Source organism: Patiria miniata, unplaced genomic scaffold, assembly GCF_015706575.1.
Source record: "Patiria miniata isolate m_02_andy unplaced genomic scaffold, ASM1570657v1 HiC_scaffold_26, whole genome shotgun sequence".
Classification (NCBI taxonomy): domain Eukaryota; kingdom Metazoa; phylum Echinodermata; class Asteroidea; order Valvatida; family Asterinidae; genus Patiria; species Patiria miniata.
In genome coordinates this window covers 7,233,210-7,496,071 of record NW_024037065.1, presented here as the reverse complement: position 1 = coordinate 7,496,071, position 262,862 = coordinate 7,233,210, and the positions used below count along the sequence as shown (strand labels likewise).

The 262,862-nt window shown below is 41.4% G+C and overlaps 6 protein-coding genes, 1 non-coding gene and 2 pseudogenes across 8 annotated transcripts; 4 read left to right on the top strand and 5 right to left on the bottom strand.

The window, feature by feature from the left end:
• Positions 1 to 36,586: 36,586 nt before the first annotated feature.
• On the bottom strand, positions 36,587 to 67,215 carry LOC119734122 (extracellular matrix protein 3-like). The gene is made up of 2 exons (XM_038207478.1): positions 61,982 to 67,215; positions 36,587 to 36,906 (listed from the first exon to the last, which is right to left on the bottom strand). The coding sequence occupies exons 1-2, from the start codon at positions 66,999 to 67,001 to the stop codon at positions 36,602 to 36,604; spliced, it is 5,325 nt and encodes a 1,774-aa protein (XP_038063406.1). The 5' UTR covers positions 67,002 to 67,215; the 3' UTR covers positions 36,587 to 36,601.
• An 18,294-nt stretch (positions 67,216 to 85,509) lies between these two features.
• Positions 85,510 to 98,232, top strand: LOC119733983 (testis-expressed protein 26-like). The gene is made up of 8 exons (XM_038207368.1): positions 85,510 to 85,689; positions 86,933 to 87,140; positions 90,459 to 90,549; positions 90,708 to 90,873; positions 93,631 to 93,775; positions 94,646 to 94,822; positions 96,000 to 96,152; positions 97,223 to 98,232. The coding sequence occupies exons 1-8, from the start codon at positions 85,591 to 85,593 to the stop codon at positions 97,372 to 97,374; spliced, it is 1,191 nt and encodes a 396-aa protein (XP_038063296.1). The 5' UTR covers positions 85,510 to 85,590; the 3' UTR covers positions 97,375 to 98,232.
• Trnas-uga lies at positions 92,209 to 92,290 on the top strand. The gene has a single exon. It is a non-coding gene; the product is annotated as a tRNA-Ser (tRNA).
• A 7,131-nt stretch (positions 98,233 to 105,363) lies between the features above and the next one.
• On the bottom strand, positions 105,364 to 141,733 carry LOC119733953 (chromosome-associated kinesin KIF4A-like). 2 transcript variants are annotated; one of them, XM_038207317.1, is made up of 27 exons: positions 141,568 to 141,733; positions 139,455 to 139,702; positions 137,871 to 138,055; positions 137,295 to 137,384; positions 135,541 to 135,707; positions 134,369 to 134,463; positions 133,507 to 133,626; positions 133,233 to 133,408; positions 132,062 to 132,126; positions 131,298 to 131,355; positions 129,948 to 130,025; positions 126,776 to 127,015; positions 123,944 to 124,132; positions 121,671 to 121,774; positions 120,394 to 120,538; positions 118,523 to 118,717; positions 117,858 to 117,977; positions 116,514 to 116,657; positions 114,424 to 114,562; positions 113,654 to 113,733; positions 112,058 to 112,228; positions 110,924 to 111,031; positions 109,732 to 109,809; positions 109,016 to 109,135; positions 107,659 to 107,817; positions 106,463 to 106,582; positions 105,364 to 105,956 (listed from the first exon to the last, which is right to left on the bottom strand). In XM_038207317.1, exons 2-27 carry the CDS (start codon positions 139,681 to 139,683, stop codon positions 105,576 to 105,578), a joined length of 3,756 nt encoding a protein of 1,251 aa, XP_038063245.1. In that variant the 5' UTR covers positions 139,684 to 139,702; positions 141,568 to 141,733; the 3' UTR covers positions 105,364 to 105,575. The 2 variants fall into 2 exon arrangements, with proteins under 2 accessions (XP_038063245.1, XP_038063247.1); XM_038207319.1 differs by lacking the exon at positions 141,568 to 141,733 and adding an exon at positions 141,353 to 141,559.
• A 2,837-nt stretch (positions 141,734 to 144,570) lies between these two features.
• LOC119733967 (serine/threonine-protein kinase PLK4-like) lies at positions 144,571 to 170,701 on the bottom strand. Its single transcript, XM_038207340.1, has 18 exons — positions 170,320 to 170,701; positions 168,809 to 168,904; positions 167,057 to 167,152; positions 165,279 to 165,393; positions 163,964 to 164,076; positions 163,049 to 163,137; positions 158,737 to 158,833; positions 157,404 to 157,462; positions 156,273 to 156,349; positions 155,594 to 155,673; positions 154,459 to 154,742; positions 153,442 to 153,527; positions 152,118 to 153,016; positions 151,649 to 151,753; positions 150,205 to 150,460; positions 147,353 to 147,578; positions 146,968 to 147,179; positions 144,571 to 145,854 (listed from the first exon to the last, which is right to left on the bottom strand). Exons 1-18 carry the CDS (start codon positions 170,422 to 170,424, stop codon positions 145,559 to 145,561), a joined length of 3,291 nt encoding a protein of 1,096 aa, XP_038063268.1. The 5' UTR covers positions 170,425 to 170,701; the 3' UTR covers positions 144,571 to 145,558.
• A 2,706-nt stretch (positions 170,702 to 173,407) lies between these two features.
• On the top strand, positions 173,408 to 193,768 carry LOC119733995 (alpha-N-acetylgalactosaminide alpha-2,6-sialyltransferase 3-like). Its single transcript, XM_038207378.1, has 6 exons — positions 173,408 to 173,550; positions 181,644 to 181,761; positions 184,974 to 185,243; positions 185,757 to 186,184; positions 189,508 to 189,615; positions 192,550 to 193,768. Exons 2-6 carry the CDS (start codon positions 181,726 to 181,728, stop codon positions 192,875 to 192,877), a joined length of 1,170 nt encoding a protein of 389 aa, XP_038063306.1. The 5' UTR covers positions 173,408 to 173,550; positions 181,644 to 181,725; the 3' UTR covers positions 192,878 to 193,768.
• Positions 193,769 to 213,307: 19,539 nt separating this feature from the next.
• LOC119733997 (neurexin-4-like) lies at positions 213,308 to 224,841 on the bottom strand. The gene is made up of 6 exons (XM_038207379.1): positions 224,225 to 224,841; positions 222,244 to 222,545; positions 217,711 to 217,923; positions 216,349 to 216,509; positions 215,542 to 215,695; positions 213,308 to 214,686 (listed from the first exon to the last, which is right to left on the bottom strand). The coding sequence occupies exons 2-6, from the start codon at positions 222,536 to 222,538 to the stop codon at positions 214,493 to 214,495; spliced, it is 1,017 nt and encodes a 338-aa protein (XP_038063307.1). The 5' UTR covers positions 222,539 to 222,545; positions 224,225 to 224,841; the 3' UTR covers positions 213,308 to 214,492.
• On the top strand, positions 223,840 to 244,067 carry LOC119733998 (annotated as a pseudogene).
• Positions 244,068 to 249,833: 5,766 nt separating this feature from the next.
• On the bottom strand, positions 249,834 to 253,610 carry LOC119733924 (annotated as a pseudogene).
• Between the last annotated feature and the right edge of the window lie 9,252 nt (positions 253,611 to 262,862).

Sequence of the window (262,862 nt, the reverse complement as noted above, 5' to 3'; positions counted from 1 at the left end):
AAAATGTAAAAAAAAAAAGCTAGTCCGGTCAAAACACTTGTTGGCACCGAGGTATTAAGAAATGGAACTTTTGTCCTGGAACGTTGGGAGGAGTCTTAATGCGCATCACAGCAATTGGACGCCCATTCAGAGAAGGCATTCAAATCTTTATTGCTATAAACAACAATTAGAGTACATGCTGGAAGGGGAAAGAGAGTTGAACGTTTTTACTACCAAAACAACTCCTCTTACTTTCTTAAGGTTGTTGACAAGCATCGAGTGCTCCTGGATCCTAAAATAGGGCAATTCAGTGTGAATTGTTTGCTCTTTTAAACAAAAAGGGAAAGCATTCTGCTGCAGTTGTTTGGAGTGGAAGGGTGGTGGTTGGGGGGGGGGGGGGTGTCTGGTAAAACCGCAACCGAGCAACAGAGCCTGTTTACCTTATTCAGATCCTAATGTTGTAGCAACTCAGAGTTTTGCGGTCTGGGAGCAAATCTGCAATCTAGCCCCAGAATAAAAAGATGCCCGACTTAAGCCTGATGGAAGCGCAGCGTTGTGTGTACCTATGGCCTTTTGGGGTTTAGGGATAAGGGGCTGGGTTGGCTCAATGCATATTTAAACTATTAGGAGTAGAGCTCAGGGCGTACTTACACATAAGGAATACATAACTTGGGATGGAATAAAGGGGTAGTCTTAAAAGGTTCTGGGCAAATCACGGCCCACCGCCATCCCCGTCTTAGATTGACAAGGCAGACAGGGAAAGTCTTTCAGGACATTGTGCGAAATATCTTGCATAGCTGCAGGCCACAATCCCTATAAAGGGTGCGCAAACAATCCCATTCAGAGTCTCCACTCGCCGACCGGCATCAACTTCTGTTTAAGATTCTCTCTGCCTAGCTACCTATACAATCACATTTGGGGGATTCTTTTGTAGGGTTTGGGTAACTCGTACATCAACAAACAGGCCAGATTCCTTTCTTTAATCTCACTCTAAGCAGGCAATCAAGCTGCTGTATTTTGTGACTGGGAATACTGCTGTCCACCGACAAATGGTTGAGCACCACAGAATTCCCAGTCAGTGTTGTTCAGTTTGTTTTTCAGACAAAAACTTACAAGACATGCACCAACTGTAGTTTGTAGCATCTACCACGAGTTGCTTTTATAAATCAGGAATTAACCTAAATGTGAGAGTTTCTGAACCATTTGTAGCCCTGCTGTAAGTCAGATTCTATCTTTAATAGACACAGACAAATGTGAAATCAAATTTCAAAGATAAACAGCCGGATTTTTAAAGTCTCCATTTCCAATGTTTCTCTTCAAAACAGTCAGAAGATAAAGCACCCAGATTGGGCATTGGAATGAGTTAAAATTTCAAGTAAGAATCTGATAGTTCCACTCATAAACTCCATGACTTTCCATCCAACCCCTCAATAAAAGCGAAGTCACTATAAAACAGTAAAGACATTATGTGCTCCAACTCCTTGCTGATGTCATCAGCTCTTAACTACACGTAATTTCAGCAGGGCTTAAGATGGGCTCGTAAAGCCAACAGAATAAGCGATGTAATGTATGTACATACACAAATGTGAAATACGATAATACTAAACGACAACATGTTGAATAACCCACTTTTCAATACCCAGGGAATGTGCAGTCATTTACTGTGGTGCCACGCCTTCTTTGCTTTTTGACTTGCCTCTGCGTTCACACCGTGATGACAGCAACAAGTAAACATTTGCAGTTGGAAAACCTGCTCCAAGTTTTTTGTTCCCGCACTACTGGAAACGTTGAGTCCCACTGGTACTCCGTCATCATTATCAACCAGGAAATATTGCTCAGAATTGTAAGCACATTAAAGATGCCTTTAAAGAGGCATTCGAGAACCAGCTTTCCAAGACTTTGGTTGGTTTTTGGTTACTTGGCAAGCAAAAGAATTCTGTGATCTGCAGAGTTTTTGCCTATACCTAGCTGTTCTGTGAATTAACTTGGCTCCAATTCATTACATGAGCCATTTACTTCGACACCTAAGGTCAAGTTAAACCATGTGAGATTTTAAGTTAGGATTTGTGACAGAATCAACTTGACAAGTGACAGTAAGGTGGCAAACATTAGGGGAAAGGGGGTTGCAAAATGAGTCGGCTCTTTCACGGAAATGATATCATTTACATCATCTGTGCCATCGCGTGCAGCATCCAACAAAAACCACAAGACACACAACGTTCATTTTTCAAAAGAAGGCTAATATGGCTGAAGATGAAATATCACGTTACTCGTGGTGTCTCATCGCTTCTCAGTCCATCAGCTGTGTCCAAGCCTATTGGCCAGGGTGACACGACTCTAGCGCACCTGCCAAAATGTGCCAGGGGATGCCAAGACACTAACCCTGAAGACCAAGCACCACGTCTGTTCCTTCATCACCCTCCCAGAGTCTGAAGCGTTATGATTCACTCCATCAGCTGCTTTCCTGAACCTTGCCCTTGAACACCGGCCTTCAGAAAAAAATTATCTGCCAGGATGATGTACAGCTGTGATTGAGTTAGGTGGTCCTGTTAGCTACTGTGGGACTCTTTGTGGGGCAACTGAAAGGAGAAGGAGCTATGGGCTCCGTGCGTGAACAAGAGAGGGCACTATTTAACCACTTTTCGAGAGCCAAGTGGACGAGACACACTGCATGCGCGTACTGGTTTACGCGTATAGTGCAAAGTGCCAACGACTAAGTACACAAAGATAGTATCTTCGCGTGAAAGTCAGGTGTTGTCGACAAATGTCTCTCCCAGTAGTCTCCCCCAACTTGTTCTTTATAACTGTTGAGGGGGTACTTGTGCATGGAGCCAATGTCTGAGGATCTCCAAGATGCAACATCTGGAGAACTCTTGGAAACCTTCACATCATTTTAAGACATTTATAGGCGACCCTTGCCTGACCCAATTTTGCTCTGGCGAGTTGACCACATAATCACACCCTGGACAAATTCCTGCACAAGGGGGCTCTCTTATTGGTCAACCACCAATCCAAGATATTGATTTCTTGTGAAGTGCCTAGTTTACAGATAACATCTTTGCGGTTTCCGGCCTCCTCTCAAGACCACAGTCCTTGGGTTCCTACCACAACCACTTCGGGAGGAAACTAGTACTCCGGCAAGAAAAGAGAAAAAAAAAGACCCAATCATTCCCCTGCTCCAGGCGTAAACCTGCCACCGTCCACTGTTTATACTTTAAACACAATTTGTTCAAGCTGAAGAAATTTTACACCATTTCCAATCTACGGAACCACTCTGTAGTCTGTGGTACAGCAGAAGCAAATTTCAAGCAGGATGAACTCATCTGACTGGGGCTAATAGGCGAGTTGAACCAATCAAGCTAGCATATACAGATCTTTCGCCTCAATCAAGGGGTAAGGGGGAGCTCGAGAGAGATGGGTGGGCAGCTTGGGGGAGGGGGATGTTTTCAGGGATACTTGTTAGGTTGTAGCTCCTCGGTTGATACTCCAGGCAGACTCTTTGGTATGCGCAGAGTCCCGACAAGGTAATTAAGAATAGATCTTACGCCTGAAGACAAATTCCAGCCAATAAGTGTGTGGTCGGACAATGGATATCTTCCAGAATCAAAATGTTGGAAGTGGAATCTTGTGTTCAACAATTTTACCACAAAGAGCTTCTTGATATTTTCCCCAAGTTTACTATCTGAAGTAAAAGAAAAAGAGTCTGTTCAAACCGTTAAGTTTGGTTAAAAAAATTTGGATTTTGGTTTCAAATATTAAGTATTAAGCAAACTTAACTGTTCCGAGTTTGTTTTTAATAATCTGAACACCCACTTTTCATGAGTCTTCTTCCAACCATGTATCTTTGAGAAAAACACTTTTCAGGGAAGAAGGAAAGGAATCCCTAATCTTGCATCAACCTTCAAACTGACCAAGGATCAAAGAATCCAAGACGCCTGACAGGACAGACTGCATCTGGCCACAGATACTCCAAGGGCCCACCACCGGAGTTTATTTGTAAAAATATTTCTCTCTCGGCTGGACACCAATGGCCATTGTGCCATGTGGCACGCATGATGGGACCATCAGCCTGGCACAGCGCGCCCAGCATAGGGCCTGATTGGCACTGTGACTATTTTCTCTCTCTCTTAACTGTGGGAATTGGCCGTAATTGCTCCCAAAAAAATCTTTGAGGAGTGACCTTGGTGTGTCCCGACTTGGACTGGACAAATTCCCGTTGCTGACTTGACACAAATTTTCTTTTGTTTTCCAAGATTTTGATTTTGTGACAAGTAATCTTTGCTTATTTGGATAAACACATACAGGAGGTGGTGCATGGCGGCCATCTTGGTTACGTAACCAATGCCCTTACTTAGTGCAGTACAAATGAAAAGAACCTGACTATTTCAGGTATGATGAAGACCCAATAAAATGAAGTGTATAGCCTGCAGGTTGTCGTTTGTTTGATACCAGGAAAGAGAGGTTATTTATTTAGGTAGAGGGGTGATTACCAATTTCAGACTCTCATTAGATAATGGGGGGGGGGGGATGAGTAATTGAACTAAACAATCAAACACTTCCTGAAGCTGGGGGAGGTATAATGACAGCTGTGGAGATGAATGCTGGAATGCAGTCTAGGTGAATTGATCCCTGGGTTTTGATTGGTCACCTTAAAATGTTCAAAATAGGATTAAAGGGGCTTCTTTGCTCAACTGGTGAATTATAACCAAAAATTCTATGGCTCTTTTCACCACAGGTTTAATAGGGATACATGTAGTTCTGCCAAATGGTTGTTTTGAAAGTTTACAGTGAAAACAAATAACCTTAACACGAATATTGACCGAGGCGAGATTTGAACCCGTTACCAGTGGTATATCATGCCAGTGTTCTACCAATAGAGTTATCCTAGCTGCATGTCAGTGGTCTACCAATCTTTTGAACCATAGTTCCCCTATACTTTGGAGTGTGTGCATGTATCAAATTTCTTTGATTTTCCAAGTAATCAAGTGTTTATCGAATACAATTATTGCAATTTTTTTAAGAGGAGACAACGACTGTTCACAACCTTCCCCAGAACATGAGTCATTTTAATGCAGGATACTTTTATCTTCAACTCCTTAATTTAAAGTAACACCTGAACCTTGGGGCTACAAATTACTGGAGAAAAAAATGTGGTCTGCTTGGAAGGCTCTCAGTAACCCAAGGTCCCCTCCCATTACGTTTCCTCATCAGGAGGCATCCAGAGGGTAAACTTTCCTTGCGAAAGGGAGAAGGGGGGGGGGGGCAAGACACTTTCCCCTTCCAATTACTGCAAGTTGAAAATTTTGAACCACCAGTCCAACACTAGAAGACCTTTCTGCAAGGTTCCACAGCACAGGTGCTTTTGTACACTTGTGCAACCCCAGAATAGGAATTGTGTGAAATTGGACAATTGCAATCCGTAAATGTTTAAATAGCCACAATACGGAGCCGACAGCAAGAGTGTCTTGATGGATAGGGGTACAATGACAGAATTCTTCTGCAACCCTAGGCACTGGGTTCTTCTTAAAAATAATAAATTATCAGGTCGGCACAACTTCAAAACAAGAAATTTCAATAAGTTGCGCGCGTCTTTCTCTGGACAATCGAACAAGTCCAGTTGTCAGGGATGATTTATGGGTCTTGCCCCGCATCGGAAAATGCTGCTGAAATCTAAAAGGGAAGTTTTCTTTTTAATCACATCCACGGAACCTCTAGAACTACCAACAAAAAAATTCAATGGGCTGCCACAGGTCACCGAGAGGACAAAACAGCTTTTCAGACAACTCTTGACATTTCGGACTTCTGTAGCATTTAAGAAGTAAGCGAATTTCTGTGACCTAACCTGATGGGATAGAAAGGCTAAAATTAAATTCCTATACCGGTATTCAGAAACACAACTTCTCTAATTTACCCATTTTTTGGGGTTTATACACAATGTCCAGCCACAGAGCAAATGAAGTGTGGCGGTTTTGCATCTTCAGTGTCACTGCACTTTTGACTATCACGTGACTTGTTTTTTTCGCGGGTGGTCAGTCTCATCCGAGTGTATCATCCGATACTTTCAACTCAGCCGATACTTTCCCATTGATTTTTTTGTTTCATCCTCTTGGACTTTTGATGTTGCCTGTTTTCAGATCAGCAATTTACAAAAGCTTAATGAGTGTTTCCGAGTTGGCAAAGAAGAGACAAATCAATATTTCGTGCTATAAGGGACAATCGTCCCAAACCTGATTATTTGGACAAGAAGACAATGGGGCTGTCGCTCCATAAGAAGATTTACAGGGAAAACTTGTGTAACTTTACATGTTGATGGATCCAACAAGAGTGCAGTATAATCCACTGCTTAAGATCTTGTAGATGTTCTGCCCTTCTGGTAGATGTCATTCACCCTCAAGAATTTATCGATAAAAAAACCTGGGACTCTGTATCGATTTTTCCCCCTTGTTTCCCCAACAAGTTTAGTATCAATGTGAAAACACGGACACCTTTGTTGGTGGACGATGTCTCACACGGCATTTAACATCACCAGATGAATACATACCACCAGTAGGGATAAAGCCTTAAGCCCTGCGCCGATCGATGACATCGATGTGGGCGACTCAACACGCGCGCATTACGGGATCAATTCCTACTCGTTACAAAACAAGTCATCAACCATCTCATTCTTTAAAAAAAATTCCTAGTACTAGAAGACATGATATTGTATTATATCCATATCCACAGATGCTTGTTATGTAAGGTCTGAACTTAGACACGCTTGCTACAAGATTCCTAGTAACAATCACCAAACTTTGCGGGTAACTTTCCCAAGAACTGCTCCTACAAGTAAACCTTCTGAAATCCCCTGATAAATTCAGATCAATATTGGTCAATCGACAAAGGGCCAACAGATCCATCTTACTGTTTCCCCCCCCCCCCTTGAAAAGCAAACAAACGATCCAAAGTCTTTCATATCAACCATACAATAGAAACTGCGGAGACTCCTAAAATATCTGTCTTGTTTTCTCCGTCTCTCTTTCTCTCTGGGGATTCTGACCCCAATGTTTCATTACCGGACCAATTATCAAACTAATTGAACCCATTCAAAATTTGCAAAACCTGAGGAATATCAAAAGTGCCTTTTCTTTCTTTATTTCTGTTTGATGGACTACTCTAATTGCCTTTCGGTGCTCCGATAAATGCAGCCACCAGAGACTTCATTCAAGGGCGGTCAGTTGGGGGGAATTCGAAACATACTGAGCCGGATTAAACTACACCAAATCAATACAGTTTATCCCTTGTTCGATGCTCTTATACCTGTGTTTGCAGTCATCGCTCAATAAAATTACAAGCTGAGCTCTTGGAGGGAATCAAGCAGCATACCAATCAACACTTAGGGAAAGCTCTGGAAAGCACTAAGGCGATTACAGTAGGTCCGATTGTTCTACAGCTCGACTCTGTGGATGTTCTGTTCCCTTTGTCAAGTTCTTGAGACTTTTCCCTACTGTTTTGCATGCAATACTGGGGCTTTTAAAAATCAATATTTCCACGCAATAGAACTCTGCCTGGCACATTCTGGCAGAAACTTTGTGATCAACTCGGAAACTTTTCAAATCTTTAGCGAGTCTCAAACTTCTGAACCTCAAACCTGCGAGATACCAAGTATAAGTTATCCTGCTGTGCTACATCCAAAACCAACACCCTATACTTTTGCTTAAAGGTACATAGGATCGTTTGCTTTTTGCGCATATATTTTTTTGTTTCCCAGGGTAATCGGTACCAGTTCTGTCTTAACTTTGAACAAGGATTTTCTTGTTCAAGTGCTAGGTTTGTCTTCAGGTAAAATGTTACTGCATTCCTTTAATATCATCATGACGATATTGGTATTATAACATCTTAATTCTGTTCTAGTTAAGGCTTCAAGTTCTGAAAGGACTGACAACTAACGGGGTCAACTGCGAAATCATGGGACCTTTTAATTGTAAGGTGAACTCGAGTGACTTCTCCTCGGGCTGAATTGTTTCTCATGGTACGCCATCTCTTTCTGTTGCAACAGACAACTTCTAATAAGTGGACAACCCAGCATTTCCCCTTCAGGCAAGGTATCCGCAACACTTTCATTGCACTCCCAAGTGCCATGTTGGTTGCTCTGACCTCCAGCTGACACTTATTACAAATAGGATACTTTTTGGGGAAAAAATAAAGGAGAAAAAAACCACAAAGGACCACTTTCATTGAGAAGTTTCGGAGACTTCCTTTGAACCGGTTTTAATTTGCGGCTGTAATATTTATGTCGGCATGATTTCACAAATGGAGTATATAAAAGTGTATCAAAGCATTACTACTTCTCTAAGCATTACTACTCCTCTAAAAAATAAAAGGTAATTATTTGGTAAATTGAATTCGATCAAATATCGTAGTGGAAAGGAGCAAGGGAGTAGGGTGGTGTCAAACAAAATCAGCGTTTCAAAATGATGGCTTTTCTCAGGAGAGTGCATTTTAATGTCGGACAATGAAACAAGCTGTACTGTGGGGACTTATTAGAGTGAATTTCGGCGGAAATGCCGGTGGCGGTACAGGGAAAGGAGCATAAGAACTTTGCGCTTAGGGTGTGCGGCGAACAAAAAAATTGGTTAATTGGCAAAATGGGACGGCTGGGCCTGCTGAAAGGGAGACGCAATTTGTTCTAAATGCAGAGGGAATTGATGTTAATAGGACAAAAACAGGCATTTGGGAAAGGAATAAAAAACCCAGGACAAGTGCAGTCACACTCCCAAAGCAAAGCAGCCACAAAATAGCGTTTGGTGGCCTGTTGTTAACTGTCTTTTGGCCGTGATCAACTTCAAGTAGACACAAATGGAAAGCATTCCTATAATAATGGCCAAATGTTTAAAGGTTGTGGAATCCTGGCTATAGTGGATTAGTGGCTAAATTTGGCTCATCAACTTGCCAACAGTATTAAGCAATTTCGGTCAAGCAGTAAGTTGTACCAGTATATGTTCTCATTTGATGTTAAAGCTGAACTAAGAAATTGACTGGAGGTTTGGAACCTGCGTCCTCTGGATTGCCATTCCAGTGCTCTTATAATGAGCCAGTTAATTGGCCCACAGGAATGATTTTGGCCAAACAGTTGGCGACATACATGCTCTCATTTTACTTAGCCTGTAAATTGGCCAACAGTAACAATTTAAGTCATACAGTTGGTGACCTGTAAATGGTCTCATTCAAAGCACGTATTCAGTTCTGAGACACTTGATGCAAACTGTAAGAGGGAAAAAAATGTTGACTCATCTCAACTTACACAACCTGTGTTCCAACAATGGGATCACAAGCAACAATGTAAACAGGTGGATGGACCAGTCATTACTGGAGATGAAATCACTCTAATCCTGCAATGGTACTGCAGCTTATGTTTCATGACTATATAAAAGGGATTAAGAATGGGTAAATACCCATGAACCAGATGTAAAGCCTTAAACCACAAGTCTTTAAATGAAGCTGAAAAAAGTTACAGGGCATGGTTCTGGATGTTGAAGACCCAAAGATCAATAAGTCATCAATATGGCTGGATGAAGATGCATAATGAGACTGCAGGACAATGGAAGTGTACACTGCTAAATGAAGGGATGCCACAGCAGAAAGCTTTATCATGACTAGCAACATTCCATCACTGTTGCAAAAAGGGCCGTCTTTGCAAAGAGAACTTGCAGTATTATATGGACTTTCAGATAATTAGGTAACACTAGACTAGTAGCATATTGTTTTGCACATCCATGTCTCAAGCCTATTTGTACTCTGTTCAGGCTTTCTTAATGGCGAAATTGATTACCAATCAACAATCACGTTTACAGACCAAGAAGGGAAAAACAAATAGATGTTCAAAAAAAGAACAGCCTCTCTGCACTGTGAATTGACTCTGCTATCTAGCAAAGCTGTTACAGATTCAATACTGCCAGGAGTCACTCATAACTGTATGCAATGGTCATCTCAGCCCAAGTTGGAATCAAAGACCCATATAGAAATCAAGAGTTGATCCCCTTTTGCTTGGTAATAATTTTCAGAGTCAGTTCAGTTCCAACTTCCAATGAAGCTTCTGTGCTTTTTGTATCAATGCAACAGAAATGACCTCCCTTCACATGCACTGCGAAGCAGAAACTTTATTTCATCACCATTAATTTTTTACAAGCGCCCAGATTTCCATCCCAAAGGAATCGCAAAAGGAATGCAGCTAGGTGAGCCAGCTCTCAACAAATTTTGTTTGAACTTCCGAACTCTCAGAATTGCTAACCTGTGTTGAAACCACAATGCACCTTTATCTGGCAATGGCTAGACAATAAAACTTCTACTTTGATCAGAGACCCAGAACCAAAACTGTAAGGCTAACCGCAACAGTCCAAGATAAGTCCACAAAAACGGGACAAAAATTATTCACAATGCCGGATACGGGGAACTGTTAGCGCGGCCGTACCTTTGTAAGTTTGAACAGCCACTTTTTAAAAAATGCCAAAGATCCTTGCTTCTACTTTTTCAATACTCCACAGCTTTGTTTTCTTTTTTGGGGGAGCATAAAGCGACTGTTCCAAGTGGGTGACAGAGCATCCAACCATGATCCAAAACATCAAGTACAGGGGTTATTATTACTTTATTAATTCAAACTTTTTAATTTCATATTTTAAGAGTGGTACTGACAACCTTCCCTCCCCAACTCCCAAACAAAGGCGCACAGAATATCGCAGGCCACAAGTAGTGGAAGGTGGTAATTTCGGATATTATGCACTTGTTCTCTCTCTGGGAAGAAAACCTGGGAAGGACGACTGGCCACTAACCCTCCCCCAATGCAGAAAGAATGGGCTGGGAGGGTCCAATTTCGGTAATTATCGCCCCGGGGACCCGTCATTGAATTTCAGATATGGCCAATGACCTTCCAGCAACAGCCCACTGGTGGTGTGAGGACAAGAAACCCCAGCAATCCCTCTGGCTTAATTTGTCAAAACCTCCCCCCCCCCCCCAATCTCCCTCCTTCAAGGTTCTTAATAAGTGTGGATTACATGAGGTTTTATCAGCAGGCTTCAGGCTGCTTGTCATTTTTTTGAAACAAGTTTCGGCCCACAATTTTTTGTTTTCTTTGGTATTTTTTCACACCATCTTGCCCTTGTTTCCGTACTTAGTAGTGACACCCATCCGTCCATCCATGAACTCATAGGCACGGAGGCTATTTTTGCTGTTAATTTTCAGATGGATAATATTTCATGCTGTTAATTTTCTAGGAGACACAAGTTCAGAGACTCAAGCAGACCCCTTACAGGTTGTTGCGAAGGGCAGACTAACCACCCCACCTACTCATTGAAAAAGGAAACCTTCAAATACGTCCCTTGATTTCGTTATTGAATTATCTCAACTTATCTGATAGTATTTGAGTGAAAGTACGTATACATGTTGTATCACTTGAGACAATCGATCAAAATCCTCAGCCTAAACAAACACACACCCTCTGTTTAGGAATGACGTATTAGTCCCGATTGAAGTCCCCACCCAAGCCCAGGACACCAGCCCAATCAAGTCTGGCAAAACCCAGTCTAGCTTTGTGGCCGAGGCTGCTACAATTTATTTTATTTATTGTAGTGTACCGGTGCGTGGAATGCACGTAAAACAAAGGAAGGAACGTTCAATAATGCGAGCGCCAGTGACTGTTTTCCACATGGCACAATGGCCCGGCCAAGAAAGACAAGTTTCCGGCACTCGACACAGGTGGTTGTGAGTCACTAGGCCAAGACCTATTAGAAAAGGGATCGCAACAGACAAAAATCCACGACTGCCCAAACATGTATCTTTACACTTTACAAACCTCAGAACTATTACTTTTAAACTAGGTTTTCTTTTTTTTTCTTTGTGAATCTTAAAATCCACTTTTCCTCTGTAAATTGGGTTTTCTTCTTGATATTTCTCAATGAGTATTATCTTGATGCATTTTGGAAGGAAAATACGAATGAGGCAAAGTCTTAGCCACCATTTGGGAAAAAGGTGTCCATATTTGCTCAAAACTGAAAAGTAAGAAAAATTGCAGGATAAAAGAAGTTGCCTAAATTCAGAACCTGAGTACCCCAAAGATAGTCAGAAACCCCTCTGGGGAAAAAGCCATGGAATGAAAAGGCTGCAAAAATGTGGGCATAAGGTTGGACTCATACAACAGAATATTATGGTTTGGCCAAACAGATTGTACACTTAAAAGCTACTGGAAACCAAAGTTACCTCAGCTCCATCTACTGGCACTACATTTCACCTTAAACCCTGCCTATCCATCCAACATAATGAAGAAGTCACCCCTCCCTTGGAGGTTTCAGGTATTTACATTTGAGAGCATGACCAATGCTATCCAAGCGCTGTTGACAGATGCAGTCACATCCGCAGATATGCAGTAATGCGCCCTGGAGGCGAAGAGGCAAACTTCTCAATCCACACCAGAGAACAAGAACAGACCGATGATGTTCATCCTTCTTAAGATTATCTCCTCCTTAGCAGGGAAGTGCCAATTAGATTCCTAACTAGGTAAATGTAAGCGTTAATAGGACACGGCCAATTCCAAAATCCCCACCTCATTTGGACTTCAAGCAGGTACTACATGTCACCTACTTCAAAGTCTAGACCGATTTAATCTCCAGCCGCACCCCGAGCTCCTTCTTTGCCTGCAACTTTTAATTACTGTTGCGAATGACAGACTGATGAGTTCTTTCGCTTCCGGACTGTTTAAAAGGGGAGGACCGACTTGGAATTTTCCCATTTGCGCCGTTCCTGAGGACAGGCAAGGGTGAGGGATTAACAACGGAGGGCTCAACCGAGATTAAAGCTAATCTGGAAGTCAGCAGGTCTTACTACTGAAAGAAGAGTTAATTGCTGGCGAAATATGCAATTAACCTTTGGACAAGTGACTTGCCCTGGAAGACTGTTCATGAATATGTACATGTGCGCAGATTGATGTTTCAATGAAGATGACTCAATAAATGAAGATGAACAAACAGACGTCTTTTAAGGCTGCTTCTTTTAGAGGGAAAAGGCCCAAGGAGAAAAGATTTTATATCATTGGCTTCTTTGAGTGAAGAGCTTCTTAACTAACTGGCCGCTTTTGGGTCCATCAGAAACCCAAGAAACAGAACCGAACCCATTCTCTCGCATTTAGCTACATTTTCTTCAGAGGGTTAAAACCACAAAGTTCCCAAAAGAAGGCCATTTGTTATCCTTGGACAAGAGAAGAAGACATAAATGTGCTTGGGGAAAAAAAACGCCTCATCATTTTGTAAGAGTGCAGTTACACCTTGGGTACATGCCTAAGAACTCGCCAGGGGGATTTGAGGGGGTGGAGAGGTCACACCAGACCTTCCGAAACTGAGCTCATTAGTTTGCATTACTGAACTCATTCTCTCTTGGTTCGTCTACCAGCAGGGTGCCTTTGATTGGTCAAAATCCCCCCTTTTAAACATTTAGGAGATCGGGATCAAACATTCCAGTACCCCCCTACCTTCACTATGGGTCATTGCCCTCTAGAAGATGTAAAAAAAAAAAATGACAACTTTTGAAAGGCCATTCCATTCAAGATTGTCTAGTCTACAGTAAGTTTCTTTAAAAATAGTTTCCAATAAAACTCTCAAAATTCACCATACTTCATTTAACGGACCCAAAACCCCCCTCAAGAAATCTTCCCCCCAAAACCTAATCCCCTTTCGGTATCCCGGAGAGAGAGTGTCAGATTTTCTCACGTCATTTCTCTCTCTGAAAAGCGAGCTTTTTAAAGATCTGCCATCTCAATTTGTCCAGTCTGTTACACCTTTTCTTTGTCCCCTAGACGAAGCCAAAAAGCCAACCGAATTGTATAAACTCTTACCCTTTGTTATCTTGGTTACATCTGCCCACATTGGTGGGTTTTGGTTTTTTTTTCAAAATGAATGCTGTTGTGCGACTTCAGAGTTCAGAGGAGAAGACGGGACCCTTTTTCTGTTCTCAACTGCCTCTCAGTTAAACAAACCTTACAACACCTCTTTCAGTGCCTACAAAGAGAAGTCTACGAATGGATGTTCTGACCAACAAAACAACATCACTTACTGCATCTCGCTGTTTGCTGCCAACAGCATGCATCCATTTCAGAGTGAGAGAGAAACAATGTCTGCTGGTATGCATTATGCTCAACAAACAAAGGTTTTGAATTAATGGCAACTTTTTTTGCAGGAGACAGATTGAAATACATGAAAGGCTTTTTCTTTCTTTTGTTAAAATACCCAAAAGTCTGGGTATTTTTTCCTTTTTTTTTTACCCAATGTGGGACAATGTCTAAGATTGTTCCACCAAAAAGTAAAGTGGCAGTATTTCCCCCAATGCCAGTTGATGGGAAGGGGTGGATAAAAAGCGGGACGAAGCTGTCACAGCAAAGTGATAAACTAGAGCAGGGTGCTTCAACTTTTAAATTGAATTTCGCGATCCGTCCACTCTCTGACAAAATAATAGACTGTGAGGGATTAGTTCTACAATATAGGGCACAAGACTGACAACATTAACAAAAGTTTTAATTTTCACAAAGGTGCTATTTCCCAATTCCGTTTATTGACTTTCGAGGACCAATGACCTTAATTAATACCAAATAAAAAGTCAAACAGATACATTCAATAGTCCAGGTTTTTTGTAAAGGTTTTGACCCAAGGTTTTACTGACTATTGTCGAAATCTGGTTTACTATTAAAGAATCTAAAAAAAAATATGAATTGCGTGATGCATGCTGGGATAGGTAAAGTATCCCACAATGCACAGCAACACAGTCTTAAACCCTATCTCGACATGACCGTGGTTTAACTCGGTAGCCATGGGTTTTAATGCACAAGGTACTATTTCTCCCCGAAGTTAATCCCCAACTTGCTGACAAGGAGCCTGGCTGACGATCCCCTTAAAGGTCTCTCCGGAAAGACTGGTTCCTGTCCTCTAATTCCTTTAATCTGCCCTAAATGGGGACGGGTTTCCTGCTAGAGGAAAAAATTAGCCACTCCCCCCCCCCCCCCTTAAAAAAAATTTGGTCTCCGAGACTTCCCAGCGCCAAGGCTGCTGTGGTGATATGCAAACTTTTAACTCCGGTTTTTTTTTCCTTGGTGAAAAATACACACCGAGTGCCTCAACAAACTTTGATTCCTACAGTCAGTGGAGGTTAACGATTTACAATTTTCGCCAGACCCTGCAAGAACCAGGCTATTGTCTTTGACTGAGTGAGCCTTTAGGCTCTTTCACACAATCCAAAATCTCAGTTTTGGTCCCAGGTCCACATTAGCAAGAATCCAACAGTGCTTGTACATGGGTCTGGCGCTCTACACGGGTAAATTTCAACCTTGATTGGGACCAGGGTGAAGAGGTTCTACCCGGGTAGAAAATCAAAATAGACCCGTGTACACATCGCTGTAAGTGTGAACAGTGTGCCTTGACTACCCGTGTTTGTTGGGACCTGGGTAAGCCGACAGTGAACTAGTGTGGAATTCTACACGGGTAGGTGAGACAATCGCGGTAGAATCGCTATAGAATCCCGTCAACGCAGCTTGTGAAATATTTTCCAATTACATGATGTACAAATGGACATGGAACGCGCAACATCTGAGACGAAAACTTAGCATGTATACACAAATTTCATAGTGTTGTCTAATGGGACGTGGCCAACTTGCAAAACGGCGATAAATCAATAGTGTGAAAAGGCCTGCTGACTGATTTACTGACCGATTGCATCACCAAGTTTAAAGTATGTTCTGAACTGCAACTTTCAGCTGCAACTCGAGTTGGCAAGCCTAGCTTTATTCATTAAAAAAGGCATGCAACTGCGAAGCTACCAAAAAAACGGGCAGGATTCCAAGGTTTTTCTCAGTCTTTCTCAAATCTTTAATGGCACGAGTGTGACGTGAAAAACAAGGAAATCAGCTAATCCGAGGAAAAGTTGCATGCCTGTAATATTATAGAGTCAAAGAGATGCTAAGGTGAAAAACACTGGCCTACTACTACTAGTCTAGGAGGTCGACTTGGGTCAAATCTGAAATAATTAGAAACTGAATTGTCACTTGCACCTTGGGGGCATCCCAGAATCCCTTTCACCTTGGATCGCTTAGCCCTGGCTGCAGCGGATTCAAGCCAATAACCTATTTGGCTCTGAACGGCCATCTAGCAGATAATGCAGGACTTCCATGTTATTAAGCTGAAGGGGGAAGGGGTAAAAATAGATAACCTCCCAGATGTTTTGCTGTAGACTGGTTGCGGGGGAGGGCTATCTACCTTACTGTTATGAAACCCCTGAAACTGCCCATAAAACTTCAGGAGTTTCAATTCAATCAAGGGAGGGATTCCAACCTTTTTTATGGTACCAATAAAAGTCTACCAGTTGCTCATCTTTAAAAAAGGGGATGGGTCTAGCAGACTCCTGCAAATTTCTTAATTAGGAGGAAGTAACACCACCTGGAATCGGGCTTTTTTTAGTAGGAACCTGAAGTACTTTGTGTGTTATTTAAGATTACAGAGTAGTAAATAGTGATTAGAGAAAGCCTACATTCATGAACCTTTCTCCACGTTTGGCACCAATTTACGGAGAGGTATTTACCACCTCAGTGTTAAATCATTCTGAAAGCATTTATAGGCTGGAATGCAACAGGCTTGGAAAATCTAATCTCCACAGCACTTGTTCCAAATCACAAAGCACATCTTGCATGTTATTTTGCATGTTTGCGTTATTGCAAGACACACATACTGCTTGGGTCGCTGGGACAAAATTAAGCATCAACTGATCGCTCTTTTTGTAAGCATGGGGGCCAGGGCAAGGAAACATTCACCTTGCTTGCTTGCTTCATTTTGTAAGTTCTGGCAGTGACAATTGCTCACATTTTGAATTTGCTTTTTTCTGACTGAATTTACCAATACAAAGCATATAAGCATAAAAGACCGGTAAAAACCTAACAAATGTGCCAAGTTTTTGCTATCAAGGTATAAAGAACTGTTAATGAAAAAGTAAAGGGGTGACATTTGAAAAAAGTCCCCTCTTTTTTTTGTATGACGATTTCTTACCCATGTCCTGACTTATCAATTGTGTTTTAACTAAAAATAAGCAGGCTATCAAACCGACTTGATAAATTCATTCAAGCGCAAGGCAAAATAAGTGAGTTTGCACCACAAAAATTCATCCCAAGTACTCTTCCACACTAGCAAGGTCACGAAATAATAAACAGAATCTTGTTGCCGAGTCTCTTGCTGAGATTTTACAATCCTGGTATCCACAACACAAAAAAGCAGGGATTAATCCAAAAGCCCAATCTTCCCCAGTCTTTTCATCCATCGCAGGTTTGTCAAAGCGCGCGCACTAAAACCCTGGTATGTGTTGATGGCCCAACGCAGGGATTTGCTCTTTTGTTACACCAGATGTGTCAAAACTGGTTTTCTATTTTTTTTTTTTTTTAAGCCTGATGCGGATTAAAATATCAAACTGGTTTCAGAATGGAGGGAACGTAATGTTGTAATGCACATGATGTTCAGTAGACTTGTAATATGGCTGTTTTGTTATGGTAGAGAAAAAAAAATACAGATGGGTAAGGCAGTGGACCTGTTAAGGGGCTTAACCAAATCTCAACTGATCCTCTTCAGAGCTTTTTTTTTTTTTTTTTGAAAGGAGGCAAGGAGCATCAATCTCCACACTCAATTTGTTTGTTTTCGGTTTGCACTGTGCTGCTAAATCTGCGCTATAAGCTTCCTTAAGATTTTACTGGACTGGGGGGAAGAATGCTTCGCGCTGAATTGCATTTTTGTTTCCACAACAAGAGGTACACATAAAGCTGCTTTTCAGTCTTTGGAATGTTGCAAATCTGGTGGCATGAGGGAAGAGAGATTTGTGTACAGGCAGGAATGTTGCTAGTACAATGAAGCTTGGTATTTTGGTGTGCATAAATTCCCAATTGCATTAGTTTATATGCTTACTAAAATTCAGCAAGTGAGAAGTGATCACAATGGTAAAGTTTGATGCTCAAAGAAGAAACTGCTAGGTAAAACTGCTTACCAAGAAAATTTGGTAAACAGATTGGACTGTTGTGAGATTTGAGCCGTGTTTGAATTTTATTAATTTTTATTTTGTTTACATTTTACCAAGACGATGGTAAAAAATCAAGTGGGCAAAATCTTAACACGACATGGAACATTTTACTGTGAGCGTGGCTTAAGCAACAGAGCTGGGCATAAACATGTGTCAACATGATTGGCCATCCTATATCCTTGATTGTCACAAAAGTGGGCTGGTTTTTCAGTAACCGAGAGAAAGATTTTGCAGGCCGCTTGGACAGGACCTAAAATTGCAAAAGTATCGTCTCGCCGACTTTAACCCCCAAGAAAGTCCAATGCAGACACAGGTTTGGACTCACTTGAACTTTGCCTAGGAAGTTAAATCTACTAAACTACATTCTCTGTGAAGCGTCTCCAAATTGAGACAGGTCCAATCTAACAAATTTAGCGAACTTTTGAACCCATCGACTCATTTTTCCCATGTCGCAGATCCAAAATTCTCACACCTTCCAAAAAAACCCTTCCGGACAATAGCCTTTTATTTGTTCACCAGCGATTGGTCGTTTATCCTTATGGCTGCACCGCTATCAGAAGTTTACTCACAAAACATTCGGGCATGTTTGCAGTTGAGTGCTTTCACAGTCTATGTTCACAACTATGTGTCAACTTTGGAAACAGTAAAAAAGACAGAAATAAAAAACTCCCTCAACCATGCCATAAATTTACAAATGCAATAAAAACGTAGGGTGTAATCCTTAAAGGTGAAAAAGAAGGTTGCTATGTTCATGGCTCATAAAACTCTAGTTCCTTTCTTCCCTTTTAACAGAGTTAAAATCCAAATACAATGAATTCAAAACGTGACTGATTCAAGTTTCAGATTTTTGTTTTTCCCCTATAAAACATCAACAATGCAGAGTTTGGCAGTTAAAAATTCCAGAGGCACAGAAGGATCAACCAGTTTATGGCACATCAAATTTGAAACTCAATAAAAGTTAGGGGCCATTAGTTTGTTCCACGATGTAGATCCTACATCACCGGCAACCTCATTCATTAACTTTCAGTCAGTATTCAAAATGAACCCCAAAAAACCCAGCATGGAGTCTAGGTACCACACACGCCCACACAAAATTTGAAACATATTTCCCCCACCTTTTTCATCACTGCCAACAACAAAGAATTTTTTTTTCAACTAGTCCAGCAAAAGACCACTACAACATGCTCTTTGTCGTTAAATATTTCCAGACAGGTTACAACATTCAAAGGGGGGAATGTCCTCCTCGACTTTGGCAAGGTCATGACCCCGTGACCTCCAGTTGACCTCAAATTAGAAGCACAGTGCTGACAGAATTCAGCTATGAATGCTGTCTTCACTGCCCCAAACCTGGAAAATAGACGTCTTAAATCACTCCCAATCCCCTTTTCCAAATCCCACCCCACTAGATTTTCATTTCACATCAAGTCAAAAGCCCCTAACACCAACAAAGACTTCTTTCTTCAACTGCCGAGGAGAAGTAGGGAAACTTGTTAATGACAATGAGCAGTTCATGAACTCTCGGGTCTCAACATTCCTGGGCTGTGACTTCATGGCTACATGTAGGTACAGAGGGTCAGTCTAGGACTGCAAAGGCAAACCCAAGCCTAGAGGGGATGTTTTTTTCCAGCAGTAGTACACAGGGGCCTGTTAAATGTTCTTCACGACTTACTCTACAGAGGTTTTTATGATCAAAATTATGTCAAAACATTCCTTCAGGTACTGATAACCAACATGAGAAAAAAAAGAGAACTACAATTTGAAGTCTGAGAGCTCAAATTCGAAAAGCTCAAATTTGATGAAGTATAATTTGATGAACTACAACTACACGTACAAATTTATGAACTAGAATTTCAACAACTAGAATTCAAGGAACTAGAATTTAAGGAAATACAATTCTGGCAAAGAATTAGAATTCAAAAAGCTAGAATTTAAAGAACTAGAATTTAAGGACCTAGAATTTGAGGAACAAGAATTTCAGGATCTAAAATTCTGGCCAAGAACTAGAATTCAAAGAGCTATAACTCAAAGAACTGGAATTTAAATAACTTGAATTTAAGAAAGTAGAATTGAAAGAACTAAAATTCTGGCGAAAAACTAGAATTCAAAGAGCTAAAATTTAAAGAACTAGAATTTGAAGAACTTGAGGAACAAGAATTGGATTGACTAAAATTAACATCATTCCAACTTTTTGTAAGTACCAAAAAACTACTCTTATTACTTCAATTTACACAGCAGTTTGCAGAAACTAATGTCCACGATCACATGCTGGTGTTTTATGATGCTGTGACAGATGTGGCTAATTGAGTTAACCAAAAAAAGGGTTGTTTTACACACTTCAGGGACATAAAAGTTGTTAGATTTTAAGGTCAGAAAACCACAGGGCACTCCACAAATGGCAAATATAGGAAGCTCAGATTTCAAACAGGGCCACACAACCCTAGAGTGTGAGTTCTGTTTTTTTAATTTTTTTTTATAGGTGTTTGGTCCCACTGTGAATACAGTGTACAAATCAATTAGTGCCTTCCAAAGTTATCTCAAAACCGAATATCAAAAACGTGTAGCTGCTTTGTAAGTTGGGGATCGTGATCGACAAATTTCAATTGTAGGAGATTATTTTGGTGACAGGTACAATTTGTATTAGGGTTTCTGCGACTGTGAGGTTTCGTCAAGGAGAGAAAGTGGTCTTGCAATGTAATAAAAGTCACTCTCATCATTATTTCATTGGTAAGTAATGGACATGCACAGTAGGATACAGAAGTTCTTCCCTTAACAAGTGCGACATGGTGTTTGACTTTCATTTCAGTACATGAAAGGGCTGCGCTGGTTCATCTGAAAGGGTGCAGGTAGCTTAACATGTACTAGTGATGAGCTCGTTCCACACGCTACAGGGCTTCTGTTAAGTTTGGTACCCTTCGTAATCCCACATCAAAAAAAAGCACCATTCATAAAAAATGACTTTCAGCATTTCATCATTGCATGATGCCATGATGTTCCAGGTTGTCTGTCAATAAAATGACAGCTGAGTATATGCTTTCCCTAGTCTGATGTCTGGCAGGGATGGGGAACAAGTTAAAAATTTGATCTGGTTGATTTCTAGTTTCTTCTTCTTCTTTTTCTTCTTTCCCATTCTTCTACAGACCTTGAGGTGTCTGATTCAGATTTGTGGCCGGAATGCATCAATTCTCAGTTACCAGTCAACACTGTCAGTGCAGTTTTGCAGGTGGATGGCCATTTTATAATTGGTCGCTCCTTGCTAGTATTATGGGAGCAACTTCCGGGCCAATTAGTGAAAAAGCGGGCTACCAGCCAAAAGACCGTAAGTGCATGTTACTTTTTGACTGGTTCCCATCTAACTTCGGATCAGTACGTAAATCTGCAAAACTACAACATGGACAGAATTCGGCAAGGGGGTGCGAATCCAAGTGTAACTAACCCATCCTTGCCATATTTCCTTCGCCATATCAGAAAAAAGTCACTAAACGCATGCACTAAGGTATACCTAGTTCACTGCAGCCTCCATAACTCTCTTATTTAAAACCAAACAACGAAAGGTCTTTTGCAGCATTATAATACTGCACTTTGCAAAAAAAATTACAATGTACTAACCAATGGGATTTTTTTTCTTTTCTGCCAAACGAATATAGAACCAAAAATCAACCATCCTGAAAGTACGAGGACAACTACTCAACCTTAGCTTTAAGGAGAGGCCAATTCCCCCCCCCCCCCCCTCCAAAAAAGAAAGAAAAAAAGAAAAGGAAAAAAGGAACAAGTATTTTACTGTGATGTTCAAAATCATCCGTGCCTACACTGCGGGACAAGGACATGATAGGGGGGAAATTGTCAAAAATTCTTTTGTCCACTTTGTGCAGTTGTGACTGATGATCACATTGCCTCGAGCGACGTTGCTGATTTAAAAAAAAAGAAGAAAAAACTTTCTTTTTCTCAACAAGTGAACTCGCTTTCTTTGTGTTTTTCACAATCGTGGAAAAGTGCACTGCACTGTACAATAGTCTGACGTGTACACACTCTCTATTTTACTTTTTTTAGGGGGGGATAAAGGTATTTCAAAGAACTTCCTTTTCCAAAATAGATTTGTGCACCCAATCAGACTTTCGAACTCCTAAAATAATGTTAGGTCACAACTTCAGAAGAGTTCAGTCAAAGCAAAGGTAACACAAATATTTACATAAGTGGCAACAAATATTGATTTATTTTCCCCTGGAACATACATGCATATCGATAGTGTAATGACCAGATATCCTGCGCTTAAAAACACCAAATTCTTCTGGAAATTGTAAGAAAAGATCATGAACAGTAGGCGCATTCATTTCTGCCAGGGGAAAAAAAGGCTGAATAATGTTCTCAAATGAACAAAACCTGACAAAATATTTTTCTACCTTTAGGGCTTACTACACGAACATAATGAGAACACTGTCTGGCGACAGTCTAGACGTGTTCTTCTTTTTTTTCTTCGGGACAAGAAAAGAAAACCCAGTGGGGTGAAAATCCTTAACCGGGCGAAGAAAAAAAATGGCCCCAAGACAGTGACACATTGGTCAAACCCTAGCCGAAGGTTAGTTATTGTGTGGTCTTGGAATCATATGCAATTGATAAGGACTGGGTGGGCGGGGCAATGGGGGGGGGAGGGAGTTACTCCATTTTTGGAGCCTAGAACTACAAGTTTATTGCAAGAAAATTCAGTCAAAAGTGTCAAAAGATTGTGCAGTGTTACTCTTACATGATAAAAAAACAACTGATGAAACAAAACATGATTTTGTTCAAACAAGTTTACTTAAAGTTTTTCGCAACACCCCTTTTAGCTATGATATGCATGTTCTTTTCCTTAGTAAGTGTAGTTATAAACAATTTCTTATTCATAGATTGTCGCACATGTCCCATGTACTGCGTGATGTGGCGCAGAATGCAGCTGTGCCTTTGTAGTGTGAATTTAAGACTGTGAATTTTAACTCACCAGTAGTATTGTGCATGCCTACAATGGCTACATGATGATTGTGGACGTTCAACCAATAAAACGGTAGGGGCCTACTAAAATGCATTGGATTTCATGTCAAGTCCAAATTTCATGTGACACTGGAAAAGTGTTTAAGTCCACCGGTGTTTTATCAACCCCTTAAGACTGGGCCACATGATGGGCTCTTGAACAATAGGAATGAGTAAACATGTCTTAGGTATTTATGAATAATGATAAATAAATCACTAATCAAAAATGTTCTCATGCACGCCTTTTCACTTAATTTTCAGTCCATCAATTTTATCTCTTAACTGTCAGTCCCAGAAATTATGGGCTTCCGTCTGCAAGTACCAACCCATAAAGCACCGATCAACAGTATATCTTGCCCAGAAAAAAAAAATAATATTATGATCGAGTATGGAATTCCTGATTCTGTCACTGTCAGGCATGTGTGTGTATGTGAGCAGACTATGTGGGGAGGAAGTGTTTATGTCTTCTACTGGTCTGTGTTTATCAAATAAGAAAGACTGAAGCCAAATTTGTTTTTGAAGATTCTGCGGTGAGTGATCTTTTCCTCGGTTGTTTTAAAGAGCCAGCCAGACACTTGAGTCAGTTCAAGAGATGACTTATGATGCGTAAATCTCTCCGCAAACCATACATGTACATGAACATACATTTTTAACTGTTTATCCTCAAAAAAAATTAACATGATACCAAATGAAAAATCAGTATATCTTGCCCCCTTGTGCCCCCTTCACTCTGCCTACTCTTTATCACCATGTAGTTTCATCCCCATGGTGTCACTTCAAGTGGCACCTGTCATAATACCTAATCCCCAGTGTAACATTTCTTACCCAGGGTGGTGATAATCGGCTGGGCTGCCTGGTGCCTAATGAGTTTGCTCAAGATGGGGTGTGAGGGAGCAGTGATTACAGTTTTATCAATACTTTATGCTACCTGCTCTGAAATTATGATAAGATAACTAGTCTATGGCCTAAACTGCACATACCCTGACCTTTGTGTATACTTGGGAAGTTCGGGCCCTTTGAAGTTAGGATCGACTTCAGGTAATTAAAAACAGTAAAGTTTTTACTGCAAAATGCAGAGACTGTGCTCTGTAGGCATGTAGGTACAGGGAGCGGCTATGTACCGCTATTGGTCATCAATGTACCCTGGATGTTAAAGAAATGTTGTGGATTCAGACTTTATCACATTTGCGGGCCTATCTAGGAATCTTTATGAACCTACACTGAGTCATTAGCAGCGGTAAAATGGCAATTGTTAATCGTGTGCGATAGCACTGATCCCACCAAATTTGAAGTACTACAATGTAATCTTGTTTCTACATTCAACAGAAACTGGATTGCTTCCAAGTGATACTCTGTAGCAAAAGCATCTGAAATCTTTCATGATTGTTCATTAAGAAAGTGTTGCCAAACGTTGGGAACGACAAAGTAGAGAATGTTACTGTTAGGAAATGCTTGTATCTTTAAATCTACTTTTAAACACGGAAAATATGGGAAGTCACTATCAAAAAAAAAAGGTTGAAATTTTCTGGAGACTCTGGACTTATTTACATGTATGTTAGTGTTTCACTCAAGGTAATGGAATCGTTCCAGCCATTTACTGAACATCAAGGTTCCTGAAATTGATGGTACATTGAAGTCTGCAAGATCAATTTTAAAACGGGAATAAAAAAAAAAATGTGCACGCTATACCAAGACTGACTCATGTGGGTTTGTATGATACATAAAGGTGGAGGGATGATGATTCTTTTCCTGCCCAAGTCTAGACAGGAACCGTGCACGGTCAAATGCAAGTTGTTAACGACATCACCGCCAGATTCTGTCTAAATTTAGCTTCCCGCGAGAGGCCCCCTTTCAAACAGGAATTCGGTCTGGGAGAACCGAAGAAGACGGATTTTCTTTCTCACTTTGCACAACCAAGGAATTAGTAATATCTGCGTAACCTTTAAATAAAGAAGCTGTAATCATTTTTTTTCTTTCAATGCTGGTTAATCTTAGCTTTAAAACGGTTCACTTCTGATGGCCTCAATTGATACGGTCCGTCCAGTTCTAGGTGTTGGTTATCTGTTCAGAACATGTCAGACTTATCGCTTTTTCAATGGTCGTTTGGGATTTATCAATTTGTACATGGGCAGGTAACATGTTGGGGATTTGGGCCGTTTTAATCTTTTCGTTAAATATGAGAAGACAATTGTGCTGCCCTAATATCATTTTAATCAAAGATAAAGGGCCGGGGGCGTTCAGAACTCAAATGGTCATTCTGACAGGCATCGTAAGCAAAAAGATCGGATCGGGAAACAGTGTTATCCTAATATTTTCACAGTTTTAAGGGTACATTTCTTTCTTCATTCTTACTCCCCATCTCAAATGCAAAGCAGGAGTTTCTAAAGTAAAAAAATGTGTGGATGTTTGAGCAATAGTACCGAGAACCTTAAAAAGTAGTTTTTTATTAAGTGGGAAACATTTTAAACTTTAATTGTTTTTCTAAGAGTAACCTTTTTAAACCTTCCAAGAAACCCATTCAACAATTGAGGTTTTGGGTGTAAAAGTAACCACAGAACGGCCATTTCAAATGTTGTTTGTTTACTTATTCCTGGGGATAATTTTTTCCAGCGCTACACTGGTAACAAGCTTAACAGGCACGTACGAACTCTACAGGGACGTTTTTTATGTGACTGGCACCGGTGCCCTTGCAACCTAGGCAAAGGTGAAAGGGCTAAAATAACAAGCTAATAGGGAGACACAACAGGATGTATTTGACCGGGGTATTGTCGTCAATTAACAATCCCGCAAATGAGCCATGTGTGGGGGCAGGGTTGAGTGCGCGCTCTCCCTCCGTGGGGGACTGGCCCAGGTAGACGCAAAATCCGAGGACAAAAGTTTGAATAATAAGCCGAGCCCGTTTGTTATGGTATTTGATATACTGCTTTTGGAATTTAGCATAAAATTCAAGGAAAGGTTTATGTCACTACAGAAAACTGGCTGGAAAATATTGTCATAATTTTTTTTTTTAAATTGTAAAATATTCTTTCATCTCATTTTCTTTGAGAGGAAGATGGATTTCAATGTACTTAATTCCTTTTATTTTCCTTTCCTTAACTGTTTATCTTTTGTGAACTCAACACCCCCATTCAATGTTGGGAAATGCGAAAAAAAGAAGATACATACATTCTTCCTTTTAGTTTTACAGTACAGAATGTAACACTAACAGTACAACTTCCATACCACATTTCTCATAAACACTGCCAAACATCCATCAAACTATTTTTAGTAACACCACACAAAAAAACCTCATCCGCCCACAAATTTAAACACGCAACATCATGAAATGTTGTCCACCTTCCTGTTCCGGTACACAGATACATAAAAAAAAACCTAAAAAGCTTTTGCAGATGTTTCCTCCAAAACCCAGACATCCTCATTAATTTTCTCTCTTTTTGTGGGGATGGAGACTTAAAGTCCTAGACCATTCTTAACCTTACTGCCCTTGCCCTAATGATCCCCCCATTACCACAGCCTGGACCTGTTTCCAATTAAGCCCCTGAACTGCAAGTTATAAACAAAAACTACCAACATTAAATAACTTTGTCTGGAAAGGTCTCCAAAAGTCTCAACAATCCCCACCCATTTTACAATAGAGATGTATAACTCTGCTTGTTGAAACCCAATGCAGAGCCTTTGCCACACATGACGACAAGGCCACAAAGTTTAAACCCATCTGCCCCGCTGGCCCCAGTGAAGAAATGCTTCCTTCCAGCAGTTAAGAAGAAAGGGTGACATTAAAAAAAACCCTAAGATTTCATGTGTATGATTTATAGCTTGCCAAATCAAGACTTAGGATCTGGAAAAAGTTTCAGATGCACTTCTATAGATTAACCTTAGTGTGGAGCCAAAAAGAAACTATGGGAGATTACCAACTAAATGCATTCCGGTGTATACATGACAAGTTTAAACTTCCAAAACATTATATAGTTTTTAAAGTTGCGTAAACTGTGCTAAATTGTCACTTTTTTTTCAAATGGATATATCGTGCTTTGGAAATTTTACAATTTACATTGTACACATACATGTGTGTGTCATAGTCTAGGGTGCCTCTTTAAACAGTTCAGACCCTGCCAGTTGTCCCTTTAAAGCCCGACAGGCGAGATGTCATTAATACCTCACAAGTTGCACAAAGGTCCTCATTGTTTGTAGTCATGAATGTGCAGTGCCCGTGATTTAATTTGCAGGTTTTTTTTCAGCAGGGCCCATGGCAATATTGAATGGTGGCCCTGCTTCCGAACAGGTGAATTAATAAAAGCCTAGTACTGACAGGTTGAGACCTTGTGACCTCCTCCCCCAGAAAACTCAGGAACCCTACCTCCAAGGAAATCCCCAGCTACAACACTTTTGATGTGATCCCTACCCTCCGGCATTTTTTATTCCAATTTCAAATTCAAGGAAGTCGTGAAAGATAGTAACCTCAATCAAAAACATTTATCCTCTAAACCATTTCAATAGACCAATGACAAAAATGCCATGGACAGCTTGAATGTCTCCAAGTTATTACTTCTCGAAAAGATTTCAAGGGACATCTGTTTTGACTCAAACAATTTAGTCTTCAGTTTTAGGTATTCCGTTTCAATTTCCAGAAACTAACCTGTACGTTTGGGACACAAACAAGGGCGGAAATCGCTCCTTGAACGTGGGGGGGACAGGTTTTTTTTTTCTCCCCGAAATTATATTACTCACAAAAGTCACAGGTTGAACGGCAGTGGCGTAGCCAGGATTTTTTCAGTGAGGGGGGGGGGGGGAACATTTCATGGGGGGGGGGGGGGGGGGTCAAGCAGAGGCGTCAATCGCTTCTCAAAAGTGGGGGGGGGGACATACCTTGATCATAATGATGCAAGCGCGAAGCGCGAAGCCCTTACGGCGTAGGGTTCGGGGCCCGCTTAAGGGCCCCGAAAAAAATATTGGATTCTAGATGTTCTGTTGTGTGACTTGAAGCAATTTCTTACGACTTTCTTCCATGCTTTAACTAATTTTTTCTTGGCAAAAGATAATTATTTGAACATCGTTTTCGAGTTTGGAGACATTGAATCAGCTATCGGTATGGATTTTCGATGCTCTGTGGTGTGATCTGAGGCAATTTCTTACTACTTTAACCAATAATTATCTGAGCACAAAAGATAGTAATTTAAACATAATTTTCGAGGTTTTTGTCAGCTAAACGCATAAGAAAATTTTGTGAACATTGTTTTCGAGGTTGGAGTCATTGAATCAGCTACCAGAATTCTGAGTTATAGGCGTGGGGTTCTAAATGCTCTGTGGTGCTATCTGAGGCAATTTCTGACCACTTTAACCAATATTTTCTAAGCAAAAGATGCATCGTAGTACATAATAGGGCCCTGTAAATGAGACACGAGTTCAAAAATGGGGGGGGGGGGGGACATTTGATATTGTGTCCCCCACTCTTCAAAAGGAGTGGGGGGGGGGGACATGTGCCCTGTCCCCCCTCCCCCCACGATTGACGCCCATGGCGTCATGTAGATCAATGATATTTTTTTTAGAAACTCAAAATCTCAGTTGGGGGGGGGGGGGGCGACAAGGTTTCATGGGGGCGATTTTTTTTTTTTTTTTTTTTTGGATTCTAGATGCTCTGTGGTGCGATCTGAGGCAATTTCTGACCACTTTTACCATTTTTTTTTGAGGAAAAGATGGGGGTGTACTCATTGCCTGCCTTTATTGCGATGTCACAAAAAAAAATTGGTTTCGTTTTTTTGGGGGGGGGGGGGGGGGTCATGGCCCCCTTGATAATGCAACAATATATTTCTAAACCTCATTGTGTGCATCGGGCATTTTGTCATTGCGGTTCTGTAACCTTAAAAATGGGCACAAACCGCGGACGAGTTCGTTTTCAGGGTGATTAGTTAAACTACAACAAACCACATGGGCCAAAAGGAGATTACGTTTACAGTCGGCGCGCACTTCATTTTTTGAAGGGGATTTACAATTATTCGTAACAGTTTCAACTTCCATAATTACTTAAATATTACTCCTTTTATTCAAAGACAGTTGCAAAAGTACTAATATTATCTACAATGTTATACGCTTTTTTACTGTAATTTTAAAAACCGGACTGCCAAATAAAATGGAAACTTGAAAATGATCGTGTAATAATTACCCCCATATTTATAATGGTGTTTCTTCGTAAGCCAGATGGGCTACTATTGGCCCTCGCTATGGAAACATCATGCATATGCATTGCAGTGGCTGCATATATGAATATTCGCTTGAAAGCGTCTTTTCAAGTCGTTAGACACAGACTGACCATGCCGCGCGAATCCCGGGACATACCGTTATTTCGTTTTACCGTTTTGCATTTCCTCAAAACAAAGACAGTAAACAAACCATTGACCGTTTTGTCGTTTTACAGTTTTGTAAAACGGTCAAACGGTATTAAGATAAATACGGTTTCTCTGTTTTATAAGTTTAATAAAATTCATTACAGCATAACGATCAATGATTTTTGTTTTACAGTTTTACACAAATAACTTTGAAAAACAGCAAAACGGTCAGTATTGAATACAGATTGGTTTTTTTTTGTTTCAGTGTCAATAGTGAGCAGTCCGTGGTGCATTTTGTGGTGCTGGGCAAGGGGGGTGGAGGGGGACCATGCTTTACATGAAAAAAGTGTTACCTCGGCATAATGCGTGGTGTGATTCCTGGCGTGACCCTGACCCCCTTCTCACGCGCGATTCAGTTGGTGGGGCTTTTAGTACGAGTTGCAAGCAAAAATGGCGCTGGAAAACTTCAAGGGGGGACGTTACTTTTTACAATGGATACAGGATGGTAATACGTTTGAAGAAGTTGCAGATATTTGAAGGAAATTGGAGTTCGGCGCGGCTCTTCAATAGCCAGTTCGAAAACTATGTCGTGAGAACGAAATGTGAGGAGGGTAATTTGGGTCCCAGGCAATGACTCGATCCCATGAGGACGCATTAACATTCCTAGGTGAATTGCTTAATTGCCGAACCTAAATCAAAAAATGGTCGACAGGACTATTGACCGTTTTTCATTGTCATGTTCTTGTAAAACATCACTCTGAAATGAAGCAACTAACCGTTTATCGCTTTCAACAATCAAGAAAAACAACAAAAAGGTCACAGTTTTTTGTGACTTAATGACCGTTTGACCGTTTTACAAAACTGTAAAACGACAAAACGGTCAATGGTTTGTTTACTGTTTTTGTTTTTGAGGAAATGCAAAACGGTAAAACGAAATAACGGTATGTCCCGGGATTCGCGCGTTAGTACATGACTTTTGCATGAATGGTTGTAGCGCTGACGTTGCATGAACGGCGGTGGTACGCTGATCGATGACGGACATAAACCACTATAGTCTAACGACTTGTCATCAAGTCTACCATAGCGATTGCGGGCCGGAGTCGAGTGGGGCCGAAATAGGAGTAGCAAATTATATGACGTACGCAGGCAACATTGTGTATAACGTATACCGCATGAACCAACACGCACGTACAGTACATGTACGTGGGTAGGCTAGGCGTACAAGAGCCGTGGTCGAACCGACAAGCCTAAAAACCAAATTGGTTCTCATGCCACAACTTAGCGACATATCAAAGAGGCTTTTCCCTGAGACTCTGCCATGGTTGGTCACCCACCCATACCTACACATGAAAACATGGAGGGGACATTCGACATTGTGTCCCCCCTTACCAAATTCATGGGGGGGACGTGTCCCCCCTGTCCCCCCCGGGATTTCCGCCCATGGACACAAATGATTGGATTCATGACATATTTATGAATGTTTAAGTTCAATGTTGAATTTCTCGGGGATCAACTGTGGATTCAAGGAAACAGACTTCAAGATCCTTAAGGGCAAAAGGGTATTACAATCGACAGAAGCAATAATTTCCTCTGACAACTTTTTAAAACCTGCGAACATTACAAACTTTATGACTGTACCCAGCTAGCGGGTGCTGCACTTCCCACTACTAAGTTAAAAAAAGATGGTTGGAACACTAGTCTATCATGAATATTTCAGCCGTTAGACAACTTGGCATGGGTTCCACGCGGCCACGATTTACGAAGACCCCAAATACGTGTTTCTGACCTCCCCACCATAAAACACCTCAAATGTGAAACTAGCCCTGGTCGACCGCATAAATCTGAAAATTATGTCTTCTCACCACACTTGTCATTTATATGAAAGACAATTTTCAAGAAATTGAGATCAGGTCAAAACATTCAGTAACCTCTGAGGAGATGTCTGTTTACATGCACCTGCGAGACAGTCTGGTATTTCCAGTGTTTGCTCTTTCCAATCAAACAGGTCCTCCATATAAGCAGCTTTTTTTGGTATTCAGCGGCATTTGCAATTGGATAGGTCATTTGAATAGCTACAGGTTTTCTATTTTGAAGATATTCGCGGACGCCAGATAGGGTTTAAATTTTTGATATTCTATTCCTTACCGAGTTGGGTTGGCTGCTAGAGTTTCTACTTAAAACAAAAAGCAGACGATTAGGTTCTGAACAATGAAAACAGTTGGGAAACCACCCGAGCGAGTACGGATGAAATTGGAGAAAATGTGTCAGTCTCTGAGATTTTTTTAATCTGTTTCATTTCATTAGTATCCACATTCAGTTGGATTATTGCCTCAGGATTTAGACTAAGTGAGAACCACGCAAGAACTCCCTGGCCCTGCAAAAGGACGTCCGGTGTCTGGAATCGGGGAATGTCTCGGGTGTTTAAATCATGTCATGTTGCCTCGGCAAGTTACGCCAGTGACTCAGAGTCACAGTAAGGAGGGGGGAGGGATGGTGGCGGGAAGGGGCAAGGGGGAATAGACACACCTACAGCAACACTCCCATAAAAACAGACTTGCTATAGCCAATGTTGTGGTACTCATCAATCACTCGTCTGAAATTTGTTGAATATCCTTCAGTTTTTGTTACTCATCTTTGCACTAGAATCAACCTACTTTTTCCAACTCCTCCCCATGTACATTCTCAAAACCTAACCCTATGCATTATGCTTATGCCCGTGTAGATTGTTCTCATCTTCACATCCGAACAATAGCCAAGCATAACACTACTTGGATGGGGCTGCCATGGTTTACAGTGGACTAGCTCAACAACTCCCTGGATTCAGTTCAACAGTCTTTACAGTTCTCAAGACCGTAAGAAAAAAACCACCCCAAAACAAATTTCCCAGCCCTGGCCAAAAGCGTGAGAGATTTCAAGTGGGTGGCAGAAGAGGTTCTTAGTCACACTTGAGGCCCCCATTCCCAGGGATGCTTAAGCAAACTCTCAACAACAAACAACCTCCTAAAGGAATCTTCAATCTGGAAAACCTGGATCCTGTAAGATTTTGAGAGTCACAAGGTCCTATCGGCTGAAGAGTTTTAAGTCAGTTGAAAGAAAACTGAGAAATCGGGATTTGGGGTATATGTACTTTGCACATTTGGGAAGTGGTTGTCTTGTGATATTTTCACAGAAACAGAATAACAATGTTCGGAAAAGTAACTTTTTTTGTCAGAAATGTGGGTTTATCAGTGCACTTTTATAAGTAACTCACAAACTCATTCCAAAGTTCTTATGTAACCCTTCATGGCTAAAGAATGCTTGGCTAAACGGAATCTATTTGACGGCATTCCTACGTGGAAAACAAATCTTAGGTTATCAAACTCGCCCCCAACAATCCACAACTCAAACTTCCCTTCTGTTTACGTTTTCTTTTGGAGTTACAGAAGGTCCAAGGCAATTTTCAGCTTTGCAACATTCCTGGCTATAAAAGATCCTCAGTCCAATAGCCGGCGTCGGCTCCAGAACCGTTTTAGTACCTCATGGCACAAGTCATGCGTGTAAGTCTTCTCTTGTTTGCCTCAACGAAACAAAGGGGGGAAAAAAAAAACTTCGCCATGCCAGATTGACAAACGGCATTCTTTCGGCTCTTTTGGCGCAAACAGATAACTGCAGATTGAAGAATTGGCAGACGGCGCAGTCGCGCAAGAGGAGACAATCTTTTTCTTTTTTTTGGTTACAAAAGGCACGCCAAATCACAGGGGGCCAGATTTTCCTTAAAAAAAATTTAGAGGGAATGTCCTGTGGAGAAAGGTAGAAGTAAGAATGAAAGCACATCTTTGCAACAGAAAGAGAATCGCCTAGAAAAGATCGCATGACAAAGAGGCCAGTTTGGAGTCAACGTCCTGGGGTGAGATAGAAGAATGAATGAAAGAAGAAAGCAGAAGATCTGCTCTGGCAAGTGCGAGGGGTAAACAGCTCTTTACAATCGGTGAAACTATTCACCGACCCCCCCCAGATAAGATTTGAAAGGGCCTCTCCCCCTCCCTTCTCCCCGAGTCCCATGGGTGTTTGCGCTGTTTGTGTTGGGGGAGGGGTTTTTCAATTAGGCGATGCCAGACCCTGTTTATCGGATGTTGTGCAAGCACTTTTGTGATCTGCCAAATTTGCACCCAGTTGAGGAGAAAGTACTAAGCGTTGAAAGAGCAATTACCGACCGCAACCATCCCAACGGTTGCAAATTGTTTTTCTTCAATTCCACAAAAGTGTTTTCCTGTTTTGCTAGTTCCCCATTTTTCTCCAGTTAAGGTAGGCAATTGTGGATCAACATTGCTTCAACTTGAAAATGTGTGACTGAAAAACAGCAGTGCATTGTGGGGAAAAATATGTTTCCTAATTCATTGCGTCACATGAAGTTTTGAAGTAGTTGGAATAAAGGGATTATGAACAATTTGGATCCATCTACATGTTCAAACACATGGCACGAACTTATATTCGTTCATCCCACCCTCCCTCCTTTATAAATACAGAGGTCAGTTTTTAACCATGATTTACAGAACTTCAATCTCGGGCGTATGACTCACATCCAGTTGGGCCTAGCTTATCCCCCAATTAAATTTCCCTCTTCCTGTATCGCCAGCCAAAACTTCAACTGCTCGGTTTTTTATCATCGTCGAGAAAAAAAGTTCCTTTCAGGGATATCACCCACTAAAAAAAAATTCAGGCTGACAAAACTGAGACAGGGACAAGGTCTGGAAATTTTGTCAGACTGCTGGCCTCATTTTGTGTCTCAGTTTAGAAAAAAAAATTTCCACATGAAAATGTGAGAGTTGAAGACTCGCGCATGGACTGCTCGGACAAGATTAATGGTGCATTCCAAAATGCTCGACAAGGTTCAGAGAGGTGATTTTACTTCTCTGTTAATTTTTCTTTTGCAGCTTGAAAAGCAGACTACCAATTGATTACTGCTATTTTAAGACTGATGGAGGACTTTCTGTTCCCCCAATGACAAACAGACGGGAGAGATCTATCTGCTTCTCAATTGCCCTAAATATAAAGCTCTTGAACTGCACGATTTCAACAAGATACTAAAACTTTAAGGGCAAGTAAGGTTTTCATTATTGATTTCCACCGAAAGCACTGTATCGGGGTCTGCAGTCAACTCTAGGCCTAGAAGTCTATTGAGACCATACTACGGTGGATGTAAGATGTAGTTTCGGTCTTGACAAGTCTGTCAAAATTGGGGGCTACCTTGGATATGGCAACTCCTACGATTGTTTGACAGAGACCAGTCTCTAAGATAAGGCCAAGTATTTCCTGCCTCTTGACCGATAATCCAAATGCATCCGATCACGAGCGCAACCCCTCGATTAGATGATGTAACAGCTGGATCCAACCTGGATCCCCCTACCCCCCAGCCCGCGACAGCTTGCCTAGATGTGCCCGGCTGAGGTTCTTCACCTTAAACTGCTCTGCACATGGATGAGCGTCCACACATGTGCTCCATGTCTTGCATGTGTAAAACCCAGAGTAATTTTCTTTTCTTCATCCAAGGCCTTCATGACTACTGAACACATGTGATGCCATCAATCTAAATGAGTCGTTTGTCGACCCAATTTTTTTTTAACAGGTTTGAAAAGAGCACAATCTCAGCATTACTGTGAAACCGCATGCTGGTACCATCTTTAGTTCCAAAAGTATGGAAATCGGAACACCAAGAGATGTGATGAAGTGATGTGATGAAGTGATGTGATGAAGTGGCCCTATTTTGGCCTGTATCTCCAAATGAAAATTCCCAACAAAGACTCATTTTGCCTGATCGCATCACATATGCGCATTTTTTTAGCACATCTTTTCGATGTTAGCTATGAATACTTGAGCAAAGGCAAGAACCAACTGACAAAATTTATGAAATGAAACTTGCGAACGAAATGTTAAGTGCCTGACACACTGCCTGCACATTAACTGCATAGTACACGTACAGCAGCAATATGTAACTTACACATTGGCCCAGTAAATCACAAATTGGGAATTAACGTAAACACATCATTTTGTCATTCATAATTTATGGGGGGTAAGATTTACTGCCACAGGTAACACCAGGCTTTACATTGCCCTTCAATGGAGATCACTCCATTTCCTGCAGGGATTTTGGCACACAATTTACAGCTAATTATGACACCCTCTTTTTCAGGAGTTTCTCACATCACTCCAGTCTAGCCCTTCATCAGCCAGAACCCCACCAAGCCGAAAGAAATTAAAGTTATTGATTTCGCAGCTTCTTTTCATTTCCTTGAACCGAGGTGCGGACTGTTGGTTTGGTATCAACACGCCTTCCTACTTCGTCTTCCAAAATCCCACACACATCAACACTTGAAAAAAAAAGAGAAGCTCACACACTCAAGATCATCTCAAGGATTTATTCACTGCATCACCTCGACACCACGGTCTTTTGTCCCATTGTTCTCTTTGCTGCCACTTTCACACCTTTCTCAATACCCGCATAACACAGTTATTTCCCCTCAAGGAATATTCAACATTATTCCCTGCCATTCTTTTCCAGGCAGAGAAAATTCCTGGCATTGTTTTTCAGGGACAAAAGAAAGCTCTTTTTGTGAACGGAAGAGCTCAACCCATCAGCATTGGGGGGGGGGGGGTTCTGAAAATTGAGCCCTTGGCTCTGGGGTACGGTGTGAACCAACAACAGAACAGGTTCTCTTTGGTTTCCTTGGCAATGACAAGTTGTTGCCCAGCAACCATTTGCACCAATTTTTTTTTTTTAAAGAGTTTCAAGTACTAGACAAGGTTTGCAGAAAGCTCTTGAGTTGCATGTGAAATTTCTGGTAATTCACCATTTTCAAGCTTTTTGTCAAAAAGAAATACTGTGCATTTTCTGCCAAGAAAAAAGGCACAACTTTTTTTAAGCTTCAATATTTCAAGCCATCGGCTTTTTACAAATTGTTCAATAAGGAATCAGGTCAGCGAATTCACCCCGTTTCAAACCGTCAAAAAATTGAGACCCAATTTTTTGTTCAACCCATACCCATTCAAAACGCTTCTCTATTACTTTCTGGAAAACTTGTCCGGACCTCCCACCACATCTGGCCGTATCCATTTCAACCACCAACACAGTTGACACAATCACACCAATCTTATAAAACATCAGGCACTGTTCTCACTTCTATATTTCCAAAACTCTGCTGTAGGGACGCAACCACAAAACCCACTGCCGCCACAAAGCAATGCACCACCAATGGTGAAAATCAACACCAGGAACCATATAATCTGATCCGCCTCCCAATTTGTTTCACTAACTCGCTGAAGTATACTCCCTGGGCTCTCTCTGCCAAAAACCAGCACACTCGCACAAAATGATAATAATATTCGGGAACAGGACTTGGAAACCCCAAGGAGCACTTAAACTTTTTTTGTAAAAGAGGTGGGGTGGGGTGGGGGGAGAAATTTGTTTTGGGACTTACCGGGTCACGGACGTTGAGGAAGAAGATGTCGCTGGTGGCGTTGGTGTTGGGGTAGACGACGTACTGGATGCGCATGTTGTCAATGTCAGCTGCAGAAAAAATGGGGCGAAAAAGGGGAAACGATAAATAACAGTTCACAAATCGTTTAAATATGCGATGCATTTCGAGTTTTAAGAAGTTACGCATTAGAAAAGTTGTAAAGTTGTAAAGATGCTTCGTATTGCACCCATCTTTGAGATGAGTGCCTTCGTTCCACGGGATACCCTGTTTTATTCACTGTTACTGAATTAAAATAATGAAAACCCCTCAAGAATTTTTTTTGAATGCAAACCGTGTGCAAAAACATGGGAAAAGCCGGTGCTGTAAATATTTTTGAATTTAAAAAAAAAAAATAGTGCAAAATTTAGTCAACATTTCTGAAGGAATGCAATTTTCAGATAGATGTAATGCAAGCTTAATGTAGCCTTACAAGTCAGGCAAAAAGAATCCCCAGAAATTAAAATTTTTTTTTTTTATGTGAATTCATTAGAATAGTATGAATAATGCAATATTGAACACCAGGTACATGTACAAGTCCTACATGGAAGTTCCTGAATGACTTGGGAATACTACGGGCCCTACCAATCGCTATGCCAACAAAACGACATCATCAGAAAAGTCAACAATGATGTCACTACATTGCTGTGTTCATTCACAGAGACATCCATTCAGTAAAGCCTGTTTGAAGTTCGGCTCTCGTGAACAAAAAAAATCCCATGCAAAACACCAGGAGGACTTAAACGGCGAACCCCTTCAGATGGAATCGATCTAATCTTTGGTATCCACAGATCAATGCCATGTCAAAGACCATTAGTGCAGAAGTCCGCACACAAGAAACTAGAATAGAAAGTTCAGTCGACATTTTGTGCACCAACTTGTACCAGGGAAAAAAATCAGCCAAAACGTAAAAGAAAAAATGTTGACTCTCTTTAGAACTATCATGATGGATTGCTTGTTTGACTGCAATGGATATAAGATTGTGGAGCAAATCGTCAAAAGGAGTTGAGAATTTGGCAGTAATGCCTTTATCTGATGTACAGTCATATAGTATCAAATATCTAGTTTTTTCAAAGTTTTGATGCCAGTTTCTTCCCATTCTTGACTTTTAAACATATTGAAAAGTTGCCCTGTACAAACACTGAAAAAAAAATATCTAAATGCATGAAGACCACACAATAAGTTGATAAGACATCTCCGTCTACACTTAAAAATAGCTATAGCCTACTTCTTTATTTGATTTCCTCACACTGAATCGTCGAACACTTTGAAAAGCTGCCCCCTCTAAAAAAAATTTGAAAAAAATTTGAAAATCGCATCAGGTGTATGTTCTAAAATAGATTTTTTTCTACACTATATTAAGATCTTTCAGATATTCTCCTAGCAGACACTAATGTGGTTTCCTTTCCCAGCCATTTTCATTCCTTGCCTTTAATTTGAACTCTTATTTAGAGGGCCCCCAACCTTCCCACTGGGCTTATGTTGTTAACACTGGTTTTCAACACAAATAACAATAAATATCCTTGGTGTCAAAAAAAAGGGGGAAAAAATAGCTACAGTTTGTTAACTTTGAACAAGACACCGGACCGCAGACTCTAGGGTTGGGCTTTTGTGGTTTTGAAAGAGTTGCAAAAGAAAAGAAAAAATTCCTAACCATTAATAAAACTGGGAACACTGGCGCTCGGCATGCCTGGCGACCAATGGAGTGCTATGTGGTTTTTCAATACATTTATGTGCAAATGCCCGCTTCTTCCCTCCGATTGGCCCAGACTTTTTTTATGAAAGCAAATAAAGCATGAGGTGGCAACCTTGGGGCAAGCAATAAATCAGACAATTTTGAGACAGGCCAGGGAACAAAATTACAAGACAAAACTACAGCAGGTCAATGCCAATAAAAACACCCTGCTTCAGACATTCTCCAGATCCAGACTTAAAACCCTCCCCTCTCTGGCTGGCAAATTCAACAAGAGCCAACTCAGCGGACAAAATCAATCAAGTGACTGTTTTCATTCAACAGTTGCATGCTTACATAAAGCAGGATCGACTGATTTTTATGAAACTTGATACAGCTCTATATGCTTTGGCTGTAGAAAATTGATAAGCCGGCTGGGACTACAAGTTAGACCCCGTTCCCACTTGATCCACCAATTGGGGGATCTGATCCACCTTTTGCCAAATTGCCGGATCAGATCCCCCAATTGGTGGATCAGATCCGGCAATTGTGTGTAGTGGGAACGCTAACCGTTATAAGGTGGATCAGGATCAGATCCACCTTTTCTGATCCACCTCTGGACCAGGATACAGATCCCCCAATTGGTGGATCAGATCCGGCAATTGCCGGATCACGATCAGATGGGAACGTAAAAGGTGGATCTGATCCGGCAATTTGACCTGTTAACATCCGCCCGGTGCACGAGTGGCGCGAAAATGTTGCGGTCTCATGAACGAAGAAACACGTTTTCAGGCGTGTAGCTCATGTGAATATTTCCAGCGTATACAACATGCACAATAAACAACCGCTGAACTACGGGCTAGCACCGCGCATGCAAAAGCGCACGTGGTAACTAAAACTACACTAGGCCTTATTTTTGTTGCGTGTTCGTCCATTACTAAACCTTTTTCATTCGTGAAATTTTACTTATTTTTCCATCCATAAATGACTCTGAGTCCGCACTCACCAAAAGACTTCACTTTGGCACAGAATCATGGAAAAGCTTACGAGTATGCGATGAGAATAGTGCCGATAACGCGGTACGTACTGAGGTGACAAATCTGAAGTATTGATTATAGAAAATTGGAAATGATGTCGTAGAACATCATGTGACCGTTTCTAACCAATGAGAAGCTTCAGAACCAGGGAATCCCTTATCGATGCATTGGTTTCTGCCGTGATGTCACACAATGAGCGGCTCTGATCTGTTGGATTTCACCTGTTAATTTATGCACGCACGGATCCTCTACGGATCCGTGATTTATGTTGGTGAATTCGCGTAATTTTTGTCGGTGAATTCTGATAGTGCTGTTTGAAAACTGACCCATCCTGGTCTAGCATGCAACCATGCAACAATGGCACTCCCACAGAGCGCGCGTAATTCCGAGCTCAGTGACCTTTCGGACCCGGCATTTCCGTACGAAAAGGTGGATCAAGCATAAGTGGGAACGCGTCTTGCGGTTTCGTTGCGGTAAGATAACGATCACACCAAAATGCAGTATCTTGATCCACCTTTTTCCAATTCAAGTGGGAACGCGGTGTTAGTTCTGCTTTGTGTCTGTTGATAGACTATGACTAGCCACTGTGCCTACATTACATGATCCAACTGTTGTGACTAGCGTGCCTAAAAGACATGGAGGGGCAAGTGAAATGAATTTTGGACTGTCTGTGACTGATCAAACTAAAAAAAAAACCTCCAATGTTACATTATTTCGGCACGGTCATTCCACACTGAAGTTGACCTATACTGATAGTTCCTATACTCTGAGCAATCTTCTCCACCCTCCCAAACCAACCGCGCAAACACCGTTTTGGAATTTCAGACCAGTGTACCCATACACAACCCCAGGCCCAGAGTTAAAAGCTATATTGGAATGACACACCATTCCCCCTTTATCCGACATCCTCCCGCAAACCAGTTTCACACCGTCTCACTAACATTTGCTCCCGGTAAGTGATTCCCTTTTGAACTGGCAATCCATTGCCTGCACGTGTTGTCTTAAAAAGCAACTCTCGCTTGCCCTAGTTTAGATTATAAACAACTCCCTGTAAAGAATCTATTATGTCCGCCATATTCACCGGACCCAGAGACCCGAGGGTGATGAACAAACAAGATGGACTGGTTTCTTCAACAATAACTCAATAATAGAAAGGGGAAAAAAACTCTCAACAGGGCGGTATTGATGTTTACTATTACATGCCAAAACCTCAAATTGCCCTTCTGAATTTCCACAACACCTGAGCAACTTATCAGACTTTAAAAAAAATAATTCAATTTGGGTCTTCTGCCACCAAAACTATAGTCAAAACATTCCCAACTTTGTGTTCATGATAGAAGACTTGATGTGGAGGCTAGGTGATAATTAATTTCGAGCATCTTCCCAGAGTTAAAAACAAAATTCAATTTGGGTTTTCTGCCACCAAAACCAGTCAAAACATTCTCAACTTTGTGTGTGCAAATTAGCTTCCCCCAGCTCCCGCAAAAAGTAATTTTGAAGCTGGGTGCTAATTAATTTCCACAACACCGGAGAGTCTTGAGCATCAGACTTACAAAAAAAAAAGATTTATTGGGGTCTTCTGCCACCAAAACTGGTCAAAACATTCTCAACTATGGTGTGCAAACGAGCTTCCTAAAAAAAAAAAAAAAAAAGCAGAAAGATAGGAGTTCATTTGGAGGTTGGGTGATAATTAATTTCCACGACACTCAAGCCTCTCAACAGATTTGAAAAAGATTTAATTCGGGTCTTCTATCACCAAAACTAGTCAAAACATTCTCAACTCTGTGTGGGTGCAAATGAGCTTCCAGAGAAGAAAAGAAGAAAGATAGGAGTTGATTTGGAGGTTGGGTGATAATTAATTTTCGGGTAATTACCATCTACCAATTACTCGCTTCCTGTGAATGACTGTGCGCTGGTCATGATAACTCCCCCCCCCCCCCCCAACCACCACCCTTCATTTTCTTGGTTTCACCTCCCTACTAGACTGGCCTTGTCCACACAAAAAGCAACTAATCACAAATTGCTCAGGCATGGTTGACCAGAACAAAGAAAATGGTCCAGTTCATTTCTGGTAACAGTAGAGGAGTTAATTAACCAGATCTAATTTGCCAAATGACCCAAGCTAGAACTACAAAAGGCTTTTATTGTCACTTGACACTTATCCAGTGGAAGGTTTGTTGTTGCTAATTTTTTTATCAGCCTGTATAAGATTACAACCATTTTCTTCCCCTGTGAATTCTGCAGAAACTTTACACTTTTGGTTTACTCATGGAGGAATAAAAACACATCAACTTTGTTCATTTGCTGACTAACAATCTGCGTACAAATCTTAGAAGCTCTTGTTCTTGCCACTGCCCCAATACCATCAAACGCCTAAATTGACAATGAGACATCTCTGTACAAAAAGGCACACTGTAACTGCTATGACAATGAAGCTTCAACTACACAAAAAGGACATGTTTTGTGGAACTAAAATTTGGGTGTTGATTTCTTCAGTATCATTCTATGCTCATTTGATTACCAAAGTAACAAGAAACATTGCCCTAAGATGGATTTTGCATCGGGGAATTTACATTTTTGGGGGGATTTTACCCTTCGTTGACATATTTTTTTATGAACCAGACTCAGTGTTGTCCAAGGGCTTGCGAGAAAAAATGTGGACATGGATGACCACTCTGCTTGACAAAAATACAAAATACGTCGGCAAAGGGCAAAGCCCAACATACAAAAGAAATCAGACAGTTTAATCAGCCATTCCCCCCCCCCCCCCAAAAAAAAAGGCAAGAAAAAAAAAGACTAAAATGGAAGGGGAAAACCTCCTGCCAAAGAAAGGGTGGAATAGAGATGAAGTGTTGCCGTGCCAACCAAGCGAGGAAACGAACAAAAATGTCAGCCAGCGTGGCCAGGGAAGAATGGCTGCTTTGTCCGCCACTGGACACGGATGACCACTCCGAGTGACAAAAGCGCACAAAAACCCCATTGAAAGTCACGAGAAAACCAACCCATTGCTAACCGGTGCAACCAAAATTCATCAAGGTTTTGGGAAAAGTGCAATATTAGGTTTACAGTCAGACAAAACCTTGAATTTTATCTCGCTTTAACGAGCGTATACAACTTGAAAATCTACACTTCAACCAACCCCTCCACATAAAAAAATACAAGTACCCTTGAAGATATAAAGAGGGTGCTGGATTCAGTTACCATGGCGACAAGTCATTCGAATTTAGTCCGAGTACCAAAAAAAAAAAACACCTAGGGTCGGTGGATATAAAACCTAAAGAAGTGGACATAATTTTGTTTGGGTACAGGATGCGAGAATACGCACCACTTCACTTATACAAAGATAACATCAACAGTACGAATTATGTGACACAGTTTATGGGTCAGAATATCATGTAGGCCTATGCGTCTGGATATACTGCCGAGTTTTCATGTGACCCAGGAACCTCTTCTTTTCAAAAGCAGGAACTTCCGAAACTTTTTTTCCACTTCGAGTGTTTCTTGGGTGTGAATCTGTTAAAAAGACCTGAAGTGGACTTTTACCGTGCTCAGACAGTTTGTCTCAAGGTCTGCCAGAAAAAGCTTTTCATCCACACCCCCCCCCCCCCCCTTTGTCCTTCGGAGATTGTTAATGCTGTACTGTGGGAATCGCCGGTGTGAACAATACCCAAATTATGACCAAGGTTGCTATGAAAATGCTGTATCATTTTTCTTTTTAATGTTCCCCTTGGGGGTTAGTTTCAATTACAAAAAGCTTTGTGAAAATCAGGGTTATGAAAAGTACTGCAGAGAAGCCTTTTGACACTGAGCATACAGCTTCTTCTGAATTTTAAACAAGTGGGAAAACTTGCACCTTCAATTTTTTTTTAAATTGTTGTCCCTGAAACATGAATAACACCACTACACATGAACTGGATCATATACAAGAACACAAGGTTGGTTGGTTTCAGGAATAAATTTACATTTTTAATTTAAAGTTACTTTGGCATTTAGAAAAATGAGGAGACTCCTAACCACACAAGACTTTGTACAGCATTTTTCAATTTGTAATGGCATTCATGAGAAGTAAAAAAAGAGAGGAAATAAACGGATCTGAGGAAAAGTTGCATGCCTGTTAGTGGGATAACTTCCGCAAAACTGGAAATGGCACGATGTGTTTGAACGTCAAGTCAGACAGGTTTAGCCAGAAACCCCCCCCCCCCAAAAAAAAACCCCAGTGATGTGGAGCGCTGTGGTCCAATGGTTTACGGTGTTTGACTCATATGCCGTGGTGCATGGGTTTGAACCCTGAAAGGGGAACATGGTGCTTGTGTTCTTGGGCATGACACTTTACTACAATTGCCTTTCTCCACCCAGGAGTATTAATGGGTACCTGTGAAGGTACAGACCAGAATGCGCTGATCTCGAGCTGCTGCAAAAAAAACTGGTCTCATTGCCTGATGAACAGGGGTAATAATTGTGAAGCGCTTTGAGACCTTTGGTATAAAGCGCTATATAAGCACCACATTTTAAAAACTTTTTTAATGCCTTTTTTTTTTTTACGGTTTTCCCGAAATTATGTTTGGCTCGCTCTAAAGCTGGAATAATCGGTCTGCCAAACTTTCTGACAGTGACTAATGCATTTTCATCGCACCTGAACCTGTTCTGTCAAGTCCCCTACAAATCATATCCTGCAAAAGCACATTGTACGAAAAAAAAGATCTGATTCAATGGTCTGAACTCACTCTTGCAATTGGCAGGTGTTGGGAAACAGTGGACTCTGAACAATGCAACGTGGCACCACAAATCAGACATAAATGAGTCAGGACAGATGTCAAAAGCAGCAAGTGAGAAAAAAATGACAGGGAACGGAATTTGAGTCTTGCGACTGCCAAAGACGCAGAGATCCATCACGCTTCCTCTTAAGTCAAGGAGAAGTACACCAAAGAATCTGGCCGCAGATGGAGGACCTACGTTTCTTTCACAGCCGCGCGCGCAATTTACCGAGATTCAACTGAACATGGGATGTAATTACGGGTTGGAATTTGTGACTAATTCGCCCATGAGGTTATCCCTGCGCGGAATTTCCTTGCGAGTTGCAGAGATGCGTTTTGTCAGAACTCAGCCTTGTCTGAGTATTTTATATTTGGCTAATTGACCAAATTTATTGGTCCTTCGGGGATACTGGCACAATAATGGGCCGAGTTATCTCATGGGTTTGCTACAGTTGCTTAGGCATGCAGTGACTTCATTTCATCTCCAGATAGACGCACGTGTGGAAATATTAGCCGATGATGGGTATAATCCCGGTGTGTCCTAATCTATAACCGTGTTCCCCGGTTGGATAGGCCAGAGACTGATTCAAAATGACACGAACGCTCACGAGAACGCTCACGAGGGACACTCCGTATGGAATGCATCATCAGGCCCAATCCTACACAGGAATGCTGGGAAGGGTGAAAGGTCTATAGACTAGCAAAATTGTATAGGGGCCGTATCGTAAGTCTGACCCCTCACAAGTCCGATGCCTCACAAGTCCAATGCCTCACAAGTCCAATGCCTCATAAGTCCGGAATTTCGGAATTATAAGGCGTCAGAATTATGAGACATCAAACTCGTGGACAAATCTAGTATTCGGCCTCATAGGTCTGACGCCTCGTAAGTACGTCGCCTAATACGTTCGACGTCCAACAAATGAGGCATTGGACTTATGAGGCGTCGGACCTACAAGGCGTCGGACCTACGAGGCATCGGACCTACGAGGCGTCGGACCTATGAGGCGTCGGAACTACGAGGCGTCGGACCTATTGGCCTTTATTTGGATGGGGATAATATTGTCAAGACTTTTGAGGCGTCGGACCTACATGTATGAGGTGTTGGACTTATGCATGGACCCCAATGTCTAGACGTGAATTTTGAAATGCAAATATTTTAGTCACAATTTCCTCGAATTTTCAAAAAAAAATTAAGTCATTACAGTATACCACCCAAATGAATGAGGTTAATTGTTTATAGTCAAGAAGCACTGTTATTTTGTAAAAAGTTGGGGGGGGGGGAAAATTTGCACTCTTCCCTTAAAATTTACTTCTTTTCAAATTGCTGCCATGTTGTAAAAATATTTTTTATACAGTATATGTTCAGTAGTGTGGTCCAACCCACATGGTATGCAACACCCGCCAAAACCCCAGTAGCCACAAAGTTTTTATAAGTGCTGTATCGCCTGGGGGTGACAATAGGGGGTTACAACAAAAAAATATCAAGTGGTGATTAATTAATTGGAAGTGACCCCGGCGACCTTAAAGGTCACAGGCAGGAAGTGGTTGGCAGGTACCATGGATTTGTTTGCACCCTGAATTGCTGTGTAATTTGCGCCAAGGTCTTGGGAACAAAAATCACTGTCTGATGGGACTGCTGTTACTGTTACTCATGCATGTAAATTGATTTTTTTTCAGCGAATCTTTCAATCTTTCAGACAAGTGATGACAAATGCAGATCTTTTTGTCCCGTCTTGTAAAAGTCTTTCTACAATTTTTGAGTTGGGCATTCTTTTATTAGTTTTTGTGTGCGTGTTTTATGCTGCAGTACTAAATACCTTCAGTGCAAACTGGCTTTAATAGCTGGGGTGCAACTTTGGCAAAAGTTTAGGCAACTTAGTAAAGATTGGGAATTTATTAGAATTCTTTTGTGGAGGTCAACGTTTCTTGGCTAATTTGGGCAGCAAGCATGTACATGTAGCCATGCAGGCATAATGCAGACTACAGGCGCCATTAGTTTCTGCACGGATGTAACTGCACAGACTAATTAATTGTTGAGGTTTTTATTGGTATCTCATGTAAACAAGATAGACTCATTCGCTAAATCCAATTTTGGTTAGCCGGTATATTTTGTATATCTGATCCTGAATCAGTTATTTCACCAAAGGAGGAAAATACTCGCACTTTGGATTGCGCCGTGCAAATACACGGCCAATCAACATGAGTAAACAGCAGTGATATGGGGCAGCTGTTGCTTTGATGATAAAAGAAAAAAAATTGGGCCAGATTGTCTTATCTCAATGTCTGTTGGATAAATGACTTCAACCAGTGCATGTCTGTACAGGGTTCCCTAGATCAGATACTCATGTGCTTGACATGGACGGAAAGCTTCCATTTGGTGAACTACAATCTGGATTTTCGATTCTTAAATCACTGTAATTAAGACAAAATGCCCCAAACCAGCATAAAAATTACCATCTGAATCCATGAACACCTGAACAACTTCACTGAATTACAATAAAACCGAAGACAGCTCGGGCAGTTTTGGGCGGTACAGCGAGTAATAGACAGAGACCACCGGTTAACATGTGTGAAAACATTCAACAGACAAGCCTGTCAATCACCTAAAAAGAAGATCCACTTTCAAGACGTTTTTCCAAATTCACCGAGACCTTCAACGAAATACTTGGCTAATGAATACAAGCCTGTCCACCTTTTTTTTCTTGGAGCACCAACTCCCAGACATCCTAACTTCCACATGCCATCTTTCGACTTGATTCAATCGAGTTCCAATCTCAAGCGAAGATAATCTTCTCCCCCTGAACATTTCGTCTGAGACGGCACGGTTATCTCATCGCGGCCATGAGAGAGACCCGGATACCTTACATTAGTCTGAATGATGTCAGTAATAATGATGATGAGAAGGAGGAGGAAGAGAGAACGCAAGGTAGGGCAAGCTACTGAACTCTTAGCCGAGATACCAGGACCAAATTTGGTGGCTAGCCTGCTTTCCTCCTGTTCGAAGCCGATGAGAGGCATCCGTTCCTCCAGAGGATGAGGTGATGCCTCGAGGATGCTGCAAGATTACACTCGTCTTAAAGGAACCATCAGGTGATCCGACTTTCTCCAAATGATCAAGGATGCAGCACACTTTTTAACTCTTGACCAATAAAAGTCCCTCCTCTCCTTTGCCAACCCTTATCTTAGATTTCAACACCAATCTAAACAAACCTCATCATAATACCCTAAAAATCGACAAATCCAGGCACAGCTCCTTTAAAGCATCCCAACCCTGATGATAGAGTATCTTATCATTAACTGAGCCGAAGGTCCGACATGTGGGACATCATCCCTGGAGGAAAGAGTGTCATTAAAACATTCCTGGCCGTAATACAAACTACAAATGCTGCCTCTCCTTGTCGGACTTCATGGTGGAGTACTTCCCTGCCACGAAATTATGTCACCGCAATTCCGAAAGCAGCATCTCCCTGCAATATTTTCAAACTCCCAATTTGAGCTGCGCCCCATGCATTTTTACACTTCTTCCTGCGTTTTTTTTCTTCTTCTGCAACACTGAAAACTCACCTAGAGGTAGTTTTGTTTGCATTCCTACGACTGAAGCAATTGCAACTCACTGCGGGAGTTCAGTGCTTTAGGCATATTTGTTGCCCTTAACTATCTTGACCTTGGGTAGGTACTAGCTCTAAATTGCAGTTCTGCAAATACGGTAGAACCCCCCCCCCCCCCCCCCCCACCCACCTACTCCAAAGTTGTTTCACAACAAAGACTGCCGAGTATAAGGATTGAGGAGAAATGGTCAGACAACTTCGGGGGGAGGGAGCTGAAACGACAGAACTTCCTCTAACTATTAAACTGAAATGGGAACTGTTGAAATGGGAACTGCCAACATAGGGCTGGATAGCTCACTCAGTAGAGCACGGGAACGGCAATCCGGAGGTCCGAGGTTCAAACCCTGATCCAGTCAATTTCTATATTCAACTTTTAAATGATTAAAATGTACCCAGTCAGTTTCCCTTTGAGCTTTATTTGAATAATATTTTACCGATACAGTAGAAATAGTAAACAACCTGGAACAACTTGGCATCATAGGTTAAAGCATCCATTGCAAGGCATTGCGGGGCCATTCCCGCTGCAGAAACCACACAAGATCCCACAGGCCCATCTGAAAACATCCATGTATATGTGATGAAAGATAGTCATATTGATACAAGCATGTATGTATTTACTGCAGAAGCCCCCATAGGCTCTTCACTCCATACAAATACACCGCGGGCAATAAATCTGCAATTCTTAATGGCCACTGCCTGAAAGATATTCGGGAAGATATGATGTATATTTGTACAGCTTCAGATGAGAGACAGATTAATCTTCCAGAGAGCATCCTTGTTAGTTGTGGGTAAGGAGGGAAGAGAGAGCAGAGGGAAAAAAAGTAGTGCAGCCGGTTTTGGAATAACCATTTGATAATTGAGAGATGTTGGCGCATCAAGTAATACTTGTTGGGGAGGGATTTTTTTTTTTTTAAGGTCTGGGAAAATTGAGTGGTTGGGATAACATTGCAAGGTATGGTCGGAATGCTGTCATGTTAATGGATTTGGCATTATTTTAATGGAGAAACCAGAATTCTTTGCTTTTGATTTATTGAGAGGTTTGACTTTTGAGATTTCATTTGACTTTTTGGAGATGGAAAGATATGGCTGTAGTTGAAATATAAGAGCGATCCCCCCTCCCCCTCCACCTCGAACAGAAACCTAATTTCTTCAATTCCATAACATGACGTGACATTCCTTTTTGCCTTTCAGAAAGAAACTATTAGTGTCGAAATACCAGAACCCCTAACCTTTTTGAATTGTATATTTTAAGTCAATTCAGTCAGTAAGTAGTATGTAGGAGTTTTATTCATTTTTTAAAAACCTTATTTGTGAGAAAACAAGCCCGAGTGCACAATAAACTCTGGCCCGGTTCCGGAATGTCCCACTTCAAATGCAAAATAGACGCGCATGCGCATCGAACAAGACAAAGGAGCGTGTTCCGAAAACTTTTGCGAAGAGTGCATTTACTGACGGCATTGCATTTGGTCAATTTTTGGTCAATTGGTAGTAATATTTTATGGGAAACTTAAGGTGGCCCGTTTTTGGTCAATTTTTCTGCGACAGACCTAGAAGGTCTAGAAAGTGACATGTAGAGGGTCCTGCCAGGGCTAAAAAAAAAATCAGTCCAAATAATCTCAGAAAATGGAATTTCTCTATCACTGAATGGCCTTCGACAGCTCACTAAACTTCCAAAAAGGCAAGTTTTAAAGAAACCCTTTTGCTGTACAAATCATTCTAAAATTAGAAAACTGAACAATGACACACCAACAACTAAAAAAGTGTTCGGAATTTCGACTGCTACCTGTACATGCGGTGTGCATGATGGATCAGACACAAATTGGTTTTTCAAAGCTCAAATTTCTGAGAGCACATATCCCAAGGCCCTGAATTCTCTTTTATGCCCTGGTTTGAAAGAATGAAGGAACAGTGAAAGACAAATCGGCTTAGGGTTGCCATGTATCTGGGTCAGTCTGCGATTGTCGGGAAAAAACTTGGTCAAATTTTTGCAAAGTGGAAAGAAGTCTGACAAGCTTGCTTTTTTTTTTAAAAGCATACCAACCTCGACGTGAACTTCTTGGATAATGGAATACGTCTGATATTTTGACAATGAGGGAGATTTTTGAGTGGCAACAGTTATTCACGGGAACGAAGTGGCAATTCTAAAGCTCCACTTCCATTGCAAGCATTTCAAGTATTAGGTCACGATTTAATGTCACGTTTATTCTTTTTCAGTGCAAAAAGCTAGTCATGAGGGCCAGTACCTGTACTTTTTATAACTCCATTATTTTGAGACGCCTACTATGTTCCCCACAACTGATTTGCTTTCCAACAAGTAACAAAAATAATCCGGTATTTTGATATTTTTCTGTAAGTCTACCTCGCTTGAACCATAATATTATTGGAAATCCGGTCTGGAGGCTGAACTTATTGTGAAAATACAAAGGCCCACCTGCGAAAATCCGGAGGAAATCTCCATTCAATCAACACAAAGATATCAAAAAACTACAGCTAGACGAGCCACAAAAGATTAACCTGTTTTCGACCAACATGTGAAACCCTTATCAAAAATTGAAAGTTTCATATTTATCCTCCCCCAAGATATGACTGAAAAAAGGACATAATATTTTGGGGTCGGGTTATTAGAGGAGGGAAAGTAGTATACAAGTTCCAAAGATCAATCACTTTTACTTTATAGCTTAATATTTCAAGACTCAAGTTATGGTCATTTGTATGCTTCGGATGGTGATAAAAGTTAAGTTTGGACTTGATTTAATAAACTCAATAAAACTTTTGCAATTTCATAACCTGGCAAAACAGAGCAAAGAAGTCATCATTCTATACAATCCTACATTTTGTCACTAGCTGTAACATATTTTACGATTCACATCCTGACTACATCCAAAATATTTCCCTCCACCTATCAATCAAGTCTAGTTCCGAGAATGCCTTTGTCCTGGAGACATTTGTATTTTTAACACAGGCCAATTACAGCTACTTCAAGAGTGTCACAGGTCATGACCTTTGCCCCCTGGGACATCCTGGCACTCGGAGCATTGGCCCACCCTGGTACTACATGTACATACATGTACCATTACCAAAACACACAAAAAAGGAGTTCAGCAGGTCACATTTTTTTCAACAGGCTCAAAAATCGGGACACCAATCTGTCATCAAAATTGTCTAACTTTCCTGAAAGCCTTAACTTGACCTTAAAAAGGGACTTCCTTCATGTTCCAATGAAATCTTAAGGCAAATAAAGACTGACATGGTACAAAAAAGTGTATGCTTTTGAAGTTGTGAGCAACATATGCCCATATAATTCACATTAATTTATGCTGATTTGGTGTACTTATAGACAATGGTTACTTCCTAACAAGCAGTATGGTATTGGGAGGATAAAAGCAGTTTAGGACCTTACTTAGAGTACAATTAACTTAACAGTAACATCTGGGGGAAAAAAATCAGTGTCTACATGCACACTTCCTATGCAGCTGAACGACACGACATTGACAAGAGCGAAGTTCACCGCCGATAATCTGCGCAAGTTTATCAGTAAATTTGTATGCGTCTTGATTACGAAGTCCTTATCCGCGCAGACTACACAGGGGACAACCAACAGCAACCTATCAGCATGTTTGTCTTCCGCGACCCCGTGAACTCCGCGTACACACATCGGGCCAATACACACACACACACACATGGAGCTGAACTTCCGTGGAGAATTTATATATATACAAAAGTCTGGTGCACACTTGTCAACATGGGATAAAGGAAAATGGGAAATAATAAAGACTTCACAGACATTATTGTGCAGGAGTTGAGAATTTATCAAGGTGTTGTGGTGGTTATGTACACATGAGCCAGGATGTGGTTTTTGAAGGGGGTGGGCGGGTTATACTGGAGTTGGCAATAGAGTTGGATCATAACGTGAGAAAAAAAATCAACACTCCAGTTCAGACAGACACAAATTTGGGGACAATTTTGCGCCCTACTTAGAGGATTTGGCCTCGATTTTAAAGTTTTCATAATCCAGGCACGCAACTGGGAAGTCACAAAAAAAAGAGTAAATTCCAAACTGTACAAGACTCCCTGTAGTTTTTTTTTTGGTTTTCCTTCTATTTTTAATGACATACAAGAAAAGTCAGCCGAGTCGAGGAAAAGTTGCATGCCTGATAATTTGTGTATGTAAGAGCTGTACACAAAAAATAATTACTTGTGCTGCCAAAATTGTAACAGATGTGCTCAGAGTTTAAATATGCTCAAGACTAAAATTAAAAGAACTGAATTGGATACAGGTGCTTTTGGGTCAAAAAGTGATTTTGTATTTGTTGGAGAAAAGCAAGCCTGTTACAAAACCAGCAGGAACAGTTGTGGGCCCCTGGGTGTGATCTGGGACCAATAAAAAAAAAAGAGTTAATTTCTCCAAACCAACTGTCCCAAATAATAAACGCTGCGGACTACGGGGAGCACACGGGCGGGATGCCAATTTGGGGTTCGGCCAACCCTCCTGGCCAAACCGGCTCCCGCTGCATGCTGGGAAGACCATGTGTGTGCATGGCTACTACCCTGCAGTGTCACTGCAGTTATTTCACTGGTTATGAAGAGGCCAGGAACAGACTCTTACAAGAAGTGTGTATTTTATGTTTAAATTTTTTTTTTGCCAATTGGTGCATTGGGTTGGTGTTAATGCAAATGAACATAGGGTTAATACCAGAAACCCTAATTCCAGAAATACCTACTGCCGTTTTTGTTGTAGTTTACCTTTTAATGTTAACTCAATCACACTGGTGTTCCTCATTCTTTTAAGAGGGTTTTTTTTTTTTCTTAGGAAGTCCTGATTTTTCTAACTTACATGTATGCCCATGTCTTTCTTGCTCTGTTGACGAACAAAGACTTGAACAAATCAAACTAGTGCAAATCTTTTCCGTACATTTTTCAATTACCAACATGTTCCGTGGATCACAAATCCACAACTTGGCAAACTGTTTGCTATGTTCCCTACCATTGAGCAGGACACAAAAAGCCATCCCCAAAACCAACAGTGACGACCACCATTAAAGTATTAAATAACAACACAAAGGACTAGTGGGGTGGGAAAAACTCCAGAGAAGAAGGAGAAAAAAAAGGACCTTATGTATGTAAGAAAGAGCCATTCAACTTTAGAAACAACACTCAGTCTTTACAACAGGTTCTGACTCAAATGTTTGTTAAGCTGGAACTCAAGCTAAGAAAACTCAAAATGTTCAGTACGAAAGAGGGGGAAAAAAGCTACAAAGAGACAACATAATAACCCTCGTTGTGTCTGTTACTGTGCTTTTCAGCTCAAGACAAGCCAAGAATACCAATGGGGGATATAGTGTGTAAGAGCTTCGTCAGCTAATCTCTGGGAGTTACTTAAGACATTCTGTGGGCATCATGGGAGAGCGTGGTAATGAAGGGAAAGCTTGGTTGGAGGGCCTTCTTGAATGGATATTGATGTAGGTTTATGCAGTGTGGGTTGGGTTGGGAGAGGGGGGTGTGGAGAGGGGCTTTGGTTCTCTGTATTTCACACTTCAGCCCTGTGAAGATTCAACACAAAAGAAGGGGGGGTTCTCGTGGTTTGCACACAAAAATGGGGAGGGGATTATTGGATGCAGCACATGGGTGGGCAAGAAGCACAGGAAGTCCCTGTGTGTTTATCCATTGACCAAAAGGAGGTTTATCTCTCTTTACACAACTTAAGAACAGAAATTCCAGGACATGAATGAACCGGCTAAACAATGACTGATTGGCAACTTCAGTTCCACTCTTTGAAAAAAAAAAGGATCTTTAGTTGCTGAATTTTGCGCAAGACAAAACTCTCTCTTATCATACTCCAATAGAAGACCAAAATTCAAATGTGGAGAACTTAAAAACATCCCATGCTCACACAAATTCCCAAAAACTTATGCAAATGTGTGACAAAATGTTTGTGTTTATATACAAAATGTACATGTACCAGCAATACCGCATCGAACCGAAAATAGATTACTTTTGGAACATTATTTGTATGTTTTTTGTCTTCTTTCTTTCAAAAAGACACAAGTTTATGACTGCCACTCTATGAAAATGTCAACAAATTTAGAGAATAGACGGTCCAATGATGGGGTCTAATATTAAACTGATTGGCAAAATGCCAAGAAAGTAGGCTCATGTAGTAATTGGGCAGGGAATTCAACCATATTCTGACAAATGTTCCATTCCTTTTTTTTGTAAAAACAGAGGAGATTCACTTATTCTCAAAATCTCAACACTTGGCACGTTGTTATCTGTACATGTATGCCCCAAGCTTTTCCTCTTATTCCATGTTTGCACAACCATACACTGAAATAAGGCAGTGAAAAAAGGCAGTGCGCAATGAAAAGACACACCACTTTCTCCTGTTAAGTACTTCCTCTATTTTTCCTCTTTTTCTCTTCAAGCTTAACACGCCTCTTTGCCCCAGCTAAAGCGTCCCCTTGTTTAAGAAGAACTACTCAGACAGAAAGAAAAAGTGGCCCCCAAATTGCCTTGTCTTGTGTTTACGAACCGCAAAAAGGTGAAGACAATCGCGCAACAGGGAAAAGGTACGTGCGGGTTTTAGTGACAAGGGATGAGCTTGATACTTTCGGTCAACACTAAAAAAAAACCTTTCAGGCCTTTGCCCTGGAGTGATCTTCAACAGTTCAAAAAGTTAACTAGCGCCAAACACCTGAACCCCCTCAAACGCTGGGGCCTGGAGTACATAAGCAGCTCGGCCTAAAGTACATAAGCAGCTACACCCAGAACCCCCCACAAATAATCCATGAACTTGTGGTAAGCCCTCCCCCTACAGATCCCCAAGGAGAACAAATAAAGTTGCCCAAACAGGCACCAAGGATGTCCATTCAGAACATAGCATTCTTTGAGCAGTTCCCTTTGCTACATCCCCCCCCCCAACCTCATGAAAAAAAGAAAGCTTCTCTGCTGCTATTTAATGGAGATTTAAAAGGTACCAACAAGAAAAGAAGGGATGGGGTTTTGGGAACAATATGGCACCCTTCTGATTACAGGCCCAAAAGATGGGAGAACAAGAGGCCCTTGATTACTTGTTGCCACAGTGTGTTGGAAATCAATTACGCGTGGGCATTGTGGAGTTTAACGAAGGCAAACTTTGAAAAGAGAGGCATCGTTTTGTCTACTTCGGCATTTGCCATGGGGGACATTCTGGAGGGGAGGGGATTTACTGTAAAGCCATCCAGCTAATTACAGTAATTTGGTGGGGGGAAGGACCAGATTAAAATCTACTCACAGCTTCTCTGCGTTTCTGAATTCTAAAAATTTTACAACTGAATGAAGATTGACTTTCTTTTTCAAAAAGTGAGAAAATATGCAAGTTGCTAAAGAATTATATGCCCATTCTGACTATATTTTCATCCACAAAGCATCTGAAAAATCCTTGGTTAAGACTTTGACCCTTTTTTTCCCAGCACAGTATATACATGTAGGAAAAGAATTTAAGTTTTGCCTGAATCAGCAGTCAACACACCATGCATCCTATGATGTACATGTACATGTAGCTGCATATTACGTGCATCTAACAGGCACGCAACGGGGAATTTAGAAAAAAAAACGAGGAAATTCCAAACCACACAAGACTTTGCACAGTGTTTTTCAATTTGTAATGACATTCATGACAAGTAAAAAACGAGGAAATCAGCGGATCCGAGGAAAAGTTGCATGCCTGATCTAAAATGCTATTCTCAACAGAATTTACATTAACAGCCATCTCACTTTTTGTTGCAAACTAGCTTACAAATACTTTCGGGTTTCTGCCCAGATAAAAAGTTGCCTACATGAATGCACGAAATCGGTCAAAAACTGTATCTAATCCTGATTTTGAATCGTACAACTCGAATCGGACAACCACAATACTGAAAAGGCAGAGCTTTGTTTATGAAAAGCAGCCTTGGCCTATGACCTTACCACCTCACCCAAGAGAGCCCTTTCATTATTAATGGGTTTCTGACAGGGTTGCGTCCTCTCGCACCCTTGGTTTCGTGTTTGGGGTAAAAGGGGCCCACACATGGGATTTGCTTATGCCCATCAGGACCAGATATTGGAACTTTTGGGAGAGGAAAAAATTCTTTGGGGACGAAAATAAGTAATTTTTGTTCAAGTCAATAAATTTTCTGACTATAAACCCTGAAGTTGACAGCAAGTACAATTTACCATTGTACCCTATTTACGGTATTTATCTACAATACATGCAGTTTACGCTTCAACGTTCTGTGGATAAAACTTCCCTTGTTACCAATACAAGAGCATTATATGAATGCATCGTCGCATAAATTTCTTATTACAAGTCCCTGGGTAAAAATGTTGCACAAAGGACATAAAGGCTTTACGGCACAGCAAATACCAAAGCTGCAAGTTCACAAACTACTAGGTTAAAAAAAAATACCTTGACTATTAACAAAGCAGGATTTGTGTTCCTTTCCACACAGGAATTTCATCATTCAAAAAACTAAGATACGCTGCAGTAATCTTATGTACTTCATGTCAGTAGTGAGCAAGTATTGAGTAAGTTGTAAAACTGCAGGTGTGTGAAAAAAATTTCAATTTGCTCACAAAGCACGTACTGTGTTCTTTTCCACACAGGTATTTTACCATTAAAAAAAACTAAGATATATGCTGCAGTAATCTATGTACTATGCTAGTGTACCTAGTTTTGGGTAAGCTGTCAAAATGACGGTGTTGTGTGAATTTATGCTCACTGAGTAACATTGCAACACCCACACGAATCATATCCTGTACCAGACTTTACAGAATGGCCATAAAAAAAGGTGTGTCCGTTTACCCCAACAAACCTATAAAATCACCCAGAACCTGATCTTTTTATTCAAAAACATTAAAAAAAAAAAAAAATTAAGTTATGATATGTAAGCACTGCCACTTTACTCTCTTATGGACATCCTCCAGCATTTTTTCGAAAATTTAATTAAATTTTTAAAGTTGGTCGGCAGTGCGGTCTCGCCTATAAACAGCACAGCAAGCGCAGAACAAACATCTGACTCACATGTTAACTGTTACTATTGCATGCAAAAAATAACCCTATGTATAAATTAATCGACCATTTTCCCACCCTAGTTTTTCTGGCTGTAACAATTAAGAATTTAGAAGGAAAAAAACCCCAAAAGAATGCATCTACCCACCCACCCAATGATCCTAAATGTACCTGTACATGTAATAGGAGACACAGAATTTGTTTTCTTGGCCTAAGTGCCCTCCCATAAAACTCGGCAGGAAGTTAGTCACTACACCATGCCTATTCCTCACTACCTCTGTCTCAAAAGCATCGGAAGGCGGACATTATCTTTATTTTCCTGTTTGTTCGTCCCCGCCCATCAATTCTAGTTTATTTCAATGTCTCCAGGAGCAGACGGCAAGAGTTTAGGTTACATTCAATTCTGAGGACAGGATTTCAGTAAATTATGGTCTGCAAAAAACTTAACTACCAAATTTCCACTCCTTCGATTTTGACCAAGCACATGACTTTGCTTTCCCTACCAATATTCGCATGTCCTATACACCCTAATTATACACTGCCAATGCAAATAAAAATCTTTGAACTGCTTTTTCTGCTAGTAATTTCTTCGATTGGCAGCACAACATTTGAACTAACCCTCTTGCTATTTAAATAGTCACAGAAAGTCAAAAGTTCCATCCACTTCCCCTGTTACACTTTTAACAGACTAGTCACCAGCAGTCAGATCATATGTCAAGCAAGCAAGCAAGCAAGCACTGTGACTAGTCAAACTCAGTCAACAAACCATGGACAGACAAAGCAAGTTGAGAACACAGCTGGCTTATCAATCACCAACAGCCAAAGCAAAGTTACATAAGCAGTCACAGCCAGTCAATCTTGCTTTACCTAGGCTGGGAATTCTTAACTGTCGAAGACAGTCATTTGATTGATTTTGACTGAAAGGACTACCTGGCACAGAATGTATGTTGACATAGGAGGGTTAATCTTAATACTTTTCACTGCACAAAATTTCGCAGATTAATTTACAAAAATGTGTCTGCTCTACCAGATGAAAAATACACAGCAGTTATTAGTTGCTCACAGACTAGCTAACTTAATCACAGTGTCGCACGAGGTCCAGATTTTTTTAGACATTATATTTCAACTGGAAATAGAACCACACCAAATCACAACAGTAAGAAGAATCCTAAACTAGAATCCTGAACAGAGAGATTAGATAGGAAATTGTGATAGCAACCCCTGCCAACCAACAAAAGATCTCAACATTTTAATGGTTCCTGTCTGTACAAACAACAGGAAGACCGGGAAGCTAATGAAGCACTTGAAAACCAATCTATACACCCTTCCATCCTGTCTGTAGTTGCTTTCATTGGTTTCTATTATTGTTACTATCACTTCGAGTTAAGTTTAGCACATGTTCTCTTTTTTTGTTATTTTAAAAACCCTCCTATGGAACCATGCATTCTGAGCCATGCTGTTACTAGGGTCAATATTGGTCAAGTGACCCATTGGTTTGTTAAAAGTATGCCAGGGGAAGTGGAAGGAAACTTTGACCGTTTGTGACCTTTTAAACAGCAGGAGGGTTTCATTTAATTTACCACAGATTTCCTAAAACCCACTCTTCAGTTTCAATGACTTCCTAGAAGAGGGTCATGATTTTTGATTGATATTTTTCATCAGCTTCATGAAAGGGGGTTTCACCACTATATCTCTTTTTTTTGGGGGGGGGGGCAAAGGCTGCGATTTCTCTTCTCAAACTTATAAGACTTTTGTTTTAATGAGAAAAAAATGCGAAAACTAAACATTTCATGAGAAGCTTACAGGTTGAAAAGTTAGTGAAACCAAAATCTTTAATTATTAGAATTCAAAGAAACTGTCACACATTGTGAGAAATGTGGCTTTTTTTAAGACAAGTTCTACTTGTGAATTAGGGCCTCTAAGAAGAGTCCTGCTAATTGAAGCTGAGAGTACACCAAAATGGACACACGCCAAGTTGTTAAGTCAGTGAAACCAAAATCTAAAAATACTAGAATTCGTAGTAAATTTCAGTCTTTGTAGAAAAGCTCTACTTGTGAATGTGAGCCTTTTAGTAAAGTTCTGGTTATGAAGCTGAGAGGACAACTCAACATTCACAAAATGGGAATCGCCATGTTGTAAAGTTAGCGAAGACCAAAATCTTAAACTATCAGAATCCATAGCGAATTTAAACTTTGAAAGAAAAAAATGCCTTTATTTTAAATTTTACTTTTAGTTTTACAAATGTACAAATGTAGTTAGACAATTTCTGCATGTGAAGCCGAGCGCACAAAAAAAACGGGAAGACACCACGGTCTGCGTTTTTTTTCTAATCTATTTAAGTCTCTCTTCACCAAGGTTATGATTTCCCAATCATGTACATGTATGCCACCCTCTAGTTCAGACACTATCAGCACGACCAATCGGAAGGCAAACATTCCGTTCAAACACTCTGGAGTCCACAATCAACAGAAAACATTGGCATGCACCACACAGCAGACAGTGCAGCAGACTAGCAGTCAACCAAAGTCCTGTCTGCAAGATTTTCCTTTTTTTTTTTTAAACAAAGAGTTTTGAGTTTTTGGTTTTTTTAATTCAACAATTCCGGAACGGATTTTTTAGATCAACAACCGAGCAATATCAATCGGGACGGATCAGACACTTGATGGTTGCCTAGTAACTTTCCCGTTTTTGTTTTCTCTTTGCGTGGCCGAGGAGTCGAATCAGCATGTGGACAGCAACATGGATTGAGTTTGGGCCGAGTAAAAAATTTCAGAAAAAAGTCAGAAAACTTTTCTTAATGTTAAATTTCAAAAGGAACATAGACTCTTATACCGCCAATGCACTGACCCAGCCTCCGTGTATGCGCATTAGTTTGTTTTATTTAACTGTTCATTGCGTGACTGCATTCCACAGCTCAAAAATGCAATAAGTGATCAAGACATTTCCCACTAGTTGTGTCAATAACCAAATATTGGCCCCTAGTCCTGAGCAAAGATCCAACCCATAGTGAAGGAGAAAGCAGTGCCAAAAAAAATATAAAAAAACCCCAGGAACAATGCAATCGACAAGAGAGCACACATATGCCATTCCAGCTGACCCCCCTTGGGTAAACAGGCAACATGAGTTCATACAATAGCGATCAGTGGAGCTTGCCAACAATTCAAGATTATGTGGTGGCCCTTTGGGATTATTTCACGTGAGAATCAAATTGCTTAAATGATGGTTGTAAAGTGAAAAAAAAAAAACATGGGCGATAACTTGCAGTTGGATAACATTGATGTTTAATTTGTTTTTCAAAATTGTGGGAAGTCCAAACAATAATTGTGCGTGCGTTGGTGGTCAAAGTTTCTAAAACCAACTTGTGGAACCGAAATTGTTTTTGTGCATTCTCTCGCCATCAAATTTTACAGACTGAATAGGCCTACAATGTAGGTAGGATTTCATAAAAATTTGGGGTTTTTGGCTGAGTCATTTGCAAAGGAATACCAAAACTGTAACAAATGGAGAAATTGTTGTATGGAACTTCTGGAGATAGCAATGTTGTAAGCAGGCATGCAACTGGGAACTAAGAATAAAAACCAGGAAATTCCAAACCACACAAGACTTTGTACAGTGTTTTTCAATTTGTAACGACATTCATGAGAAGTAAAAAACAAGGAAATCAGCGGATCTGAGGAAAAGTTGCATGCCTGTGTAAAAAATACCAAGTACCAGAGCCAATAAAACCAAAAAAATCAACTAAGACTTTTTACAAGATTGTGCCAAACTATGGGAGGAATTTCTCCATGGCCAGACAAAAACCATTCGACACCTACCACTTCCATGCCAAACAAACCACTGAATGCAACTGCATCAAGAAATTTTTACAAGGTATTTAAATATCTTCATCTCAAGGCCTCCCAGACAAAAAAAAAACGCTAGTCACAATAAAATGTTAACAAAAATTTCCCCTACTCTGAGAGTGTTGGATAAAATGCAAAAGCTCACTGACCTAGCCCTAACTACTTCCTGTACTCCCAATGACGGCCAAAGCAAACAAAAATGAAATCACTGAAGTGAAAAGTGCAGACTACACTTTAGTTATACATCCCTCTTTCAAGAGAAAAAAAATATTATAGAATTGCTGAAGGTGATCTATTGCTTTGGATTTTCTCACAAAAGATGGGACCCAACACAAACCATCGGACCGTGGCTGTGTTGTAAATTGAATAACTGCAAATTTTTGTTGACAGTACTAGTAACTGGGGCTGCTTACAATCGTGGAGTAACCTTCAAACAATTTTTACATGGCCAAAATTAATCAAGAAAAGATTAATCTATTTGTTAGAATGCAGAGTGTACTTTTCCCACATTATTTTATATTTTTTTTAATTATTAAAAAGCAAGGAATGACTAGTAAAAGTGACAGATTTAATGGCTGGTATGTTTGACAATTGAAGTTTTGGGAAACAAAGCAACTGCTCACAGCAAAAAGAAAATTCCATACCAATTTCATTTTCAGTTTAAGATATACAATGTAGGCCTATGTGCTCGTTGTTGGTTCTGAAAGTAGAGTTTTTGCAAAATTTAATAAGCCAATTTAAAAAAAAATCACGACAGCATGCGCAAACAAATGGACCATAAATACGATGTAAACTGAGGTTTTGTTTTAGCTCAGATTGCCAACAAATTAATAAACAACTTTCACTTTGAACGGTAAATTTTTGTATCAATAAAATTTGTTGGGATAGACTATTTTTTTTAGCTGTAAAAAAATATTATCAAGCCAATTTCACAGTTACAGCTGGGCATTTCGAGTTCTGAAATTGTTTAGTTTTATATAGGCCAATAAAAAAATCTGGATGGAATTTCCTTACGGGTAAAGATGTAGTTCAATTATGCACAGTTGCATTCAAGTGATTTTTTTTAATATTTTGATCATCAGAAGTTTTCAATTTGAGAAATATAACAGCCAATAATTTTCTATCACTCTCAATTTCAGAATCTTATTAACCAGGTTATCCAATGTTAGGAAAAAATTGAAGAAACTTACCTTGGGTGAAGTTGGTGATGCTGATGTTGCCAAGAGCCAGGTTCATCAGGTAGCCGTGCTTGGGCGGCGTTGAGATGATGTAGATCAACTGGGTGTTGTCACTGTCTCGGTCTTCAGCACGGATGAACTTGCTGGTCAGGAGGAAGCCCAGATGTCCAGAGCCCAGGTTGTTCAGCGTCGGTGCCCCACGGTTGACCACGATCTGCGGCATGCCGTTGTCGACTGGAACGATGCGAAGGTTCATTTTCTGTGGGGTGCGGGTGAAGTCGTCTACGTTGGGTGCGACGGAGAAGTCTGTGTGGGTGCCGTCGGTCACGATGAAGGAGAAGCTGTCATCAGAGGACTCGCTGCCGTCGTGCTGGTAGCTGATGCGGTTCTCGTTCAGGTCAGCCATGGTGAACATCGTAACAATCTCGTTGTTGTCTCTCAGGAGGTTGCCATGGAGAGGCAGCTGGGTAATGGTGAACTTCAGCTTGTTCTGGTCCAGGGTGTCGGTGTCATCGATTCGCAACTCAAAGGGAGTGATCAGCTTGTTCTCTCCCTCCTTCAGGGTAACTGGGGAGAAGGTGACGACTGGTTTCTTGTTGTCAACCTCGCTGAGGGAAATGCGGAAAGTACGGACCACAGTGTTGAAACCATCAGTCACCTGGAACTGGAAGCTGTCCATTCTCATTTCGTCATCTTGGGTGTGGACGTAGTAGATCTTGTTGCCAGCTAGGTCCAGCTGAGTGAATGAGGTGATGGGCACACCGGGATTATCGGTGTTCTCGAGGTGACCCTTGATTGGCCCCTCAGTGATAGTGAAGAGTAGGTCTTCATCTGGGCTGTTGATGTCATTGGTGCTGAGGATGTCAGTAGTCAGGGTGACACGCCCTCCTTCTTGCAGCGTCACACCAGCATTGACGACATCAGGATGGACGTTGTCGATGTGGTCCACACTGATGTAGAAGTAGCGATCGATCAGGGGGTTGGTACCATCAGTGACGTCAAACTTGATGAGGTCACGGCCACCTTCTTTGCCTGTGTGGACGTAACGTATGCGCTGGTTGTCAACCTCCCACTGAGTGAAGTTCATGCCCAGGGTGATGTTCTCTACGACAGAGCCATCAAACTTGCTCAGCCTTTGCAGCAGACCATTTTGGGGTTCAAAGCGGACTACAAAGGTGAGGTTAGAGTCTGGCGAGTCGAGATCAGTTGCCTGCAGGATACGATTTGTGATGATTTGGGTTTCGCCGATTTCCATGTCCAGTCCATCATTGATGGCCAAGCGCGGAGTTTCATCATCTACTGGCACGACGATGATGTTCACCTCAGTAGTCACCTCGTGGACGCCATCGGTCAGGGTAACGGTGAAAGTGTCTGATTGTGTCTCGCTTCCGTCGTGCTTGTAGAAGATGTCCACACCGCTCTGGATCTGCTCCAAGGTGAAGTTCTTCACTGGGACGACGATGGTGGCTCGTGACTGGATGATGTCTCCTCGTGTCGGCTTGACGATAATGTGGAATTCAAGAATATCACCTGGAATGTCCTCATCTACGCCGTTAAGCAAAACTGGATCGATCTTTATCATACCACCTTCTTCAACAATAAACTCTCTAACAAAAATCTTTGGCTCTTCATCGTTGACTGGGTTGATTTCAATGGGGAAGAAGAAAGTCTGGGATGGGTTGATACCATCAGAGCAAGCAAAGGTGAACTGATCTTCACTAGGCTCTGTGCCTTGGTGGATACTCTGGACATAGCTGATGTGGTCAAGACGAAGATCTCTGATGGAGAAAGCACTGATGGGGATGCCAGCACGTGACTTCTCCGAACCAGGGGAAGGAGAGATGTTCTCTAGGTAGCCCTGGTTGGGCTGGACGATCACCGTACAGATGATATCATCATCGACAGAATCAATATCGGTAGCCGCAAGATACTGCAGATTTATTGTATTTTTGCTGCCCTCATCAACATCAAATGGAGCACCGACTGTTACATTAGGAGCCAAGTTGTCCACCGGCAGAATTGTGACAAAAACTTCAATCTGCGTGATGACTGTGCTGTCTTTCACCCATCGATCGGACATGTCAGACAAAGTCAAATTAAAGGAGTCGTCACGTTTAGTAAGGCCTATTTCACCACCAGTGTGTCTGTACCGGATGTAACCATTGACAATATCTTGCTGCGTGAAGGAGACGAGGGGCAATCCATTGTTTTCCAAAATGCCGTCCCGGGGGAAACGATCGACAATGAAAGTGAGCTGGAGGTCCTCAGTGTCTGGATCAGATGCACTGAGGATGTTGTTAGTGATGAGACTGCTTGACTGCTCAGGAACTTCGAGGAAAGAGCCCAGAGTGCCTGGAGGTAGATCCAAAGTAGGGGCTTCATCATCCACAGGACGTACATTGACTTGAATAGTTACAGGTACAATGTGAACACCGTCGGTCAACTCCAAATCAATGACATCACCAGACTCCTCAGCTCCACTGTTTTCATACGTGACAGCACCTCGGGAGATGTCATCAAGTGTGAAGGAGTCTCCAGGCTGCATGGGAACTCCATCAATCATAATGTTGCCAAAGGCTGGTATTTGCTTGATGTTAAAAGTGAGTAGACTATTGTCAGTATCTGTGTCATAAGCGTCAAGCATGGTCAGGTCCACCAAAATCGACTCTCCCTCTGACACGGTAAAGCCAGTGTTGGTCACAGATGGAGGCTTGTTGTCAACTGGATGAAGCAGAATTGAGAAGTGCTGACCGGAGACAAGGTTGCCTGCCTCGTCTTGAACAGCAAAGACAAATTGGATGTTGCGAGGAGTGATGCCAAGCTCGACAGTGGGAGGCTTGTAGCCAATCTTCAGGTGGTTGATCTGGCTCTGGTAGAAGTTAGAGATGGGAACATCAGGGTTTTCAATCAAGACAATTTGACCTGCAGGAAGTGGGTTGTTGGGATCAGTGTCTCTTGGGGGATCAGTGATAGTGTAGTACAAGTTGCGGTCTTCACTGTCTTGATCAGTGTACCGCAGATTGAGTTTCCTGATAGTAGACAGGGCAAACTCGTCAACAGACAAGTCCAGTGTGGTGCCTGGGTACAAGTACGGCGGCTGGTCATCTACGGGGAGGATTTTCACGACAAACTCAGATACAGGTGAGAGGTTTGGGTTGCTGTCGGCTACACGGAAGAGCATTCTGTCCATAACAACATCAGCGTTGTGAACTCCATTATGACGATAGAAAAGACGATTGTTGAGGATGTCGTCCAGGGTCCACTCAGTGACGGCTCTCTCATAGTAGTTACCAAGGAAAGACCAGTTTTGGGGATCAGGTGGCAATTCAAGTTGGCGGATGACAATGTTGCCCTGGGTGGAGTACGGGGGCTCAAGGATGAATCTGATAGTGCTGTCATCAGAATCAACATCGGTGGCACTGAGCACAAACTCAGAAATTGGTTTCAGTTCATTCTTGCTAATCTGAAGGCCAGTGTTAACATTGATGATAGGGGGCTGGTCATCGAGAGGGGCAATAGTGATTGGGAACAGGAACTCGGTTTCATTTTTACCATCATTCATTCTAAAGATTATGTTGTCGCTGTAGGTTTCGGACCCATCGTGGTGGTAAGTGACTACGCCCGCTCTCAGTTCATCAGTGGTGAAGAATTTTCGGGGTTGGCCATCTACTCTAAGGAAACCATGGGAAGGTCCATTGACCGGGGCAATAACAACATCCCAGAGATTGTTCTCATCAGAAATTTCAAGGTTTTGGTCTGTGAGGATCTGGCGGGACTGACCTTCAAACAATGTAAGGCCTGCATTTCTGGTTGCAACAGGAGCCATAGTATTTTTAGGGTTGACAACGACCATGAGGGAGAATGGCTCAGAAGAAGCAAGTTCAGAGTCAACAACTTCAAGCTCAAATTGGAAAATTCTCATCTCGTCAGAGTCACTGGCTGGGGGGACATAAGCAATTTTCAAGTCACGAACATCTTTTTGTGTGAATGAGGAAATGGGGAGGTTGCGGTCATCAGTGCTAGTAATGTAACCTTCACTAGGGCCTAGAGGGACAGTAATATTGAAAACCAACTTATCTGGGTCTGTCTCGATGTCTTCGGCAGCGATGATCTCTGGGGTGACGGCTGTCATGACAAACTGGTTCAGCTCCAAAATCATCATGACACTGTTGCTGAAACTAGGCGGGTTGTTCTCTGCTCCTTCCTCAATGATGACATCTACCTGAAAGTACTCCTGCTGTACAACATTACCACTCTCATCCTGAAGTTCAACAACCATGGGGATGTGGTCCATGCGAGGGGAATCGTTGGCGGAGGTGTGTCTGTACTGAAGTCCCAAGTCCAAGAAATCGGCGCAGTCCTGCATGGTACCCCGGATTGCCTCTCCACCGACAACCTCACCGTAGCGCGGCCAGCCACTTGAAGAGCCCAGGATGGTCACCTTGCAAACCTGGGAGGGGTCGTAGGCGAACTCCAGCTTGGAACCGTCCAAGACATCGCTGAGTCCCATCAAATCAGCTACCATCAGTGGGACGCGCTTCTGCATGATCTCCAGCTGCTTGGATTCCACGGTCACGTCGATCATGAAGGGGATGATGATGGTGCTGGTCTCCGAGTCGTAGCGGAGCTGCAGCTTGACGCGGTCCCGCATAGGCTTGCGGGAGCCGAAGTGGACGTACTTGACATCGCCGGGGCCGAAGTCGCAGGGGAATTGGTTGGGGGTCAGCCGGCCGGGGATCTGCGATAGTGGGTCGGTCAGAACGGTAACCACGCACATGTCACCGGGCTGCACGTTGATTTTCAACTCGGTCTCGGGATCCAGGACTTTGGAGCGGCCGAAGGCCACGCTGATGCCGCTGTTGCGCTCGATAATGTCATTGGAGGTCTGAACGGGGTCTTCGGGCTGGTTGATCACCGGGGGCACGTCGCCGCGAACGTCGGTCGTGCCTAGCGTGAAATCGGCTCCCTGGCCCGCCACAAGTGTCGTGAGCACGGCTAGCAAGCCCACGGAAAGTGCTAGAGTCCTGGCCATGTTGGCGTGGAATTCAACTGGCCCTATCCTGCAGCAGAATGTATCCACACACACAGTGCACGAGAAGCAGAGATATGCAGGACTTTGCAATGCAACTACCGAGAAAACTGAAAACACACGGGGAGAGACAGAGCCACCTGTGCAGCGAACCGCACACTGTGCATGAATGACAACTGAACGAGTGAAGAAGGAATTTAATACACGTACAGTACACAATACATACAGCACGGGCTAAATCAGGGGCACCGCACACGAAATCACCCGCCCGTCATCCAATCAATCACAGGCTGTTAATATTCATCCGCGCTGTGCAGCAACATCCATGCCCGAGGCTCACCTATTTATTTTAGGGATGAGGAGTTATTTGATTCCGCGTAGTAACACGTCAGTAAAGGCACTGTGCACTGTGAAATAATTGCAAAGTTCTCATGTAGGCGGAGTCACAAGTGGCGGTGACTTTTTGACCTGTGTGATGTGTGAGCTGGGTACGGATTGTACGCAGGGGGATTGTACGTGTACATGTACATGTACATGTACATGTACGTACAGTGTACAATGTACATGTACATGTACATGTACGTACAGTGTACAATGTACATGTACATGTACTAGCTCATAATTTTATGTATGCAACAAAACAATTAGTGGCAGGGAATGGAAGCTTCGAATTTCAAAGCCCAGTAGCTATAATTATATTTACCTGTAAAAAAGTCCTAAATTTTGCTACACATTTCATAACATTCAGTGAAATAAGGACTGCAGACACTTCAAAGCAAGCATTAATATAATCGGGGGGAAATGGCTGTTTGCCAACAAATACCAACACCTGAACTATTCACTGAGATTGACAGTTGCAATTACATTTGTAGTGGGGACAGAATTTCAGCCCTGATCAATTTTGAAAATAATTCAATTTTTGAAATTAACTCAATCCCCATAAAGTATATTTTCTGATATTTCCTTTTTTCTAAAAAAGTCTTTAAACATAGCGGGTATTAGTAATCTCCCTCAGTGAAGAAAATATGGGGGGGGGGGTAAAAAGTATGTTAAAAAGTTTGACACTCGTGCGCCGACTAATCTATTTACAAGTAAACTTTCACCAGAAATAAATTTTATTTATTTATTTATTTATTTCGGCAAATATGAGCAAACAGAATAGTGGCACATAAAAAAATGAACTTATTACATGTAGGCCTAAATACAAAGCCAAGGATATCCTAAAATCACTCAGTCCCTACTCTTACTTTTCTCCACGTGTTTTATTCCCCCATATTTTAGGGGTGATCTATTTGAGTTTGATTTTTGTTCCTTTTTTATACACTTTCATCATATGAACTTGTATTGTTTGAAACTATTAAGAGCGGGCCCTTAAGTGTCCCCTCCAGAAAATGAGATCCCACTAGTGTTTCCCCCCCCCCCCTGCAAATTGGGCCGTAGTTACGCCACTAGCAGGATATTGGCATTAAATAAAAATGGCGGGAATAATTGGTTGAATTGATGAGAGAGAGAAAAAAAACACGATGAGTGACTAGAAGTAGAACACATCGTCTGAGTGGAGAGGAAGTGCAGCAGCCTACTTGACGTCATCGGGAGGTTCTTGTCCACACAGCTCATGAGCAGATGACGCGGTTTCCGCCTCACCATCGCCCGGGTGCCAGACTAGAGTCTGATCAGTTACAGGTGCATGCTTGCCGTGACTGTCTGTAAAGTCCCCCCCCCCCCCAGGTAATTAATCAAACTGGCGACGTCCAAAAAAACGTCCTCGTCTGACCAGAGAGTCTGACTATCACGATTTCTTATCAAGAAAAGAGATGTTATAATTTTTGTCAATTTACATAAGTGTTGGCAGATCAGATGCATTAGGCTTGCGTGGTCAATGCCAACGAACAAATGTTAAGCTCCATCCAAACACGATACTCCGTCGCCTTTCGAATTTTGCGCTAAAATTTTCCTCAAAACGTCGTGCCAATCTCAGACCGAATTCCTCAGTATTTACAAAGTGGAGCCTTTCAAACCATCAACTTCTGTTAGTAAACCACGGCTTTTCTGCATGACCCGATGTCGTAACGGGGATAATTATGAGCCCCCCCCCCCCCCACACACACACACACAGATTTTGCTGGAGGCCTACGCCCCCTTCCTTTTGTCATGAATAATCAAAAATGTCCAGTCAAAACTTAAAGAGCCCATCCCGCGCCTGTAATGTAGACTATAATGGCCTTATTCACAAGTCGGCCATTATTGAATTGAAAGCGAGGTAAAATCTTATTTTTGGAACTTGCGAAGAGAAATGAAAGCAAGTTATAATAAATGTATAATAAATTCCAGTCTGATTCAATGAATAATTTAACATTTGTAATTAAACATTCCCTAATGTTTAAGGCCATATTTAAAAAAAAAAAATGACAGTAAAATTAGGTTGCATTGTGCCTGCATAAAAAAAAATCTGGTACCACCCCATTCAACAGTTAACAATTAATGAAATACATTCGAGGAACTCGACAAAAATGGCCAACACGTAAATAAGGCCCACAAATAAGCCACTGTCAGTGTCCAGATCTAGCTGTTTTGGTGTCTCCCCCCCAGCTATACCAGGGCATTTTTTTGCCAATAAAGTATGCCAGTTTTCAAACCCCCCCCCTTCCCATTTTCGAAATCGATTTCATGTTGAGCTCCAACAAGGGATGAAATATTCATGTTTCCATCGCTTTCAAATCTCCTGTATTGATCAGATCCCGGCTGGAGACGGTGTCATCTATAATATGGACTCCTACGAAATCTGGTCTCTTTTCACACGTTACCTGTCACTGTCTGAATTATCTTCAATTACACATGCGCAATATGACTAATCAGTCCGTACTTCATAGAGTCCAAATTATATACCGTACTTCAAGGTACAACGGAGCAAAGAGAATCAATCGATGTTCAATGGTCACAGAGGGTCAATGGCCGACATTTGACCTCTCACCCCGACAGAAAGCAATTACGTGAAGTCACTTCCACCACTTTTATTCCGAAGACTTGGAAGATCTTCCAAGATCAGCACAGCTGATGATGCCTACCTTCTACAGATCGTTTCCGGGGGAAAAATCGTTTCCGGTGTTATGTGATAATTGACCAGCTTAAAATAAATGATGCTGAAGTGTTGTGTTTATTTGTTGGTGATGAAGACGCTGATAAACTGTGTCTGTATTTACACAAATTATTAAACTGTCGCAATGATGATGCCGAGTTTAGCACTATAGCACTATGGGGTATAATCCCCATCAAATCAGTCTTCACTTGAGATGTTGAGACAAAGCAAACTGCATAAATATAAGCAAAAAGGAGTTTTGCCATGCCCCAACACCATATACAAGGGTGGATCCGGGTGGGGGGGGGGGGGGGACGGGGGCCATCCCCCTCCCCACAAAACAAACAAACAAACCAACGAACCCATTTTGTTTTAAAGTGACGTCGCAATGAAGGCAGGCACTGCGTACAACACCATCTTTTCCTCAAAAAACAATTGGTCCAAGTCGTCAGAAATTGCCTCAGATCGCACCACAGAGAATCCGCTAACCCCATGCCGTAATTTTTTGGGCCCACTTTTTGGGGGACCGACAGTTTTTTTGGCCCCCCCCCAAAAAAAAACCCAAAATGTGTGTTCTGGATCCACCCTTGACCATATATAATAACCACAATCACTGTCATTGCAATCACCAACTGCAGGCAATTTCATGGAGCCACTGGTACACAAAAATGCTTAACACAGAAACATTCCGCTTAGCAAAAGCAGATTACCAACGAAAAATCCATGTGATGAACATTGCTGGTGACTGCCTCCATGACTGGTTCAAGCAGGCAGATTTTTTGCCTGACACAGAAAATCGGCTCGCTGCTCAACAGCTTATGGCGTGCAAAATGTAACATGTAATCACGAATATTATAGAGACATCTCTATTTCAAATAAAATTCTCTTTAATACAGGTATCTTTATTACAATATAGATATCTCTGTTACAAATATTCGAAGTTCAAAGGGTCAGGAAAGCTATGAGATTTAAAGGGAATGTACAACATTTGCTTTTGCTGCAATTTTCAGAAATAATCGAATTTGGAGGATTAGTGTGTGATAGCGAATGTCGACTTGTTTCACGTGTTGGGCTTGTAGATGCTGGAAAAAAACAACCAGAAAACCTACCATGTTCTTGTAGTCTGGTTCCCTGACCCCCTTAGGTATGAAACGGAGCAGATTTTTGGGGAATTGTAAGGTCAGAGAATCAGTCTAGCAGGCTTGTATACCCCTTCACAGGTGTGTAATCAATTGCAAAGAACATGCGGAATAACTGAATACGAAAAATTAGGAACAATTTTTTGAAAACAAAACAAAACAGTTTTCTCAAACGCTGGTCGCCGTCGACCAGCGTTGGACAAAATGCATTTTTTCTTGAAAATGTCTTGAAAAACGCCAGGAGCCACGATTTTACAGGATGCTTTAGACTGTCATTCCCTAACAATCCAGTAAGGTATTTCGTGATAATTTGATAAAAAGAAGTTATGTTTGCAAATGTTGTATCTTCCCTTTAAAGGTTTGCATGTTGGATATGAACAAAAGGTAAGCTCATGCCTAACATGGAAGCAAGTATTTAAAAAAGACCTTTAACTTGATGTTTTTAAGAAAAAATTCCATCACCACCCCAATTTTTTGTGTCAATTCTGAAATGAAGGTTGCTCAGAACATGGAGGGATCATGATGCACAGTCCAAACGTTTGGAGCAAACCCCCCCCCCCAAAACACCTGGCCAACAACTTTGCGAAGTTTGTGTTATTAAGAAAAACAGTTTACTGTTTCCTCTTTATGCTTATTGAACTGCATTGTTTAAACAGTTTTGCCGTGATCGACCGAATTTTTGAAAAAAAAGCCAGTTTTCTCCAACGCTGGTCGGCCGACCAGCGTTGGAAAAATACAGTGTTTCTTGAAAATGTCAGCACACCAGGAGCCATAACTTCACAGGATGATTTTAGACTGTCAATCCCTAACAATCCAGTAAGATATTTCGTGATAAATTGTTTTTTGATGTTTGCAAATGTTGTATCTTCCCTTTAAACCAAATATCGGTCCCATGTTGTCCACAGACTAGACATGTTTCCTTAGCCTTGGGCCGACGGGGTTTACCGCAATTCACGCGTATAAACCTCATCCGAACCTGTCAGCGCTGTAGTCAATGATTACCGACTTCCGATGTTGCTACTAGGCCCTGAGTCAAACGAAAAGGTAGACTGCATGGCTCATACTGTTTTGTTTTTGCTATCTTGTCTGTTTTTATTTATTCCACCAAGGTTGTCTATGTCTGAATTTTGAAGGTTTGGGCAAGTTTTATTTTTGTAATTGTACATTTACAGAAATGCCTGAGTGTGATATACTTACAATCCTTTATATCCCAATGTAACCTATACCAAATTATTTATCGAAACCGAAGCTTACTTGGATCATAGAGAAAGGATTAAAGATTGCACTGGTGCTGTGAAATTATTCCATCTGGCTTGCTGAACAGCGCAAAATGTAGGTGATTTCCAAAGATCAGTCAACTGACGATCGTTGGAAATTATGAGTGCTATAGACGAAATCGTGTTTCGTGATGAAAACATTGTGCGTGGTTTTTCAATACTTTCTCAAAAAGTGTAATATCCACTGAACGGCACGACACTTCAACAGGTTAGGTTTAGAGCATTCGTCTTTGGACTTAGAGTGGTGTTACTATTGGAAACGAATCGTAATTCTATATGCCTTTAAGCGATGACGTTATTAGTAAAGTTTCCTTTAAAATTGCAAAAGGTTTCAGTGTACTAAATAATTCCGACTGACTGTTAAACAATCATTTTCGGCAATTGCAATAACCTTTCGGAAAGTCTTCACCATGTCCATTTTTCATTAACTATTTTTTTTTTCTGTGCTAATTGTCACAATTTAAGCCCGATTTCTCACTCGTACTTGATTGATAGAGTTACATCTCAGCTATCCAGATAAATTAGCCTAAATTCTACAAATACGAATACTATACCGATACGTATTTCAATCCTTCTGCAAAAATTCTAACTATTTTTGACAAAAGGGCGCGATTCGTTTCTATGATTACGCCACGGAGCGCGTAAATCCGGTCCTGATTGACGGCACGTATTGTTCAGACGAGACGGGGAACGCGACACTGCCGGGACTACTTTCATTACTTTTCTTAACTTGTGGGTTGGGCCATACTAGGGTCCAAGATGTGTACAGCACCTGTGTGCATGCATAAACACAGTGCATGTCTATGTACATTGAATACATGTACATGTACATTGCGCGCACCGTGCATACCTATAGTGCATGTGATACACAACCAAGCTCTACAGCTAATGAAGTGTATTGTAATACAAGGCGTGGCCTATTGAAAAGCTCGGTAGGACAATCAGCTCCCTTGTGCAAGCCGTATTTATTCAAGTTATTGAGGGGAAAATGCTGCCAATTTCTTACTCCACGGTGTGGCAAATTTCCCATGGCTCGCTTCATTCATCGTGTAAATTTCAATCAAGCATTCTTTTTATTTTCTCCCGTATGGCGCCGGCTATTAAAGATCAGTACCCAATCTCCCATCTTTATCTTTATGCACAATGAAAGTCAATGATGTTCGATCGCTTTTATCCCGCTTGTACATTTTCAAAGAGTATTTATTTAGATGGAGCAGGTCTGTTAACTTAAGATTGTAAAGGACAAGCTGATCTTCCGTCGTAATTAAGTTGTAGAGACCTTCCTTTATACATCACCAACGAGTGTTTTGTATTTTGCATGTTTAATTTTGTCCTATATTGACCATGGGATGAAAGGTTTTGAAGTTTGAGCATCTTGAAGTAAGTGGGTAGCCCATGACTATATGTCATCTCATGGAGGAATAAAAACGATATTCCTCTGTGGTCCTCTATAAGTATAAGAGTAACAAAGTTGGGGTTTTTTTCTGGGGATACATTAATTAAATTGGTTATCATTGTTTTACGACTCTGTTGTTTAAATATTCTGCAATTATCCTTTTTTCCATGTAAGGGGTAAGGGTTTTGGAAGATGTTGTCTTGAAGTTGTGATCATCGAAGAAAAAACTCCGCTGTCAACAATTCTCCAATTCATTATTATTGTCCATGCATTTAAAAGATAAGAACACTCAACCAGAGCATAAATTTGTCCATTGATACCCTGCACAGTTTCAATTTTATTCATTTTCTATATGGTACAAATACCCGGTTTACCCCCTATAGGCCATCAGCCTGGGGGTTCGGCCGGTATCAAATGAGAGGAATAATGGTCATTGTGATTTTTGGCGAGGTATGCACCACTGCAGTTGGAAAATATGTGATAGCATTGTTTTTGAGTGCTATCACTTAAAAAAAAAAAAGGCAGCCAAAACATGCTTGTTACCACATATAATTAATCCGGTTCAAGCATATTGGCGGCCATTTTGAAAAAAAAGAAGTAATAACACCCAAAAAACTGCCACCTCTCACACTACAAAACTATCACACATTTTCCAATTCTAGATGTGTATACCTTGCCAAAAATCGCTATGAACATTGCTCGTTTCGATCATTTGATACCGGTGGCCCAATTTGTGGACCGAAGCTGATAGCCTACTATAGGGCATATACTTATGTAGAATTCACGCTAAAATAATATATAAGTATCCTCCTTAAAACCAAGATGTGTTTAGATTTTGATTTTTAAAATATAAAACTCTTCAGACCCGGCATGCGGCATCATTACCGCACCCCTTCTTTGTTTGGGGGGGGGGGGGGGGGTCACGCGTACAACAGCTAACTGGGGTTGTATGGGGGCAGCGATATTTTATTATTACCATTTAAAGAAAATTCAGAACAGTGTATAGGCAACATTGGGCATGCCAGCAAATTAACATGTAGGCCTATGCATTACACCACAATGCTTGTTTTGTTTTTAATTCATGTGAACTATGTTTCGAAATTTACTATTTTTATCATCCCACAAGTTGCCAAGGTCTCATTATCCTGCGTTCAACTTTTATTGTCTACCCACAAAGAAACCTTCGGGTTTTTTTCCAAGCTCTTTCAAGTCACGTTTTCTGGGAGCAGACCGGAACCCGCTAAAAACAAAAACCGAAACCAGACGACCAGAATTATGTCCACAACAACCTTAACATAAACCAAGAAATTAATGATGAGCGTGATGTAACTCTAAGGATGTTGCCTCGGCGTTGCCGAGTCACCAGACTATTTAGGAAGATGTTGTGCTTCCGCTCTAGTATCGATAGCGTAAAACCAACAGAACGGGATGGCACGTGTGGTTAACACTACTAAATGGGGATGTGTGTTCGCAACGCCCTTCTTAATTAATGGTTTACTGTTGTTTATGACTTGGAACGGCGACGCCGGTTTGATGTTTACGTCCCGAAAACTGATAAACAAATAAGACAAATAAAATGAGAGGCATTATGATGAAACATCACTCAGTGGAAACTTTCTTACAAACATATACAAGACATGACACTGGTTTAAGAGATTGAAATGACGACTGTTTCGGCTCACGTGACGAAAGCTTCTGATAACAAAGCGGAACCCATTGATCTGTATAGCACCGAAAATAATAATGACTGGAAAGCCAATTTCATTTGCTATTTTTAGATGCAAAAATAACTGAAATTGCTCAATCCGTTCAGGGAAAATCACCATTGAAACACAATGACCCTAAAACCTGTCTCGTCCATGTGTTTTCTGACTGTTTGGAACAACAAAGAAAACGACACGGAATACTTGTTTCAACAACTGTCACCAACTGTAGTACACAATATCTTTATTAACAACCCTGGTTAGGCAAACAATATGATTTATAAAATCTACTCTTTTTTTTAAAGACGGGCCTTCAAAAGGACCTTGTTGAATTTTTAAACGTTAAAACTGAGATTTTATCGCTGGTGATGTTTGAAGACAATTGTGACGACGATTCTTCAAAATCGCAGTTTTTGGACGAGACAGGCTTTATGGTCACTGTGTTTAAATGGTGACATTCTTTGAACGGATTGACCAATTTCAGTATATTTCTTTCATCTACAAGTAGCTCATGAAATCGTCTTTCCAGTCATTATTATTTTTTAATGCTATTTGGGGGTTTGGGTTCCGCTTTTTTGGACTCACCCTGTACAACTAAGTGCAAAGTGGTAAGAGGGGTATGTATAGGCCTACACTCATGGGCGTCGCGAGGGGGGGGGGCAAGGGGGCACTTGCCCCCCCCCCTGGAAAAGCAAAAAAAAAAAAGGAAGAAAAAAGAAAAAAAGAAAAAAAAAAAGAGGCGCGAAGACAAAGTGGTGTAAATTTAATGAGTTGGGGGGGGGGGGGCAAAATGTCCCTGCCCCCCTCTAAAACTGATAAATCGAGAATGTGTTGAGAAATACAAGCATTTTTGGGCAAAAATTTTTTTGCCCCCCTCTAGAAAAAAATCCTGGCGACGCCATGCCTACACTGCGTGTTAAAATCATTGCGAATAAGCAAGAGTCTGTTAAGGGGAATATACAACATTTGCAAACATCGAAATACAAAACGATCACATTTTTACAAAATACCTTACTAGGATGTTGGTAAATGACAGTCTAAAGCATCCTGTAAAATTATGGCACCGGGTGTGAAGTCATTTCCAAGAAAAGTGTTATTTTTGTATAAATGTCCAACGGTGGTCGGCCGACCACCGTTGGAAAAACGTAACTATTTTTCAACTACTGCTCCAAATTTACCATTTTTTTTCAGTCCAAATTTTGATTGCTATTGGTAACATGTTCATGAACAGGTGCAGGCCAGCTAGACTGGTTCCCTTACCTTACAATTTTCCGGCATCTATAAATTGATCCATTTCATCTTTAATGGAGTCAGGGAACCAGACTAATTGAACATGTTTGTTTTCTTGGTTTTTCCAGCATTTTCGAACACAAAACTTCAAACCTGTCAGTGTAACAAAATTTGATTTATTATACTAACCCCTCAAATAGTTCATTTCTGAAAGTTACCGTCAAAAGCCAATGATGTACAATTTACAACATTTGCAAACATCAAAAAACGAAGTGATCAAGTTATCACGAAATACCTTACTGGACTGTTAGGGAATGACTAGGTTAGGGAATGACTAGTCTAGAGCATCCTGTAAAATTGTGGCTCCTGGTGTGCTGACATTTTCAAGAAAAATTGTATTATTTTCCAACCGACCAGCGTTGGAAAAAATTTGGGTTTTTTCCTTCAAAAATTGCTCCTAATTGTTCATATTATGCTGTTCCGCATTTTCTTTGCAATTAATTACACACCTGTGAAGGGGTACAAGTCAGCTAGACTGATTCGCTGACCTTACAATTCCCCAAAATCTATAAATTGCTCCGTTTTATCTTAAGTGGGTCAGGGAACCAGACTACAAGAACATGATTGGTTTTCTTGGTTTTCCAGCATCTGCAAGCCCAAAACGTGAAACAAGTCAGTTTCATATTTTTTTCTATAACATACTTATCCTCCAAATCCATTTATTTCTGAAAATTGCAGCAAAAGCAAATGTTGTACATTCCAAGTTATTCGAGAAAATTGTGTGGTTCCTTTTTATACAGGGCGAGTCAAAAAATAGTGAGCGGGTTAGAAAAAATATTTAAAAATATGTGGTTCGCTCCATTTTATAAAAATTTAACACAGGAATTGACTAGTAACTGTGAAAATCTGACGTAATTTACATACTTTATTCCCAAGTTATTTCTATGTTCATAGAAATAACACAGAAATTCAGCTGTCCACCGCCGATCTTTTACCGATATACACATTGATGAATAACTTTGAAATACAATGAACCATGTTTTTCCCCTACCTCCATCGAAAACCTGCAAAGGAAAACAGACAAGAATCATCATCATCATTTCAGGGGAAAAACTGATTTGTTCCTCATATACAAAACACAAAATCTGACAGTAAACTGTATGTTTCAGACTTGACTTAAATTTTTAAAATCTCATTTGTATTTGAATGCCGGTGTGTAATCTCTTGTTGTCACTCAGCTAGATGGCTTCAAAGCATTTAGCATTTCATTTTCAAGGGTAGCTGTGAAAATGGGTACTTTAAGTAAAACATGCGTAATTCTGATAGCATGAATCAATTTCAGTACTCCTTTTTTTCCACATGAGTGAGAGAACATGCCCGTTTAATACATACATCATAGATGTATCAAATGTAATTTCTTTTAAGGGGGATCATTAATTTAGGTCACTTTCTTTTTTACTCACCCTGTATAAACTTGTTTTAAGGCAGCAAATACCCTTCTCCCCCCCCCCATTATAAATCTGCAGTACTTTTTCTGTCTTTGAAAGATTTCTTGAAGAAAAAATATCGTATTTAAGGCCAAACAAAAAAATACTCGGTCCCTGGTCAGCGCGCGCGTCGATTTTAATCATGCGCGTCAACCTTTTTTTTTCTTCTTAAAATTAACACGGAAGCTACAACAGCGCCCTCTATTGCCGCACCTCCTCAAATTTTGTACCAAGGAGCACCAAGGAATGGGGAAATTGCACCAAGGCAAATGATATAGGGCACCAAGGCAAATTATGGAGGACACCAATGTATAATGAGGACACAAAAAAGCCAAATAGTACCCACCTTGTCTGTATATAGTACAATTCAAGCTTGAAAAAAAAAAAAAAAAGCAACCCCCCCCCCAAAAAAAACCCCGCGACGCCGCATCAATTACGGAACTTCGGTCTGACCAGAGACCGATTATTTTTTTTTGGCCTAACATGATACAGTAAACATTTTGCTGCGTCCGAGACAAACTCAGGGTGTGGTTTGAGGTCCTCAATTATATTCGACGAAAGAGGGCGCTATGCCACTTCCTCTGCAAAATCCGGGTCTGCGGGCCCTGCCAAACAGTAGGGTATGACGCAGTTGCGATTTGGTCCGATCCGCCCACGAAAACCTCCCAAATTGGAAAGTACACGGGTTAAAACAACCGTCACCCTGTTAAGCAAGATGTGGAATAGGGGCTTAATAACTAAATGCTGGATCATGCTTACGCAACTGGCGTATTTTTAGCCACTTATCCTGGGAACAGACAAGGAGGTTTCTAAGCTCACACTATCGAGAGGAAACTCGTGTTGACACGGCAGGCGTGTCATCACACCATGCCCCAACACTTGATTGTGAACCCTGTGTGACCTTCGAAGATAGTCCAAACCATCATCCCCTTTTCTGGTTGATAATTCGACGTTTGCCTTGATATTGGTTTTTAATTAATTTAATTAATTTCTCAGCCGTAACAAAATGTTAAGGTTTTCCCAGCTAACATTTTTCATTCAAATTCACCAGCTCTATCATTCAATTTCGTCCGAGAAAAATTTCACACGCTTTTACCAAACCAATTTAGTCATTTACCACTCAATTCCAAAGTTTGGTCACCCTCTTTAGTCGCCGGGTCGAGAATACTCGTCATTACAAAAGGCAGCATTCAGAGATCGAATTCGTTTTATATAAATCACTTACTTTTTAGACGAATTTGATTTCTGAATAACCAGGTTTGGCGTATAGACGAGAGGAAATCTAATACTCTCGGGACGAAAACGTGTGCTCGTAGATTTAATTTGCCTGAGGCTGAATTTGACATCGTCTGACAAAAGACGAAATTAAACATTGGAAGTGCACTAAATCGATGTTGATGCAAGGGCGGATCCAGAACACAATGTTTTTTGTGGGGGGGGGGGGGGGTGATGTACGCAGTGCCTGCTTTTATTGCGACGTCACTTTATAACAAAATTGGGTTCGTTTTTTTTTGGTGGGGGGGGGGGGCCTGATCCGCCCTTGTGTTGATGGATCAATTTGAATATAAGTATTGGTGAATTCGAATGATAAACGTTTTAAAATAGCCGGAAAAACAAAAAAACACACAACTGGAAATGTTATCTTGTTCAAGACTACAAAAATGCTGACAAGTATATTACAAGTTAGCTGCAAGAGTAAGTAAATTCGATTTTACTTTCAGTCCAGGGATTCAGGGAAAGGGGGCGGGGGGGGGGGGGGTCGCGAACGGGGGGGGGGGGGGCAGCCTCGATCCTGGAGGGGGTGGCGTGCCACAACCGCCACTTTTTACCGCAACTCCCAATGCCATTAATGTTACGCCATATACCTTATGTCCCGTCAATTCAGTGCAGTGCAGGCTAATCGTGCGTTATGTCATGAAAATAAATTATTGTGCACCCAATCTCCCACCACCAATTTTAAGGCAGGTGGGGGGAACACTGGGAAAAATACCTACCGACTTAAAGAAAACACATCTTTCTCATAGGGTTGGTCCCCAATACCTTGTGAGCTTATTCCGCCTGAAATGATTTCGATCAAAACAAAACAGGGTTAAGTACGAGACCCCCCCCCCCCCCCCGAAGAAGAAAAAAACCACCCCACCCATATATTTTTCATCCTTTCAATAAAATTATCTGGTTTCTAAAACTGAATAGTAGCTATTGTCCTGAAACTGTCATGAGCCCCTTCTTAAGATTTTGAACAGTTTTGTCGCTTCAACCGAAAATAATTTACAAAGAGCCAATGAATGATCCTATACCTTTAATTAATCAATTTAGTGCACTAGTCCTTGCGGTACAATTTGCGGTAATGTTTTTATTTGGAGTCGTACTGAACTATTTTCCCCCCGAGGACACCTTATCCCACTTTGGTCTGAACTCGGGCGGGCCGAAAACGTCGGTTTCCTCCGCCAAAATGTGCTGAACTGATCAAAATCTGTCGTGGCCCACATACAATTTGCACGCAATGTGGAGAGAGACTGGATCTCGGGAAGCTAGCGTTAATGACATTAACAGGGGGACAGGCCGACTGACATGCAACTTGAAGTCTTGTTGTTTGTGTGATTATGTCCGTGGCGGACGTGTGTGGGCTCTCAGCCGTCTGGCGATTATAAAAAGCACTATAACCTACAAAAGCGGTCTCGTAAAGTACAACTCACTGAGAGAGAAAAAGGGACAATAACAGAAATGAAATTAACACACTAATACTCTGTCTGTTCTTTGTGTTCTTTACAAATAAATAAATAAATACAATTCTGAATGATTTTCTGGGTTTGTTTTTACAGCTAAAAATGATGCGATAATAATATTAAAGCGGTTCAAAATAATTTCTCGATAATATCCTTTACGTCAATTATATTTTAAATGCACCTTTATGTCCCGTTTAACCGTATTTTCGATATCCATTTTGCCATTTTCAAGGGTATTTCGGTGTCTTCTTTGTTTTTAGTCTAAGGTGAATTTTGATATTCATTAGCAAAGCTGTGATGTCATTCCAGGCAGAAACCAAGAAATGTTACAGCTATTTCCGCACAAAAACAGTTGCTAGAATTCTGGATAGTTTGCTGTCATAAGGCCAAAAAAAGTCTCCGGTTTCTGGTATGCGCGCGCGTCGCCGTAGCCATGCGCGTCGGCAAAATGAAAAAGTTTTTTTTCAATGAAAGATGATGTCTCAAAACCGCCAAACTCACTGGTTTGACTGGAATCCTGCTGCTGCACAATTTTAACGTGTTTTGAGATTGGGTTATGGTCGAGAATAAGCTTTATGTGGCCTCTCTGGACTCCCATATATTTGCACTGAGTTTAGTCGGGCACCATTTGCAGTCATCAGCCGACATTTAAAGCAAAAAAATCAGGTAAAAAAAAGAGAAAAAAGCCGCGTCGCCGCACCACTTTTTAGGCAAGCTCCATACCAGAAACCGGAGACTTTTTTTTAAGTTGGCCTAAAGTGCCATAAATGATTCGTTGTTGTGTCAGTACAGCTAGGCAGTAAGCCAATGAGCAAACTTCTCTAATAAATGTTTTCAATGAGCAAAATGTTTGGGTTCACAATTTGAACGGAAAACCCTGAAACTGAACAGCTAGTGTCGTCTTGAAATGACATCACATCAACAGCGCCCTCTGCTGTCAGGAAAAGCATGGAACATTTTAAATTCGTACAGAAGTGCACTTTTGAATATCACTGGCCAAAAAGGGATGTCAAATAGTTTTCATACATTTAAGAGGACTAGAAACTTGCACGAAATATGTTTTTAAGAAAAATTCATGTCATGAACCACTTTAACCCATCCCTCTTTAAAGGGAATGTACATCATTGGCTTTTGCTGTAATTTTCAGAAATGAACTATTTGAGGGGTTAGTATAATAGATCAAATATTGTTACACTGACATGTTTGTAGTTTTGTGTTCGACAATGCTGGAAAACCTAGAAAAACAAAAATGTTCAAGTAGTCCGGTTCCCTGACTCCACTAAAGATGAAATGGATCAATTTATAGATGTCGGAAAATTGTAAGGTAAGGAAACCAGTCTAGCTGGCCTGCACCCGTTCATGAACATGTAACCAATAGGAAACAAAATTTGGACTGAAAAAAGGTACATTTGGAGCAGTAGTTGAACAATAGTTAGGTTTTTCCAACGACGGTGATCGGCTGACCACCGTTGGAAATGATACAAAAATACCACTTTTCTTGAAAATGACTTCACACCACAGGTGCTATAATTTACAGGATGCTTTAGACTGTCATCTAGTAAGGTATTCGTAAAAAATTGGTAGTTTTGTTTTTCAATGTTTGCAAATGTTGGTGTTTTCAATATTTGCAAATGTTGGATATTCCCTTTAATAGACATCGTTCCATGTAAGTAACAACTTTAACTGGGGAAAATATCTTTGGATTTTGTTTTAAAAATCACCTGTGGTATACTTACCTACAGACTACTTACCCCCAACAAGCACATGTGGCATCTGCAAAGAGGATCGTTTGTTGGTCACATTTTGTTTTTGTAAATAACAAAATGTCGAGACAAATAGCATCAATGAATCTCCTGTATTTCTGGCAAATTTCGTTACCGACATACTCTACAGGGTGCAGTCAGAATGATCTGGACCCAAATTAAAGAAAATATGAAATATTTAAAAAATATGTAGCAGTTATCAAAACAAGAGCAAATGAGATATGTTATAGGCTGGTACTTTGGACATATTTGATGAAAGTTTCACGTATACATATATCGTACTGATGTGACTGCAATGTTTGAAATGCAGTCACATCAGTATACGAATTCAATTAATTTGTTGAACCATGGAACCGTGGTCAGATTGTTTTAGCGTGTGCTCTTTGTTAGCGCTTTTCTTCAAAATGATACAAAGGATATACATGTACAAGAAAGTTTCACCAATTATGTCCAAAATACCATCATAATAACATATCTCATTTGTACTTGTACATACTAGCTGGCTTGCACCCTTTAAATTTCATGGATGTGTAACCGACTAACCGTTTGCAAACAAAATGCGGACTAACTAAATTTGGTAAACTGGGGGCAGTATTGAAAAAAAGTCAGTTTTGTTTCCAACGCTGGTCGGCCGACCATCGTTGGAAAATGATACAAAAAAATATCAAATTTTCTTGAAAATGACAGCACACCAGGTGCTAAGATTTCACAGGATGCTTGAGACTGTCATTCACAAACAGTCAAGTAAGGTATTTCATAATAATTTGGTAATTTTGGTTTTTCGATGTTTGCAAAATATTACCTTTAAAACAAGACGAGGTTTATAGGCCATAATACGCGCCATGGTCATGGCCACGCGTGTTTTATGTAATGGTTACCGGATAAAAATACGGAAGGTTGAAAAGGACACAGGAAAACGATCAACCCGGGTGACTATATTCCCATGTGCACACAATTCAAACCGGTTATCTAAGGAGTAAAACTCGTGGCTTGTTGGTATGCTATTACCGGGAAGACAGGTGTTTTAGGTGGAAAACATTTCCGTCCCATATTGCCCGCCTATTTTCAAGTCTTCAGTCTATATCCCATCCTTTTACCTTTTTAAAGGCGTAACTACAGGATCATTTGCATTTATCACAAAAGTAACCAACGGAAATTATGGTCAAAAAGCTTGCATGGATTAGAGATCGTACTGGTACTCAAGGGCGGATCCAGAAGACAATTTTTTGGGGGGCCAAAAAAAAATTTGGTCCCCCAAAAAAGTGGGTCAAAAAATTACGGCGTGGGGTTTGGGGCCCGCTTAAGGGCCCCGAAAATTTTTTGGATTCTAGATGCTCTGTGGTGCGATCTGAGGCAATTTCTGACCACTTTTACCAATGTTTTTTTGAGGAAAAGATGGTGGTGTCAGGCTCATTGCCTGCCTTTATTGCGACGTCACATAAAAAAAAAAATTGGTTTCGTTTGGGGGGGGGGGGCATGGCCCCCTTTGGCCCCCCCTGGATCCGCCCTTGCTGGTACTAAACACCCTGTGTAATTATTCTACCTGGCTTGCTGCATGTCATTAAGAAAACATCAAGAAGTGTAGGCCTAGGTGATTCCAACGATCAGTCAATTGACTGAATTTTGGAAATAAAGAGTACTGTGGACGAAATCGTGTTTCATGATCTGAAGTTATTTTTTAGGCCTATTTTAAAAAATGTAATGTCCACTGAGCTGAAACTTTATAGGTTTTTGAACAGTCTTCTTTTGATTATATTTTGAGTGGTGTTAGGGAAACGAACTACATGTATATGCATGAAAAGAAAATATCATACACATGTTTGTATATGCCTAGCCTGTATGGGCTATTCATCAGAGATGGAATTTTGCGTCGGGGTGATGTAAATCAAATTAGGTTTTGCCCTTCACCGACGTATAAACACTGTATACTCAGTGTGTTACCTCCCGAGTGAAAGTTGGGGAAAAAATCAAACGGGTGGGACTCGAACCACGACCTCCTGCTTTCTAGTGCAGATGTCTTACCACCGAGCTAACGGGATCGGTTGGCTGGTTCGAATCTGATGTACATAGCAGCGGGTACCACATTAACTATTCAAAAGATGGAATTATACGTCGATGAAGGGCAAAACCTAATTTGATTTACATCACCCCGACGCAAAATTCCATCTTATGAATAGTTAATGCGGTAGCCGCTGCTATGTACATCAGATTCGAACCAGCCAACCGATCCCGTTAGCTTGGTGGTCGAGTGGTAAGACATCTGCACTAGAAAGCAGGAGGTTCGAGTCCCACCCGAGTGATTTTTTTTTCCAACTTTCACTCGGGATCAGGTAACACACTGAGTATACAGTGTTTATACGTCGGTGAAGGGCAAAACCTAATTTAATTTATATGGGCTATGTTGGTTGGGATAAGTTTAATTGAAGGGAAAACACTGTCTTCAATCCACACAGCATGATAAATATTCATGATAGGGTGCGTGATGCGATTGGTTAAAATACGCGTCCTGCTTGCAACAAACCCACCGTAGTTCAATCGCGCACTAAATTTGATAGCCCCCTCTGTTGGATTTGCGGTCCAGCGGTCGTTGAATAGCGCCCTCTATTGAGAGACAGAAAAAAGTCACTTGGCAACTGAGCGCGGCGTCCCGTAGCAACTACGCACTCAGCCGGTGAACCTTTGATCAATGGCCTGGGTACACACGCGGGCCGGGTCTACGGGGTGGCCCATTTGTTGACGTAATGAGGCGCGCGCAACATTAACACTGGCGGCAGGGTAACAGGTGAAACGTAACAATGGCGGCCACGGAGATAGCGAGACAAGTCCGGGAGGGATGGGGGACCGGGGAGGCAGATCCCAGGCCGGACTCGAGGAGCGAGCAGTACCTTACCGAGGTAAGAGTTGCTGGCGGTTATTTTACTGAAAATTGTATGAGAAAAGTTTCTTAGGTCAATCAGTGTTTTGATTTTTACTCGACGATCACAGCACCGGCGATAGACTTCACGTTAACCGGCGTGTATGTTCACAGTGCTCTATCTAGCTCTGTGTACATGTATACAGAAAGGCTTGCTAGCCCTATTGTTGGCTGCGAGTCTATAGTCAGCTGACGTTAAATGTCCTTACTTGATCTTCAGTTTAGTTTTGGAAACACCGGGTCTTGTCATTTTTCATAACAGTGACTCACTTTTTTTCATAGCAATGATTCGATTCCCAAGATGAACTAGTAACGAATTGATATTATTGCATGTATGGCCTATAGTATAACAATCGTTACGGACTGAACAGTGGTTATCAATCGAACGATCGAAAAAAAAATCAACTGAAAAATAAATAAATGCGTCGATCCCTCCCGGTTATTAAGGATCGTGCGTAAGTTTTGTGTTCTGTGTAAACGGTATAAATGTGAGTTATCAGCAATCACCATGATCACCAACCATTCATTTAAGAATGATTCTTCGTAACTGATTTAACTTGAATGGTTCTCCCACTTCAACCGATCAACATGTGACTAGACTTTCAAAGTTTTTAATTTTTTTCCTTAAAATATTTTTTTTTTCGTTTTGACTGGACCTCACGTTAAGAGTTATTCTTTACACCAAAATTTGTTACGGTATTTCTCAAATTTATTCCCGACTTAATTTGAATGGTTCTCATCTATCATTTAAAATCAAAATGTCAGTGGAACTTTTGAGTGAGTCCTTCTGTCTGACAATTGTTATCCTTTTGACTGAAAATCCTCTCTTGAAAAGTTGCCTTTTAAACCCAAACTTTATTTCTCTCACTTTATATTCCTATGGGAAAATTTAAAAAAAATGCTGCAAATTGCGGACTACAATGTATAATAGTTTATACATACAGTAAATCTCGATAAGTCAAACCTCAAGGGAACAGGTTCATAATTTGACTGAAGCAGAGTTAAGCAGGGCTATTGCATATCATTGTTATACTACTGAAGGGAATGGATTCTTTGTTTGACTTAACAGTTGTTTTAAGTTATCAGAGTTTGACTTATCGAGATTTCACTGTAATTGGAACATAAACGTACGGTACTGATGGGACTGATGGGATCAAAACATCAGCCCCTGTGTAATTTTTATTTTTTTAAATGATGATTGTTATTGTTTTTTTTATGAATAGTTTGGAGGCGATTCTTTGACGAAAGGTTTCGGCAGGGACCTGCTGCAGTTCTACGGCAAGGCCAACGCGGAGGACAAGCGGCGGTGCTTGGATCTTCTGGCCTCCCTGACCATCGGGGAGGAGCTGACCCAGCAGGCGGCAGCCAAGAAGCCAACACGGCCTAAAGGGGCCAAGCTACAGAGGCCCAAGACGGCTATGGCATCTTTAGGTAAGAACATCGGTGTAGTTGTGTAATTTGTTCCCGTGACAGAGCACTTTTGCACCCAAGTACGACAATACTCCACTATGGAGGGATGTACTTACTGGAAGAAGAAGAAGAAGAAGAATTCTTAAGTGTCATTATAATTACAAAGAAGTATAGAAACATAGATGGTGACTTGCTGTCGCCCGGTTCAATTCATTGAAAGCGATTTTATGACTATTCATATGAATACAGCTGAATTGATGGTTGATCCAATCAGTTCAAATCAATTTGGTGATGAGATCATTGCACTCTAAAACTCCTGGGTCAAATTGACCCGGAATCTGAATCAAAATTTGCCCAGTCCTTTTTCAGGTCACAAATGACACTTTTTGGGGTCAAAATGACAAAGAATGTGTTTATTTATTTATTTTTTAACCCAAAAGGGGTTATTCTTTAACCCGGAAAAGGGCTGAGCAAATTTGGATTCAGATTACGGATCAATCTGACCCATGAGATTTTAGAGTGTGGTATCATTATTTATAGGCCTATAGTATAGTTTAAGATTACAAATATCGTTATTGCTTGTTATTCAAACGTATCATATCATGTATACATTTCTTATATACAATGTTAATTACATGCACATCAGTAAACATTTTTAATGAACGAATGTTTAACAACATCGGAAGGAACTTTTATTATTTCATAATGCGAAGCCTTACCTACCGGGCGCACGTGTTTCGGGCGCACGTGTTTAATACATGAGTAAAACAGTTTTCAATTAATGGACTCGTCGTGCACTTTTATCGAGAAATTCCCCTTCCCATAAAAAAACAAACAAAATAAGAAATTGGGCCATTTGCGATTACGGCCATTTTTGGTGTAAACGATAACAGGGTAGAATTGAACCCTCATTTTTTAAATATTTTTTTTTTACTACACGCATCCCATTTTAGTATACATGTACTTCTCACCAATTACTGAACGGACAAAAATTATTTTTCTCCTCCTAGGACGTAATGTCGCCTTCCAAATTAAAATGAATGACTATAATATTTATAGATCGTATCCACATGGTGATTTCAAACAGAACAACTAAACAAAGCTATCGGGAGAAAAGGACCCCCTGGCATACTTTGGGTCAATTTATCACCGAGATAAGATAATTTATCAGAATATACTTCATCCCGACTAGTCGATCGTGTTTTATCTCATCACGCCGCATTAAATCCCCAACTCAACTGACGGGGACTTTGCACGTTTTAAACGGTTGCCATCGCGCTGATAAAATAGTTCGGCAGCAGGCCTCAAGTGCCGTATACCGACCCAGAAAAGCCATTATCAATCCGAATTACACGACATGATCTATTTAGGTCCTGCTTCTGAAAGCTATTTATTCATTCCTCAATTGAAATAAATGTTGGTTGTTCGGACAACCCTAAATTCGAATCAGTTCAATTAGGTTTAATAAATGATGGGATTTTAGCGAAAGCGAGGGTTCTTATTAAGTGTTGTCAATGTGCTCAGATCAAAGTGTAACAAAATGGTAAAGGTTGAGGTGTACTTTTTTCCTGCCAAGTTTACATTTTTTTAAAGGCATACGAGGAGCATAAGTATATATCCCAAACAATCCTACCGAACTATTACCAAAAGCTTACTTGGATTAAAGATCGTATACTGATACTAAACACCCCGTGAAATGATTATTTACAGGGTGAGTCAAAAAAGCAGAACCCAAACCCCAAACGTATATTTCATATTTAAAAAAATATGTAGCACCAAAAATAATAACTACTGGAAAGTCAATTTCAAAAGCTACTTTTAAATGAAAAAACACTGAAATTGCTTAATCCGTTCAAAGAATATCACCATTTAAACACAATGACCCTAAAACCTCTTTCGTCCAAATATTTCAAGAATCGTGAATCGTCGTCACAATTGTCTTCAAACATCACCAGCGTTAAAACCTCAGTTTAAAAGTTAAAAATATTCAACAAAGTCCTTTTGGAGGCCCGTCTTTTCAAAAAAGTGGATTTTATAAATCATATTGTTTGCCTAACTAGGTTGTTAATACATAACTGTGTACTACAGTTGTTGACAGTTGTTGAAACAAGTATTCTGTGTCATTTTCTTTGTTGTTCCAAATAGTTAGAATACACAGTATATTGCATTTTTTTTGACGAAAAAGGTTTTAGGGTCATTGCGTTTAAATGGTGATATACTTTGAACGGATTGAGCAATTTCAGTAATTTTTCATTTAAAAGTAGCTTATGAAATTGGCTTTCCAATCATTATTAGGTGATTTCCAATGATCAGTCAATTATTCAATGATATTTGGAATAAAGAGTGATACAGAAGAAATCATGTTCGTATAAAAAAAAGGCTCCGTGTGCATGTTTTTTTTTTTTTTTTACTGTTTCTCGAAAGCGTGTAATATCCATTAGGCCAAAAAAAAAAGTCTCCGGTTTCTGGTATGGAGCTTGCCCCAAAAGTGGTGCGGCGACGCGGCTTTTTTTTTTTTTTTACCTGACTTTTTTGCTTCAAATGTCGGCTGATGACTGCAAATGGTGCCCGACTAAACTTAGTGCAAAATGTACGGGAGTCCAGAGAGTCCACATAAAGCTTATTCTAGATCATACCCCCATCTAAAAACACGTTTAAACTGTGCTGCAGCAGAATTCCAGTCAAACCAGTGAGTTTGGCGGTTTTGAGACATCATCTTTTATTGAAAAAAAAACTTTTTCATTTTGCCGACGCGCATGGCTACGGCGACGCGCGCGCATACCAGAAACCGGAGACTTTTTTTTTTGGCCTTATAACCTGACTACTTAAACAGGTTATAGGTTTTGAGCAATTGTGTTTGCATTTTGAGTGGTGTTATCATTGGAAACGAATTTTAAAAATGCATGAAAAGCAAAATCCTATATAGGCCCATGCGTTTAAACTGCGTTTGACAGCTAAAGCCCAGTTTCCCTCTGGATGTGAGAAACGCAGAGCAACGCACACAAGACCCAAACTGCAACGCAGACATTGGAAACATTTTCATCCGCAAAATGTCGCCGACAACCCAGACAGACGCAAACTATCTAGCAGACGATCGGCAAAGTTCGAGGTTTCGGTGTTTTCTTGGGCAGACACGTTTTGTATGACTGTATTCAAACTGTATCTATCTGTATCTTTTTTTTATCAGATTATACAGAATTTTATGGCAATTAAAGTTGTTTTATAGAACATCATCATTGGATATGTGTAACAGCCCAGTGATGCAGCTTGTTAGGTATGAATATTAACACAGGCTGTGTATCATTGTGAAACAAATTTTATCTTTTGCTCATCTGCAAGGTCGTAGCGGCGCTCGTCAGGTCAAGCGAACTATGACGTCATACCGGAGAGATTTCCCAGGGGTCATTGCGCCATCTGCACCGCAAGCAAGGTAAAAAGAAAATCCTTAACAAAAGTTTCCTTGAAAATATCTTACGGGATTTTTTAATAATGTAATTACAGGAAATAGCTTGCCGGAGCAGATCAAAATCATAATTTGAGGATTTTTATTTGAAAACAAAACTATCAACCGAAAACGTACAATTTCAGACCAAGTTCTACAGATGGTCTATACAAGGCTTCGTACGAGCTGGATGGGCCCATAGGAACGCCAACTTACAACAAAGAGTTCTACAATAAAGGGTACTGCAGGCCCGACCTTATACGATCAGGCACGTCATCGGGGGACAGGCGCAATAATCCACACCCATTCGAGGTACGTAAACAGCCGTATAATCACAAACACAATTCAGCCGTTAAAAGATGCATTTCTGTCTCATTTTATTTTTTCCAGTCGACCTTGCCAACTTAGTTAGAATATTGAATTTCAATGCATATCACACAAAAAGACAAAAACATCACAGCTTGACAAGTGTTTTGATCAGGGGCGTCAATCGCTTCTCAAAAGTGGGGGGGGGGGGGGACATACCTTGATCAGAACTAATGCGAGCGCGAAGCCCTTACAGTTGTTGGGTTTTTTTCTTACTATTTTTTTAATGTTTTTATTTCTTATCACAGGACCATAATGTAAAACAGCCTTTGAGCTGATATTTTGTATCCTGTGTATAAAGATTTTGAAATAAATAAATAAATAAATATTAAATAAATACGGCGTGGGATTCGGGGCCCGCTTAAGGGCCCCGAAAAAAAATTGGATTCTAGATGCTCTGTGGTGTGATCTGTTTCTGACCACTTCAACCACAAATATTTTCTTAGCAAAAGAAAATACTAATTTGAACATCGTGTTCCATGTGAGTCAATGAATTATTCTGAGCTAGGCTTTGATTCGGGGCCCCCAAAAAATTTGATTCTGTAGATGCTCTGTGCTGCGATCTGCGGCAATTAACTTTAACCAATGTTTTCTGAGCGAGAGATAATAATACTATTTAAACATCATTTTCGAGGAGAAGTCATTGAATAAGCTAGGCCTATTATATTCTCAGCTAAAGGCGTTGGGTTCGGGGCCCGCTGAAGAGCCCCGAAAAAAACTTGATTGTAGATGCTCTGTGGTGCGGTCTGAGGCAATTTCTGCCTACTTTACTCAATATTTTCTTTAGCAAAAGATTATAATTCAAACATCATTTTCGAGGTTGGAGTAATTGAATAAGCTATTCTCAGCTAAAGGTGTGGGGTTCGGGGCCCGCTTATTAAGTCATTACAGCATTTGGGGCCACACATCAGTAACGGTACATTACGTTCCTGAAATCGCAGGTTTAAATAGATTTATTTTATTATTAAACACAAAGTAAACACAACATATGCTTAAAACGACACATGGTATCACTAGCAGATGATTTGCGCCTTTTTGCCTGTGTATTTGTTTATTCGGCTGGTGTGAAATCAGTATGAGCAAAAATGGTAAAATATACATGCAACAGTCGTAGGTTCTCATCGTTCACCGTTCACGTAAACACAAACACAATAGTGCAGTACAGCGATGTATACAAATCTGTAAACATAAAACAGTCGTCGGATATGCTTCTCCATTGCGCAACACACGGTGCGTGATGATTCATGGCTTATATACAATAGAATCTCTCGTGGAGTGCGTGCTGTGATGGCCGAGTGGTTAAGGCGTTGGACTTGAAATCCAATGGGATCTTCCCGCGCAGGTTCGAACCCTGCTCGCAGCGATATATTTTTATTTTTTTTTGAATAAAATATTTCTTCCAAAAGTTCACATTTTTATTGTTTCTGTCAGAAAATTAGATCATCGATGCAATTTTTTTCTTTTCTTTGTCTTTTTTTACAAATAGACAAACAGTACATTTCAAATTTTAGTTGGGTGATATTTGGAATAAGAAACAAGTCCTTGAATGTTGCTCTGTCGAATGTCATCAGTATAACGTTTTATTCCATTTTAATCATTTAAGTATTGAATAATTATTCTCCAGTTAGATCCTTCAGGACTTTTTTTAATATATGTAAAAAGCCTATTCTTAGAAATTACTTCAAAATAAAGAGTTTTAAAACTAACCGTTTTGGCTGTTGGTTTTTAAAGTTACATTTTTTACTCTTATTTGGCATTTTTCATTCCAAGATTATTCGTGTACTGTTTTTTTTGGCTCCTGTTTCAGAATTTTTTTTATCTTGATAGGAAGCCATGTCTGTTCGAACCCCGAATGCATGATAATAAATCATGTATTATTTATTATTTATTATCAATCAAACTCTCACGTCCAATAGGCCGATTGTGGTTCAATGTGCAATTCATCAATTAAAAATCAATTTTATAGTTGTCACAAAAAAATCATATTAGGCCAAAAAAAAAACCTCCGGTTTCTGGTATGGAGCTTGCCCAAAAAGTGGTGCGGCGACGCGGCTTTTTTTTTTTTTTTTACCTGATTTTTTTTTGCTTCAAATGTCGGCTGATGACTGCAAATGGTGCCCGACTAAACTTAGTGCAAATATATGGGAGTCCAGAGAGGCCACATAAAGCTTATTTTCGACCATAACCCAATCTAAAAACACGTTAAAATATTATTGTGCAGCAGCAGGATTCCACTCAAACCAGTGAGTTTGGCGGTTTTGAGACATCATCTTTCATTGAAAAAAAAACAACTTTTTCATTTTGCCGACGCGCATGGCTACGGCGACACGCGCGCATACCAGAAACCGGAGATTTTTTTTCGGGCCTTAGTAACCCCTTAAAATATATATTATTACATCTAAATAGTCCATTAATGGTTTAAGAACAAACAGGTATAATACAGTAATTATTCAGCATATGGTGTTTTTAATAAGTTCGCCAAAATATTCTTACTATCGTCAGACCCTGATTCCGTGGGTTTTCCTCAGAATATTCTTCTGGGCTTTTCCTCCCATCTCTAAAACTGTATTTCTTTTCATTGTCTCCTCTCTACAGCTTTCTTCAGGCTTTCGAGCTAGAGTGCGTTGGGCGCAAGTTGAGGAATCCTCGGTTTCATTATCAAACAATAATTTCCCGGTATTTTCCCCTTTTCTCCGAATCCAGTCTTTCATGGTTTGGCGGTTTCCCAAGCACGTGCCCAAGGACCAACAGATCTACCCGGGGGAGATCACTGATCAGATGATGGAGGAAATACTACGGGACAAGTGCAAGTCAACATACCAAAACGACTTCTTGGGCGTTCCCCAAGGTAACACAATTATAAACGAAGTAACCCTAAAATCAGTTTCGTCCAAAAAATAAAAAAATAAAATGACACAGAATACATGTATACAGAAAACACAACGTGAGTCATTTGACTCAGTATCGTAATAATTGAGTCATTTTGTCCGTGTAGTGAGACACTTTGAGCCAAAGTGTGTCACTATACGGACAAAATGACTCATTTCTTACGATAATGAGTCTAATTACTCACTTTGTGTTTTGTTTCAACAGCTGTAGGACACAATATCTTTATGAACAACTGTTTTGATGGCTATACTGCTACAATGCACAAATCTATTATAACAATAGGATTTACAAAATCCATTTTTATTTTAAAGACGGGCCTTCAAAAGGACTTCGTTGAAGCGTTACCTGCACGTGATAGCCCCACCATAGGCGATTGTGCAGTAGCATACAGATACAGATAATATTTTTAACTTTTAAACTGAGGTTTTGTCGCTGGGGATGTTTGAAGACAATTGTAACGACAATTCTTGAAATCGCATTTTTGGACGAAACAGATTTCAGGGTCATTACGTTTCAATGGTGATATAATTTAAACGGATTGAGCAATTGAAGTACTTTTTTGACCTAAAAGTAGTTTATCAAATTGGCTTACCAGTCATAACTACTTTTGGTGCTACATGTTTCTTTTTTAAATATGAAATTTCGTTGGGTTTGGGTTCCGCTTTTTTTTTACGCAACACCCTGTACAACAGTTTGCTCCGAAGAACATGAGTAATTGTTTTCGTCATGATAAACTTTATCAAATATATTTCATGTTTTAGTGGTGTCATTTTAAGGTTTTTCAAATACACAATGTAGTATTTTTATTTTTCTATAATTATTTTGACAGGTTATCACATGAAGTCAGCATTTGAGAATTACGTGGACTGGCGAGAGAAGGTGCCGTACAGTCTCGGCTCTTCCATGCGCTTCTCGTATCAGTATCCCAAGCAGCAGGATCCCCTCCGGGGAAACAACAGCCGATACGGGTGCAATAAGGACAAGCATTTGAAGGCGTCTGGCATTGGTAAACACTTTTCTCATTTCACTTGAATTCAAGAAGACATTTATTTCACACTCCTTTAGAGAAATACATCAATAAATAAAAGATACTGGGTAAATAGCAAAACTTCGGGAAATTAAGGGCGTTTTCGAATCCCTGTTCTTGACAACACGCGTGTAACACGAGAACGTGTTCTCGAGCTGGTTGTTACGAACGCGTGGGTGCGTGTCGCATCGATATAAAGCAATGCAAAATGGCCGACAATCGTCTGAATTTGGACTTAGGCCTATTCCAAATGAACGAGGACGACTGTTGCAAAACCGGACATGCGGGGATGAAATTGCAGACCTGCACTATAATGGTATTTTCATTCCAATCATTAGGGTATTAGCAAAAAAACAAAAAAAAACCACAAAAACAACTTACGAATCTGCACAGTCCGCCATTTTGTTCAAGCTGCACCTCGCCAAACCCTCCATCAACCGGGGAGTGAAAAAAATCGATCCACGAACGCCCTCTCGGGTCTGTTCGTCACGTTCGAGACCGCTGTTCTCGTGTCGGGTTAACCCGAGTGTTGTCAAGAACAGGGATTCGAAAACGACCTATATAATATGTCATCACAAAATGTAATAAAAAGTAAAATACGCTATGAGCAAATGATATACTAACTTTGGTTTTAAGAGAAATATATATTTATATGTGTATTCAATGTAGAAATGCCAAGTTTCAAGTCGTTGGTGATTTTTTTTTTTTAAGTTGACCAGCCCCCAAACGTGTTTGTAAAAATGTTCCAAGAAACGATTTTGTTTGTCCTCAGATTACGAAGAATAAGTTCGTGTCAGAGATTGTATGATGATTTGATAACTTTTTAAACATTACTTTCATGCGTTCGAATACAACAGAACAGAGCGAAATGACTGTTAATAAATCTCTAAGTTTTAAACGGTTTGAATGAAAGACGTGAAGCATGCTTAAAATAGACATACACAATAATGTACCGTTTCTTTTTCCAGTTACACACAAAAAAACGGACAATTTTTTCATTACATTTATCATTCTTCATCAAGTTATGGTAAAAAAAGTATGTTCAGTTCGATCTGGCCATTGATTAAAAAAAAGGTAACTTTTGCAAAAACGTTTTACTAAATTACATTGGAGAGGATACTCACATTGTCAATGTTGTTTCGATGTATTTTTGCAGTTCCACTGTCTTCGACCCACCAGAAGCATCTGAGGCGCCATACGACGTACGATCGCTTCTTCAACAAGCCGTTCCGTCCCGGCATGGTGGAGGTGTCGAAGGCAATGGAAGCCGGAAAACTGGACGAGTATCTACAAATGGCATCTGAAAAAGGTATGGAGTCATTTTTTTTGGTTGTCGTCTTAAAATTAAGTTTCTTGAATCCGTGAACTATACGTACCAAGGATTTTTTAAAGACGATTCATGCACTGCCCCCCCCCCCAAATAAAAACGAACCCAATTTTTGTTTTGGTTTTAAGTGATGTCGCAATAAAGGCAGGCAGTGCGTACACCACCATCTTTTCCTCAAAAGAAATTGGTTAAAGTGTTCAGAAATTACCACAGAGCATCTAGAATCCAAAAATAATTTTTTTGGACCTACTTTTGGGAGACCAAAACTTTTTTTGCCCATCCCCCCAAAAATTGTGTTCTGGATCCGCCCTTGCTACCGTGCCAATCGCACCAAGCTAAATTATTCCGAAGAATAGAATATTATTATATAATATTATATAGAATATTATTATAGGAGCGACTAAACGCGATCGATCCACTATTGCAGTCGCTGGAAATTTGAAACGACTCAAAAGTGCATCGTCAATAGCAAAATTAGTTCATAAATCACCTGTCTCAAGCCAAAATTCTATGTGGGTTTTCAGGATAGATCTGGGTCACTATTCTTAATACATGTATCGGCCATTGTATATAAGCGTTACTTATAGAACGTCAGTCTGCACACGTGACATGGTGCTCACTGAATGTGCATTTAATAAAAAGGTGTTTAGATTTGATTTTAGAAATCAGTCAAACTTACCTTTTTTCCTGCGAGGATTGAGAATTACGGAATGGAAATCTGCATGAGAAATTGGAATCGTGTCGAAATCAATCCCTAAAGAACTTTTTAGAACAGTACATTTTGACTTTCTTATTTGAGGATTGTGTTAAAGGTCATTCACGACCAAGCGCACACCGATTCGGGGTTTTGTTCGGCAGTTCTTGTGACGAATTTGTATTCTTAGAATAAAGTACGCATGCGCAAGCATTAAGAGACGATGAGCGGCCTTTTTATCTGACGTTTTAACTTGCACTTTCGAGAAAATTGGCCAATCTCCCGGGGTATATATATAAGGTATACTCATTATGGCAACCTTATGGTATATATTTCCTCTTCCCTTTTTTAATATCAGAACGTGATGTCCTAATGAAAATGCTGGACTCCATGGCCAAAAGTAGACAACCGAGGCCGCCCTCAACGTCAGGATCTCGACCAAAGTCGGCTCGGTCTTCGGCGAGACCGCCCAATCAGGCATGGATCTCTAACTGGAACGGGCCCATGTAGGCGTCGACCTGTTGCAATATTTAGTATTGTTTCTAGCAGATTATGTTTATGGTTAATTAACTGATTAATAATTAATTTATAGCAGCTTTTGCTCAGAGTCAATTAATGTAGAGTCTTTCACAAGGAGCATACCTAGCTTGGGATAGCAATGAATTTTGGTTTTAATCATCAGGAAAAAAATTCCAGCCCAAATATTTATATTCTTAATCTGTATCGGCTAGAATTGTTAACTGCCCAAAAAGCTGTCCCCAAAATCTGATTACATCATTATTTCAGTTATAGCATAACCGTTATGATATTAATGCATATTCTCAGTGTCCGCCGACAGTGTTAGCTATATTTTTGCTTTCGTTTTAATAATTATAAGACAGTATTGTTAAAAGTGAAATGAGAGTACAATGTTATTTTGTTTTGGTTATCCGGTAGTCAGGGTGTAGTTAGGTTCCATTCCAGCCGACAGACAGAACACCATAGGCAAAATTGTCCGACTCTGTCGTTTATGTTTTCTAATGCTAGAAATAACCTTTTTTATTGGAATATGACAACAAACTAGATCATAACGTAGAATAAGTGTTAATAATCTGCAATGTGCCGTGAATTTAATTTTAAATAGACCTATTAATTTTGTGATAATTAGTGTTTTTGTATCAAGAAAGAAATGCGGCTGGTTCGCAAGACCAACTCGATTTGCCTGCTTTGCAATTGCTCATGTGTGTGCACTTGAATAATGTATTCCTCCTTAACCTATTTCTTTTGTGATCTTCGTGTATATTTTGGTCAATTTGTACATTATACAGCACAGTGTTTGATCCAAAGCTTTGAATTTTATGAATGGAATAAATCAATTGCAACAAAAAATAGAAGTTTCAACATGTTTCATTTTTGCTTCTTTAAATATGAACCACAAAGGGAAACTGACTTACAATTCTTTTTTTTTTAACAGAAAAATTAGTTCATAACTTTCATTATATTTTGTGGGGGTTTTCATGAGATTGTATTGGTATTTTTAGCAACAATTTCTTGGACAAAAAAAATTCCTGCAGCGGTCTTCCCAGAAATTCCCCAAATGTTCCTATACCTACATTTGTATTTTGTGTGAAATTCCAAAACATTTTACCGTGTTTTTCCAGAAATAACAAATTTCTTATCATAAGCCCTCCAAAAATGAAGAGTTGAACAAAACACTTTGTTTAAGCCCTTTTAAATTATTCCCTCGGCCTCCAAAAGGAGAACTTCTCCTGCTGAATTCAACACAGGAAATGTTAACATGAAGACGTATCATTAGGACTATTGGTGGACAAGTCTTACCGCTGGCGTGTTTAACATCCCCACCCCCTTTCGAGGCCTGTGCCCCCCATCCCAACACCCACTCAGAATTTGGGAGAGCAAAAATGAGTAAAAATGCATTGAATGCGGGCCTCCAGGAAACTTCCTCACCTATATACAAAACCGAAAGGTGTCATTTGGTTTGGGTAATTCTTTTGAAATTACTCGGATCACGACATTATTTAAAAAAAACCCTGAAAACAAAAGCAAAAAAAACAAAAACACACTCACACACAAGCCCTTAGGACATAGAGGACGATATGAAGAATCTCAATTTAGCCCCGAGTTTTCTGTATAGCACTTTGGTGCTAGTCAGTCCTATTCATCTTGTACATGGTTAAGCCGTGCATTTCAGAAGTTTAGGCACCTTTTGTCCCAAAAGTCTTCTAACCCTCTTTAACTAACCCCTCTTTTGTCCTAAAAGACTTTCTAGGTACCCCCTATCCATTATTCCATCTAGGGGGGTAGGTCCCCCCTTTGTCCAATACAATTTTTAGACCCATCCCCTATCCATTATTCCATCTAGGGGGGTAGGTCCCCCCTCCCCCCTTTTGTCCGATAAAACTTTCTGGCCCCGGCCTCCTTTGTCTCGTGAAACTGGTAACCAATTACCGTTGATTCTATTCGCGTCGGTAGCAACCATTACCTCAGGAGAACATCTTAGTTACCCCGTCTTTCATTTCCAGTCTTATCTCTGCAGTGTACAGTTCATTAGAGAAACTATCAATATACTGCTACAAAATGTTTTTCAACGTAGAAGAAATTAACGCGCTCTCTATGGAGGAATGCAACGGCTATCTCGACTATTTCGTGTTATCTGACGCGGAAAGATTTGCAATTCAACAACGTTTACGCAATCTGCAAATCGCACAAACTTTCGATATGCAAGGAAACACCGAAGCCGAGGATGATGATGAATTCGCCGAGCTTCTCTTGGATAGGGAACAACCCTGCGTTCATCTAGTAGAGGTGGGTAACGAAGAGGTAGGGGGCCAAGACGGTACAGCAGACAACGCCATCTACTGGGACGAGCGACTAGGGAGTTGGACGCAACGAGAACGCAGCGAGGAAGGCGTAGCAGCTTTACCGCCAATCCTCAACGATGCTGCTGACGACCTTTTCGAAGAACTGTCGGCATGGGACCAGGTAGATCTTCAATATTCACAGGAAGACAACTCCATCTACTGGGACGAGCGACTCGGGAGTTGGACGCAACGAGGACGCAGCGATGAGTGCGTAGCAGCTTTACCGCCAATCCTCAACGATGCTGCTGACGAACTTTTCGAAGAACTGTCGGCATGGGACCTGGTAGATCTTCAATATTCACAGGAAGACAACTCCATCTACTGGGACGAGCGACTAGGGAGTTGGACGCAACGAGAACGCAGCGAAGAAGGCGTTTCCGAATTACCTCAAAACAATCAACAAATTATAGACAATATTTTAGCCCAAATGTTATCTGCAACCCAAAGTTGTGATAACGTCCAATCGCGTGTCAGTATTGGAGAACAACCTGGGACCAGTGGAATCTCTGCACCAGTCAACAACAAGAAAAGATCACGCATGGACAGTGGGGATTCAGCTTCGCAAACAGACAGTATGGTAGGCGGTGCTTTTATCTGTTTTTGGCGGGCTGTACCCATGAACACTATGTTTTTCACACCTCTGGATCCACCGCACCCCCATAAATACCCCCCCCCCCCCAACAGTCTGGAGGTCATCATCGCCGATTGGCTCATCATCAATCGTCATTATGGAGTTTGATCATGTCTTATCTATCATTGAAGAATTCACCTTGGGGAACGCTGATCATCTTCTTGATGAACTCCGATGGTGCTGGATTGAAAAAGTCCGTCATATAAAACCTGTAGAACTCCTTGAAAAGCATCGGTACCAGCTCAACCAGACAGCGTATAAACTCAAGAGAGAAGGACGAATCGATCATAGACGTTGCATCTCCGTGTCAACCGCAATGCACTATGCGAGGGCTTTACCGGTGCGGATGCCTTGGTTGCGACAACACTGTCAATACTTAATGATGCATCTCACAACGATGGAGAGGTTAGCGGAGGATGCAATGCTGTTCGGGGTATTTTGGCCGTCAACATGTCCATGTCGGACTACTTGAAGTTTCGTTGAAGCGAAGTTGTACACCCGTCTGTGGCAGCCCTAGAACTACCACAGACGGTAAAGGAGTATATTCAGTTATACTGAATTAAAAAAAAAAAAACCCGGCCCTTTTCAGGGCCACATATTTTCAAAAAAGAGATTGAATTCTGTGTCTGATTAATCAGTGTTTTCTTTCTTTCTTTCTTTCTTTTGGAAGGGTAATGGTTTACTGCAGCAAAAAAATTGTAAGCGTTATGATCAAGACCGCAAAATCGACAGGCATTTAATAATCTTTCAATCGTGACATTTTTATATTCGCGTCGTTTCCACTCTATAAGTGCGTTAAAACATTGCCCCCATTCACAAAATTTGTTTTCCTCTAAATGTCTATACATAGCGGCTCTTGATAGACCGAGATTCATCATTAACTTCTCCCAAGGTCGCTCGCATTCTCCATTTTTACCAGAGTAAAAACATTTTTTCACAAGATTTCCAGCTAGTCGGCTTAATTGGCGCTCTGTTGGTGTGGCCTGCATTTTGTTTTTATTATTCACTGTTTGCACACTGCTTTGAATGAATACAAATGATAGTCTTGGTCATTTCAAACGTTTGACATTCATCTTTGTCCGATAATCCGGCTCAAGTCTCCCTTTGTCCGCTATTCCGGTTCAGGTCTTCCTCTGTCCGCTATTCCATCTAGCGGGGTGGGCTGCCCCCTTTGTCCAATACATTTTTTAGACCCACCCCTTGTCCGGTAAAACTTACATACGCCCATGCGCTCTTTTATTATGCTAACATCATCCATCGATATGCTAATTAGTTTCATTGATATGCAAATGAGTCCATTGTCTTTGTGCATTATGCATAAAATTCTTTTGTCTTGTCCGATGAAGACCCGACACACTATACTACTTACATGTACATTTCCCACTTTTTAACACGCTGTCGTCACCGTTCAGTCTACCGCATAACTTAGTAACACAGCATAATTACAATGCACCGTGCAGTTTATATTAAGTATTAAAATGCATGTTATGTCAATTTTAAAATTAGGGCTATAGCGAATCAACTATTACTAAACTTTAATACCCGCTGAATATGACAAACCTGCATGTGGGACAATGTCGGAAATTCATTAATATTATTGACGGCCGTGTAAACAACTGACAGAAAGAAAAATGCATCTACGGTGTAGGCCTATCTACAAGTTTTACACAATATAATTATGTCAACCTCTAACATCCTAGCAAATTTCATTACCATCTAAAAAGAAAGCAATACTTACCGCAAAACTCAACGAAGTTCCAGGGCGAAGCTTAGCCCGAGTTCTAGGCCTATAGCCTGCCAAGTTTTGCGTGCGTTTACGGTACGGACGTGTACGCATGCCATGTGTACACGTGTAGACACGTGTGGAACATTAAAAACAAAACACAGGTAGTTGATATCGACCTTTGACCCGGAAAAAAATCATAACCCGCGTTTCATTGGCTACTAATTTCTTTCCAAATTGATAAAGAAATAACGCACCGTTACATTGGCTGCTCGTTTTTATAGCGTTTTGGCCAAAATCACAACCCCGCTGTTTCATTGGCTAGTCGTTTTTTTACTTGGTAAACAAATATAACCCGCCGTTTCATTGGCTGCTCGTTTCATTGCATTATGCCCAAAAATCACAACCCCGCCGTGTCATGCATTGGCTAGGACTACTTTGTTTTCTTACCATTTTCTTACAAGCAGACGATACCGTATGACGTCATAGAAGGGAACTCCATTGGGTGAACGTGTTGTTTTTGATGACTTATAATTTGATACAGGATTTTCCAAATGTTGGCTGGGGTGTTAAAGTCCATATTATTCATATGAAGTTAAACATGAAATTTATGGACATTTGGGATTGTTTATGTAACTATAATTCACATTCATGACATTGGTCATTCGAAAGGGGCCAGGGAGTGTTAACTTCCCCCTCCACCATTTCGATCCACCCTTGCAAATAAAACATCATCATCGGCAGCATTGGGATATGGGATACCATATGTATAGGGTACTTTCAATTTATTTTGTTCAGGAGGTACTGCCCCTACTAAACATCCCCCCAACTCCACCCCTCCCCCGGGAGGTAACCATGATTTGAATGTTCAGATCACTAACTTAATTATTAATTCACAGTTTTTCTTTCAAACCCCAATAAGTGTACGTAATATACTTTAAATTTTGACACATGGGAGAAACCCTTCTCGCAACAACACCAACCCAAAAAACCAAGAAAACAACTGAAACAAATATACACAGACCAATTTCCAAAACGAACTTGTCAAGACCAACAGACCAGAATACAAGAAATTCAACAGACACAATTTTCAATGCAAACTACTGCATTTTTATTATGTACATGTTTAAACTCAATAGCCAGCTAGGTTTGCAAAAGGTTTTCAATAATTGTCAGAAATCGTCAAGTGCTGTTTCTCATGTAAAATTATAAAGCAAAAAACCTACAGACAGAATTCAATTCACGTTTCAAATGGCTGAAACACAGATATTTGGCCCAGGCCTGTCACCAAGGGTGGCCCTTTTCATAATTAAAGGCAGTATTTCTAATGTTTTCCTTCAATTTGCACATTATTCTGTACATCACACACACACTATAGTTACACAAAAAAGGTACAAAATGAATTTATCCAAATGATGCAAAGAGTATAAAGTTACTCTCCGAGAAGTGTTCTTTATGGGCTTGCATAGTTACAGCCAAACCGGTCCCTTTGAAAGATCGATCACTTGTTAAAAATTACAAATAAGCCTGTACAAATAACGGTTGAACAGAAAACCAAACGGCAGAGTTGTAATGAGTCGAGTCAATGACTCCACTCGAGTCACAATTTTTTGTGACTCGACTTGACTCAAGTCCCTATTTAACTCGACCATTTAACTCGACTTGATTCACTGGGAGCAAATGACTTGAATCGACTCGAGTCCCTCATCAGAAGACTCGACTTGACCGGAGGCTAATGAGACTCGAGTCCAAAAAATAAAGGCAAAACTGCGCGGAAAATATGTGCAATGACTTACGGTGCAAAACTTATGTTCAACTCGACTCCAACTTCTTGGCTCAACTCGAGTCACTTCTTCAAAATGACTCGACTCGACTAGAGTCACAAAAATCAGTGACTCGTTACAACTCTGCCAAATGGAAATTGAGCAAGAAAGCAAAAAAAAAGACTTAGTTCTGAAGAATTACATATTGCTGAGAGAACGATACTCTCATCAAATAGTTATACAGTTACAAATACAGTTGTTAAGGCATGTCTTGCATACTGTGATTTCATTGGTCTAAAACGACCACAGACTCAGTAGTGACTGTTTACTTCATGTATATGTACACCCCGTTGCATGTAAATTACCTCATATACACTGCATTGCATGGAACTATATATACACTGCCTTGCATACTAAAACTCATATACACTGCCTTGCCCATCCCAAATATGTAGGGTGCCCATGCGGGTGCAGACCTGTAAATAGGCCCAGAATTGCCTATGCATGCCAAGTCACAATTTGTATGCCCTCAATTTCTTTGGTATTAGAGCATTTTGTGGATCATGAACTTTAAGATTTGTAAAAAAGATGGGTGGAAGCCATGCACAAGAGTGCGAGCTCGTATTTCTGTGAAGTTCGGACGAAATTGGGCCCTAAAATTGCTCTATTTTGCAAACGAGTGCAGGCATCATTTTTCCAACTGGTGATGGACCACAGGACTACTTTTAGGGGTGATCATCTTTGGATGGAATTTTCTCCAAAAGTCATGGGATTGCCACCCAAAATTGAACAGAAAATGAAAGATGATGACATGAGCTTTAATTTGATGGGTGTCTCAAACACCTTGGAGAGTTGTGAGTATGATTTTTGGAAGTAGGCGTAGTTATCACCGAGTTCTGTGGGAGTTGATTTACAGGTCTGCACGCATGTAGGACCGGCCGGCACCTCAGAAATGAGAACTTACCTCCCGTACAAGTCTGGCAGGAAAGATCACAGTAATCAAAAGGTCGCACTCGAGTGATTTGATTTATTTCTTGCACGGTGATCGTAACAAACTTTCATCTTTTTGAATTGTTGGCACCAGTATTCCAAATGGCTATGTTGCAATATTTTATTGATACATTTTATCTGGTACAAACTACCAATCATTTTTCCCTGGTCCCTTAACCTTGTTCTCTCTGAGCCCAAAATCTTGCGGGTTCAAACCAAGCTAAAGTCAATTTCGTTGAGGAACTTTAAAAATCATTTACATAATTATAATTGCTTGAATGCTGTGACTATAGGCATGGGCTGCATTACATTATGGCCAGCTGAGCCGTTGAAAACAACTTTTCATTAACACCTGCGTTCAGCACGCCAGAATAAAAAAATCATTGCGTTTTCAGTAAATATGTCTCCAAGCTAGATAAGCCAAAAAATGTAAAAATTTCCCCGGATAACCGTGCCCCCCCCCCCCAATAATTAGACGACAGAGTTCTGCTGCCAAAAAAAGCAGAACCTAACTGGCAACATATTGAATGATTTTGTTGCTGCAAATGAAAAAAAAATGTACAAAAAGCAAATGACCGATGTAGATACAAAGGCCCCCCAAAGCTTTTCAGTGTAAATCGCACTTCGTATAAACACACTCCAATTTTCAACCATTATTGCAACCAAGGGAAATTATATTCCAGACTGAACGGTGGCTCAGTCATGCTGTTGCCGTCGGCGATGTAAAGCAGCGATCCGAAAAGTCAGCTGTCGGTCAGCGGCTTGAAGAACGATCCAGTGTTGGACGTGCTGAGCAGTTTCCGTTTCCTCTTCAGACCCCCGCCATTCTCCCCCGCGTCGATAGACACGCTCTTCTTTCTCGCGATCGGGAGGTACGGGTTTACGTCGGCCGCAACGGGCTTGGTGCGCTTGAGGGCGGGCTTCAGCACAAACTCGTCGCTGCTGGAGCTGGAGGTGTTGGCGTTGAGCTCCCAGAGGGCCTTGCGGGACGGTTTCGGACGCGGCTTTGGGTTCAAGACGGCTGTCGTGTTCTGGGAGTCCCGCTCGCCGTCTGAGATGACGACGGTCGTGTTCATGAGGACACTGCTGCTGGCCGTGGTGCTCATGGTGTCGTCAGGGTTTTTCTGTTGCAAAATAAATGAAAGCGTGTCTGATTCATTAAAGGCATGATACGATGATTTGCATTTATCCCTAAAGTAACCAACCAACTTATTATCAAGAAAACCTCATTTGGAGTAAAGATCACACTGGTACTAAAACTCCCTGTAAAATCACTCTGGCTGGCTTGCTGGTCATTTAAAAGTCGTCAAGAAATGTAGGGGATTTCCAACGATTAGGCAATTGATGGATTGTTTGGATTTTGAGTGGTGTTATTATTGGAAACGAACACAATGCGAGAATCTCTTCATTGTTTACATTATTACTGATGATCAAAGACATTGTAGGGGTGAACACTTTGAAAGTTCCTAGGAAAATTCGGTTGTTGAACTAAGACTAAGTTTACCGGCAATCAAGTGGCATATTTGAAACTCCCTCCCCACCCCACCACCCCCAAAAGAAAATGTCCTCCTTCTCAAATATACCAAAGGGCCTGAATACATTAGTGAAATCATTGACCAATTTGTCTCACCCCATCGTTTCTATTCATGCATTTCGTAGCATCACATCGGCAGGATTCTGTGCAGCCCTGCACGCCTTTCACGCAGCTGCAAAGGCGAGACTTGCAGAACCCGCGACAACCGCAGCCACCCTGCGTCAAAAAACAACAAACATCAACTCATAACGGAAACTACATGTACAGTGAAATGTCGCTATAACGTACATCGTGGGATCCACAGAAATTGTTCGGTATAGCAATTTGCACACATTAGGGGCGCCCTCTTTTACTCATTGTTATTGTGTAGTTGCATTTACAAACCAAGCGCGGAGTCGCCAAACCTGTCCATTAATATTTTCAATTCCGTAGCAGAACTACACCAAGTACGCCCTGGTAGTTACTAGAAGATGACTTCGAACGCGTGCGACTATTGAATCTTGTAATTACACAGTTTTTAATAAAAGCCATTTGTCGCTCTTCTGTTTACATTTCCAACAACAATGTTCGGTATGTATTGTACACAGAAATCGGGAGCCAAGGCTGATATTCGGTACAGCCGAATGTTCAGTATAGCGGTGTTCGGTATAGCGACGTTCCACTGTACTTGAGAGTATGTATGAAAATCTCTGGGAAATAACACAGCTGCTTCTTTTTTTTAAAATTTAAATTAAATATTGTTTATAAATATAAATAAGTATGAATCGCAAGATGCCTGCGTGCGTAGCAAAACGAGGACCTGTCAGGACTTTCAGGAATTGTGAGGGCCTGTGAGGACTTGCAAGGACTTGTGAGGACCTGCGAAGAATTGCGAAGACTTGCAAGGACTTGTGAGGACCTGCGAGGAATTGCAAAGACTTGTGAGGACCTGCGAGGAATTGTGAAGACTTGCAAGGACTTGTGAGGTCCTGCGAGGAATTGTGAAGACTTGCAAGGACTTGTGAGGTCCTGCGAGGAATTGTGAAGACTTGCAAGGACTTTCAATGAATTTTGAAGACTTTTGAGGACATGTGAGGACTTGTGAAGACCTGTGAGGACTTGCAAGGACTTGTGAAGACTTTTTGAGGACTTGTGAAGACTTGGGAGGACCTGTGAGGACTTGTGAGGATTGTGAGGACTTGTGAGGACCTGCGAGGACTTGCAAGGTTTTGTTTGGACTTTTGAGGACTTGTGAGGACATGCAATGATTTGTGAGGACTTGCGTGGACCTGCCGAATATCTGAGGCACTCACCTTGTCAAAGGATCTCTTGTCTCTTTTCTCCCTCCTGATGGGGGATCGTTTACGCCTGGCGAAGGGCGTTATGCGGAAGTCTGAGTCGTTCCCCGTTGTGTCCAACTCGCTCTCTGAAGTAAAGTATTCATCTACGGTATACCGTTCCACGGGGAACCTCTGTAAAAAAAGTAGTCAAGATTAGTCACTCGGCAGGCAGTTAATCTTTTTGATATTGCTCCAAAGTGTTTCAAAAGTTTTGGCATAACTCTGGAAATCAAGTCTGGATTAGGAGGAAGCCTAAAACAGATTACGTAATAAAAACCACTGTTGTATTACTTGCACTCATTCTCCAACTCAATCCCATACTGATAAATCAAATTGGGTTTTGCCCTTCACCGACGTATAAACACTGTATACTCAGTGTGTTACCTCCCGAGTGAAAGTTGGGAACAAATTGTCACTCGGGAGGTAACACACTTACAGTGTTTATATGTCGGTGAAGGGCAAAACCCAATTTGATTTACATCACCCTGACGCAAAAAATCTTATAAATACCCATACTGATACTCGTACTCTTACTTCAGTATATTTTTCGAATTCTACTCATACTAACAAGTACAAATATCTGTACTCATAATCGTACCTGTTCTCATGGCAGAGTACTTGCACTCATATTCTAGCAAAATTGTTCCCTGCTTGAATTTCAAATTATTTTGACAGGTAGCTATAGAAGCAATTTTCTTCTGTTTGGGAAGGCTTCTGCATTTGTCTTATGCCTAGTTTGACAGCAAAAAATCCCTTGAGAACATGCGTACCTATAATCTTACAGCTTGTAGATACGCCATAATCCATCGCTTCGAGTGGGCGTTATTACAAACCACGAACCGACAGAAATGTCTTGGCAATGTGGTTGTGCAATGCGCACGCACCTGTTTGGCCTAATATACGCAGTGCGCATTCAAAACCTTTTATATTACTTCCGAACCAAACTCTTAAATTTCTTCCAGTTGTATACAAGATGCAGCAAGACTTTTGTGCAAATTCACGGCAGCCTTTTTGTGGTATGAAGTGCACGTGAGACTAAAAATGGACCGTAATTGCCAGCAGAAGTAGCACATTTGCACTACTTTGCCCCATTTTTCGGGGGGAGATTTAACAAATTGTTGTGTCTGGAGGCTCATGGGTGATATCGGTTTCGACGTGATAACGCCTTCTCGCAGCTGCGGGTTATCAAATCAGTGGGTTATCGCTTATCTACAACAACAACAACGTCTTTAAACCCAAGATTAGTGCACCCATAGAAATGTGTTCGCCCCTCGTACTCGTGCAAAGTACTCAAAATCATTAAGGTACTCTTACGAAGGGGTAAAAATACCTGTTTGACCGTTCTCTTCTGTGTGAGCTTCCATGGTGTGCCCTCGGGGGACGATCCGGGGGAGACTAACGTCGGCATCAAGGACTGTTTACGGCCAGAGTAGCTGGCTATCGTCAGTTGCTATCAACATGAAAAAATCATCAGAAAACTGTTATTTTTGGTATGTTTTCTCGATAGAAATGATTAAAAGATTTGCATTATGGAATTAAATGGTGTCCAGCACCATTTACAAACAATTACGACTGTTTTGTCAAGCGGTAACAACAAACAGGAAACAGCCATCGAATTGGTAGTTTTGATGCGTCCTGCTTGAGATGCGTTTAGTGAAAGAACGCGTCTTACAGGCATGCAACTGGGAATTTAGAAAAAACAAGGAAACTCTAAACCACACAAGAATTTGTGCAGTATTTTTCAATTTGTAATGGCATTCATGAGAAGTAAAAAACGAGGAAATCAGCGGATCCGAGGAAAAGTTGCATGCCTGGTCTGAGCTAAGATCAATCTTAGAGCGGGGACTTGTCTTTAGTCCTAAGATGAGTCGCAAGATAAGATGAGTTTCGTGAACTTGGCACCTGGTCTCTGTGTATGTAACTACATATGTCTAAGCGTACAACTTCAGTTGCTAAGTGCTCCTAGAAGATCATAATTTCATTAAAAACTGTAATGATGACCTATTAAACTGATCTAAGATGCCATGGTGAAATCTGCCATCTTACCTGATGCAGCTCTTCGTTCTCTGTGACAGTCTCTTGCAGCTGCTCGTGGAGGGTGCTGAGCTCTCGTATCTGATCGTCCTGAAAAAAAGTCAAACAAACAATGACACAATTTGTTAAGATCACTGTGTACGTTTGACTGATCTGGATTTTTGCAATCTGCATGTCCGACAGACGTTTTAACAGACTTTTTGCTAACAAGAGAATATGCGAATACACACATACTGAAATTTGTATCCTTGTTCTCGTGTACTAAAGTTTTCCAGTTTGAAAGTACAGTTTCAAAATGCTCTTATTGAAACAGAATTAATTTCCTTGGCTGAAATTTGGACTTCATATCCCTTTTCTAAAACTCTTCCATTTGCGACAAATCAACATAGCTTGGAAATTCCTAGTTTTTGAGTAAAATCCATATATCTATTTCGTGAAAACCTTGTGGAGACGTATTTATCTATAGAAATTGCCCTGTGGAGACGTATACAATCTTTTGTTTCCTATTGTGTGCATGTCTCCAGAGGGTACAGTGTATCAGATCAATCCTCTCTGCTTAAGCACACACTAACAAAATGCATTTCTTGGCCAAATGAGACGTCCATAATTCGTCGGGTGCTTGGAACAAGGTCGTAAGGTCGAAAAATGGGTCAAAAGGTCAAATTCAGATTTTTCTGGTAAGCGATAGGACATGGAAATATCTTTCATATCTTTGATATACATTTTGTCTCAAGGGGCTACGTAACTCGTAGTATGTAAAGGACGGAAGGAGGTTTTTCATTTTTAAACGCACAGTAAACTGTCCCCAGTGTGTAGAAAAAATTATAACGTTTGAAACGCAGGTTTAAGGCAAGGGAAGTTCACATTTAAGGCAGGGGGAGTTCCCTGTAAAAGGTCGTTGACATAAAAATTGAAATAACTTCAAAATTGAGTAATATTTCGACATAAAAATGCACGATACTATTTTAATTAACAACAAATTTCATGAGTCAAAATTTCAACCTTATGCGATTTTTAATTTAAAAATGAGAGCACAAAACCTTTCAACTCGATTATCACCAAAAGTGCTTTTGCATGTCTGGGCTGCTAACGACCTTTTCCTTGGCACACAACAAATTTATTTAAGCGTGCAAATGTACTTAAGAAATATAGGTACATGTATTACTTAAAATTCTAAAGAGTGGTCTCAAACTTCTTCACTAACCTGGAACTTGATTCTCTTCTGCATCTCCTCATCGGCGTTGCCACTAGAGGGCGCTGTTTCCCCCTTCTGGTCCTTCGCCTGAGATAGCTGTGTCAGGAGGTACAGCACCTAAGGGCCAAGAAAAAAATATATTTGAAATAATCCAAAGCTGTATAGGCATGTATATGTGTGGCATTCTGGCAAAATGAGACAGAGCTGAGCAGATGTCGAAATGAAGGTTTGCAAGGATTAGAAAAGATAATTGAGCAATTTCAGTAATTTCTTTTTCATCTAAAAGTAGTTTTTGAAATTGGCTTTCCAGTCCTTATTATTTTTGGTGCTACATATTTTTTAAAATATGAAATACATTTTTGGGGGGTTTCGGTTCCGCTTTTTTTGACTCGCCCTGTACAAGTCCATCCCACTATGGTTCTTAAAACTTCATATCAAACAGTCACAAAGCACTATCCTTAGAGCCCATGGCGTAGTTCTACAGTTTTTAAAGCTACAGTCCATCATTTGTAATTTGTGCATTTTGTTCGTTTGAAGCAACAAAAGAGTTCAAAATATAATGAAGGATACTGAGCAACTAACCTGATGAAGTTTCAGCTAAGCTTCAGCTGTACATTCCGAGAAAAACAGCATTCTAAGATCTCAATTTCAAATCAAAAACTACTGAATCATGTTTTGAATTGTTTTGAATTGCAGCTATACGCGACGTCGCGCACTGATCCGACGAATTACAACAACTGCGCGCGCGTGTGCGTCGTTCCAATACTTGTGCGCGCTGCGCTGAATAACAAAACGAACTACTAATTTAAATTTTCCTACGGTGCTTCTTAAGAATCACCGTTGGAAATGCCTCCTTTCGTTGATTACTTCAAAATGACAGCTTCCCAGAAAGAATAATTTCACAGGGAGTTTAGTTCCCTTACTATCTTTCAACCAAGTTTGTTTTTCAACAATAATTACGCCAGTTACTTTTCGGATGGCTGCAAATGATGGACTATAGCTTTAAATTCCATAACTGTTTGTGCAAAACATAGTGGCGGCCATATTGGGAGACCCCAAAAAAATGACTGGCAGCGGCTTCAAGGTTCTCCTCAAACCGTATTATATTTGCATACTAACTCCACTGCGTGCATGTACACGTACCTTGTCCTCATGAGTCCTCTGCATCCGTGTGACCTCCTTCTCCTGGTCTGCCTTCAGCTCTATGATCTCCTCCTGGAGTCTGTCCACCTCTGCCACCGTTTCCTGGTGAGAGTCTTGCAGGTCGCTCAGCTGGCTCCCCACCTCGCTGGTGCTAACCTTGGCAGCCACACACTGGAAGGAGACACACGACTTATGAATTTGAAAATATTGATATAAAAGGTAGCTTGTCTTTTAAAGTTTTTCTAGCAAAATTTTAGCTATGTACACAAGTGCATAATCTGCGAGTGAGGGTTATTGCTCATCTGAACACCAAAGTATCAGAAGAGTTAAGAAAATGGAAGAGTCAATCTTTAAAAATCTTGTATCTTAAAAAAATCTTGCATCTTGGAAAATCTTGCATCTTGAAAAAAATCTTGCATCTTGGAAAATCTTGCATCTTGAAAAAATCTTGCATCTTGGAAAATCTTGCATCTTGGAAAATTGTGCATCTTGAAAAAATTGTGCATCTTGGAAAATCTTGCATCTTGGAAAATCTTGCATCTTGAAAAAATCTTGCATCTTGGAAAATCTTGCATCTTGGAAAATCTTGCATCTTGAAAAAATCTTGCATCTTGGAAAATCTTGCATCTTGAAAAAATCTTGCATCTTGGAAAATCTTGCATCTTGGAAAATCGTGCATCTTTGAAAATCATCCATCTTGGGAAAAAAAGGGGGGGGGGGCAGCCTCCTCATTTTTTTCTCTCAAAAAGTAGAACCTATTTCTTTCTTTTTTTATTTGGCCTTATTCCTTATAGCCCAGCTGCAATATTATCTATTGAGATGTAGAGTGCATTGCAGTAGAAAACCCAACTCACAACGGGCAAAAAATGGAAACTTTTACTATCGGAAAAAAAAAAAACTAACTTGTGCAAACTACCTCACAGACACAGAGCTATATTAAATTACTAGAGCGCTAACTCCTCATTCTTGCGTGCGGAGATACTTTAAAGCCGTCCTGAATGCATGGGCGTGTTTGCAGAACACAATGAAATTAGATGGATTGAATTTTGAAGGTGTACTCTAAATGTAACGCACAAGTAGAGCGTACGCAGGCATCTCTTTGCACATGAGTCAGCACTCTATTAATTCAATATAGCTCTTTGCTAACAGATGATTGGTAAAGTTCAACCAGATTGAACTTCGCAGATCATCAGCGTCAAGTCATTAAAGTAAGGCCATAACTATTTTTTTATTCCCACATGCTAACTTCCCCTCATCCTTACTTGCAGCTGAGAAACTAACTTGTGAAGGACGTGGCTGCAACGTGGACGGCATGTAAAGGCGCCTTTGGCAACCGCCATACAACCCATGCCTGACCACAGAGCACAGCCGGAGATTGAAAGTGCTTCATTTTTCCGGAGGGAAAAGAGCCCGGAGAAATACCCTCGTGGCACAGGAGAGAATCAATGCACACTTCTACTCACAAATGGTCCGAGCCGGGAATCGAACCCTGGCCACAGTGAGAGGCGAGCGATTTACGCACTAGCCACCTGTGCCACCCGATTTTCCAAACAATTTTGGAAATCGCCCAAGCCTACCGAGGTTCTTTGGACCTACCGTTTCCAGCAGCCATTTGAGTCCGCATTTGGCCTCTACCATGCTGGTGATCTCATTCCATCGATTCTTGCCTTTCTCCTCTGAAAAACAGAAAGGAAAAAAATACATGGGAACACACATTTAATTTGTAAAATATTGAATATTGTTTAATTTGTAAAATATTGAGCAAAACTTTAACCAGGGATCAAACAGATATCTTGAAATGAAATTCCATGACTTTCTCCATGATTTTTTTCAAAGACAAAATGAGGGCTTTCCATGACCAATTCCTTTGCTGTTTTTGGCATCTTAGGAGCCCATTGCCAAGAGTCCAGGACTTTTCCATGACTGTTGGAACCCTGTTCCTTGGAATGTGATCAGGCACTGTGGTTCTTTTAATACTTTATATTGTTAAGAGATAACAAATATCATTGATTCTTTGCAAAACAAAATAAAGGGCAATGTGCTTATCAAACACAAGTTTCCTTTGTTTAATTTTGAGTTCTATTATTAACCACTTCGCGCCGGGTTAATTTTTGACGGAAATTTCAAAATTTTCAACAGGCAAAATTTCCCAGCCAACTTCTGATATACAGCCAAACGTCACAAATACTGATTCGCAAGAGTGATTTTAACAGTATTTGTACAATATTTCTTGCTGAAACCTCATACGTTTCAATACTCCGGGGTGTGCACTAGAGCGTAAATTGTACAACAATAGGCATTGCACAACGACGTTTCAAATTTAAAAGCATGAAAATCCTCCTGCTTTCTGGACATACAAACTGTACCTTGATCGGCATCCACGATCTTCTGCTGCAGGTCGCTGATCTGGGCGTTCCTGAGCTCCAGTTCTCCCTTTAACTCTCTGATACGCTTGTCGGCGTCTCGGTCGTGCACGCTAACTGCCTTGGTAGGACTGGCAAATTTCTGAGAAGAAAAAAAATCATCATGTGAGCTCCACACACAAGTACCCCTCTCAGTAGCGAAACCCTGCTATCAATTTAGAACACTTCTATGGCACTTCCATTACTCATGTAATTACGACCCGTCGCACTTACGACAAGTTTCATGAAATAGTTTTCAGGACGCAGCGCAGCAGCATTGTAACGCATCATAATTTGCAAAGTGCTTCTTGCAATATCAGGTGCTGGTCTGCGAAAACCCTGTCTGTTTTTTATCCACGTTAGTTCATTGTGAAATACTGCGACACAGGTCTTTGCACTGTTATGATTTCGTATTGTTATTGGTGCATTGTCGAATCATTCGACCCCAAAAATGCCATTACAGTTGCGTTCCCAGAGATATTTTTTGAGTTCCTTCCCCCCCCCCAAAAAAATGGTTTCCTTTTCTAAATTGCTATTTTTCTAGCGATATGAAAGTTATTCACTTTTGAATGAGACATCGAATGAAAAAAAGGGTCCATGTTTAGTTAGTGAATTACAGTGAGACGCCCCTATAATGAACATTGCTATAACGAATTTGTGGCTATAACGAACATCCCCTCAGGCTCCCGAAATAGTCAATTCTATTGTAATGCACAATCACTGTAACAAACGACCACTACAAAGAACATTTATTTATGGACCCCATCGTGTTCGTTGTAGTGGCATTCTACTGTACTACTGTCTGATCACGAATTATTGGCTGCATGACAATAATTTCATTCCTGTGAGGTAGGCTGGTTCCTGCCCCACGATCAGCATCGATAATGTACGGACCGGGAGCCAGTCTACTCCCAAAGCAGATGTGTTTGTGCCCAAAACAAAACAAAACAAACAATTTCAGAGGGTTGCAGACGACCAAAAAAAAAACAAGAAGGAAAAACGGAGGTTATTTGGTTGGAATAAAACACAGACATACCTTCATAAGACAAAAAACAAAGGTCAGAGATATCATAGAGAAGATCAAGGAAATGAAATGGAGATGGGCAGGGCATTTAGCGAGAAGACAAGACACCAGATGGACCAAGAGACTCACAGAATGGCAACCAAGGACAGGCAGAAGAAGAAGAGGTAGACAAAGGAGATGGAGAGATGAAATCACCACATATATGAACACGGCAACACGGAGTAGAATGACAAACAGAAGAGAATGGAAACTGCTTGAGGAGGGCTTCATCCAACAATGGATGACCACAGCCTGATGATGATTATGATGATGAAAACACAGAAGTTGAAAATTTGTTAACCCTTTCCTTACTATATTGTTTATCGACTTGGCTCTCCCCAGGACCAAATTGTTTGCTCAGTCATGCGGAAATCACTAGAGCGTGAAAATGGACAGCAAGTTCAAAACTCACTTTGTCTCAACCCAGATTTTCACTGCCAAGGAGTGATTAAAATCAAAGGTGGTGTGTGTAGAGTATTCTCCTCGAACTTTACTCTTTCATGTGATGTAAAAATCAAGGCCATATGAGCAAAACTAAGAAAGTTATGCCTGTTGGTTGACCTGGTCCCAGTTATCAAACTGCAAGCCATTTCACCACATGACCAAATGGCACTCCATACCTCAAATTGTGCGTGGATACTTCTGAAGCACTTTTCTCATTTTTTTTGTATGGTAACACTATGAATAAACTACACCATTAGAATGATCCGAAAACACTCTTTCAGCTGGTATATGGTTGATGTATGGCCGGCCAAACATATCAACATGCCAGCTTGCTGAAAAGCAGTGAATAAATCTATGTAGAGGGTGTTCTGTGTGTGGTTTCCTGCTTGACTGAAGTCGCCTATGGTAAACAGCAGGGGGTAGTTCCTTGTCGACAAAAGTCGCCCGTGGTAAGGAGAGGGTTAATTAAACAGAAAGAAAAAAAAAAAGTCGTTGATGAGCATGGGAAATGCATGCAACTTGAAATTGTTAGCGTTACAACGGTTACCTTTTGTGGTGGCTGGTCCTCGTTCTCCTGCTGTAGTTGATGCAATTGTTGAGACAGGATCTTGCGGTCAGCCAGGAGAGAGCCTAGATGTCGCTTGGCCTCGTTGACGCTGACCATCACCTCCAGCTCATGGTCAAGCCAGCTCTACAGGAACCCAACGAGAAATTGCCACAAGAAAAGTTGTACAACAAACATTGCTTCTTTGTTTTTTTTTATTACACCTCATTTACAGATTCTGTCTCTTGACTGGCTGAGAGCACCTCACATGGTATTCGTTGTATTTAATAGGCGGAAGGAATTTTCGACAGAATTTTGTGGAATTTTGATAATGGAGCTAAATATGTATGAGGTGTAACAAACAAAACGAATACATCATGGTTCACTGGGGACATATCTGGTGTTGGCTGATTTGAGTGCCTCCCTCCGCTTTGCGGATCAGAGGTTCGAATCCAGCTGCTGGCCATTAGGCCAAAAAAAAGGTCTCCGCTTTCTGGTATGGAGCTTGCCCAAAAAGTGGTGCGGCGACGCGGCTTTTTTTTTTTTACCTGATTTTTTTTGCTTCAAATGTCAGCTGATGACTGCAAATGGTGCCTGACTAAACTTAGTGCAAATATATGGGAGTCCAGAGAGGCCACATAAAGGTTATTCTTGACCATAACCCAATCTAAAAACACGTTAAAATTGTGCAGCAGCAGGATTCCAGTCAAACCAGTGAGTTTGGCGGTTTTGAGACATCATCTTTCATTGAAAAAATTTTTTTTTCAATTTTGCCGACGGGGACGCGCGCGCACACCAGAAACCGGAGACTTTTTTTTTTGGCCTTAAGTTGCGATAGCCATTTTCTGAGGTGGAACCAGACTCATTCAAGTCGCACTCCGGTGGTACGTACATTGTATGCACTCCTGGCTCATTCGAACTCCGAACTCCTTCGACAAGGATACTTACTTTGGTTACTTTTGTACGTGCGCCTTGCTTTAAGAACACGTGCAGCAAGTGTGCAGGCGTGATTCCACCTCAAAATAGCTTCTAATTTTGTTCGCCGCATTAGTGTATAGCGTTCATATTTCCAAATTCAGTCAATTGACCGATCTTAAAAATAGCCTACATTTCCTGATTTCTTCTAAATGACAGCAAGCCAGACGGAGTAATTTCACAGGGTGTTTAGTACCAGTACAATCTTCAATTCTAGTAAGATTTTTGATAATAATTTATTAGCTTCATTTTGGGATAAATGCAAATGATCTTATATGCCTTTAAAGAAGAGAACTCCTATGTCATATACCGTGGTATACAAAAGTTTGATGTGATTTGTATTATGCAAATGAGATGGTGTTGACCCCTGACCTTGATCCTCTTGGCAGCTCCCACCATGTTCTTCGCCTCCGTCTTCTCCTCTGAGCGTTTCTTCTGTCCAGCCTTCTGTTTTTCCAGGGCTTCCTTCAGCCGTTTATTGGCAGCTGCAGCCTGTGGGTTAAAACAAACAAGATGTGATCACAACAGTTCACAGCAAAAACCAACAGCAATAAATTGGAAAATGTAAATTCATGTTTTTCTGTAAACATTATCAATATCTTATATTTAAACATATTTAAAGGTAATGGGCAACATTAACAAATATGAAAAAATGAAAATACCAAATTATTATGAATACCTTCTTTAATGTAACTGAATAATTCTCTAAAGCATTGTGTAAATTCATTGAGGTTGGCATGCTGTCATTTTACAGAAAAGTAAAATTTTGTATCATTTTCCAACGATAGTTCAACCACCCATCGTTGGAAAATAAACCTTTTTTTTTCAAACACTACTCCTAATTGACCAAATTTAGCTAGTCTACTTTTTCTTTGCAATTGGAAACATACCTGTTAATGGCTGTAAGGCAACTAGTCTGTTTTATTTTTCTTAGAGTAGCAGCGATACGCGGAGTGAAATACAGACCGCCGTATTAGGTATAATATCACACAGCCGTTGCCGTGGATTGACCAATCAGGATGGACGAATCTTATTACCTCTTCCATCTTCCTGCGTAAGACGTTCTCCTGTTTCTCGTGTTTCTGCGTCATCTTGCTGAACTCGCACTGTCTCTTGCGGTCCTTAGCCTTGAGCTGCAGGACCTCTTTGTCCTTCTGGGCCTTCCACTGACGGAACTTGTCGCCTTCCTCCTTCATCTGTTTCACAAGGCGCACTCTGGCTTGCTTCATCAACTACGCGCAAATAAAATACAAAGAAAAGTGTGTTTTGAATTTTTAAAAGGGCCCGTGTAATGTAAATATTTTTTAACCCTAACCGTCCCAAATCCTCCGAAATCCTCTTTGCAAAATGGAGGATTTTCCAGGATTTAGGCTACATGGCAAAAATGTGTGGCTGATTTTGGAGGATGCACTGTGTCAAAGTCTTGGGCTGGACCTTGTGTTGTTTATGCTCAGCCGTGCATGAATTTAAGCCTAGACTATACTTGAAATCCTCCGCACTGCTCCAGGATGTCACTGGCTGTGCCTCAACATATTGACAGTGATTGCTGGAGGATTTTGCAGGATTGAGGCAGTGGTCACTCCTCCAATGACCACATTCAAGAAATGATGGATGATTTTGCAGGATTGAGGGCTGTAGGCTATTTTTACATGGAGGCTGTTGGAGGATTTTGCATAATTGAGATTGCATCCTGACAAAAAGTGCCTAGGGAGTTAAGGGTTATTTAATAATACAATCCTTGAAAATCCCTTTAATTTCAAATGTTCACTTGGTTATTTAAATTTGGCCATTTGTGCCTTTTTGGTCTTTGGTCTTTATGCTAATGCCAATTTCCATATTCATGAGCAAAAGTGTAATGTTATTTAAGGCCGACACCTCCATGTTACAGCTATTTCAGCACCAAAAGTTGCCAGAATTTTGGATATTTTGCTGTCATAAATTTTCTCTCCTTTGGTAATTCGTTGTTTGAGTACATGACGGTAAGCCAATGAACAACCCTTTCTCAAATTTTTGTTCAATAAGCAAACTTTGAGGTTCATAATTTGAACAGAAATCCCCCTAAACTGAACAGTGTCTACCTAATATGACATCACAGCAACAGCGCCCTCAGCTGTCATGGGAGTCAGGCTGGCGTAGTGGTACTTTCCTCGCCTTCCACCGCTGTGACCTGGGTTCGAATCCCACCTGGGCCAATATGTGGATTGGGTTTTCAGTCCCTACCTAATTCCGCAGGTTTTCCCCTAGAATATTCTGGAGTTTTCCTCCCAACTCCAAAACTGTCATTTCTTCCCATTGTCTCCTCTCTAAAGGTTTCTTCGGGCTTTTGAGCTAGGGCGCTTTTGAGGAATCCTTGGTTTCATTACCAGAAATGATTAATAAAATAATAACAATAAGCATGTAAAATCATTGTAAACATATATAAAAGAAGTTCATTTTTCAAAAGTAACCCTTCCTAAGACTTATCTTAGCATTTCGTAAAATCAGCCCAGGCCTGTTATGCCATCAGCCTGGGGGTTTGGTCGGTATCAAATTAGGGGAATAATAGTGATTGTGATTTTTGGCAAGGTATACACCCCTGTAGTTGGAAAATATGTGATAGCATTGCAGCGGTGGCAGCTTTTTGGGTGCTATAACTTATTTTTTAAAAATGGCGGCCAAAACATGCTTGTTACCACATATAATTAATCTGGTAACAAGCATATTGGAGGCCAATTAAAATGTTTTTTTTTAAAGTGATAACACCCAAAAAACTGCCACCGCTCACACTGCAAAGCTATCGCACATTTTCCAATTCTAGATGTGCGTACCTTGCCAAAAATCGCTATGAGCATTGCTCTTTTCGATCATTTGATACCGGTGGCCCCATTTTTGGACCGAAGCTATATTTCTGAGCTAGCAGGTAACGTACGTGGATCTCCTTGTTGAGTTTGGTGACGGTGTGGTCACTCCTCTCCTTCAGCTTAAGCAGCTTAGACTGCTCCGCCAGTTTCTTCTTCTGTTTGCTGATCTCTGTGCTGAGTTCCTGGAGACGCAACCGACGCTGCTCGCTCACCCTGCGACAAAGACACAAAAAGTCCATTTTAGTACGGCAGATAGGTGATGGGATTGTGCCTTTGATGATACAAGAATGAAATTTGGCACACAGTCAGAGTATGTCATGGGAAAGATATTTGGCTATAGGGCCATCGCAGATTTGTCCTTTGAAAAAATATAGGGAGAATAACAAGCAATGGCAGCCATTTTGAAAATTTTGAAAAGTGCTTGTTATGCTACCTATATTTTTTCAAAGGACAAATCTGCGATGCATTTCTTGAGACATACTCTGACTGTGTGCCAAATGTCATGCTTGTATCATCAAAGGCACAATCCCCCCAAATATTTCCCCTATCTGCCCCACTATATAGTCCAGTTCCCCGACCAAAAGTTTCGGACTATTCCGACAAAATCTTTGGTCGGGTAGGTGCTACGGCATGTGACCAAAATAGGCAGGATCCTGGCTGTTTCTAAAAAATGTCCGACATTTTGCAAATCAAAATAATTTGAGTTCGTATATTAAAAACTTGCATTTGGAAATTTCCATGCCAGATATATTGCCCACTACAGGCCTCACAGTACCCCACAAGGTTTTTTTTAATAAGTTTTGAAAAATAAATTTACGTTTTTACAGGTTTTCCAAGCACCAAAATACATGATTACTAGGCATTTATTGGTTTTTAGGATGCAAAAGTATTCCCTCAGAAGAGGGCTGGTTATAAATTACAACAATGACCATTAGGCCCCCCCAAAAAAGGTTTCTGTTTCTGATCTGCGCGCGCATCGCCATAGCCGCGCGCATCACCGTAGCCATGCGCGTCGCCAAAATTAAAAGGTTTTTTTTTCAATGTAAGATGATGTCTCAAAACCGCCAAACTCACTGGTTTGACTGGAATCCTGCTGCTGCACAATTTTACCGTGTTTTTAGATGGGGTTACGATCGAGTATAAGCTTTATGTGGCCTCTCTGGGCTCCCAAACGTTTTGCACTAAATTTAGTCGGGCACCATTTGCAGTCACTAACAGACATTTGAAGAAAAAATAAGTAAAAAAAAAAGAAAAAAAACAGCCGCGTCGTCGCACCACATTTGGGGCAAGCTCCATACCAGATACCGTAGACTTTTTGGGGGGCCTTAGGACTGTGATGACTTACTTGTTGCTGGCAGTGTTGGACTTGGCTGCATGTAATGCCGAGGACAGATTCTCCCTCTCCTTCTGCAGTGTGGCTATTTCATTCTCCAAATCTCGCACGTTGTGCTGAAAAAAAAAGGAAAAACAAGTCAGGTGTGTTTACAAACACAAATGCCCCGCAACCGTGACTGTTCCCATGACATAACACCACTCTTTTAACATCAACTTACATGTACCTTGGTCACATGGAACATTCATTGACAGCATTAGTGTCTTCTGTAGGTTTTATATGAATTAATACCTAATCCCTATAATCTCAGAATAAATACAAGATTTCTATTGTTTTAGCCACTGTGAACTTGACCCTTGACCTTTTGGCCCCAAATTCAATAGGCTTCTTAGGATTACCAAGAACAATCCACAAACCAAATTTGAAGTTCATATGTTAAGTATTTCTCAAGTTATCGCGCTGACAAGACTTCTATTGTTTTAGCCACTGTGAACTTGACACTTGACCTTTTGGCCCCAAATACAATAGGCTTCTTAGGATTGCCAAGAACAATCCACAAACCAAATTTGAAGTTCACATGTAAAGTATTTCTCAAGTTATTGCGCTGACAAGATTTCTATTGTTTTAGCCACTGTGAACTTGACCTTTGGCCTTTTGGCCCCAAATGCAAAAGGCTTCTTAGGATTGCCAAAAACAATCCACAAACCAAATTTGAAGTTCACATGTAAAGTATTTCTCAAGTTATCGCGCTGACAAGATTTCTATTGTTTTAGCCACTGTGAACTTGACCTTTGGCCTTTTGGCCCCAAATGCGAAAGGCTTCTTAGGATTGCCAAAAACAATCCACAAACCAAATTTGAAGTTCACATGTAAAGTATTTCTCAAGTTATCGCGCTGACAAGATTTCTATTGTTTTAGCCACTGTGAACTTGACCTTTGGCCTTTTGGCCCCAAATGCGAAAGGCTTCTTAGGATTACCAAGAACAATCCACAAACCAAATTTGAAGTTCATATGTTAAGTATTTCTCAAGTTATCGCGCTGACAAGATTTGTCCGGACACACACACCCACACACCCACCCACCCACCCACCCACCCACCCACCCACCCACCCACGGAAGGACAAGGCGGAAACAGTATGCCCCTTCGGCTTCGCCGCGGGGCATAAAAAAGAGGCATGCTTAATAAAAGTGAGAATTCCACCCTGGAGTCCAGAAAGAATCTCTTTGAAGATCACTCATTGAAAAATAAAATGCTAAAACAATTTGACTAATTTACAATTTCATTTTTTCCTCACCCAAACAATAAAGAAATAAATAAACAGAATGCAGCATAGTGCATTTTTCTACCTCACGTAACTCACAAATAAAATAGTTAAATTTCATTGTCAAGAGATTAAATTTTCCTTAAAATTATCTTCCTGAGCCCAAGCCGAGGGCCACTATATATATGGTGACAAGGCCCCTAATCGGTCTTAAACGGCCAAGCACATATTTATTTTAATTCATAAACATCGTTCGGTCAAAAAGTCCACACAAGCGAAAAATTATAAATTTCCAACAATTTTGTTGAACACTTTTACTTCCTGTTTTGTGAAACACCCCTCCAGCTATGTTTATGGTATGTGCCTCGGGCGAGTGGTACTAAAAATCTCCTTATATGGAGATTTGTGTGCGCGTGATGTGGTGCTGAACACAGCGGTGCCGGAAAAAGTGTTATTATTATTATTAGGGAGACATTTTCATGTCTCCCCAATGTCATAGCCCCCCTTTAGAGGCAACATTTTACTGTCGCAATTAGGTTATATTTGTTGCTCGTGGTCTAATTAGTAAACATACCGAAATTCGTGGAAAAAGGACAAGGGAATATTGGGTTAGGGCACATTTAAGTTTGAAAAATTGTGTGCACAAGTCTATGGGGATGTCTCCCAAATGTCCAATCCAAGGTAATTATTATTGTATTTTTGGCCTCGTGGTATGTGGGACACAGACGCACTACATTTTCCGTGTTCCACGAGCGCGAGCGCGAGCGTGATAACGAATTTATCTTCAAGGAAACTTGATGCGCAGTAAAGATGAATTGCACGCTGTACACAAAGTGCTTATCCTATTACACGTGCGTGGTTTGTACGGAATGGCGCGCGCATCTTGGAATACCGCAAAACGCAGAGTGCGGTATGGACCGTGGCCGTGCTACATGGTTATATGTAGCACGGCTTGTTGCCATGGATCGACCAATAAGGATCGAGGATTCAAGTTTACTTGAAGATAATTATTATACGCCCACCTGGTATTGTATCTTCATAACCTGCATTTTCTCGTCGTTCTGCCCCATGGTTTGGGCCAGCTCCTGCTTCATGGCCAGGGCGTTGGTCAGCTCCTGTAGCTCACGGCCCAGCTGCGCCTGGCGTAGGGTGTGGCCGGCGAAGTCTAGGGACGGGGACGAGACATTCGGGGAGTCTTTGCCGCCATTCTCCTTTGAGAATTCAAAAACAAGATTTTGATGGGGTACTCTTCAGAGTTGTTTGTCAAGTCTAAGGCAAGTCAAACTGTCAAAGCACCAAGTGACAAAGAGGAACTGTGTAAAAAAAAATGTGACCTGCTGAGGCTAAATGAGGAATGTCCCCCAAAACTTTGTTTTGAGTTATCGGTATCTGAAGTTTAATCCGGTAACAAGCATATTAGCAGCCATTTAACAAAATTTTTTAAAGTGATAACACCCAAAAAAACTGCCACCGCTCACACTGCAAAGCTATCACACATTTTCCAATTCAAGATGTGCATACCTTGCCAAAAATCATAGGCATGTGTGGAAAATCATGTCAACATTTGAAATTTTCAAATTTTTGAGTAGGCAAGGTATTTAAGATTCACAGTATATTTTTGTGGTGAAAAAATTAATCTCCAAAGGTACCAAAAAATGATATCTTAAGTGTGTTAATGTGTAGGTTTTTCCAAAATTGTCCGTTATTTACTTCTGAACGACTAAAAATTACCCAAGTTCACAGTGAAATTGAAAGAGAATCGATTATTGTGTATACCTTTGTGAGTTACCATTTGAAAGTGTATTGCCTGCTCTGTTTATTTCTAGCATTGACATCAGTCTGTATTGATCTAGCAACTCATGATCAGCTGTGGAAAATGGTGCACAAAACGCGATGTTGCGTTGCCAATGACTGCGTCTAGTTCGCGGGGCTTCAGTACGTAATGAAAATAACACCATCTAGTTGGACCACATTGTATGAATAGGCAATAGAGCATGCGCTGTTAAGTGTTATTTGTTAGATACGTGACGTATTGCAGCACCGATCCAATCTGAGAGCTTGTGCTACAGCGCGTGCGCTCAGAAACTGTTTACAAAATTGTCCCACGCGCGCATGTACGTACACATTGCACATAAAGCTTGCGATGCACAACGCACAACACACACATTTTTTTCAAAGCTATTTTTCTTGAAATGAGGTGGAAGTTCGGCAAAGCACTACCGACTTTCCCGCCGCATATGTTTGGAAGTAAATGAGCTACAGAAATAAATTTGGTATCATTACAAAGCTAACAAGATGTTCTTTTACATGGTATATAAAACTCAAAAAGTCAAGGATGGGGGTTATTCCTCATTATGCCATAGCAGTTCACAAATGCCTCTGTCATCATTCACTTGAACAGCTCGTGACTTGATATGAGACTGAGGGACTTGTCACGACTCAAATATAACTCTGATACTTGCATTCTGCTACAGGACCATTAACCCTCCTAGAGATGCAAACAAACATTCCGTGCCAAGTTGTCCTTTCAGTCAAAATCAATCAAGAGACTGTTTTCAACAGTTAAGAATTCCCAGCCCACATAAAGCAGGATTGACCGGCCGTGACTGCCCATGTAACTTGTTACAGCTTTGCTTTGACTGTGGGTAATTGACAAGCCAGCTGTGCCCACAACTTGCCTGCCTTGTCTGTTCATGGTCTGTTGACTGAGTTTGACTAGTCACATTGCTTGCTTGACTTATGATCTGACTGCTGGTGACTAGCCTGTGTTAATAGTATAACTTGGGAAGTGGATGGAAATTTTGACTGTTGGTGACTGTTTAAATAGCAGGAGGGTTAATCAAGCTCATTGCCAACTCAGTGCACACTGAGAATGCACGTTCAAGACTAGTGTGACTAGTCGCCAATAAAAAGCATTGGTAGTGCGACTATCAATTTCTAAACAGTCGACTAGTCGTTATGCCGTGTTTAGTCCCGACTATTGAAATGCAGTAGTCAATCACGCGGCCGCACCTGAAAAAGATGTGATCCAAGTAATTAACAAATGACCCAATAAAGATGTTATACGGATTTAATAGTAACAATGACGGAACATGAATGCCAATTTCAGAGGCAAAAGTGTATTTTCTAATGTGATCGCCCACAACGGAGTAAATCGGGGTCATACAATGAGTGATATGTAGACACAAATGATTCGGTCAATACTGTGCCCCCTCAATCCAGAAAAAACCCATGACTCTAGAGTATGCTGACCGAAATGTTGAGTTAAAACCAGTTCTTCTCAGAACCACCACATACTCACAAAAGAGATTAATTTCACATGGTGCCACTGCAAACTTACCATTCAGTGCGTGACATCGCGTAGCTGCAATTGGCTGATTGAGAACGTGTCCCGGATGCTGATTTCGGGCGCAATTCGAAACATTACTCGGCAAATTTTAAACGAAACCGAGATCCTAGAATATTGTTTTTCTCAGAATATACAGCATTCACTGAGCTAAAACTTCATCAGGTTAGTTGTTAAGCACCCTTCTTTAAATTTTGAGCACTTTTGTTCTTCCAAACGAAAAACATGCACAAATGACAAAAGATCTACCCTACCGTAACCAGTTGAGGTCGGGTTTATCTTGACAAAAACGGACCGAGGCACGGTTTTACATTCACTGGACCGCATTGCCAGGCGTGTCGAAGCCATCACCCTGGGCTGCTGAGTCATATTTCCGGCCTCGGTCTCTGGCTCACTGACAGATATATTTTTCGGCCTCTGTCGTTGTGGGTTTTTCAGTCATCCGATCTGACTTTCAGAAAACTGAACTGGTTAAGATGGACTCCATGAAATAGATATTCCCACTTACTTTCTTGACGTTTTCCTTCTCCGTGTCGTTCCCGTACAGCGACTCGGCATTTGTCAGTTTGTCCTCCGTCTCCAGGTCTACAATCTTTTTCTGCAGTTGACGGACAATCTCCAGTTGTTCGGTGACTTTCTCGTTGTCGGCAGCGGCCGCGACGGTGATGTCCAGCGCCCCCAGGCTAATGTCCGTCTCCTCCTTCAGCTGTTCCAACTTCTGTTTGAGCTTGTCACGGGTCATCTCCGCCTGTCCGATCACATGGAAAACGACGATTAAAACAGTGCCACGAACGTGGCCAATTTACCCCTGAGGATGTGCCAAAGCTAGTTTTGAGTCTTTAACCCTAACCCTGCCAGACGCAACACAGTGCATCAGGTGGAAAAGAACTGGTGCACTTTGATGCATTCAGCTACCAACACCAGTGCATGAATGGCCAGCTCTGAACCAATGAGAGCTAAGTCCCATTGAACAATGCCACAGTTGTATCCTGCTGTGTGTGGTGACCACGGACTCTGAGGCAGTGTGGCCTTGAGACTCTTCCCCTGATGGATCTTGCTACATTTGGCAGGCTTGTCACTTAGACAAGTGTTGCATGTTGCTATGTTTGGCAGGGTTCTAGCAAACATATCCTTGGGGATTAGGGTTAAGAAGTAGTAACAGGACAAACAATTCATTGTTTGCAACCACATTGACGCTGATAGTAAGTGGTGTGCATTTATCGGTAGTACAGGAAGCGTAATTTTAATTCCTAGGATGGTTAGGGCTAATTCATGAATAATTCAGTAGTTTCGCTGGGAAAATTATGTTTATTCATGAGAACAGAAACAATGACATCAATAGCATTGTTGTTATTTACTCAACCAGTTACATTAAAGCATTTTAAAGAACGGTTTTCGTCGAGCTACCACACAGTAGCCTAGTGGATAGCGAGATGAGCTATGGATACAAAGATCTCTGGTTCGAATCCACGTCGTCGCTGCTCATTTTCATCAGCTATTTCTCTTCTACCAATTTATCTTTGAAATAATTTTAATTTAAGGGAAAAAGAGAATGAGAACCTATGTCTTGCAATCATGCAAAGGAAAAACTGAATTATTCATGACTTTGCCCCTAACCCTCCTGGGAGATAAAGATACGCGTACGGGAACCGGGTATCCGGTTGAAGTAAAACACTATTGAAGTAAAACACGGGTACCCGGGTATCCGTAAAAGAAACCCAACCCTAAAAATCAAATCCCAGAAATTGTCTGAAGGGCTTTATAGCAGTGATGTAGTGCCTTGATGCTGGGCCTTGGCCTTAAGGCTGCCTTAAGGCTGGATTTTAGGGCCTTGGCCTCGAGGCTTGAGGGCAAAAGCCTTGGCCTTGAGGGTTCAGGGCCTTGCAATTTTGAGTCAAGGCTCTTCAAGGCCCATAGATTTGTGCATTTTCTAGATAAATCTGTTCGAAATTGTGCTGTTACCATTTTAATCGTATTACATGTACGATGGAGGAGGGAAGCACCCTGTAGATTTGTGTGTTGGGCACACTTCCACTTTTATAGCATCACATTTTGTTACCATTGTAGTAGATTTGCTGCAAAAATATTCCATACACTTGTGGGGCTAATGAGATGATCACTTTAATTGCATATAACTATGGAATAGATCTGATTGGTTGTATATGTCTCCCTGATAAGTGCTAAAGATTTGCATGTATCTGTTTTAGATAATGCTGATATTTCTGACCATGTTGGGCCAGCAAATAAAAATTTCCCAAATCAGTTTCTTGGATCCCCCTTTTGTTACACTTGGGAGAATTGTGTGTCAATATAGAAGTAAATCATTATTTTGTTTAGTTAAACCATATTGAAGACCTGAACTTATACTTTAATAGATACAGTGCAGTCATAAAACGGTGTAGGCCTATGCGAGCATGTTGATTGCAATTAAAGAAATGTTGTTCTTCGTAACGAGCAATTCGTGATGATAAGGGCGGATCCAGGGGGCCAAAAGGGGCCATCCCCCCCCCCTCCCAAAAACCCCCCGAAACCGTCGTAATAAAGGCAGGCAATGAGTACACCACCATCTTTTCCTCAAAAAACATCGGTTAAAATGGTCAGAAATTGCCTCAAATCGCACCACAGAGCATCTCGAATCCAACAATTTTCAGGGCCCTTAAGCGGGCCCCAAAGCCCAAGCCGTAATTTTTTGACCCCCCTTTTTTTTTGGGAGGGGGACCAAAATTTCTTTGCCCCCTCCCCCCAAATTGTGTTCTGGATCCGCCCTTGCGTGATAATGTGTCACTCATGTGACTATAATTAGTTCTATATCAGTGGTCATAACATAAAACAGGGCCTTGGCCTTGGCCTCGAGGCTTGGGGGTCAAAGCCTTGGCCTTGGCCTCGAGGCTTGGGGGTCAAAGCCTTGGCCTTGGCCTTGAGGGTCAAAGCCTTGGCCTTGAGGGTCAAAGCCTTTGCTCCAACACTGCTTTATAGCTTTACGGTGTAAAATGCAACTTTCGCGAGCGTCATCTGTTGCACGTTAAAAATGCACAGAAACGTGAAATCTGTTTTGATTTTCAACGTAGCCTGGTTTTCATTTAGGAAAATTCCCACAAATGACATTCAAAACCTTTCTTTTTCATTGTCTGAGAAGTAACTAGGTAATTGGTAAAGTTGGTAACGGGTCCCCGATCCCATAATCTGGAACCGGTTCCTGACATCAGTGGTCAGGTACTCGGGTAAGCGGTTCCGACGCACAGCCCTACCAATTTGGGTGTTTCGCAATGCAGTGCGCCACCAAGAGTTTGCCACGGAGAGTTCATTTTTCCCAGTGCATTTTGGGAGATGGTCGACAAATTCGCAGAGCAGGACATTTGAAATTGTTAGTTTTTCCGGTCAGTAGTTTTGTAAGCATTTGATTTGAGTATTATGTTTGCCCTTTTCTTTTCTTTTTGTCAATATGGTGTTTATTTTTTAAGGCGGCAGAACGCTATGCCCCAATCTATAACAAATTAGCTGAAATTGTCTACTGACACTCATTCAAATGGCTGTGTTTTGTCGACCGTAAACTTGAAGAATGGACTCTCCATGGCAAACTCTTGGTGGCGCACTGCATTGTGAATCGCCCAAATTGTAATGCGCACACCGCTCACAGTACATTATCTATCTTGGAAAGAGTCCAGAGTTGAGTTACATACCAGAATGGCCTTCTCGCACATTTGTGTCGTCTGATCAATGGCCGACTGCAGTTCTATGGTCAGTTTCTGGTTGGCTGTCTGCAATAATGATGAGATATGAAAGCATGTTTTGTCAACATAACCAAAAGGTACGATTGTAGCTAGTTTGAACCTTCATCTCAAGGGGCTTTCTCGAAAATGTGTGTAAGGCCTGGTGCAAGCTAGGCACACTTGCAAATTCAACCGTAATTTTTTGAGGACTTTGTATTCAGTATTTGTGGTTGAAATTCCAAACATTTTTTTTGCTATAAATGTTTTTTGACATCAAAAACTTTGAACATCCAAAGACAATATCGGTTTTGGAAACAACTCCATGTGTAGTATTCCAAAAATACACAATTATAGAATTTTTATAAAAAAAAGAACAAGAAATATGCAACTCCCAAAATTTTTATTGTTAAGATCAGCAGTTCATAATTTTCAGTGAGAAAAAAAAAGTTGTTTAAATAAGGGAATGGATATGTGCTTGGCAGGTTTTAAATAAGTACATGGACACAGATTATCTGTGACCAGACCCCTGGCTGGTCTTAAACGTACTTGCTTTATACCAGCCAAGTGCATAATAATTCCCATTCATAAAAACCTTTCTGTCAAAATTTCAAAACAAGTCGGTCATTCACAAATTTCCAACGATTTTGTTCAACAATTTCACTTCAGGTTTTGTGAAACAAACCTCCGCTGCGAGCGTTGCTAAAAATCTCCTTATTTGGAAAGTGGCACGCGCACGGCGTGTACTGCGTAATGTGGCGCAGAATGCAGCGGTGTTTTATCGGCGGTTTAAAACCACCCACGTTACAGGCTCTCGACCGCCAGGAATGGGTAACTGCCATAGGTTTTGATGCTCTTAGTTAATTTAATGGAAGGACAATAAATAGGAACTAGTAAAATGCTCATATTATTACTTTTTGACCACTACATAAAGTAAGGAGAAGAGTTCTTGCATAACGGACCGATCCATTAAGGCTTGGTCACTGCGTACACAGTTGTGCACTACATAACTCTCGAGGACAAGGCATTGTGATTCCCTTTGTCCCTGTGATATAACACTCTCCCATAGACTAAGCACACAAACGCATAAACGAGGACCGTTTTCAACAAAAGATGAACGCTCAAGGACAACAAAGAATCCGTTGTCCTCTCTTTGTCTGTCTGTCCTCGGGGTGTATGCAGTGCACGTTCACATGGGCAGTAAGACGTGTGACTCTCACATCCCACACGGCATGTTCCTGAATACAGATTATAATCCCCGTTGTGATTGGTCGTATTATTAAGGGGCGGGACTTAAACGGATCGGCTATTGGCCAAGCTTACCTCAAGGGTCTTGTTCCTGTCCAACAGAGTTTTTAGGTCGGCGGCACCCTCCATTGAACTGTAATACAATCATCAATCAATTTTTTAAAATGAGCGCTCAAAAGTAAAACTTCTCTGAAAATAATAAATTTGGTTCTCTCAATTTAAGGTAACTGAAAATCAAAGCTCAAGTAAGTTCCTCAACAAAAACCCAAACAATAAGGAGAGGGACTGAAATCTTGAAATGAAATTGCATGACTGTTCCAGGACAATATGTCATCGGAAGCAAGGGGCACCCATACCATTACCACTGCCATTCAGCTTTCCTGTTTGACACGAGACCAGTGAGTAACACAAAGGCACCACAATGGTGCACTGAACATGCAGAAAAGTATGAAGCACACATGCATAAAGAAGAAGTATACTACACTGGAAAGCAAACTGGAAGACTGCCATAGCCAAATGTTACACATCGTCACACACAAGGTTGTGCAGGATCCCATGACTTTTTTCTTGTTTATAAACTTTCCATGAGTCCTTGTAAAATAACAAAATTCCATGACTTTTCCCATGATAGCTTTGAATTCCAGGATCTGCCAGGATTTTCCTTGACTGTAAGAACCCTGTGAAAGCTAATGCTATGATGACCAGGAGGGGATTCGAACCCATGCCCAGTCAGAGAAAGAGAATTAAGGACTGACAGTACCATCCGCATGTTACCATTGAGCGAGACTCGAACCCAAGCCCCGGTATTTTGGGACTCCCTAGCTGCTTGGAATACGTACCCATCAGGCAATGGACCTCCGTGGATGGACTTGCCCTGTAGCAGCTGCACTTGCAACTGTTGCACCTGTTGGATGTACAATGCATAATCATGAATCGAATGCATATTCATAATACATGTACATGTACATGCATATTCATGATTCAATGGACTGTGGTTTCTCAAGTTGACTTGCGCCTGACTTGTGACTGACTTGTGCTTGACTTGTGACTGACGTGTGTCGGACATGTGCCTGACTTGTAACTGACTTGTGCCTGACTTGTGACTGACCTATAACCGACTTGTGCCTGACTTGTGACTGACCTATAACCGACTTGTGCCTGACTTGTGACGGATTCGTGACCGACTTGTTATTGACATGTGCCAGACCTGTGCCTGTCTTGTGACTGACTTATAACCGACTTGTGACTGATTTGTGCCTGATTTGTGACCGACTTGTGATTGACATGTGCCTGACTTATGACCGACTTGTGACCGACTTGTACCTGTCTTGTGACTGACTTGTGACCGGCTTGTGACTGACATGTGTCCGCCCTGTGCCTGAATTGTGACCGACTTGTGACCGACTTGTGACTGACTTGTGCCTGACATGTGCCTGACCTATAACCGACTTGTGCCTGACTTGTGACTGACCTATAACCGACTTGTGCCTGACTTGTGACGGATTCGTGACCGACTTGTTATTGACATGTGCCAGACCTGTGCCTGTCTTGTGACTGACTTATAACCGACTTGTGACTGATTTGTGCCTGACTTGTGACCGACTTGTGATTGACATGTGCCTGACTTATGACCGACTTGTGACCGACTTGTACCTGTCTTGTGACTGACTTGTGACCGGCTTGTGACTGACATGTGTCCGCCCTGTGCCTGAATTGTGACCGACTTTTGCCGGACTTGTGCCTGACTGGTGACCAACTTGTGACTGACATGTGAATGACTTGTTACCCGACTTGTACTCATTTTGTGACTGACTTGTGCCTGACATGTGACTAACTGTTGACTGACTATGTGCCCACACACTTGTATCTGACTAGTAAGGACCCATCAGAAATCGACAGCTCTGCCTTGCTTTAGTTGGACAAGTCAGAAAATGACAGAACATTAAGAAAGAAAAGAAGAAGAAATGAAACAGAAAGAAAATGCTTGGGTTTGCTTCTCCATTCACTGACCTGTTGCTTGAGTCTTGTCAGCTCTGCAGACTGGGGATCCCGGTTGACGATGGGCTTGTTCTTGATCTGTCGGGCGCGGTCCGCGTATCGCAGCGTGTTCAGTGTCTCCTCCATGTTGGAGTCAGCCGGGCTGACACAAGCTAACATGAGGGTCTGGCTGTTGCCACCGAGCGCATCTGAAGGGGGGAGATTTCAGGGAAGAAATGGTCAGGGGTGAAAAAGAAAATTTGGGAACCCCCCCCCCCCCAAAAAAACATAAGGGTAATGAACTCACCTTGCAGCAGTCTAGTCAGCTTGGAGTCCCTGTAAGGTATGTGACCCTTGCGGCCGTTTTCGTCCCCTAGTGCGCTAATGACGTTTCCCAAGGCCAGTAGACCTCGATTGATGTTAATTCCTGAATGGGCAGAAAATTGGATTAGTTAATACTGAATTCCAATGGCAGCCAACCATATGACCCATGTATGACCACGGAGCACAGTCTGAGATCAAAAGTGTTGATTTTCTTCGGAGGGAGGAAAATGGGAGGGCCCGCAGAAAAAAACCTGGTGGCACAGGAGCGAATCAACGCACAAGTTCATCGCAGTCGAGTTACTTTCTCATGGAAACTACATCGACTGCCTTGCGCCTGCCTCAATGCCACTTCAATGTCGCACGATTCACGCTCGCACAGCGCCTAAGTTGCGTCATTACGGCGCCCTGGCCAGAGCGCAGAGGTGTTGCGATTGTTTTGAGCATGTTCAAAGACCTTGGCGCTCATCGGAGACCATTAAGACCCTCTGACGCCCATCTGGCGACCTATGTAGTTGTCGCTGCGATCTAGTAGTTGTTTTTGCGCCCCAGCTATTTTTCAAGGACGCATTGAGAGTGCATATAAGATCGCAGACAGTGTGACAGGGCCTTTAGAAAGAAGTACTCAAATTAAATAATCTAAAATAAAAAGTAGCTTAGCTTCTTGTTAGCTTGTTTTAATGTCAAGCAGAATCGCGAGCAGCATTGGGACTGGAGGGCACGCAAGGATTAAGAACAGTTAGCACATCCCTCCAGTTTGGAACAGTCAAAACCTTTCTTTTTTGGGGGCCTCGCCTGGGACCAAGCTTGGTAGTTTGGGCGGTAAAACGATTAGTGTCATTTCGTACCTTCCTTCAACCTCTCCCCTTGGGCTTGCGTCTTCTTGGCTCGTTCTGATCCCGCTAAGTCCACCAAGTGAAACTTGGCATGGCAGTAGTTATCACTTCAAAGGAAAACAAAAAACAACAACAATGGGATACATTTTATTTCTTTCACAGTTTCATTGCATCTGTGAAATTTGATAAAACTTTGATGGGAGAAATTTTCTGGCATTATTGTCATTATCAACTTTAAGTTTTTTATTTTATTAAGTTTTCATTTTCTATTTAATTAATAAAGGTTGGTTGTATAAGCTGTTACGCACAATGTCAAATTCATTGACTGGCCCAGAAAACACTGTTAGCTTTAGCACACATATAATGAAAGTTTACGAGTGCAATGGTGAGACTAATCTTATGAATAGACAGATGGAATGTCGCCTCGTGGAATGGAACATTCCATTCCATCTGTCACCGAATGAAATTATTCTCTCCATTGCACGAATGTGAAACTTTCATTGTTTGTTTTATACAACACCTGAAATAAATCCTCGTCATCTGATTGGTCAGAGCCACCAATAGTGTGACTGTGCAATGGAACTTCCATTTACTGTGGAACGGAACTTCTGTTTTTGCCATGCGGCCGTGTCGTGCATTGGGACGAATAATTCAATGACATGTGATCAACGACCCACCAATCAGATGATGGTTATTTATTCAGGCGTTGTACAATGTCCAATAACTGAGATAAAATTCCCAGGGCTCAAAATGGGTAGGAATTTCAACTGAGAATCAGTCATACATTTAATAGGGAACACCATTTCATTTCATCAAAGGTGAAAAAATTGTGCCAAACGGGCTAAACTTTCATTTGTGGTTAGGCAATTTGACTGATCTTGTCACCTTTATTCGGACAAATAAAATACACGGTTGAAAAATCCGCAGATGTCTGGCTGTGTATTTTGAAACTAGAATACACTAATTTGGCGAACAAAATGAGAAGCCATTTTTTGAGGTGGAACCAAGTTTGCACGCATGCCGCACATGTTCTTAAAGACGAGACACGCTTGCGTTTTGGTAACCCCATTGGCCCAACAAGCTTAAAGTGGGTGCGTACTTCCCAAGCGCGAACTTGGTTCCACCTCAAAAAATGGCTTCTAAGTTTGTTCCCCGAATTAGTATGAAGTTCCAGCTGATCTAACCTGTCGTCCTTCTTCCGCATCTCCAAGGCGATAGTAAAGATGGCATGGGAGCGGCTGGATTGGGCGTTCATAGCCGTGGAACCAGTGGTCCGCCCCCCAGAGCCTTGCTCAAGGCACTGCTCTAGCTCGGAGGCATTCCTGACGATAACCTCTTGAAGACCCGAGACCTAGTGGAGTACAAGTCCAAGACGTTATAACACGGTAGAGTTGATAACAAGTCAATCACTTACAGCATAAACATGTGGAGAATGGTCAGTGTGATGGTACGTGTGTTCGGACCCTGACTTGGAACATGGTGCTTGTGTTCTTGGGCAAGACACTTTACTTTAATTGCCTCTCTCCACGAAAGAGCATAAATGGGTACCTGTGAGGGTTGAGACCCGATTGATCTCGAGCTGCTGCTGAAAAGTGTTCTGATATCTGACGAACAGGGGTAATAATTGTGAAGTGCTTTGAGACTTTAATATGACTTCGGCTGTGGTCACAGTTCATTTGAATTAGGCTGTGACTAAACAGCTTGTGATTTACTTAAGATGGACTTGTGATTGGCTGGTGAGTGTTGTGACGGTCTTGTGATTGACTCATGATTAACTTGCGATGGACTACTGATTGACTTGTGACGGTCTTGGCATTGAATTGTGATTAACTTGCAATGGACTACAGTGATTGACTTGCGGCGGTCTTGTGATTGACTCGTAATTAACTTGCGACAGACTAATGATTGACTTGTGATTGACTTGTGACGTTCTTGTGATGGTCTTGTGATTGACCCGTGATTACCTTGCAATGGACTACTGATTGACTTTTGATTGACTTGTGATTGACTTGTGATTGATTTGTGACGGTCTTGTGATTGAATTGTGACTAACTTGCGACGGACTACATTGATTGACTTGTGACGGTCTTGTGATTTACTCGTGATTAACTTGCGACGGACTAATGATTGGCTTGTGATGGACTTGTGATGGTCTGGTGATTGACCCGTGATTAACTTGCAATGGACTTGTGATTGATTTGAGACGGTCTTGTGATTGAATTGTGAGTAACCTGTAACGGACTACAGTGATTGACTTGTGATGGTCTTGTGATTGACTCGTGATTAATTTGCAACAGACTAATGATTGGCTTGTGATGGACTTGTGATGGTCTTGTGATTGACTCGTGACTAATTTGCAACAGACTAATGATTGACTTGTGACGGTCTTGTGATTGACTTGTGCTTGCAACAGACTATAGTGATTGACTTGTAAAGGTCTTGTGATTGACTCAAGATTAACTTGCGACTGACTAGTGATTGACTTGTGATGGATTTGTGATGTAATCTCTGCTGCTACACTGTGCACTCACTGCAATCAACGTGTGCAATCTTTTCGTTTCTTTTCTTGGCCAAGTTTTTCATGCCCCAGGGTGGGCAACTTGGTCACTCATAAACATTTTTACCATTGGCGTACTACATGGAAAGGCTATCACTAGTGCGCCCTGCATATGTATGTCGGGATTATCACTTAAATTTTGCCGGAGGGGTAGGGATTTTGTCACTTCAAAAGTGACAATCCCTACGTCTTGGTTGGGGCAGCCCGGTTGGGGATGGGGGGGGGGGGAACAATTGATGGACGCATAACGCTCTGATCTCTCTAATACCAACTGCATGTGCATGATTCTGACCCATACTCAGACATGCTGCTCAACTACCATGTAGCAAAACCCACTATGAAGACAAACACAGTTATTTGTTCACTGAAAAAAATGCCCACCTTGATTCCGCCTTCGGGATCTTCTCTCACGGCAAGATGCTCCTTCTTCAAGGAGGTGTTTAGAAGATCGTGGATGTCTTCTTTGTGTATCTGTACGGAGAGGTAGAATAAAGTCGGATGACGACTTGGTTCCGCTGATTTCAGCTGTTTAGGGTTAACCCTAATCTTCAAAAATCCTTCAAATTCCATCAGGTTAGGGAAGATTTTGCCGGACCAGGGAAGGTACAGCCGAGACTAGGCCCGGGCAAGTAGTGGATTTTTCTACTCGAGTACTCGCAAAGAAATTACTCACGTCACGAGTGGTTAACCAAATTCCCACAAAAGCAGAAAAATATTAATATTGATAATGTGAGGGAGGATCAAGAACCAGTCTACTCACAGGGCAGATCTGATTTCGGGCAACAGCAATCCAAAATATGAGCCTCTTTTTCAGACGACTGCAACCACCCCACTCCCCCACAAAAAAGTTTGCTTTTGCTAAAATAAAATATTCAAAGAACGAATTTCATGAGGCGACAAAATATTGAAGAGCACAGACAGTGCCGGTACAATTTTAAGCGATGAAATAGCTCTCACCTCTAAGTAAGTGCACTTGAGAAGGAACTCCGTGTCGGGCCTGTCATCGATGCCCATGAAGAGATCGGTGATGACGCGGGGAATGATACCCATGGTCTCCTCGTCGGTCAGATTGTACCCGCTGCCCATGGAGTAGGTCTTGCCCGACCCGGTCTGGCCGTAGGCCAGGACGGTAGCATTGTAACCTGAGAAAGAGGAAGTACAAGTATGAGGAATGTAACAATTTCCTTTTAACCACTTCGCGCCGGGATCATTTTTGCCGAAAATTTCGATTTTCCCAAAGGGCAAAATTTTTCAGCCAACTTATGATATACAGCCAAACGCCATAAATACTGATTCGCAAGAGTCATTTCAACAGTATTTGTACGATAATGTTTCAATACTCCGGGGTGTGCACTGGAGCGTAGATTGTACAATATATTCAAGATCAACACATGGTCCACCTCCACAGACTTTATGTGTGTGTACAAAAGGCACGAGGGATGAGCATGTTTAGACGTCACCCAGAGGCGAGTCGAGGCAATCTTGATGGCTTAATCCGTCAGCCGTGCCTGTGCACAAAAATAGCCACTGCGTGTTATCACGTCCTCCGATACAAACTGGTTAACTATAGATTCTGTGCACCCTCATACAACACATGGTTACTTCTAATGAGTTTTAGGCCACTGCCAAGGATCTTATGATGAGCTGAATGTAACAGATGTTCAGAACCTACTAGGAGATCCTAGTAAACCTGTTCCCAGACCAATTACATGTAATTTGATCGAAAGGTTCTAGTCATCAGAGTCACACAAGTTTTTGGGCCACGGTTCAGTCTTGGTACTTGAGATTTGGTTTTTATTCACCTTACACAGCCAGTCCATGACAAGTGAGTTCGCTATCGACAATCAATCAAATCGAGTATTGGCAATATTGGCAGCCCTACCCAGGAAATTCCGGGCATACCTCACGCGCGCTGTTTTCAAGCTAACGCAAGCGCGTGAGGTACATGTACAATGTATGCTCGGAATTTCCTGGGCAGCGCTGCCAATATTGCCAAGACTGGAATTGATTTAGCCACAGTGTGGCTTAAGAAAGTCTACTTCACAAGTGACAGTCGTTCAGTCAGTTAGGTACATGTAGAAAGAGGACCGTACGTTGGTCCTCTGGGACGAGGAGAATTGGCTCACAGTACTTGTTGCAACTTGCAATGGGTAATGCTCAGAAAGTCAAGTTCTTTGAGAAATGGAGCATTGCTTGCTTCTATGTACAATGCCTTGGTCCAGTGGTTATGGTGCTTGACTCATGAACGATGGTACGTGGGTTCAATCACTGCCAGGAACATGGTGTTTGTGCCCTTGGGCAAGACACTTTACTACAACTACCTCTCTCCACCCAGGAGTATGAATGGGTACCTGTGAGGTAAGAGGACCGAATGTGCACTGATATCTGCTTCCCTGTGGTCTTGTGGTCTGATAAACGGGGGAATAATTAAAAGCGCTTTCACATTGATGATAAAACGGAAAGCGCTATAAGCATTACAATTAATTGTTTAAATTTGTATCCTGCTTGACCGCAGTTTACGATGAACTTCGATAAGCTCACCTTTGAAGATTCCCTGTACAAGGGGGGACACGGCACTCTGGTACACCATCTCTTGCATCGTGTTCGGCCCGTACGTGAAGTCATAGGTGAAGGCCTTGTTCTTCCCTAAAACCACCTGCGGCTCGTTGGGGATGAAGTTAAGGCATGTCTGGCAACCCTCGGCCTTTTCTTTGGGGACCAAGGGACGGCAGCGCAGAGCCACGCGGACGGGGATGTCTTCTTCCGGCATTTTTTGTCTTTCTTCAGATCTGTAGATTTGGAATGTACACATGTAAAGTTGTAAAAACATTGCAATACCAATAAAAAGGGGCAATCTACCTAATTTCCAGTATATTATCTTCCCGTTAATCAAGCAACTTACAGCACGGATCCTCTACAAAAGGATAAACGACTCATCTGAGCTTGTGTACAAATTGTGTGGAACGGTTTGTCTAATAATAATAATAATAATAATAATAATAATAATATCGGAGTCTTATATAGCGCACGTATCTACCAACCATTAGGTACTCAAGGCACTGGAGATATGTCTATTATTAAAGAAAGGTACATAAAGTTTATGAGAAATATGAGACCCATTATGTAGCACCTTATAATGGTTTACAAGATGCTGCGGCGCATATTGCAGCCACTGCCAGAAACACCGGGGCAAACCCCTTCTCTTAGCGATAAGTGTTACTGGGTTCTTTAACGCGCATTACACAACACACGGGACCTACGGCTTTACGTCCCATCCGAAGGACGAAGCAATAATGGTAAAGTGCCTTGCTCAAGAGCACAAGCACCATGTTCCCACGGTCAGGATTCGAACCCATGTACCACGGCACACGAGTCGAACACCGTAACCACTGGACCACAGCACCCCACTGTGTCTTGTCTAGAGGCGTGATAACGGCCTGTGCGCATATATAGAACATACAATGCGCACGCGTGCGCAAGACTCGACGCACGCCCCCCACATGAAACTAAATCACGGGAGACTTGACAGATATTCGACTGCACATGCTGCAGTCGCGTGCCGACACGACTCTAGTTTTGCGCATGCACATTGTATATGCGCATAGGCCGTTATCACACCTCTAACCAGAAATTTGGAAGTTGTTTATCCTTGTGTAGAGGATCCGTGCTTACAGTTATCCATCTCCTGAATACGAAGTCACCACAATGAGGTAAGCGCGACACCAGACGGCAAGTGGTGGCAGCCTTGTTGTCGTCTGGTGACTTCGCATTCAGGAGATGGGAATCAGACCTAATGCACTTTCAGGCATCATTTTGGTTTAGTGTTGGCCGCTATCTTGTTCACGTGAAGCCGAGATTTAAACAAGATGGCAGCCAAAATCGTCAAACTCATCGTAGGTTTCGCATTGAAAACACAACTTTTTAAATAATTCTATGTTTCCTCCCACATCCCACCGGACATGCCAGAAAGAATGTTGCAACCTGATGCCACTTCAGCGGTTGTGTACAAAACTACAAAATCAAGAAATTTTTTTAAAGTATTTTCTAACAAAATTGGAAACGTTTATCAGGGGAAAAAATGTAGCAACCCGACCATGCCGACGCCACTTTTTTCTTCATAGGCCTGAATGATAAGACATGAATCTTGGAAATGTTGGAGTTGGACTGAGAAATATTTCCAATTTTATACTTAAAAATTTTTCTTGACTCTCCATACAGCCATAGACTTTGTACACAATTAGCTGGAGTTACCCAGCCCTAAATTTTATCATTGGGTTGTCCTAAATGACAACCCAATGATAAAATTTAGGGCTGGGTAACTCCAGCTTGTACACAATCATGACAATCAGTGACAATCATGACAATCGGGGAAGTGGCGTCAGGTTGCAACATTTTTTCTGAAAAAAAGGCGTCAGGTTGCAACATTCTTTCCCACCCACCTCTATAGCAAAACTCCAGGTGACAACCGACAACCTGACATTACACAACGGCAAAGTGTTAATTTTCCGAGAGTGGCGTGAGTTAAGTTCTCTCTTGACAATTTTTCACGAAATAGGTTCAGCGTTGACGGTACGGGTCAGCGTTATTCCTCGTCGAAAAAAACAAAACGAAAGTGAGTTTACGTTTCACGTTTAATATGAGATTTATACACTACCGTTTAGCTGAGCGGAATTAATCTCAGGAAATCATGGGATGTTGACATTATCATAAATCGCCAAATTTAACAAGGTTTTGTCGGCTTCAACTTCAAGGCGGTGATTGTGTACGCCAGCATTTCACACACACGATTTTGAATGTTCCCAGTCATTTTGTGTTACCGGACGTCGGCCAATCAGAAAGCAGTTCTCGCAAAGACACCTCGTTGTTGATTGGTGGATTTGGAGGTCAAAGTTCGCATCGTGGGTAAAATTGTGCTGCTTCTCTTTGAACAGTAACAAAACCAAAATTATTCATATCTGTACGTTAGCAAAAGATGATTTGTCAATGTTTATTAAATTATTGTGTAAGAAATGTTTCGATCATTGTAAAATTGTCCACATATGGTCAAAAAGTCACATATGTTTTTAAAACGAGCAATTTTTCTTTGAAGCTGTGATTGAAAATCCTGTGCAATAATGTCATATAAATGCATCTTGTTCTCTACATAGTAATCGGGTGGTCCGGTGGTTGTGTGTTCTCTCATTACCGATTACTTATCGATTACCGTCAATTTGACAATACTCTCGCACAGCCGGCATTCGACCATCTTTTTGCATTTTAGGATAATTTTCAATTTTGTTTGATAACTTTGTTTCTTTTTTTTGCCTGCACGACTAGAGGATTTTTGAAACTGAATGAATTTAGAATCGAATGAAATATAAATTGTTATATTTAGGATGGATATGATAGCTTGTTACATTCCTATAAAATTGATATGCTTGTTTCTATGGGAACTGTTTCTAATGATAATATCACAGTATAAAGGCCAAGTAAAACAATAAACCAGTTTCCAATCCACCTCTTCCCCCTTTTTTAATTCATACATTTGCAATTTATTTTTAATTTTTATTTGTTTTCCCAACAAAAGTGTAGCTGTATTGTATAGCAATTAAGTTCAAAAATCGGGTAGAAAGGGGGACAGCTCCTTTGGGCACAAAAATATCAGCCAAAGAGTCGAGAAAATGGAATCCATCCGCCATCTTGAAAAATCCACCACCTGGGGGGGGGGGGGGGGGGGGGGGAGGGGTGTCTTCATTTTTTTATCAAAAAACCTGGACGAGAATTTTTTTTCTTGACCTAAATTTTTAGCCAAAAAAAAATAAATGTTGTGACATGACGCCACTTTTTTCTTCATACATCGATCATCTCATCAGTGAAGGACATTCATTGCAAAAATGACGATAAGACATGAATCTGGGACTGAGAAACATTCCCAATTGAGTACGGTGATTGAGTAAGCCAGTATTTCACACACACGCTTTTGAATGTTCCCAGTCATTTTGTGTTACCCGGACGTCGGCCAATCAGAAAGCAGTTCTCGCAAAGACACCTCGTTGCAACCTCGTCCCCAGTGCTTACTTTATTTCCAACCGCATTTCCAGAGAGCAGGTAGTGGTGGGCGCGTACTGCTCGACACCCTAGGGACGAGGTTGACCTCGTTGTTGATTGGTGGATTTGGAGGTCAAAGTTCGCATCATGGTAAAATTGTGCTGCTCTTTGAACAGTAACAAAACCAGAATTTTTCAAATCTGTACGTTAGCGAAAGATGATTTGTCAATGTTCATTAAATTATTGTGTAAGAAATGTTTCGATCATTGTAAAATTGTACACATATGATCAAAAAGTCACATATGTTTTTTAAAACGAGCAATTTTTAATGAAGCTGTGATTAAAAATCCTGTGCAATAATGTCAGATAAATACATCTTGCACCTTCCTTAATAATCGGGTGGTCCGGTGGTTGTGTGTTCTCTTACCGATTACTTTCGATAACTGTCTACTTGACAATTACTCGCACAGCCGGCAATCGACCATCTTTTTTGCATTTTAGTATAATTTTCAATTTTGTTTGATAACTTTGTTTCTTTTCTTTTTTTTGCACGACTAGAGGATTTTTGAAACTGAATGAATTTGGAATCGAATGAAATATAAATTGTTATATTAAGGATGGATATGATAGCTTGTTACATTCCTAGAAAATTGACACCCTTGTTTCTATGGGAATTTTTTCTAATGATTATATCAGAGTATATAAAGGCCAAGTAAAACAATAAACCAGTTTCCAATCCACCTCTTCCCCCCCCCCCTTTTTAATTCATACATTTGCAATATATTTTTAATTTTTATTTGTTTTCCCAACAAAAGTGTAGCTATGTATAGCAATTAAGTTTAAAAATCTGGTAGAAATTGGACACAAAAATATCAGCCAAAGAGTCGAGAAAATGGAACCCATCCGCAATCTTGAAAAATCCACCACCTGGGGGATTGACCTAAATTTATATTTAAAAAAAAGACGTTTTTTTGTAAGAATTATCTGTTACACGGCTGCCTGTGGAGACATGGGCATAAAAGGGAACAAAAGATTGTATACGTCTCCACAGAGCAATTTCTATAGGTGAATACGTCTCCACAAGGATATCACAAAATAGATATATGGATTTTACTCAAAAACTAGGAATTTCCAAGGTGTGTTGATCATCGCAAATTGAAGTATTTTATGTGAGGGATATTAAGTCCGAATTTCAGCCCAGGAAATTAGTTCTGGTTAAAATAGGACCATTTACACTTTTTAACTCGAAAACTTTAGTACACGAGAACAAAGAAATGACTCAAGGATACAAATTCCAGTATGTATGTCCTAGTAGTAAGCAATGGGCATGTACAAACTTTTTGTGGATTTTTTGTCAAAGGATTGAGAAAGGTTTCGACATCATAAATAAGTTTGAGAACCATTCTTATATACCGAGATCGGATCCATCCATGATTTCAAAAAGTTCAAACACACCACTGCAAAAACCTACATTAATTTTTGTAGAAAAGTCAAATTCTCACACACACAGACACAGATTTGGAAAGGATTCAAATTTTAATCCCTCTTTCATTTTAAGTTATTTAAATCCGGGGATTTACTAATAATTTGTTTATTTCTTTCTACAATTGGCATGTACAATGATTCAAAGTTTGATTGTACAGTATTCACATTTTATTACACACACTATTGAAATATAAACAATTGTAATTTACAGATAAAATCTCCCAATTCTTAAAAAAAAGAAAAAGAACTAAATCCAATGCACACGATGCAAAATGCAACAATTTATATAAATTCTGTAAATACCATTATTGTCATGAATTAAGCAGTGGATTTCAGTTCATGCACAAGATATACAAACAGCATTTTGAGATCCCGAACTAGTTGCAAAGTTCTTGAAAAATCATGTCGTGAGAAAAAAAGAAATTTTCCTCCAAAATTTGTGTTGATCGAATTCTTTCTACCCAAAAATACAAGTGAATGTTGTTCTCAATGTTTTCCAAAATGGCCGACGCACACGTCGAGTGCGTTCGATTACTTCCCCCGCGCTTACTCTTGCAAGCGAGACAGCGTTCAATTTACCTCTCACGTGACTTCTCGCGCTTACTCGAGCCTGGCCCAAGTAACCGACTCTCCAAGCCGGTTACTTGGGTATAAGTATCCCAAGGCCATGCAATAAACATGGCTGCCAGCGTGACATCCGGCGGGCGCTTCAGGCCGTGTCAGAAACGGGCTTCCAGAGCTACGGCTCTATTGTCAGCCTCCCGGCCTATTTTCAATGGGCGTGGACCTAGACCTAGCTCTAGACAGTTGATTCGGATGCAGGTGTGTCATGTCAAAGTTCAACTTTCCAGCGCTTGCACGAAACTTTACCCGAAACCATTCGTTTAGTTAGCTCCACTGCGCATGTCTGTCATCACGCGAGGAGCCAGGCGCGAGTAAGCTGGGGGAAGTAATCAAACGCACTCAGTGAGCGTGATTGATCAATTTTCTGAAGTTTTCTACAGTAGTATTCAGTTCGTAAAGTTCATATATCACTGGTCTGGCAAAGCTTACGAACGGAAACACGTTCGCTTTGGTGGAACGCCAAAGCTGGAGAATTAGAGGTCGCTGTTTCACAAAAAAGCGGCCCATGTCTATTTGTTGACGAACATCTCCACGATCGTCGAAAGCTGCGCCAGTTTCGTTTTGACACCGTCCGGCAGTTTGTCGGTGGGACCGTACCGCAAGACCTCCCCTCTCGTGTCAATGAACTTCACAGAGGTCACCGAGGCCCCGACGACGATCTGCGTGCCGTCGTTGTACTGCACCCAGACCTCGCCGTTGGACATCTGCGAGGCCCAGCCCACGTTGGGGACAAAGGTGCTCTTGAGAACGTTCTGCCGGCTCGGGTGACTGCTATGCCTTTCCCGTTTGGTACCGCACTTGGAATCTAAAAGAAGAACAAATATTATTTCAAGTTTGAATTTGGGAATGATCAGAGCAAGTTCGGTATTCCAAAATAGTCTGGAGCACAGACAATTTTTTTTGGAGATAACCGCGGCAGATAAATGCACACAAGGCTATGGGAGACGTGGTAACCAAATCTGCATTCTGACTCTTTCGTGCAAATTGAAAAGAGATGGAACTTTCGTTTGCACAAAAGTTTTGACACACAAGACAACTAAAAATAGTTGGCTGTCCAAAGGCTTTTGGCAAAATATTATACGTCAGAACATGATGATCTCTTCAATTTTGCTGGTACCCTAGCTGCTGTGCTTTTGCAGGCATACGATGACATTTTTATCCCGAAAGAAAAATTGGCAAATCTTGAGGGCGCAATTCAAAGAATGACATGGGAACTTTTGAACTGAGATCAAGACCCAGAATACCGTGTTTCCTTGAAACATACAGCATTCACAGAGCTAAAAAATTCATCGGGTTAGTTGTTAAAGCTATAGTCCATCATTTGTAATTAGTGCATTTTGTTCATTTGAAGCAACAAAAGTGTTCAAAATCCAATGAAGGATACTGAGCAACTAACCTGATGAAGTTTCAGCTAAGCTTCAGCTGAACATTCCGAGAAAAACAGCATTCTAAGATCTCAATTTCAAATCAAAAGTTACTGAATCATGTTTTGAATTGTTTTGAATTGCAGCTATACGCGACGTCGCGCACTGATCCGACAAATTACAACAACCGCGCGCGCGTGTGCGTCGTTCCAATACTTGTGCGCGCTGCGCTGAATAACAAAACGAACTACTAATTTAAATTTTCCTACGGTGCTTCTTAAGAATCACCGTTGGAAATGCCTTCTTTCGTTGATTACTTCAAAATGACAGCTTCCCAGAAAGAATAATTTCACAGGGAGTTTAGTTCCCTTACCATCTTTCAACCAAGTTTGTTTTTCAACAATAATTACGCCAGTTACTTTTCGGATGGCTGCAAATGATGGACTATAGCTTTAAGCACCCGTCTTTAGATTTTGAGCACTTTTGTTGCTTCAAACGACACAATGCACAAATGATTCAAACTCTACCTTTTAATACACAAAATTGAGGCCTACCCTGATTTGGTTTTGACGAGCTGGCCCTCGGCGGCTCACTCTTCATGCTGAAGACGGTGCCATCGTAGGAGCAAACAGACGCTGACACGGGGGGTGCCACACTGGGTGAGGTGACGGGTGCCACAGGGGTGGCGTCAGGGTGGGGGGTGCCAGACTTTGAATTCTGGATGGTCTTATTTGCCGTTAAGGTGGCATCCGAGGAAGTTGGCTTTCTGTTGATAGACAATTGTAACAAGTGATGTTTAATATAAAATTTGAACAAAAGACATGGACTTTATTCCGTATTTCACTCGATCTCGCGGGATAACCGTTGGTTATAACTGTTGGTGCACTGAGTCCATTGTGTCAAAAAATCGTATAGCCATGACTCGACGCAAAACCTCACCTGCATATGATGATCGGGAAGTACGGCCCATGGCCTTTGACTGACTCCATCCCAGCAATGGCCGCCTCTAGCTCCAGGCACTGCCGGTGCACGGCATGCATGTGATCCACCTTAGCCTGGGCGTCAGCGGGGATTGCCTGGCATCCACTGGACACGTCGACTGAGGTGGCTTTGCCGCAGGACTCGGTAATTTGGAGGGTCTGTCCCAAGAGATGCAACTTGGTACCTGGGTCGTAAGAAAACAGTTGGATGAATTTTGGCTGAATTTCAATAGGTGTAAACTACACGTTGTTTCGATGTAATTCGGGCGATTCACAATGCAGTGCGCCACCAAGAGTTTGCCACAGAGAGGTCATTTTTCCCAGTGCATTGTGGGAGATGGTCGACAAATTCGCAGCGCGGGACATTTGAAATTGTTAGTTTTTCCGGCCAGAAAAAGTTTGTAAAAGTATGATTCGAATATTATGCTTGCCCTTTTTCCCCCTTTTTTTCCCTTTTTATCAATATGGATTTTTTTGTAAGGCGGCAGAACGCTATGCCCCAATCTATAACAAATTAAGTTTTCTACTGACACTCGTTCAAATGGGTCATGTTTTGTCGACTGTAAACTTGAAAAATTAACTCTCCATGGCAAACTCTTGGTGGCGCAATGCATTGTGAATCGCCCGAATTGATGGGCCAGATAGTATTTGAGTCACATCAAGGTGGGGTGCTGTGGTCCAATGGTTACGGTGTTTGAATCGAGTGCCGTGGAACATGGGTTCGAATCCTGACCGTGGGAACATGGTGCTTGTGCTCTTGAGCAAGGCACTTTACCATTATTGCTTTGTCCTTCGGATGGGACGTGAAGCCGTAGGTCCCGTGTGTTGTGTAATGCACATTAAAGAACCCAGTAACACTTATCGCTAAGAGAAGGGTTTGCCCCGGTGTTTCTGGCAGTGGCTGCAATATGCGCCGCAGCACCTTGTAAACCCTTATAAAGGTGCTACATAATGGGTCTCATATTTCTCATAAACTTCATATACCTGTCTTGAATAATAGACACAATTTCCAGCGCCTTGAGTACCTAATTGTTGGTAGATACGTGTGCTATATAAGACTCCGGTTTTATTATGGTATTATAATGGACACCATTTGCGAACTTTCCAAAATGAAACTGTCAAAATATCATGAAATATCCTACTCGATTCTAAGTAAATAATAGGATCGTGCATCCCTTTAACCCTAAAGGGGCCGGGGGGGGGGCAGAATCCGCCCCCCCCCCAACATTTTCCGCGATAGCTTCTAAAAACAAAATTTTCGCGACCCGAGCTGTTATGACTTTTTAGCCTCGAGCTTTGCGCATCTTTTGATACCAAAAACATAAAAATCGGACCACGGGTTGGCCCGTAGCGAAAAATTTTCCGGCGCTACGCGCCGTGAAAACTGAATTTTCGCATATACGTCGTGTACACCGAGCAGAATTGCCATTCATACATATGAATAATTAATTAGCCATAATTCCAAAACCCTTTGACCTATAGTCATGAAATTTCTTGGGCATGTTTAGGAAGAGTTGCTCTATGCATGTGCTGAGTTTCAAAATCTTTCGTCACTCGATGGCCGAGATCTTAGGGGGGGGGGGGGGCGGAATCCGCCCCACCCCCGGCTGAGAGATGGTCAAAATAACCCGGCCCCTTTAGGGTTAATATATTGTACCTGGTATATGCTGTCAATTTTTGGGAAAAGAGAAATCGTTTCCCCGCAATGGAACTGAAATCCCCATTAACTCTTTCAGTGCCAAACTCGTACATGTACGAGGTATATTTGTTAGTCCAATAGCGCCAACCTCGTACATGTACGAGGTAATGTTCGTAAATGTTCGTACTTAAAATTGCCAAACCTCGTACATGTACGAGGTAGAGTAAATATGTTATCAAAAGGGGGCGCTCTTGCTCTTTCTAATGGTACCATTTTCATGCATGTACGACCTGTATTTATTTTTTCATTCGAGTTCTTGAGAGAGGGCGCAGCACTAAATCTCGTATTTTCTGCAAAAAGTGCGGAATCTCCCTGTGTTCAGGCCAGTATTTCAGGGTGTATCACTATGTTTGTGACTACTTTTGACTTTCAAATATATCAAGGATATACCAGAGAGTAACAACAACAAATTTAGTGAGTAAAACTTATTTACTTTTTTTTTTACAGAATTTTGAACAATTAACAAAAACGCTCGAAGTTGGGCGCTTTAGGGTTAAACTTTTCAAATTTCGCGGGCACTGAAAGAGTTAACAGATTTTGCAGTTCAGTTTTGGGTGTATCCGATTTATTTACAAAACGTAGATATGCAAACAGCCGGGCAAGATTTCAAACTTTCCATAGGTTTGTGCACAAATATGGATGCGCCAAGCAGGCTACATTTTTTTTCTTCAAGTAAACTTGAATCCTCGATCCTGATTGCTGGATCCATGGCAACAAGCCGTGTTACACATAACCATGTAGCACGGCCTCGGTCCATGCCGCACTCCGCGTATTCCGCTGTATTTCCGCGTATTGCGAGCGACATTCCAGCTGCATACGCTGAACTGCTGAACGTCCGTGTAAAGCGTGCTCGTTCAAACTGTACTGCGCGTCAAGTTTGCTTGAAGATAAATTCGTTATCACGCTCGCGCTGAGTGCGTCTGTGTTCCATATACTTCGGCCTCGTGGTATGTGGGACACAGCCGGCCTCGTGGTATGTGGGACACAGACGCACTACATTATTCCGTGTTCCACTCGCGCTCGCGGATAACTTATATTACTGTGCATTAGCTCAGCAGTAATTTAGTGAGTGTAGTTAGTTCTCTTGACTAGGCCCGTGTACACTGACCCACCTTCGTAGAAGCAAGCCTCAAAATCAGCCCCCGGCGCGTTCTCCATCAGCATGCACTTGGCCTCTTTGGTGTACAGCGTCACTTTGGGAGTCTTGGACCGCACCAGCTGGACGAACTTGGCCGCGTACTGGTACTTCTTCCAGTACTTTGACGGTAGGTCGTGGTAGGTGTAGAGGGTGGTGTGGTCCTGGGGTGGGGAGGGTGGGGCGTCCGTCACGGGGAAGCCCTTGCCGCCGTTTGGGTGGTAGGTGGTGATCTGAAAATGAGTTACACAAAGAAAGAGAAAGTTTTGATGAAGGACCATTGGTAATGTATTTTGAGCCCGAGTGATATAGGTCAAAACATAAACATGTCACTTGTTATTTACAAGTGTGCTTTCTTATATAAGCCTGGTGTGGTTGTGAGCCACCAAGCTCCGATGTAAACAAAGTATGAGACACTATCTTAGAATGATTAACCCTAATTATACAACACCCAAGTAAATCCTTGTCATTTGATTGGAGGATTGTAGGTCACGCGGCATTCATTAATCGAACCACTGCACGGCCTATGTCATAATCGTGTATTTTTGGTTCCATTCACCGTGCATTTTCATCCCATCCATTTTGATCTATAGCACGCTGTGTGCATGCTACATATACGACGCGCAGCGGCCCGGCGCTATATGATCATTGCACTATTTAGACCATATGATATGTGTTATAGCAGTACAAAACTTGCCTCCGAAGTTGATGCAGTTGCCTTGATGATCTTTTTGCATTGTTTTAAGAACTTACAATGTTCATTTTCATTATTGTCAATGATTTGACTTTTAAACCTTTGTTAGCCTCTAACAGCCGAGTTTTGTTTGTTCTTAAAGTTTTATCCTCCAATCGAATGACAAAGATCTACTTGGATGTTATATAAAACAAATAATGAATGTTTTGCATTCATGCAATGGTGAGAATATTTTCATTCGTTGAAAGATGGAATATTCCATTCAACTTGGCTTCGCCTCGTTAAATAGAACATTCAATCTTTCAACTCATGAAAATATTCTCACCATTGCACTCATAAACATTCATTATCTGTACACCAACCAAGGGTATTTTGGCTAGAAACCCTGCTGAACGCAACAACATGCAACACTTGTTAAAATGACAATCCTGCCGCCCCGGTCAAAAATCTCAAGGCCAAATTGCCCAAGAGTCTGTGGTCACCAACTGCTGCAGGATACAACTGTGTCACTGTTACAGCTCTCATTGTTTCTGCTCCCTGTTGTACATTATGACATTATGTGAATATTGGCAACCAGTGCTGTGGTGGTAACCAATAATTGACTGTAATTTTGATTACAGTTAAGTTGTTTTTTTTTAAGAAACTTTTTGTGTGTATCAAGCAGAAACTTGGCTTTCTTTGTAAAAGCAATTATTATCATAATGAGATATTGGAAGGCGTGTCCTACCTTCATTCCATCTTCTGAGATCCTGCAGACTTCAACCACCCGGTCCCTGCCGTCCTTGGTCTTCAGAAACTCCAAGCAAACCTCGCCGCTCTCGAGAATACTCACCTGAAAAACCGGCGTCATAGTCAATTCCATCACAAGTCCATCACAAGTCCAGTCACAAGTCCAATCACAAGTCCAGTCACAGATAAATCAAAAGTCCAATCAAAAGTCCAGTCACAAGCAACAGGGGACAGTTAATTTGTCCTGTCAGCCTCTTTGTCTCAACAAATTTTCCACTGTAAGTCTGAACTAATTGCAACGAACACATACCCACCATAGGCCAAATTTGTCCAAACAAAGTTTGCGCTCAAAGTTCATTCCAACAGTTCAAAGTGATCAAAGTTTGAGTGTGCTAGCTCTGTTTTTGTCCAGACGTTTTTTGTGTTTTACTTTACCCTCGGCTAATCCATTGGCTTTCTCAACTTACCATGGCGTTTCTTGTTCGTTGCCTGATGGGTCTCAGCCTGCGTGCGTTCAGAGGTGCCGTCAACTCAACCAGACTCTTGCCGACATTATCGGCACCGCTCCGTTCCCTCTTCTCATGTTTCTGGGTGTGCCTCTGTTTCGTCTCGCTGGCGTGCCCCTCCCTCCTGCGACCGTCTCCGGACGACACCGCTGTCGACGAGGGTCGGCTCTTCTGCAAGTTGGCGTTATCGATGTCCTCTTTCCTACGGTGCTTTGCATGATGGGACCGACCGGCGTCCTGCGACGAGTGTCCCGATAGGTCAGTGGAACTGTTGGTTTGGTGAGTCTTTCCTCCGGTGCCGTGATGCGATTGGTAAGAATCCCACCTCTTGTCCGAGATCTGTTGGGCAGCTCTATGGTCAAGACCTTCTGTCCTGAACTCGCTTGGTTCGGTTTGCAAAATGCCCGACCCCTTCTCGTGGTTTCCATATCTGTCTTTAGATTGTCTTGAATCTTGGGAAGACTTCTTCTGAAACAGTTGCTCTTCCGAGGCGGAGTGCTCTTTGCTGCGCATGCCGACGTGAGTGGAACCTCCGATGGGGAAATCGCTAGTTTTCGTCCCACGAAATCTGTCAGATTTGTCCACGCTGTTCCAGTTGCTCCTGAATTCTCTACTAGAGTCCGATGTGCCATTCCAGTGATTGTCATTTGTGTTGTGTGCACCGAATCCATGCCTGACGTTGTCTTCGCGAGCTGTGGACCAATTTCTCCCTTCTGTCGAGTCCAGCCGCTTGCCGTGCTGGGAACGGTGCAAACCGGCCAAGAAGCTTGTGGATTTATCACTGGTGTCCGTAGACTGGGTACAGTGATTGCTGGTGTCCTGCAATGACCGATGTCTGTTTCCTTCTGAACTCTGACCACCTGATGCAAAAAAAAAACCCCAAAACAACAACACCATGTTAAAATTGTGGAAATGAGAACTAATGTTTATTAAGCTGGGTCAGACTTAAGCTAAACTCCTTGACCACCCCCCCAACAACAAAAATATTTAGCCAACCTGGACTCTCTGTGAAAGTTTCCCTCAACGGTGAAAGAAGAAAGATGGAAGACACTCAAACATCGTTGCTAACGTGTCCAGTTTTAGCACCTAAACACTATGGGTTTGTACAAACAGTATTTGTAACTAAAATTTAAAACTACAGGCCAAGCAAAACAATCCAGATTAATGTGCAAAAAGTGGAAATGTACTCTATACATTTCATCAAAGAAATTGCACTTGATGACAGCAGATTAGGTAATCTTGGTTTTTCTCCTATTTCTGAAAAATAAATATATCTGATTCATACCCAAGTTGTCCAGCCAGGAATTTTGTTTGGACGACGTGGATAAAACGGACCCCGATTTGTCGTCGCATGCAGAAATTGTCTTGAAGCTAGATGGGAAATAAAATACAATTAGTGGTAAAAATCACAATAATATTTGCAGTTCTGACATTATATTTGCCATTCGTATGGTGAGGTTGTAATAATACACATATTGACTGTCAAAGCAGGCACTAGTGCATGTCTACTGACTGTCAACAAGGGCAATAGTGCGTCTCTATTTGCATGTCTATTTGGGAAGTAAGATATAATGAGTGAAAAAAATCACAATAATATTTGCAGTTCTGTCATTACATTTACCATTCATATGGTGAGGTTGTAATATACACATATTGACCGTCAAAGGGGGCACTAGAGCATGTCTACTGACTGTCAACGAGGGCAATAGTGCGTCTCTATTTGCATGTCTATTTGGGAAGTAAGATGTAATGAGTGAAAAAAATCACAATAATATTTGCAGTTCTGTCATTACATTTACCATTCATATGGTGAGGTTGTAATATACAAATATTGACCGTCAAAGGGGGCACTAGAGCATGTCTACTGACTGTCAACGAGGGCAATAGTGCGTCTCTATTTGCATGTCTATTTGGGAAGTAAGATACAATGAGTGATAAAAATCACAATAATATTTGCAGTTCTGTCATTACATTTACCATTCATATGGTGCGGTTGTAAAAATACACATATTGACCGTCAAAGGGGGCACTAGAGCATGTCTACTGTCAATGAAGGCACTAGTGCATATCTATTTGCATGTCTATTTGGGAACTAAGATACATGTTTAATGAGTGAAAATAAATATATTTGCAGTCAGCCATTACATTTACCATTCATATGGTACGGTTGTACTATACACATATTGACCGGCAAAGAGGGCACTAGTGCATATCTACTGACTGTCAACGAGGGCAATAGTGCATGTCTATTTGCACAAGTGAACATTAATAAGTGACCTCCAACAAGTCAAATCAAACCTACCTTGCCCTGTCTCGAACTGGTGGTGATGGTGGGTGCCGGTCATACTGGTTCCCTGTCCACCTTGCTTCGTTGTGCCCTCTTCCGCCTTCAAAACCGGAGCCCTTGCCGAACACCTTGGCCCCGCCCACCCCCTCCTCTTCCTGCGAGACCAACGGGGTGAGATTCGGGAGGGGCAGGGCTTTGATTGGCCGGCTACGCGAGGAGAGGCGGCTGGGAAAGGTCGTTGCCGTGGAGAGGGTTGCCATGGTGGCGTGGCCGCTGTCCATTGACGACTCTATGTGCCTCTGAATGATGAAATTACAAATGAGAAATAAAAGGAATTTAAGTTGTCTAATCTAAAGGAATTTAACATGATCTGACTAGTTTCGAAAGAATAAGAAATATCAGCAACACGACATTGTGCCATGGAATTTGATTTTTAAACTCTGGAGGAGCTTCTACGTGTCACTTGGTGGTCGGTCGGTCGGTATGTCTGTCCCCGAAAATTGACGAAATTAAGCCCCGTAAGTTTCCCACAAAATATAACTACAAAATTTTCATTTTCAAAAAAAGAAACAAAATAAATTACATGCTTAACAAAAATTGTTTGTAACAATTCGGAAAGATGTTTATGAAAAGTTTGTAAATGGAGGCAAAATGTGTGCAGTAATGTTATAGTCACGTGACATTTATCACAAATCGCTATAAATCTAGGTATACATCTTAAGTATGGTGTTCCATATGTGCCATCGGCGTCGCATTTATTGGCGTCGCATTTTTAAGCTCTGGCAGGGATCATTTTGATAGTCTGCTTGATAGATTTCATGCAAGACTTTCATGGGCAATTCCACGGTTACTCACGTTACATTTTCGTAACGTGAGTAACCGATTTTGTGCGTCTTATTTATCATACATAACACATTTTTCTGGATGTCATCTTTGGTGCTTAGGTAGGTCTAGGTCTACTCTATCTACCATGGGGTTAACAGTTCTTAAACCTTTTCAGTAAGGTTATTACGGCCCAAGGAAACTCAAAAGTACATCAAAAATGGAATTGCCCTCATGCAAGATGGCCAGAGCTCATTATGCATTCGCACTTGTTCAGCCATTTTTAGAAGCCAATTGTAAAAAAAATTCTGGCAAAGATAAAACCCACTTGTTTGGCAGTCTGCTGGTCTTGTCCTACTTCATGGTTGGAGAGAGGACTCTTTGTCATGAAGGGGTGATCCAGAACACCTGAGTTTGGAGGGGGGGGAAAAGAATATCAATGTGCAGGCATGCAACTGGGATATCACAAAAAAAAGAGGAAATTCAAATTTTTCCCAGACTTTGTACATTGTTTTTCTATTTTCAATGGCACACATGGGAAGTAAAAAAAGAGGAAATCAGCTGATCCGAGGAAAAGTTGCATGCCTGAATGTGACACTCAAGCGAGCGACAATGAACAATCACAGCTAAGTTGACTTTTGAAACTAACTTTTGCTGTAAATTTTCATCTCCACATATACACTCACGGACCAAGCAAAAGAAAGCGACATTCGCAAAACAAAACATGAGAAGGGTGATTTTTGAGAAGAAAAAAGCGAAGTTGAGTTTGCATACCATTTTTGAAACAAACATTTTGGTAACAACATTAAAGTAGTGACAGTTTTTATTGGAGCATATGTTATTCAAAGAAACTTTGAATGTATATTCCAAGACAAAACAAAGCATAAGTCATCAGCAAAATGAAAATTATAGTATATACCAAAGCGAACTATTGGGAATTGAAATACAGCAAAAGTTTGTACACTTTTTTCATGTATTGATTGATTTGCCTATTTTTGTTTTCATACCTGATAGACTCAGCCTGTCGTCTGGGTTTTTTCTGAGGAGGTTCAGGATCAGATCCTTGGCTTCAACAGATATACTCCTGGTGAGACAAAATGTGAGGGGAAATTGTTTGTAACACAAACTTTGGAAAAATTCTTGATCTACATTTTGGGATTTTTTTTGTTTTAAACGATGCAAATTTTGAACAAGCGAAATGCAACCGAAAATGTTAAACTGCAAGATTTTCTGAGCACATATCAGAAACCTACAGGTTTGATACTTTTGTCATGTACACATGTATATATGTATAAGCAATGCATTTTGAATTTTTTTTTTAAAGTAAAATATTATGTCAATTATAGTAATTATTTAATTTTTTTTTAACAGAGGTCCAACTAGGGGAGGGGGCACCATGGGGGCATGCAGACTGGCCCTCTGATCGAGGTGACATGTGCGCCTCCTTGTGGCCACCCCCTTTCTCCAGAATTTCAAAACCGACTGAGTGCCCCCCTGCCCCGCAAATTGGACCCACGTTACGCAACTTGTTCTAAAATCGAATGTGGGTTAAAGCTATAGTCCATCATTTGTAATTTGTGCATATTGTTCGTTTGAAGCAATAAAAGTGTTCAAAATCTAATGAAGGATACTGAACAGCTAACCTGATGAAGTTTCAGCTCAGCTTCAGCTGTATATTCCGAGAAAAACAGCATTCTAGGATCTCAATTTCAAATCAAAAGTTGCTGAATAATGTTTTGAATTGGGCCTGAATTCAGCGTCCGAGACACGTTCTCACTGAGCCCATTGCAGCTATGCGATGTCGCGCACCGATCCGACGAATTATAGCAACTGCGCGCGCGTGTGCGTCGTGCCAACGCTTGCGCGCGCTTCGCTGAATAACAAAACGAACTACTTATTTAAATTTTCCTACGGTGCATCTTAAGACGCACCGTTGGAAAGGCCTTCTTTCATTGATTACTTCAAAATGACAGCTTGCCAGAAAGAATAATTTCACAGGGAGTTTAGTCCCCTTACTATCTTTCAACCAAGTATGTTTTTCAACAATAATTACGCCAGTTACTTTTCGGATAGCTGCAAATGATGGACTATAGCTTTAATGAGTAACATTGCGGAGAATAGAAATTCCAATAACTTACTCAGGCATGATGTAGTCTGCCAGGACCACTTTGTTCAGTGTGCTCTTCACTGCTTCCGTCTGTAGAAGGGAACAACATTAAGGCGGTGACTTTGCGTTCACCTTTCTAAACGATTAGCAAATATTTTTCGAACCGTTTTAAACATTTAAATGTTTTAGGTATTTCACAAAGGCTGACGCCTGCCGATTATGTCTGCAGACCGGCATGATTGACATGATAAATCAACAATGACTGACAAAATAAATAGCGGGCAGTCGTTGAGAAAGTAACAACTTAACAACTACGTGTACCCACTACCCCAAAGGGTGGGAACAATGAACCGCCGTCGACAAAAAAGTTACTATCGACATAACAGTGGCACCTGACAATAATTAAGGGCCGAACTTTACGATAACATAACAGTCGTGCGTGTATATGCATAGTTTTTTTGTTTTCGCATTTTCAAACTGACAAAAAACTATTCGAACATTTAGTTGATAAGCAAATATTCAAATATTCAGTGTAGTTGGGACGGTGCTAACACGTGTATCAATGACGCAACATAGGTCCTAGGCCTGCATGTTCTTTCAAAAACTTGTAGCTTAAAGCTATAGTCCATCATTTGCAGCCATCCGAAAAGTAACTGGCGTAATTATTGTTGAAAAACATACTTGGTCGAAAGATAGTAAGGGGACTAAACTCCCTGTGAAATTATTCCTTCTGGGAAGCTGTCATTTTGAAGTAATCAACGAAAGAAGGCATTTCCAACGGTGATTCTTAAGAAGCACTGTAGGAAAATTTAAATTAGTAGTTCGTTTTGTTATTCAGCGCAGCGCGCACAAGTATTGGAACGACGCACACGCGCGCGTGGTTGTTATAATTCGTCGGATCAGTGCGCTACGTCGCGTATGGCTGCAATTCAAAACAATTCAAAACATGATTCAGTAACTTTTGATTTGAAATTGAGATCTTAGAATGCTGTTTTTCTCGATATGTACAGCTGAAGCTTAGCTGAAACTTCATCAGGTTAGTTGTTCAGTATCCTTCAATAGATTTTGAACCCTTTTGTTGCTTCAAACGAACAAAATGCACAAATTACAAATGATGGACTATAGCTTTAACTTCTCTGGGTGCGTTCGAGCGTGCTACTCGTGTTAACATGAGCATTCTCCTGAGCGCACGAACGGCAGGAGTACGACCCGCGGGTTAGCAAGAGTATACTCTCCGTCATAACGGGAGTATACTCTTGCACCGAGAGTAATGCGCACGCAACATTTTTCTGCACTCGGGAGTAGCAAGAGTAACACGCTCGAACGCACCCTCTACTAGTGGAAATTGAATGCTTCATACATACATCAAATGGCGGCCGGCCAGTCAAGAACGTGAAGAGCATACACCCAAGCGACCACACATCTGACTTGAGACCATGAGCACTGCGGGTCGCTATCTCACTGCGCATAGAAGAATCAAAACATTTGATAATTTAGCACACAAAATTCTAACACCACAGGCAATATTAATGAGAGGAAATTTCCCAAATTCCAAACAATTTCACAACTGTGCCGTAAACCGAAGGCACATTATGTGTACAATACTTAACCTTTCAAGGAATATTAAAGGGAAAATACAACATTTGCAAACATCAAAAAATAAAACTACCAAATCATTTTGAAATACCTTGCTGGACTGTTAGTGAATGACAGTGTAAAGCATCCTGTAAAATCATGGCACCTGGTATACTGTCATTTTCAAGAAAAGTGGTATTTTTGTATCAATTTCCAACGCTGATCGGCCGATCAGCGTTGGAAAAAACTGGCTTTTTTCAAATACTGGCCCCGATTGACCATCGCACTTGTTTGCAATCGATTACAAACCTATGAACGGGTACGAGCCAGCTAGACTGGTTCCCTGACCTTACAATTCCCCAATGTATGTAAACTGCTCTGTTTCTTCTTATATGGAGTCAGGGAACCAGACTACAGGAAAATGATTGTTTTTCTTGGTTTTTATAGCATTTTTGAACCCAAAACCTCAATAAAGTCAGTGTAACTATATTTGCTATATATTTCCAACCCCCCAATTCCATCCATTTCTGAAAATTACAGCAAAAGCAAATGATGTATATTTCCTTTAAGTACCACACGCATTCAAGTACTTTGACCCTTGAGAACGAGAACAGGTACCCGAGTCTAGCTACATGACTCTCCAAGTACCGTACTTTATGAAGTACTCAAATAAAAACAATTAAAATCTTGAGTAATGGGTGAACACTGAAGCCACCTATTTAGCAATATGGAATAAGCCAGTTCGGTATTCCAACTGCGCATGTGCACATCAAGATTTGCCGATTTTGTCTTTCGGGATAAACATTTAATCGTTTGCGTACAAAAGCATAGCGGGGTACCAGCAAAATTGAAGAGATCATCGTAATCTGAAGTTTAACATTTTGCACAAAGTCTTTGGACAGCGAAGTGTTTTCAGGTGTCTTGTGTGTCAAAACTTTTGTGCGAACAAAAGTTCATCTCTTTTCAATTGCACCAAAAATTGCACAGAATGCAGATTTGGTAACCACGTCCCCCATAGCCTTGTGTGCAGTTATCTGCAGCGGTTATCCCAGAAAAGAAAATCTTCGAATCTTGCTGTGCACCAGACTATTTTTGGAATACTGAACTGGCTTATGAATGGACTACTTTTGAGCAAGACTTCTTGAAAGCCAATTCTGCTACACTTCATATAACAATAGTGAGATTTTTTTCATTCCAAAAAATGTTTCATTTTTCCCCGAGTCAAATAACTGCGTACAACTAAGTGCTTTGGTGATGGAGTACAATATCGAATAGTAGAGTCCAAGTGCTTTGCTGGGAATTCAAGTCCGAGTATTTTGATATTCGAGTACGAATGCAAGTACAAGTATTCTCAAAAAGTAATGTACTTGAGTATGAGTACTACAACACTGTACAGTAGCAATAACGTATCATGATTTAGCTCTACTTTTCTTATTCCAGCATAATCTGGTGGATTTAAAAGATAGCAAGTTTCATGTATCCGCTCCGTTCACAAGTACCCCCTCACCGGCAAAGAAAGTACAGTTGGGGGTGACCGAACGACGCCATCTTGCCTGACTGCAATATTTTTCTGCGAAGCGCGACCACTGTGTGTATATAGTAGAAACCCTTGGTGTACGTGCCTCACACACAAGGTATGATGCGCACGTCAACCAGCGAAATGTATGTGTCTTGCCCATGGGACGTCGTTGCTAGGTAAAAGGGCGCCCTCTTTTGTTGGCGCACGGAGCCCATATACACTTGATTGTCGGGAAAACATTGAGCACAAGCTTTAGGGCGTCTTTGGGACACCGCGATTTTGGTGGTTGCATTGTGGTGACGATGACTACAAAGAAAAATGCCAAGCAATAATGCCATACATATATTACTTCTGCTTTGGGAGTGCTTGCAGTAAAGCCAACCCATTTTTTTAACGCCGGACTGCAACACCAATCGCTGATGCTTCCGACAAGATAAACAAGACATTTTGTCTTTCATGTCTTCACAAAACACTTCCTGACACCTTTTCATATCAAACTTCTAGCATGAGTAGTAACGTTTCCGTTGTCCCTATTTCTGTTTGTTGTTGTCCTACTTACAATCCCTACTTTCAAAAGAAAACCGCCGCTGTTTTCCCCGATGCCATCCTGGCAAGTTTCCCCGCGCGTTGGTGTTACATGTACATGTGTGCAGCATAGGAAAATGCAGCGTGGCATTGGAGAGGAGCACGTGTTAATTTGCCCACGTGCGCATTGGGAGGGGCTTACTGGATCGGCTATTGACATCGCGAAAATGGCATGCCAACATCGATGTAGAAGACCTCTGCAATCTCATGCAAAGAACTTGATTTCTTTTTTGTGTGTGGGCCTTTGTATTTTCCGTTTTCATGTACTTATTTTGAGGACGTACTGCTCGCACAGGGTCGCACAAGAAGCGGTACATTACACTGATACAGCGAAGCCAATTCCCCCCAAAGTTTTCCATCGCCTGTTCAATCGTGTCGAATGCACGTGGTTATAGGGAATCGCCTTGCACGCAGTATGCTGCCCACAGCACGTGGCGGTGTTGTAGAAAACTTGTCATGAACCCCAACATTACATTAAAACGTTTTGAAAACCTTGTTTCATTTACGTTACGGACTCTGGGATTTTTCTAAAAGAATTTCTTGTTTACTTTTAGGGGTAAATTTATTATGGCTGTTAGATGTTCGCCTCAATGCCTCCGTAATTATATACATGTACATGTGCGCTTTGAAACATGGTGGAAAGCGCATTATACATGTTGTAAGTTATAGTTATAGTTATAATCTAGTTCTCTCAACTGATCAGAGCACCCTTTTATCGAACACATTTTCGTTCGCTGTCCGTCAGCTTTGTTCGCTGGGTTAGTCTGCTAATTGCACCCAATATTTGCACAAATAAAACATACATAAACAGTTCAAAAACTAGTTCAGCAATTATACTTTCAGTAATAATAGCAGGAACCTCTGGCTTATGTCCTCCAAGTCGAGCAAAACGCAAGAAAAAGGGCAGACAACAGAGAGGATTTCAAACTCAAAAGGGCTCTCATTTATTTCGCCAGACAGACTTTGCGGTCAACTCTCCGCACCGTACCCCTGATTCCCAGCATAGAAAACCACAGCTAGACAAAATGTATCAAAATGTTGCAAGTTGGAATATCCAAACCTTTTAGTGGCCTATTTGTTAGAAAGTTATCTCCAGAGCACGCACTTAGCCAGACAAAGGAACCGGGTCAGTGCACCTGTGCCCTAATTAGCCCGCCAACAATGCGCCCGCCGGAGCTCGGCTGGCGATTTTTTGGGGGGGGCTGAAATTTCACCTTTGTGTTTTGGGTACACAGCTTATAATACATCCCCTGTGGGCAAACAAGGAAATACTGCTTTGCACGTGTCAAGCTGGGGCGTGTGTATGCCGCGCCCAGGCCCATTACATGTATTTGCATAAACTTAAATATGCATTTACAATTCAAAGACCCATATTTCATTGAATAAAGACATTAAATATCATAGGTTTTTTTCTTGGAGTTTTTGGTTGTTGAGAATAAGTTTATTTAAAATGATATAAAATCATTTCCTCAATTCTTGGTGACAAAAGTGCGAGTTATTATTATAAAATTAAAAGTGATTTTTTTATCCTCAATACTGTGACTAGGAAGTACACCGTTTTGTAGACTTCAAGAAGCTTCCAGTAATAGATATGCTCGGTTCCTGTTTGCGAGTTAAGGGTCGGAGAGTCACAATAGCTGACGCCACCCGCCGTGTTTGGGGTTCACGGCTTAATACGTCCCCCATGCAAACAGGGAATTCTTCACTCTAGCTTCTCTGGTTATTGTTAATCTTTAAATTACTGACGACTGAAGAACAACTGATTGTTGTCAAATACCTGACTTACCTGTGAAGAAATCATGCATGGCATGCTGACGTGCGCACGTACGTTGACTACATGTACATGTATGGCATATTTTTGCTTTTGAGGGAATTTGGAATGGCCAAATAACCGAATATTCGAATATTCGATCGATTGGAAGGTCGAATATTCGAATATTCAATTATTCGAATTGACTCAGCCCTATTAGCTAGGGTAAAAAAAACTGTCTACGTACGGTGAGATGTAGTTGGGCGTCCCACACATTGTGTAGTGCTTCTCGTTGGGCATGTTCAGCTTTGCCGCCAGCCCAAAATCTGCAATTTTCTGTGGAAGAGAAAAAAAGTCATATCAATTGAACTCTAACCCTAACCTTCCAAAATCCTTCAAAGTCCTCTTTGCAAAATGAAAGATTTTGCAGGATTGAGGCTATAAATTAATGCAAAAATGTGTGGCTGATTTTGAAGGACGCACTGTGTCAAGGTTTTGGGCCGGACCTTGTGTTGTTAATGCTCAGCCGTGCGTAAATTTACACCAGATACAGGGTGAGTCAAAAAGAAAGTTACCCAATTTGAAAAATATTTGTAAAATATTTAGCTTGCTCCATTTCACACACAAAAAAACATAGGGATGAAGTATATCTTGTTGACTTTTAACTGTGACAATTTCATGTAATTATTTATTCTGTATGTAGTATTTTTTGTAGTTTTTTTTCTATGACTTTAATTGAAAACTGAATTTCGATTTTCAGTTATTTCATTTAACCCACCCACCCACCCACAAAAAAAGATCGAATTTTTTTTAACACTGACTATCCTGAATGGCCCTAAGGCTTGTTGCATTGTGGGAATATCAGTGTGCTAATTTCTCATTTCTAATTAGCATACACCGGAGGATTTTTTCCCAATGTATTTTAATTGACCAATCGCCGTTTGCGAGTTAGCCACGCCCCTTAGACAACCCTATGGAGTTTTTGTACACTAAGTCTGATTCGTCTCAGATTTTGCGCGTTCCGCGTCCATTTGTATATCATGTAATTGGACAATATTTCACAAGCTGCGTTGACGCGATTCTAACGTGATTCTACCGCGATAGGTCAATTCCATTCAAAGAGTTGGTGATGGAGGGACAAGGAACCAGTGTTTCTACTTACACAGTGCATGTCCTTAGTGAGCAGTACGTTAGCCAGGGTCAGGTCGCGATGCAGTATCCCGTGGGAGTGCAGGTACAGCATCCCGATCACTATCTCCTTCAGGCAATGGCGTGCTGGTAAACAAAACAACAAGGAAGGCATGCTCAAGTTGAATATTGGGTCTTGCCCTTCACCAATTTTATGGGCTCCGTGCGCAAGTACCCCCTCAATAGTTTGAGAGAGTTAACATTGGGTTAAAATTCTTTAATATACAAATATAACACGGTTTGAGGGTGGACAGTCGAGTTGACAAACTTGTTCCTGAGGCGAAGCCGAAGGAACTAGTTTGCCAACTTTCAATACTGGGGGGAGCTAATATCGACTGTCCACCCGAAATTAACCATGTTATATTTGTTTTACTATACCTCATAAAGTATTTCAGTTGCTGAATTTTCCCGTTGCAGTGTGCACCTTGTGGGCATAAAATCTGCAGAGAAACTTGACCCACTCACCAGAAGAATATTGCTCAACCTCAGAAAAGTTCAGTTCTTTTGCAAAACAGTGACTCCAAAGAGATACCGCATTGTAGATTACTTTTTTTTTTAGTATAGGGGGCATCTTTATTGTCCACAATATTCTCCAGTTTGACATGAAGCTCGTGTGCAGCCTGCAGCTAGCTAGGGTGATGTTCTGTGCACCCGTGCGACAGTTCCACGATTGCTTCGTAAAGAGCATGCGTAGTAGACTGACGCATGGGTAACCCGTGCGACAGTCTACTACGCATGCGTATTCACCATATGTGCGAATACTGGCCAGGGCGCTTGGCAAACAGCAAAAATAGCATCTGGCACGTGATGGTGAATGAACCAATGAGAATTCGGCTCGCGATCATGAATATGTATGTGGTATAGTGAAAGCTCTTATCTCCATGTACAAGCGTGTCATGTGATTTTTACCTGCGGGATACCAGCTCAACAAATCATCATGTCTCTCCGTTAGTTAGTTAGTTAGTTAGTAACAATTAAACGTTGATATTGTTGATTGCTCCTACATATTTTGACCGATTTCAACCAAACTTTGTCAAAAGTGTCAGTAGCCCAGCCCCAACATGTCACATGACCAAACTGGGGTCAAAGGTTATCATGGGGTCACTGGGGTCAAAAACCTGATTTTTTTTTAAAACTCAAAACACTACTCGTTCCAGAAATTACATGGTACAATCACGTGACTCATGGATGAACACGAATTTGTTGGCCCACAGCTTCTGAGACCCGATCGAGCTTGTTTTTATACAATTGTTTTCAAAGTTCGCATGTACAACCTAGTTTTGGGCTACCTTCTTCCTCCGTTAGCACCTTGTTGTGCGTCTTGAGGTATCGGTTCATCTCTCCATTATGGCACATCTCCAGCACTAGGTACACGTAGTTGTTGTCCTCAAAGTAACTGTACAACTGTGGGAAATCAAAAACACAAACAATCAAATTTTGTACGGTTGACCCTCCATACTTGGAGGCAAGAAGACTACCACCATGCCAAGAAGAATCCCACCGCAATAGATTTGGCTAGCTCCAGCATTTTAAAGCCAGAGTCCATCATTTGCAGCTATCCAAAAAGTTACTGGCGTAATTACTGTTGAAAAACATACTTGGTTGAGAGATAGTAAGGGAACTAAACTCCCTGTGAAATTATTCTTTCTGGCAAGCTGTCATTTTGAAGAAATCAACAACAGAAGGCCTTTCCAACGGTGCTTCTTAAGAAGCACCGTAGGAAATTCAAATTTGTAGTTCGTTTTGTTATTCGGCGAAGCACGCGCAAGCATCGGCACGACGTAAACGCGCGTGCGGTTGCTATAATTCATCGGATCAGTGCGCGACATCGCGTAGCTGCAATAGGCTCAGTGAGAACGAGTCTCGGACGCTAAATTCAGGCCCAATTCAAAACATGATTCAGCAACTTTTGATTTGAAATCGAGATCTTAGAATGTTGTTTTTCTCGAAAAATACAGCTGAAGCTGAGATGAAACTTCATCAGGTTAGTTGGTGCACCCTTCTTTAGATTTTGAGCACTTTTGTTGCTTCAAACGACAAAATACACAAATTACAAATGATGGACTATATCTTTAAAGTTGGTGTAGACTTGCTATTTCGGTGTGGCACCCCGAAAAATAGATTTTCAAATTTAATTGATAATTTTCCAGCATAACATTAGTTTATGAGCTTTCCAATGAGATATCGTATGTAAAAATCGGCCAGCAAATGAGTAACCAATAAATTAATTTCAACCTTTGAATTAAGAGGACGTCTTTTTGTTTGAAACTGGGGAGTGAAATAGGCGCGAAATATATTGATAGTGCTGAAAGTTCATTGAACTGCATGTACTGCTTTAACCTGGCCCATTCCTGTTGACGCAGTAAGGTTCGACTATTAAAGGAAGCATGCAGTGGAAATTCAGCTCATCTTGTTTTCATGCACACTACTATGTTTTGCAACCATCTTTATACTTCTTGTCATTGGAAGTAACAAGAAAGTGGTAGTTTTTCAATAATAAGCAAATCCTTTCATTAATACATGCAAGAGGGCACTATTTTACTTTTGTCAAACAAGGCAATCCTTGTCAAAAGTGCATATGAACAGTACAAAAATAAGTCTTTGAAAATTACCCACAAAATAAGTTTTGAAGAAACAGTGGCCACTACTATTGTCCAAACAAGCTGTTTAATATGATTAACAAGTAAAAAGTGAAACTTACTCCAAGAAAATGAAGAAAAGTTTGAAATATTTGCACACAAAGCTACGGAGACACTGCTGTTCTGCCTTGAATGACATCACGCTTTTGCTCATAAACATGGAAATGTTCATTAGCATAAAAACTAAAATGTTGAAATTTCTCCCTTTTACTGCTACAAAGGAGGTGGAAAGTCATAGTAACAAGGCAAAAAAGCTGTTTTAAAAGTATTTAAGTTATAAAATCCTCTTCATAATTATATTGCATGTTTCCTTTTAGTTCGGCGTTTAGAGCAACTGCTGTGCTCAAGATGAGCTATTGCCGCATCATTTCAAGTAATTTTGGCACGGCAGTAGCACGGCGTCTAGAACAGGGCTTAGAATGCCTTACCTCCAAGATGGATGGATGTTTGAGTTGGCACTGTATCTCCACTTCGTTCCTGACCCTGCCCGCCATCCCTGCTGCCTGCATCATCTTCTTGTCAATCTACTCAACCAATAAAAAAAAAGGAACATAACAGAAAGAATGTACTCAAAATCTGTTGCCATACAGCGTGAGTCAGAATGATTTGGACCCAAATAAAAGAGAAGATACAACATTTGCAAACATCACAAAATGAAATGATCAAATTATCACGAAATACCTTACTGGATTGCTAGGGAATGACAGTCTAAAGCATCCTGTAACATTGTGGCTCCTGGTGTGCTGACGTTTTCAAGAAAAATGGTATTAATTTCCAATGCTGGTTGGCCGGAAAAGCGTTGGAGAAAACTTGTTTTTTGGGGTGAAAAATTGCTCCTATTTTTCTCAAAATGTAGTTATTCTGCATTTGTTTTGCAATTGATTACACACCTGTGAAGGGGTACAAGCCTGCTAGATCGATTCTTTGACCTTACAATTCCCCAAAGTCTTAAATTGCTATGTTTCACCTTAAGTGGGGTCGTGGAACCAGACTACAAGAACTTAATTGGTTTTCTTGTTTTTTCCATCATCTACAAGCCCAAAACGTGAAGCAAGTCATAAACAATATTTGCTATAACATACTTATCCTCCAAATCAATTTATTTCTGAAAATTGCAGCAAAAGCAAATGTTGTACATTCCCCTTTAAAGGAAATATTAAAAATATGTAGCGAATTATCAAAACAAGTGCAAATGAGATATGTTTAAGGCTGGTATTTTGGACATATTTGGGGAAAGTTTCATGTGTATACATCCAGTGTACTGTACCTTTTTGAAGAAAACCGCTAGCAAATAACACACGTTAAAAAACACTCTTGACCATGGTTCAACAAATTTATTGACACCGCGTACTGATGTGACTGCATTGTATAAAATGCAGTCCATCAGCACGCGATTTCAATAAATTTGGAACCGTGGTCACAGTGTTTTTTAGCGTGCGTTCTTTACTAGCGGTATAAATGGTACAATGGATATACATGAAACTTTCACCAAATATGTCCGGAAAGATTTCCATATACGAAGTTCACTCAACACCCTGTGTACAAACCCTATGAGATTGGACTGAAAAATTCTAAGTGTTTTCTAAGAAAATGCTTGTATTTTCTCACTGCTCAAATTGATTTTGATGACATGAAATTGCTATCTGGGGGCTTGTTAGTCAATACAGAGGAAAATTAGTGAACTTCTTATATGGAAACTTTCCTTATGTCCAAAATACCAGCCTATAACATATCTCATTTGCACTTGTTTTGATAATTGCTACATATTTTAAATATTTTCTTTAATTTGGGTACAGATCATTCTGACTCACGCTGTAAAAGGCCTACTAGGCCAAGAATGAAAATACTTGTGTTTTCTATACCCCGCCCAACCAAGAAAATCACACGGAACCTAAATATTTTATTGGGGGGGGGGGGGGAGTTATGCCCTCGACAGTTATAGAATACTTCTGCAAAACACTCGAGTGGCTCATAATATCGATCACCCACACCGCACGCAAATTTTAACCAGCGCGCTCTGCGTGCAACTGTTGATTGGTGTGGCACGCAGTTAACTTGAACGGCGAGCTTCAAATATTTGAATATTCGGTTGAACACAGTTTCAAATAATCGAATAGGCCTAATTCATTATTCCAAAATGGACGGCCTTTGAACTTTGTCTTTTTATATTTTGGCCTTACCATTTTGATGGCTACTTCTTGACCAGTGTTGATGGCCCTAGCTCTGTAGACGCAGGCAAAGCCCCCTTTGCCAAGGAGGTTCAAGACCTGGTAATCCTGCGTATTATGGAGACAAAAATATGGAACACGATTTTATCGGTGTTAAATACACATGTATGGTAAACTTAAGTGAACGTCTTACACCAATCACCAATAGAAGGAAACATCACATGATTCGATTTGGCTTTGCCGCGATCTACCGTACCGTACTCATTTGCAAGCCAAATTGATCACTATTTTTCACCACAATTTTTTCTTTTTAAAGCGTAATATCAGAAACACAAGTTTGTATTCCAATGGAAACTACAGGTTTTTGATAAAAAAAGGAAAGAGATAACTTGGCATAAACTTGTTTAAATGACTCTGTAAACATGCCAATGCGACATTCATTCAGTGATTGCGCATATGCACCATGACGTGACCACGTGCGAAGCCTGTACCGACTTTATTTTAACCCTAACTCCCTAGGCCTTTTTGCAAGGATGTAGCCTCAATCCTGAAAAAATCCTCCAATTGGCCTCATGAAAAAAATAGCATATAGCCTCAATCCTGCAAATTCCTCCGCTATTTCTTGAATATGGTCCATGGAGGGGTGACCACTGCCTGAATCCTGCAAAATCCTCCGGCTATGACTGTCAATAGGCTGAGGCAGAGGCAGTGACATCCTGGAGCAGTGCGGAGGATGTTAAGTATAGGCCTAATCAAAGGCTAAATTTATGCACGGCTGAGCATAAACAACACAAGGTCCGGCCCAAGACCTTGACACAGTGCGTACTCCGAAATCAGCAACCCACTTTTGCCATGTAACCTCAATCCTGCAAATTCCTCCAATTTGCAAGAAGGATTTTGGAGGATTCAGGGTTAAGTCTACAGGTCCTGCCATGCAATCGCCTTACCGATGTACCGTGACACGCAATACCGCGCTGAATCACATGCCACTAACCGTAAACCGTGTAGGCCTACACAAATCTTAATTTCTAGTTTTCTACCCCAAGTTGTTCAAAATTACCAAAAAGTGTGATTAGAAATGAGCAAAGTATGCTTTAGTTTAGGTTGAAAAGGTCATTTTTGAATGATAAAAAAACACCCTTGACTCTAATTTGATCCAAACTAAACAGGGGCCCTTAGTATACAACACGATTGCCATAAATGTGATATAGATTCGCAATAATTTTGCAAAGCCAAACCTAGGAAAGCAGTTTTCTTAAACTGAAATGGACTATCCTTGTTAAAGATTACAAGTTACAACAATAAACTTGAACTTAGTTGAACAGATTTAGTTGATCTGAGTGTTGATTCTGGAACAAATCATCAATATGATCATACTCATAGACAAATGATAGAGCATGTAGAGCAAGGACAAACATGACAAATGAAGGAACAGTATTCAATAATCACTAAACAACCTGAAGTTGTAGTGACAAGTGACATCAGAATACTACTTTTCTTATTAGTTATCCTACACATTTTACCTCTATACTCTCGCCCATTCCGCTGTTGCTGGATCGAGATGTCATCTTGCGTTCAGCTTCAATCTGCACTGCAGTTGAATGCACGTCCATACACTGTGCACGCATGAACTCGCATTGTAAAGCAAACAAGAACGGACGCTTCGAACGTTGTCAAAACACTCGACGAAAAGCAGTCACAAATACCAATGTTCACAAACTAAAACAAAACTTAAGATATCCACAGTTGGTGTATGAAGTGTCAGGAATACGTTGAAGACATCGTGATATCGATTCGACCTCAGATCTCGGAGAATTCTTGAGCGATAATTTGTGTGTACTTGTGTCGATGCGGTCTGTAATCGGTAGAACTTGCAGATTCGAACTTACGCGCGATCGTGATATAGAGGGCGCTGTTGCAGACCACCAGGAAAAAAATCATTCCTTTTGGGGTGTGGTTTGGGTGCGGTTGGGGGGAAACTGAATTATTTTATAGAAATGCGCAATTTTTGATGGTTGTCGGTTGGGAATGAACAAGAGGGGTGGGGGGGGGGGAAGGAAATCAGTTTAATGTTTGAACCCAAACAGTAGTAGAAAAACATCGAACTAAAGCGTATAATCGCGTATGCACAAATTAGACAATGTGACAATGTGACAAGAAAGATTTGCCTCCAATCTTGGTTTTATTAGTCAGAGTAACAATGGTTGTCCACGGTGCCCACCCATTGTTTTGCACGGGTCTATTCCATTGAATAGGTATTTATTAGTCAAGGAAATATCCTCTTGCACAGTTGGACCGCAGACAGATCCGTTGGAGCGTGAACGGGCGTTACTCAGTTTAGATTTTTTTTTTATGCGGACAGCCCTTGAAATTATTCCATCTGGCTTGCTGTCATTTAGAAGAAATCAAGAAATGTAGGTGATTTCCAACGATCAGTCAATTGGCTTATCGTTGGAAATAAAGGGTAATAACAAAATCTTGGTTCGTTTTTCACTTTTTTTTGAAAAGTGTAATATCCACCGAGCTGAAACTTCAACAGGTTTGGTTTTGAACATCTTCAACCTTATGAGTGTAAGGTTAGAATACGATAGTGTTAAGTACTTCGTGTGAAAAGTGGTGGAAGGGCCGGGCTTTTTTGACCAGCTCTCAGCCGTGGGGAGGGGGGGGGGGCACAATCCGCCCCCTTAAGATCTCGGCCATCGAGCGATGAAAAATTATGAAACTCGGTACATGCATAGAACAATAACAAGAGCATGTCCAAGAAATTTCATGACAAAGGGTTTTGAAATTATGAATTTTGTTTTCGAGGCTATCGCGGAAAAAGTTGAAGGGGGGGGGGGGGACAGATTCCGCCCCGGCCTCTTTAGAATAGAATAGAATAGAATTCTTTATTGTCATTTGTATAAAAAAAACATAGATTGAAATTCATTATGGCGTTGCGAGCTGTTAAAAAAAAAAAAAAAAGTATAAATACATACATACATAAATCAATGAGTAAAACGTGTTAATAACGACTTATTACTGATAAAACACCTTATACAATTACTATTTAAAAAATGCATTGATACTCAAAACCAAAACCAAAACCAAAACCAAATAAATCAATACTAAAACGTTAAAACTATATTAACACTTGTCCATTTACTAGTCGTACTGCACTGGGATAAAAACTGTTGAGAGTGCGATTGGAATTAGCCCGGATTGTTCTGTAACGTTTGCCTGTTCTCATCAGCTCAAATAAATAACTATATAGCAGGATGGAATTCGTCATGAATGATTGACCTAGATTTCTTCAGTACATGGGACGCATACAATTTGTCTAATGCCGGAAGCTCACAACCGATTATTGCACTGGCAGTTAGGGTTAACTTACAATGTAAGCAATTTTCACATTGTTGTGTTGCACCTTATGTCCACCCTGACTTTTGGTTTGTTATCTGTTTGCTGGTTAAGGATATTTTTTCCCCCAACATTCAGCTCGTTTTGAACATTTATTACTGAGCGTCCCTATTTTTACACATTTCTTTTCTGCTTTGTATGATAACTAGACATTTCAAAAGACGTTGATATGCAATGATATTATAGTTGATATATCGGTGGTAAGATCATAATCAAAAGCCGACTGACAGCGCTCCACCCCCCTTGCCAAAAAAATACACATTTGCGAAATTCATAATCATCATCAGTCTTCAAAAATCCATACGGCGCCCTGCCCCACCCATACCAACCGGTCAGTGCAGCGGTGTGCCGCAAGGTCAGGGGGGCTGGCGGGGCTCAATACAGTTGTCGGACCTAGTTAGCTGTCGCCGCACCCCCCCCCCCCCCCGATCCGCCCTTGCCGGCAGCCTGGTTTTCTGTGAGATCACTGAGATGGCCTTGCTGGTGCAAATCAGGCAAGCTCATCCCAAGTATGCGGCATTGACAGCGCAAATAGAAAGCTTGAAGTCTACGGCCAACCTCCTTGAGGGTCGGTATAGATGAGCCAGATAGTCGAGTTCTTCTCTGGAATCCTGATGGCCCTCATCGTAGAGGTCGTAGTCCCAACATGACCCTGAAAATATCATCCATCATCGAGTTGGAGATAGACCGGTCTGAGCGGTCCATTTGTAGCTCTTTCCAACACTCAAGGGCGTCAATCGCTTCCGCTCGAGACCATTTTTTTTGGGTGCAAAACATCATTTTCGAGTTTGAAGTTGAATCAGATATTCTGAGCCATATTCTGAAACATTACAGTAGGCGACTTTTTTTTGTTCGGGGACGAAAAAAATGTGTGTGTGCGGAGGGGGGGGGGGGGCAATCGATATGTTATCCCCCAATTTTGACTCCGTCCGCCCGCACAAAAAATGATGGAGGATGGGTGGATTACATGAAGATAAATCTGTTTTTATGTCAGACTAGCTCACATAAAGATACAAAACAGGGACTAAGTCAATTTACAGTTATAATCTACAGTTTTAAAAAAAAAAGTCATAGAAATAGCGTTAATATATATTTACATATCACATGTTGAAATATTTTTGTTTTAGAAAGGCGCCTCCTCCGCTGGCCCCGCCCAAATTCAAAGCCCCATGTCAATGTCCGGCCCGCGCGACGGGTCATGTCACTAACTGGTATCCCGTCAAGCTCACAGTATTTCAACGGGATAGCGTTGTACGTGAACACTGACCAGGAAAGCGAACTCTCTGCCGATGCATGCCGCTATATATGCATGTTCATACAGTCTGTGTCAATGATATTATGCACCTCTTTACCCGGTAAGTAGTAAATTTTGTCGTGATTTTTTGTGTGATAAGGGTGGCGATATTGGTGATATTATGAAATGGGTTTCCTCAATTCATATCCAGTCTTGCACTGTTGGTTGTCTTCTTTGAAATTTTATCTCCAGGAAAGTGATTTTTTACTATCATTTTAAGTCAGTTTCTGTGTCTGTTTTGAACGTGCTGTTTTTGTGCATGAGCATGAGGAAGTCTCGATCGAGCTCCATGGTCTGATAGTAACTAGCTAGCACTACGGATCGCTTTTTAACATTTGGACATGGTCGGGCTATATTTTTTTTGGGGGGGGGGAATTCCGCCCCCCCCCCCCCCCCCACTAAGATCTCGGCAAAAAATTTGAAACTCTGTACATGCATACAGTGCGTGAAATTACAGTCGGACATCGGACATTTTCCGACCACTTTCATGGTTTGTCCGACCAAATGCAGATGTGCTCGGACAAAATGTCCGAGCGATTTATGTATTCTTTGTGGAGTTGTCTTTTTCAGAAGTATGAAATAAACGCTTGCACTCAAAAGTATTTTGTTGTTTATTTCCGATGATCCGGTCTGTAATACTTACCGTATGCTGAGCGGCTGCTAACTACATGTACGTGTTGTCTTATATTCACGCAATAGATGCAACGCGTTTACACCCCAATCATTACACAGTCTAGTACAGCGCGGCGTGCACAGCGATAGATTGGCATTCGTACGTACATGCCGTTTGCCAAAAAATAGACGTGAAATCAAGTCGATAAATTGTGTTTCGATCAGCAGTCTTCGTGTTTCTTCTACAAATCAGTTAATAGGCCTACAACTTTTTGTACTTTTCAAGTCATTTTATGGAAATGAGCAGTGGCCGTTTGTGGAATTCCCAGTTAATTTCTATTGGGCAAAAGTGTTAAATTGGACCTGATTCAACCTCTATTCCTTGCTATAATGATTCGATCGAGCCTCTTTGGACATTCAGAACTGCAATTTCACCCAGTTTAAGTTATGTGTTCTGCAGACTTGAATCGACTCTGTATAGTGACGAGTCTAATTGACGCGCATACATGTAATGAGAATTTAGCAAGATCAAAGTACGTTGTGTTGCGCGGTATGCTTTAAGTGCGTGATTGTTACTAAATTCTCACAACGTGGCTTACTACAGAAACGAGCGCGTGAATGCCCGGCGCTTGTCATTGCAACTACATAGTGTGTATTATGGAAGACGCTAAATTTGGAACGCTAAATGGCAGATCAAAACTTGACAATGGCAGAACACTTTTGATTGTGCTCGGACATTTTGTCTGACCACTTTTTTTGTCTAATTTCACGCACTGATTTTTGCCGGGCCTGTGCGCCCACTTATCCCCGGTCAACTTGTCCGTACCGTGCACGGTGACATCGTTTTTGCCAGCCCTGAGCGCACTTATCCCCGGTCAACGTGGCCGTACCGTGCACGGTGACATCGTTTGTGCCGGGTCTGTGCGCCCACTTGCCGTGCCGGTCGATGTGCCCGCGTGCCGGGCCGGTCCCGGTCCTCGCGGGCGGGGCGCACAGGCCCGACGCGACGGCCACCGGATTGGAGCGCCCTCTGTGCATCGAGTATGCCCGCGCCGCGCCCGGGACCGGTCTTGCCACAGATTTATGCAACTTTTTCCGCTCCACGTGTATAGATTTCCGTTAAGTCGAGCTGTCTCAACGGTCGAGTTGTCCCGAGTCGAGTTGTCTCAACGGTCGACTTGTCTGACTACCACCGGGCCTGCGGCGTGCATCGTGCATGTGTGATTGACAGGTGAACGATCCCTGCATATTGTTTCGTATCCCGTCAGGTATTGCGCGAGGTTATTGTTCAGTTGGACCAAAAAGTTGCCAAGAAGCCTTCAGAAATAATCGTAAATTACGCAGCAGCTGGGCAACTGACACTGGAAGCAGGTTCAAACTTTGTTATTAAGAGGGTGAGTGTATTTTTAAAGCATAAATGAACTGGGTCTGAAGTCGCAATGTGGAAATAACTTTGCAAACTTGTGCGAGTAGGTTCAGTGATGGCGGATGTGTGGCCTATGTTTACGGAGGTAGGCCTAGTCCAGTAAATTGGCCACATTTATGGGGCTAAGAACAACTTATCATGAACATAACCAAGAAAATTCATGACTATCTGACTATCCGCTCCATTCACAATAGCCCTATAAATGTTGCCAATATACTGGACTAGGCCTACCTCCGTAAATTAATAAAGGCCACACTTCCACCATGATTAAAAACATGTCGAATTTTGTCAAATTTGATTTTCACATTTAGGCTTAGTTTGTAGTTTATTTTTGCTTTACAAGCATACTCACCCTCTTTATAGGCTAATCAGAAAGTGCTGCCTTTTTCAGATGTCTAATTTTCGTGAAATTATTTTTCGTGATATGCAAACGTATGCAAACGAATCTAGAAATCTTGCGTCTTGCATTGATGTACTCTCCTAACGCATTGCTGCTGTTCTGGAGAGGGTGGGTTGTGGGACCAGGGACCAGCACCTGCACGCGGTTGGTGACAGCTGCGCAGCAACTGCAACCTGCTTAAGCCAGGTAGGCCGGGGACGACCATGAGGCCTGGTCTAGGTGGCAGGTCGTTGGCCAAGGTGGAACTGGATGGCAGCATCAAGGGCAAGACAAGCATGGGCAGTAGCTTGGAGGCGCTGAACATGACCCAAAAGGGTGTGTCGCCTCCCCGAGATCTCTGACAGAATGCTACCAAGCCTTGTAAGCTGCTGGATGATTGCATTGGAAATGAAGTCGAACCATCGGATTCCAAGTATGCGAAGCTGACACTGCATTAGGAAAGCTTGAATGTGTCTTGTTCTTTCTTGCGTAGTGTCCAGGTTTTGGACCCATAAAGGAGGGCAGAGAGCACACGTGCACGCAATAAAACCGAAGTTTTACCGAAAGACTGGCCTTGCTCCCTCCAGAGCCGATCAAGTTGGCCCATGATGGTATTGGCAAAATTGGTGCTTATCGGATGGTGGTATGGTCAATTTGTCCTGAGAGAGATTGGTAGCTCCATCCCTCGTATAGCAAGGAGAGCTTCTGTCTGGAACCCTTTCAGATTGGGCGCAGTAACCGCAGCCACTGGTAGCCTGCAGCCACTGGTAGCCTGTTCCAAATTCGAACAGCTCTTGGGAAAGGGCTATAGAGGTAGCAGTCTGGCGAGTGGTTGCCTGGGGCGTGTTTCGCGACCGCGACCAGAAACATGATTGTGACGTCAAATTGATAACCAAAAACATGTTTAAAGGGAATATACATCATTTGCTTTTGCTGTAATTTTCAGAATTGGATGGAATTGGGGGGTTGGAAATATATAGCAAATATAGTTACACTGACTTTTTGAGGTTTTGGGTTCGAAAATGCTATAAAAACCAAGAAAAACAATCATTTTCCTGTAGTCTGGTTCCCTGACTCCATATAAGAAGAAACAGAGCAGTTTACATACATTGGGGAATTGTAAGGTCAGGGAACCAGTCTAGCTGGCTTGTACCCATTCATAGGTGTGTAATCGATTGCAAACAAGTGCGATGGTCAATTGGGGCCAGTATTTGAAAAAAAGCCAGTTTTTTCCAACGCTGATCGGCCGATTAGCGTTGGAAATTGATACAAAAATAGCACTTTTCTTGAAAATGACAGTATACCAGGTGCCATGATTTTACAGGATGCTTTACACTGTCATTCACTAACAGTCCAGCAAGGTATTTCAAAATGATTTGGTAGTTTTATTTGTTGATGTTTGCAAACGTTGTATTTTCCCTTTAACACATGCGCACAAACATGCTGAACCGGAAACCGTGTCAAAAAGCTGTAAACTTACATGGCGGACAGTTTGACAATATCAAATTTTTTTTTGCCAGTCCTGGCAAAATTCGAGATAATACCTTGTGGGCTTGTAAGTTGTTTAGACATTTTATTACAGGCCACTTAAAATGTACAAACTTAGGATCGCTGTTCGTATTACAAATAAGCATTACAACCTTATTAATCCCCAACACTGTTTTGTTACATGTCGTGTATTTATCTTTCTGCCATCTTGAAATGCACTCCTTAACCGACCCTTGGCCTTGGTTTGGTTTTGGTCGGACCAGTGACGTCACTCCAGCCAACCGAAGTCGCTAAAATGCTCAACAAATGACCAAAGCTGAAACATGTTTCTGGTGTTCAGAGGAGTAGTTATTTTATATTTACTTGGCCATGTTGAATTTGGTAGAGGAGTTCAACCTCACGGAGGAGACATCTGTAGTGTTGGGTGTCCCATTCCGGTAATGTCAGACACATGTCAGACACATGATATGCCTTGAAAATAAGCACCATCTGGGGGAATCGTCACCAACATGACATTTTTAGTAGCATTGGATGTGTTTTTATATGCTCACTGTGTATTTGTAAACAAAAAAAATATTCAATTAATAAGTGGGAGACAGTTAATTTTATGGCTTCTTTTTCGTACCTAATATTTAGTTTCCGGGGCAATAATTAAGTGGCAATAATTCTCATGCTGTTTTTTTTGTGTGGTCCTCAATTTCTTTTTAACCAGTTATGAAAAAATCAGTCCCCCAAAATGTTTTCCTTTTTGTCACAGTCTTGTTTTTGTTTTTCTTTATTAAAAATCTATAGGACGCATAGACATGATTATATAACCAACATACATGTACAGATCCTTGTCATTTGATTGGTGGAACTCACATCACGTGGCATTCGTTATTGCTCCCATTCATGCCGCGTCTCAAAAAGTACTATCCGCCCATGGGGAATGGGAAATACTATTCAACAGTTAGGATCATGACGCGGTATTTGTGTGCAAATGCATGCTGGTGTGCGCGTTCAGCGTTGCGCGTAGCGTGTATTGTTCCAAAGAGCCAGCGCTACAGCGTTGGGTTCAAACATTTTCATGAAAGGGTGGTTTGGAAGAGAGAAATACATTTTCCTCCAGTTTTGTATTGAAAATAGTTCAAATATCAAATGACAAGGATCTATAGGTCAGTTATACAAAACAAATATTGAGTGGCTTTCAATTGTGAAATGGGAGGAATATTATCGCTCGGTAAAATCTGGGCTCTTCCAGTTCACTCAGCTTCGCCTCGTGAAATGGAAAAGTCCAGATTTTACCTTGTGATAATATTCCTCCCATTCCACGCTGAGCCACTCAATATTTGTATAATATTTAATCCCTAAAAAAGTTAATAACTTCATTAATATTCATCTGACTGTGCTGCTTTACATGTACATGTCATTTTTTGCATTTACAAAGCTCTTCCTAGTTTATTTTCATTACTCAAACTTCAAAATTTAATTTCACATACCTACTTGTACATTTAAGAAATAACTGAGGATTTTGCAGGATTGAGGCTGTATGCAATTTTTGAATTTATGGACGCAGTCGGAGGATTTTGCAGGATTGAGGTTGCATCCTAGCAAAACTGCCCCTATTTAGGGTTAATTAACTCCTACTCCTATTTAGTGTTGATGATGACGTTTTCTTGTTCCTTTCAGTTTTTTATTAAGATCATGAGGTAGTAGGGAGCTGAATTAACGTACGTCAGTGAAATAAGACACCAGTGCCAACTCGGTCTGAGCGTGCGCACATAAATTATGATAATGGCCACCCGAAATCACGCGGAAGAACGCTGTACGCACGCGTTTGTGACATCACTATGCAAAAACGCGCACAAACTTTCCGCCCGTTAAAACGAACCTCAAAGTTCTGCTTTATCATTCCAAAAAAAATTTTTTCCAGCAAATTTGCCTTGGCTGACCTTGTAGTCCATTAATTATTGTAATTTTTCCATTTTATGAGAACTGAGCTCATATTTTTTGCACTCAACCAGAAGTTGATCTCGTTCGCGTATTTCAGGCTTTTCATGAGAAGCTTGCGTGTTATTGTATAGGGAACTTACCTGCGTGCTAAAGCATAGGCAGATTCACGAGTGTTTAAGCAGTTCCGTGAATGTTTTTATTGTTGCAGCTGGTAGACTGTTAAATTACAAGATAATCCATTATTGATGAAAAGTAGCAATGGTATTCAGTAGACCTATTCGTCGTTTAAATTATAAGAATTATTTCATTGAATTTCCTCTTTCCATCCCTTTCTTTTTGAAAGCCCAAGTTTCAATTTCAGTTTTAAACACCGACCAGTTTGAGTGTTTTGCTTTTTGTTCTTTCAACAAAATAATTTGTAAAGAAAAACACTTTTATTCGACAATCACTAGAATGAAAAATTAAATCCTTGCTGCAATCCTGATTTCGAATCCAATATAACAGCCGATGTTACTTGACCCAAGCATTTTTGTCTTATAACCATACTGCAATTTTTGTTCACTACATGTATACTGCAATATCACTTTAATCAGGAGATATTTTGTCTAAATAAACAATTAAAGTCTCTAGTTTTGCATTGGCTTGATGATACATGTACATGGTTGTCAGCAGAAGCCATGTAATTCTATTCTACATGTAAGTCGGTAAACTTACTTTTGATTTCTTCTGAGTACATTTGTTAATGGTTACATCATCATTTCTGTTTAATGCATGTCTAGTCTCCATTATTAAAATAATTAAAAATCTTTAAAGTATATTAAATAAAAGGATTTTTAAAATTCAGTTCAAGTCTGGCCATAGTTTTATTCTTCACAGAGTTCTTCATCATGTCTCATATTGTAGATTCCAAGGTCTGCATCGTCATCAGAAGGAACGACAATCAAAACATCTCCATTTACAGCTGCAAAAAAAAAAATGGAAAAGGACATGAAGCAAGATTTAAAAAAAAATGCAAAACGCAACATGAAAATGTCTAAAAAATATATGACACAAAAATACATTGGAAGAAGGAATATAGCCAAGTCATAATCAATTTGAAATTGAACCAGTTTCCATATTTACTGCACTACAAATCCCTGTTTACCCGCATATTACACCCAAAACTCGACTCCAAAGCGGTGCCTGTCACAAGCGATGTGTGTGGTGGGGTTTCGAGCTCGAACTCCCGGCACGGCTGGCCGGCGACGACCGCGTGATGCCACCGAATGGTGTCAGATTTCTTCCCACGAGCATGACGAGTGCGTCCCTGCAATGCCTGCCATGTCCTTTATAACGTGGTGTGAATGGAGATCAGAGGTTTCTAGACTTCGACGAGACATAAGCAGCACAGAATCTTCATTTTTGCTGCAAGATTCAGCATTTTGGAACTCGTTTTATAGCAGCTTCCCAGTGTGCATTTCTTGATGCTCAACGCGTGTCACATGCTTTTTCAAGTCGAAATGTCGCCAAAAATGTGATATTCAAGGACGAAAATTCACAGAAAAAAAAATATTAGCTCGGCGACTCGGCTCCCACATAGAAAACAATGAAGATTACACCCTCGTTCACTACTTTTCAGAAGTTAAAATTTCGTAAAAAAAAACACTTTTCGAAATATGCCCTTTTTTGATGAGATATCAGGAAAAAAGGTAAATTTTCATGCAAAATCATCCCAAAATTCAAACTTGGATAAAATGGGTTTACAAAATGATATTTTCATAATTTTAAAAGTATTTATCATTTTGATGAAGCCTCCTTACCAACCGGGGTGCTTAGAAACCGTCAGAGGCGATGTCATCGCTGATATGGGGTGGTTTAATTGGTGAGTTTTTCGCGCTGATAAATAAATGAATATTCATGAACCGATAATTAGGAGCGCATTTGTGCGCGTATGTCCGCCATTTTTAAAAAATACGCGCACGCGCAAATCGTTTTGCACGGAATGAGATATACGTGAGTTGGCGTCCTTCAGTCAGCGATGTTGACCTCAGCATGGTGATCAGGGTCCAATTTCACGGCGCTGCTAAGCACAACAGTTTGCTTAGCACAAAAAAAGTCTGGCTTATAAAAGCAGGTTACTAGCCAAAACATGTGACGTATATCGATTAGTATTGCTATAGCATGAAAATCACATGGATTTTTGGCTGGTAACCTGCTTTTATAAGCCACACTTTTTTTGTGCTAAGCAAATTTTTGAGCTTGCAGGGCCGTGAAATTGGGCCCTGCCAGAAACAACTCCTATTCAGTGTTGATGATGACTATTTCTTGTTCATTTCAGTTTTTATTGGCGTTCTCTAAAATGAGGTACATGTAGTAGCAAGCTGAGTTTGTGCCCTTCATTCAGCGATGTTGACCTCAGCATGGCGATCAGATGGCCGCCCAGAAACAGGTGTTTGGTAAGTGACGAAGTTTGGCATACATTTCGCATTCCGTTCCCTGCAGCCGATTTCACGAAACGTTACGCAATGGCGCAACTCTGCTTGCCCCACAATTTATGGCGTAAGTTGCGCAACATGTCACTTATGACACATTTCACGAAAGTCGGTTAGTGCATAAGTCTGCGACTTGCGCAATAAATTATGGCGTAACTTGCGCAATCATTTTAGGTGGTGTAAGTTGTGGCGTAGCGACTGAAAATGACATATTTTACCAGCAAATCGGCCCTGTCGTAGAGCCTGTTATTGTACAACTTAACAAGCTTGTTACAAGACACTCACAACTTTGAAGTTAATGAATTTCTATTTTACTTGTAACATTTTTTAGAGTTTCCCAATGATTCCGAAGAAAGTCGGACAAAAAGATTTTCAAAATGGCGGGCTGAGGTGATTCAACGACTGTTTTGCGAAAGAACAAATTCACACACAAACCGCCGTCGTGAATGCTGTTTTTGTCCTCGTCCAAGACGTTTGAATTACTTAAAACGTTGCGCAGCTACGCCAAGTTTCGTGAAATCGAAAGTTTGTTATGCAGCTGCACAGCAAATTTGTTGCGTAAGTCTTACGCATGGCGCAAGCTGCGCACTCTTTTGTGAAATCGGCTGCAGCTCTTTGGTAACCATTACTTTTAGGACCCCATTCCTGTGACTGTAAGAATGGCAGGCAACTGAACCTCATTGTAATGCCATGTTGGACTCTGTTGGATCCAGCAGACAACTGAAAATAAGGCACAGTGGATTGAGCAGGAAAGGGCCATTGGACTCTGTTGGATTTAGCAGGGTAGTCCTGAGGAACTACTACGGGGGTTAGGGTTCGGGTGTTACCTGTTTAATGGGAAGCCTTAAAGGGAATATACATCATTTGCTTTTGCTGTAATTTTCAGAAATGGATGGAATTGGGGGGTTGGAAATATATAGCAAATATAGTTACACTGACTTTTTTGAGGTTTTGGGTTCGAAAATGCTATAAAAACCAAGAAAAACAATCATTTTCCTGTAGTCTGGTTCCCTGACTCCATATAAGAAGAAACAGAGCAGTTTACATACATTGGGGAACTGTACGGTCAGGGAAGCAGTCTAGCTGGCTTGTACCCGTTCATAGGTGTGTAATCGATTGTAAACAAATGCGATGGTCAATTGGGGCCAGTATTTGAAAAAAGCCAGTTTTTTCCAACGCTGGTCGGCCGACCAGCCGACCAGCGTTGGAAATTGATACAAAAATACCACTTTTCTTGAAAATGACAGTATACCAGGTGCCATGATTTTACAGGATGCTTTACACTGTCATTCACTAACAGTCCAGCAAGGTATTTCAAAATGATTTGGTAGTTTTATTTTTTGATGTTTGCAAATGTTGTATTTTCCCTTTAATAAATATGAAGCCTTAATAAATATCTGTCCATCTACTTACACTGGTAGAAGATGAGGCTCCTTCGCTTTTTCACCCTGAGGCCAGTTAATTTCAAAGAGGATTTGCAGACCAATCTCATGGTGTTGTAAGCACTCATCGTCGTGAGTCATCAAATTCCCAGTTGGCAAGATACATCAGATATAAATATCTGCAAAAGGTTCTTGCTCTCTAAAGTGTAGACAGATCTGATCACTATACCCCCCCATAATTTGTTTCCCCTCAATACAGCCTATTTTTCTTTTACATGTTCTTTGCACATAAATTAAGATTGTCAAAAAATTGATTTTAATGGTTTTTTCCTCTCCTGACAGTGATATGTATTAATTAATCCTGCAAATTCCTCCATTATGTCTTGAATATGGTCCGTGGAGGGGTGACCACTGCCTCAATCTTACAAAATCCTGCAGCAGTCACTGTCAATATGTTGAGGCAGAGCCAGTGACATCTGGAGCAGTGCAGAGGATTTCAAGTATAATCTAGGCCTAAAATTATGCATGACTGACACAGTCATGACAGTACATCCTCCAAAATCAGCCGTACCCTTTGCCATTATAGCCTCAATCCTGCACAATCCTCCATTTTGCAACAAATTTTGGAGGATTTGGCCAATCAAACCCCCCAAAATATCCTTTCCTCCTTTTTGACATCTGCAACCCTCTAAAAAAAGTTTTTTTTTTATTATGGGCACAAAAAGATCAGCGCAGACAGGCTTCTGCCCTGTTCATTATCAATACTGATTGCTTGGCGGGAACCAGCCTTACCCGCGAGAACAGAATTATTGTCTCGCAGCCAGCAAAATCGAAATTGTAAAGTAATGATTAACCCTAACTCCCTAGGCCTTTTTGTTAGGATGTAGCCTCAATCCTGCAAAATCCTCCAATTGGCCTCATGGAAAAATAGCATAGCCTCAATCCTGCAAATTCCTCCGTTATTTCGTGAATACGGTCCATGGAGGGATGACCACTGCCTGAATCCTGCAAAATCCTCCGGCTATGTCTGTCTGAGGCAGAGGCAGTGACATCCTGGAGCAGTGCGGAGGATGTCAAGTATAATCAAGGACTACATTTATGCACGGCTGAGCATAAACAACACAAGGTCCGGCCCAAGACCTTGACACAGTGCGTACTCCGAAATCAGCAACGCACTTTTGCCATGTAACCTCAATCCTGCAAATTCCTCCAATTTGCAAAAAGGATTTTGGAGGATTCAGGGCGGTTAGGGTTAAATAGCTAACCATGGACCACAAATAACTTTTGTATTGCTAGAAAGAAAGCAAGGAATCTATTTTCAGGATGAAATTTGAAAATAGCATGATGAACGCATCTTTAACCCCTACCTGCATCCATCAAAATCCATACCCCTGTTTTGGAGTATTTTGATGTATTTAGGATACTCCATATTGAAAACGGGGGGATTTTGATGGATTCAGGATTGTAAGCCTAGTGGTACTGCAGGATTTTGATGGATTAAGGATTGTAAGCCTAGCGGTACTGCAGGATTTTGATGGATTCAGGATTGTAAGCCTAGCGGTACTGCAGGATTTTGATGGATTCAGGATTGTAAGCCTAGCGGTACTGCAGGATTTTGATGGATACAGGATACCTCCATACTGAGCAGTCACCAACACCATTTTTTTGTGTGTATGACACAATAGGTGGATTTTGGCAGATTTAGGATACTTTCTAGTAAAAGTGCTGAAGGGGTTAGGGTTAATCTTGCATAGCTTTTGATATGTAAATTGTGACCTTTGCCCCCTCCTGCAGTTTCTGCTCTTTGCGTTGCTCAACTCCTTGGCCTGCATCGTCTTTATGATGCTGTTCTTTGACGCCGGCAAGAGTGGCGGGCTGTTTGAGTCATCGGCGGAAGGTCTGAGCGAAGGCTCTGACAAGAACAGTAGGCAGCTGACCGGTGACAATCGGATGTTGTCGCCAGCGAGGAGGCAACCCGTGAACCGGCAGAACGAGAAGGATTCGTTCCGGCGGAAAGGGCCGGATGCGGTCTTGAAAGGTTATCAGAACTTTCTAGGAAACAAGGTAATTTCGTTGACCCTTGATCTCTTTGTGTAGTTTAGTGTAGATCATTTTTGATATGGCAGTGCACTCCAGCAGAAGTGAATTGAAGATGCTGCTTGACTCACCAGTTTTAGGGCTCTAACGGGAGTGGGTTGAACGGCTAATATCTACTGCACAGCGAAGGTGCTAGTCTGGAGGGATTAGGAGGGCCAGGGGAACCTGCCACAGACTTGTTTGCTTTGATCTCACTGTTAATTGCTGGCCAAAGAGGTTCCTCTGGGTACAGCCGTGCAAATAGGTCAAAAATCCATCCGCCGAGCTCATTTATACAAGATATACCCAGGGTGAACCCAATCTCGGGGTTTACGCAGGGAGATTTGTCCAGTGTGAAAAGACCTAAAGTGACCTAATGCAAGTGATTTCATGACCTCGGTACCTACAGCCGCTCCGTAGGCTCGTATGTAATTGCAAGCCGTAGTCGTATGAAAAATGTGTAAACGTTCCATCATCCAGGTTTTCCTTCTCTTTTTTCAGAGTGTCAAATTTCAGTGCAATCAATGTGCAATAGTCACCAGCTCGGGCCAGCTCCTGGGCACTGGCGCCGGCCGGGAAATCGACAGCAACGACTGCGTCCTCCGCATGAACAATGCCCCCACCAAGGGCCACGAGGAGGACGTCGGGAGCCGGACCACCATCCGCGTTGTCGGACACATCAACTTCGGGAGGATCTTCGGGGACGATCCGGCCTTCGTAGAGGAGATTTTCGTGAACGCTTCCACGAAGACGGACTCTGTTGTTATTCACTGGTCGTATCTGACGGACATTGATACACGACCACCAAAGGAGTATGCGCTGGCCGTCAAGCTTGCCCAGACCCATCCCAACGTCTCCTTCAACATGTTCACGCCGCAGAAAATGGTGTACGCTGAAGACCTCTTTTTGCACGAAACAGGGTTAATCAGGTGAGCAGCACAAAAGTTAGTCTTAGACTCTTGGCCGAAACCTAGATTTGGAATTGTTTTGTCAAATGCAGTCCCTGACAAGCGCAGTCAGGCCTTAAGCTGCAGCGGTGGAGAGGTTAATCAAGAAGATTAACCGAAAGTAGTCTTGGAACTTTAACAGCGCTTGCCAGGAATACGCACATACGTATAGCAGTCATGAATTTCTATACACCCAAGGACAATGCTTTGTTTTTCTCTTTGTCCCTGTAATATAACACTCGCCTATAGACCAAGTGCATAGAAGATTAACTGAAAGTAGTCTTGGGAACTTTGACAGCGCTATCCTGGAAATTGCAAGAATACTCACATACGTATAGCAGTCGTGAATTTCTATACGCCCGAGGACAATGCTTTGTGTTTCCGTTTGTCCCTGTAATAAAACACTCTCCCATAAACCAAGCGCATAACTGTACGATCAAGGACCGTTTTCAACAAGAGACCCAACGCTCGAGGACTGAGAGGATCTTTTGTTCTCCTTTTGTGTGTTTGTCCTCAATCGTAAAGCCACACATGTACACTTGTTTTCAAGCTAATGTATCTGTGAGGTTTGCATGGAATTTTCCGGAATAGCGCTGCCAAGTGGGGTTTGAACCCGCGAACCTCCAGATAAACGTTCCAGTGCTCTACCAAGCTGAGCTATCCAGCCCTATGTTGACGGTTCCCCAGTTTGCCAACATTTTTGATCCAAGGTTCTTGTCAGAGGCCATCAAGTAGTCAGGGATCACGCACAAAGTGAAGAGGCTAGCAACTTTTAGCAAAGCTGCAAACCAGGGAAATAGCAAACAGGGATCTGTCAAAGAGGATACGGCTTTTAATACTAAGTCTGGTAATAATACAGGTTGTGTAAAAAAAAAACCGAAACCCAAATGTCGGGACCATTGTTTTAGGAAAGTTCAGCATGAAGCATTTTTAAAATCTAGGATATAAAAGCCCAATTCATAAGCTTTCTTTTAGTACAAGAATCGTTCAAATCACTCATGTACTTTTCAATATACGGAATTTTAAACACAACCACCGTCTTAAGGTTCTGTCCACGGATCACATAAAAGTTCATTGTTCTTTCAGCAAAACCAAAAGAAATCACTTAGGGATGTGTGTGAATTGTTTTCGCTTTGCTGAAAGAACGCACACTTTTTTTGTGATCGGTGGACAAGAACCTTAGATCAGGGGTTGTGTTTAAAATGCCGTAACTTGATAAGTACATGAGTGATTTGAAAGATTCTTGTACTAAAAGAAAGCTTATGGATTGGACATTCATATCCTAGATTTTGAAAGTGCTACATGCAGAACTTCAATAAAACAATAGTCCAGGACATTTGGTTTTCATTTTTTTGACTCGCCCTGTATTTAGTTTAGCTTATTTATTATGTGTTACTATCCGCTCCGTTCACAAGTACCCCCTCACCGGCAAAGGAAGTACAGTTGGGGGCGCCAGACCGACGCCATTTTGCCTGACTGCAATTCGATTGCCGCTGCGCGCGTGTAAATAGTACAAATCCCCTGGTGTGCGTGCGTCACACACAAGGAACGCGTTCGAACGGTACGCGTCAACCAGCGAAATGTCCCACCCATGGGATGTCGTTGCTAGGTGAAAGGGCGCCCTCTTTTGGTAGCGCACGGAGCTCATACCTCCTACATATTCATGACTGAAAGCCAAATTCTCACCGGTCTATTCATCATCACGAGCCAGATGCTTTTATTGCGCGGGGATTCACGCACAGGGTAAATGCGCATGCGTAGTAGACTGTCGCACGGGTTTACTACGCATTTACTTCACAAAGCAATCATGGAACTGCCGCACGGGTGAAGCGCGCACGTGCAAACATCGCCCTAGCTACACATGAAACGATGTTGCACACGTACATGTTAATTAGCATTTTCCCGAGTTTAATGATGCCGAATTGGAGAATATTGTGGACATTAAAGATGCTTCCTGTACTTACAAAAGTTGTCTACAAACAATTGTATTTACAACCGTAGTTTCTGTATTGCAAAGGAACTGAACTTTTCGGAGGTTGAGCAATAACATTCATCTAGTGAGTTGCGCAAGTTTCTCTGAAGATTTTTGCCCGCGAGGTGCATACTGCAACGAGAAAATTAGGCAACTGAATACGTGTGAGGTAAAAACACATTTAACATGATTTATTTTGGGTGGACGGTCGATATTGGCTCCCCTCTGTATTAAAGGACGAAGTTTGTCCTAGTTTGTCAACTTCCAATACCTCGGGGAGCAAGTATCAACTGTCCACCCTCGAACCATGTTACGTTTGTGCAACACCAATCTTTAATGGGTGTGATATATTATTTATAAATACCTTGGAGAGTTGGTGGCTTCTGATTGGTCGAGACTCGATCACGTGGGGGTGTATTAACGGCGATATCAAGACCGGCTTCAATGAACAAGCGGAAAAAAATGGCCCCTGAACCAGCATTGATCCAGCCCCATGCAAGACAATGATTGGCCAAATTTACAACAGTCCTACGGCAGCTTGTAACAAACCAGCACTGCACATGCGCTCAACCACCTTCGCGTGAGACTTACGCGCGCGTACCCGTACGCAACACAGTTGCTATGGGTGCGCGCGTAAGGAAGTTTTCAAACGACATCGTACAGCAGTATACTTTGGATGTTTACAACGAAAGCGTAGATCTGCGATTTATTTTCTTTAAACACTTCACCCACCGACATATTTACCTTTCCTAAACCAAGCATCTTTGTAATTCTGGACACAAGGAATATGTAAACGAAATTTCAGCTTCCTCCATCAGGTAAAAATATGAAAAAAATAAATTGTTGTAATTTGTTTCGCTACGGCAGCAGAAGTTCATAGCCTGGACGTCGTTTTTAATGCAACGATGAAAACGTCGTCAAACGCAGCCTGGGCCCGGCTATGGGGGTATATACAACGCATATTGAAGAGACAGGGTACCACGCATAAGCGAAAATATGGCCCATGAACATGAACACAAAACATCTGGAAATATCGCCCAAAGAAAAGTCACAAAATTGGAGCATTTTAACTGTTTATTTCGTTAAAAAGGTATTTATTAATGGGAATAACAGTGTGAGGAGCCGGTCTTCACTGCGTGATAATGACCGGGTTTGGGGGTGACCGCTGTTAATGGACCTCGACTTCGTCTTTGTCCATTAACAGCGGTCACCCCCAAACCCGGTCATTATCACGCAGTGAAGACCGGCTCCTCACACTGTTATTCCCTTATCAAAAGACCAGGCTTGGAAGTAACTGAATTTTTGATTTGTATACCCTCTTGATGATCTAAAGGTCTCGAGCCAAGACGTGGATGTCCACGGGGTGGTACACGTTTCTCTTAGCCATGGATTCCTGCAAGCAGATCAACGTTTACGGAATGATCTGGGGAGATTACTGCACGTAAGTCCTTCCCCAATATTGTGGATGTCCAGAATGGTGCAGCCCCTAAAGGCCCTGTCACACTGTCTGCGATCTTATATGCGCTCTCACTGCATCCTTGAAATATCATATCTGGGGCGCAACAACAACTACTAGATCGCAGCGACAACTACATAGGTCGCCAGATGGGCGCCAGAGGGTCTTAATGGTCTTCGATGAGCGCAAAGGTCTTTGAACATGCTCAAAACAATCGCAACACCTCTGCGCTCTGGCCAGGGCGCCGTAATGACGCAACTCGGGCGCTGTGCGAGCGTGAATCGTGCGACATTGAAATGGCATTGAGGCAGCTTAGGCGCAAGGCAGTCGACGTAGTCTTCATGAGAAAGGAGCTCGACTGCGATGAACTTGTAGAATAATTTTTTTAAACTGGACTTTGTATTGACCGTTTTGTCGTGGTATTTATACAGTGCAAGTGACGTCACATGAGCGTATTTTGGTCGAATAGAGAGCGCGACACATGCTACTAGGACGTATCAACAGCGAGCAGAGCGTAGTGTGGGCGCAGTGACAGCGCAGTGGCAGCGACTAGATCGAGTAATTGGGCTTGACAGGGGCGCATAGAGAGCGAGTTAAACGCATCGTAAGCGCGGGAAGAGCACAGTATGAGCGTAGCTTGAGCTTCTTTGAGACAGAAAGTTGTCATTTTATTGCGTCCTCGCTGCGATTTTTAAATTTATGAAAAAAAATTGGTCGCCGTAAGGTCTCCTATGAGAGCGCATATAATGTGACAGGCCCTTAATATCTGGCGCATGAGACGTTTTGCCTCGAGTGCCTTGCAAGAACAAAAGGTTTACCTGAAGTTTCTCAGAGAGTGAAATTTCATCAAGCTTGAAACATTTCTGGTCATAAATCTCAAGTTTACCTACCCGTAACAAAGTTAGCAGAGAAATCTGATGAGTGTACAATGAACCCTTCCAAAATAACAAAATTCATTTTCAACTTGAAAACAATTTTTGAAAGTTAACTTGGGATTTTCCGTTAGGGAACACTCGGCCGATTTTGTGCCCAATTTCCGGCCACCACCGTTTTTTAAATCTCAGACCTAATTTCATGACACTGATCGTCAAACACTATGGTCAAATGCCTTAATGACAGTGGTTTACCTTGTTCTGTGTAACATTATTTGTGAAGGGATCAAGCTACATTAGTCGTTTGTCGGGAAATTTCATTTGGAGATACAGGCCAAACTAGGGCCACTTCATCACATCATTTCATCACATCTCGTGGTGTTCCGACTGTGATTTTTTGAACAAAAGATGGTACAAGCATGGGGTTTTCACAGCAGTAATGCTGAGATTGTGCTCTTTTCAAATCTGTAATAAAAAAAAATTGACCAGGGTCGACAAACGACTCAATTAGCTTGATCATATCATATTTGAATGGTGAATGACTTGGGAGCAAGCGTGATACCACCGAAATGATGGCTTTTAATAAGGGAATAAATGTGTGCTCCGGAGGTTTTTATCACTCTGTTTAATACCACTTAGAGTCTGGGTGCTGATAATTACCCGAGCCGGAGGCGAGGGTAATTATCAGCACCCAGACTCTAAGTGGTATTAAACAGAGTGATAAATACCGACGGAGTACATATTTATTCCCATTCATAAATACCTTTTCGGTAAAAAAAAATCATATAATTCGTTCAAAACATCCCGATTTTGTTCAACAAATTCACTTTATGCTTTTTGAAACATCCCTCCTGCAAAATAATGGAGTGTTCAGCTGGCGAGTAAGATGAAAACAACCCTTTTATGGAGATTGACGCGCGCGTATCATGTTCTACGCGATGTCGCGCAGAACGCACCTGGCGCGTTGCGTTTTGAATTTAGAACTATAAAATTCTAACTACCTGGTAGTGTTGCGCATGCCTACGTGAGGATTGTGAACGTTCAACCAATGAAACGATAAGAGGCACTGGATTTTTAGGAGTCCACATTTTATTGTGACACTGGAAAAGTGTTTAAGACCAGCTAGCCATGTCTTTATCATCCGTTTAATACCGGCCACGTGACGGGCTCTCGACCAATAGGAATGGCTAAACTGTCTGAGGTATTTATGAATACTTGTTATAGCCACGGAATCTGTGATTGATCACAAGTGTATGACAAATCTGGTGATAAGTACATCGTTTAGTCAACCAATAAGTTCATTCACAAGTGATAGGTATGAATACTAACCAAGAGTCGAAGGCCATGTAAATAACTTGTGAGTTTAACTTGGGACCAAATGACTTGTGATGTACTTGTGATTGCGTGTTACATACTGGTGATATATACCTGTGACTTTTATTGGTTCTTTGTGGTTGTCTGTGACTTCTTGTGATTGCTTGTGATGACTTGTGATGACTTGTGATTACTAAGAACTTGGGACCAGATGACTTGTGATGTACTTGTGATTGCGTGTTACGTACTTGTGATATATACCTGTGACTTTTATTGGTTCTTTGTGGTTATTTGTGATTTCTCTTGATTGCTTGTGATTACTTGTCATGGCTTGTGATTACTAAGAACTTGGGAACAGATGACTTGTGATGTATTTGTGATGTACTTGTGATTGCGTGTTACGTTCTTGTGATATATGCCTGTGACTTTAATTGGTTCTTTGTGGTTATTTGTGACTTCTTGTGATTGCTTGTGATGACTTGTGATTACTAAGAACTTGGGACCAGATGACTTGTGATGTACTTGTGATTGCGCGTTACGTTTGCGTTACGTACTTGTGATATATACCTGTGACTTTTAGTGGTTCTTTGTGGTTATTTGTGATTGCTTGTGATTACTTGTGATGACTTGTGATTACTAAGATTACTTGTGATTACTTGTGATGTACCGTACTTATGATGACTTGTGATTACTTGTGTTCCATCACCTGATTCTCACTATTTTTCTTCAAAAGGGAGCATCCTGACAAAGAAGTCCCTTACCACTACTACGGCCCCGCCTTCAAGGCTGAGTGCCGCTACTACCACGCCAGTGAGACCCGGCTGACCGGCGGTCACCTCTTCATCATGGAGAAGGCCGTCTTTGGCCGCTGGGCCTACGCCCACAACATCCGCTTCCACTACCCGCTCTGGCCGGCCCGCAAGCTGCGACCGGACCATTCGGGCTTGCTCACGCCGTTCATGCTGCGTTACCAGGCCGCGCAGAACCGACTCTTCTCCAAACTGGCCTTCTGGAAGCTCTTCTTCCACTTTTCGGGTTTGTTCTATCCACTGGTTCACTGATGGCTGACTTATATCTGTTCTGGGCAATTCCAGCTTTATGTAATATCCGAGCCGGAGCTAATTAACCAGGATATCTAATTCATAAACACCAAGACAGTTTACCCGTTCCTAATTAGTCGAAAGCCCATCTCTTGGCTGGTTTTAAACGGCTGATAAAACACTGGCCGACTGGTTTTAAACACTTTTCCAGTGTCACATGAAATTTGGGCTTTTGCGAAATCTGGTCCCTTTTCTGCTTTTATTGTTTGAACAATCACAATCTTCACTTAGGCATGCACAATGACTTCGCATTTCATACAGTCCTATAGAGTACAGAAGTGAATACACGCGCACAACATGTGTATAAAGACATTAGCACGCGATTCAGCCCATGAACCAACATGCGCGCGTACTCCATTCGTTTGCTCTACACTTTCTGGTTCTAAATGACGTCAAACTTCGGTACTCTATAGTCACACTACACAGGCACTGCTGCGTTCTGCGCCACGTCACAGAGTACCGGTACATGTATGCGTGTGCCAATCTCCATCTAAGGAGTTTTTTGGTACTACTGGCTAGAGGCACATACCATAACATAGCAAGAGGGGTGTTACATCAAAACATCAAGTAAAATTGTCAAGCAAAATCGTTGGAAATATATAATTTTTGACTTGTTTTGAGTTTTTGACCCAAAGGTATCTACGAATGGGAATAAATATGTGCTTGGCCAGTATTAAACAAGTGCAATGGTATGTTTAAAACAGGCTTGGGGCGTGGTGGCCGATAATGTCCAGAGTCAAGCAGATTTTTATCCCCTTGATTCAGAGAAAAGATCCAAAACTCTAAAGCTCGGTTTATACTTGAATTTGACGTCATGAAAGATTCGCTGCGAAATTCGCCCGAGTTGAAATATGTTCAACTTTTATGAATTCGCAGCGCGAATACTTGCCATGACGTCACAAATTCGCGTTCGCTTTCGCGCCGAGTATGAACCGGGCTTTAGTCTGTAATCAGATTGACCATTTCCAGATGATGGATGTATAAGATTTGAAAAACACATTTTCAGGTTCATTCACTGAGCTCCTACAAGTTCTGTCACGGACATTACATAACGCTGGAAATGCCGGCCTATTTGTGTGTGTGGTATTTATGCAGATTTATGTATTGTGTTTTTAAAATTTCGGGCTGAACTCTAACACAATACTCAAATTGAGATCGTGTATATGTAGTTAAAAGAGGCTGATGATTATGAACCTTTTCCTTTTTGTCTCGCCTGGACTTTGCTCAAGAAAGCGACTCATTGGAATCACTGTATCTGTACAGGGTGAGTCAAAAAAAGCGGAACCCAAACCCCCAAAATATATTTCATATTTAAAAAAAATTTGTAGCACCAAAAATAATAATGAATGGAAATACAACTTCATAAGCTACTTTTAGATGAAAAAATTACTGAAATTGGTCAATCTGTTCAAAGGATATCACCATTTAAACGCAATGACCCTAAAACCTGTCTCGTCCAAAAACTGCGATATCAAGAATCGTCGTCACAATTGTCGTCAAACATCACCGGCGATAAAATCTCAGTTTTCAAACGTTAAAAATATTCAACAAAGTCCTTTTGAAGGCCCCTCTTTTTTTTTTTTTAAGTAGATTTTATGAATCATATTGTTTGCCTAACCAGGGTTGTTAATATAGATATTGTGTATCACAGTTGGTGACAGTTGTTGAAACAAGTATTCTGTGTCATTTTCTGTGTTGTTCCAAACAGTCAAAACACACAATAAATTGCTTTTTTTTTTGGACGAGACAGGTTTTAGGATCAGTGCGTTTAAATAGTGATGTTCTTTGAACGGATTGAGCAATTTCAGTAACTTCTTCATCCAAAAGTAGCTTATGAAATTGGCTTTCTAGTCATTATTTTTTTTGGTGCTACATATTTTTTTTTAAATGAAATATATTTTTTGGGGGTTTGGGTTCCGCTTTTTTTGACTCGCCCTGTATGTACCGGCATTAGCATACATGTGGGATTTTGGTTAAAGTTAATAAAAGTTGGTCTCATTTGAAAAAAAATGAAGTCCAATTGGAACCAAACTTGGGTCACAGATGCAACATGGCAACCTTCAGATGATGATGATGTTGAAGGTCACATACAAAGGTCACCTGAGGTCAAGTTGTCAAAAAGGCTGAATATGTAAAATTGGCCTCATTTGAAAAGTCCAGTTCGAACCAAACGTGGGTCATAGATGCAATATGGCAACCCTCGTATGATAATGATGTCAAAGGTCACACACCACGATCAAAGGTCACTCTTTAAAGATAATCGCAAAAGCAGGCAAAACGCGCGGGCTGTTGGAGAACCGACTTGTTTATCAAAGTCGCCCATTTGACCAAAATTTTTTTTTTTATATATTTATGTGCTAGTTTATACTTAATTTGTTTTCTTTAGGGTAAGGACGTGACACTCACACGTCGAACTTAACAAGTTTTTCTTTGTTGCCAACTTAACAAGTTCTTCTTCGTTGCGAACTTAACAAGTTCTTCTTCGTTGCGAACTTAACAAGTTCTTCTTCGTTGCCAACTTAACAAGTTCTTCTTCGTTGCGAACTTAACAAGTTCTTGTTGCCAACTTAACAAGTTCTTCTTCGTTGCGAACTTAACAAGTTCTTCTTAGTTGCGAACTTGACAAGTTCTTCTTCATTGCAAACTTAACAACTTCTTTTTCCAAGGAAGAAAAACTTGTTAAATTTGCAACGTCAGGCCGCATTAATTTTTCATGCTCGAAGTTCTTCTTCATTGCGAACATGACAAGTTCTTCTTCGTTGCGAACTTATGAAGTTCTTCTTCATTGCAAACTTAACAACTTCTTCCAAGCAAGAAGAACTTGTTAAGTTCGCAACGTCAGGCTGCATTAATTTTTCATGCTCGAAGTTCTTCTTCGTTGCGAACATGACAAGTTCTTCTTCGTTGCGAACTTATGAAGTTCTTCTTCGTTGCGAACTTAACAACTTCGTCTTCCAAGCAAGAAGAACTTGTTAAGTTTGCAACGTCAGGCTGCATTAATTTTTCAGATTTGAAAGAAGATTAGAAGAAATCTGGTTTTGATTCCCTTGCCTACTTTAGGACACTTCTGTAAAATGGGACGCACATGTACATGTCAGACACTTGAATGAGCTGCTGTTTGAGAAGTGAATGTGACACATCACTAATAATGTTGATGAGTTTTTTTTATATATTTATGTGCTAGTTTATACTTAATTTGTTTTCTTTAGGGTAAGGACGTGACACTCACACGTCGAACTTAACAAGTTTTTCTTCGTTGCGAACTTAACAAGTTCTTCTTCGTTGCCAACTTAACAAGTTCTTCTTCGTTGCGAACTTAACAAGTTCTTGTTGCCAACTTAACAAGTTCTTCTTCGTTGCGAACTTAACAAGTTCTTCTTAGTTGCGAACTTGACAAGTTCTTCTTCATTGCAAACTTAACAACTTCTTTTTCCAAGGAAGAAAAACTTGTTAAATTTGCAACGTCAGGCCGCATTAATTTTTCATGCTCGAAGTTCTTCTTCATTGCGAACATGACAAGTTCTTCTTCGTTGCGAACTTATGAAGTTCTTCTTCATTGCAAACTTAACAACTTCTTCCAAGCAAGAAGAACTTGTTAAGTTCGCAACGTCAGGCTGCATTAATTTTTCATGCTCGAAGTTCTTCTTCGTTGCGAACATGACAAGTTCTTCTTCGTTGCGAACTTATGAAGTTCTTCTTCGTTGCGAACTTAACAACTTCGTCTTCCAAGCAAGAAGAACTTGTTAAGTTTGCAACGTCAGGCTGCATTAATTTTTCAGATTTGAAAGAAGATTAGAAGAAATCTGGTTTTGATTCCCTTGCCTACTTTAGGACACTTCTGTAAAATGGGACGCACATGTACATGTCAGACACTTGAATGAGCTGCTGTTTGAGAAGTGAATGTGACACATCACTAATAATGTTGATGAGTAAAAAAAGAACAATTACAGACCAAACTAAGGTACACCACCACCTTGAATGACCTTGTGCGTCATGTGGTCGGGCGTACGCAGAGAAGTGGATTTTATGGAAGTGTCCTTTAGTCAATCTGAAACATGTCTGCATCCTTGGGGCCCCCCCCCCCCTTTTAGACGAAACTTGAGTCTTGCCCGTGAAATTTTGCTTGCAGAAAATTGAGTCTTGCCTTGGACTAGTCTTGGCCCAAGACGTCGGTGATCAAGAGCGATAGTTGCATTGTTGTGTAGCGCCCTTGAATAATTGGTGTTTTACTTTCTCGTACTAATGTCTTGGTCATTTCGTAGCAATGGGGGCGGGGCATGATCACCACAGGTATAGCGCGTATGTTGACAACCGTGCATGATGCATTGAACCTTTTCTCGACCGCTGATTGGTTCCCTAGGAAAGCAATGATGCTTGATCACGTACCGCTTATGTTTACGACCGTTGGACGAGCCATTGAACTTTTTCTCGATCGCTGATTGGTTCCCTAGGAAAGCGATGATGCTTGATCACGTACTGCACGGTAGCACGTATGTTTACAACTGTTGGGCGAGCCATTGAACCTTTTCTCGATCGCTGATTGGTTCCCTAGGAAAGCGATGATGCTTGATCACGTACCGCACTTTAGCACGTATGTTTACAACCGTCGGGCGAGCCATTGAACCTTTTCTCGATCGCTGATTGGTTCCCTAGGAAAGCGATGATGCTTGATCACGTACCGCACTTAAGCACGTATGTTTACAACCGTCGGGCGAGCCATTGAACCTTTTCTCGATCGCTGATTGGTTCCCTAGGAAAGCGATGATGCTTGATCACGTACCGCACTTTAGCACGTATGTTTACAACCGTCGGGCGAGCCATTGAACCTTTTCTCGATCGCTGATTGGTTCCCTAGGAAAGCAATGATGCTTGATCACGTACCGCTTATGTTTACGACCGTTGGACGAGCCATTGAACCTTTTCTCGATCGCTGATTGGTTCCCTAGGAAAGCGATGATGCTTGATCACGTACCGCACTTTAGCACGTATGTTTACAACCGTCGGGCGAGCCATTGAACCTTTTCTCGATCGCTGATTGGTTCCCTAGGAAAGCCCTGATGCTTGAACACGTACCGCATGACACCTATGTTTACAACCGTCGGGCGAGCCATTGAACCTTTTCTCGATCGCTGATTGGTTCCCTAGGAAAGCAATGATGCTTGATCACGTACCGCTTATGTTTACGACCGTTGGACGAGCCATTGAACCTTTTCTCGATCGCTGATTGGTTTCCTAGGAAAGCGATGATGCTTGATCACGTACCGCACGGTAGCACGTATGTTTACAACTGTTGGGCGAGCCATTGAACCTTTTCTCGATCGCTGATTGGTTCCCTAGGAAAGCGATGATGCTTGATCACGTACCGCACTTTAGCACGTATGTTTACAACCGTCGGGCGAGCCATTGAACCTTTTCTCGATCGCTGATTGGTTCCCTAGGAAAGCGATGATGCTTGATCACGTACCGCACTTTAGCACGTATGTTTACAACCGTCGGGCGAGCCATTGAACCTTTTCTCGATCGCTGATTGGTTCCCTAGGAAAGCGATGATGCTTGATCACGTACCGCACTTTAGCACGTATGTTTACAACCGTCGGGCGAGCCATTGAACCTTTTCTCGATCGCTGATTGGTTCCCTAGGAAAGCGATGATGCTTGATCACGTACCGCACGGTAGCACGTATGTTTACAACCGTCGGGCGAGCCATTGAACCTTTTCTCGATCGCTGATTGGTTCCCTAGGAAAGCGATGATGCTTGATCACGTACTGCACTTTAGCACGTATGTTTACAACCGTCGGGCGAGCCATTGAACCTTTTCTCGACCGCTGATTGGTTCCCTAGGAAAGCCCTGATGCTTGATCACGTACCGCGTGACGCGTATGTTTACAACCGTCGGCTGAGCCATTGAAGTTTTTCTCGATCGCTGATTGGTTCCCTAGGAAAGCCCTGATGCTTGAACACGTACCGCATGACACCTATGTTTACAACCGTCGGCTGAGCCATTGAACTTTTTCTCGATCGCTGATTGGTTCCCTAGGAAAGCCCTGATGCTTGAACACGTACCGCATGACACCTATGTTTACAACCGTCGGCTGAGCCATTGAATTTTTTCTCGATCGCTGATTGGTTCCCTAGGAAAGCCTCGGGAGAAAAGAAAGAAAAAGTTAAACCGCTGAAACGAAATGGCCAAGACGTTAGTGCCAGTAGGCCCGCTGGTCTAATTGTTGTGTCGCTAGAGGGCGCACTATGCACCTACCACTTGGTAGTCTTGGGCCAAGACTAGCCTTGGACTGAAATTTGTATTCACATCATTTTTTACACTAATAGAATGCAGTTCTTTCAGAACCATTAAAATAAATTCCCCTTTTGCAAAGAAGGGATTGCAATTCTTCCTCTTTGGTAAACTGATCACCAAAACTTTTCAGTATTTTGAAAATTACCAAAATAGTGTTTCTCTGGACAACACACACTTAGTACCTCCCACCTTTTTTTTTGGCCGGAAGAGATTTTCAAACTTGAGCAATTTAGAAGAGATCAGATTGAAATCACGCTTAATTTAATGCAATATATTGATTCTGTACGAAATGCGTCTCCTTTTTCTCTCAGCAGTTCAAAATGTCTCTAATATTGAACATTGTTTTGATACACAAGATTGACAAAATATCAATCGGTGTTTTTGTGGAATATTGTGATGTATCATGAATACCAAAGAGAGTCAGTTTTGTACAGTTCAAGTAAGTTGATATGATGTTTCAGTTAAACTTTTTTTTTCTTCAGTTTTCCAGTATTTACAAATGTTGATTGCTTCGAGATGTGTAGTAAAACTAGCCTCACGTGGCCCGGCTTTTGATTCCCGGCGCCGGTGATATGTGAGTAGAGTTGTGCGTTGATTCTCTCTTGCGCCACGAGGGTTTTTGCCGGGCTCTCCGGTTTTCCTCCCTCCGCAAAAAGCAAACACTTTCGATCTCTGGCTGTGCTCCGTGGTCAGGCATGGGTGGTATGACGGTTGGCCTAAGGTGTCTTTACATGCCTTCAGCTCGACCACCTTGTAGCTGCGTCATTCCTGATTCAGCTTCTGCTGCGAGTACTGAGGACGATTAGTCCTCCACAGTTTATTTATTGATTGATTGCAGTATTCTGAACAACTGGCCTGAGTTCCTCCGGCAATGAAGTTAAATGTACATAGTTAACATACTGGGCAATTCCACGGTAACGGAAGGACGTTTTCACTCGTTATACAAAATTTCAAATGTGTGTATCACAGACACTGTTCATAGTTACAGCAAACAAATGTCACAATTGTATTGCTATAATGCTACTTTCATTTTCCACACTTTTGGGGGGCATGAATGCCTCCTGTTTATGAATTATGAATATTAATGAGGTCGGTAACGGAAGGACGGTAAAACGGACAAGGGTTTTCCAACTTACTCGCATTTTGCGTAAACTCTGTGAATTTTATGCCATTTATGGGGCAATTATATTTTAAAGGTAGGAAATGGAATCCCTGAAGCCTTATCTATACTATACCACCTTTCATTTGACTTCAGGTGTTTCGGTAATATAATTACAACGTTTTAAGCAGATTATAATTTGGTAACGGAAGGACAAAAGGTTTACTCAATTATAGCATGAACAAAATGTGAATTTACACTAATTATACAAGTGAAACAAATTGCTGAAATGTGTAACTGAATGTGAAATCAACAATATGCAGACCTGGCATAAATAATCATACCCAAGAAACTATTTAGATAAAGATAGAAGCCTGCTAATTAATGATAACAAAAGAAAAACGAAAACAACCCAAAACACATAATTCACGAACACAGGACTACTACAGAAATAGACTTCAAACCCATCACCTCAATCCTTAAAAGTTTAAATGCACAGTATTTGAGCACTTGAGTATATTGGTTACATGTTCACCAACAACTTTTAATAATAATACCGGTAGGTTCAGTGGTTTACCTAAAGGGTGGGGGGGGGGGGGGGGGGGGCGACCAGCCTACATGTACATTTAAGGTAAAAACATCTACCGGTAGAACTGATGGCTTCAGTTAGGTGTTGTTTTTAATTGAACTCTAAAATCAATGTTTGAAATCAAATTACAATGATTTAGAGTAGTAACAATTAATTTATAAACATCCAAACTGAAATTGTTAACTTGGGCATAATTTGTCAAAGATTGCACCTCACATGTCTTACACATGTAAAATGAATGAAAGTGCCCCAAAGTACTGGTACTTTCTGCCATCTCATTTTTGAATTAATTTGCTTCTGGAATGGCTTCACAGAATTTGTATCTTTCTCTATTGTCCGTGAATGCTGATGGCAGCAACTTTATGATTTGATTTTCTGCAACAACTCCATACATGTACATGTACAAGTACTGGTACATTGGCATATATGTACATGTACATGTACATTGTACATGTTGTACATGCCTGTGCCTTCCTTTGTAATAAATGAATGTCCTTTCAATGCTCATTATACATGCATGTATTTGCAGTGATTTTCATTTTTCAAACATGAGCGCAAATGTTGTAACATTTGATAAAAATACGATTTGTCCTTCCGTTACCGTCCTTCCGTTACCAATTTGGTAACGGAAGGACGTGATTTAATTAATTGTAATTAAAAAACAAGAAGTACAGCAGTGTCAGTTATAATGTCATATTGAAGGCCTACCTAACCTTGCTTTGCACAATAACTTTCAATGCATTCATACTGCAAGTTTTAAAAATAAATTAAAAATATGTATTTTTTCGGTAACGGAAGGACATTTTCGAAGGCTGAAATATTAGAAGTCACTGAAGCGAAACAAATTACGCAAAATGTTAAAAACAAGTTTTAGTCGGTTTTTCAAGACCAATACTTTCTCATGACAGAAACTGATAGCATTAGTACATATTTGTGTGTGTGTATTGGTAGAATACTTTCATATCACTATTAATCACATTTTAAGGATTAAAACAGGATTATTACATAATCCTATTTTTTGGTACCGAAGTGTATAAAAAATAACATTCCGACTTCAAATCTTGAAAATATAGACTTTTAGCTTTCATTTGATGCCAAATTTGTTTAAGTCACATGTATTTGAATTGTTTGGTGTCATGTCCACTTTGGTGTGGAATTGCCCTACTGTTATTATTTCACTGCGAGAGGATTTTGTGGAAAATTGTTTCAGAATCCTGCAACACAATACCATGGGCCTATAGTGGATGAACTGTTCACAACTTGTCCAGGATATCTGTCTCGTGACACAATCCCAAACTCAGCATTCAGGACGCGATTCTCATTCTGCAAGTTGTCGCCCATTCATGGATTCGCCCAGTTGCAAACCATCTTCACATTACAATGCATAGGGGCGGATTCACGGAAATTTAAAAAAATGTGCCACTTGGCACATCTTTGGAAGTGACCTTCTTTTGCTGTTGTCTTGAAAATGACAGCACGCCAGAAGGAAAAATTTCACATGGGTGTTTATTTGTAATTACTGTATTAAATCGAGTAAGCTTTTTCCCTCAATAACTTTTTGGATAGCTGCAAAATGGTCTGATCCACCTTTAAAGAGGTTGTGGAATGCTCGAAGACATTTCCGTCATTTTTCGGGTATATGTAGCCTAAGGTGTGATAAAATAAAAACGACTATTGTTTCTGTCATAAAATGAGTACAAAAGGTACTTTTGAGAGCTGTTTTTCAAGTCCTGTCATGCCTGTTTCGACCCGAACGTGCAATTTGTGTAAAAGTCGTCGTTGCGGGCAGCAAACAAAAAACAGTAAATCGTGACGTAATAAACAGGACTCCCGATGCAGAATAGCATAAACGAGTCCTGTTTATTACGTCATGATTTACTGTGTTTTGTTTGCTGCCCGCAACGACGACTTTTACACAAATTGCACGTTCGGGTCGAAACAGGACCTGAAAAATAGCTCTCAAAAGTACCCTTTGTACTCATTTCATGACAGAAACAATAGTCGTTTTTATTTCATCACACCTTAGGCTACATATACCCTAAAAATGACGGAAATGTCTTCGAGCATTCCACAACCTCTTTAAATAAATGACAAGTACACTGAGCAATGCATTGCAACCGTATTTTTGTTGAAAAGCCTGTTTTGTGTGTGGCTCGGGCATGCAGTAATCTGTGTCGAAAATCAGGTCTATACAAATTATGTATGTGATAAATGATCGTGTGCCATGTCTGTTTTAATTTAATCATGATGCCTTGTGTTGCATTAACGTCATTTGTTTAATTTGTAAATGTCAGCATACATGCACAACAGAACCTGTGCATTCTGCAGCCATCTTGTATTTGTTTTTGTTTTGGTGTCAAGACAAAGATTACACACGAGGCATTCATGTGCAACAAAATTAAAGGGAATATACAACATTTGCAAACATCAACAAATAAAACTACCAAGTTTTTACGAAAAACCTTACTAGGATGTTGGTAAATGACAGTCTAAGGCATCCTGTACAATTATGGCACATGGTGTCAAGTCATTGTCAAGAAACTTGTATTTTTGTATACATTTCCAATGGTGGTCGTCCGATCACCGTTGGAAAAACCTAACTATTTTTCAACTACTGCTCCAACTTTACACTTTTTTCAGTCCAAATTTTGTTTGCTATTGGTTACATGTTCATGAACGGGTGCAGGCCAGCTAGACTGGTTCCCTTACCTTACAATTTTCCGACAACTATAAATTGATCCATTTTATCTTTAGTGGAGTCAGGGAACCAGACTACTTAAACATTTTTTGTTTTTCTTGGTTTTTCAAGCATTTTCGAAACACAAAACTTCAAAACATGTCAGTTAAACAATATTTGATCTAGGCCTATTATACTAACCCCTCAAATAGTTCATTACTGAAAATTGCAGCAAAAGCCAATGATGTACATTCCCTTTAAGCACCTTATTAGAGAATGATGCAGTGCACTGGCCACTTTTCGTTGTGGAAACTTGTCCACAGTGCTCATCGGTGTATCATGATCACCTCGGGAGGCTATAGTTTTACTACACCGCTGGAAGCAGTCAATATTTGTATACTGTTCCATAGTGGCCAACTGTTGTTGGCCTAATCTGTTTACTCAATAATTGCCAATCTACTTGTCGGCCTAATCTGTGTACTCAATAGATGACAATCTACCTCAGGCATTTAAAAGTCACTTATTAAAAATGCGCCTAGTGCGCCCCACCTATGTATGTCGGGGCGTTGTCACTTAAATTTTGCCTGAGGGGTGGGGATTTTGTCACTTCAAAAGTGGGTGGGGCAGCCGGGGGGAGGGGGGGGGAAATAATTGATAGGCGCATAACTAGCCCATCATTGATTTTTTAATGGTGTCCGAACTCCGAAAGCACAAATTGCGGATGCAGTCTGTTATTTTGAGCCACGAAGACCCGAGCAGTGAAACCAATGTTCCTAGTGAATTGGGCGGAGCGCTTTCAAGTTGGCTAAATTACAGGGTAACAAGAAACGATTTTGTGAGTTTTTGTAAAAACAAATTACTTGGTAGTTTAAAATATCTGTATTAAAATAGTATTATGATATATATAGCCAAATGAACTCCATGATATCAATTGACAATATTGTATGTTGCAATGGTTCCACAGTTTTTTTGGTAATATAAGTGTTTGTAATTCTAAAACTTGCAATGTGGTATGGTAGACGTATCAGTGCCCGTTGGGTCACATGATCATTAATGGTGCATGCATTGTGGTCGGCCAATATCCGAAAATGAAATTACCCACCTTTATTGGTAGCATATGTAAGTTATCTTTAAATTAAATAAATTTGTGACAGTGCTCCCACAAAACCCAGACTAAGTTGGCAATATTTGTTTAGGTTTAGGCATTTTCAAATTCCTGAGGTTTTCAGCTTCAAAATGATGTATGATCTTCGTAGATACCGTGACCCTGTCATCCCTGGGAGAAGGATGAAGTGATAAAAGCCTGAAAACCCGATTACATGTATGGGGAAAACACGCCTATTGAAAAGTTTTTGTTTTTGCATGCATTTCTTCACACATTTCTATTTTCATTAAATCTACCCCAAAACACACTTCTGCTTGATGGATTATATTTATATTTTTGGAGGTTGAAACTTTAGCCTATAGGCTAGTTCCTCTTTTCACATGCCCTTTGTGCGAAAACAACTTCTTCAACTATGTCAGGGTTTCGTAGGAGCAGAGTCTTATTGGCATATTATGCATTCTTATTAGTACATGGAGGATGTAAAAAAAAAGACTCGTATTGGACATGTACAAACTTTAGAAGGGAGCTTTTCATGAGAAATATTGCAGGTTTTTTTTTAATATGCCGAGCAGTATTATAATTAATGTAGGAAATGCTTCCAACAAACTTTGTCCAATCACTAGCTTGAAAGTATTGATAATATTGCAATTGAAATTGTACAAGAATCGTAGGGCCTAATAAAATATCTGTACTTCAGCAGTGTGCTGTGGACCACTTACTGCTTGGTGTGTGTGTGGTTTTTTGGTCTTGAAGATTGTTCATCAAAAAAAAACTAGTTTAAGTTAGACAGTCTCTTTAAACCAACTCTCACTATTATGTTTGGCTCCTGTCGTATCTTGATATTTCATTCAATCAATCAATCAATCAATCAATCAACATTTATTTCCATAATGCCAAAAAGAAAACAAGACAATGTAACAAAATAAATTAATAAGTAATATAATTAAAGTAATATTATTCAAAATATACATGGAAATGTCTAAGCAAGAAAGGACCATAAAAAGGCAATTATGGGGGCATCTTCCGAAGCCGGGGGCTTATATGGCGTTGCCTTGACAAAACAAAACCGAAATGACAACTTGACAAATACAGAGACATACAAACAATCGGACAAACGCATATATAATACACATTGGATTAAAACATACTGGATATCATTATATATGGATGCAACAAAAACGATAATGCGATAATCACATTTTCGTGCAACTACATGCAGTCAAAATCAAAACTATACAAATACGTTCAGGTAAACACAAGAAAGTAAACAAAAACGAATTGATCACGAAACAAAAAGAACAAACAAGTAGGCAGCCAAATCAATATGTTCTTACGAAAGATAAACAAGATGAACAATCAAATGGCGAAAAAGAATTACACAAAAAAAATAAACTGGTAAGAGACATTCAAGCAATAGTGAACATATAAACATGCCACTAAAAAAAAAAAAATAGACATGAAAACAGTATACCTTAAAGAACAACGAGCATATCACATAAAATAATTATTGCAAGGGGACTATAGAAGTAGTATAATAGAAGAAGGAAAGAAATAATTGTAAGTAGGAGGGAGACTATGATACGTAACGGGAGATGAGATATTCTTTGTACCCTGATTTGAATCCGCCCACAGAAGACTTTGTTCTCAAGGCTGTATCTAAGCTGTTCCAAAGACGAGGGCCATGGAAACGAAGAGTGTTCATTACAACACATTGCCAAGTTATGTACTGTTTCAACAATTAATCTGTTGGGTTGTTGGTACACGTGTTCATCCCAATATGAACAGGATTAAGAAGGTTGCGTTCCCAGACTCAGGCAAACCTTATTTTTATCTTTAGATTTTGTGTTTCGAATATGAGGAACAAGGAAACTTTTTCCCCCGAAATATTGAAGGCGATTTTTGTAAGTTTTCCTTCACAAGTTCTCATTCATTCATGGAGGTGGGAAAATGTCCATGTTTCATTGTACTCAACGCCACGGGTATTCATCAGTTCGTAGAATAGTAAATGATCAGTGGTAGACAGCCGAGTTTTGTGATCCTTTTATTGAAATAGATATAACGTATTAAAAACTTAAATAAGAAAGGTGAAGGTTTCTTAAATCTCATGTAAATCTGGGTGACTTTGCAAAAATGTAGTAATAGCTTCGTTTGTTTTTTTCTCGATAAAAATCCTTCCACTAAATTTCAGTATTATGTCAATATATTGAGAAAAAAACACAGTATCTACGTATTTGTCAGCAAAACATTATATACAGTGTCTTGTGTATTTACACCAAAATTATAAAACTCATAAATTCATAATGTTATTATCTTGTGTCATTACGATCTGTGTAAATACGCAAAGTAACACATTGAATTTCAAATCATCAAAATATAACAATCGATGACAAAGTAGTTTTCGAAACAATGGAAAAAAATGTTGCAACCTGACGCCACTTTTTTCTTCATATATCATCTCAATGAAGGTCAGTCATTGCAATACTGATGATGAGACATGAATCTGGGACTAAGAAACATTTCCAATTTTGTTAAGAAATACTTTAAAACAATTCTTGACTCTCCATAGACTTTGTATACAACCACTGAAGTGGCGTCAGGTTGCAACATTTTTTTCCCGAAACAGTTATTACGAAAGATACCAATGCACAATAAGGCATTTGTAGAAAAAGGCACATTAAGAACTTTTTACCATATACCAAACGCCCCAACCCAACATTGTTACTTTTAAGTTCCCACTGTTCTCCTTTATAGCTGTTCTAGCCCAAAGACGGGCCCATCCGTTGTCATATCAACCACGTAAAACAAATCTCTTCTTTTGACGATATAACGTCTACTTCCTTGTTTGTACATTTTGATACATCCTTAACCTCAAAATATGTCTGAATAAATACGTTGATGTAACTTCCGTAATTCATACGATTATTTGAAAGAAGGAACAACTAAATTCTTTCACCTTACTGGAGTTGCTATAGTTTGTGTTATCAAATAAAATCACATGAAATCATGAATAATGATTACAGATCATTTTATCATATCACCGTAAGAAACCATTATGCATGTGACTGAAGTTCGCTCGTTCAGAACCGTTAAGGGCCCATGACGTAACGAATGATTCACACCACTCTGGTTATGGTTGCAGACCAATAAATAAACTGCCATAGACCCCAATGATAAATGCCCCCACTTCAAAAATTCAGGAAAAATACTAACAACTCTCCAAGATATTCGAAACACACAGTAAATTTAAGCTAATTTCATCATCTTTCATATTCTTTTCAGTTTTCGGGGGTTAACTGATGACTTTTAGGAGAAATTTCCATCCGAAGATGTTAACCCTATAAAATGGTCCTAAAGCCCATCGCCATTTTGAAAAACGACGCCTACACTCCATTGCAAAATAGAGCGCTGTTAGGGCTCCAATTTCATCCAAATTGCACAGAACTACAGGCTCACAGTCCTGTGCACGATAGTTCAAATTTTTACTGCACACCATAATGGATAGGAACCTTATATATATTCGTGAGGCTTGAACAAATTGACAGATACTGCAAACACCAGTGTTACAGCTTTGAAAAATGGACGTACCCAAGCCTATTTTTCCAATTTCAAAGAAAAATACTGAACATATCAAAACGATTTTTTTAGCATATAGTTGCATCATTATAAGGGAACCAAACCCTGAAAGTTGCATGAAGATACGGTCTTTCAAACGGGGGAAATTGATTTTCAAAGAATTCGGCCGCGAACATCAACATGTCTGTGTGCATGTTATTTCATTCGAAATAAAATATTACGTAACCTTTAGAGTCGGCCTTCGCAACCACATGGCTGTACGATATCAAATCAAAACGATTATTGTGTAGAGTCTACGTGTACATGATCTATATCCTCTGCTCTATTTTGTTCTTTCCCCCTTTTACAATCAAGAACATACCTCAAAACAATATCGAATGCGTTCATGCCCTTTCGCATAAAATAGTGAACAATAACTGTCAATGACTGTTCAATGATTTGAAAGTCTTAAGGTATGAATTTCAATTTCTATTAGACCAGATTATTATTAAGTGTGGGTGACTTAGATGCATTTTGATAGATATTATTAGCAAATTCAGCTTGGATACTCAGGTTCAGCCTACTTCTTTACTAGCATGATTAATATACAGGTATTGATAAAGTCCTTCCTGAACAATTCGATTTCTGCTTTGCTGACAACACTTTTTTGATGGGTCATGGTGCAGTGCCTCGTGTGGGGATGACCTTAAAATTAGTTTCTTTATCTCAACTTACCCAGCGTGTCATTCATTGTTCACGATATCGGCGTACAATACCTCTTCCTCGTTGTTAATGATGCTGGATCCCGCGTCCTCTCTACCACCTCTCCGTGGCAGATCCAAGTCGGCGTAGATAAGTCCCTCGACGTTCTTCTGTCTCGGGTCATCAACCGTTGTCTCCTCGTCGCGGTCATCCACCAGCTCTGGAGCGGCTTGGGAGGTCGAACGCAACCGTGCTTTGGAGATGTGATACGGTACAACGTTGGGCGGCTTGACACCGGTGGATGGTTGGGCGTTCTGCGTCTCGCGTTTCTCGTCCTGCGTTGTGCGTCCCGCACCGGGGTACGGCTTTACAGCACTGATTGACTTTTTGGGCTCCGGTTGATTTCGGCCGCCATCTTTTGGAACCTTGGATGATTCTTGCTTCGATTCCTTGGGCTGTTTCGCCGCCTGTCCACAAACTTTCTGGGAAGAATCTTTAGCGTGGACTGCGCCTAGTGTCTTAGATTTGACGAACCGTTTATCGGGGGTGGCGTACAGAAGCTCAGTACTATTCCCACCAAGTTGACTCTTCTTTTTGCTAGCTTCTGCTGACGTGAGTCCAGTGTTCGGTTTAGCTGCATCTTTTCTCTGAGGTTTGTTGACTTCACCTCGATCTTGTTCGGCGTCTGATTGCTGAGTGCAGTCCGACGCTCCTTCCACAGTTGTGAATGGTTTGGACATCTCAATCAATAATGTGTCTGGAGATTTCGGTTGTAAACTTGCAGAAGTAACATCAACATTCAGTTGTGTCTCTGCGGTGCCATTTTCGTCTGAGCGTGTTCTGCTATCTTGAATTTTAAGTGCCTGGCCGGTCGGGCGGGTGTCTGGTTTGCCGCGGCCTTTGAAGAGTAGGAAGTACAGGACGAACGTGATGACGAGTAGTAAGACAACAGCGGCACCGATCCCTCCTATTAAGATTGCGGACGAGCTGTCTGATTGAGAGGGTTTGGGTCGACTGGTCGTCAGGGGGATTTGGGGCTTTGTTCCATCTGAAGGAGGACCTTCATTATCTCTCAGGGATGCCTCAGTCGGTGATGGCGCGACAACATTCCCGTCCTGTGGACTTTGTAGAGTTGGCGTTATTGCCTCAGATGTTGGTGATTCGGTAGTTAGTGCAGTCGACGTTAGTTCCTTTCTTGGGTCAACTATCAGCAAGGCAGCTTTTCGCTGCCTCGTTATTGAGGTTGATCTCCTGATCACCTCGCATGCAATCATACTGCCATTTTGTGCCATCTGTAACGGCGTGATGGTGAGATTACCCCCGTTGTTGGAGAGTTGAAAGTTGTCGGAGTTTGGTATTTTCTTCAATCTGCCGTTCATGGCATGTACGAACCAAGCGAACGAGTCATTCAGATGAAGGTCCGCTGCGTATGCGCAGAGGAAAGAAGCTTCTTGGCCTTCTTCCCGCCGATGCCGAAATGGTTGGACCTCCGTGTTTACCGGTTGCACTACGGTGAGTGTTGCATACGGGGTATAATAAGACCCTATGGGGTCGATGTATGAATAGGTTTTACACCGGTAGACTCCACCATCGCTTTGTTGAACATTTCTCATCTGTAAAATCCAAGCTTGACCATCTGATGAGACCACTTCGTAGTTTGAATATTGTGACCTGCAAGTAGAGAGAGTCTCCTCCGCTGAATCGCGCTTACGCAGCCAGTGAAGAACGTGTTTGTAATTTGGATGATGATGTTGCTGAACACACACCCTGACATCACTTAGTTTACAACTTAATGTCACATTGTCTCCCACTACGGCCAGAGTATTTTCTGGGTTCCTCGTGTAACTAATTCCCGTACCTCCTCCACACATCAACGCCATAAGTAAAGTTCTAAGCCAAAACATTGCGGCTGGTGAGGACCCAAACACGTATAACACTATGCGGTGACTTAGAATCTGTGCACTTTTCACTCCAAACGTAGTACCTACTTTCGCGGATTTAACCGGAGCTCAATCAGTATAAAGTTGTCACTCAAGAGGCAAAGCTGGAGATGACAGCAGATTTTATATACGCTTCTTAATATGATTTAATAACGCTATTAAGCACGATACAGGACAAAGCAGCAAACTCGCATCTCAGCGACTGCAGTCAGAATGACTCACTCTTTATGATCAGACACCAGTGTTTTTGTTTTTTTTACTTTTTCCTGCTCTTTTCGTATTACTTCCTTTAAATATTTTCATACAACGACTTCCCTGTAAAACCTCGTTGTTTACACGACATGGTTAGTATATACGTACAATATCTAACTTTCAATATGAATCTCTTTGCGTTTTCATTTAAAAAATACATCTAACTATGGTTGAAACGGATATCATTAGATATACGACTGAACATGCATTCTGCACATAGAGGCCAGCACAATCAAAGGTCATTAGTGTACGTGTTTGTACACCAGTTTTGTACGCTTTTAAAATTCTGTGAGTTTCTTACTGTTTGGCGTTATTTCTTTGTTTATAAAAGAACTAGAAACTGAGGGTGAAAAAATTAATATTCCCAAGTATGTATTGCCGTTTCAACACAATTCAATTCTTCCAGCTGCGTCTGTGGACACGGCTTTCTCGCCACCTTTCTCGACTTTTTTAAAGACTATATAGTGCTGCTGGCCTGTTCTAAACGGCTGGAGGAGCGTCCATTCTCCATCGGCTTCAGTTTACCAGTACGCCGTCATGTAGCCTCGTCCCCTGTCGCAACTGAATCTTTCCTCCGTTGGTATTTAGCAAATCCATGTACATAGGCGTAGCCAGCAAGGAGGGGAGGGGGGGGGGGGGGGTAAGGGGGGGGGGGGGTAAGGGGGTATTTACCCTTCCCCCCAATATTTTGTAAAGACTGCCCTTTTCCATTGAAATACCTTTTTTCAACCAGCGCTTAACCCCCCCCCCCCAATATTTGTAAAGAGTGTCCTTCTTTTGTTAACAAGTGCCCTTTTTTCTGAACAAGTTCCCTTTTGGAAAACAAGTAGTGCCTTTTTCTTTGTGCCAGCGGCCTTGACTAGTGCCTTCTTTTTTTAATGTCGCCCATGTATCGCCCTGAAAAGCGCCATTGTCCGTTAGTGGGCATACTCGTCGGATTTGAATAGCACCCCCATCGAATAGATGGTCATGGGCGTTGCGAGGGGGGGGGCAAGGGGGGGGGCGCGCTTGCCCCACCCCCGGAAAAGAAAAAAAAAAGAAAAAAAAAGAAAAGAAAAAAAGAGGCGCGAAGTCATAGTGGTGTAAATTTAATGAGTTGGGGGGGGGCAAAATGTCCCTGCCCCCCTCTAAAACTGAGAAATCGAGAAAATGTTGAGAAATACAGGATTTTTTTGGGAAAAATATATTTTGCCCCCCTCTAGAAAAAATCCCGGCGACGCCCATGTAGATGGTATCAACACCCCCCCCCCCCTATTTGACGATGTGCAAGTGCCCTTTTCAAATAAAAAAAAAATACCCCCTAATAAAAATGACCTTGCTACGTCCCTGATGTACGTACATATACATGTAGTAATCTCCAAAGAAGTTTGTGCTCCCATATGATACTCGGGGAATGCAGGACAAACAGGGAAAGTGGGATCGGGTAGGACAGTCGATTGGGGGATGGGTGGAACGGACGGCGGTTGAGGTGTAGACGGTCCAGCTCATATTCGGGAAGATACTAGGTTCGCGCCAGTCTGCCCGGGATGTCTTGATCGGTGACTGTCCCGTCAACGTCTAAATTAATCAGGAGATTACCCCCTACTTTACGAATTTGTAGCAACTACATGTAGTAACTGGTTAGTTGGCTGAATGAAAATTTTGTTGTGGATCCCCCACTTGCCCCCCCCCCCTTAAACGCTGGTTCTCTGCCCTCCCCTCCCTACCCTGAAAAATCCTGCCTACGCCACTGATCAAAAGTTAAGGCCTATGACATAATATCTTGAAAATATACCGACTTTTGTCTAGATAAGAACGAGTGATTAAATCTGTGCACGGTTTTTATGCATGTGCATGGAGGTACACCTGTGGGTTTTTTTTTAGGTAAAATTTTCCTTCTCGTCAGAAAATCGTGTAACTGCCGGCAAAAGTGGACCATCAACATCATCATCCAGTTAGATCTAGATTTAACAGCACCCCGAAACATTCCCAAGTCATGTATGAGTACTGTTTAATACTTTGAGTAATTTTAAGTCACAGTTTTGCCCTTATTTGTGTGGTAATGTCGTACGACTCAGATTCAGATTTTGTGGCTTTAACGACGCATGGGACCCCACTAATTTTGTTTGTTTGTTTGTTTTACTATGTTAAGTAATTGTTTTTAATAAGTACAAACTCTATAATATATACATGTCTATATTCAAAGCTGGCACGCCCAATACCGATGGCGCAATAACCGTAAAATCTGTTCCGATTCCGGTCCCAGAGATCTTGGGTTCGAATATTTTTGAGAGTATGGGGGCGCTACGCCATTTGAGGGAATAACAGTTGATGTAGCTGAGGTATACGGAAAAAGTTCATGGTATGATTGACAAACGTTTTAGGTATCTTGCCAAAAACGTCTTTAAGGGCACGGGATCTAGTCACACATTACGTACACATATTCACGGATGAAAACTATCAACACACTGTGGCAACATGTAGATTTTGTTTTCATATCTATAAGAATTCAGAATAAATTTATTATAAACAAAAAAGTATCGATAGCAATATTATCGCTGATATTTGATTGAAAAATACCATGCATTGTTACTTCTTTTGACATGTAAATTACCTAATACAAAAAGTTACAACACATTGTGAAATTTAAGACTACTCGAGACTTTTCAAATTTCGAACGTTAATGCAAACAGTCCGAACTGAATACTTCAAAATCCCGAATCTTGGTCAAACTCGATTCTTGATTTTATGAGATAATTAAATTCATAATAACGTGGGACATAGATTCATGAAGGATAAAAAAAACTATGTTTTCCCCGTATTGACTGCATGTGTTTCAAAGCCAAAAGTTTGCAATAATAATAATTATGAGGTTTTTAAATACTCTCTAAAAAAGTAAGGTAAAAAACACTGTTGGGTGATGCTATCTGTCCAACATTGCTATGAAGTTACCTCACTGTTGGTTAATTCGGGTAAAACTTGACCAACCATTGGGAAGAATTTGCCTCAGAGTGTCGGCAGTTGATATGTTGACCAACATTGGGGGGGGGGGGACACACATTTGCCCAACTTTTTTTATAGTGAGTACACTGTAGTAAATGATACCAAAAATGGAGTTATTCATGCGCAATTAATGATTAAGGGCTTAATTCATATAAGTTATGCATAATTATTGTGGGCAAGCTAATTACATGTATAATGTTCCCACATACTAAAAACGTATTTGAATCCAAGAATTTACAACTCGCTAACGATTCTAAATATTAGAATACCATAATCAGAGAACATAATTCAGCTGTGCTTAAAAAAAAGGCAAGAGCGCATGAGAAGTGCCCCAGAAGGTTTCTCAGTTCTTGAGAGAATTTTGTTTTTATCCTGGTAATTCTTATTCTCCGCTAAACCCTTTGCAGCGGAGCTCGCCCAGGGTCAGCCAGGATTTCTCCTTGGTGCCGCCCGTGTCGCCCAGGTAGACCATGCGGACCGGCAGGTAGCGCTTGTCCGTCAGGAAGCCCGAGTCCTCGGACCAGAACTTGTTGTTGGAGTCGCAGTTGCACTTGAAATGGGAGTTGACGCAAGACCCTGCATGGTTAACGCGGGAAGGGAAAGATTGGATTGGATTGGATCAATTGGATTCCGGGTTTTGTAGATATTGTCTCTGGTGTATTATGGAGCCAGTAACGTCAATGGGATGAGTGAAACAACACCCACAAAACAGGTCGTAGTGTTTCATTGGCGATTGATACAGTATTATAATTTGATTTTGGTATACCATGTATGTCCAAGGATCGCCACAGTGATTGGCTGCCTTGAGAGAAATAAATGCATAATTCATGAGGCATGTGTTGCATACTCAGACTTATGATGGACATAGATAACTGGAATCGGTGAGACATGCTTAAAGGCATCATTTGCATTATTTTATCCCTAGCAAATTATTTTCAAAAAGGTTATTTTCGTTAAACATCGTACTGGCACTCCATACCGCGTAAAATCATTCCGTTTGGCTTGCTGTCATTCAGAAGAAATCAAGAAATGTAGGCCATTTCCAACGATCAGTCAGTCGAGTGTTCGTTGGAAAAAACGAGTCAAATCGTGTTTCGTGATGAAAAGGTTGTGCATGGTTTTGCACTGTTTTCTCGAATTATAGTGTAATATCCAACAAACCGTACAACTCAAACAAGAAAGAGGGTTGCAAGGTTTTGTTGAACATCCGGAACCCAACTCACCGAGTTGTTTACCAAATAAAATGTACAAAGCAGAAAATACACAAAAACACTTAGCGAAACCTACAACGTACTTGCTAAACAAAAAAATAGGTTACCATTCAAAACCAGTTATTCGTTTTTGATAGCTGGTTACTGATTCTTGACTGGTTTCTACTGAGCACAAAAAAAATTATCCGCTTTAGCAGCTAATAACTCTTTTCTGTCTTACCGTCTAGATCGCAAGCACACTGGCCACTGTCCGGGGAGGAAGGCACACCGCCCCAGCTCATCATACGGGTGCCGTCACGGGCTATCCACCAGCCGTAGTCGCGGTGGCCTCGCCGCAACTGGGCCCGGAACAGGACCGCTCCCATACACACAATCTGAAAAAATTATGATCATACAGCAAATATAGCTGTCAATAAAAATACAGAATCTGCCAATTAACATGTTCTTTGAGCTATAATTTACTAAAACAAGTTGAAGGTTAACAACTTGCCCGCTATTCCAAGTTCAGTAAAACATTCAGTTAACTCATGATGAAATCTGAACCGTCTCTGCGATCAAGGTACCTGTGATTTTACCAGGGTTTCAAAGATGTAATCGCAGTAATATATCTTGCCCAAGAACACAAGGACTTCTTGCTGGGATTAGAAATCCTCTTTCGGAACATTCTGCCAACGACACACAATAAACTACAGAAATGACTACGAGTTTTTATTATTATTATTAAGTTCTGGTAATGAAACCAAGGATTTCTCAAAAGCCCCATAGGCACTGTAGCTCGCAAGCCTGAAGAAACCTGTGGAGAAAAGACATTGAGAAGAAATTACAGATTTAGAGGTGGGAGAAAACCCCCAGATGAATATTCTGGGGAAACCCACAGAATCAGGTAGGGACTGAAAACCCAATCCACATGTTGGCCCTGGCGGGATTCAAACCCGGGTCACAGCGATGGAAGGCGAGGGAAGTACCGCTACGCCAACCTGACTCCCCAAGTCATCTGCATCCCTTTGTAAGGGGTGTTTTGGCTCACCTTGATGTACTGTTCACAGCTAGCCGAGGCCTGTGTCAGTGCTTCCAGCTGCTCGAAGTCGGCGTTGGTGTAGCGGATCTGCAGCTGGAACGAACCGGGCTGCTCGTAGCCCGACACAAAGACCGGCTCGGTCTCGTAGTTGTGCCCGACTATCGTCACGCCTGCGGCAAGAGTATCGAGAGGACATTCATAATCACAATTGATATCGTTCAAGTCCACTTTTGTCTGAGGTATTGGCTGCTACAATATACCGGTTTGGCTGGGATATGTGTGGCCGGCACGTTGTTTGTTTTGCCAAGATAATACATGGGTCAGTGGCAGTTAGGCTGCGCATTGGGTAATGCCAGTTTGGCCTGGAAAATGCCGGTTAAGCCGGCACGGTGCACGTTTGGCCTGGCCAATGCCGGTTTGAACGGGCTGAGACCGTTCGGCCGGCAACATTCCGGTTTGACTAGCACAGTACTGATTTGGAAGGCACGTTGCCCGTTTGACCGAGACAATGCCGGTTTGACCTGGCCGAGACCGGTTTGGCCGGTGTCATATGAAAATCGGACTCGTATGAAAATCGGACTCTTTTTTCCTTTAATTGGTTAAACCCTCTCACGTGACCGGTCCCTCTCTTCATTATCTATGCATGAGCATGCGCAATACCACCAATGAGTCCGTATTTCATAAAACCTAAATTCATGCTACACCGGCACAGCAACGATTTGGAAGGCACAAGTCAGTTTGGCTGCCATTGTCTCGGTTTGGTCGAGACAACGCTGGTTTGGGCTGCACGGTACTGCTTTTGTTGGCACTGTACCTGTTTGGCTGAGACAGTGTCGGTTCAACCGGACCAATGCCAGTTTGGAAAGGTAGATGCCTATTATTTTGGCCGGTATAGTCGGCACAGAAAGGTTGGGTCGAGACAATGCCGGTTTGGACGAGACAATGACGGTTTGATTGGAACAGAACCGGTTTGATTGGGACAGAACCAGTTTGATGGGAACAGAACCGGTTTAATGTGAACAGAACCGGTTTGATTGGAACAGAACCGGTTTGATGAGAACAGAACCGGTTTGATTGGAACAGAACCGTTTTGAAGGGAACAGAAGCGGTTTGATTGGAACAGAAGCGGTTTGATTGGAACAGTACAGGTTTTGATGAGAACAAAACCGGTTGGATTGGAACAGAACCGGTTTGATGGGAACAGAACCGGTTTGATTGGAACAGAACCGGTTTGATTGGAGCAGAACCGGTTGGATGAGAGCAGAACCGGTTTGACCGGCACGGTATGGCTCCTCGGACATAGTGACGGTTCGGAAGGCACGGTTCCGGTTCAGTTAACGCCCACTCCGGGTTCACGCAAAACATACTCACCTTCACCCCTGGACAGCTCACAGCGCACGTTGAACTCCGGCACGGTGCGTAGTCCCTGGCCGTCGGGGTCGATCACATACTCGTTGTCGTTCCGGTAGCCCATCCGGTAGATCTCGTCGCAGGTTCGCGCGATCTGGCCGACAGGGGGCGGGGAGGGCACGGGCTTGTCAGGTATGTTCCCCGGTCGGTTCCCGATGTTGTTAGGGCCTTCATCTTTAAAAGAGGATGGCAATTTTAATGAGAGTTAAGCAATTAGGACCAAAAAGTGACCTCTTCCCAAGTATGAATAGATAAGTTGCCGTCTACAAGTCATGACTCTTAAAGGTATATCATTTGCTGTTCATGCATTTTGTTTCCAAGAATTACACTACTCACAATCCAAAGAAGAATGTTCAAAACTTTACCTGTTGAAATTTCATCTCGGTGGATATTACACAAGTTGAGAAAACAGTGGAAAATCATGCACGACATTAGGTCACGACAGACGATTTCGTTATAATATACCTATTCCCCCCCCCAAAGATATGTCAACTGACTGATCGTTGGGAATCACCTACATGTTTCAGATCAACCCAGTTTGCAGCAATTAACTCATTTTCATGTTCCACTTTTAGAGAGGAACAAAAATAATTCCTCTCTTTTGTAAAATATATCAGACAAAAACACAAGCGTTGTCGGTTGATTTGAGAGCTTGGCTAAATCATTTTTGAGGTTGCTAATTGCTATTGACGGCATGCGACAGGCGAGCAGGAAGTTCCGGTTGAGAAAATCTTGGCTAGAATACTAGCTTCGATGTTAATTGATGGGACAGGTGTTCAATGGCGTAGCTACAGGATCCAACTTACAGGTGGCACTTGATATAGAGAGCTTCATTTTCTGGGACACTGAGTGGACTTAAAAAAAACCAATTTATTTTATCTTCACGTGTAGGCCTACTGAGAAATTGACACCAACCGCTTGAATTGGAGTCACAAAATGCAGATCCAACTGTAATTGCCAAAACGGTAAACATGAGTCTTTTTTAATAGATGGCATAACCGGTTTAATTAGCTTGACTGTATTCAACTAAAATTACAAACGTCCCTGAAAACCGAGGCGAGCAAATCATTAAATACAGCTTAAAACATATATTGTTACCTGTGATGCCCGTGAAGGGACAAAACCGGTCGTAATTGTTTGCGACGTCGTGAATTTATTTACGACTGGACGTGAGTATTTTGGCGACGTCGTGAATATTTTTAAAAACAAGATTCATTGAAGGGTGCATGCGGACGGTTTTGTACGGTTCATTGTATTTCAAAGTAATTGAGAGAAAGTTGATATGTTTTGTAATGAGTGATCCATTCTCCAGATGTGTTTGAACAGTTAAGTCTTCAATGTGTGTCTTTGCAGTTTATAAATTCTGCATGTTTAAAAATATAGTCAACAAAACCCGATAATGTCAGTGTAGCGAACAAAATTTAATATAAAATCAACTTGTGCATTTCGACATAAAGCAAAACAGACCAAAGTTCACGAAACTAAACCAACTATAAATATCAATATTGGGTTTTGCCCTTCACCGACGTATAAGCACTGTATACTCTGTTTACCTCCCGAGTGAAATTTGGAAAAACTCACTCGGGTGGGACTCGAACCCACGACCTCCTGCTTTCTAGTGCAGACGTCTTACCACTCGACCACTGAGCTTGCGGGATCGGTTGGCTGGTTCGAGTCTGATTCGAATCCGATGTGCTACATGAACAAATGGAATTTTAAACGCTTTTATGATCTCTAGGCAACACATCTGCTAAATCACTACCCGCCATATCCCTCCTCAGTCCCTCCTCATTTCTCCTCGCACCCCTAAAAAACAAAAATAAAAAACAAATGCTGGCTTCTGATTGGTTGAGAGGGCTGAAAAGGGGGCGGGACACTACCTATACAGCCGTGCAGCACTACTTGCAAGGAATATCCACGATTTTGAGGTTGATGAGGATTTTTTTAACGGATATTCCAAAGACGAACCACATGCATCACCCAAATAGAGGACTACATATGGGAACCTCAAAACAGGTATAGCCTCTTTTCCCCCCCCGATACTTTTAAATGCGCAAGATGCATATAGTATGCCTTTTCTACTTTCTCCCTAATAAATTTTTCTTTTGTTTAATTGTAAATTTTTTGGCGATCAAATTTAAAGTAAATGAGAAATTGATTATAGAATCATTAAGTACGGTTGATCTTTTTGTGCGTTATAGAGGCTCAAAAGCAACCCGAATAAAAAAAACCTTTGCAGAGGGCTGAAATGCCCAAAACATACAAAGAGTAAGTTTTTGTTGAAATAACACAAAGGAATAAAATTTTCGTTGGGTCTTATGCCAAAATTTTGCTTTTATTCCAAAAGTAACCTACGGAAATTATCATCAAGAAACTTCCTTGCAGATCTTACTGGTGCTAAACACCCCGTGAAATTACTCTGTCCGGCTTGCTGTCATTTTAGAAGAAATCCAGAAATGTAGGTGATTCCCAACGATCAGATTTGTGGAGAAAAAGAGTGATATGGACGAAATCTTGTTTAGCAATCACGTGGTTGTTCAAGTGGTTCTTCACTGTTTTCTTGAAAAGTAGTAATATCCAACGAGCTGAAACTTCAACAGGTTAGGTTTTGAGCATTCTTTTTTTTTGGTTTTTGAGTGGTGTCATCATGGGAAACGACTAGAATGCAAGAAAAAGCAAATTATTATCTGCACTCATTACAGTGATGATCTCAGGGAGTCAACCCCCCAAGCTATATAGGGCAAGGTCATTACACAACTTCCGCCTCAATCATCGAGTACATAAAATCATTTAATGCTTTTCGTGTAATCCAGCTGTCAGTAGGACTAACACCCAGACTCCAGGCGATGAGCTACGGAGACAGGTGAACGAATTTGACTCATCGTCCAAACAACAGGGATGAACGTTTGGAACACTTCCAACATTTTAAAAACAATATTCAATTTGCCCAGATTAGGTTCTCGTCCAAAGAGTATTTTCGAAGTAAAAGCTGTAAGGAATTTCAGAAGTTTTCTTCCACAAATAATCGTTTAATTTCCTTACTTGTCGAAGATTGAGAATGTAGGATCTTTGTTCGTAATTTTTTTTCTGTGTGTTTTGAAATGTGATTTGAAACTTTGCATTGCTGTTCTCTACCCAACATCTTCTTCAAATTTTGAAATTTAAGGGGTCAACATTTTCAAAATTATTATTCGACAAGAAAGTTGTCGGACAATAGGGAATGTAGCCTATAATAAAGGATCTTTTCCCGACAATTTTAATATTTGGTTTGAAATGTGATTTGAAACTTTTGCACTGCGGAGACCACGATTACCTTTTAGCAATCGAATTATCGGGGAAAAAATGTTTAGCTTGCCCCTTTGTGTTTAACACAAAAATGTTTTTGGATGTATGTATTTTTGGTCTAGATTTACATCACACAAAAATATTCGACACGAATAAGTTGTACATTTTGGAGCACAGTTTGGAGTAAATCTTAATTATTCGTCTTAAAATGTGAGTTGTAACACTGCATGTCCCCTCGCTCGGGATTCTGGAGAAAATAAAGTTGAACTTCATATTGTTTTCAAAACCTGTCGAGTGCACCCTCTTCAGAAAATGACTACCCAAGTCCCCCTCCTAATGTAATGACCGAGCCCTTGTGAATACCCCCTATAGCTCTTCGGAAAATCGACTATATCCAAGTACTCTCCCCCCCCCCCCCCCCCGAAAATGACCAATCCAAATGAATGCCTCTTCAGAAATTGACAACCCAAAGTGACCCCTTCCCCCCGAAAATGACAAAAACCAAGCGATTTCCCCCTTCAGATCATGATTATACCCATGTATACCCTGAAATCAACATCAGGTTTTGCCCTTCATGATATAAACACTGTAGCCTATACTCAGTGTGTTACCTCCCGAGTGAAAGTTGGAAAAATCACTCGAGTGGGACTCGAACCCATGACTTTACGCTATCTATCTAGTGCAGACGTCTTACCACTCGACCATCGAGCTTGCGGGATCGGTTGGCTGGTTCGAATCGGATGTACATGTAGCAGAGTGTACCGCAATTAAACTATTCATACGATGGAATTTGCGTTGTAAATCAATATCAGTTTTGCCCTTCACCGATGTATAAACACTGTATTCTCAGCATGTTACCTCACCCTGAAAAATCACCGAACCCAAGGGATGCCCTCTTTAGACAGTTGACTACCCCAAGTATCCCCCTCCGAAAATGAGAAAACCAAGTGCATATGCCTCCCTCTTAAAATGACAACTCCAAGTGCCTTTAATGACCAAATACCCTCTGTCCCATCCCCAAAAATGGAGTCTACACCATGTTCCCCAAAATCCTTAGGGTTAGGGTTAGGGTTAGGAGATGTTTAGGGTTAGGGTGAGGATTAGGAATGTGTATAGTTGGAACATAGGGGTGTCGGAACATAAAGGTGTAATCTGGCTTTGCGTCCCCGAAAATGGCACCTGAGTTACGCCGATGTGCCCATAGCTTACCTGGTATATTTGGGAAGGCTGGCCCTCCCAAGGGCTCGTCCGGCGGGCTGTCCACCCCAAGGTCCCGCTCGGCCCTCCTGATCCGGGAACCGATTGCCTTCAGTCGCCTGTCCAGTCTGCGGTACTGGTCGTTCATCAGCTTGCCCACGTGCCGGAAGGTGTCCATCTGGAGGTCGGACTGCAGGCCGTTCAGCCGGTAGATCTCGCCCAGGGCCGGCTGGCCGCTGGACTGGCCGGTGAAAGTGGCGAGAAGGCCGACGAACAGTACCAGGCCGGTTGGTTGTAACTGCTGCATTTTGGGCCTGCAACAAAAACGTGGAAACTTGAAATCTCTCTCAGCGTGTCCGTTTATTTCCCAAAATTTAAATTGTAAAAATCAGACGGTTTCGAGTGAAGATCGCTTTTATTTTAGGTTGAAACACTTTGAAAAAGATTCACTTCCGACTGAAGAATCAATTCAAAACAATCGATTGAATGAATTTCACTCGAAATCGTCTTGTCGATCCATGTTTCAGTGCGAGCATGGGTCGGAGTGAACTTTGCTCTATGAATAAAGTGAATCTTTCTTTACGGCACTCTAGTGCGACAAATTGACCCACTAGTGCGACAGTCGTGGCACCTAAAAAAAAGGATCGGAAGAGATAAGCGCCGGTTTGAAAATGTACACGAATTTCTGACGTCACGTGGAGTGTCGGCGCTGCAATTTCACAAATAAATTGAACACACTTCAACCATCAGCGATTTTACTGCGAATGTTTTATGACGTCAAATCCTTTGAATTCGCGTTCAACTCAAGCGAAGTAGGCCTATACACCATCTCCGATCAAATCCGATCAAATCGACAGGACGTCTTACAAAATTGGACCGCACATGCACAGACCAAAACGCCTACTCCTATATAAAAGAAGACCAATTAGGGCAAAAATGTGAACATGTGGCAGTTTGTAATTGGGGTATAACTGCCAAAGTTATGTTGTTGGTAACTCGGTATCAGAAACCTGTTGCGTTTTGACATAACTCGTAGTATAGTAACCACAACAATTCAGTCGAGTTTTACATGTATCGTATACTTCACTCACGAGTCACGCCTAACAAAAATTGGAGAAACAATATGTCTAGAGCACCCGTTGAGTATCGACGAAAATCTTAACCACGAAAATATTAGTGAACTGTCATTTCACACAAGTATACACAACTACAATGTAGAGAAAGAATATTCTAGACAGCATAAACGAACTCGTGCCTAACAATAGAGTTGTATAGGTCCTCTCACCTCCGTTCATTACTCTTTTTTTTATCAGTCAGATTACCCGTCATTATTAAAACAATTTTGACACTTGGAACTATACGTGGAGGGGTTCCACTTAGGTAATTTTCTTTCTGTTCGCGCGTGTCACACAAAATTTCCACTTTGGTTTACAAAAAAAGTTGAGCACGACGGTATCAGCGAGCGGGGCGGCGTTACGTTTAAGTGCATGGGGAAGTTCACTTGCGAAGGACTAGGAAGGCCAGTCTAGGCCTACAGGAGGCGGTCCCTAGGGAGTTTGATGTATGACGGGGTCTGACACATTGACAGGTGGCACCCTACCACGGCAAGGCGCACATAACCAGGCAGCTAGAGCGCGGCTGGTGTTCAGTTATATCCAAAAACACGGTCCTTGCCTCACCACCGAGTTTCACCCAAGGATAAAACTGCGTGTCACACGGGGACAAAAAGATTCGTCGGCCTACTTGGTGAGTACATCAATAAATAATTACAACACATTGTTATAGCATAGTGTGCGTTAAGATGATGCCAGAAACTGGAAGCTTTTAAAAAGTTTGTTAAGCGTGGTGATATTGTTATAGTTGAAACACAGTTTCTCCGGTTGTATCGATGTTAGAGCATTTGATAAAACAATTCAAGCAATTTACATTTTCAGCTTCTGTTCAAACATTCTTCCATTGTTTAATACGACAGCAGAAATGATTGCATAATTACCTTATTTGGAGGGCTGCTGATATTATCACTTTCCCAATCGTTCAAATCGTCCTCCTGTCGATTACACCGATTAAACTCTAAGGCCAACAAACGTTACCAACTGCTGTTTCAGCTCGGGAACGCTTGACTCAAATCGCCTCCTGACGTAAGACTTTTGAACAACGGTGTTGCTTATTACGCGTATACAATGCAGTGCTCAGGGAAAAAATGCTGGCTGAGGCAGATTACAATGCAAGGGCACAGGGGACAGTAAAAGCCTAGACTAGCTCCAAGCACTTTCTCATCGCTAGTGCGCGGGTGGCATTAATAGTGCAGCGGTGTTCCCCCGGATTCCCACGCACTGTTGTTGTCCCATGACTTTATACCCCGGACGGAAGTTTCGCAGCAGCGCGCGCCAGCCGGTGTCATCCGCCGTGAAAAAGAGAAGAGCCTCCTGGCTGGATCTGACCATAAGCTTACGTCATCGCGGAACTTTCTCGGCGGCCTCGGATGTTGCACCCCCTCTAATAAATTTCTAATCGACAAAACAGGCGGTTGGTTATTTTCTTTACAGAAAAAAAATCTTCCTGTTTAGCGTGTTTGTGTCTCCATGGAAAGTAGGGATAAGGTCGAAGGTTGGCTCGGTGGAGTCAAGCCGAAATGTGGCCCGGGTGAACGGACCGCATCGCTCATTACGATGTTTCTTGTCAACGGGGTTATTACGTGCGATAGAGACAGGTTGACCCTGGGGTCGCTCGCGAACGCAGCAGTCGGCACGTCAACGGTAATTCCTCCGCCGAATAAAAAGACGCATGTTTCAAATTATTATGGGGAAAAAAATGAAACACAGAAAAAAATGTGCATCTATTTTTACAAGAGAAAAGATCCCTCCACAAAAAGAAAAAAAACATCTACCAAACACAAATCACGTAATGCGAGGGGTGAGTGATAAACTCATGGCCTAGCCCTCAGGAGATGAGCTGTACAGCTTGACTGATATTGTGTGCAGATCAACTGTTGAATGATTGCACAGAAAGCTTGAAGTTATAATCTTTCCTTTTTTTTGTTCCTTCCTCCATGGTTACAGATCATTAAACCTTGTCAGTCACCGATACCTGAAAATTAAACATTGAAAATGGGAAAAAAATCCAAAAATTCGATCGTACGAAAAAAATCTCATTCTCACTCTCAGGAACCGGTGGCTGTCAAGGTTTAATTATCTGTAACACTAAAAAAAAACACCAAAGATATTAACTTCAAACTTTCTGTGTAATTATTCAACATGTTGAACTGTACACAATATCAGTCAAAACTGTGTTATCTCCTACCATCAATCAACTGGCGTATGTTTGAGGGACGGTTTTCGCACGGTTGGGAGAAACATCTTTTTGTTCAATAAATAACAGGTTCTTATATAGCGCTTTTAACAAAGATCAAAGCGCTTTACATTATTATTACCCCTGATCATTGGGCCAATTAAACATTCCAAATACCATCTCAGCTCCCTGGGGAGTATACAGCTCAATGCTGCCTGTTAGGTGCAAGGAAGCTATTTCAATCACAATAACCATCTCTGCCCTCACAGGTGCCCATTTACTCCTGGGTGGAGAGAGGCAATGAGTGACAAAGTGCCTTGCCCAAGGGCACACGCACCATGACCCTGGGCTGGACTCGAACCCACAACCCGCAGCTTTACCCACAGACCACGAATCCAGTGCCCTTAACCACGAGGCCGCAGCACTAAGCACTCCACTTTAAGTAAAACTTTGCACTTTTGTTTTCCCCTCTCTGAAGCTTCTAATTGATTCCAGTTTTTTCCTTTTCAAGTTCATTGATCGGAGCTATCAGAAGTGACCTGTGCCAAGTTTTAACAGAGCCAACAGCAATTTCCCGAACTTGTTTTGTCGTCTTTAAATCCGGGAGTTTTTGTTGTTTTGTTTTTGTTTTTAAGTTCCTCGTTATAAGCAACAGATGAACGGAAGAGATGTCCGCATTGTTGGCTAAGGAACAATTGTGTCATTGACATTGCAATATCTTGTAGATCACTGTTTATTTAAAACTGTAATTTCCTTTTCCTTCGCCCCAAAAACTTGTCTCTATGAAATTATTTAGACCGAGAAGAAAAACACTTGGACACGTTCTATCTTGGACACGGTCCATCAATCTGGAGCCACCGCCTTTTTAAAATCTCTCCACGTTCACTTTAAAGGGTCCATGAGGTGACATTTTCTTAGGAACACATTTTGTGCCACTTTCTACTCCTCTTAAATGTATGAAAAGCATTTGACATTCTGTTTTTGTTAATTTCATTGAAAAGTGCACTTCTTTAAACATTTAAAAATTTGCCATTTTTTTTACGGACAACTGCGGGCGCTGTTGCCGTTACCTTAATTTTGACATTATGATTTCTATAAGCGTAACCACCCCAAGAAACATGAATGAGAAACATGATGAGAAATCACATGCAGATGGGTAAAAACGAATTTTACTCACGACCTTTCACATCCGGCATTTTCACATCCTAGGTCGCCTTGTCCGTTCAAGTTTTTCTTTTCACATCGCGTACTTGCATGAGAACGAACATGTATAACGACGCGACGATTTACCTACCTACAGCCGATGGGTTCTAGATTTAGTCGGGCTGGCTTGAATGCAGTCCTTATCAGCGGCCATTTTAGATTTTTCCGTTAATGCTAATGACGTCTTCAAGTTCATTCAAAAACATTGCATATGTCCTAAAAGATATTTTAGTCTCCTATTTAAGTTTCAGTTTTCACCCAATGACCGCCACAAAATAAATGTTCATCTTAGTACGAGTACACCGAGTTCCACTAGTCCACATTTATGTTAGATTTTCGGAAGTGAGAGGTCAATTTTTGGCACGATATTTCTCTTTCACGTCAGGCGATTTTTCAGTTTCCATAAATTGAGATGCTGGTAACAATTTGACGAAGGGTTTCTTAAGAAGTCAATGTACCAAAAAGAATTGCAAATTTCAGAATTGTTTGCACTTTAATTTTCCTATTCAAGGGGTCCAGAAGCGCGCCACCAGGGGTGAACTTTCAGGCTCTACGTGCCAATGTTCCTGTACGTGCTTTAAAGTCTCATATCACTTTAACATACGCTACAGAAGGAAGACCGCTCAAAATTATTCCGTTCAATGCCCCACAGTGTGAGGCACAACAAAAGCGATTAAAACTCCTTCATCATTTCCTTGTTTAACCAACCAGAAGAAATCGCCTGACAATTTAGATCAGGAAGTCTACCAGCAAATGACAGCCCCATTGTTAGAAACAATATTCACCAAGACTCGCTCAGGGATTTCCTAAACCATGCCCACCGCAAAACCACAGAATACATTTAAGAAATTATCTCCCTCATCCTATATTAAAAGATCCTACTCTGTCTGTCATGGTGTCTGTCATGGTGTCTGTCTGTCTTGATCTGGGTAGTATGTTTTGTTTTAGGAATGACGAAACTTGTGCTGGTCCCAGAGGGACAAGTTATTGTCCTTTGTTGAACCTATCCTATCTGACTGACTCCCCGACTGACTCCCCGACTGATTCCCCGACCGTGACTAACTGACTGACTGACCGACCGAATGACTCCCCAACTGTCGCTTTCAACCATGGAGTTTTCCTCCATGTTTCAAATAAGACTGATCAAGAGCGCTGGGCAGTGCTATCGTATAGGGTAACTGCACAACGCCATTGAATGGGCTGAAGCCGGTCTAATGCGTAGACCAGATGAATTCCAGTGAACAGAATTATGGGCGCTCTGGCTATATCGATGGTCTGCGAGCAGCCTTGCTACGCATGCCTCGTCTGGTTAGGCCTTAAACTTACTTAAGTGTTAAAATGTTAAAGGTCGTTGCCGAACAAATCTAGAAACACAGCTCTTAAAGTATTGTGAGCCTTCGTTTGACTTTTAGACATACACCTGACATCCACTGCCCTTTCGGTGATATATTTTCCGAGAGCTGAAATTTTCTTTTCGCCAGATGTTCAATGATCCTACGAGACACCTGTTGAGATACACGGGCCTCTCGAGACCGGGTCGCACGCGTGCAAAGGTCGCCAGCTAGATCAGTTGATGCCGGTAATAAATCACGTGCGTCTCGAGAAAAATAAAAGAACAGAATAAAAAAGAATACTGTATCACGTTTATCGTGCATAGGTCATACGCGGTAGATCAGTAACAATCAGAAATGTTTTTCCCAGATGACGAGTTTTGTAACCAGTAGAAGGTAAAAGCACGATCGCATGAAATAATGGAGGATACAGGATTATTGAAACAATGGAAATCATTTCCGCAAAAAAAACCCATCTGGATAACTAGAAAGCACTCAGAGAGCGCAGACTAGGTACCTCCGCCCCTCCCTATTGTCAGTACGCCCGAAAAAATACTCGCATATTAAAAAAAATGTGAAGAATCCTTAACAAAATCCTGGATCCAGACCCAGATCCGGATCACTTCCGGAATTTAAGCGATTTGTACTTGTACCAAGGAACACCAATTCGTTATGCAAATCCGTCCATAACTTTTTGAAATTTGAGTTATCTTGTTGACAGACAAACCAACCAACAAACAAATGCAAATGAAAGCATAACCACAATGGCGGAGGTTATTAGTTTATGGAAAGAAAAATTATTCCATGAAAGTATCCACATCAAAAATGATGACGGATGAGCCTCGAGGGTGGGGCGAGTGGGTGGGGTGGGGGTGGGGATGGAAGCCCCCATGGGTGGGGGTACACATAAACGTGTTCAGAGGATGTTAACATATTGGCGAGAGAGTGGCGAGTTTTATCATCTCTAGCAAAACCGCGTCCATCTTGAGAACTTCAGTTGCCACTAAACTCGCGAGACTACGGCTAAAATCCCGCGAGACCGCAACTCGTAAATTACTGTACAGATCGTTGAGCATCATCCCTTTATACGGTACAAGACGAGAAACCTTATTTTTACGACTTCCTTCTTCGTTTTTGGATTTAAAAGTAATAGGCGTATACAACATTTGCTTTGGCTGTGTTTTTCAGAAATGGATGAATTATTGAGCTAGTACCTTTTAGGAAATATTGTTACACTGATGTGTTAAAGTTTTGTGTTCATCGATGCTGGAAAAACCAAGAGACAAATGCTGTTCTTATAGTCTGGTTGCCTGACCCTACTTCAGACGAAATGGAGCAATTATATACATGTCGGGGAATTGTCAAGTCAGGGAACCAGACTAGCTGGCTTGCACCCGTTCACGGATGACTGTGTAGCCGATTTTTGGTAAAACTTAATTTGGTAAATATTTTTATTGGGTGCAGTATTTGAAAAAAAAGTCGATTTTATTCCAATGATGGTCAGCCGACCATCGTAGGAAATTGATACAAAAATTCACTTTCCTTGAAAGTGGTATCACACCAGGTGCCATGATTTCACAGGATGCTTGAGACTGTTATTCACTTACAGTCAATCAAGGTATTTCATAATAATTTGGGAGTTTTGTTTGTTGATGTTTTCCACATAATTTTGTAAATTAACTTTAAAGGAGGGGTGGGGGCTGGAACTCATTTGACTAGAAGAGGCAATCTCCCCACCCCTTTTATCTGTCGTTAATTACTGTTTCAAAAGTTCGTGAAAGGAAAGGGTATTGGTAGGCTTGATTGGAAAAAAAAAACACATTCGCATACTCCTCTTCCTGGTGTCATTGCTTAAAAAAATGAAATAAAAACAACCTGACATTTGTATGGGGTCAAAGTCCCTGTTGGCTAGCCGGATTTATCCTTGACAGTGGCGGATCTACGCGACGGGGGTTTAGGGGGTCTAATCATTCCCCTTGGACCGCAGAAAAATTGAAAAATCTTGCGGTCAAAGAAGCACGTGCCTTTGCTACCCCCCCCCCCCCCTTGACAGCTACCCCCCCCCCCCCCCCCCCCCTTAGAGAAAAAGTTGTATCCACCCCTGCTTATGCATGCTACTCAATAAGGGGCGTGTTCCCGGGTAAAGTAAGAGAGAGGGGAAGGGAGATAGGGGGGAGGAATCGTACGGCGAGATATGCGTGGGATATTTACAACGTTTTTCCCAAGGACCCTGCGCCGTAAACACGGGATGCGTCTCCCATTGCTACCGTGGCCTCCGGAAAACGTCTGGAAACTTCATCGCTGTACTTTACCAGAGTTTGATACAAAAATAATTGTGAAAATGGACTAATCGTCAGTAACCTTGTACCGTGAATCACGAAGCTGTCTTTACCGGAATTCGCGGCCCACGGGACGGGCCGGTCCGCACGTATTTGTTCACACCCGGTGTCGGTCAAGGGCTTTGGTACCAATCGCGCGGGCATGTTCATGTATACAAGTTAGCTATCTCAGGAATACAAGTAATAATGGTCTTGATAGTTTTAAGTCGTGGAGAAATGCCGGGAAGTAATAACTAGAAAGTGGAAGATTTATATTTGTTAATGAAAATTGGGGCCAGACTGATTTGACATTTTGATATAGCGTCTGGTTTCCGGACTGTTTTCCCTGCTCTGTCCGGGGATGACGTGCGCGTTACCAAGTTCACGGTTTGTTTGTTTGCAAGACCGCGTCTTCTGATTGTTCAGGCCGTCCCGGAAGTGACGTCACCAAATCCACTACGGCTCGCACGAGGTATCATATCATGTCATGCAACCTCAAGTGCACGTTTATGATCACGCCATTGTTTAGGAAACGTAAAGAGCTAGATCGCACATTCCTTACCACACATCGGCTATCCGTCGAAGATGTGCCCCTACCGACCCCCTCATTAGAATATTCGTGGATGAGTACCATAGGAGAGAGTGCACCCTCCTTTTTGATTAACTGGAAACGCCCCTTCCATCATACGTCCAGAGCGAGGCTGACTTACAAAACAAAGACTCTCTTTGGTCGTTACTATGTAGGTTGTTAAGCTTGTACGTAAGACTATTTCAAATGTTTGTAGCTGCCGTATCTTCCGTCTTATTTAACAATTATGAAAATCAGGTGTGTTAATTCCTTCACCCTTGAAACATTCCTATCTTAGACAAGCCACAAGTCATGTCTAATAAGATCTTGGTTTCGCAAGAAGTTAACAAAATTAAAAAAAAAAACACACACACACCCCAAAACACATAAAAATTAACCGACAAATAAACAAATCCATCTCACATCCTTGATTGTTTGTTATTGTTTAAAAGATGTATTCTGGATGAGGATATACAGGGCACTCGCCAAAATCAAGATGGAAATTGTTTTAAGGGAACTATCTGGTTGATGAACACGATTGGTGTGTTATTTTTCAATCTTTAAGGGGAATATACAACATTTGCAAACATCGAAAAATAAAACTACCAAGTTTTACGAAATATCTAACTAGGATGTTGGTAAATAACAGTCTCAAGAATCTTATAAAATTATGGCACCTGGTGTGAAGTCATTTTCAAGAAAATGATATTCTTGTATACATTTCCAACGGTGATCAGCCGACCACCGTTGGAAAAACCTAACTATTTTTTCAACTACTGCTCCAACTTTACCCTTGTTTCAGTCCAAATTTTGTTTGCTATTGGTTACATGTTCATGAACGGGTGCAGGCCAGCTAGACTGGTTCCCTTACCTTACAATTTTCAGGCATCTATAAATTGATCCATTTTATCTTTAGTGGAGTCAGGAAACCAGACTACTTGAACATCTTTGTTTTTCTTGGTTTTTCCAGCATTTTCGAACACAAACCTTCAAACATGTCGGTGTAACAATATTTGATAAACCGGCGAATCGACCATTTTGGTGATTTCGATTTTTTGTTATTTTTAGGCTTTATGAAGGTTGCTCTTTCAAGTATTTATGCCAAAATTCTTAATATTTGTCTGGATTTTGAGATTCAGAGCCCCCCTTGTGGCGAATCACTCACAAAAACAAATCCATAATTTGACATAGTGACGAATACGAAATTTCGCTGGTAACCAGCTTATGTAAGGTGTGCGTTCCAAGTACCAACGAATGTTATTCGTCAGTTTGTCGGATTGCGCGTGCGTGCACGCGCGATCCGACAAACTGACGAATAGCATACAAACAGTGTGAAGAACAACCGGATATCGCAGATTAATGTAATTTGACAAACTGACGAATGCGTTAACGATCAAATAAAACCATATCGCACAACTTCTCTGATTAAATAAGTGACCTGGTGGATACTTAGTTTCATATTTTATTCAGAATATATACTAACAGTTTTTTTTATCGAAACATTAAGGATAAAATACGGCGCCCGGAGAAGTGTCCAACTTCAAACGCGAATTACTCCAAACAAGGTTTTCGCTTATTCGTCGGTTTGTCAGCTCTGCGACTAACCCCTCAAATAGTTCATTTCTGAAAATTACAGCAAAAGCCAATGATGTACTTTCCCTTTAAAGAAAAAGGGTTCAGTTACTTTTTATTTTGTGGAGTTTATTACACCTTTAAAGGAACTTTAAAGGAACCGACATTACGAGAAAATCCTTGGTCAAAGTGAAGATAGGACAGGCAAAATACCGTAGAATGCCTTCAGAAATGGTGTCGTTCAGTAGATAACAATCATTGAAGCTGGTTTCAGAAAGGTTTTTTTTTACGTGCATTACAAAAGGAACATTGTGACGAGACCAAAAATTGTACCTACGTTTTCTCTGTTTTTCACAAAATGAGCATCCACCGACCTGAAACTTCAACAAGTTAGGTTGTATGATTAAGGTTAAGATATAACGAAAAATAAGCACACAAGGAGCAAAATGATCCTTTATACCATTAAAGAAAAAAACTTCTGCATTTTATCGCACGTAAACAGTCTCGGTCAAGGATCCCTCGTTTTTCAAGAAATCCTTGACATTATTTTTTTTTCCGAGTGTTATCGCTAACAGTCAAAAACCCACATCAACTATATCGTGATTTACGGTCAATGTCTATAACATATGACACATGTTTGGACCGGGCACATTGAACGATGCGCGCGCAGGAAGAAAGACAAAGGTTGGGCGGCCCTTGAACTTCAGTTCCGGGCGCTGATTGGTCGGGAGGTTTAGACACGTCACCGCGCGCGTTGGGAATGAGAACAGCGATGGATAAACACGACTGTATCTTTATGCAGGACACACAATAAAACAACTTTGGGTTGTACTTTAAGACGACAGAGTGCGGAGACTGTGCAGTTTGGTTGACACGTCCGTGGCTGGATTTGACGGGGACAACTTCAGGTAGTTGATGACTTTGATTTTCTTAAATCTGTGCAGAATTTTGTGCTCTTAAACCTTCCGTACTCTCTTTTTGTAAACCTGTCGGAACAAAAGAGTTCCACGTGATGCAAGACGAGTATTCGTTTTGTGGACTGGCACACATCCACACTAGGTTTCCCCCGCTCTGGAAAAAAAAATTGGGGTTAGGTTTATCAGTCGCAAAATGAAGAGGAAAATGAAGAAAATCACGATAAAATATAGTGTGTTAAAAGAGTGTTCACAGTGGGAGTAAAATGATGTTTTTTTTCTCCGGTTTTTCGTAAGTACTCGAATACAAAGGAATGTTCATAGTTGGTATGTAAGGCTTCGCCTGAGCGCGAATGGGTGAATCGCCTGGCGAAGGAACATTAAATGTGTATTTGTAAACCTTGGTGTTTTTTTCATAGCATAGCAGGGTTGTGGTCATAGTCTCACGAATCTTCACAAGCCAATCACAAGTCACAGGGTGTAAAGTCACAAGCTATTCAAATAACTTGCGATTTGTAAGTGACTTGTGATTTAACTTGTGATATACTAGGACTTCTTCTTCTTCCTCCTGCTTGCCAGTGCTGCCTTTATATGGTTGAAGATAAACGCACTGCCCGAACCACCGGGGCAAACCTTTCTCTTAGCAATACATGTTACTGGGTTCTTTTACAATGTACGGGACCTACGGCTTTAAGTCCCATCCGAAGGACGAAGCAATAATGGTTAAGTGTCTTGCTTAAGGACACAGGTGTCAAGACCGGGACTCGAAACCCACACTCTGCTGATCAGAAACACCAGAGCTTGAGTCCGGTGCACTTGACCGCTCGGCCATAACACTTGTCGGTTGACTTGTCTGCACATTTCTACCGTGTAGTCGGTGGGATGGGAAAACGCCGTAGATGTGTGAAAAAAATATATTCTTCAATATTTTTAAGTTGAGGGTAATCCAGGATAAACATTACGTCATTGGTGTAAAGAAAATCAAAGTTTCTTCGAAATTTTCTTCGAAACCCTGTGTCAGCATTTCATTTGAGAATCGATATCGGCGGTTGCTTGGTAATGAACACACTTTTCATGTATACGAGTAGAAATGAATTTTAAACCACAGTGTCCTTTCCTCATGTCGTTTAATACTGTTAGTAATATTGTATCTGCCTTTTATTCTGAGAAGTCAAACCCAAACGTTAATGGTGAAGTGCAAAGAGAACATGGTCACGCCGCAGCAGAAACGGAAAAATGGGGTCTTATTTGCGGGGGGGGGGGGACCACTGGGGCCTAATTTTCAGGAGGGGGCACATTTTTAATTCTGAGCGGGTAGGGAGGGGGGGCGCATGACTCAGATAAGCTTAAAGCTTAGTTTGTTTAGAGCATAATTTCTGGGGGAAAAGTATTGGTCGCCGTTTGGTAAAAATTGAAATGCAGGGTGAGAAAAAAAATGGCAGGACCAGTTCTTGAATGAAGTTTTGCCTGCAGCCCTTTTAAAATCTAGGATATAAAAGCCCAGTCATTAAGCTTTCTTTTAGTATAAGAATCATTCAAATCACTCATGTACTTTTCAAGTTCCGGAATTTTGAACACAAACACCGTTTTAAAGTTCTGTCCACGGATCACAAAAAGTAAGTGTTCTTTCAGCAAAACGAAAACAATTCTCATAGGGATGTGTGTGAATTGTGTTCGTTTTGCTGAAAGAACACTTACTTTTTTGTAATCCGTGGACAGAACTTTAAAACGGTGGTTGTGTTTAATATTCCGTAACTTTCCGTAATATTCCGTGATTTTCGTACTAAAAGAAAGCTCATTAATTGGGCTTCCATATCCTGGATTTTGAAAGTGATAAAGGCAAAACTTCATTCAAAAATTGGTCCTGCCATTTGGGTTTCGGGTTTTTTTAACTCACCCTGTACAACGATGCCATTCCAGTGTGCCAAAAAACCCAGAAAAGACAAACCTATAGTAGGCCAGCTGGTCCCAGTCAATATTCTATTCAATTACTTCAGAATAGCTGCTCACTGGTGTCTGTTCATGCATATCGCATCTGGTCTACACAATTTAAACCGTCCTTCTGCGTAAAGAGGTAATCCTGCACGATATCACCCTCCCCAGCTCACAAGTAAAAACTCAGTCAGACACGGTCAGCCAGTTAATTAGTAAGATATGCACATAGGCCTGGGCGAGCAGTGGATTTTCTACTCGAGTACTCGCAAAGAAATTACTCGCGAGTGGTCGAGTAATTGCGAGTAGTTAACCCCATTCCCCATAAAAGCAGAAAAATGACGTTTACGTTATTATGACGTCAAGTAAGCAAATAGCGTGCAAGTCACACCCCATTCGTCAGCATTGAGATGTCCTTACTGTGCGACGCTTTAGGTCATTTACTTGAGAAAACGAAATGGACGAATGGAATCCCAGGGAGAGAGAGGTGGCGGGAGTGATTCCCTGTTTGCAGGTGACGTATTAAGCCGTGAACCCTAAACTGCTACTCGCGAGTACCTGCTTCTACTCACGCCAGGACGAGTACTCGAGTAGATGAAAAATCACAAGAAGAACGAGTAGCATAAACTACTCGCGAGTACTCGAGTAATCGAGTTACTCGCCCAGCGGTAGAGGGCAGTAGACTGGCCCTCTTGGACCAGCAAAAGTTAGGGATTTTCAAGTAATTGTTGAACAGTATACTACATGTCGAAATGCACTACAATCTGAAAGGGACCGTGGTTGCAGGCAGTGTTGTAGTTATTTATGTTTACCTCTTGATCACCGGCAGCCCACCACTATTAACGGAGTGACTTTTCCCGCATTTACACCGGTGAAGATTTGCCTTCGTGTTAGAAGTAGGTGGATTTCCGTAGAATGGTAACCTTTGTAGCCCTATTGGTGTTAGTACTGCCATTTTTTGGCTGAGCTAACAAATCGTCGAATACGAGGACTTAAACTGCTTCGCTCCTCTCCGTTGCTCTGCGGGGAGAACGCATCGTCGTTTCTAACCGTAATTTTTTTAAAAGCCTAGATGAGCTGATTTTATTAACCGATAACTGCCTGGTGGGACTCGAACCCGGGCAACAGGGAGAAATTAAATGCTGAAGAAAACATCACTGCACCGACTTGGCTCCAGGGTCGGGGCGTAATGTAGAAAGGCCGGCTTTTGAAAGTCAAAAAAATCACTGAGGCGCGTATTTCATGGAAACACACAAAAGATCCGTAAGTGACAATCAGTGACACATGACAATAGGTGACATTCAGTGACCGTGATAATCGGCGGCAATTTGGCTTGTAGTGACAACTAGTGACAATTGGTGATCATCAGTTGAGCTCGTTAGATGCTCAAAGTCAGAGTGCTACAAGTACAGTGCACACCAACGTTTATAGTATTGCTTAGATTTTCACTCCTTTCTTTTTCGTCATCCCGTAGAAAATCGACGACACTACAAAACAACAAAATGTCATTCCTGATTCTGTGTACGTGCTTGCTGGGGCTTGCCGGCACGACGCTGGGCGACATCGACACCGACGCCGACCGCCTGGCCAACGCCCAATCGGACCTGGTCCGGCAGACCTTCGGTGTCATCGAGGAGGCCATCGAAGCCCAGGGAGAGATGTTCGAACAGCGGATCGAGGCGCTGGAGGCGCGCGTGGCCGAGCTGGAGAACATGATTGAAAATATGCCCGGTGAGTTGGGCTGAGCGCCCTCATTCGCCTCCAAAAGGTCATCCAGTAATTTCAGCGAGTGGGGGCGCTATATAAATGAAGACAAGGACTTTCACTCCTAGACATGTCTATGCTTTCACTGTATTGAGCTGAATGAATGGATTGGGGTGCACTGAACTAATTCAAGCCCTATTGAAAACAGTGTAAAATACACAAAGTTCAGGGCCAAATAACATGCCAGCCGACATCACTGGGGTTTCTCAAACAAAAATTAAACTATTGTCTTCTCTTTCATCTTTTCATTTCTTTTCAATTGTGGGTAGACTAGCCAATTACATTGTTAAAAATTCACACCAAAACAAATCACCTCCCGAAATGTGATAGTTCCCAAGGCTGCGTGTAGCCATTTTACAAGTGGCATCCTTCCACTTTCTCAGGCAAATAGGATCCATTTTTGTAACCTTAATGTTATCAAGCTTGCCCTCAGATGGAAGCCCAAAACCGGAGTTGATCCTTGGCTATATTTATACAATTCCACCATTTTTAAAGCCAAACGGAGGCTCCTTTTCAAAAGAAGTTGAGGGGGCACTGTTCATGCTAATGAGCTCGCGTAGAATGGTAGAGATCTCACTTGAATTTGTGCACTGCACCCTCGGACGATTGGGTTGCACCAGCCAGAACCCTTAAACCACCGTTTCGCTTTTCGAAGACATAATTATCATCATTGAACTCCATGTTTTCTAATTTCGAGATACGTTCAGTCGTTGAAATGTGCTTTTCGGAGAATCCTTATCACTGAATTCCGTATTTCATTATCATCGTCGAATTCCGTGTTTCAGTTGAAAAGTGCCAGTTTCCCTGATAAATTATCATGATTGAATTTTCTATTTCAGTGAAAAGTTATCGATGAAATATGTGTAAGGCCCTATCGTGTAGAAGTTTCAGTGTTTTCACAATAAATTATCTCAGTAACGTCCTAACTTGGATGGTCATTATACCGAGTGATTAAATGAAATTCGGGGCCTATTCACCGGTCTGCAACGTGTGATGCTAAGCTGCTCTAATTTTAACAAAATCACTGTCTTCTAAAATTTGGTTGTCGGCATCTATTGAAAGTCTTTCTTTACTTTTCTTGAGCCACTCCTTTTACAGCTACTTACCTCCATGTTTCGCTCGAAATTGGATACATTTCATCCCGTAATCATTCCAAACAGAAGGTTTCTTTTCAAATATTGCCTCGGAAACATTCGTAATTCTTCACTGTTTGCTTTACCCGACCGACCGGCCTGCGAATTTCCTTTCCGTAGGCGGGATGCTCCAAACCACGAATAATTCAATAGTTTCATCGAGCCAGTATGTTTATTCATGAAACAGAACAATGATATGAAGAGCATTGTTGGTATTTAGTCAACCAGTTACCTTTAAAGCGTATTGAGCTATGGATACGGAGATCCCTGTTTCGAAACCCAGTCGTTGCAGCGATTCAAAGGAAAACTGAATTATGCATGACTTTGGAGCAGGCGCGGTTCTACGGGGGGGGGGGGGGGGGGGGGGGGGGGGGGGGGGGGGGGGGGGGGGGGGGGGGGGGCTTTTAGCCCCCCACAATTTTGTCTAACCCCCTCCCCCCACAAATAAATTCCGTAAAAAAATTGCATTAGCAAAAAGAAGGATTGTGATGTACATGCGAACGGTCTCCCCCTAAAGAAATACTCGTGACAAGGGTGCATTAGTTAATATAGTGTGAATGATTTTAGGATTTTATTGGCGCTCCCCATTGAAAATATGGCATGACACCCCCCCCCCCCCCCCACCCCACCTATAGATTTTCGGAGGCCTAAGTGTCTGGAAAAAAATAACAGGTCTACATTTCAGCAAGCCTGCCTGAAACAAATTCTGGATCCACCCTGCTAGCCCCCCGCCCCCCCCCCCCCCCCCCCCCCCAAAAAAAATATTGGTTCTAGAACCGCGCCTGCTTTGGAGCATCCCGCCTACGGAAAAAAAAGTTCGCGACCGGCCTACCGATCCGACCGACCGTCCGTCCGAACTGAGCATAAAACAATCTTAAAATGAGACTTTCGGGTGCAGCTGTTTGATGTTCAACTGATGACATAATTATGAACATCGTTTTCCGACAACTACAGAGCCAAACCCACCAGTTCAGCCGGAACCTCAGCCGGAACCTCAGCCGGAACCTCAGCCGGAACCTCAGCCGGAACCTCAGCCGGAACCTCAGCCGGAACCTCAGCCGGAACCTCAGCCCGAACCTCAGCCGGAGCCTCAGCCCGAGCCAACGGCACCACCGCCGCCGGTAGTCACCACCCCGAGACCTGCCAAGACCTGTTCGACCGGGGCGAGACGACCAACGGCATGTACATGATCGACCCCAAGGGCCTGGGCAGACCGTTCGAGGTTATGTGCAGTTTTGACGGCGGAGTAGGTAAGGCCCCCCCCCAAAAAAAAGTCTCCAGTTTTTGGTATGGAGCTTGCCCCAAAAGTGGTTCGGCGACACGGCTTTTTAATTTTTTCACTTTTTTTTACTTCAAATGTCAGCTGATGACTGCAAATGGTGCCCGACTAAATTTAGTGCAACATAATTATGGGAGTCCAGAGAGGCCACATAAAGGTTATACTCGATGGTAACCCCATCTAAAAACACGTTAAAATTGTGCAGCAGCAGGATTCCAGTCAAACCAGTGAGTTTGGCAGTTTTGAGACATCATCTTACATTGAAAAAAAAAAAAAAACTTTTTTCATTCTGCCGACGCGCATGGCTAGGGCGACGCGCGCGCATACCAGAAACCGAAGACTTTTTTGTTTTGGCCTTGATAAAGCCTGATCTCAAGCAGTGTTGAAGTCCAGTCCATTACAAGTCCATCACAAAGTCCGGTCATAGGTATAGGCACAAGTCCTTATACACCAAGGGACGAACAAGGAACACTTAGACCCAAACAAAAAAGTCTCCGGTTTCTCGTATGCGCGCGCGCCGCCGTAGCCATGCGCGTCGGCAAAATGAAAAAGTTTTTTTTTTCAATGAAAGATGATGTCTCAAAACCGCCAAACTCACTGGTTTGACTGGAATCCTGCTGCTGCACAATTTTAACGTGTTTTTAGATTGGGTTATGGTCGAGAATAAGCTTTATGTGGCCTCTCTGGACTCCCATCTATTTGCACTAAGTTTAGTTGGGCACCATTTGTAGTCATCAGCCGACATTTGAAGCAAAACAATCAGGTAAAAAAAAAAAAAGCCGCGTCGCCGCACCACTTTTTGGGCAAGCTCCATACCAGAAACCGGAGACTTTTTTTTTTTCGCCTTATGTCACAGGTCATTTGAGTAGTTTGTGTTCTTGACTTGAGACTGGTTTACTTGTTAAGGATTGTGATATACTTGTGAGGACATGTGTGGACTTGTGATGGACTTTACTTCTTGGTGTAGGAATCGCTGGTCACCAAATGAAATTATTCTTTCCATTGCACGAACGTGAAACATTCATTATTTGTTTTATGACACTTTAATAAATCCTTGTCATCTGATTGGTTGACTTTTAATAGCCAATTTATTCAGGTTAAAAACTGTTTAAAAGTTCGACAAGTTCATCCTATTTAATTTATGCAAACTGTTCAACAGGTTGAGAACCATCATATTCAATTTATCTCGACTAAAAACAGCGCCACCACCGGCAGCAGTGACACCGTGCAATGGAGGTTCTATTCACCGTGCAATTGAACTTCCATTGCACTGTGCGCTGCGCGCCGCGCGCGCGCCGTGCGTTGGGACGAATAATTCAATGACATGTGATCAACGATCCACCAATCAGATGACGGGGATTTATTCAGGTGTTGTATAAAACAACTTGTCTTATGACAGTTTTTGGCATTTCAAGGTGGAGAGTATAAATAGGGAGAGGTTTATGCGGATACTCCAGAGAGAACCAGAGTTCTCCATTAGGAGAAAAAAACGTACTTCCAGAGCCTGTCTTGGGCATTATTACAATATCATGGTCTCCAAGCTTTCAAATATCGCACTAAAGATTACCTTCTGCATCCAGCTGGGATAAACCAACACCTGCAACAGCAGTGAACCAAAATGTGATTGGCGGATTGTATCTTAGATATTCAATTGTTCACAATGCATTTGATATAAAAAGGCATTGTGTTGTGACTTTGTTAGACTATTTCCCGGCCCCCTAGATGTATGGGCACCTGTAGCTAGCTCCCATTTGAAGCCATTGATTGGATCACCTCTGCGCGCGCGCATCATGATTGTTTATTTTCAAATCGCTGTTTAGCTCTGTGCATTGACGGTGATTGAACGCACGATTATAAAGAAACTCAATCTTGTCTTACCACATCAGTGTCTCCATAAAGGTAACTTTCAAGCATTTCAACTGCAAAGGTTTTAAATACTGAACAGTAATTTCTCTCTTTTTATTGATATTTGCCAGAGATACTTTCGAATTCAGCAAAAATCGAAGTTCCTCACCAACAAAATTGTGCATTCATGGCGCGGGCTATTGCCATTTTGCAATAGGCTGCTTGCGGGCAAACGTTACCGTTGTGATTTCCAATTCAGGAGGCGGGATTCAGACCTGTACACGTCATGCATATCATTTGCATACATGATGAGGGATGCCTCCTGATGTATGCAAGATTCACCGCTAGCCAAACCTGTCTCCATATTATAAGTCCGAAGGACAATGGGGACAGGGAACTAAACTTTGACTTTGTCATCCTAAAGCCCTAGTCACACCTTCACGGTTTGGAGCTACGGATCTCCACGATTTGAAATTCGTGATAAACCGTGGGAGTACCGTATTAATCCCCGGTACCTCCGTGGTTATCCGTCATCTTCCTTGGGTATTCGTGGAGGCCGAGGGGCTACGGAAGTTTTAAGTTGTTCCAAACTTCCGTGGTGAATCGTTATGAAATCAATCCGTAGTGCAACCGTGGGACATCCGTGGGACAACCGTACTAATTCGTAGTGTTATTCGTGGCTATTCGTACATATTCTTGGAGATTCATAGCTCATTTGTGGTAGAAATCTCTACAAATTCGCTACGAATCTCCTACGGATATGCCCGGATATGCTCTGATTTTTGCTAAGGTTGTACTAAGAATATGTATGCTATATTCGTAGGAGAACCTTGGTCATCCGTGGCCCAATCGCAGCCAACCGTAACGTTAACGTCATAATTCTTAGTAATACCGTCGACATTCTTCAAAAATCCGTCCATACTCTTGACAAACCTTGGTGTATTCGTATAGAAACCATAAGACAGTCGTGGCTATCCGTCCTGAAACCGTAGTGCATTCTTAGAAAGTCGATTTCTCCACGAACCTCGACGGTTAATTGTGATCTCGATTGATTCTTGGTAAACCGTGGATATTCGTAGCTCCAACCGTGAATGTGTGACTGGTGCTTTACTGATTCTGATTGTGGTTGCCGGTTTCTCTTTTTGTGTTTGTGTTGGGGCTGATGGACAGCTACGACAATGGTCCACCACGACAGTGAGCAAGAAGTTAAGAACAACGGCAACAAGGACCCTGGAACCTTCGTGGTGACACCCACGTACAACAACGCAGACACCACTCAGCTGGCTGCACTGACTGAAGTCTCCGGCGCTTGTGAGCAGTTTATCAAGGTATTGTACTTTTTTTCTTGCCTAGTAAAAAAAACCCAAGACCTTGTGAACCTAGTAAGCTTGTCCCAGACCAATTTCAATTTAAAAGGAATATACAACATTAGCTTTTGCTGTAATTTCCAGAACTGTATGGATTTGGGGGTAAGTATGGTATAACAAAATGTTAATACTCTGGAATTTTTACAGTTATATGTTCATAAATGCTGGGAAAACCAAGGAACAAATGCTGTTGTTGTAGCCTGGGTCCCTGACACTCCTCCAGACGAAACTGAGAAGGTTTACAGATTGTCAGGTCAGGACACCAGACTAGCTGGCTTGCACCTGTTCACACATGTGTAACCGATTGCAAAGAAAATGTGGACCGACTAAATTTGGTAAATTGAGGGCAGTATTAACAAAAAAGCAGACCATCGTTGGAAATTGATACACACATTGATACTTTTCTTGAAAATGACAGCACACCAGCTGCCATGATTTCACAGGATGCTTGAGACTATTACTCACAAACAGTCTAGTAAGGTACTTCGTAATAATTTGTATTTTTTGTTTTTTTGATGTATGCAAATGTTGTATATTGCCTTTAAGGATTCTATAGTCAGTCATCTCTGTCAATTTTTTTTTTACCATGATGAGACCGGGCCAATTCACAAGTAGTGACAGCGAGTAAGTCAGTGAGATAGAAACCTCGTCCCCAGTGCTTACTTTATTTCCAACCTCGTTTCCAATAGTAAGCCCTGGACAGGAAACTTTCTTCCTGTATCCTGATTCGATACCGCAATTGGCTATAGTAATACATTCATATCGTGTACTTGGTGTTGTTATTTCCAACGTGCATTACGTGTTTTCACGATCATTGTAACTATAACGTACACGCCTTCTCAAAAATACTCCATTCCTTTCCAATTTGCTCATATTAATACAAAATGTGATTCTGCAAATTTTCCCCGCGTAGCTCCGTTGCAAGGCTGCCGCACTGTTTGTCAAGAAGGGCAACGACTACGGCTGGTGGGTGTCCCGCGACGGCCAAACCATGAGGAGCTGGGGCGGCGCGCCGGCCTCCACCACGAGCCGGGCCTGCGCCGGCACCTGCAATTGCGATCAAGGCAGCAAGGTTGAGACATCGGACGAGGGTCTGCTGACCGATAAGGAGTACCTGCCCGTGCAGTCGGTGCACCTGGGTGACACCGGCGGGAGGAAGCAGTATTCCTGGCTGACCCTGGGAGAGTTGGTTTGCACTGGCAAGATGTAAAAAAAAAAAAAAAAAAAAAAAAAAAAAAAACTACCCATCCTGGAGATTTTCACTTCAGGCAGAGTATCGCAAACTAAGGGAGTTAGGCAAGATGCAAAAAAAAAAATCACCCTACAATCTTTGGGGTTCTCGCCTCACGACAACTAGAGGAATAACATATAAATGAATGCAAAGTGAGGAACGTTTATAAACACCGCCAAAAAAAGTCCACACTCATTGGATCATGGAGGGGTCACAATTTTGAATGTGATCGTCGTATGATAATGTCATTTATATAAACTTTTGGGGAATGTTGTTAGCTACATTTTGATACACCGTTTGCTACCAAAGACTGTAAACCGTCCAAGAATGACAACGGTTTATGAAAAATGATGCAGTTTGAAAAGTTGCAAATTTAAAGAGTACGCTAGTCGAGTGGAAATTGCTGCGTGAAAGTGTGAGACTACCCACAATGAACGGCGGGGAATATCGATCGCACCGTGCTTGTAGGCACGTTAGCACGTGAAATTGAATTCCCCGCGCTTGGTTCGGGCACTGTGCAGTCAATAGGGGTAAATTACGGGCTTGTGTGTTTGCCCGTAGCAATTTCGCCTCGGGTAATCTTTAAATTTGCATCTTTTCAAACTGCATCATTGTTTAAAAACCGTTGTCAATATTGGACGATTTACAGTCTTTTGGTTGCAAACGGGGTATCAAAATGTAGCTAACAAAATTCCCCATGGGTATATATAAATGACGTCATCATAAGACGATCAGATTCAAAATCATGACCCCTCCAATCAATGAGTGTGGGTCAGACACTTTTGCTAAATTCTTGAGACGTTGATACAGATTTTAAGTAAAATGATGAGAAGATACCATTAGAGAAGCTTGATATTATCGTGGGCAAGGAGCCCATGGTGGTTGGCCCAGCTTTTGCCTTTTAAATCATGGTACAATTTTTATACTCGGCTTGTTTACATTTCTGATTTCTCATATGTAATTCATGTTGTAGTGATTAATACCCAAGAATTTACCGCTGATTGTGCACAATGTAATCAATTCCTCATAGAAATGTAAATACGTTTAAAGATTAATGTAGCGGACCATACCCACGTCAATTAAGGGGGAAGGAAGGAGGAACGGTCCTCTAATTCGGGCGATTCACAATGCAGTGCGCCACCAAGAGTTTGCCATGGCGAGTCAACTTTTCAAGTTCACTGTCGACAAAACTCGCCCATTTGGAGGAGTGTCGGTAGACAATTTGAGCTTATTTGTTATAGAATTGGGCATAGCGGTCTGCCACCTTACAAAACACCATATTGATAACAAGAAAAGAAAAGGGCAAACATATACTCGAACCATACGCTTATGAAACTACTGATGGGAAAAACGAACAATTTCAAATGTCCTGCGCTGCGAATTTGTCGACTATCTCCCACAATGCACTGGGAAAAATGAACTCTCTGTGGCAAACTCTTGGTGGCGCACTGCATTGTGAATCGCCCAAATTAAAACAACAACTATGATGACGACTATGATCATTGAACTTACATTTATTAGTAGGCCTAAGCCCACGTAGTACAATAAAATATGGCACAGTGATATAATGTGAAGGTCACAAATGAAGTTGGCGAAAATGTAGATTAATGGCAATTTTGCGCATGCCTGTTGAAGCGAAATTTTCACCTCAGAGAAGCTAGCACGCCGGAGAAGTGAGACGTGACACCGGCCCCGCTCGCGCAGGAAGCACAAAGGACACATTATGCAAATCAAAGTGTTGAATGAAAACATGCAAATCAGTTGCAAAACTTTTCGGCGTACAGAAACTGAGGGCGCACTTGGTCTCCTATATATTAACATTGGGAATCGTTTTCGGGGGCGGGCTGGGTGTTTTTGTATGTGTTTTCTTTTTAAGTTTCACAGTTAATGCATAGTGTCGTGGGATGTAATTTGGTTCGACTTACGCTTCACATTGTTTTGAAGCACTTATATTACACCAGTATGCCAATTAGCCGTAGCATTAATCGGCTCAATACTGTGTATTGTTACTGATATTACAGTTTTACCAATGTCAGTTATTAAATAAAATATCAGTATGCTCTCTCGGAAGTATTCGACTTTTGCAAAACGTGCACTCTTTGCAGTTTATTCTATTGTGTACCAGATTTATTTTAGAGGGACTCTCCCCCCCCCCCGCCCTACAAAATTCGATGCCACGGCAGCAACATATAATTCAACGCTACAGACAATGGAAATCTCCCATTCATCAAGCTGAGACAACGGTCAACATCCATGCATGCCCCTTTTGTGTGTGGGTTGGCATTACATTGACTGTGTGGACTTCCGAACAAAAGAGGTCCACATAAACCAGGTAGAGGTTGTGTGGACTTGGGCAAGTCCACACATGTTTCCCCATTTCTCGAAAACAGGTTAAGAGGCATTTTTGGGTTAGGTTTATCAGTGGCAGAATGCAGAGAAACACTAAAGGGAATCATAGAAAAAAATAGGGTTGAAAGAGTTTTCACAGTTTGAGAAAAATGAGGGTTTTTTCACCGGTTTTTCTTAACTACACGAAAGCAATGGAATGTCCACGCTTGGATTTTGTATAAAAGGATTCTATGGGCTTATGCACGAGTTGGCCATTTTTGTCGAGTTCCCTGAATGGATTTCATTAATTGTTAACTGTTGAAATGGCACCAGACTATTTATGCAGGCATAATGCAGCCTTATTTCACTGTCATTTTTTTCAATCTGGCTTTAAACATAAGGGAATGTTTAATGACAAATATTAAATTATTTATTGAAGCAGACTGGAATTAATGAGTAATTAACAAATAACTGAGATGCCCCGCCCTTTCGCCCATCATTTATTCTATTTCCTCCCAAATATTAGGGGTGGGGGCGAACTTTTTATGGGGGGCGTGCGCCAAACACCACACCCCCTCCGCAGCCACGCTGCTGGATTTCAGAAAAAAAAAACAGAACTTGATATTCGGCGTAAAAGCGTCCATTGCAGGCGCGGTTCTAGAGCCAATATTTTTTTTGGGGGGGGGGCTAGCAAGGTGGATCCAGATTTTTTTCAGGGAGGCGTGCTGAAATAGACCGGTTTTTTCTCCGGACACTTAGGCCTCTGACAATCAAAACGTGGGGGGGGGGGGAGGGGGGGGGGAGGGGGGGGGGGAGGGGGGGAGGGCTTTATTTTCAATGGGGAGCGATGATAAAATCCTTCAATCAGGCACACTATATTAACTACAAGTGTACAAAATGCACCCTTCTCATTCAGGGGGATACCGTTCCCATGTACGTCAATACGTCAAATTCTTACATTTTGTTCGTGCATTTTTTTTTTATGGAATTTATTTGGGGGGGGGGGGGCTAGACAAAATTTGGGGGGCTAAATCCCCCCCCCCCGTAGTTTTTTCTTTAGCCCCCCCCTCCCCGTAGAACCGCCACTGGTCCATTGCATCGCATTGCACAGATATAGTCCTCACTTCCTTAATCCAAACGAGCTGAGATGAGAATGATAGACATGCGAAGGTAATTCATGAATCTTACACATTTTGTTTTTTACATTTTATATACAGCTTTTATTTTGAGAGCCACATTTTTTGACATCCATCTAACCTAGCAAAGAAACGTGTTCCTTAAGAAGCCAATTTTTTTGTTTTTGTTTTATTTTTGGTGTTGCTTAAGCTGGCACATTCCGAAACAGAATTAAATTTTCTACCAAGTTTTAACTTTCTTTAACCAATCACCTGCAGTGCTTTCCTTTTGAAGTAAGTACTCAAAATGAATTGATTTTAACACTTATCACAATTTCTCATTCAATAAATGTATAGAATACTGTGCAGTTAAATGGCTCATGTAGTGTAATTTTTTAATGCAATCCTTGGAATGCACCTTGTGTCCTATTTCATCCTATTTTAAATTTTCGTTTGGCCATTTTCAAGGGTATTTTGGTGTCTTTTGGGATTTTATGCAAATGCAAATGTCCATATTCATGAGCAAATGTGTGATGTCATTTCAGGCAGAAACCTCAATGTTACAGCTATTTCAGCACCAAAAGTTTGCAAGAATTTTGGATATTTAGCTGTCGTAAATGTTCTTTTCTTTGGTGATTCGTTGTTGTGTCAGTACATAGCAGTAAACCAATAATCAAATTTTTTTCACAATTATTTTCAATAGGCAAATTTTCGGGTTCACAATTTGAACAGAAAACCCCTAAACTGAACAGGGTCTATGACATCACATCAACAGCGCCCTCAGATGTCCGGAAAAACATGGAAATTGTTTAAATATTTAAACAAGTGCACTTTTCAATAAAATAACACAAAAAGAGATAGCAAATATTTTTCTTACATATTACGAGGAGTAGAAAGTTGCACACAATGTGTTCCTAAGAAAAATTGACTTCATGGCCCTATAATAATATCTGATTTCAGTACTTTTAAGCCACGGTACATTAAGAAATTATAGTATCCACTTCAGTAATAACCATAGCATTTTCCACAGCAAAGGCTTACGCAATAGGACACATTTTTGTACATTAACTAATCGACATGAAGTTACATTTAATACATGTTAAAAAGGATGAAAAAATATTTGCACAAAAATTTAGAATTATGAAGGTTAGTTTTCGGCATATGCAAAAAAAAATCTTTTCTTTTTGCCACATGCGAATATTCATACAAATAAGGGTTTCTTGAATCGGCATTTCAACTTGCCTGATGCTTCGATAACTGTTGTGTCAATCCTCTGTTCTTCGTATTAATGTCTTCATTGATTTAGTATCCGACAGCAAGTCAATGAGTTATCTTTGTGCACAACATTTTTTTTTATTAATAGGCTACATTTTGGATTCATAGTCCTTAAACTGTAAAGTGTTTGCCTGACGTGATATCACAGCAGAAGCGCCCTCAAGTGTTAGGGCACACCATGACCTTTTGAAATTGTGACAAGTAACATTATTATCATAATTGTAATTAAGAGTACAAAGGATATTTACAAAATGCATGCTTCAGTGAAAAAAATCATCTTATGAATCTTTTAGTAAACCTCTGCCATTCGAAAATAGTGATGGTTTATTTAAATTTGAAACGTTCTGAACTTACATAATCGAGAGATACACAACGGCGGTGTTGATTTTATGGGTAGGCCCTACGCCTATTTTACAGAGCGCCCTCATTGAATGTATCCCGAAGACACCTTTGCTCGTCTCCCCCCCCCCCCACGCTTTTTTTTTCATCACGAATTGACGTAGTGAGAACCGTTAACTGAACAAACACGACCAACGATCCCGTGTGCATCAACCAAAGCGAAGTTTGCAACAACATCTGATGAACACCCGTCATGATGACATTTCCAAGGTTTTGGCCAAAACAATCGGAATAAACATTTTGATACTCATCGTCTTTAATAACCATTCACAGTATAAGAATGAGCAGTTTGCTATATCCTCAAACCAATGAAAGAAATAGAAATGTTCCGGAGCCTTTATCTGCTCTAACACATTTAAAATTTCGTGAAACACGACTCCCCAATTTCATGAACACTTATGAAATAAATTTAGTCTGTGGAGTAAAAGATGTGCCAGGCCTATTTTATTAAGGTTTCGACTTAGCTTTTGCACAACGACTATTTTCATATCATATAAGGTAGGAATCACTTTGTAATATAAACAGACATCTGTAGGCCTACAGTATATGGCTGTTGGCTATACCTCTGCATTGTGTACGTTTGCAGGTACGGATCCAGCTTTGGCTCAAGGGGGAGGGGTAAGCTGTCAGGGAGGAGGGGGGGGGGCGATGCTATGTTTGTGTCCATGAGATTTGTTTTGCCCCCTCCACCCCACCCCGCAGATCCAGCCTTGCGTTATTGAACTTTTCTATAATTTTATTCACTTTCGGTGTTTTGCCTTTGGTTTAGTCGCGCAACAAACTGCTAAGAAAGTGTATAGGAAAGGATTGAGGGACGAGTTGATTGGTAGAACCAGAACCACGACCCATGCGTACACCTCGGTGGATAGAGCGACTGTTCCTGTCTGAGACAGAATCCCCATGATGATTATTGGCATCCAGCAGCAGAAATCCGTCATCACGATCAACGCCATCCTGACCGCCAGTTTGACTTCACGCTCCCTTCGGGCATTCGTTCGGACAGCACTGGCCCTCCGCTTGACACTGATAAAGATGGCGACGTAGCAACACAGGACAAGGAGAAAGGAAACCAGATTGACACCAAGGAAGAGAACGATTGACAGGATCCAAGATGGTTTCTCACCAGATGCGAGGGGAATTGTCCAGTCCCGGTGCCTTTTGTAAGCCTTAACTGGCGTGGTCACATTAGATGCATTAGTGGTCACACCAGATGCCTTAGTGGTAAGAGGAAGGCCGATACAAACATCCGAAAGTCCATATATATCTGAGTCAGACCCAAATGCAAGTGTCGGCACGATTCCCAGACAAAGTGCAAAAAGCCATAAGACAACAATGATGGTTGTGGTTGATTTCACCCAAGAGAGAAGTTTTTCAACGGAAAGACAATGCACAGGAAGCAGTCCACGCTGATGAGTGTCACAAAAAACACCGAAGCCTCGCTGGACAGAATGGACAAGACTCCAGCAACTTTACACATTACGCTTGAGCGCCACTTAGGGGCCACAAGAAAGTAGTCATCGCCAAATGTAAGATCTGCAGCAGCTATGATTAACATGTACACACCCATCATGAAGTCTGCCATGGCCAGATTTCCAACCATAAGCGAGTGCATCTTTTTACGCACCCCGCCCCCTTTCTGCTTTCGCCTCCAAATCAGGACAGACAAATTACCAATGAGGGCGCTCATTCCCAATACCCACAACACCGCTCGTAGTATGTTATTTGGCATAAGGCTGTCGCACAGATTCAAATCTGGTTTTATCTCTGTAGTTGAACAATTTTGCTCGATAGAAAAGTGATGCAGTTTGGATAGGGCACAACAAAGACGGTAGTCATCAACGACTCTGAAAATTAAAGGAACGTTTATTGAACATTATTATTCAGTGCATAAAGACATTTTCTTGACATGACTGCAGGTAACATTTGATGCTCTCATGAAATGGTAAGAATTGGGGACCGAAAAAAATATCACTTTTCCTGGCAGTGCTATCTGAAAAACTATGGCAATCGATACTTAATTGAAGAGCAACTCAATGACTTACACTTCTTGCAAGGCTGGTAACCCATCAGAGGCGACCCTATCAAGCTTAGTCAACGTGGCTGATATATTATGCAGGTAACTGAAAAAGATCAGACGTGAAATAATATTATAGTCTTGACACGTTACCAAGCTAGACTTTCGTACTCGACACCCATAATCAGTGCGTTCGATTACTTCCCCTGCGCTTACTCGTGCAAGCGCGACAGCGTTTGATTTACCTCTCACGTGACTTCTCGCGCTTACTCGAGCCTGGCCAAAGTAACCGACTCGCCGAGCCGGTTACTTGGGTAAGTATTCCATAAGGCCATGCAACGTCCGGCGGGCGCCTCAGAGCTACAAACCTTATGTAGCTCTATGCACGGAGCTACGGCTACGAATTATTGTCAGCGCGTCCCCGCGTATTTTTACTGGGCGTGGACGTGCTCTAGACAGTTAACTGATTCGGATGCAACCTGTGTCATGTCAAAATTCAACTTTCCAGCCATGGGCGTCGCGAGGGGGGGGGGCAGGGGGAGGGGGAACCCCCTTGAAAAGCAAAAAAAAAAAAAAAAAAAAATGAAGAAGAAAAAAAGAAAAGAAAAGAAAAGAGGCGAGAAGTCATATTGGTGTAAATTTAATGGGTTGGGGACCAGGAAAAATGTCCCTGCCCCCCTCTAAAAGTGATTAAATCGAGAATATGTTGAGAAAAACAGGAATTGTTTGGTAAATATGTTTTGCCCCCCTCTAGAAAAATTCCTGGCTACGCCCATGTTTCCAGCTCTTATTCGAAACTTTACCCAAAGCCGTTCGTTTATTTAGCTCCACTGTGCATGTCTGTCATTACGCGAGGAGCCAGTTGCGAGTAAGCCGGGGAAGTTATCGAACGCACTCCTTCTAAGCAACCGGCCTACTGTTTTCTTTGAAGTTAATTCTCTCATTCATTTTATCCGTTTAACCATCGATCCGTTTAGTCTCGGGCTCATCAATAAAACAAAATATAGTTATAGTAAGCTATAGTTAGTTATACAGGGTGTTTAAAAAAAAGGAAACCGAGCTCATTTTGTTGATTCCTCGGGTATGACTAGTTATTTAGGAAAATGGTAACAACCATCTGTTACATAACAATGTCTTCTTTTTGACACTACGAACTCCATTTTACCGTCACGGATGACTGATCACCAAGTAATGTAACTGACATGCATGCCAAAAATGGCCTTGTTCCACATGCACCATAAGACCAATTGACAGTTTGCAACATGTTGTAAATAACAAAATCCAGGACGTACATTATCAAAGTCATTTATTCAATTGCTAAAACATATCAAGGTTTATCACTGATTCAGGTAACCCCACTGTCCTTCAACATGCTCCCATTCCTTTCAACGAAAATCTCTGCCCTGGTTCTCATTGCTGTGAACGCATTCCTGATAGCGTCTCTCTCTCCGATAACTGTCAATTGGTCTTATGGTGCATGTGGTACAAGGCTATTTTTGGCATGTCAGTTACATCACTTGGTGCTCAGTCATCCGTGACGGTAAAATGGAGTTCGTAGTGTCAAAAAAGAAGACATGGTTATGTAACAGATGGTTGTTACCATTTTCCTAAATAATCAGTCATACCCGAGGAATCAACAAAAATAAAGCTTGGTTTCCTTTTTTTGAAACACCCTGTATAATGAGTTAGTAAGTTACAAACGCTGACATTGTGTATTGCTCCTATATATTTTGCCCCAACATGTTACATGACCAAACTGGGGTCAAAGGTCATCACGGGGTCACTTGGATCAAAAATTTAATTGTTTAAAACTCAAAACACTATTACCCTTCAGAAATTACATGGCACATTCACGCCATCATCCTCATGCGAGAGGTCGTCTTCAACCGACGCCTTCTCGGGAGACTTTGATGGTCGCATTCCACGCATCACAGTCCAGCATCAGCGTCCTCAGCTCAACTGTGTTGTTGTGCTGTGTCCCTCTTCAACTGGTCGACGAATTGCGAAAGAAAGTTCCTCCTAAGTTTCCCCTGCTCTTAGCCCCGTCGACAGGTTCCCACAGTACTAGCGGGCTCGCAGCTATAGCTGTAGATGACGCACAAAGTGGCCTGCTAGCCTCACCCTCCGCCACCCGACCTCTGGGCAGGGTGTCGTAGAGCTGGATGTTGGGCGCACTGTCTTCCCTACTGACGTTGAGTGCCATCCGTAGCTTTCGCGTGAAGCATTCGTGCTTGGCTGTAATCGTCCACGTCTCAGCTCCAAACAGAAGTACAGACTCAACTGTAGCCACGAACATACGTCTGTTGATGTCGTCGGTGAGACCAGCTCTCCATACTCGATTCACACCATGAAGGGCTTTCCACGCTAAAGCTCTCCTCGGTCTCATCTCACTCTCAGTCGATACTATGAGGGCGCCGAGGTATTTGAATTCCTCAACTACTTCTGGGGCAGCGCCATCTCGGGACTTGATGATACTGTCCTCTGAGTGACATGCATATGCCATCACCTTGGTCTATACTTCGAGTTGAGCTGTAGCCCTATTCGGCAGCACTGAAGCTCCACAGCTGCAATTGATGCTTGTGCTTGGTCCGCCTTGTCGGAGAAGAGACTGATGTCATCAGCAAAGCACAGGTCAGTGATCACCACTGCTGGCACTCTCCGACTCCTACGCCTGGCGAGCGGAAAGCCCAGCTCCTCCTTCTTTCCCTCGACTGCCCGTCTCAGTGCATAGTCTAAAACGAGCACGAACAAGAGGGGCACCAGCGTGTCCCCATGCAGGACTCCGGCCTGGATCTCGAAGAGGTCCGTCGAACGTCTTGCTGTAGCCTGCAAAGATTCTCTGGGGCACCGTAAGCGCGAAGGATCTCGAAGAGCTTGTCTCGATGCACAGTGTCGAATGCTTTTTGAAAATGAATGAAAGGACACACGGCAAGTTCTTCTGCTTGACTCCTTCCAGTATTCGCCGCAGGTCAAGGATCTCCCCAAAAGTGGATCGCTTCGGGCGGTTGCCGTTCTGCGAAGGAGTGGATCTGGCACAGGGCGTATGCGATGCAAGATCACACGGTTGTATGTCTTCACGCCAAGCGAGGACAACCTTATCCCCCGGTACTTTTCAGGCTTCGAGAGGTCGCCCTCTTGGGTAACGGCACAATGTTTAGAGTAACCCACTCCTCAGGTAGTTCCCCTGACTCGTAGGCTTTGTTTATGGGAGTAAGTACTGTGCTGTCTATCGGGACATACTTGAGTAGCTCGGGTGTTACCCCGTCCCCACTACTGCTTTTCCCAGTCTTGATGTACGACTTGGCTTTCTGGTATTCCTCCAAGGTGAGGGGACCGTCAGATATGGGCAGGTTGCTAAGTACCTGGACTACTGGTGTGTCCTTATCTACTACTTCGGGCGGATTCCCTAGCAGCTTCTTAAAGTGTGCGTGCCAGTTTGGCAGTTTGGGAGCTACGCCGGCCAGATATGTCGTTGATCAGCTTCCAGATAATTTAGTGCCGCTGGGCCGCATGATCATTCTCGACCTCTGCTATCTTCTGCTCCAGCTCCTCCGATTCGATAGTAGCGCAGACACTATATAGCTCCTGCTTCTTCAGCTTGTACTCCTCTCGCTTCAGCTCCGAATCTCGATCTCTGTTGAAGGCGCAATATGCCTCAGGCATCCTCTGCCTTGCCGCGTCAACTCTTGAGTCCTTGCTTCTCTCCTTATTTCTCTTCCTCTCTACTTGCGTTCGACAAGCTTCCACAGCCTTGTAATTTGCAGACACGGTGCTTGTAGAGCTCCGAGAGCTTGTCCTCGTCACTTTGGAGTGCCTAGTACCAATTCTCGACTTCGACAGCGTACCGTGGCGAGTCTGTAGCTCCTTGTTTACGGCTAGCACCACCCGTGCTTGGGCTTCCCAGCTACTGGCTTCCTTGGTGCTCTCAAGCTGAGTCGCACCGTTGCTGTCACCACACTGTGATCTGAGACTCAAAGAAACTGTAGGCTTCAGAGTTGTCAACACTCGTCATCCACTTCCTACACCCAAGTACGTAGTCCAGCGGGTGGGTCGTATATTGCGGTGGCCTCCATGTCCACATCTTGCCTGGAACACAGTGTTTGCTGCCAGAAGCCGGTGCTCCTTCATGACTTCGAGAAGTTGGCTACCGTTATCATTGGTCTCTCGGCTGGCTGTGAACGTTTATCTTCAGGGCCTAGCATGGCATTGAAGTCGGCCAAGAACAGCCAGGAAGTCGTTTTGAGCGACTGACTCGAGTGCCTGCCTCAATTTGCAGTAGAAGTTGACCCTGTTCTTAACGTTGTCAACCTCTGTTGGCGCGTACGCCACGATGACAGTCAGTGCTGGAACGGTGCCTTGATGATCCTCTCTGACACTCGCTCTACAGCTGTCAGGAGCTTCTGCGCCGTCGTTCCAAGTACGAAACCCACTCCCCCTGTTGCTACATTGCTCGAGTTGCGCCATGCAGATGGCCCAGCTTGGTCTTGATGGTGTTGATCTCCTGCTTTCTCCATTCCTTGGGGACGATACTGTGTGCTCTTGCAAGCCACATACTTCGACCCCCCCCCCCCACTTCTTCACGTTCCAAGCGAGCTCTTCAGTTTTCAGTGCAGCATCCCCCTCCGTCCACCACCTACACCCAGGGATGAGCTGAGCGTCTGGATGTTTAAGGTCGCAAGCCTGAGAGGAGGTTTGTACTTCAAGATGTTGGCAGCTGCTCCACGCCGTCCTTCAGTTGGTCCCTCCCACAGGTTGTGTTAGGGCAACAACTTCATCATCAGGCATATCCTGTTGACGGTTCATGGCTGCCAGGCTCCTGGGGACCCCGGCCCTTGGAGGTTTAGACTGCCAACTAAGGCTAACAAGTTCTACCTAGTACCCGGGTTAACAATCAAAGTTGTCCCTCTTCTAGGCAGACTGCCGACCTAGGCTAAAGATTTCTACCTACCCAGGTTTGTGATCAGAGTTAACCTTCTCCTAGGTGGACAGGCAACCAAGTCTAACGAGCTCTATCTACCCGGAGCCAGCGACCTAGTTTTAGCGCTAGAAACTCGCTGACACCCTGCGTCATTTAGTAGGAACATGGTCGGCACCAGAAGCCAGACACTAGGATTTGATTAGAAGAGGCTAATGTTGAGACGCAGTGCTATAAAATGTGATACTTCAATGGGAATGGAGCTGCTAAATGTTCCGTTCCACCCCAGCACATCCTAACCCATTCACGTGACTCATGAATGAACACCAATTCGTTGGCACGCAGCTTTCGAGATCCGATCGAGTTTGTTTATAAGGTTGCAGATTTTCATTTGAACCTCTTTTGCCAGTTTGCTGGAACTGCGATCAATGTTATTTTTGTATGATAGCAATCTTTGGTAAAAATGCTTATTTATGGGAAACTGCCAAGTTTACATTGCTTTATGAATATAAGCTCATAACAAATACATGCGGGATATCAGCCCAGTATATACTCAGTGCTTTGCGAACATGTGAATAATTTTAAAACAAGGCTTACCGATAATAAAACGGGCGTAAAATCGCACTTTCAATTATACAAATTTGGGGGTTTTTTTTAAGCACAGCGCGGCCTTTATTGGTTGAAAATATCTTTACAAAACCCGAGGTTCTTGTGCAACATATAGATTTGTCAGTAAAATATTTTATCAACAACTCAAATTCTGAAATCTATAGTAAGAAAGGAGCCGAAAAGACATTTCTCACGTCCAAATAGTTTTTTATTAGCGTGAAATTGATATTTGTTTAGTATGAGATTGATTCCCATTCAAATAGCTTGAAATGCAAATCGAGCTTTTATTTTTTTTGGTGGCATCAGGAGCAATATCAAACTTACAGGATTTTGAGACTGGAGAGTCCATCGAGTGCGCCAGCTTGGATAGACACCAGCGGAAGATTTTGCAATTCACTGTGGGAGCAAATGGAGAATATAGTAAAGCTGAAATACGCTGCCAAGTTATGTCATGAATGTATGTAATTTTTCATTATAATGATTTTCTCTCTATTCCTTTAAACGCCTGTGTACTCTTTGGACGTGAACGTTTGATTCATTTTCATTTGATTCATTTTCATTTAAAAGCTTTTGTACTTTGTTTCTCTACTTTTCAGTGAACACATTTTTGTTGTTGGGATGTTCGAAAAATACCTTGAAAATTCGCATTTTAGTTTCTTACCACGAAGAAGTGTGTGTGTGTGGGGGGGGGGGGGAATACAGTGGGGGGGGGGGGGATATATACCCCTATGGATTTATGCCCCTGACTTGAATTAATATTACAACTTCCCGATTGAAGTAACATCAGATACCTTTTTTTTGTCATACGCAATTAACATTTTCTGCGTGTTCAGACGTGTTTTTGAATTTTTTTTTTTTTAAATCACCTTGCATTATAGTCTTTAACACCGACAAGATACGAACATATCAAACTTACAGTGTTCGGAGATTGGAGAGTCCGCTAAATGTACCAGCTGAAATCGACGTGAGCGGAAGATTAATCATCAACCTGTCGAAATAAATGGAGAATATATAATAAAGCTGGAAAACACAACACAATGTTTAACATTCAGATTTGCCTTTAAAGTACTATTAGAGTATTTTCCATTCAAATTGTATTAATATCTATTCAGTTCAACTGCCTGTACACTGTAAAAAAAAACCACTCTCCATTTCCCGTAATTTGTACGGTTTATTACCGTTATTACTCGAACCGTCCCAAGACAAAATAAATGTGCTACGTGAATTTCCCGTACAATTGGTGGCCTGACGCAGGCTGGGATTCACAATACTTTTTTATTCGTTACCTTTCAAAATCCCTCCCCTTTCAAACCCTCAAACCGCGGGTTTTTTTTATAAAGCTGTGATTCGAATACACACCTATAGCACCCAAGGTTCGCTTATTTATGTAGTACAAAGCTAATCATTGTGCTTTCAAAGCCGTAATGCTTTGATATTGCAGAATTATTGCGGGATCAGTCAAACGTTGTAAATGAAAATTACATAACAACTTACAGATGCAAGTTATGTTGCAACTTTAAGATAATTTCACCTAAAATGATTTAGAAAAAAATAGGCCTAATATGTAGAACGTATGCATTTCCCACTCCCATGGCCCTGCTGCCGTAACTGGAATCTATCCCCGTCCCTAGTCCCTACCCCAGCCTGCGCCCAGCCTCGACGCCACCCTACTTTGTATTCCATTACTTTACGGCAATTTTACCGTTAGACTTACGGGAAATGCGTGTTGAAATTACGGTCACCATCATTTTAGGAAAACCCGTAACTGACCGTAATTTTACGGTTTTTTGTTGGCAACCCGTTTGACAGTGCTTTTACCGTAAAATTACGGCCATTTTATATATTTTTTTTACAGTGTACGGTAATAATGAGTGGTCCATGAAGAGATTACAATGCAATCAAATAAAATATTATTTCGCGTACAACCCATTTTGTGCAGTGGAAGTCACATTTGTAATGATCTTTTTAAATATCAATATTGTATAATCTCCATACTGGAATTATGGTGCACGTTTTGAAAACGGCCAGAGTATAATTCGAATTTCAGAAAAAGTAGGCACTGAAAAACGTTGAGTTTTTAAAAGTACGCCCGTCAGTAATATCCGATTTCATTTTCTGCAGTGTAGACTGGTTCCATTCCCTATCAGGATCGATAACGCAAGGACCGGGAACCAGTCTACTCATAGGGCGGGTCTCATTTTAATAGCAACAAACGCAAACGTATTTAGGTACGATAATAAACACTCACAGCTTTTTAAGGCAAGAAAATCTTTCGAATACGCCTGGCTCCAGATGTGAGATATTACCTTCTCTAAGCACTCTGTAGACAATCATGGGATGGAGAAATTGCATTTTAGAACTGGACAGAACTACTATAGTATTTGAATTAGATAATGCATACATTTCGCATGCACACGTACAAGTGCAAGTTGTAACACTTATGCGTACATTATATATTACATTCCATATACCCCAACACAAAATTTGTTTTACGATACATCCTTAAATTTAATTGCGTTTTCCGTACGTGAGCTTTTGGATATAGTTGGTATTTAATCTTAAACGTTTAAGACGATGATTTTCAAGCTTCATTATAACTTAACATCACAATCCGTTAAATTGTGCACGTTGCTTGTACTTTAAGTCCTCGTTCAAAATCGTATTGTCTTACGTTATGGTGTCCACTATTACTAATGTCCTTTAGAGGAAATCAGTGTTCCAAATTCAATTCTTCTCATTGTTGATTATTATTAACGAGAAGAACCAATGACAGAATCAAAGAAATATAAGTTCACTTCAACAGTAAACACTTTGTTCAAAACGTTTCTTTAGTCAAACAAACTAAGCCTGATTCTTACAGACAGGTTGTTCTGTTGTCGATGCTTTTGATGGTTTCAAGATTCCAACTGCGAGAAAACTTAACACACTCATGATGTCTGCACTCACACCCAAGCGGGGAGCGCTCTGTTCAGGCACACAAATGAAAGAGAATCAACACAATGTCATCGTTGTTTAGATTGAAGAATCATAAGGTGAAAATTGGTTTCCATCTCGTCCCACAAAATAGAATTTGCTCAGAGATATCGGTTGGATGACTGAAATGTTCTTCATATGAGTGGAGGCATGGACAGGGCCTTATAGGTGATCAGTGTGACCTCATGTACACATAAACATTGTACCCAAGCTAAGCCCGAGGATATAAACATGTTATCAATCTGATGTTCTGTCGGAGCTTTTTTCGAGTTTCACCCATAGAAAAGGAGTTTGTTTTTAACGGACGTTACAAAAGATTTTGAAATTTAATGAGACATCAGACCCACGTTAAGTTTTGGAATATTGACTTCACAAATAAAATAAGCATTTGCGACTCTCGTAGACTCTCAAAACATTGGTTAACGTTTGGTTGGTTGACAAATTTGACCAATGTTAGGAACATTTTACCCAACGATGGGTAAAATTGGTTCATTTTTTTAATTTTTTTATTTTAACCAACGTTTTAACCGAAACAAATTATTGTTGGGCTGTTGACCTGCAGTAACCACCGGTTTGATAAATTACTCATTTGCCCAACGTTGATTAAATTTAACCAAATTTAACCAACATTTGGTAAGTTTAACTATTTTAACCAACCGTTGGTCACCAAGTGAACAGCCGAACAGTTAGTTACAAAGTTGGTTAAAAATGAACAAATTTTAGCCAACTTTGGGTAAAATGTACCGAACATTGGTCAAATTGGCCAAATTTACACAATATTAGTCAAAATTGTAACCAACTTAATCTAACTCACCAAATTTTAACCAATGTTTTGGGAGTGTAGACAGCTTCCCGCATGTATCAGAAACGATGATTTATAGGGACATTCAACCATTATACTAGTAGTACGGCAGATCTGTTTGTGCGTAAAAGCAATTTATCAACAAACGTCGTATTCGTGTCCCTTCTGTTTCTGCTGAAATGACACGTCCATCAGTGAGGAGCAGACGTGTGATAATGCCTGCTATCATCGTTTTAATTGGGATGTGATACGAATCCACAGTAATATGATGACTTGGATTTAGATGGATGGTAAAGCGTATAGTTAAAAGATTAAAGGATAGATCCTATACATCTCGTCGAGTTAACGAAACGTGAACTTCTGGTAAATCTATTATAAGCGGTTCGAGTTTCGGAGACAAGCAAGATTTTATCATTACCGTGAATGGAGGATTCCCTGGCACATGATGAATTTGATGAGGATTTTGCAGAAGTGATGGCGCACATCATTACAGCGATGGTAGCCAGCAGGGTCAACGTTGAACAACCCCAAGCCATCGTGATCAAGCCGAGTCTTTAGCTTTGTGGAAAAAAGGCACTCGTGAGAAAAAAAACCCGACACTCACAAAATGATTGGTGTGGGGTCAATACCCCCTAAAAAAAAGACACCACGTGTTGGTTGGTTCCGAGTTGGTCATGTTTGGTTCCGAGTTGGTCATGGTTGGTTCCGAGTTGGTCATGGTTGGGTCCGAGTTGGTCATGGTTGGGTCCGAGTTGGTCATGCTTGGATCCGAGTTGCTCATGGTTGGATCCGAGTTGGTCATGGTTGGGTCCGAGTTGGTCATGGTTGGGTCCGAGTTGGTCATGGTTGGATCCGAGTTGGTCATGGTTGGATCCGAGTTGCTCATGGTTGGGTCCAAGTTGGTCTGCGTCCGACTTTTAGTCCGAGTTGGATCGAAACCAGAGATTTGCCGAACACCCTCCGAAAAAGAATTCGTGTGTACTTCGGAAACTCGACTGAAACCGGGCCGAAGACGGTCAAAAAGAGAGCCTGTTTTTTCAGCGTCGAAAATATGTCGAAACCCAAATGCGTTGGACGGTTGGAATGCAACTTGAAATCTCGAATGCATGTATGAATTCGAAACCGGCGGATGTTTTTAATGTGGACATTGTTTTAAGGTATTCGATTCATAAAGGCATACGTTCAATTTGTTTTGTTCAAAATACCGCTTTGTTTTTGAAAATGCATTCGGGTTGTAAAGATACACGCTCGACTTTTCGAAAAAAACATTGGTGTAAAATGCATTCGATGTTTTAAGATAATAGGCCTACGTTCGATTTAAAAAAAAAAGGCATTCCATTTAAGAAAAAACATTCCGTTTATTAAATAACACGTTCGATCTTTAAAAATGCACGTTCGTATTTCAACAAATTTATTCCGTTGCGTTTCAATCTTTATAATTCTAATTCTTACATCTTAGTCTGACATAAAAAAAACCCCACCAAACCCCCCCCCCACTGTTTTCTAAGTAAAATGGAGTCACAGCCGGCACGTAAAGGCTGCATTTTCTTGTCATTTGAACCTTGTAGATCAATATTCCGGCTTGTCACCCTTGAGCATTTAAAAAAATCAATTAATATGTAGATATTATCTACATATTAATTGATTTAAGCTACCGCCATTACGTTAAAAAACACATCTTTTCTATATAAGTCATGTATACATGTATCTCTTTAGAATTTTGTTTAAACTTATACATGTACATTGAGTTGTCAAGACCTATTTTTTCTAGATCACCTATTTCATTGAAACCATGTATACAATGATAATGTAAATATTTTAGACGTAATATGCAAATTATCATCCGCCATCATCGGATATAAAACTGCTATCTATATCTCTGCAGGTATTTGTCCAATCATTTTATTCCAAACAAGGTCGAATACAACTATGATTAGCTATGAAAATATAATGGGTAAAAACGTATGCCTACCTTAGCAATTAAAGTGCGCAGTGGGATGACCGAGGCCTCCTCAGAATCTCAGTTGTCTCAACAAGGCGAGCTCCAAATGACCTCCGGTCCGGACGAGTATAGAGGTCCGAATATCCTCGAGTTAAGACCAGCCGAAGTCCAGGCGCGCTCAAGTACAAACGAGCTCAAGTCCGAAAATAAAGTGCGCAGTGGGATGACCAAGGCCTCCTCAGAATATCAGATGATCCAAAAGGGCAACCTCCAAATAACATTCGGTCCGGACGAGTCCGAATATCCTCGAGTTAAGACCAGCCGAAGTCCAGGCGCGCTCAAGTACAAACGAGCTCGAGTCCGAATGAGCTGGATCCAAAAACAAAGGGAGTCCAAAACGTGAACCTGACGTAATGACATAACGGCGTCAACTGCTGCAACACTACAGGGGCGTTCTCTTTTATCACTCTTGGACAGTGTGATGGAACATGGTATATGGCACGGGTGCTCTCCA

Bases quoted from the DNA above. Each gene is read 5' to 3' on its own strand.
- LOC119733983 (XM_038207368.1), top strand. From the start codon at position 85,591: ATGGCGGCCACGGAGATAGCGAGACAAGTCCGGGAGGGATGGGGGACC. The intron at 85,690-86,932 runs GTAAGAGTTGCT...TTTTATGAATAG, and splicing joins GCGAGCAGTACCTTACCGAG to TTTGGAGGCGATTCTTTGAC. The intron at 96,153-97,222 runs GTATGGAGTCAT...TTTTAATATCAG, and splicing joins ACAAATGGCATCTGAAAAAG to AACGTGATGTCCTAATGAAA.
- LOC119733997 (XM_038207379.1), bottom strand. From the start codon at position 222,538: ATGCAGCAGTTACAACCAACCGGCCTGGTACTGTTCGTCGGCCTTCTC. The intron at 217,924-222,243 runs GTAAGCTATGGG...CCTCTTTTAAAG, and splicing joins AGCCTTCCCAAATATACCAG to ATGAAGGCCCTAACAACATC. The intron at 215,696-216,348 runs GTGAGCCAAAAC...TAATTTTTTCAG, and splicing joins GCTGTGAACAGTACATCAAG to ATTGTGTGTATGGGAGCGGT.
- LOC119733953 (XM_038207317.1), bottom strand. From the start codon at position 139,683: ATGCCGGAAGAAGACATCCCCGTCCGCGTGGCTCTGCGCTGCCGTCCC. The intron at 114,563-116,513 runs GTAACCGTTGTA...TTTTCTTCTCAG, and splicing joins AGGACCAGCCACCACAAAAG to AAATTTGCCAGTCCTACCAA. The intron at 109,810-110,923 runs GTTAGTGAAGAA...ACTTTTTTTCAG, and splicing joins AGAAGAGAATCAAGTTCCAG to GACGATCAGATACGAGAGCT.
- LOC119734122 (XM_038207478.1), bottom strand. From the start codon at position 67,001: ATGGCCAGGACTCTAGCACTTTCCGTGGGCTTGCTAGCCGTGCTCACG. The intron at 36,907-61,981 runs GTAAGTTTCTTC...TTTTTTCTGCAG, and splicing joins CATCACCAACTTCACCCAAG to CTGACATTGACAACATGCGC.
- LOC119733995 (XM_038207378.1), top strand. From the start codon at position 181,726: ATGGCGATCAGATGGCCGCCCAGAAACAGGTGTTTG. The intron at 185,244-185,756 runs GTAATTTCGTTG...CTCTTTTTTCAG, and splicing joins AGAACTTTCTAGGAAACAAG to AGTGTCAAATTTCAGTGCAA. The intron at 189,616-192,549 runs GTAAGTCCTTCC...TTTCTTCAAAAG, and splicing joins ATCTGGGGAGATTACTGCAC to GGAGCATCCTGACAAAGAAG.
- LOC119733967 (XM_038207340.1), bottom strand. From the start codon at position 170,424: ATGCGTGCACAGTGTATGGACGTGCATTCAACTGCAGTGCAGATTGAA. The intron at 158,834-163,048 runs GTACGTAGACAG...TTCTATGCGCAG, and splicing joins ACGCCCAACTACATCTCACC to TGAGATAGCGACCCGCAGTG. The intron at 153,017-153,441 runs GTATGAATCAGA...TTTTTGCATCAG, and splicing joins TTCCTGGCTGGACAACTTGG to GTGGTCAGAGTTCAGAAGGA.